This window comes from Coenobita brevimanus, chromosome 63 (assembly GCF_032717465.1).
Source record: "Coenobita brevimanus isolate Jiangsu-jjx chromosome 63, ASM3271746v2, whole genome shotgun sequence".
Classification (NCBI taxonomy): Eukaryota; Metazoa; Arthropoda; class Malacostraca; order Decapoda; family Coenobitidae; genus Coenobita; species Coenobita brevimanus.
The window spans coordinates 42,927,488-43,161,639 of NC_137016.1; the positions used below are offsets into that span (position 1 = coordinate 42,927,488).

At 41.8% G+C, this 234,152-nt stretch overlaps 4 protein-coding genes and 1 non-coding gene across 5 annotated transcripts; 1 reads left to right on the top strand and 4 right to left on the bottom strand.

Moving 5' to 3' along the window:
• Window positions 1-12,593: 12,593 nt before the first annotated feature.
• On the bottom strand, window positions 12,594-15,170 carry LOC145404451 (uncharacterized). The gene is made up of 3 exons (XM_080275969.1): window positions 15,047-15,170; window positions 13,919-14,246; window positions 12,594-13,536 (listed from the first exon to the last, which is right to left on the bottom strand). The coding sequence occupies exons 1-3, from the start codon at window positions 15,168-15,170 to the stop codon at window positions 12,594-12,596; spliced, it is 1,395 nt and encodes a 464-aa protein (XP_080132095.1).
• A 36,394-nt stretch (window positions 15,171-51,564) lies between these two features.
• LOC145404452 (complement component receptor 1-like protein) lies at window positions 51,565-108,589 on the bottom strand. The gene is made up of 13 exons (XM_080275970.1): window positions 108,527-108,589; window positions 107,065-107,107; window positions 103,999-104,196; window positions 97,431-97,700; window positions 83,265-83,480; window positions 79,772-79,975; window positions 78,474-78,559; window positions 74,999-75,119; window positions 74,358-74,459; window positions 69,982-70,139; window positions 65,599-65,810; window positions 56,673-56,857; window positions 51,565-51,713 (listed from the first exon to the last, which is right to left on the bottom strand). Exons 1-13 carry the CDS (start codon window positions 108,587-108,589, stop codon window positions 51,565-51,567), a joined length of 2,007 nt encoding a protein of 668 aa, XP_080132096.1.
• On the bottom strand, window positions 94,672-94,790 carry LOC145404548 (5S ribosomal RNA). Its single transcript, XR_013898204.1, has one exon. It is a non-coding gene; the product is annotated as a 5S ribosomal RNA (ribosomal RNA).
• Window positions 108,590-120,378: 11,789 nt separating the features above from the next.
• Acat1 (Acetyl-CoA acetyltransferase 1) lies at window positions 120,379-186,053 on the top strand. The gene is made up of 12 exons (XM_080275883.1): window positions 120,379-120,433; window positions 127,817-127,908; window positions 128,881-128,977; window positions 135,483-135,590; window positions 144,132-144,287; window positions 144,674-144,788; window positions 145,545-145,720; window positions 153,524-153,712; window positions 158,369-158,526; window positions 160,632-160,748; window positions 173,618-173,699; window positions 185,812-186,053. Exons 1-12 carry the CDS (start codon window positions 120,407-120,409, stop codon window positions 185,998-186,000), a joined length of 1,506 nt encoding a protein of 501 aa, XP_080132009.1. The 5' UTR covers window positions 120,379-120,406; the 3' UTR covers window positions 186,001-186,053.
• A 17,336-nt stretch (window positions 186,054-203,389) lies between these two features.
• RpL32 (Ribosomal protein L32) lies at window positions 203,390-220,732 on the bottom strand. The gene is made up of 4 exons (XM_080275884.1): window positions 220,691-220,732; window positions 211,491-211,588; window positions 208,843-208,995; window positions 203,390-203,569 (listed from the first exon to the last, which is right to left on the bottom strand). The coding sequence occupies exons 2-4, from the start codon at window positions 211,581-211,583 to the stop codon at window positions 203,411-203,413; spliced, it is 405 nt and encodes a 134-aa protein (XP_080132010.1). The 5' UTR covers window positions 211,584-211,588; window positions 220,691-220,732; the 3' UTR covers window positions 203,390-203,410.
• Window positions 220,733-234,152: the final 13,420 nt, after the last annotated feature.

The following is a 234,152-nucleotide window of genomic DNA, read 5'->3' on the forward strand; positions in this document are numbered from 1 at the left end:
GACCGAGGCGGCAGCCGTCAAACAGTGACAACGTAAAAAGGAAACTGCAGACACCGAAGCCACGTTCACAATGCAGTTGTACTCGTACTTTCCCTGTGGATGCCGCATGTGGTTACCCCTTGATGCCTGCATCACTGGTACAAAAAAATAAACTCCCGAATGTGATCACAGGCCATCAAAGCCCTCGAGGGACCAACAACCACCACTAAAGATGATGCTACAGCAAGGATACCAGGCCCGATATCGATCAACAACAAACCCTGGAAGTATTTTTTTTTTTCTCATAAAAAATAGTATGTCAATACAAGGTCACATAAGCGTAAATTAGTTGATATTATTGAAAAAGTAGACATCCGCAATAGGGTAAATATATATCCTACCGTATGAAAATTGACAACGAAACTATGCACGTATATATTGCGTAAAATTTATTATTATGAGCTAACAGTAAACCAGCAGAACTTTCAATTATGCTTATAACTTGAGAATGATTCTGCTAATGCACTGGTAATAAAGAAAACTATTTTTCATCCACAAGCTAGAACGATACAGGGATATGTATTTCTACACTAGTGCCCTTGTCAGCCGGCAGGCAGAGAAAAAAACTCTCTCTCTCTCTCTATAAACCAGGGCTATCTATACACAGATACGTGTCAAGATGGGTACAATATATACTGTATATAGCCACGCCTATCTACATACAGATACATTTCAAAATATATAAATGTTTATATTTATCATGTAAGGAAATTTTTAAACAAATATAACTCGTAATAATGGAAACAGTCATAATCTATACGCATTCACAGACGAGCATATTCATTCTCCGTATTTAAAACAAGATTTTCACTGACTGACATGCTACCATAGCATTTCACACATATTGTATTTAAATGCTGATCACATGCGGGCTTGTCACATGCCTGACACTGTTTCGAGCACAGTTTTACTTTAGGGCGATTGTGAGTGTATCATGAACCACAGATCGACTCCAGGCATGACTGACAAATTTTGCCCCGCTTCCCATTCTCATGTGTTACTACTGGGAAGGCCTCCTCTACCTCTCCTGTTCAAGCATCAAATTCATCTTTGCTATCGTATTCCTGGTCAAACCACAGGCCTGAACTTACCTTCTTTCAGTCTGTGGATTACACAGTGCCTTCACTAACTGCCGGCCATATGTGATTGAAAAAATATACATATATAAATAAATAAAAATATAAAAATAAATAAATTATATATAATATATATACAATATATATATATATATATATATATATATATATATATATATATATATATATATATATATATACTGTATATATATATACTGTATATATACTGTATATATATATATATATATATATATATATATATATATATATATATATATATATATATATATATATGATCTTAGTATATTGGCTCGTAATTAAAAAAATAAAAAACGAAAATGCTGAATGTAATCGTCTGGAGACAGCAAACAAGAAAGTAAATCCAGTTGTCCGGAAATGGTCAGACTACAATAAAAATAAGGTACAGATAGTGATGGGATACACAGCAACACCAAGGCTCGTATTCTTGTTGGTTAAGGAAGCTCCCTAACACCTCTTCCTCAGCAATTTATTTTTGGATATGCCTGGTTAATGCCCTTTGGTATTTTATTTAAGAGGAGTATGGCGATATTGGAAGGATTTATGTAACACAAAAGAGGAGAGTAAGGTGCAATAAGCAAAGAAATCGCTCAGGACGAGGAGTATGACGCTACTGGAAGGATTTATGTAACACACAAGAGGACAGCATGGTATAACATGCAAATCAAATCGCTTAGGAAGAGGTGTCAGGGAGCCTCCTAACCGAGGAAAATAAGGGTCTACCACACTGCTCTCCCAATTGTCACTAAATGGCTGGTTCCTGTGCGACACCCTCCCAGTCCCCAGCCATCCTAAGTGGGAGGCGGAGCTAGGGGCACGATTACATCACCCTGGGGCTGTATTTATGTAAGATCTTGGGTTACGTGCAAGATCGTTTAGTTGTTCTTTTCATTCGTACAGATAACAAACACTTCCCGACTAAACTAGCGTGAAATACGTGGGAAAAAGGTAAATTATTTTTAGTATTTCACTCGGATTTGTTTATCGTAAAAAAAAAAAAAAAAAAAAAAAAAAAAAAAAAAGATCATTTATGAATACAAGTGCGACCCCTGGCCTTGATCTTAAGCTGACTTCCTTAGTTCCTTTTTTCGTATAATAATGAAATGATGTTTGATAAGACAGCAGCTGTAGGTATGACTGAAATGACTGACAGCAAATGTAGGAAGGCTTTTCAATTTGATTCACTAAAGTTGCAAACAGTACAACAAACAGAAGATGAGAGAGCACGCGAAGACTAACTTGTAATCGTCAACTGAATATAGTACATTAACTTCAAGTCCTTTACCCTGACAGGAAAGACCTTGGGTACTAAATTGTCTTGCCCACTATGCCCTGTCTTTCGGGCATTCTTTGGGACAGTACACCAACTTCTATCAATTCATGGTCTATTCCTGCCGTGCTAAATGTGACACAAATAAGCTTTACTTGACCAAACCAATACAAGAAAAAAAAAATCATATGTACGGAAAAGTAATAATAAAGATGGGCGGCAAGTGACACCTTTAGCAGGACAGTTTACGTGGACAACTGGGTCACACGGTAGCGCGATGAGGTGAAAGTGTTCAGGGAAGCAGCTGGGGACATGAAATCTAGCTGAATCATCATCTTAGTTCTGAGCTCTCATGAATACACACACACACACACACACACAATTACATATATATATATATATATATATATATATATATATATATATATATATATATATATATTCTGATACCAGTATTTTAAGGAATAAGCCAAATAAATGTTTTAACATGTCAAAGGCCGGGTATAATATGTGCAGGAAATTGCGCTTGGTGTAAAGGTGTGAGAGACTGCATGGAGCCGCGCTAGTCTTTCAGCCGCCATCAGTATCTGGGGCAGGTCGAGGCCAGCACGTTTATACCCAGTCACGTACAATACTTGGCAAGCAACATGTCAGATCCCATTGTCGTTAGCTTAGGGGGCTTTCTAGTGCGGGGCACTAATAATCTCTTGTATGTTATTTACGCAATCTGTGTTGGTAAAAAATAAATAAATAAATAAAATAAAATAAAATGCATACATCAAAAAAGGAAGTAAACAGACAAAATATACAGCTAATAAAGTTCGATCTACTGACACTCCTTACTGATCACCACTGTATTACTGATCAACGTTACTGTAGACATGATTTGCAAATTGTACTGGACTAGCTTGAAAACTTATCAAAGTATCAAATCTTGGGGGACGACTTTCAAGCAGGCAAACGCCAGATGATTTTACTCACCGCTGAGAAACCTCCCAAGGTCTGAGAATATAAACCAAAGCACACCTTTGGACCAAAAAGCCGCAAAGCTTGAAACGGTTTTGAAGGAAGTGAACAACTAAAAGTAATGGTCCATTACAATTATATTCTACGAAAAAAAAAAAAATAAATAAATAAAAATAGCCTCTCTTCACATTACTATTCTACGAGCTAAATTCATTCGTCTGGCATTAGCGAGAATAGCTTAATTAAATTCAACAGTCATGGTGAACAGAGGTAGGACACATACAATAATGAAAAAATAGCGTTCGGGGGCCGTATGCTAATCGTCCGCCAAAATATGTTGTTGGCTACAGTACAGTTACCTGCAAACCAAATGTGAAGAAAATTTGCAAAATTCTACGAAATTCAGTCACCGCGTTTCACAGAATGCCTATTCATATTAAACACGTTATGGTGACTGGCATTCGGTCGTCTTCGATCAAATCCACACCAAAAGTAGTAGACTTCTGCACATCCACATTGTATTTCCTGAATGTTTGGTGGAAATTCGTTCACAACGAGATAATATGGGAATAGATACATGCACACAAAAGCACAAGCTGACAAAAACTATATCGCCTCACCTTGCTAAAGGCTGGAGATAATAAAACTGAAAACCTTAACTGGTCCATATTAAACATCTAGGCCTTTATATTAACCAAACAAGTCATGACAGCCTGGAGTATGTTCATAGTGTAACTTACGGTGGCCGTTGCATAGGTCTATCACTGCAATGCCAAGAACAGTTATTAACATGCTGATGACGTAAGGCTGGCATATTTCATAATTATCGACTAACTGACATACTTTCAACTTCACTAATTAGAATGGCAAAAAATTATAATCCATAATGCTCTGCGCTGTCTCATCGAAATCGTAGTTGAACGGATACTTCCACAACAACAACAACAATAACATGATAATAACAACAACAATCATAATCATCATCATCATCATCATCATCAGTTATCGGCACGATTAACAGCATTCCAAGAAAAACATTGAACTATGATTCATACGATTTTTTAAAGAATTTGATGCATGGTGTGACTTAAAGAATGCTTAGCAGTATTTTATTCGTGTCGCAATATCTACTCGAGTGTTGTTCTTGTTGCTGAGCAACCCGGTCTGTCTGGCCGAGCAGATCCATCAACTGTATGCAACCTCCCATGAAGGGCCGTCCTGTACAGTAAACCGATGTTTCCTTACGGTAGACACCACATTTCTACAGCTAGGCGCAGGGAAGTGTGGATTTTAGTTTTCGGACGCCGCATTTGCGTCTCCACCCAGTTAACAGGGACACCATAGTAGACCTGTGATGCATACGATCAATAAAATACTGAAACTGATATCAAATTATAGAAACTTTTCCACACATCACAAGCAGACTGTTTATATTTGCAAATGTCCTCAACAGCAACTAGGAAAATGATGCATGTTATATTAGTCCCATATCTCTTATATCTTCTGACACTGTTGAGAGTTCAAGAAACTCACTCCGCAGGACTGAGTTCTTTTATCACCAGGACATATTCGCCATCCGTGCGGACTCCGTACACAAACTCAGGTATGTTGACAAGGTACTTGTCTCACACCGTCTTGATTTGAAATTCATTCACTTCGGCTCGGATGTCAGAGTATACAAACAGTTCGTGGTGGTGCCCTTCCATAACTTTATGGACTTCGTGTGCAAGAGCGCTGCCTTGTAAAAACTTTTTCACAAAACTGTAACTGGCATTATCAGAGAAGCTATCTCCAAACAACCGCCCTTTCACCGACAGTTTTACCATTTCCGATCTGAAGTTCTCATCAGGACTTGTCCCTGCCGACCATCAGTGGTAGTAAACGTGAAAGGTATTGCGAATTTATATATTTTCCATTCACTCACATTCCACATCATCAACTCTAAGCAGATACAATGGCAGCATAGCACAATGTATATAAGAGCAGCAATGATGTTAGCCTCTTCAACATTTAATGTAATTAATGAATCCAAAACTTATTCTGTTCTTTTCAACAAGAGACCACTTCTCTAACCTCCTGATCACTAGCTCATCGGTGCAACAAATCTATAATTTGTCGACATAATTGATATGATAAATGGAATCCTCACCCCATCCTTCCCTCTTTCTACAATCTTCAGTTTTTCTCATGCGATGTGATAGGCATCTCCAGGAAACCGATATTTGGTTGCTTTGAATAACTTTTTAAGGAATTATTTTTCAGTTTGTTCTTCATAAATATAGGAGCTATTATATTCTTTTTATTTGTTTCAGTTTAGATGACTTTTATTTACCGTACCATCAGTCAATTAATGATATGATTTCAGTGACGTTATTAAAGATATCTAAAACTTACAACAGAGGCTAAAATATCTGAAGGACACCACGTGTGCCTGGGGCCGGACCATATCGATTTAATCTAGACAGAGACTCGTGTTACACGAGTATATATATATATATATATATATATATATATATATATATATATATATATATATATATATATATATATATACACCTCTGTGGTACAATGGTAAAGTGTGCGTTTTCGTACACTGAAGAACGAGGGTTCGCGCCCCGCCTGGGTAATTAACTTTGGGAGCGTTCTTCCGGCCACATACTGCATTGGCGGACACAAGGGGTGCTGTGGTTGAAGCAGTGTCGCATACTGTAATGTATGCTTGCACCCAGTTGGCTTGCGCGGGCCGATTACACTTGGTTCACAGACTACACACACATCCAAAGCCACTACAACATTACAATTACACTTACAAGCACTTCTCACCCTACATACAATCTCAACTAGACAGCCTAAGCCACTTGGTAGAGATACATTGGCTGTATCGTCCCACTTCGGCTGGGATAGGCCGGTCCTGCAGTGGACACTGAAACGGCTGATGAGATGATTATATATATATATATATATATATATATATATATATATATATATATATATATATATATATATATAACCCATTGGATCCCAGGGGTGCTGGGCGAGGCATGGCACTGGGTGGGTACTAGGCGTACCGCCCTCCGCCTATCGGCTCATAGTTGCGAAGCTCATAGGTCCCTACTCGAGGGTACCGCCCTCCGCCTATCGGCTCATAGTTGCGAAGCTCATAGGTCCCTACTCGAGGGTACCGCCCTCCGCCTATCGGCTCATAGTTGCGAAGCTCATAGGTCCCTACTCGAGGGTTCCCTACTTTACAAAGACTTGAAAAATCCCAGTTCCGTCCAATATATATATATATATATACAGTATATATGTGTGTGTGTGTGTGTGTGTGTGTGTGTGTGTGTGTGTGTGTGTGTGTGTGGTAGGTGGGGACGCTCACCATCCACTCACTCGATGTACTGCTGCTCTCGGGTGTCTGCCCTTTCCTCTCCTCCATCCTCCTTTTCTTCCATCCTCTTCTGTCTTTCTTTCATTCATTCTTTCCTTGTCCTTCTGCCTACAGGTGACTTTACACTCCCTCTTCTGTCTTTCTTTCCTTCATGCTTTCCTCTTCCTTCTGTCTGTTGGTGACTCTACACTGAGTGACAAGCCAAATGGTTTCCTGTACACCAGGAAACCATTTACTACGCTGGGTGGTAACCATATAACCAAATTTCGGCGCCTGTTGGTTTAGTGGTTACTTAAGGCGCTCCAATCGAATTGAACCGGTGAAGGTTTATATCCATGGGGTGGTTGGGGTTTACTGTCCACGTAATGTCACTCAGGGATGAGTGAGGCTGGTCACTCTCATCTTAAATGTCAGGACGAACTTGCCTAGCCCCGGGTTCCTACGCTCCTCATGGGGCGACATAGGATTGGATGACGGATGGACGGAATTTTTTATATATATATATATATATATATATATATATATATATATATATATATATATATATATATATATATATATATATAATACAAATACATACACACACAAATATACTGGAGAGAGAGAGAGAGAGAGAGAGAGAGAGAGAGAGAGAGAGAGAGAGAGAGAGAGAGAGAGAGAGAGAGAGAGAGAATTTACAATACAGAAACAGCATCTGATAATGGGTCACTGTAATAATGTTTTATCATTGTTTATTATTCGCACAACGTCTTGGCAACACACCAGTAGTTTTTCTCTTTGCCTAATGAGACAAGAACTTCCTCAGTTATACATAACGACATGATCATTAATCAGCTGACTATACGCCCAACAGAGATTTCATAGTCATGGCCATTCAGCTAATCTCAAAGATAATTTCGTAAGAGTCAGCTGTTTATCACACAAAACTGTAATCATTTGATGTGGTCGAGGTGCGACAAGGAATGGGAGAGTTCAAGTAAGGTTTCTAAGGTAGCCATCTGCTGTACTCGTTTTCACAAGGTTTTGGGTAATCTAGCACTGTTTTAATTTAGCTACTGTTCCTCAAAAGAGATGCCAGAAACTGAATTTTTAGTGCTGAGTGTTCCATTCATGTTCCAACTAATGGTGCCACACACCCTCCCATACCACCACGTTGGCATATGTATTCTATCTAATGTCCACACGAGCTGTATAAGTATGGAATAACTTCTTCACAAGGATCATGTCGATACATTCATGAAGTGTTCAGTGCTGTTGGAAGCAGTGAAAACTGACTCATCAATAGTCAAAACCTCACGCTGTTCCCTGGGAGCGCAAGGAACTTAATTAAAAAGCATGTAACTGGTTTCTCTATCACTGGGATACCGCCAAACAAGTATCACAAGAACTACAGATACTTTGTTCTTCACACATACTTTAAGCTACAGAGATCTCAGAAGTCGTGGACATTAGCTGATACGAGCTGCCTGAATGACTGAAAGGAGTGTAAGGATTCATGCCTGAAGTCTGCCCTACCAGGTAACGTCGCAGTTGACACTGAGAGGACGGGACAATAGCGACAAGGCCGCTGATACGCGCCCTGTCCTACACAAGACAAACTCTTGCTGACTCAACATGACTTGCAATGTGGTTGACGAAGGCAAAGAAACTCCTGCTGACCCAGTATGGCATGCAATCACTGTGTGGTTGACGAGGGAAAGTAAATTAAGTAAGCCACCAACAACGGATCTTTATTAAAGGCAAAGTCTAAAACTACAAAAAAAGCTTTTATGACAAATGACATTAATACTGCTTGGCGACAGCATAATACAGTAAATCTTAGATAACGTAAGTCTAAAAGATCATCAGTGTAAATTCTTCAACCATGAAAACTGCGTGTGTGTGTGTGTGTGTGTGTGTGTGTGTGTGTGTGTGTGTGTGTGTGTGTGTGTGTGTGTGTGTGTGTGTGTGTGTGTGTGTGTGTGTGTGTGTTTCTAAAATGGAAACACTACGTAAAATTTCGTATTCAAAATACCATGGAAGTTTAATGCAATATATAAGCAAAGTCTGATGAGTAAGCTATCGTTCAATCTAATCCTCGCTCTCACTCTCTCTCTCTCTCTCATTTTTTTTCTCTACGGTAAGCTTTTGTGATCTGAATAAAACAGTCCGTCACCAGCTGAAATTAATATGAAGCTGTTTTCGGACAAACATTGATGATGCTTCATGTCAACAATTTTGGTGATCAAGATTTCTGTGGTAGCCTACATAGTGAAACGGTCTGTCGCTTGTCCTTACATAATGCAGTGTTTCGCGTTCACGGGTTAAAACAGTAAGGGCGATGGCGTGTGTATTAAACTACTATTTCTAAGGGTCATTTACGAGGCACTTGTTGTTGTTGTTGTTCGTGGTGGTGGAGCTAATGTTGCTATTCTTGTCGATCTGCGTCCCTCTCCAGTTATGAACATTTGATGCGGTTAGCCTGCATACCACGATACAGAGCATTCATCAGCGAGGTAAGGAAGGTAAATAAAGACAATTTTATTCACAGAATGAAATAATAACTGTCAGAAATTGAGGACTTGTCTACTATACGCACCCAGTTTTTGCCGTATCCACAGGAGCGGCCTAATAGTGATCCCCCCCCCCCTCTCTGTCTCTCTCTCTCAAAAACAAATGAACACTTAACTCATACAAACATACGTAACGAATATCGCACACTCTACACTCCCTTGGATACTCGCTCACCTCGCACACGCGTAGAATCCAAAAGCAGAACTTCCTGAAGCTTTAGTCACACACACACACACACACACACACACACACACACAGATAACGGTTGTCATGTTAATGACTAATCTAGCCCTCCCACTCTCCCCAGTCTTCCAGTTATAACAAGAGGTCCCAAAATGCTCTTGCAAAGCTACTTCGTAATATCTACAGCCTTCATTTCGAGTAATAAATGTAAGAAAAAAAAAAATAATAATGCAATCAGCGCTGCCATAAAGTGTAAAAAAAAAAAAAAAAAAGTTGTTACGACAACTTGTTTTAATGAAACTGCAAACCATTACTCACAGCTTTGCAAAAGTTAAACTCTACACTGCGATAACGTCCTCTGTCTTTTTTCTTGCTGTTACACTCTGTACCTACTACTGTGTACTGTCTTAGGTATCTTCTACAATCCCTCTGTCTTGGAACTGCTCTCATGACTGGCGCTGTGTCAAATGAAGCTTTTTTTTCTTTTCTTAAAAGGTTTTATGTCATACGTAAAGATTATTCAAACTCAGATTTCGTAGTTATATGGTTAATAACTCGAATGTCCACTGCAACTTAACCACTGCGAAATCCAGTTTCTCTTCGCTAGTGCAAAACGTTAGGACTTACAGTAAAAAAAAATTCGTATTCAAAGGAAGCAGCGGTGCCAAGGCACAGCAAACCCGTCCCCGACAGTCATTTTGGTGCTGACGTATGAACACAACAGGATATCTAGTCAAAGATGTCACATATCAATTTGGAGTAAACCGAATGAAAATTAATGATGATTTTATGCCCATTTGAAATTTTAGGCCCGACCCACCTGACACTGACCCCCCCTACCGTTAACTAGAGGGTGACCCTCCCTGATGTAATGAGGCATGTTATAGGATGCAGATTTGAAAGGTGCACCTCTAGGTTTTTATTTTATGTTGATATGACTAATTTGAAAGGAGTTATGGCGGCCCTGGCCCAAATTTAATCAGATGATCAAAATGCTTTGAGTCCTCGATATTTATGCCAGGCGTTGTGTGGGAGAAACAATTTTCATTGCATCTGTATGTGAATCTGTCTAGTTCCGTTGGACCCGTCACTCATCACCGGGATACCCATACTTTTTCGCTCTGGTACCAATAGTCATACGCATAACTTTCTTAAAAATATAACTTTGAATAGTTTACAACTTTTAAGCTGCAACCCAGGCTTTGAATGCAAAGTTATAATGTTAACCCTTAAACATCGGGGGACACATGACTTCGTACACTCTTGGAATACAGAGACGACTAATGATTCTCTCTCTCTCTCTCTCTCTCTCTCACACACACACACACACACACACACACACACACACACACACACACACACACACACACACACCACAGTTATCACTGCTGTTTCTAGACTCTTTACCACTGCCAAACATCAGCAGTAACACACCTATCGGCAATCTCCCTTCTGAACGTCACTCACCTCCCCCTTCACTGGAACACCCTGTACATACATTTGTTTAGTCCTCTGCCTGTTACAGTCTACTAAAGGTTTTAGACTTCTCTGTCTACTGGGAAGATTGGGGATTAACTAACTGTCGTGTCTCCGTAATACTTGGATTTTCTTCATCTTGTATATCTTAGTCTGAAGATTAGGTGGTTCAAGTTTTCATTATACAGTTCTTTATACATCTACCTAGAGACTGATAAAAAGTCCTAAGTCCTGTTCCATCTCTTCAAGCTTGCCTTTGTAGTATACAAGTGACCGCCTATTAAGTCTATGAATGCCTCATCTCGTCTTCTGATCTCACTATAACATCCCAGTTGACACCCCACAGTTCTTTAAATAGAACATCTAAGTTTCCTTCACTTACCAGAATCAAGTCGTATTTTCTAAGCCTCCGTTTTCAAAGGGAGCTAGAATACAAATTTTCTTAACATCCCTTGTCCTGCATGACGTATGTCAACCGCCATCAAGGCAATCTGCTCCATCACTGCCTGGGACAGAGGGCCACGGGGTGGCAAGACTTTCCATAGTGGGCTAGAGTTTGGGATTCCTTCGACACCTCGCTATGCATACTCAAGGAAACACTTTCCATCAAATCCATATGCCAACCTACCTAGCAACATCACATCTGATAAGTGTCCTGCAGACTCACTGATCAATGAGATACACAGGTTTTTGTCCTTTGATATCAAGTCTTTTGCCTCACTTTCCTGAATGAATCTCTAAATTAGTGGTCTATAACCATTTTGCCGTAATTCAAACTTTGATCACCAAGTTAGTCTGAAGAGTCGCCATGGGTGTCCTGTAAATGTTCAGCATTTCTCTACAGTCCAATCAATTAACGATAGTACATTGCTCAGTAGGCAATGTTCTCATTTCATATAATTTTTCCATTTGCCTCTCTTTCGATTAATATTCCATACAGTCTTCTGGGACTGACGGTTGTATGTGGCAACCTATCATCAACAGCGCCACATTCTTAAAAGCTTGTAAAGTACCTGGACACCTGGGTTAGCACTGATAAACACTGACCCCGAATACATTATCTAATGCATCGTTTCTTTATGTAAATTTTGTTGACAAGAATCACTTAGTAATATTACTACTGTTCTAATGCAACTCGACAGTATCTGGGGATAGCTCTCTGTATGATTTTGTACTTTTTTAAACAGTATCCCCAACTTAGATTACTTATAAGTTCTGTATACCTAACATACTTTAATATGGTCTGTAATATCATACACCGGTATGGCACCTTTTACTTCACCATTACTCATTTGTCAGTATATGTTACAAATAAATTCTTTGAAGCCATGGGTGGCAGAGCTTGGTCCATGACCAGAATCCGAGTTGCAGCCAGAAACTGTCATGCATCACTGTTCTACGTATAAAACCAAATTCACCGCACCCATACTATGGTAAGAGGAAAAACAAGCCTCAAAAAATACTATCGACATCACTTTTCCAACAATCTCTGCTGATTTTACCTCATTCAAGTTTACTACAATTTTTTTTTTACCATCTAATAAATGCACTCAATTAAACTAAGATAAATGTGCATAGTGTTTACAGGCAATTTTCTCCATATTATTTAGACATCCATGACACCGTTGTCACAGGCATCAGTCAAAATATCAAATACCCGCGTCTGAAGTACTTCGTTATTCCCTAACTCCAACTCTTTAAGCATCGGTTTGAAAGATTTCTTTAAAGCTTTTTTCCCCATGGATATCATCACAGGTGTGGTTGCTATTTTTAACATTATTGGAATTACTGCTCTGGCTAGCGAGATCTGAATATTTGCTATGAACTTATTAGATGATATGCTATCTCTTTTAAAGTCTTTGCCTGAGCGACCCACTGTTATCATGTTCACCATAACACCCATAAAGGAACCAAAAACCCTCGTCCTCCGCCACTCCGCCATGAAGTCCTCAAACTCCCAATTATCCACCTGGGCGCCCATATCGGTGGTGGCGGTGGTGAAGGTGGCGTGGTAGTGGCGCAGCATCTCCTCCAGGTGGCTCCTCCGCAGGCTAAGAGTGGTGGAGGTGTGGATCAGGTACTGCAGGTCCAGCAGCGGGTCACGTAACATTGTATTGGACCAGTCGACTAGCATAACATCAACTGGCAGCGACTCCCCGCTGTTGTTCACCTCATTCAGGAACATAAAGTTATTGCTCCAGAGATCACCGTGAGCCAGGCAGGATAATTTTGAAGGTTCATCACCTGCGATCATGTCGCAAATCTTCTCTAATATTGCCTTCTTATTTGACAGCATCTTAACTAACAAAGGCTCATATTTGTCTTTCTCCCGTTCAGCTGCCTTTGTAAGGCCATCATAAAAAACCTCTAAAATTATTAGCAACATCTTAGCAAATAATTTCTTATCGACGATGAAATCTGGATATTTCTGGTAGAAATGATCACTCTGGTAACACGCATACGAGACAGCATGAAGCCGCGCCGTGCTCTCCACGATCTTGAGTATGTGTGGCAGATCCAGACCCACACGATTGTCCTCATTTGCGTACCTGTCCGGAACACAAACATTCTTGTATTATCATACATTTCATATCCCTCAGGACAAAAAAACTTTATACTACCCATGTAGTCCCTGCGTGTCATAAAAGACGCCTATAATAAGAACCTTCTTTCCGTTCTTTGTACTGGAATACAGGATGCAATCTCGCCACCTAATACTTGGGGTACTCTTTCTACTCCGATTCTGGTTTCCTCCCAGATCAAAATACCTAGGTCAGGATCTCCACATGTAAATAAAGGTGTAAGCATAACTGGTTTAGACGCCATATCAATCAGTTAAGGAGAGTAGAAGTAAGATTTCGTAATCATAATTTTCTAAAGCTATGCAAGCCTACATTCAGTATGATTTACAAACACCCAATAGTTACTCACCCCACAGAACTGATATCCTTCATCACCACGACATAATCATCTTTCGTGCAGATTCCGTACACAAGCTCGGGCACATTGATGCGGTACTTGTCTTCCCCATGCTTGGCCTGGAATTCGTTGAGCTCCGCTATGATGTCAGAGTAAATGAGCAACTCTCGGGCGTGAATCTTCATAACTTTGACGCTCTCTCGATCCAAGGCAGTGCCAACGAGGAACTTTGCGAAAAGGTTGTAGGTGGTGGATTCCGAGGCCCGGCTGGTGCCCCGTGCCAGCCCCTCCACCCTTACCTTGGCCACCTCACTTCCAAAGTTCTCCCCAGGCTTGGCTCCTAATCCATGACCATCGTGGAAGAGAAAAAAAATGTCCCGATTATACTGGTGTGTGTGTGTGTGTGTGTGTGTGTGTGTGTGTGTGTGTGTGTGTGTGTGTGTGTGTGTGTGTGTGTGTGTGTGTGTGTGTGTGTGTGTGTGTGTGTGTGTGTGTGTGTGTGTGTGTGTGTGTGTGTGTGTGTGTGTGTGTGTGTGTGTGTGTGTGTGTGTGTGTAATTTTAGAGAGAGAGAGAGAGAGAGAGAGAGAGAGAGAGAGAGAGAGAGAGAGAGAGAGAGAGAGAGAGAGAGAGAGAGAGAGAGAGAGAGAGAGAGAGAGGTTATCTGAAGTATAAATGCCAGCTGAAACAGAAATTTACTGAACGAAATATATATCGTCAGTCATGAAAAAAACAAGAGAAATGGCTGTTTGCTTATCTATACTAGGATAAAAAGCTATGAGAAATAAAAAATAAAACTAAACGAAGATAGTAAAATTATAATACAAGACAAAAAAGCTGTTTCCATTGCTCGATAGCCGGTTGTTCCTCCTGTATTTCGCAAGACAGTGCCTCTTAATCAAGGAAGGCGTCACAGCAAGAAATCCTTCATCCTAGATTTTTCCTAGTTAGGCCTACGGTACTTCTACTTATGACTGTTTCATATTTATAATATGTTCATAGTTGTGAAATTTTCTAAGTTCCTTATTTTCCTAAGCTTGCTCCCCCCCTCCGATTAAATTAATACAGTAGCCTACCAGAGGGGGAGAGGGGTAGCAAAGGGTCTCTCTCTCTCTCTCTCACACACACACACACACACTGACCTGGCATAACCTGGTATGACGTAACCTGCACTGTGGCACCCGGACTCTGCCTGGCCTCGTACTCAGTAAGGATCGTCTCCAGCCACGCGTGGGTTATCTCGGCTGCCTTACGTGGGGTCTTCATCGCTGCCTCTCCTCTCACTCCACCTGTCTGGGGGTCGGATTCTTGTCAGTTTAGTGCTCGTGTTCTCGGCAGTTAAGGAAGCTCCCTAACACCATCTCCTCGCCGATTTACTTTAGGATACGGGAAGCAAATATAGTTTTGTACGTTTTTCATGCAAAGTATGGTGATACTAGAATGATTAATGTAATACAAATGAGGATGGCAAGAGTCATTACGCAAAATAAATCGCTAAGAAAGAGGTGTTAGGGAGCTTCCTTAACCAACAGGAATACGGCCTTAGGAGACTTTGCAGTACATCTTCCTTAACAGCTTATTTCGGCATTAAGTACTATCACACATAAAGTCGCTTCCACCAAACAAGGACTAAAAATAGGCTACCGTTATATCTTTCTTAAAATCTGCAACATACAACTGTATATTTATTCTGTGGTTGGTGGATCATAACTCATATTTATTTTGGACTCACAATCTTTCTTGAAATCTCCAACATACTGTAGTGAGTCCAAAATATTCGAGTTTTAATCCACGAAATATCTGTTGGAAATTCATATAGCTGTTTACTGGATTGAAACTTTGCTGATTTCGATATTCACCTTGGCTGTTTGGTAGACGGAATTTTTGTGGATGACAATATACGTTAAGTCTGTCCGATAGTTGTTTTCAATTTTATTCTTGCTATTTACATAAGATTTTGTTTGACTTAGTGGATACCTTTTGTAGTGAGGGGGTTAATAAGGGATAAATCTAATACCTACAGTACAAAAAGTCTCACCTAAGCTATATAAAACTGACTGATGATAGAATAAAGTGCACAAGACATCGTTGTGAAGGGGTTAATATTTTTGTGCATATACTGAAATTTAAGATACGAATAACAGAACAGAGGATATCAATGTGTAATGTGCAAGACAAATCGCTAAGGAAAATGTAACAGGAAGCCGACAAGGTCATTGGGGTGTGGCACAATGGTAAGCGTTGTATGTTAACGCAGCTTACGAGTTTTCGTTACAAATCTTTCTTAGCGATTTATTCTGTATATCTCGTTATCCGCTTGTATGTTACAGATGCAACGTATGTCGATATCAGAATATAAATTACATGGAAGAAAATGCCAAGGAATGTGCAACATAAATCGCTAAGGAAGAGGAGCTACGACGTCTCCTATAAGCAATTTACGATAAAGACGAAGTTTTAACCCTTTCAATACGGTGACATTAGTTTGGTTTCTGAGTGAATGGGAGTGTGACAAACTCTGGTTATTATCATTCTATTATTTTTTCCAGGCTTTCTGGACTCTTCTTCACCCCACCTTGGAGTAGGAAAGTTCTGGATGATTATGAGGATGAACTCGTACTAAAAGGGTTAATTACTTCACTGCGATGACGTCTTTTAACTTTATCTTTGCTTCCCTTTTACCACGACGACGTGCTAGTTTACTTTGGTTCTGGTAACGTCGTACTGAATGAGTTAATCACTTCACTCACATTACGCTTTTTAATTCATTTCAGGGTACCATTTGCCCTAGTTGCCTGGACAACGTCCCCGTGGGTGAAAAAACAAATGCCATAGGTTTAGGAATGGGTTCTGAGAGAGAGAGAGAGAGAGAGAGAGAGAGAGAGAGAGAGAGAGAGAGAGAGAAATAATAGAACTCGATATCTCACATTCATGACTAAACTACACCAAAATAAGTACATAAAAGCATAACAGGCAACCAATTTCTTGACTGACCGAGAATGATATAGTTCCGTAGTGACAAAGTAAGTTCCGTAACGCTGCAGTCTGTGTTTGCTACAATGCTACGAACTTATTGGATGTTCATGATCGAGTACCGTTGATGTTTCTGGAGTTACTGATCAGTTTGCCAGTTAACATCGAAGGCGTATGCAGTAGTAGTGGTAGTTGTTCCCTGGGCAGTCTGGCCGAACAGCCCCGAGTCCCTAACGAAGGCCGCGGCCGAGACCAGATTATCCCATAGAGCTCTCAAGGAGTGTATGTTGTGTTGTTGGCGCAGGTGAGAGTGTGCATTGCAGTCTTCTATAATGTACTTAATAGTAAGGGGTGCTGTGCTATCCTGGACAGGTATCAGCGATGGAGTCATGCAGCCTCTTCTGATAACTCAAGAGGGCTGGATGATGCCCACATCTCAGCTCTCTAATGGGCTGTTAGATGCATAACCTCTAAGAACCACAGTCGATCAAAGCACATTTAGAACTAACTGAATGAATTTCATGTCTTGTTACTTTTGTGTACGGCTATGAAAGAGATTTATAAATTCAGTTTACTTCCGTTATCACAGAGCCTCGGGGTATCTTTTATTTCAGAACAAAAAATTACATATAACAAATTTCTCTGCAGTGATCGCAGACAGCTAATAACAATCGGCATTCCTCCTTCCAGATATCTGTATGTGCAAAGATTAAGTACCGGTAAGATACGTTACCAGTACAGTATTTCCACTCTATATTGTTTTTATATACTTCTATACTGTACGCTTCATATTTTGCTCTTATTTGCCCATTTGTACATGTTTTATAATCGTTGCTGGATCCGCCCTTCGACTGTGTTTAGCTTAAGAGAAAACTTTGGAACTGGAGGGGATATATACAGCCATAATTAATTCATTCAGGACTATACAGTGCTCTTTTTACTATAACTTGGCTTAAAACTGTGATCTCTCCTTCCTGAATGCTGAGCTGTAACATAAGACTAAAACTGGAATATGGTGGCAGTCACAAAGAAGTATTATGTAAATCATAGAGTCATAGCATTATCGCATTCTGCCACTGAGCTACGTGAATTAGCGACTAAAGGAATTAATCTGGGCCAAGTTCAGGTAAAACGAGTACAGAGATACCCTCCATGTCTTCTTCCCCCATATCTATGCCAGTCACCAGACTGAAACAGGCTAATGAATTTTAGGTTGTAATACCGCTTACCTCACGCTGATATTATTTAAGAAGTGATGCGTAGTGAGCTGCGTGCAGATTCCGCCAAACACCCGTCTCCCACTGAACGCATACAGTACAGTACACCCGTCTCTAGCAAGGCAAAGTTGCAGACTCACCATGAACACTGCACAACGGACCAGACTACTGCGATGTCCCGTGCAACATAACACTGCGCTCTAATATTGTTCTCTCTCTCTCAGGGTTTCCAGACTTTTTTGATCGAGTTACGTACTGATGTTTCAAAATTATCGTTTTTCCACCTAAATTATCGTACAAATATATCGGACGCCTGTGAAAATTACTGTATATTTTTAGTGCTACTACTACACTACGCTCTACAGTAATATGATGATGATAAAATAAATGATGGAGTTCATACCAACACAACATGTCTTCAGTGGTGTTTGAAATTTCTATAAACAGCATTAATCTCATGTAATAAAAAAGAAAAAAAATGGAAATTCATAAAAGTTCCGATATATATAATAGCTAATGTCAATACTGTATACAGCAGGTATCATTTATGGAAGGTTTATATAACAATAATCAGTTTAGAAAAGTTGAATAAGTTCATCAAAATTTATTAAATAATTCTTCTACACTATTTACAAATCACAGATTACACAAGATACTTTTAGGTAATTCTTTCTTGGAATCAAAATAAATATTTCTTTTATACTGTATATAGTCACAAAAATTCTTTAACTATTCCTTTCTCTGTATCAATAAATGTAAAATACACACCTCCGCCGCCGGACCCCCCCCCTCCACCCCCTACCCCGCTGCCGAGCCGCAGCCCTACCACCACCCCAGAAGAACACCACGGCGGGCCAGGTCAGTGTGAGATTGACCCAGAGCGAGAAGGGCGCCGGGGCGCCCCTACACTGAGTCCCTCTTCCCCTCAACAGACCCAACAGCAACAACGCAGGAATGAGAGACGACCTCACGGAAGGAACAGACTTCACCAGGTTCGGGGTGGGACTGCTCCAGATTCAGTCCCAAGCAACACCGCGGTCACGGCCACCGTACATGCCGGGGAGGGAGCGGCCACCATACGCCCCTCAGTTGCTCCCCCCTGTAGCTCCGCGGTCACGGCCACCGCACGTACCGGGGAGGGAGCGGCCACCGTACGCCCCTCAGCTACAGCCACATCTGAAAACGGCCTCGGTGCATTAGCTATTGAGCGTGCACCGACTAGCAAAGGAAGGAGGAATGGAACCGCGACCACGGCCACCGTATGTGTTGGGGAGGGAACTGCCACCGTACGTCCCTCATCCACCTCCTCTTCCTCCTACGGGAGTAGCTCCGCGGTCAAGGCCACCGTAAGTACCGGGGAGGGAGCGGCCACCGTACGCCCCTCAGCTACTTCCCGTTGGGCAGGCAGAGCCGCGACAACGGCCGCCGTACACGTCGGGGAGGGAGCGGCCACCGTACGTCCCTCATCCACCTTCTCCTCCTCCTACGGGAGTAGCTCCGCGGTCACAGTCACTGTACGTACCGGGGAGGGAGTGGCCACTGTACGCCCCTCAGCTACTTCCCGTTGGGCAGGCAGAGCCGCGACAGCGGCCACCTCATGTGTCGGGGAGGGAACGGCCACCATATGTCCCTCACCTGCCTCTTCCTCCTTCGGGAGCAGCACCCACTGTGGGCATGAAGAGGATGAGTTAACCCCCTGGCACTCGGGCAAGTAGATGCTTTTAATCTATCCCAAGCACTTACGGCAAGTCAGAATGAAGAGAGAAACCTGTACTGTCGTGGTGTAGTGGTATGCTGCCTGGCTCTCACCTGAGAGTCCCTGCTTCGATTCCCAGCATATTGGTAACTTACCAGATGATTTTTCCTGTGTACAGTAAAGCTCTCACCTGAGAGTCCCTGGTTCGATTCCCAGCATATTGGTAATTTATCAGATGATTTTTCCTGTGTACAGTACAGGTTTCTCTCTTCATTCTGACTTGCCGTAAGTGCTTGGGATAGATTGAAAGCATCTACTTGCCCGAGTGCCAGGGGGTTAACTCATCCTCTTGATGCCCACAGTGGGGGCGGAGGGACGTTGGTTACAAGATTGTGACAACGTGAGTTAACTTTTACCTGGTCGTGGTGTAGTGGTATGCTGCCTGGCTCTCACCTGAGGGTCCCTGGTTCGATTCCCAGCATATTGGTAATTTATCAGCATACTACTATAGTATCCTGCCAGATACTGAGAATCTAGTTATAACAATTTGTAATTGACCAAATATTGTGTTGTGACATCTGCTGTTGTCCCTCGTCTGACTAAGTAATACACGAGAAAAGGTTATTGCCTGGAGTTTTTGTCCTGCCTCTCTCTTATTTGTCCTAAGCCCCGGTCTCGAAAGAGGACCCCGCTACACGTTAGGTGTTCTGGGAACGAGAATTCGAGCCTTAAACACCTAGTATTACACTAAGCATAATATACAAGTGCGGATAAATAAGTCATAAAATAGATATGGTTTCCACTTTTATTGACATATCATCATCATAATTATTATCAACATCAACTGTTTACATTTATAAATCAATCGCCCACTTCACTTCTCACACAAACAAACTCATCACGCTTTACCTTTCACATTAATATCCACCGCATCACTCCACCGTCCACTTTAATTCTCATTAAAATCCACTTAAACTTATCACTCCTACCCTCATCAATCACCACCACATTAATCCACCTTCCCCTGTATCTCATTACATCCATTACTTCACTATATTGCAGCACTAAAATGGTGTCACATGAGCGATATAGTGATGCAATGTAATGGATGTAATGAGATACAGTGGAAGGTGGATTGATGTGGTGGTGATTGATGAGGGTAGGAGTGATAAGTTTAAGTGGATTTTAATGAGAATTAACGCGGACGGTGGAGTGATACGGAGGATATTAATGTGAAAGGTAAAGCGTGATGAGTTTGTGTGAGAAGTGAAGTGGGCGATTGAATTATAAACGTAAACAGTTGATGTTGATAATAATAATGGTGATGTCAATAAAAGTGGAAACTATATCTATTTTATGACTTATTTATCCGCTCTTGTATTATGCTTAGCTTAATAAAATAGGCATGATTCCAAAATATATATCTAGTTCATATTCACAGCCTAATGTCCACGTAAATTATGTGAGGCACAAATACATGTAAGAAGTGTGCAGACGGAACAAGAAAGGTTCAGTGAGCTTGAGAGTGAGTTGGGGAGAGAAGAGTCGGACCCGTTAGTGACGTCACGGACCGAGCTAACAGGCCTTGTCTCCCGCCTCGACTGTACTGCACAGAAAGGATTTTTCCATTAAGGAAAAAAAAAGAAAAACGGCGTAAAGCTATTCATCCTGAAAATTCTCACCTAGAAAAGTGGGGAGAACAAAAGATACTCTGTCCCCCAGGCTCCAAAAAGTGTGTTGGGGGGGGGGGGGACACGTCCTCCTGTCGCCCACTCAAACGAGGCCCCTGGCACACATATTTATATCTGCTTACTTTCTAAAATGTAGTCTGAGGTGATCAAAATGGCTTCATGCAGTCTTCAAAAATTCTGCTTGTTTCAGCTGTTTGTAACAATAATTGTGCGGTGTTTGTTTGCAATGGGCTACAGGGTGAGAGGATATGGCTGTAGCTATGTGGCTGAGGGGACAGGAAGGCCATTTTTACACCTCATCAGGATTCAAGTGCAAAACAACATTAGAGCTCTAATATTAACCACATAATCTAAGGTGATAAGGGAAATTGTTCAGTTTTAACTGGTCGATTTTTCTCAAGGGTGTTATTATATTTGGTCTAGTTTTCAGTTTCAAAGGAAATTATTGCTCCTACATAAATATTTTTGAAAACAGATAATACTGTTCAATATACAAGTGGGAAAATTAGGAAAACTGTACTGTTATACAAGAACTATGCCAAAAATCCCTTTCAGCATTTCCCCCCAATTTTAGGGGGGGCAAATTGCCCCCCCTTGCCCCCTCAGTGGCTACGTGTATGCTGTACCAGGTGCCTGGTGTAAATTAGTTTCAATTATGGTAAATTGACTAGCCTTCAAAGCTACCAACAAACTTAAAAGAGGGGCAACAAAAACTAGACACTTGACACAGGCCAATAAAACAATTGAGAATGCATTGATGTTTTCATTACAGTATTTAAAAAATTGAAGCATGTCATTCTGTTACTAAGAAACAAAGATGTGTGAATGTGAAGTTACTGTATATATTCCTTAGCATAAACAGACGTCATGCGGTTTAGCCATGTATCAGTACAGGTACATTTAACCACTATGCATATCATCATACGGACACCCAAGAAAACGCAATATATTAAGAGCGGCAGCTTCCTAACCACTTACTGTCATTATCCCATAAACAACTGATAACATATCTATATTCTAGAATAGTGTACAAGGATATAACTGTGTAATAGCTGATAAAGACATCAAAAAGAAAGCTGAAACGATCAAGAAGTTATTTAACTACATTAAAAAAAAAAGGACAAATTTTATAAAGTATGGATAGGGAAACAGAATACTACCTACATCATCCCTGTATTACAAAAAAGAGGACCAAAGGGGTGGAAGGAAGGAGCTGAAAACAATATAAGTATTACTTGCTCTGTTGATGGTGCAAAAAGCCTTATAGCTCACAGAAAAGGGGCAATGAAAGTGAAGCTGCCATTTACAATGATTTATGCTCCCAAAAAATATTAAAAAAACACATTCTCAATCTCCCCACACCATATGGCATGGAAAAGATTGAGACTCTTCCTCTCTCTACTATATATTATACAGTATATATCATGAGTTTAGAAGCCTAGGGCTAGACTACTCAATCCAGACATTTAAGTGAGAGTAACTCAATGGTCGTCCCTTAACAGCATCATGGGAGCAAATAACTCCCACCATCGCTCAGACACAGACCTTTGTGGACCACAATCAATCGGAGCACCATAACTCACTAGATCATGCATTTAAAAATTGTATAAGAGCAATGAGGCTAATGCACTACATCAGCACACAGAAATATGGCCAACCCTTGATCCCCCTCAAAGGCTAGGCCTTGATCACTCTGCATGCATAACTGAAATGTTCCATAAATGAGAAAGTACTCAAGTGCAATAGGGGAACCAGGTATATATGACTATGTTGTTCCAGATGACTGGCTGAAAAGTATACTGTAATTGTACATGTGTATAAGGGAAGGTGTGATGCCCTCGAAAGACAAAACTTAGAGGCATAAAACTTTTGCATCCGATACTGAAGGTAATGGAGGGAGTCTCGGAAGGTATGGTAAAGGAAAGGGTGAATACTGATGAGATGCAGTTTGGGTTCATGCCAAGCAAAGGAACCACAAATGCAATATGCACTGCCCAGCAGCTTCAGGAAAACTATAATGGAATGAAGAGGGAACTGTACTTTGTTTTTACTGACTGGGAGAAGGCTTCTGATTGAGTTCCAAGGGAAGTGGTGGTGTGGGGAATGAGAAAGCCTGGGATAGAGAAGTGGCTGGTTAAAGTGATTAAGGCAATGTATGAGGGAGCTCGCATCCAAGGGAGGGTGAACAGCAATTTAAGTGATGGGTTTTACGTGAATGTTAGCACACATCAGTCAGTCTTGAGCCCTTTATTGTTTATCATGGTACCTGAAGCTCTCTCACATGACTTCAGAAATGGATTCCCATGGGAGATGCAAGCTGATGACTTGGTATTGATTGCACAGAATAAGAAGGAAGCAGACGGAAGATTCAGGAAGTGGAGAGATGGAATGAAGTAAAATGGGTTTGAGTCATGTGAATTGAGCAATATGAGCAATAGTGAAATCTAGGGCTGGTGCCAGTACTGTCAAAGCACAGAGGGAGTATGGCCTTGTGCAGCTGCCACGACGGTGTGGGAAGTAACAATATCATGTTCAGTGTCTGTGGTAAGTGAGTACATAAGGGATGTAGTGGTATCAAAGTTTGTCTATCTATCTATAGCCACACACCATAATCCCATAAAGGGTGGCAGTTTGTTTGTTGGTTGGTTCTTTTGCAGGGAGGGACACTAACCCTCCACCAATTCACTTGTTGAAAAGTAGGGAACACGTATAGGTTGGTTATATGGTCACCACCTAGCACTGTAAATGGTTTCCTGGCTTACAGGAAAACCATTAGGCATGTCATTCAATGTAACGCCACCTGAAACTGCAAAATAATACTGATTTTGTTTGTGCGGTGTGTCGAGAAGAGCATGCAAAGACTGAGAGGTGAAAATGGACCGATCTTGTTGAAGAGTTTCTTGAGTGTGTAGAGGAGTTCCATTACTTGTTATGTGCTGGAGGTGATGCTGGAGTTACCTCTATGGCTAGGGTATGGAGTGGTTAAAGGGAGCTGTTGCCTCTCCTGACACTGGGAGGGCTCTCCCTCCGTGCTAAAGAGATCTTGTATGCAGAATGTTTTAGGAGTTTAATGCTATATGATAGTGAGACCTGGCCAGTAAATGTAGAAGATTTTCATAGGCTCATGTGTACAGAAACAATAAAGATTAGATGGATGTGTAATGTGTCCTTGAATGAAAGGCAAGAGGGGATGCTGGGAATGTAACTGAAGAATTGAGAGGAGGGACAGGATTTGAATGTGTTAAGTGTTGTGATCAGGAGGGCTAGACTGAGGTGGTCTGGGTATGTTGTGAGGATGCACGACGACAAATGGGTGTGGAAAGTGAGAGGTGGGAACGTTGAGTGTAAGGTTGTGAGTGGCAGACTAAAAAGACCTGGGATGAGGTCACAGAATGTGACCTCAGGGAGAAGGGACTGAACAGGGAGGGTGCCAGAGATTGAGTAGGATGGAGAGCTGCCACCAGGTGACCAAGGCCAATTCATGCAAAAATAATGGGGCCTTTATAAATCAAATGAAATTAAAATGAAATATATTACACACACATATACCCAAACACACACACACACACACATACCCATACACACACACACACAAACACACACACACACACACACACACACACACACACACACACACACACACACACACACACAGTAGACCCTTGCTATAATGTAACGGATTTCAGATATAATGAATGCTTCAGAGCCCACCAAATTTTCGTCAGCTACACCGATCAAGGGCCTTTAAACGGGGTATGTCACGCGACCCTTTCAAACACCTCTGAGCCTACTGAACTGCTTTAAGCTCATGAAGAAGTGCTATGACCAGGATGTGAAAAAAGCTGCAAATAGGCAAAATTATGGACCAAGTTAGTGTAAAATGGGTGCAGTCTTTATTTTTAGTAATGAACTAGAATATGATATTCTATTCACTTTGAACAATGTGCTCAAATTCCCACCTGAGGGGGGGAGATCCTTGTATTTAATGAACTTTAGGCTTTATCAAAACCTGGCTTCCCCCCAATTAGTCTGTTACAGTGAGGGTCTACTGTATATAAGGGTGGCCCTTACTCTGGGGGGAAATTTGAGATCAGAGCATCTTTATCTCTGACCCCTTCAAACTGTTCCTTTTCATAAATAAGTATTTTGGGAGAAATCTGAACAGGTACTGTACTTCAGTGGAATCCCCTAAATCGCACAATTCTAAAATGAGGGATTCATAATACGCACCAACATCATACAAGTTTGCAACATCAGTAAATCGGGGAAATAACACGAAATTTGCAGATGCAGCCATCACAGTGATGCTTTTCCGATGCCTCGTGTAATACGTGCCACCATTACCTCAAGTCAGCGCATCTACATGGGCATAAACCAATTGTAGTTCAAGCACTACACTTACTGTAAGCCAATCACAGCGCTTCCTTTCCATGCCAAGCATGAAGGGTGTTAGTCTTTGCTGATGATCAGTTTGATGTAGGTTTGGGGATGAGGGCAATTTTTCCTAAATGGATCCATAAGATTAGTTATTTCTAACTTGCAGAATACTCAAATTGCAGCGTCTGCCTAGTCTCATAACACCACGATTTAGGAGATTCCATTGTATTACTATTTAGAGGTGGTTCAAAGACATCAAAGTTTGTCCTTTATAGAACCCACATGCACATGAGCTCTGTAAACTGTTTCGTACATTCAACCGAGAATTAGTTCCACTTTGTTTCAAGGCCAGATTTTATTACATTCTCACATATTCATCCAACACAGATACTTTACTTTGAAATACTACGCAAGAGATCTTGGTTACGATGGAATCACATGTCAAGGATTATTTATCATCAGTGCTGATTTCTTTGCATCAATGTCGTTTTTCCGGCTCTGGTCGAGACTTCATTTTCAAAGTGTCCTAACTGTGTCGTTTCTTTATAACATGGTGACACCTCAGTCTGTACAGTTGCTGGTCACTTCTTGAGTGTGGGTGATTGTCCAGGCAGCCTTGAAATTATCCCTTTCATTCCATGTGTCAAGGTCGTCAGTCAGGAATCCATCCAATAAACCCAGAGTTATGAATACTTTTCTGCTCTTTGAAACATAATCAGTAAGTGTCTTCTGTTCCACTGTGGTCTGGCCCACCACCACCCACTTTCATGGGTCATCCTTTCCATCTTTTTGTGCTGAATTTTTCAGCACAATCCGCTCTGTTTGAATCCATTCCTGGAAAAACGATATTGAGGAGCAAATCCTTCGAAAGTTGCCATAAATATCAGATCATCTTGTGTGAAGTGGCTACATTCATGTTTCACTAAGGGCACTGAAGGAACTGAAGGTCATTCCTAGCTGTGCTGGAAGTCAGTGGTGCCTGAATCCAAGACATGAGGTAAACTTTTGGGAAAAAAATGTTAAGATCTCGTATTCCCTGGGCTTCCTCTTGCCTTTAAATGACAATGTGAAGTGAATAACTAAACCCTGGGACTGTACATAGGTTATGCGATCTGATAAGCTTGATGAAGAGGTCCAGCAGCTTGGAACTCGATCCCATACGGAAGTGTGTTTTCCGCATAGAACATCATTAGTTGTAGAATTTCATGATAATCTTCCTGTGGTTGATGGTTTCACAGCTGCTTTTCAGTGAGTGCAACAATTTCATTCATATCAGTGAGCTTGAATGAATGTGACAAACTCACACAAGAAGGCATCCTTATACCTTTTTGTCAATCGACAGCCATTATACTTGGAACCACTTGAAAATCAGGAATGCTGGTGTGCACTGGTGGGCTTCACACTCCTGAGGTGGCAACCAAAACCAATTCCAGCACGTGATGCTGACAGCCAAAGTGCAGAGGATGCCTGCCCATAGCTACTCCAAAATTACACAAACCCCTGATGACCAGTCAGTGTTGGTGGTGACTGCATCAATGCACATGGCACAGACCAAACTGTCTGTTACCTCACTGGTAGATGGCACTGAACACAGTTTCATCAGTAGATCTGCCAGGCCATTCCAACTGGACAGCTCTGATATCTACACCAGCTTCTGCTTTCACACAGTCAAAACCAAAATGGGCGGCCTATTTACCTTTATGTTTACTGTGAGATCAGGAACAAGCTTACTGTTCCAGTGAACTGTCAAGACCAAATCTAATCTGAAAGCCTCTTTGATGGCACTAGCAGCTGCTTCTTGGTAATAATGTCAGCATTAAAAAAAAAAAAAAAAAAAAAAAAAAAAATACTGGTATCATACTATCTTAGTCTTACACATCCTTACGTGAAAGTACTGCACCATATTTGAAGGGAAATATTGTACCATGATCCTGTACTGTACTAAAAAAAAAAAAAAAAAAAAAAAAAAAGGGCCACACTCTACCGTACTGCCAATCTTAGTGGCTCAGTGTAGCCAGCACATGTGTCTTGACCTTTGCACATACAATGCAGTGCGGGGTTGCAGGGTAGCTCACTATATGCTCACAAAGAGGGAGCAAAATTTGCAGCACATGAGCCATTTCTAAATAATGTTAGTGTATATCTGCTTCATATTTAACCCAAATTAGTTTTCACACAGACTGAGTAGCTTGAAGAGGTCAGAGATACTGTAAAACATTCTAATATGTCAAAATAAGGGGCCCTTCCTACATAAAGAATTAGTATAAATAACTAACTTGGAAGATGTGCAGATTGACCTGGGAGGAAGGTACAGTTCTGGAGGACTGGAAGTCAGGTATAATTATTCCCCTGTACAAAGGAAGTGGGAAAAGAGAAGTGTGTGGTAATAATAATAGCACTTGTCTCTTAGTGTAAATGGCAAAGTATATGACAGGACATTTACTGACATACTTAGGGAAATAACAGAGGAATTAGCTGGAGAAGAACATGAAGGTTTTAGAAATGGAAGAGGTTATGTAGATGAGATATTCATTTTTAGGTCTTTAGTGGAAAAGTATCTAGAGAAGGGAAAGAAGTCGTATGTGGCCTTCATAGATTTGGAGAATGCATATGACAGGATAGACAGACAAGGATGGTGGAAAACATTAAGAATCTATAGAGTAAATGAGAGGTTGTTGAATGCAGTATAGAGTATGCATGAGGGGGCTAAGAGTGCAAAGAGTGTGGATAGTGAACTGGGTGAAGTTTTTAATCTGAATGTTGACTTGAAACAGGGATGTCTCATTTCTTCACGGTTGTTCAGTCTGTAAATGGATGGGGTTATAAATGAGATATTAGGTTGAGCAGTGGATGTTGGAACAGCCCTAATGAGAGAGGGCAGCATTTGGAAACTTTCTGTATTGTTGTTTGCAGATGATACCGTATTGTTAAGTGAAGACAATGGGAGAACTGCAAGGCTTGGTGAATGAGTTTGGGAGAGTGTGTAAGAAACTGAAGGTGATTGTAGGGAAGAGTGAAGTTATGGTCTTTGAGAGAAATGAAGCCACTGAATGTACTGTGAGGTTGGATGATGAGGAAATAGAAAATGTTAGTGCATTTAAGTACTTGGGTAGTGTGATGAGCAAGGATGGAAGCTTGGAGGATGAAGTGCTTGAAAGGGTACAACAGGGAAGAAAGGTTGCTGGTTCTTTGAAAAGAAAAAGGGAAGTGAGCATGGAAGTAAAAAAGTCACTGCATGACTGTATTGACACCAACTCTAATGTATGGAAGTGAAGCTTGGGTCTTGTTGGAAGGACACATGTCAAGAGTAAGAACAGTAGAAATTAGTTACTTGAGAGGAGCATGTACAGTTAGTGAAGGAGCATTGTGGTGTGGATGTGATAGAAAGCATTTGGAGAAATAACTTAAGGTGGTTTGGCCATGTGGAGAGGATGGAGATTGACAGACTAACATGGAGAGTGTATGTCAGTGAGGTGGAGGGAGGGAAAGGGAGGGTGAGGCCGAGGATGAGATGAAGGGATGGAGTGGAGAGGTATATGAGAGTAAGGGGTGTAAGCTGGGGCATGGGCAGTGAAATGGCTGGGGACAGGACAACATGGAGGTGATTGTTTGTGGCTACCCCTTACAAGATCAAGGAATCTGGCAATAGATAGATTGATGTGACCACCCCTTACAAGATAAGGCATCTGGCAATAGACAGACATAGAGAGAGAGCAACTTTAGCCTATATTATGGTATAATGAGTGTAACTGTCATCTGTATTTTAACATTTATAAATACCTGTACTGTATTTAAGAACAAAGTGATTAACCATCATCATCCTAATCCAGTTACAATAAACACATATGGTGAAGAGATCCTGCATGAGGATCTCTAATCTCTTCAGGGGACATGAATAAGGCAAGAAATTACGATCTCCTCCCTTACCTGTTACATATAGACTAAAGTTGCAGCACAAGTGCAGGTTGGTGGGTCACCATATTCCAATGCCAATAAACAGAGGTGGGAGGGTTAAGCTCCAAATTCTTGTCCCTTTTTTAATAGCTTTCTGTGGCATATAAGGGCCTACCGGAACAAATAATGATCAACTGACACATGGTATTAAAATGCAGAGGCAAATACTAAGAGGAAATTATGACAGTAAAAGTTACACATGTGCACCTACAGAATCTGATCACTCTACAAGAAATAAAGACAAAAATGAAATTCATTCAATAACTAACAATTATGTTATGTACTTTTCTTCTGGCCTTATAAATGCAAAATAGGAATACAGCCTACTGCAAAGGGCAAAAAAGTACTGAGTACATTCAACCCAAACCCACCTACTGTATATATATAAAAGACCCCCAGACCCATAAATATTTTGAATTAGGGTGACCAAAGGATGATTTTAGGTGAATCAAAATTCAGATGTGGGTCATTCAAGGTCACTGGTAGTGTGTTCAACTTTTTGGCCCAGGCAATGCCAGGTACCCTTGCAGCCCAGTTTTTGGCATGGAGACTCACATGACCTTCAGTTCGGACACAGGCTATGTGAGGTTGACCTCCAAGGTAATTTGAGGTCACTGGTCAGAGGTCATTTGAGGTTACATGCTCAAAAAACTGGACCCAGCAGCCCAATTTTTCGCACGGAGACTCACATGACCTCCAGTTCGGACACAGGTTACGTGAGGCTGACCTCTGATGTCATTTGAGGTCACCGGTAATACTAAACATGTGCGCACAAATACTGTATGTTAGTCTGCGAAAGCTGAAACAGAAAGTTCCTTGGCCTCTTATAATCCCTCTTCAAAAGTATAAGAGGTCCATGGTCTTTCTGGAGTAGAAAGAAAGACTGAACTAACACAAACAGGATTAGAAGGTTTGCCTTTTGGCAAAGCTAGTTACCCTTCCTAGTACTACTATACAATTCTGCTACACTGCATAACAATGAGATCGCGGCAGAAGCGAGTCGAACCATTTCACCGTACAGTAGAAGTAGTATCAACAATTCTGAAGAGCATAAAACTGATAAGTCTATAAAACATTATTATGTACCCAGTTTTAAATGTTTAGCGTACGTAGAGGTTCAGTAGTTCTACAGACAGGTCACAGTAACTGAAACAAAAAAAAATTCTGCAAAGGAATATACCAGTAATTATAAAATACAGTACCTTAATTTGATTATGGCAACACAGCTGAACTTACATTACTGGCCTTCGAACTGCTGTATCTGTTTAATATAATATATATATATATATATATATATATATATATACTGTATATATATATACACAGACACACACACACACACACTGTATACACAGGCAAACTCAGGTTTAATAATGGGATGCGTTAAGTAAAAACCCATAACTAAGCGGAATATTGCATACTGGGGCTGATTTAACATGTAAAGTATAGGGATGCATTTCCAAGCCTTGGGATTCCTCTGCCAACCAAGTCCTAAACCCACTCAAATGAGTTCAAAAACAAGTATATAGGCAATCTAAATGGCCTAACAGTTGTAAAAGAAGCTAACTTAGGCCTAAAACTAGCGCCCGTCTTCCTTGTACCCAGTCAAGGTCGCTGGAGAATGAGATCACTGACTTGTATTCAAACTCGGTAAAGAAGGAGAAGCAGCATTGTATACACTCCCACCATCAGGCGGTCCAGAGACAATTAAATAAACGCCTGTTACGCATAATAATGTATGAATGACGGAGGATCATCCAAGGTGCAAACTGTTGTGACAAGGAATCATCAATGTTTTGATAGGGCGGGGAATTGTCTTGACGGGGAATGCAATGATGATGAGGGATAAACTTTTTCAACGGCCCCTCTTTATGTTGTTTTAGTTAATGTTCTGTTTGCTGGGCTCCTTTATTTTCTTCTCTCTTATTTTCTAACATTTATTTAGAAGTTCTTTTGTATTTTCATAGTGTTTTTCCTTGAACAGCCCAAATGTAAACAAATGATTTATCGTTGCCATGGTTTTCATCAATGCATGATATATTTACTATTTAAGGCTTTCATAATTATTAAAATTTATTTAGAATTATTAATACATATTCCATGATAGGTTAAATGTCCAATGGTAAAACATGAACTATTCTTTGTTGAGCCACCTAGCTGTCCACGTTGTTTTGTACCTCGTCTGATGGGAGAGAATCCGTACCCCAAATGACAGCGTTCACCCCGCCTATGACTAAAATACATTAATCTAAGTCTAAAAACAGTTTATAAATCAACCTAAATACAAAATTTGTCTAAAATATCATCAAAACTGATAAAAAAACAAAACAAAACCCATCATTATGCCGGGATCTGACCATCATTAGACGGGAAACGGTGGTATTTCTACCCCCACAGTTAAGCTGGGGTATCACTTATCGGGGTATTGCATATCGGGGTATTGCATATCGGGGTTTGCCTGTATATAAAGGTGTTTCATACTAAATTGTTCTCAGTTACAACAATGTTCATCATAAGAATTACTAAGTGTCAAAGCAATTTGTAAGATAAGAGAAAAGGTTAGAAAACCTACTACAACCAACATCAAAACACTGTAGAGTATTAGTAGGAACAATACACAAGCAGTGTAAACTGCTAGTATCAATACACCACACTTCTTATATACCTGTACATGCATAGGCAAAGTACTAAACAAATACAATTATTTGTCCAGTGGTAACTCACTGGTGACTACTTAGCTCTACTGATACATCTTATAGCTGTCAATCAGCCTATGCACTGTGCGCTTCATCTGTTCCAAAGAATTTTCTCAACTGAAATGTCAAAACTTGCAACCACATTTCTCACAAGTTAGATCAGCTTATTAAAAGCATAAAACTATGGTATTTACATAGGGCAACCATTATATACTGTTTATATATACCGTGTGTGTGCATAAATATATATATGTATATATATATATATATATATATATATATATATATATATATACATGGTAGAACCTCACCATAACGGACTAATTGGGACCCAAGCAATTCCAAAAGTAGCAAAATTCCGATAAGAGTGATATCCGAACTTCCCCCTGCTTTCCCAGACTTTTTCTGATATATCAGACATTAGTCAGGATCACACCAAATTCTTTTGTTTCATTAGCACTGCTGCTTCATTGCTTGTTATCGAACTCATATCCAGCAATCTACATCCTCAAGATCCTGACCCACCCAATGCCCATGATCAAGGTCATGACAATCTCCCAATGCCAATCCAACACCCATCACCGAGGTCACAACAACCATCCAATGCCCATCCAACACCAATCACCAAGGTCACGGCAACCACCCAATGCCCATCCAACACCCATCATCAAGGTCACGACAAACTACCCAAACATCCTCATCCTCAACCATCCCCCTGCCCAAGCTGGACTGAGGTCAGGCAGTCTGGAACACTTCTGGCTTAATCGTATTTTTCCTGATATGTAAGAATTTAGTCGGCTAGGCTCCTTCAGTCCGATAAATGTGAATGCCAGTATATTCAAGTCCGTTACATCAATGTTTTATTGTATGTATATGTGTGTGTGTGTGTGTGTGTGTGTGTGTGTATATATATATATATATATATATATATATATATATATATATATATAATCATCATCATCATCATCATCATCATCCAATCCTACATTGCCCCAAGAGGAGTGTAGGAGCCTAGGGCTAGGCAGTTGGTCCCGACATTTAAGATGAGACTGACCAGCCTCACTCATCCCTGAGTGGCATTACATGAGCAATCAACCCCAACCACCCCTTGGATACAAACTTTCACCGGCTCAATCCGATTGGAATGCAATAATTACCCACTAAACCACAAGGCGCCAATTTTTGGTTATATGGTTACCACCCAGCATAGTAAATGGTTTCCTGGTGCACAGGAAACCATTTGGCTTGTCACTCAGTGTAGGGTCACCCACAGGCTGAAGGAAGTGGAAAGAATGAAGGAAAGAAAGACAGAAGAGAATGGCAGGAAAGAAGGATGGAGAGGAAAGGGCAGACACCCGAGAGCAGCACTACATTGAGTGAGTGGATGGTGAGCGCCCCCACCTACCACAAAATATATATATATATATATATATATATATATATATATATATATATATATACTGTACAGTCATCTCACCTAAAGTGTGCCATCGCTAAGTGAATCTCGCATAATGTGTGACAGGGTTCTGACAATATTTAATCATTTACAAAGTGTGTTTGCTACTAGCAATGTGCAACGGGCTTGAAAAATTGAGGCAAATACATTATTCTCTAGCAACTCAGAGCATGATTTGAAGCACACGATGGGTAAGGGTGGGGCTGGTGAATATGTGTGGTGGGGTGTGGCTGGTGTCTGAGTGAGTGGTGGCGAGAGGGGTGCCAGTGCTGTGACATCATGGCAAGGGAGGGGCCAATGTCATGGCGCACTGTGATGTCAGCAGCGTCTTCGCAGCTTCCCCTCACCTCCTCGAGGCCATTGTCTACTTTCTGTACAATGCTGGTAAGGTCCTGAATTTTCATAATAAATATACAGTATTACTCTTCATATTTCTATTGTAAGTTTTCCTTTCGCATTTTAGTTAGGGATAGGTATTGATGAATCAATATACATGTACAAAAATTCAGGATGTGTTGCCCATAAAGCCATTTTAACATGGGATCATATGCTTCACAAAATGCGACTTTATAAAGTGCAACAGGCTGTGTCGCCCATATTCACGGACTTTACGCAAGATGACTGTGTATGTATGTACATAAATATATATATATACTGTATATATAAAAAATCAACACTATCATCTGGACCTCCTTCCCCACCCTAAGGCAGAGTCAGGAATAGCAACGCCCAGACAGCCCAAGTCTGCCCAGTCCAATAGGCCACGCTTCCATTCACTCATCATTCAAGCCCTGGGAATCCAGGCTCTATCTGATACGCCAAAAAACTTTCACCACATTATGTAGCTTCACACAAACGTATCCAATTGAGTCAATCCGAACACTGTTATGTTAAAAAGGGCTGCCAAATCCCTGATCATGCACTTCTCACAACATTCATCCAGCCAGCTCAATCTCTTGTCAGTCCCCTAGCCTCACCGATTTCCATACCTCTCTTCCTCACACACACTCACCCATCATATCCTTCCACCTTCTCCCTGGCCTACCTAGGCTCTTCCCTCCTTCAAATTTGCTCAGATATACCTTTTCCACCACTCTATTGTTATCCATTCTCATCACATGACCATACCATCTCAGTACACTCTCTTTGATTCTGGTGTCAACAAACTTCCTCACTCCGCATCTTTCACAAATCACGTTATTTCGTATCCTATCCACTCTCTGTACTCCACATACTGTACGTTCCTCAGCAGTCTCTTCTCCACTTCTCACTCTTGACTTTTCATTTTCATGCCACACAATAGTCTCACATCCATATGTCATAGCTGGCACTAACACTCCTTCATGTAAGCCTTGCCCAGCTGCAACACTGAAGCCTCTGTATATATATATATATATATATATATATATATACAGTATATATATATATCTATCTATATGTATAAATATCTATCTATCTATTGCCAGACGCCTCAATCCCGTTTGGGGTGGCCACAAACAAATCGCCTCCAAGTTGCCCTGTCCCCCGCCATTTCACTGCCCTGCTCCCAACTCACACCCCCCTCTCTCATATACCTCTCCACCCCATCCCTCCATCTCACCCTCGGCCTCCCCCTCCCTCTTACCCCCTCCACCTCACTCACATACACTCTCTTTGTCAGTTTTTCACCCTCCATCCTCTCCACATGGCCAAACCACCTCAGTCTGTTCCTCATAACGCTTCCTATCACATCCACATCCACACCACACTGCTCCTTTATATCCTCATTCGTCAGCCTGTCTCTCCATGTGACTCCACAGGCTCCTCTTAAATAACTCATTTCCACTGCTCTCACTCTTGACTTATGTCCTTCCAACAACGTCCAAGCTTCACTTCTGTACGCTAGAGTTGGTATCACAACACTGTCATGTAGTAACTTTTTCACTTCCATGCTCACTTCCCTGTTTCTTATCACTGCTTTCAAAGAACCAGCAACCTTTCTTCCCTGCTGCACCCTTTCACGCACTTCAACCTCCAAACCTCCATCCTTACTCATCACATTACCCAAGTACTTAAACGTACTCACATTTTCCAATTCCTCACCATCCAACCTTGCTGTACATTCACTGACTTCACCTCTCTCAAAGACCATCACTTTACTCTTCCCTACATTCATCTTTAGATTCTGTTTCTTACACACTCTCCCAAACTCATCCACCAAGCCTTGCAGCTCCCCTTCGTCTTCACTCAACAACACAGTATCATCTGCAAACAACAGTACAGGGAGTTTCCAAACACTATCCTCTCTCACCAGGGCCACTCCAACATCCACTACCCTATCTTGTACCTCTTTTATTACCCCATCCATGTACAGTGCATGTATTAAATAGAAATAAGCAATGTTAAGGGATCTCAACTTAATCCTATGATGAAATTGCTTAAGTGAATGGAGTGGGGTGATGTTGGGAAGAACTTAGAACCTCTCAGCACTTGTTCTTCCCACACTCTTTCGCCAGCTTTGAAAACCCCTCTCCCTTCTCAACACGACGAATGAGCTCCAAACGTTGACTGTATGACAACGGCGGCAGCTTCTTGATGCCATACTGCTTAGAGCGCTTCATTGGGGGGTCGGGAAGGGCTATGGCAGGTAGGAGGCAGGGGGAAGTTGCACAAAAAAGGCAGGTAGCTCTTGTACTCCATGGCGATGGTCTGTAGTGTGCAGACTGGCGGGAGAAGAACAACAACAACATGGCGGCATTAATATGCACACTTGCCACCAGGGACGCGTGGTGATTGGTTGTTGGGTCGCGATTTTCAGTTTGAATGCCGCGGTTTACAGTTCTCCTCGGAAAAGGCACACTTGGGTGCCTAGGTCCACGACTTTCGTGACCTAACAGTGATTTAAGGTTGCTGGCAGTCTGACGGCCACTTAGCCGTGATTTACGAATCCGTGCTTTATGAACTCGCGATTTACGAGGATTGAGTGTATATATACACATACCCGATATGAAAGAATTTAGTCCGGTAGGTTCCTTGAGTCCAATAAAAGCAAATTCTGGTATACTGAAGCCCATTATATCAATGTTTTACTATATATATATATATATATATATATATATATATATATACAGTAACTTCTCAACTAACGTGAGTTTAAAGAAACGCGTTTTCGTTTTAACATGAGCAAATATTTAAGGATATATGTTTAACTAACAAGGGTTTCTCGATTTCATGCGACTTTACACAATCGTGATGGTTTCAAATTAGCCACGCGTGCCTTGGACAGTCCCGAGCTGATAGACCGTGTGTGGCAGTTTATGCATAAATACAATTTTTTATTTGCCTGTTGCTTAAACTTGTTTTATTCGAACTATAATATTCGAAAATGAAGTTTGGCCCCATTCTGAGCAATTTGGCTCATTTTCGGATAAAATTTGGCCAGGAAAGTGATGGCAGACCTAAATTGTTACAACTTGATGCTGCAGAACAGAAAGAAGAAAACCACTCAGACCAAGATAGAGCAGTTCTTTATGAAGAAGATAGAAAACTTAAGGTAGTTATCTTCATCACCAGTAGCAAGGAAGTCAGAGGAAGAGGAAGGACAGCAGAGCAAGGAGGGACAACAAATTTAGGGTGGGGAGCAGCGGGTAGGGGAGCGGGGTGAGGAGGGACAGCAGCAGACGACGAGTGATGAATAGATGAAGTGAGGCTGTGTGTTGCAATTCCTACTCACTCAATGTAGTGCTACTCTTGGGTGTCTGCCCTGTCCCCTCCTCCATCCTTCTTTCCTTTCATCTTCTTCTATCTTTCCTTCATTCTTTACTCGTCTTTCTGCCTGCAGGTGACTTTACACTCCCTCTTCTGTCTTTCATTCCTTCATTCATTCCTCTTCCTTCTGCCCGTGGGTGACTGTACACTGAGTGACAAGCCAAATGGTTTCCTGTACACCAGGAAACCATTAACTATGCTGGGTGGTAACCATATAACCAAATTTTGGCGTCTGGTGGTTTAGTGGGTAATTATTGTGCTCCAATCGGATTGAGCCGGCGAAGGTTTATATCCAAGGGATGGTTGGGGTTGATTGCTCATGTAATGCCACTCAGGGATGAGTGAGGCTGGTCACTCTCATCTTAAATGTCAGGACCAACTGCCTAGCCCCGGGCTACTACGCTCCTCATGGGGCAACGTAGGATTGGATGATGGATGGATGGATGACCTACTTACTGTAATGAAAATGTTGCTTTTACTGTAGTGTTTTTATGACCTACTAATGCATGAATAATGTTGAGGAACTTTCACAATGCCGTGAATGAAGTAGAATTGAAAGAAATTCCAAGTAAAAAACGAAAACAGTATGTACAGTATTTGGGGAGAAGTAAACAACGCTTCGGCCCAACTAGCGCTCAAATGTTGTTTTTTTCTCCCCAAATATACTGTTTTTGTTTTTTTATGTGGATTTTCTTTCAAATTTAATATTGTTGCTTTTAAGTTTAGAGTAGCATAACTTCCCAAATGGGCAGACTTTCCCAGAGTCCAGGAACGTAACCCCCAATATTACCATTATTTCTTATGGGAAAATTATGTTTAAATAACGCGTTTTTAACTAACGCGACCTCTTCAGGAACCTATTTGAGAGGTTACTGTATATATATATATACACACACACACACACCACTGATCAGTTTGTGGTGAAAAGAAAATTGAAGCATTTCAAGTAATCATGCAATTCTGGGGTCAATCAGGATGTGTTTAGATTTGCTCTGATACAGTTACACTAATATAATAAAAATATACATACAGTATAAAATAAATAAAAACTTAGTCTCTCTTGCAAACTCAAAATTTGAGGCCATCAAAAATTGCCATAAAAGTTCCAAAAGGAAGAGATACACAAGTGAGGAGTCAATTACACACAAGATAATGACCAAAAATAAAATTCCACTATAAGTGTCTCCCAATAGGTGAGGGAGAGAATGAGAGTGGGCACAAGTAATTTCTAGAGAAGAAAAAAAAAATCACCACTTAATGAACATCTGAAATACAGTTCAGAATTAGTTAGAATTATTTCACAGTTCAGAATTATTGAGAATTATTCCAGTAAAGGATGACATATGGATAACTAAATTACAATGCTGATTAGCAATAGGAAGGGCAATACATTTACGGCTTTAAAAAATCGAGGTTAATGAATATGTGCAGTTGTGCACTGCATAAGTCATTGTACAGATGTAAACTCTTGTGGTTATATGAAGTGCATAAAGAATTGTAAGACTGGTAAGTAGAAATGTTTGTGATAAAAAAACTTACAGAATTTTTGCACTGCAGGCAGACAGTCAACTGGTGAGGGCAGATATCACTTTCACTCCAAAAGAGAACACATCTGTTTGGATTATGCTTATGGTCTGAAAGTTCTCAAGCAAAGAAATATTCGCTGGAACTGAATGACCAATAACATTCATATACAACAAAACTGTAAACACTATACTAACCAACAGTGCTGTATTAAATCTTGACAAAACTTCTGACATTTCAGCACTTGGGAAATTGTATTTTTGCTTTATGTTATGGTAATCTTGCAACATTATTCAGTAACATCATCATAGCCTCTTACTCTAACATTATAGGATGTGATATATTTTAGCCAATCATCTATAATATCTATCTATCTATCTATCTATAGCCCGACGCCCTAATCCCGCAAAGGGTGGCCGCAGACAAAACGCCTCCAAGTCACTCTGTCACCCACCATTTGACTCCCCTCCCCCCAACTCACCCCCCCCTCCCTCATATACCTCTCAACTCCATCCCTCCACCTCATCCTCGGTCTACCCCTCCCTCTCCCTCCCTCCACCTCACCTACATACACCCTCTTAGTCAGTCTTTCATTCTCCATCCTCTCCACATGTCCAAACCACCTCAGTGTATTTCTCCTAATCTTTTCAACCACATCCACATCTACCCACAACGTTCCTTCACTTCTTCATTCGTCAACCTGTCCCTCCATGTCACTCCACATGCTCCTCTCAAGTAACTCATGTCCACTGCTCTCACTCTTGACTTGTTCCCCTCTTGCAAGGTCCACGCCTCACTTCCATACGTCAGGGTAGGGATCACAATACCATCATGCAGTGACTTCTTAACTTCCATACTCACCTCCCTATTTCTCATCACTCATCTATAATATGAGTGACTAAAATGTCTTTTACTGTTTTCATGAAGCAAGATGTACCTTAGGATATCCTGAATGCCCCATTTCCATATCTATGGAGTATGGTTATCTCATTTCCATTAAAAAAAAAAAAAAAAAAAAAAAAAAAAAAAAATCTTAACTTTCGAGCAAATTTCTTGCAAAGGGTACAGAGGAGCTCTGTATCTCTCATTAGTACACTAGCCCATACCTTCACTCTCAACATAATTTTTTGAACTTTAATATTTTTAATGCATGGGTGGGGATGGTCACTAGGAAAGGCGTTAAAGTAATTTAAGATGAGGATCATGGTTTGAATGAACATGAGTTTCATCCCAACTATGGCAATGATAGCTCAGTTTGAGAATTTGAAAGTGTCAAAAGCAGTTTCATCTAACTTCTACAAGCTTCAATTATAAATCCTTAACATATACTTGTTAAGACTAATATAGTATATACATTATACATTAGATGGCCCACACAAAACTCACTATAGACAAAACTGATATTAGTGTCCCACTAGTGACATGTGAAGGTGTGCAATCATCTACTGGTATACAGAATGCCTTCTAGGCCTCAAAGAATGGGTTTCTTAAATGAATGTCAGAGTTGGACAAAAGAAATGGCAAATGTAAATGCACATTCTGTACTACCCACTCCAACACACAAGGACAGCAAGTGGTCCACAACATTAATGGGCATGCTAAGTTTCTTGCTGTATTATAGGGTGCTTCCAAAAAATGGTAACATACGTGTGGGTCTAATGTTTTTAGTGAAATAGAACTGAGAGTACTGGTACAGGAAATCCTGATAACCAATGTATGTTCATAGCTTATGAGTCAGACTCCACTTGTTCTTTACTACAGAGGCAAGGTTTGCTGTTATTTCAGTGATCTGCTAAGAAAAGTTAGATCTTGAAACAATTTATTATAATGGGTGGTAACCATATCACCAAATGATGGAGCCTGGTGGTTCAGTGGGTAATTAAGTCACTCCAATCAGACTGAGCCTGTGCAGGTTTACATCCAAGGGATGGTTGGAGATTACTGCTCATGTAATGCCACTCAGGGATGAGTGAGACTGGTCACTCTCATCTTAAATGTCAGGACCAACTTGCCTAGCCCCGGGCTCTTACACTTCTCATGGGGCACCACAGGAAAAGTTGATGATAATGATGATATTATTTGCATAAACAGGCGGTCCTCCACATTCGCGGATTCAACTTTCGCAGGTTTCACAGATTGCCCCCCTGTGGAGCCAAGATTCCGTTTGTGGCCACAAAGTGTAGCAGTGCGGACACTCGGGGGTCATTTTGCGCCAAACTAGGCCTGTAGAAAACCACCGCGCTCTTCTGTCTCTCCCTCAGTCTGTGTCCTGTCACTGTTGCGGTCGCTTCACTTCCCCTACGCTGCCATGCCAAACCTCCTGTAACTTCATTATCATGCCCAACAATTATGCTCTCACATGTTCAGGGTATCAAGTGCATTGCTGTGCTATTAGAAGAGTGAATTAGCACCCAACTATGCAATTTACTTGTAGTAAGTTTGTCCCACGCGTGTCTGTGTTGTCCCGCAAGCATGGGCCCCAATCTCTGGAGATGATGTGGAGTTTACACACATGTAGACTCCTCATGCCATGCAGTTACACTCCACATCATCTCATCCAGTCATCTGTCATCGGTAATTGCATGGCTAATCATCTTCAACATCATTGATGTCATGTTCATCACCAACATCATCATCACCACAAGTTGTCAGAGTTCATCCACAAAAACTTCTGGGGCAGTGGTGAGTTAACTCTGAATTTAATGGGTATGGTTGTATGAAGTTGGGGTAAATATGTAGCTGATGATTGCCCACACTCACGTGGATGTGCACAAAATGCACTCAGTCACTCGAGTCTGTGGAAGTCACCAGGTACATATTTACCTTTACTGAGTACAACCATACCCAATCAAAACTTATTTGTTATTAAACTTTTTTATACAGTTGGTCTGTTACTCTTTGTAAAATTTTATGCTGCTTTCAGATCCCAGATATGGTTTATTAGGCACAGTATGTGCACACTCACTCACATGGGGTGCTTTGTGGCTATAGGGGTATTTACCATAGGGCATACCAAACATTCAGGGAAATTCCACATTCGCAGGGGTCTATGTCCCCTAACCCCTGTGAATGTGGAAGGCGCCTGTATTTTGTATCAAACAATACAGGTAGGGTACTTAAAACTGAAGTGAAAACTCACAAAACCTATACATCATGCCCTGTATTCCACATAAGTTATTAACTCCTGCCTGGCTGTTTCATATAACAAATGTAAATTGTGATTCATATGCGGCTTGCAGCTTGGTCCGTGCAGACCTTCACTGTGCCTCAAATGCGGTCTTTAGCTCTACAAGGGTTAATCCCTGCGAGCATGATCATATATTTAGTGATGTCTTTCACTGATTATACCCTCATGGATTGAGGTGGGGGGGAGGAAGATATTTATGTCTTACATACCCAGAAGTGTCAATGACTCACGCTGATAAAACTAAGCCAGTAATGGTGATATACTTCTCGTAATACTTAATTTTCCAGAGGATTCATTTAAAACTATAACAGATCTACAGAGTGAAACATACAAATACCTACTGCTTAATAATAGCTAGCAAGCATAATATAATGAGCTAGAACTATTTATTTCAGCCAGATTAAACCTTCCTTTCATAAATCTTAATATTACATGTAAATCTTTATATAAACTGTACAATATATATACTTTAAATATACTGTACAGTGTTAATTAACAGCTTAATAAAAACTTATATTAACAGACAGTCATACAATATAACATAAAATTATAAAAACACACTTGAATAAAACATAGCCATCTTCAACAATGTTAATGATATGCAGCAGTCTCTAAAATCCATATTCCAATGGATAAAGTTGTGCTTACATTAACCCCTTCATTACAGACATTTTTTTTCTATTCTCTTATTGCTACTATCAATTTTAGTCAGCCCAGTGACAAGAATCAGGTTCTGAAAGGGTTAATGGAGAGTGTTTCTAACCCTGTCACTACAGCTCGTGTCTCAAGAGCTAACAAAATCGTCTGCAGGCAGCAAGTACCAAGAGTCAGCCAAGAAAATACATCATCGGATTCAAAGAGTTAGGGATATTCAGTGTTTTTGGATAACAGACTTCTTGAAGTATGCCAATAAAAACATCCTATGTACCCACACAGGACTGAGATCAAGTTCAAGACCTTGAGGTCAAGGCCAAGGCCTTTACAAAACCACGGGGTCTAGGCCAAGGCTGAGGATGATCCATTTCAACAGGCTTCGCAGCCAAGGCAGAGGCCTTTCATGGGAGGCCTCATGAGGCCTAAGCTTAAATAAATGTGGTATGCCACTGTTGCTTTCACAAGCTGTTGCCCATTTAAAACAAACTTTTACGAATAATATACAATGATTGACAGTCATGTTTCCCTTCTTCACAAGTATAACTAGCATATCATGCACAAACCTGTTTCTCCAGTAATGATATACACTGGCAGGGTCATGATTCAGTTTTATATACTATATACCTGTATGTTAATTCAGTGTCCTTGCTGGGGGGGGGGGGAAATATCCAGCATTCTCCCACTCCAACCCCTCCCCTTCACACCCTCTTCTCTGATCATCATCCCCTTCTCTCTCTCTCTCTCTCTCTCTCTCTCTCTCTCAGCTGCTGCATTAAAGCATAAGTAAATTTATCCACATACATCACATACAAGGAAGCACTAGTATGACTAGGCTATAAGTATAAAGCATGGATATCATATGAGAAGACTTGATCTGCATAATGGAACTAATCAAAAGCTCTGTGATTTTTAAAAGAAACAAATGTTACATCATCTCACTTGCTTTGCCACCAAGTCAATTTTCTTTATGAGATATTAATGTTCCTGCCAAGCCCATAAACCTTTATCTACACACCTCTTTTGCTGCACTGCCTCTAGCCCTATGCTTTCATCCCCCACCCCTCTTCACTACCATCTTTCCTCACCTCTCTGCACCCCACCTGCACTCACATACATTTCCTCTTCATTATTTTCCAACACTTTATCTTCTTTTTCCAACACACTATTTGTCTTCTTAAAACTCAATAAGAACATCCGTATTATCCTTATGTGTATAACTTTTTATAAATTTACAATTCTATGTACCAGTAATGGACAAAGCAAAAATCTGACAGCTGCTGATTGGTGAGGTCAGCATTAGGACACAGAAGATGCTCAGCCACAGAGTGTGGAAGAAACAGAATCTAAAGGTGAATGTAGGGAAGAGTAAAGTGATGGTCTTTGAGAGAGGTGAAGTCAGTGAATGTACAGTGAGGTTGGATGGTGAGGAATTGGAAAATGTGAGTACGTTTAAGTACTTGGGTAGTGTGATGAGTAAGCATGGAGGTTTGGAAGGTGAAGTGCTTGAAAGGGTACAGCAGGGAAGAAAGGTTGCTGGTTCTTTGAAAGCAGTGATAAGAAACAGGGAAGTGAGCATGGAAGTGAAAAAGTTACTACATGACAGTATTGTGATACCAACTCTAACGTATGGAAGTGAAGCTTGGACGTTGTTGGAAAGACACAAGTCAAGAGTGAGAGCAGTGGAAATGAGTTATTTAAGAGGAGCTTGTGGAGTCACATGGAGAGACAGGCTGACGAATGAGGATACAGAGGAGCATTGTGGTGTGGATGTGGATGTGATAGGAAGCGTTATGAGGAACACACTGAGGTGGTTTGGCCATGTGGAGAGGATGGAGGGTGAAAGACTGACGAAGAGAGTGTATATGAGTGAGGTGGAGGGGGGAAGAGGGAGGGGGAGGCCGAGGATGAGATGGAGGGATGGGGTGGAGAGGTATATGAGGGGGGTGTGAGTCGGGAGCGGGCAGTGAAATGGCGGGGGACAGGGCGACGTGGAGGCGTTTTGTTTGTGGCCACCCCAAACGGGATTGAGGCATCTGGCAATAGATAGATAGACAGAACTAAGGCTGATAAATGGGGAGCATCACATGGCCCTTCCAAACTGCTGGCAACAAGTGGGGTGACTCACAACACGGTGTCATGGTAGGAGGATATGTGACGAACCAAAAGCAGGCAACCAGTTACATAAGTTGCATAACACAAAGGAGACAGCCTGGCACCATCAGCCTGGTACTGCATGTCAGCATACATGTTTACATAAACATTTTATTGTTTTCCACAAAAGGACCTACTGGTACTATAACTATTCTGTTATTTATTAGATGTGAGTGTGAGATGCACTGACGGATATAGGTGAGATAAATTGTTGAAGTTCTTATGGAACAACACAAACAGTATTAAACTTTTGCACAGCTGCCAAACAGCTGTAAGTAAAACACCTGTAATGTCTCATATATGGCAATCAAGTTCAGAAGGCATGTGTGTCAATTACAATGATGCTACAAAAAAGGCCACAGTGTAAAGAATAATTGATTTATGCAAAGTCTGTTAGTCTGATGTAACAAAAATTTTTAGCTAAGCATCAAAGAATATCTTTTATGTAGCTAGCACTGCCAGTTTATGGAAATAAAAGTGTTTTATGGAAGGAAGTTGCAAATCATCCTTGTGGTATTAAACAAAACTTTTGAATGTAGTATCGTGATCTCTAGTTTCTTTACCTCCCTGGTTCAAGGGAAGTCAAAGCCAAGACTGAAGAAACACCAGGAGAGCAGACATAGTTAGTCTAGCAGGCTGATAACGGTTCATGATGATGAGGTGACTCAAACACGTCAAGCCCAACACTGTCAGTCACACCTGCCACATAATCCTAGTCATGGAATATGACCAAAAAATTTGTCATGAGAGGTACCTGAAAAAGGCAGGCACTCTTTCAATGCTTCCCGGTTTCCCTTGCATCATGTGAACATGGTTCCTGTCCAAACTATCCTCTTCAGAGTGTTCAAAGTACTCTCAAAGCAGCTATGTGGTCTATGATTATTACAACAGTGAATCAACTAATTCAAGGTTATTGTGGATTTATCGATATTATACACAGATTCTTCTTGTTGCTTTCAGCTCCTCAGTGGGTCTGACTAGTCACTGCTTCAATATTAGCTAGGTACTTCGAATGTACTGGCAACACTCTGCAAAAGGTAGTTTGGACAGGAACCAAGTTCTTACCATGCATGGGAAATCAAAAAGCATTAAAAGAATGCGTTTAGTTATCTAAATGTCTTCTTCCTTTTTCAATTACATTTCATGACAAATTTTTCAGTAATACTCCATGACTGTGGTTATGTGGTAAGCATCTGTGATAATGTTGGGCTTCGTGTGTGTGACTCATTCCATGATCGTGGACCATTACAAGGCTGCAACACTAACTAGTAACTACGTCTGCTCGCCCAGTTTTTCTTCAGCCATGACTTCGACTTCCCTTGAGCCAGGAGGGTAAGGAAACTATAGACTGCAATAGTACCTGGCATATACGTCTGCAGTTCATGTACATTATTTTGAACTGCAGCTTGTCAAAAACAATTGCCAAACTCGACTGTGGATATTTCAGTAAACCACTCTTCACACTATGGTTTCTCTTGTGCCACCAGGCAGACGACAGAAATGGTAGCTGCAAAATGAGTGTGACTGTCATACTGTGTATGAAACATTACATATGGATGTATTATCTCCTTTAAAGCAATCACATTATTCACATTCTGCTGAGGTTCCCTCAGCAACATACAGACTCTCACCCACAACCAGTCACATCACATAAATTTCAAACCTTGCACTCCAAGAGCCTTCCACAATTATCCCTGTGCATGAAGCACTGGGAGTGAGCAGGTCACATCTCTAAGTAAAGAATGTGGTACTCCTCAGCTCTACGGACCAGCTGCTCTTCAAGATTGGTAAACAAGGCTTGAATGTTCGTAGTGCTCTACAGTATAGCTGCCCACCCATATCAGGCACAAGGAAGCTGACTGCTACAAAACATACAGTACAGGTGATCAAATAAGTATCAGTACACATTTGGTGCAAAGCACTCTGACACCATGAATGGCAGTTAGTGGAAATGAATGATGATTTTCCCTAAGCTGGTAAACTGCCTATATCAAGATGCCATATATCAACTGCCTGTGACACTGTCCAACTGATATCATTATCATACGCATATTCATATGATAAAAAATTATGACATAACAATAACTATCTTGGGGCTTCACAAGCTATTTTGATCATTTAGGATATCACTGTACCCTACCTCGGTGATACTGATCGGCTGCATATCTACAGTCCTTAATAGTTATTAGGTATATAACTATGGAAAATCTAAATTATTTTTACTTCATTACATAAAAACTCTGATAATTTCTCTTGCTAAAGATAGATAAATGGTGACTGTGTATCAAATTTTTTTTAAAGTTAAATTTTTAATGAATCTGCTTGGATAATCTGTGTAAAATGGTAAAGTCAATTTCACATTACCCCAACTGGGGCATAGAGCCCAAGGCTAGGTTCCCACAATCCATTATATTCAAGGGTATGCAATCAGAGTTCAGTATTTCCTCAGAAAGGAAGAATGTGGTATTTAAGGTGGCAAAACTGATGAAGAGTGAAAACAAGAATATCAAAGGTGAGCAGTGTGTGAAGAATGATGAAGGAAAGGTAGTGGTGGACAGTGAGAATATTAACCCCTTAATAGCCGTCAGCGTTGAGCAATGCTTTATCATAAATGTGCTAGTGACATCAAATTAGTGTGAGCTATAAAAAATTGAACAATTATGGGAAGGGAATGAGGGTCACTGGTATATTTACCCGACCCTATTCTACCATCCCACGCACTCAGGCAGTCACTTTCTCCCGAATGTTTTTACCCATATGTTTACGTGTTAATGGCATATAAGCAGTTATTTTGTGATATCTTCTGCAAATCACAGTGAATTACAGGATGAGTTTAGGAAGCTAAAAAACACTGCCAGGTGCCTCAGACAATTCTCTTTACATTTGTATGAAAAAGAAATCAATTTTAAAACTTTGAAAAAGTCGTCCCGGGGCCGGCCAGGGGAGCACGCAAATTTCTGAACCCTCGGCCATTGGAGGGTTAAAGATACCTGGAGACAGCATTATAACCAGTTGCTGAATAAGAAGTCTGACTGGAACAGGGAAGCTTTGGAGTCAGCAGATCCAGCATTTGACCTCTGGCCTTTGATTGATGCTGCTACTGTGAGCAGGACAGTCAGAAGGATGTAGTTTGGGAGGGTGTAGGTGTATCTGGGTTGACTGCTGAAATGCTGAAGGCCTCATGAGATATAAGAGTGGGTTTAGCTACTGATCTGGTGAAAATAATTTTATATGAGTGTGCTGTCCCAGATGAATGGCTAAAGATTGCGACTGTAAATGTCTATAAGGGGAGGGAAGGGTGATGCCTTGGAAAGATGAAATTATAGAGGCATAAATCTTTTGGACCAGATAATGAAAGCAATGGAGTCATGCAAGGCACAAGAAGGGAAAGAGGGAACAATGATGACATGAAATTTGGGTTTAGGCCAAGCAAAGGTACCAATACATTGTCTGACCTGACAACTTTACGAAATATAAATGGGCTGGATGAGGGAGCTATACGTTGCTTTTGCTGACCTGGAGAAGGCCCTTGACAGAGTTCCTTGGAAGGTGGAGATGTGGGCAATGAGAAAGCACGGGATCGAGGAGTGGATGTATAGAGTGGTTGTGGCAATGTACAAGAGTGCTCACATCCAGGTGAAAGTGAAAGGAGCTTTGAGTGATGAATTTTCCGTGAATGTTGGCGTGCGTCATGGGTCAGTCCTGAGCCCTTTATTGTTATCATGGAGTTTGATGCTCTCTCATGAGACATCAGAAATGGACTCCCATGGCAGGTGTTTGTATGCCAATGACACAGTATTGTCTGTAGACATGAAAAAGGAGGTGGAGGAGAGATTTAGAAAACGGAGAGATGGAATGGGGTACAAAGGTCTGAAAGTAAATGCTGATAAAACAAAAGTGGTAATATCCTGGGCTGGTGATGGTACTGACAAAGCAGAGGGAATGTCAGTATGTGCAGTTTGTCTCAAGGGTGTGGGAAGTAATTCTACCTTGTGCACTGTTTGTGATAAATGGGCGCATTAGTGATATTGTGGTATTATGAGGTAGACTACAAAATAATGCTGATTTCATTTGTGTGGTGTGCTGACGAGAGGAAGCCAAGATTGAGAAGTATGGAAGGACTGTTCCTGCTGGAGAGTCTCACGAGTGTGTGAAGGAATTTTGCTATTTAGGGACATGCTATGAGCTGGAGGTTGGGCTAGAGATAGCTCTGTCGCTAGGGTAAGGAGTGGTTGGAGGAAGTCCAGGGAGCTGTTGCCTCTCCTCACGCTGAGAGACTTCTCTCTTGGCTATGGAGTCATTGTATGCAGCATGTGTAAAGAATGTAATGCTGTAAGGTAGCGAGTCCTGGCCAGTAAAGGGAAGAGGATATTCGTGGACTCTAATGTACAGGAATGACAGTGATTGGATGGATCTTCAGTGCATTCTTGAATGTGAGGCCTAAAGAGATTGGGATTAAGACTGAAGAGCTGAGAGAAAGGAAGGGACTTGACTGTATTAGTGTTGTGATAAGGGGAAGTAGATTGAGATGGTTTGGGCAGATTCATTGGATGGATGATGAGAACTGGGTGTGGAAGGTGAGAGGTGTAAACCTCAAGGGTACAGCTCGATGCAGATAAAAATAAGACTTGGGGCGAGGTCATACAGTATGACCTCCAGGATAAGGGACTGAATAGGAAGGCTGCCACAGATCGTGCAGCATGGAGAGGTGCCAGCAGGTGATGAAGGTCGACTCATGCAAGCATGTTGGAGCCTTGATAAACAAAATGAAATTAAACATTACAGGACAAAAAACCTCACATCTCTTGGGGACTGAACCTCAGCAAGGCTTTCAATCTAACTGGGGTGCTGTAACCATTAGACCACCCTTTATACATGATGTATATACTAGTTAATATGAGTCTAATCTGAAGCTAACCTACACAATGAATAACTCTATCACTCTGTTTGTCAAGTCACTGATGAAGCAGTTTCCTTGGATTTGACTGTACTGGTACTGTAAGTACAGCATGTCAATAAAATGAAAACTTTATCTTACAGTAAGCATACACAAATATAAATATGTGCAATTTACCTTAATACATCAAACAAAATGGCATCAAATTTTAAAATTATCAGCTATCACAGCAAGCATTTAAATATCTAAATTAAACAAATGAGGTATCACAGTAACACAATATGGGCTACAATGTGTACACTATCAATGTCATGACTCATACAATCATAACCACCTGGAACTCCATCATAAGATTCTACTTTATTATCAGTATCAAAAACTAAAACACTGGACAGTAGGCACCATAAATTTCATAAATATTTGTAAAATATTTTAAAGTAGAAACTATGAAATATTTCTTTCACAAAGCATACACTTAACAGACCGTAATGCTAAGAGACATAAAAAAACTAGTGCAGGAGCCACCAGTTAGCCAAGTGTACACAGGCTCAACTTTGAGCACTATTAAATGACTTCTATAGGTTTTGTACACCACTGGTATAAAATGAAACAAATAAACCTTCTAAAACTCAACATGACCCTAATGCAACAGGTCTCCTTAAAGCTTAGTTATTATCATTATGCAGCTACAACTCTAGCAGACTTTATTTACAATTAGAGGTATACATTAACCAAGATAAATGATTGCATCTGTGTTTTTGCCAAGGCAAACTGATTAGGATTAGTGCTTTGTTACTGCATTAGAGGTATATCTGTTAACATTCAGCTGAACATCTTTGACTATTTTTTGTTGATTTGGTTGAAATTGATAATATTCCATGCAGACGAAGATTTTGTAAAGCCTCTAGTTGACATCATTGGTACTGACCCTGAGGACACAGAACATGAGTGTGTAAATAGTAACAACAAACCCTTTCCCACCCACTGATGCATTAGAAGGAGAGTAAAATCTATGTTGTTGTTCTTCTACAGGCATAATGTTAAACAAAAGGTTATAAAAACAGTAACCTTAAAATGATTACCGTAATACTGAACAAGTGGTTGGGTAGTTGATATCCAGCTGGCAACCACTGCCTGATATTATTATTATTTAAAAAAAAAAAAAAAAAAAAAGCTTGCTTTTGAGCATGACTCAAAAACATTACCTGTACTAGTAATTAAAACACAATTTACAGATTAGACCTAGTTTGCCATAAATACAGCTGTGCACTAAGCACTCGCAAGTCCAGCACAAAAATGTTGTTACACTTTACTGAACAGTGGGAATGCATTTTTGCAGAAATACACCAGTCTACATCTGATTAAAATACAGAAGTCATAGAGTTCTTCTACAGTACAAAGAATAATTTGTAATACAGCATCAGAAGTGAGTGATACCTGTTATTCTTGGAGACTGACAGTGACTGAGCGAGTATGTGACACATTATCCTTCAAGCTGTCTGAGTCACGAGTGGAGAGGGAATACTGGTCTTCCGCACGCCGCTGATCACAGCTCTCATCACCTTCAGCTTCCTCAAGCAGAGGGGCACCTGACATGAGAAACCAGCGAAGTATGTAGTGGTAAATACTTACATATCTCCAGTACCACATTTCCCTCCTCTGGTTTCTAATATTCCATCTATCTTATGCCTTAATCCCATAAGTTAGGGTGGCCACAACAAATCGCCCCCATGTTGCCCTGTCCCCGGCCATTTCACTGCCCTGCTCCCAGCTCACACCTTCCTCTCTCATATATTCAATTTGTAGTAAAAAAAATAATAAAAGTGGGAACAGTAATCCCTTTAAGACCCAGACACCCAAGACCAGTACACCCCAAGTCCCTGACATCTTGGGCTTGGGTCCATTAGTCCAAGTCTCGGATAGTTCCCTATGATATGTGGACATCTGGGACACCAAAATGGCCAAAAAATGTCAAAATGCAAAAATAAAAAAAGGGCCAATATGTGTTCATCCCGACTCTAAATTTGCCTCGCGGTGACGAACAACTGTGTTTTGGTGCTTAGTTCTGGCGACGTCTGCTACAGCGCTCCTGCATCCTCCCCATTTCCCGCCTACCTACCATTGTGACTGCACGCTCATCACCATGGCTGCCCACATGCTCACTTCTGTGGTGGTGCCCTACCTGCTGCAGGCCCTGCTGTTCCTCTGCTGCCTCTTACTCGTGTGTGTGACGATGGCCCCGCCACCCGAGAAGAGGAAATGGGTGGTTCTGACTCTGGAGAAGAAGAGGGAGATATTGGACAAGGTGAGCGCGGGATGGTCGACCTCCCGCATCTTCCGTGAATTCAACTTGGCCTGCTCTACCTTGTTTGACATCAAGAAATCTCAGGACAAACTCACCCAGTACATGGCAGACTTCACATCAAAGACCAAACGCAACATTCAGCGGAAGATTATATACCCTCCCAGGTTTGCAGAAGTCGACCACTCCATGTTGATCTGGTATCTTCAGCAATGTGCTGCTGGTGTGCTGGTGCATGGTATGGAGCTGAAGGCTGCTGCAGAGAAGTTCACAGGGCTTCATGACTCCCCAGACTTCAAGGCATCCAAAGGGTGGCTCTTTGCTTTCAAACTGCGACATGGCCTTACCAACCGTAAGGCCCATGGCAAAGCTTTGGACGCCAACGAGGAGGAAGTACGAGTAGAAGAGTTTCGGCAGCAGGTGAAGGGCTTGATCGACAGGGGCGCCTCACTCTCAGTCAAGTGTACAACGCTGATGAAACTAGTCTATTCTATCACTCGGTGCCAACGAACACCCTGGCAGAGGAGACGGAAAAGCGTGTACCTGGACGCAAGCTCTCCAAGCAGCAGATATCTGCTTTGTGTTGTGCCAATGCTAATAGCATGCACCGGCTCAAGCCAGTTACTGTTGGCCATGCAAAGCAGCCTCGGTGCCATCGTGGGTTGTTGGATGTCCTTCCTGTCATTTGGTACCATTCTGTGAAGGCTTGCTTCACAGACAAGATCTTCAAAGACTGGTTTTACCAGCACTTCGTCAAGGAGGTCATTCATTGTCAGATGAAGACATTGGGAATCCCATGCAACTAGGTAAAGGCTCTCTTTCTCCTGGACAATGCACATGTGCGTCGGTCTGACTAGGAGTTGGTGGCTGAGAATGGCTGCATTAGGTGCTTGTTCTTACCACCTGATATGAATGCTCTCATCCAACCAATGGACCAAGAAGTAATCGTGGCAATGAAGAGGCTGTACCGTTGGAAGTTCCTGGATGAGGTGATGGTTGTTCTCGAGGACGAGGATGAGCGCAGGGAGGGACGGGACATGCGAGGCCAGCGGACTTTGGAAAACCTTCGTCGCTACAACCTCAAGTCAGCCACCTACAATTGGTCCAGTGCATGGAGGGAAGTCCCTGTCAAGACTCTGGAAAGTGGTTGGTCTTGTCTGCTTCTTGGAGCCAATGTGGTGCACGACTTTCTAGGTTTTGACGTGGATGATTTCCATGTGCGTCTTCGTGCGACTGGTGATGAGGTGGATGTGGATGAAGTGAGTGAGTGGTTAGATGGCGACGAGGGCGATTCTGTGTATCAGATCACGTCTGATATCGACATCGCATCTTCTGTTGCCGGTACAGGTACCCAGCTGAAAGATTCTGACGCGGACAACGACGATGATGTAGACTCCTCTTGGAACTCCACTACTAAGCCATCCCCAAGCTGAGCACACTCTGGGAGCACGTTGAGTTTGTTCTTGACTACCTGGAACACCTGGACTGTGACGGGGAGATGGGCTCCCTGGGACTTGTGGAGGAAGTGTGCACTTTTAGGAAGCACATCATCAATTGCTAGAATTGCCGTACCTTCTGTCAATCAACCATTGACAACTTTTTCAGGCCCGTGACCCCCGTCGTGCCCAGTCCTGGCTCCACACCACTGCCTCACCAAGACCTGCCTTCTACCTCCGAGCCACAGCCCAGCACATCGGCCATGGTGGAGTCTCCACTGAAAGTTAGTGTGCGGCTATCTTCAGAGTCGTCACCAGTGGGTAGCCCATGACGCACCCCTGGGCCACATGCAACACCTAATCTCTGGTTCTGGCAACGAATAAACTGCAATACCTTGCCACTAGACCACATAGGAATTTACAGTGTTGTGCAGTATTAAGAAATTAGAATTCAGAGTGCAAAGTATTAAGTGCAGAGTGCAACACTGATGTGTTTCAAGTGCAGTGCAAGTAAGAACAGAATGTGCAGTCTTACGAAATCAGAATTCAGAGCGCAACACTGGCGTGTTCCAAGTGCAGCGCCAGTAAGAACAGAATGTGCAGTGTTAAGAAATTAGAATTCAGAGTGCAAAGGATTAAGTGCAGAGTGCAACACTGGCATGTTTCAAGTGCAGCGCAGGTACAAACACAATGTGCAGTGTTAAAAAATTATAATTCAAAGCACAAAGCATTAAGTTCAGCACAACACTGGATTGCTGTATGTGATTCAAGTGCACCTTCACCACTGTCAGAGCCTGAGAGGAGGCAGTCAAATCTTTGCGATGGCCATGGACATGTCATAAGTACCCTGTACACTACTAAATATTTTCCTCACTCATTTCTAATTTCTCATTCTCTGGTTCCTTGTCATGCTCTGCATGTACGGTAGGGAGTTATCTAGGTGACTTTCAAAGTTAGGTTGGGTTGGGGTCTAAAAGTACCTGTCCAGGGGCATTTTTCCCAAGTCCAGAACAAGACCAAGTCCCGGATGTTGCTTTGGCTCAATTGCATCAGTTCTTCGAGGGATTACTGTACTTGTATATCCAAGGGGTGGTTGGGGTTTACTGCTCATGCAATGCCACTCAGGGATGAGTTAGGCCGGTCACTCTTATCTGAATTGTGAGGACCAACTTACCTAGCCCCAGACTTCTACGCTCCTTTTGGGGCAACGTAGGCCTGGATGATAAATGAATGATGAAAATGATGTTAGGCAATAACTTCCCTATGACTTTACAACAGTGTTTCTTAAAGTGTGGTCCGCGGACCCCCAGGGGTCCATGGAACATTCCAAGGGGTCCACAGGCTAATTTGAGTATCAGATAAAACATATGTAAAACGAATAATGTTATGACAGTTATATGAAGTAAAATTTAAACATTTATGTTCAAGTTAAGCCATTAATTAATAATTCAGTAACAATTTTAGTATATTATAGCCTACAAACATCTTTAAACTCAAGAGGTAGGGTAGGAGAGAAATCTACTCATAAATAAGGGTCCGCCACATGATTATTTTTATAAAAGGGATCCGCTGCATGAGAAAGTTTAAGAGCCACTGCTTTACAACCTTCCTTCTTCATTCTAGCAAAAGGATGTGGTTACTCTACTACCCAACAGTATTACTGAAAACATACTTGCAGCTTCTTCGGCGCAAGAGAGGAACAGGGGAGATCATGCTGTGGGCTTTCTTCCAATTCTAATTAATTTCCCCAAAGAGGTCAAGAGTTTTCTAGATCTTTCATCCCATATGTCTATGAGTAACTGAGTTCTCTATCCACATCAAACATACTGGTACACAACACCCCCCAAAATCCCTCCCTCCCCACCAAGTAATATACTTTTTCCATCATCCCCATTGGTTTATTATCCTCACTGTTATAATTCCCACCAAAAGATGGGGTGAAGTAAAATTAACAAAGAGAAGAAAACACTAAAGAAGGGAAGCTACCAAACAGCATGTTTAGCTAAATGAATTATATACATACCATCAAGTCTGTCAAACTCCCCTGTTCACTGCATGAACAAAACCATGTGCACATATCTGTGCATTTTTCTTTACCATCTGGAGGCAACTAAAGTAAAATAATATGCAGTATAACTGTAATATAGAGATTACTGTAAACTGTTTCTAATCCCATCACTACACGGAATATCTTTCTGGAAAGTATTACCTAAAAGCAGACAACTGTGGTTGTTGTTGTTTATCAACCTCAGTCTGTCTGGCTGGGCAGACCCATCAACCACAGGTCAGCAACCACCCTTGCAGGGTTGTCCTGTGTAGTGAATCAATGTTCCCTTGCAGTTGACTGCACATCGCCACAGTGAGACACAGGGAAAAGCATGGAGGTTTGGTTCCTGGATGGATGCAGCAATTGCATCTCTTCATCCAGTTAGCGATTTCACCACAGCAGACTCCACATCATCCTGTTATTTGACTGCATGGTTACCACCCGGTGTTGTGATTAGTTTCCTGGGTTAAAAGAAATCATTAGGCTTGCCACTCAGTGTAGAGCCATCTTAAGTGGTGAGAAGAGTGATGAAAAGAGACAGGGGGTGGAAAGGGAGAAGAAGGAGAGAGGAGGACAGACACAGAAAAAGAATGATAAAGGTGAGGAAGAAGTAAGCAGCACTGCATCAAGTGAGTGGATGAAGTTCCCACCACTTACCACCACAACAGTAGTAAAGAGGTTATCAAAAACTGCAATGCTAAAACGGCACTCATATTACTTAATTCAACTATGCATATTTGGCCTGAGGAGACAGGTCACCCACCTTCATTATTGACAAGGGAAGAAGTGTCAAAGGATGCAAGCGAGCCAGCAAGGGCACGGCAGGAGGGAGCCTGCGATGCGGCACTGCTACTGGTTCCTCCAGAACTCTGGGTTTCTACAGTTACATTGGTGGAGTCACTCACTGCCACTGTGTCTGTAGACCCCAAAGAGTCACATGCTGACCAGCTGTGGAAGAGTTTGTGGAGGTCAAGGAGATTTAAAACAAAAGTGCAAAGCTGTCTATAGTAACACATTATCACTACTAATATAATGTGCATTTCATAATAACCAATTACTGTGATGATAACTTTCCCTGTCCTCTGCTATACTATATAGAGTACAGTGTAAGATATGAACTCATCTTAATTCCCTTACAGGAAGAGCACTGCAACCACTTATTGCCCATCTTTACATAAATGACTAAGCTGTTGATGCACCTGTAATGTCAGGAATCACTAGAGAGATAAGGAATGTACTAACAATTAAAAATAAAAAAATATATACATTATCATCTTGTCTTACTCTCATTTGGCAGGTGGGGGCGCTCATCATCCACTCACTCGATGTAGTGCTGCTCTGGGTGTCTGCCCTTTCCTCCCTTCCATCCTTCCTCCTCTGTCAAGAATTACTCTTTCCTCTTTCTTCTGCCTAAGGGTAACTTTGCACTCCCTCTTCTCTCTTTCTTTAATTCATTCTTTCCTCTTCCTTCTGCCTATGAGTAACTCTACACTGAGTGACAAGCCAAATGGTGTCCTGTACCCCAGGAAACAATTTACCACACTGGGTGGTAACCATATAATCAAATTATGGTGCCTGGTGGTTTAGTGGGTAACTAAGGTGCCCCAATCGGATTGAGCCTGTGTAGGTTTATATCCAAAGGGTGATTGGGGTTTATTGCCCACATAATGCCACTCAGGGATGAATGAGGCTGGCCACTCTCATCTCAAATGTCAGGACCAACTTGCCTGGCCCTAGGCTTCTACGCTCCTCATGGAGCGACATAGGATTGGATGATGCATGGATGGATGGTCTTACTCTCCACTAAGGTAAGATTGAGACACAATAATCATGCCTAATTCTTACTCTAAGTACAATGAGCAAAGTAGCGATAATTCCTGAGTCAGTCACCTGATGACTTAACACAAAATTAATTCTGTCTAATCTAAAAATGATGCCATGTTTCCTCTTAAGGAATTCCTATACAGTACTGGGGTTGGACAGGTTGCTGCTGATGTTTTCTATGGACTGGAGGCAAAACCAAGTGCCAAAACCAGTTAATTACTTCCCAACTGTTGCTGGAAACTGTTGGGGTAAAAAATTTTGAGTTATGTGAGTCTCAGCTTGGACTTGGACTTTATAGTACAGGTATGTACAGTCACTCAGACAAAAGATCACCGAGTGACAGTACTTGTAGGTGTATGTTTCCTGCCTAATACTGATGACTGTGTGGCTGGTTACTAAGCTTATTGCCACACTTCACTCTTATGGTAGTACCTCCCAGGGTCAACGGTAGCCACCCATCGACAAGATTTTAATTTATTCTGTCATCACAAATACTAGAGACGATGATAATGAGGAGAATATAAGAGAGTATGGATCTGTTGGCTCATTCTACTAATAAAACAGATCTCTTCGCACAGACTTTCTCCCCCAATTCTACCTTAGACATTTCCGGTGCTGTTCCTCCATCACTTTTCGCCTCCGACTTCCTCATGGCTAACATTAAAATTTCTTCAGCTGATGTATTTTCTGCCATCACTGGCCTCAATACTAACAAGGTATATGGGCCTGATGGAGTCCCTCCTGTTATTCTCAAAAACTGTGCTTCTGTGCTTACACCCTGCCTAGGCAAACTCTTTCGCCTTTGCCTGTCAACTTGTACCTTTCCTTCTTGCTGGAAGTTTGCTCTCATTCAGCCAGTCCCAAAGAAGAATGACCGCTCCCAACCCTCCAACTATCGTCCAATTGCTTTAACGTCCTGTATTTCAAAAGTTTTCGAGTCAATTCTCAATACAAAAATTTTAAGGCATCTTTCCAATCATAATCTTCTTTCTGATCGTCAGTACGGGTTCTGTCAGGGACGCTCCACTGGTGATCTTCTCACCTACCTTTCAGACTCCTGGTCATCCTCCTTTCGGGACTTTGGCGAAAGCTTTGCCAGTGCACTTGACATTTCAAAGGCTTTCGATCGAGTCTGGCATAAATCTTTAATTTCCAAACTTCCCTCTTATGGTTTCTATCCCTCTATCTGTGCCTTCATCGCTAGCTTCCTTTCTGGTCATTCTATAGCCGCTGTTGTAGATGGCCATCATTCTTCTCCTAGATCTATCAACAGTGGTGTTCCTCAGGGCTCTGTCCTATCACCAACTCTCTTCCTTCTATTCATTAATGACCTTCTAAGCTGTACATCTAACCCAATCCACTCATACGCTGATGACTCCACCCTTCACCTTTCCATTCGGTTCCCGCAACGTCCATCTCAGCAGTTACTTCAACAAACAAGGGATGAGGCTATGGCACACCTAATGTCTGACTTGGCTCATATCTCTGACTGGGGTAAAAATAATATGGTTGTTTTTAATGCATCAAAGACTCAGTTCTTACACCTATCAACCCGTCAAAATCTTCCACAGGTATACCCACTAATGTTTAATAATATTCGGCTTAATCCTGCATCATCCTTGAACATGCTTGGGGTTTCATTTACTCGGGACTTATCTTGGAAAGATCATATTACATCTCTTGTAAAATCTGCTTCCAAGAGATTGGGTGTGCTAAGCTGACTCCGTTCTTTCTTTACCCCAGCACAATTGTTGACTCTATACAGGGGTTTTATCCGCCCCTGTGTGGAGTACAACTCTCATGTGTGGGGAGGCTCCCCACACACAGCTCTTCTCAATACGGTGGAGTCAAAGGCTTTTCGTGTCATTAACTGTCCTCTTACTAACTCCCTTCAACCTCTGTCGCTTCGCCGCACTGTTGCATCTTTATCTCTTTTTTATCGCTACTTTAATGGTCACTGCTCCTCTGAACTGTCTGCATGCATTCCTCCACCTCTACGACGGGTGCGTAGCACCCGTCTAGCAACAAACTCTCATCCCTTTTCTGTCCAACTCTCTAATGCAAGAGTTAACCGTTACTCCCAATCTTTCATTTATGCAACAGGTCAACTCTGGAACTGTCTCCCTCTGTCTGTATTTCCTGCTGCCTATGATCTCCAGTCTTTCAAACGCAGTGTGTCCAGGCATCTCGAAATGAATGGATCTTGAATTTGGCTCTCTCTTGTATTTTGTTTTTCTCTTGGAGGGAACTCTTATTGCGGGCTCATGGCCTTTGGTTCCTTCTTCCTCGCATAAAAAAAAAAAAAAAATAAATAAATAAATAAGATGGCTCACGGCCATGGAGGCAATAATCATTCCATGGAAAATCAAAGAAGTATCCCTACGTGTCATGTGGGGTTGGTGGAGGATTAGTGCCCCTCCCTGTAAAACAATTAACTCTAAGCCCTTGGCCACCCCGTGTGGGATACATGGCGTCTGGCAATGAATGAATGAATGAATGAACTGCCTGAGGGCCTCCCAATCTGCAGCTCCGAAGTGCCACAGTCGAAGTTCCTCTGGATGGTCCACAGGCCGTACCAGCCACTGAAACACCACTGCTATCACCAAATAACAGTGTATGTGCATTACAAATAGTGCAGTGTGTAATATTTAGTGAAGTGGCAACCTTTTTTGTGTGAAATACTGAAAACTGTGTCTACCACGTGTACACAGGCTCCCAGTCAGCTGAGCCACGATGGCTGCCCAATGTATCCATTCGCTATGATTGTCTGTCTTTCATTCCATTTGGTGCATGAAAGACCTTTGAAACACCATTACTAATGCAAACAACAGTGAAAGAACATAACAAATAGTGCAATATGCAATTTTAAGGAAAGTGATAACTTTTTGTGTGCGACATACTGAAACTTGCTACTTGGAAATCGTATCTGGCAAGGATGCTACTCCTAGTGAAAATCTTGGAGCTACTGAGGGGTACCGAGAGCAAGCTTCCCCCCCCCCCATTTTCTTTCATGGTCATGCACTCCTTTCTTATCACCACTGAATCCATGTTATACTGACATCAGCATATGATAAATTGTCATGTTCACTTGATGTAACCCGATTGTATGGTAAGTTGTGACTGTGATGCAATGTTATTGCCACTTGCTGCAAAGGGGTGAGAGGACCATTCCTTCCAGTTCTCCCTTGTATACTTTGTAAAACCAGCATGGTCCAATTACCATTGCTTTATTGGTTCCACATTCATTAAATGTCTTCTTTCTCAATAAACACGTTGGCATCATTGTTGTTGCTATGTTGGTTCTCTAAGATATCAACCAGCAAATGTCTGTTAGGAGCTCCCAAGGTCTACTAGCTTAGCAGAACTGTTAAGACCCTTAAAAGCTTTGTGTATATACTGCTAGTGCTCAGTAATTATCTGTCAGTCATCACTTCCTCATGGCTGACATTAAAATCTCTCCAACTGATGTATTTTCTGCCATCACTAGCCTCAACACTAACAAGGTATATGGGCCTGATGGAGTCCCTCCTGTTGTCCTCAAGAACTGTGCTTCTGTGCTTACATCCTGCCTAGGTAAACTCTTTCACCTTTGTCTGTCAACTTGTACGTTTCCTTCTTGCAGGAAGTTTGCTCTCATTCAGTCTGTCTCAAAGAAGGGTGACCATTCCCAACCCTCTAACTATTGCCCAACTGCTTTAACATTCTGTGTCTGAAAAGTTTCTAAGTCTATTCTTTACAAAAAGTTTTAAAGCACCTTTCCTATCACAACCTTCTTTCTGACTGTCAGTATGAGTTTCATCAGGGATGCTCAACTGGAGATCTTCTCACCTACTTTTCAGACTCCTGGTCATCCTCCTTTGGGACTTTGGGAAAAGCTCTGCCATTGCACTTGACATCTCAAAGGCTTTCGCTCGAGCCTGGCATAAATCTTCAATTACCAAACTACAGCACCCTCTTACGGTTTCTATCCTTCTATCTGTGCCTTCATCTCTAGCTTCCTTTCCGGCCGTTATATAGCTGCCATTGTAGATGGCCATCGTTCTTCTCGTAGATCTATAAACAGTGGTGTTCCTCAGGGCTCTGTCCCATCACCAACTCTCTTCCTTTTATTCATCAATGACCTGTGCTTTACATCTAACCCTATCCACTCATACGATGAGGACTCCACCCTTCAACTTTCTATTTGCTTCCCACAGCGTCCATCTCAGCAGTTACTTCAACAAACACCTAATGTCTGAACTGGCTCATATTTCTGAGGTAAAAGTAATCTTGCTGTTTTTAATGCATCAAAAACTCAGGTCTTATACCTATCATGAATGAGGCTATGGCACACCTAATATCTGAATTGGCTCGTATATCTGACTGAGGTAATCTTGCTGTTATTAATGCATCAAAAAATCAGTTCTTACACCTATCAACCCAACAAAATCTTCCACAGGAGTATCTGCTAATGTTTAAAAATATCTAGCTCAATCCTGCATCAACTTTAAACATACCTGGGGATTCATTTTCTCAAGATTTATCTTGGAAACGTCATATTACATCACTTGTAAAATCTTCTTCCAAGATTTTAGATGTGCCAAGCCTACTCCGTACCTTTTTACCCCCTCATTTTTTTTTTTTTTTTTTTTTTTTAATAACAAAACAGAGGAAGGAAAAACAAATAAAAAAATAATCCATACACCAGATTACTGGTGTACTCCATTCATTGAAAATCTGTAACAGTTGGACTTGAACAGCTGTAGGTTGAAGATTAGGGGGAAACAACTCTGGGGATGCATGTTCCAAAGAGATGCAGTTCGAGGAATAAAAGATTTCTGACAGGCGGAAGTTCTGCAATATGGCAGTGTGACATGCCAGTCATGAGCGTTACCAGATGCCTGTGTAGCACAGGGGAAGGCATGGAGAGGTGGCACAATGGATGCAACTTCATTTGAGCATTTGCCATAAAAGTATCTGTAAAATAATGCAAGGGAAGCAGCATTCCTTTTTACCTGATGGGTTTATTTGTAATAGCAGGGTTATCAATACTTCTGACAGCTTTGTTCTGAATTTTGTCTAGTTATTTCAATGCAACCTCTCCATATCCATTGCCCAAGGGTAAATAAGCAATAATCCAGCTGAAAGTGCACAAGACTCTTATAAACTATAGCTTACAGCTCGTCAATGAAGAAGCTACGATCTCTGTACAATAATCCAAGTTTCTCTGAGGTGGTTTCAGCAAGTGATCTGACATCAGAGGTCCACCTGAGGGCATTGTTAAGTGAAACACCAAGTTTCAATACTTTTGGAGATGGAAATATAAGTATCACTGAAGGTAATAGAGGAATCTGGCAATATCTGTCTATTAGTAAATTATATATATTTGGTTTTACCAGAATTGTCGACTTCATCCATGGGTTTTATCTGCTCCTGTGCAGAGTACAACTCTCATGTGTGGGAAGGCTCCCTACATACAGCTTTTCTCAACAAGGCAGAGTCAAAGGCTTTTTGTCTCACTAACTCTCCTCCTCTTACTGGCTCCCTTCAACCTCTGTCTCTTCATCATACTGTTGCATCATTTCTATGGCTACTTCAATGGTCAATGCTCCTCTGAACTGTCTGGTTGCATCCCTCCATCACTATGACAGGCACGTAGCACCGTTTTCTGTCCAACTCTCTACTGCATCAGTTAACCGTTACTCCCGATCTTTCATGTATGCAACAGGTCGACTCTGAAAATGTCTCCCTCTGTCTGTATTTCCTACTTCCTGTGATCTCCAGTCTTTCAAATGCAGTGTGTCGAGGCATCTCGAAATGAACGGATTTTGAATTTAGCTCTCTGTTGTATTGTTTTTGTTTTTTCTTGGAGAGAATGGTTTGCGGGCTCTGGGCCTCAGAGAAAACTGGCATTTGTTTGCAGTTTAAAATATTGTGTATATGGGTACTGGTCTTTGATTTCTTAACAGTGCCAATTTTCCCATAGGAATTCACTTGCACTTGAAACATGTTTACATTTAGACAATGGAGAACTCATGGAAATCGTCTGCCACCAGATGTCTCGCTCTGTTAACAGCTTCTCTGTCCTGAATACGTGTTCAATTACTGCGATTTTTCTTTATTGATGTGAGAACCTTTTGGGGGACAATTAACCATCATACACTACTGTAGCAATGAAAATGCTTCATAACAAAAATATAACAGAGGAGAATATATTGCTCTCGTTGTTTTTCCTCAAAAACAAAGCCCAAATTTTGAAAACCTGGCCCATTTTTTTTTTTTTTTTTTTTTTATAATGCAGTTGCTACAAAGTTGAGTTAAATCTTGCCTCCTGAAATGTTCGATTTGTGCTGTAGTTTTAGCCAAACACTTGTGTTGTTTGTGTCAGTCTCTCTTTAGGTGGAAATTTAATGTATGATGTATTAAATTATTCAACATCAGCCATCCAAGCTCAAAGACCGTCCCAGTTCCAAGGTTACCTCGGAAGACGCGCTACCACCGCTTTCAAATAAGTCACATAAAATCTTGGAACTGAGACGGTCTCTGAGCTTGGATGGCTAAGGTTTAATAATTTAATACACCACACATTTCTGCCACAAGAGAGACTGATACAAACAAAACAAATGCTTGGCTAAAATTACAGTATAAACCAAACACTTTAGGAGGCAAGATTAAACTCAGCTTTGTAACATTTTCATTCATTCATTCATTGCCAGACGCCATGTATCCCAAATGGGGTGGCCAAGGGCTTAGAGTTAATTGTTTTACAGGGAGGGGCACTAATCCTCCACCAACCCCACTTAACAACTTCATAAAAAAACAACAAAAAGAAATATATATGTGACACGTTTTCAAACTTCGCTATTCGTTTTCGAGGAAATAAAACAATGTGATCGATGTATTCTCCTGTCATATTTTTGTTGCGAAGCTTTTCATTACTTCAATAGTGTATGATGGTACTTTGCCACACAGGTTCTCACATCAACAAAGAAAAATTACAGTCATTTAACACGTACTTGGGACAGAGAGCTATTAACAGTGGTAACTTCTGGCGGCAGGCAGCTTCGGAAGTTCCCCATTACAAGAAATGTGACACAATTAATATACAATAAAAACTTCATCTGCAGAAATGATGACAAACTAAACCCTATAAACATCCACCATAACATCTCTCAAGATCATTGTTTCTTGAAAAGAGAATGGCTTTCAGCCACATCTTAAAAGATTCAATAGAAGTCAACTCTCTCACAGATAACAGCAACCTGTTACATAAACTAGGGTTCACGTAGTAATTCAACCAACCAGAGATAGGTTACTGATGAAAAGCTCCCGGTTCACAGAGGTTTATTATCCATCCTTGCCTCACACTAAAACGAACGATGTGCTGACAAAAGCGTTAATTATTCATCAAGATACCTTGGTTCAATGAACATCAAAAACCTTGGATTATAAGACTGTTTAAATTTTGTTCTAGCTTTTACTGTTGGCCAGTAAAACTCAATTAGAAATGGGATAGAGAGAATTCTCAGATGAAGAACAAAGATACACTTCATTGCTCTATTTAACACAGACTGAACTTTCTTTGACAGAGTATTTGGAAGACCAATCCATAATGCACTACAATAATTAACACTGACAGATGACCAATGTCTATGACAAACATACTGCCTTACAAAAGTACAGGATTCTGAAGAGCAGATCATAGCTACTGCAAACCTGATTAGTATATAGTCAAGTAATAAGCAACAGTTATTTTACTGCGTTGATCTACAAATAATAAGATCTTTTAAAACTACAGTAGTATAATGTGGAAGGAAGAATAGTATAAGGAAACACAATGAAACAGGAAACTTCCCTAAACTGTAATTATACCAACAAACTCTTACCTTGAAGACTGGCGTGCAGAACCAATGGACTGATAAGATATGTTGTCTGGGTTGTCTCTGTGTCGAGATCGTCTAACCCCTGGAACGACTACCCTGTGACCTCGACTACGGTGTCCATGGGGTGGATATCTCCCACCTGACCCACCATGTGGCTCAAACATGACTGCAGGACGCTGCCTTACTGCCTCCTCATATGTTGGTGGCACACCTTGCTGGAAAACAGAAATAAAACTATGAGTGATGAGAGAACAGATTGGAGATAAAGTTTAACAATATTAATCTATCAGTTAGGGTATGCTGATGATTTAGGACCACTTGAAATGAAAGCTGATGTATAAACAAACTAGACAGTGTGAAGAAAAATTAAACCACTTCTACCTCTGAATAACAATCAATCTATCTATAGCCAGAAGCAATAATCCTGTAAGGGGTGGCCATTTGAGTTATGTGTTTTATCGGCAGGAGAACTAACCATCCACCAACCCCCAAATGACACGTAGGGAACACGTATAAGTTGGTTACGTGGTTACCACCCACCTTTGCAAATGGTTTCCTGGGTTACAGGAAACCATTTGGCTTTTCACTCAATGTAAAGCTACCTGAATAGGAAAGAAAAGCAAGAAAATGTAACAGGAGAGATTGATTAAATAGGAAGAGAAGAGGGCAGACACAGAAAAAGAATGATAAAAGTGAAGGAAGAAGTTGGTAGCATTACATCAAGTGAGTGGATGATGGTCACCATCACCTACCATAATAATAATAATAATAATACATTCATCCATCATCCAATCCTAAGTTGCCCCAGGAGGAGCATAGGAGCCCGGGGCTAGGCAAGTTGGTCCTGATGATGATAATCTTCTGTCTTTCATTCCTTCATTCTTTCCTCTCCCTTCTGCCTGTGGGTGACTCTACACTGAGTGACAAGCCAAATGGTTTCCTGTACACCAGGAAACCATTTACTACGCTGGGTGGTAACCATATAACTAAATTTTGGCGCCTGGTGGTTTAGTGGGTAATTATTGTGCTCCAGTCGGATTGAACTGGTGAAGGTTTATATCCAAGGGGTGATTGGGGTTTATTGCTCATGTAATGCCACTCAGGGATGAGTGAGGCTGGTCACTCTCATCTTAAATGTCAGGACCAACTGCCTAGCCCCGGGCTTCTACGCTCCTCATGGGGCAACGTAGGATTGGATGATGGATGGATAGATGAATAATAATAATAATAATAATAATAATAATAATAATAATAATAATCCATCCATCCATCCATCCATCATCCAATTCTACGTTGCCCCATGAGAAGCGTAGAAGCCTGGGGCTAGGCAATTTGGTCCTGACATTTAAGATGAGAGTGACCAGCCTCACTCATCCCTGAGTGGCATTACATGAGCAATAACCCCAACCATCCCTTGGATATAAACCTTCACTGGCTAAATCCGATTGGAGTGCTGTAATTACCCACTAAACCACCAGGTGCCAAAATTTGGAAATATGGTTACCACCCAGCGTAGTAAATGGTTTCCTGGTGTACAGGAAACCATTAGGCTTGTCACTCAGTGTAGAGTCACCCATAGGCAGAAGGAAGAGGAAAGAATGAAAGACAGAAAGACAAAAGAGGGAATGTAAAGTCACCCGTAGGCAGAAGGACAAGTAAAGAATGAAGTAAAGAAAGACAGAAGAGGAAGGAAGGAATGGAGAGGAAAGGAAAGGGCAGACAACCGAGAGCAGCACTACATCGAGTGAGTGGATGGTGAGCGCCCCCACCTACCACAAAATAATAATAATAATAATAATAATAATAAAGTGAGGCAATAGGCAGGATGAGGGTGGGGAAGGCAGCAGGTGTGTCTGGGTTGACTGCCGAAATGTTGAAGGCCTCAGGCGATATAGGGGTGAGTTTAGTCACTGACCTGATAAATAGGATTATTTATGAGTGTGTTGTCCCAGATGATTGGCTGAAGAGTGTAATTGTAAATGTGTATAAAGGGAAGGGTGATGCCCTGGAAAGAGGGAATTATAGAGGTATAAAGTTTTTAGATCAGATAATGAAGGTAATGGAGAGAGTTTTAGAAGGTATGATTAGAGAAAGAGTGAATATTGATGAGATGCAGTTTGGGTTTATGCCAGGGAGGGGGACCACTGATGCCATATTCATTGTTCGACAGCTTCAGGAAAAATATATTGGTAGGAGAAGGGATCTTTATTTGGTTTTTGTTGATTTGGAAAAGGCCTTTGACAGAGTCCCTAGAGAGGTGGTGAAGTGGGCAATGAGAAAGCTTGGCTTGGAGGAGTGCCTGGTTAGGGTGGTTATGGCCATGTATGTGGGTGCTCACACCCAGGTGAGAGTGAATGGAGATTTGAGTGATGAGTTTTCCGTGAATGTTGGTGTGCATCAGGGATCAGTCTTGAGTCCCATATTGTTTATCATGGTACTTGAAGCCCTTTCACGTGACTTTAGAAACGGACTCCCATGGGAGTTGTTGTATGCTGATGATTTGGTGTTGATTGCAGAGAATGAAAGGGAGGCGGAGGAAAGGTTTAGGAAGTGGAGAAATGGTATGGGGCAAAAGGGTTTAAGGGTAAATGCAGATAAAACAAAAGTGATGATATCTAGGGTTGGTGGCGGTACTGTCAAAGACGAGGGAGAGTGGCCATGTGCAGTTTGCCACATGGGCGTGGGAAGTAATTCCATCTTGTGCGGTGTGTGTGATAAATGGGTGCATAAGAGATGTAGTGGTATCAGAGGTAGACTGCGAGATAATGCTGATTTTATGTGTACGGCATGCCGGGGTGAGCAGGTGGAGATCGTCAGATGTGAAAGAATTGAACTTTCTGGTGAATCTCTTGAGTGTGTGGAAGAGTTTTGTTATTTAGGAGACATGTTGTGTGCTGGAGGTGGGGCTGGAGCTAGCTCTGTGGCTAGGGTGAGAAGTGGTTGGAAGAAGTTCAGGGAGCTCTTGCCTCTCCTGACATTGAGGGGGCTCTCCCTACGTGCTAAGGGGTCTTTGTATGCAGCGTGTGTTAGGAGTGTAATGCTGTATGGCAGTGAGACCTGGGCAGTGAAGGAGGAAGACATTCGCTGGCTCAGACGTACAGAAATGACAATGATTAGGTGGATGTGCAGTGCGTCCCTGCGTCCAAGGCCTGGAGGGGCTGGGTTTACAATGGAAGAGTTGAGAGGTAGGATGGGACTGGACTGTATTGGTGTTGTGATGAGGAGAGGTAGATTGAGGTGGTTTGGACATGTGGAGAGGATGGGGGATGATAGTTGGGTGAGGAAGGTGAGAAGTGTTAATATTGGGGGTGGGGTTGTGAGGGGTAGACCGAGAAAGACATGGGACGAGGTCATTAAGTGTGACCTTAGGGTTAAGGGACTGAACAGGGAGGCTGCAATGGATCGTGCAGCATGGAGAGCCGCCATTAGGTGACCAAGGCCGACACATGCAAGCATGTTGGAGCCTTTAAAAACGAACGAAACGAATAACAAAAAGTGCATTCAGTACTGTCTTGCAATACAAAGACCCCTACCAAATGATAACCATACATATGTGATTGACCTTGGGAGTATATGGCTGGTTGCTCCACGCGACACACCGTTATGGCACGGGGAACAACTGTGTGAAGTTATATAAAAATCTGTCAGTGCATGTGGAAGTTACAGACCGGACACGAAAATGCAGATGGACAGCACCCGAGCTTGTTTGAGCACCAAGTGTGAGCTTGACCTTAGGAGTAGATGGCTGGTTGTTCCCCACAACATACCATCATGGTATGAGCAACAACTGCGTGAAGTTATATCAAAATCTGTCCATGCACGTGGAAGTTACTGTGCAGATACGAATGTAGGTATGGCTGTTAGGTATGACAGCACCCGATCTTGTTTGAGCCCCAGTGTGACCTTCACCTTGGGAGAAGATGGCTGGTTGTTGCATGCAACACACCATCATGGTATGGGGAACAAATGTGTGAAGTTAAATCAAAATCTGCTCATGCATGTGGAAGTTAGTGAGCAGACACAAAAATGCAGATGGACAGCACCTAACCTTGTTTGAGCCCCAGGTGGGACCTTGAGCTTGGAAGAAGATGGCTGGTTGTTCTGTGTGGCACACCCTCATAGTATGGGGAACAATTGTTTGAAGTTATCAAAATCTATAAATGCATGTGGAAGTTACAGGGAGCACATGAAATTGAAGACAGACTGATGTACTGACAGAACCGCGCAAACCTATAGTCCCCCTGCTTTCACCAGTAGTGGACTAATAATAATAATATGCCAATGACAAAGACTAAGACAATGGTGATGATGATCTACTCCTTTCAAAAACTGAACATTTGGTGAGTAGATGAAAGCAAACCTGAAGATGACAATGAAGATTCTTACCTCATCAGGATATGCAATGAGGGCTACCCTATCTGGGTCATGGTCCTGGGGTGGTGGTGGGGCAGAAGGTGGACAGCTGTGAGGGGGTGGTGGCAAGTCCCCACCACTTCCACTATTACGCAGACGAACCAATTTAGGGCTCACAGCACGCTGGTACACTGTACAGAGGAAACAATTATAGTCAATTTGACATAAGACTTCTCCTGCTGTTTGTTATACACAGTTTACACTTTACATCAATGCTTGAGATGGATACGTTCTTGCAACAGCACCGATATAAACATGCAACTCCTCTGCCTGATTATGCAATCTCCCCTCAATTTCCTCCCTAACCCTAAAAAGGAGGATGGTAAACCACAGGAGGAGTGCAACTTCAGCCTGCAATCTACCAGACTCACATTTCTGATGTGCCTGGGGTTGCAACTATTACTACACTTTACAACAGTTTAACCACCAACACAGTATAACATCATTTAAATACCACAGTAGAGATCTGGATGATTCATTACTAAACCCCCTTGTGCACCATAAGTTTCCAATAAGTTTCGGTTCCACGCACTAAACCAAAACCTCGCTCAGGCTGGCTCCACTTGTGCGGCAAGGGAAAAATTTCTACAGCCCAATTTACCCTCGGAAAGTGCTTATAGTGTTATAAATCGCTTCCCATCATCTTTGTTGATGTTTATACTATAAGATATGAAAAAAAAACAGAAAACAGAAATGAAGCCTGAATAAACCTCATTTACGTGAAAACTAGCTTCTCATAACTTCCCAACATCACCGTGAAAAAATTTTCCCATGACGCGCAGTTGCAAAGGACATATCTACAAGCAGAATTTCACGATCTATCGTCTGTGAAAGTTTCAAGTTAATATGTCCAATAGTTTTTGAGTAAATCGAAAAAAACTACAAAAATTGCCAAAAAAACGTCTGATATGTTTATCATTTCATATGTTGTTAGTGACACTGTAACAAACATATGCCGTATGTAAATTCTACCCAGTTTTGTAGCCCAAAGGTTAAGGAATTCCATTATATAATTCACAGTGTTATAACCCTTAATGTTATGGAGAAAATGAATTTTGAAAAGTTACGACGGGTTGCGCGCAGTGACAGCACCTAAGCTCAAGCCCGTGGGCTATGTTCGTCTTTCATAACTTTTCCCCAATTATTTTCACACATAGGTTACTTTGCTTTACAAAAGGATGCATAAGAAATCATCAGCCTGATCAAGTTTCTTCAGATTTTTGATGCGACCTATACTTTACGAGTACAATGACTGAGAGAATAGCAATGAAATGCACCACATTTTCCCTAAGAGAAATATATAATAAACACACATTTTATACCTGACAATACAACAGCTAAAAAAATAGACAGATAAGCTGGTTACTCACATCCTCTAGCAGTGTTGTAGGGTTTCTTGTGAGGAGATGGAGTCGCAGAGAAGAGGACAGGTATGATCACAGCTAGAGTGACTGTGTGTGTGTGTGTGTGTGTGTGTGTGTGTGTGTGTGTGTGTGTGTGTGTGTGTGTGTTTACCTAACTGTATTTACCTAATTGTGATATACAGGAAATGAGCTACGCTCATGAGGTCTCGTCTCTGTTTCTCAATAAATCAAATTTAGCTTTAAACTCGTTTAAGTTTTTAGACTGGACGATCTCTTTGTCCAGGCTATTCCACAGGTCTATACATCTATAAGGAAAACTATAATTCTTGATATCCTTCAAGTAGCTTGGTTTCTTCAGTTTCATTCCGTGTCCTCTTGTTACTCTCTCATCCCATAAAAACAGATCTTCTTTGTCAATTTTATCTACTCCCACCATGGTCCTGAACACTGCAATCATGTCTCCTCTCTTTCTCCTTTCTTCTAGGGAAGACATATCCAGCTTTTCCAACCTCTCTCTATATGACAGATCTGCCAGACTGGGGACCATCTTGGTTGCTGTTCTTTGTATTCTTTCAATCTTGTTTATATCTTTCTTTTGTGTGGGGACCACACTACTGCTGCATATTCTACCCTAGGGCGAATCACGGCCACTATCAATTTTTTCATCATCTCCTCATCCATATAATAAAAAGCTACTCTTATATTAGTCAGGAGTTTATACGTCTCTCTAACTGCCTAGTTAATGTGTTTTTCAGGTGACAAACTGTCCTGGACCAGCACTCCCAAATCTTTCTCTTCTCTCGCTTTTGTAATTGGTTCATTACCCATCAAATAATTCAATGATGGCCTCTTGGTACTTTTACCCATTTCCAATACAGTATTTTACATTTCTTTGCATTAAATTTCATTTCCCACATCCAGCTCCAATCGTGTATCCTACCCAGATCCTCCTGCAGCATTTTACAATCCCCCTCAACCTCTACCTTCCTCAAGATCTTTGCATCATCAGCAAACAGACTTGCATAACTGTCCACTCCATCTACCATATCATTTACATAAATCAGGAACACTACTGGCACCAACACCGCGCCCTGTGGGACTCCACTTGTTACTTCCCTCCATCCAGACATTCTATCCATTATTACTGTCCTCATTTGTCTGTCTCTCAAAAAGTCTCTCATCCATTCCAGGAGGTTCCCCTTCTGTCCTCCTATATGCTTTAGTTTCCACATTAGTCTCTTATGAGGTACCTTGTAGAAGGCCTTCTCCAAATCTAAATACACACAATCCACCCAACCATCTCTCTCCTGTAGCACGTCAATTGCACTTGAGTAAAAACTCAACAAGTTGGAAATGCATGACCTTCCACTTCTAAATCCAAACTGACTTTCAGCCAAAATATTCATCTCTTCCAAATATTTTATCCATCTATCTTTCAGAATTCTCTCGCACAATTTTGCGACCATGCTGGTTAGGGACACTGGTCTATAATTCAGGGGTTCTTCCCTGTTTCCTCCCATATATATTTGCCCTCTTCCATTCATGAGGCACTTTCCCCTCTTCCAGAGAACACACAATTAAATCGTGAATCTTATCTGGCAGTTGTTTTCTGCATTCCTTCAGTACCCAATTAGAGATTCCATCTGGTCCTGGGGCTTTCCTCACATCTTGAGTTTCCAGTAATTTATACACTTCCTGTACTTCCACTTTTATATCTTTTAATAAATGACGGGACCAACTGCTTAGCCCCGGGCTCCTACGTTCCTCATGGGGCAATGTAGGATTGGATGATGGATGGATGGATGGATGGATCACTAAATTTCTAGTCACTCCCTCCCCTTCCACAAACTCACTTTCATTTGTGAAAACTGACTGGAAACGTTTGTTCATTATTTCTGCTTGCATTGCTGCATCTTTATAGACCTCTCCTTCTACTTTCAGTTTGGTGATTCCTTCCTTTTGTTTCAGTCTGCCAATGACAAATCTATAAAACAGTTTGGGTTCATCCTTGCTTTTGTCTATTATACTTTTTTCAAAATTCCATTCTTCCTCTCTACATATTCTTGTGTAATCATTTCTAATTCTTTTATATTCTTTCTTTGTTCTGTTGCTACCTCTCTTTCTCCAATTGTTCCATGCTGTCTCTCTCTCTTTTTTGGCTATCATACACCTTCTATTAAACCACTCCTTTTTTCTGTTTTCTTTCTCCCTTACTCTTGGCACAAATTTTTCCACTCCCGAATTATAGAAGGCTAGAAAAATATCCCACTTCCTCTGTATCTCTCGTTTCTCTGAATTTCCTCCAATCTGCATTTTTGAAAAATTTTCTCAATCCTGTTAAGTTTGCTTTCCCAAAGTTGTATCTTCCTTGCCTATAAAGCTTGTCTCTTGGCTCCATGTTCTCTGTTATCATCTGGAAATCAATGACCACATGATCACTTTTTCCAATAGGACACAGATACTCCAAGGATTCTATTACATCAGGTTCTTTGGTAAACAGTAAGTTTAGTCTTGCTGCTCCAGGAATGTATCACAAGGAAGGGCACCATTATTGGGTATTAGAATTCAAGGTGAGAATTCTTAGTATCTTTTACTGTTCATTCTTTTTTTTTCTTTTTTTTTTTTTTTTTCTGTTAAGCATGTGCCCTAACTTTCCGTGCAGGCTATATATCACAGCATATGGCTTGCAGTATGAGGAAAAAACTTATTCTGCTGAATATTAAGCTAAAACAGGGGTGCCAATCTTGTCATAAACAGGTAATTTCATCAAGTATGGGATCCAAAATATCACAGCTTTTTCCACACACTTCGTATTGTTAACCGGTAAAAGTGGCAAATCAGCTTCGGCCTTAAAGGTACTGTATAAATGAATAAAACACACACACACACACACACACACACAAATTATCATTTCTTTCATTAACCATTACATTTTTACACAATGTATAGGAAAAGCTACAAGATTCTTAACAATATATTACTTACATATGAGAGCCAGAACAATAAGCAGTATACCAATGACACTGCCTGTTGTGGCCACAAGGATGGTATGCATGTCTAGTACAGACTTATCACTATCCATCTCATCTGGGAAGGAGAGTATATTTGTGAGCAAAAACATCTGCTTACACCTTTTTCTGCACAATTTAAAAAATATTAATTGGTTTAACAGTATGCAAAACCTGTGCTTTTGTCAAGGTATATTCAGTTTATTAACCATAATTATTCAAGAAATTGAAACAGAAAAACTGCAATAACAGACAGAATAAAAAATAAAATGACTCAGTATTTAGAATACAACCTTCCACATCACTGCTCAAAGGACCAGTGACAGCGAATGCTATGTATCTTTACTGAACCTCAATCTTTTCCACCTAAAGATGGAGTGAGACAGTATGAAAATGGGAATACTATCAACAGTACATAAAGTGAACTGGAACATACATTCATTCACAAGCTATTTCACATTTCCACTGTAAGGGATCTTATAGCTACTGCAAACAATTCCGTGTTATGCTGTATTGCAATTTTACTTCACCTTCACTCAATGAAAGAGACATAACAATATGAAAAGTGTGCTGTACACAGAATTATGATGGAGATGACTAGGAACACAAAGGACTGACCCTGATAATGGTGAATGCGGTGACAGACAGGGGGCATTTTGGGAGTCCAACAGCCAGTATCCTCACATGTTAGCACTGAGGGTCCCATCAGTCGGTATCCGGCCTCACACGAATAATACACCTGTTACAAATACTATCTTAGCAAATAATTCCGCTGAGGTTAGGTGTGCAGATTTTTTTTTTTTTTTTTTTTTTTTTTTTTTTTTTTTAAAATGCCAGAAAGAAGGAACCAAAGGCAAGGAGCCTGCAAATTGCTCCCTTCACAAAAAAAAAAAAAAGACAAGAGAGCCAAATTCAAGATCCGTTCAAGATGTCTGGACACACTGTTTCAAAGCCTGGAGATCACAGGCAGTAGGAAAAAGAGACAAAGGGAGACACTTCCGGCACTGACCTGTTGCATACATGAAGGACTGGGAGTAGCAGTCAACTCTTGCATGGAGAAAAAAAAAAAAAAAAAAAAAAAAAAAAAAAAAAAAAGAGGGGGGGGGAGTTTGTTGCTAGACATGTGCTATGTGCCTGCCTTAATTGTGGAGGGATGCAAGCAGACACTTCAGAGGAGCAGTGACCATTGAAGTAACGATGGAAAAGTTGTAAAGAAGCAACAGTGGGGCGAAGAGGCAGAGGCTGAAGGGAGCCAGTAAGTGAAGGAGAGTTAATGAGATGGAAAGCCTTTGACTCCACCCTGTTGAGAAGAGCTGTGTGTGAGGAGCCTCCCCACACATGAGAGTTGTACTCTACACAGGGGCGAATAAAACCCATGTATAAAGTCAACAACTGTACAGGGGTAACAAAAGAACGGAGTCAGCTTAGCACACCTAATAACTTGGAAGCATATTTTACAAGAGAGGTAATACGTTCTTTCCACGACAATACGCAAGAGAATGAAGCCCTAAGTATGTTTAAAGATGATGCAGGATTGATCTGAATATTATTAAACATCAGTGGGTACTTCTGTGGAAGATTTTGTCGGGTTGAAGATGCAAGAACCGAGTTTTTGATGCATTTAAAACATTATTTTTACCCCTATCAGAGATATGAGCCATGCCAGTTATTAGGTGTGCCATAGCCTCATCCCTTGTTTGCTGAAGTAACTGCTGAGATGGATGCTGCGGGAAGCGAATGGAACGGTGAAGGGTAGAGTCATCAGCATGTGAGTGGATAAGGTTAAGGGTTAGGCAAGGCTTTTTCACTTAACACTCCCTTCCTAGTAGCACTGTCAGGAAAGGTCTCTATCAATCTCATGACACCACCCAAAATTTGTAAACTGAGACACTGTAAATGGTAACATGCATAATCATCCAACACTCGGAGAGGTAAAGAGAAGGTGGTGAAAATACCATCAATCCTTCAAAGCTCAGATATTTAAAACTCAACCTAGCTCTCTCTGTTGGTGACTGTTTGTTGTCAAGCAGCTCAGACTTTAATTCAATGTGAGCCTGTATGGTAGGATACTTATTGACAGAGTTAGAGAAAGAAAAGAGAAATTAGTTGGAGAAGAACAGGGAGGCTTCAGGAAGGGAAGAGGTTGTGTAGATCAGATATTCATTCTTAGATCTTTAGTGGAAAAGTTTCTAGAGAAGGGAAAGAAGTTGTATGCGGCTTTCATGGATTTGGAGAAAGCATATGACAGGGTGGATAGACAAGGATTGTGGAAAGTGTTAAGAATATATGGAGTATATGGGAAGTTGTTGAATGCTGTGAAGAGTATGTACGATGGTGCGAAGGCTGCAGTGCGTGTGGATGGTGAACTAAGTGAATTTTTCTCTTTGAAAGTTGGGTTGAAACAGGGATGTGTCATGTCTCCATGGTTGTTCAATCTGTACATGGATGGGGTAATAAAAGAGGTACAAGGTAGGGTAGGGGATGTTGGAGTGGCCCTGGTGAGAGAGGATAGTGTCTGGAAACTCCCTGTTCTGTTGTTTGCAGATGATACCGTGTTGTTGAGTGAAGACGAAGGGGAGCTGCAAGGCTTGGTGGATGAGCTTGGGAGAGTGTGTAAGAAACGGAATCTAAAGGTGAATGTAGGGAAGAGTAAAGTGATGGTCTTTGAGAGAGGTGAAGTCAGTGAATGTACAGCGAGGTTGGATGGTGAGGAATTGGAAAATGTGAGTACGTTTCAGTACTTGGGTAGTGTGATGAGTAAGGATGGAGGTTTGGAGGGTGAAGTGTACAGCAGGGAAGAAAGGTTGCTGGTTCTTTGAAAGCAGTGATAAGAAACAGGGAAGTGAGCATGGAAGTGAAAAAGTTACTACATGACAGTATTGTGATACCAACTCTAATGTATGGAAGTGAAGCTTGGACGTTGTTGGAAGGACACACGTCAAGAGTGAGAGCAGTGGAAATGAGTTATTTAAGAGGAGCCTGTGAAGTCACATGGAAAGACAGGCTGACGAATGAGGATATAAAGGAGCGTTGTGGTGTGGATGTGGATGTGATAGGAAGCATTATGAGGAACACACTGAGGTGGTTTGACCATGTGGAGAGGATGGAGGGTGAAAGACTGACGAAGAGAGTGTATGTGAGTGAGGTGGAGGGGGGAAGAGGGAGGGGGAGGCCGAGGATGAGATGGAGCGATGGGTGGAAAGGTATATGAGAGAGGGGGGTGTGAGCTGGGAGCAGGGCAGTGAAATGGCGGGGGACAGAGTGACTTGGAGGCGATTTGTTTGTGGCCACCCCAAACGGGATTGAGGCGTCTGGGAATAGATAGATAGATAGAGACTGAATATTTTTAACACTACCTTCCTGCAGCAAACTGGCATTACCATCAACAAGCATAATCATTAGTTGGTATAACTGACTGTGACTCGATAACTGATCAGTTAACTCCGTCAGTAAAGATACAATACCTCAGCATACCCTGACAGTTAGTGGTAGGTGGTGGTGACCATCATCCTCTCACTTGATGTAGTGCTGCCTAATTCTTCTTTCTCCTTTATCATTCTTTTTCTGTGTCTGCCCTTCTCTCTTCCTATTTTTTCCATCTTTCCTGTCACTTTTTATTACTCTTCTTGCCTTTTCTGGTGGCTTTACATTTAGTGACAACCCTAATGGATTCCTGTAAGCCAGGAAACCATTTACAATGCTGGGTGGCAACCATATAACCAGCCCATAGATGTTCCTTAAATGTCGACAAGTGGGTTGGTGGAAAGTTAGTCTCCCTCCCTGTAGAACAACTAACTCAAAGTCAAATGGCCATCCCTTATGGGATTATGGCATCTGGTTATACAGACAGATAGATAAGCAGACCCTGACACTTCCCACTCTCCTTGCCTCCTCACCATCCCCCACTCTCCTTATCCCTGTGGCTGAAGTATGATCTGAATCAATGCAGCTTTTTGATGTCTAGAATTCCAATCAGATGTATTTGTACATGCATGTGTGCTTATTTACACTGTTACCAGATCAAAACAGTAATGGGGGAAAGAGGGTGTCTTTTAAATACCTGAACTTCTACTACCAGTACACAATAACTTACCTGAGACTGGAGTGGATATGAGGATGCACTGTCATACATGAAGCCATGATCAATGTTGGGAGGTGCCACACAGCTGCTGAACTCCTCTGTTGTGAAAAATAAAACTTTAGTGTATTACCTGGGGGAGCTAGCTAAGTTTGGCAAATAATCACATTGCACTGATCCTTACACCTGTTCAAGGAAATGTTAATGATACTGGTACTTCATTATCATTAGTATCCTCAATCCAATTTTCCATTAACACTTCAGGAGACACACTACAATATTTTCATCATCCAATAAACTTCTGCTGGCAGGTTGAAGATGGTATTTTTATCCACTTTATGTACTAGCCAAACATGTAGTCATTATTCTTAATGCCTGACACTGTAGGACAAACACTTGTGAACAAGTAATACAAAAACATGACATACAACAGAAAATAAAGTCAGGAATGAAAACAGTTAAAAAAAATTATGTAAATACTGACAAGCAGTGCACAGCCAAGAGACTGCACGTGGCCCATCTTGGGATACATGACCATCTTGACCACTGGACCCCTCAAAGTGATAATACAGTATAAGGGGTGAGTAGACACCACACAAAGAAAAGCAGAGAAATAAAAGGAGAACTATCAACTGAAAGCCCAGTGAAATGGGACTTCTATCCATCCACTCATTAATTACAACACTGAAAGTTCTAAGAGCTCTGTATAAAAATATTTTATTGCTGACACATGGGAGTGAAACCTGAGCAGTATAACAGAACCTCCTCAGTTACGAGCTGCAGAAATTAGATTTTTCAGAATACCTGAATGAAAAAGAGAAAAGAACAGTGTACAGTAAGTATGGAAATATGAGAAATTTATGAATATTTTGGAATGAAAAGAAGGGTGACGGGAGTGAGACATGGTAAAAGGAAGTACAATGAAATGAAGACATATTCAAAGAATGCACTTAGAAAGGGTGAGAATACGAGTCTCTGAACTACTGTGAATGATTCTGGAGTGCTAAGATGATTTCTGGTTCTCATAACTTTTTTTTCTAACATGCAAAGAAACTTAACCCTGGGGATCAGTGTCAAGATGGTGATGTTAACCACCGAAGCACAGTAAGTAGCTTCTTGATATACAGGAGGCCATTTGGCTTGTCACTTGGTAAAGAGTCACCTACAGGTTGCAATACATCAAGTGAGAGGATGGTAGGTGCCCCCATACTTTATAATACAAGCAATGCCTAAGATGTTTTGAAATTTCTTTGGAGCTGCTATAGCTACCAAAACTCTTTTTAGTGATGGTCATCAAAGAACTTTACACTTACCACATTTGGGCGATGTGCCATGCCACTGCCCTTGGTGACAGGAGAGAGTATGGGTGTTGCAAGGAGCCACCACATTGCGGTACCCTGCTCTGCATCGGTATTCAATTTTTGTGCCATGGACAGCCCCTAAAGCAGTGACCATTCCACGCACCAGCTTTTGTACAGTATTCTTGATTTCAGGTGCTATTGGACAAAGTTCTGTGCCTGTTGGACAATTAATAATAGTTTAAAGTCTTCAAAGTTTGAACCATAACTCTATATCCCATAAGGTGAGATCTACAGCACAGCTCACCAATCTCAGTCTATCCATTGCAAGACGCCTCAATCCCATAAGGGATGGCTACAAACAAATCGCCTTCATGTTGCCCTGTCCAATGCCATTTCACTCTCCTGTTCCCAGCTCACACCCTCCTCTCTCATATACCTCTCCAATTCATATGTCCATCTCATCCTTAGCCTCCCCCTCCCTCTCCCCCCTTCACCTCACTTCCATACACTCTCGTTGTTAGTCTCTCACTCTCCATCCTCTCCACATGGCCAAACCACTTCAATGCATTTCTCCTAATGCTTCCCATCACATCCACATCCACACAACAATGATCCTTCACTTCCTCATTTGTCAGTCTCTCTCTCCACAGAAGTCCACATGCTCCTCTCAAATAATTCATTTCTGCTCCTCTCACTCTTGACTTGTGTCCTTCCAACAAGGTCCAAGCTTCATTTCCATATGTTAGGGTTGGTATCACAATACTGTCATGCTGCGACTTTTACACTTCCATGCTCACTTCCCTGTTCCTTATCACTGCTTCAAGGAATCAGAAACCTTTCTTCCCTGTTGTACCCTATCAAGCCCTTCACTCTCTAAACTTCCATCCTTACTCGTCATACTACCCAAGTACTTAATCACACTCACATTTTCCATTTCCTCCTCATCCAGCCACACTGTACATTCAGTGGATTCACTTCCCTCAAAGATCATAACTTTATTCTTCCCTACATTCACCTTTAGATTAGGTTTCTTACTCCTCCAAACTCATTCACCAAGCCTTGTAGTTCACCTTTGTCTTCACTTAACAATACAGTATCATCTGGAAACAACAGAACAGGAGGTTTCCAAGTACTGCCCTGACTCATTAGGGCCACTTCAACATCCACTATCCTACCTTGTATCTCTTATAGAACCCCATCCATAAACAGACTGAACAACCATGAGGACATGAAACATCCCTGTTTCAATCCAACATTCAAAGAGAAAAATTCACTCAGTTCACTATCCACACACGCTGCAGCCTTAGCACCCTCATAAATACCCCTCACAGCATTCAACAACTTCCATTTTCTCCATATACAGTATTCTTAAAACAGTACTTTCTACATTCCTTGTCTATCCACCCTGTCATATGCTTTCTCCAAATCCATGATGGTTGCATACAACTTCTTTCCTTCTCTAGAACTTTTCCAATATTGACCTTACAGTGAATATCTGATCTACACAATCTCTTCCCTTCCTAAAACCTCCCTGTTCTTATCCAACTAATTCCTTTGTTATTTCCCTAACTCTGTCAATAAGTATCCTACCATACACTTTTCCTATTACACTAAGAAGACAAATGCCCCTATGATTACCACACACTTCTTTTTCCCCTTTTCCTTTGTACAGGGAAATGATTATACCTGACTTCCAATCCTCTGGGATTCTACCTTCCTCCCAAGCCAATATACACATCTTCCATATCCGTTCAACTACTATCTCTCCCCTATGTTTCAGCATTTCACCACACACTCCATCAATTCCAGGGGCTTTCCCCATTTTGGCTTTCTTCATTACTTTCAGTACATCCATTCTACTGATTTCTTCCTCTCTTCTCACCTCCCTCCTTCTCCCAGCCATTCCCCAGCTACTTATCCTCCCATTACTTTCATTCTCGATGTTCAACAATTCCTTACGTGTTCCCTCGATCTGCTCACTTTTTCTCCCTTCTCCACTAGCAATCTACCATTTTTATCTTTCACTCCCCGGCTTACTTCTTTATCACCCAAAGACATAAAACATGGGAGAAAAGTTCCAGTTCCAATCTCCTCCTCTTCACACTTCCTCATCCCAGCAAGGCAGAAAATTTTTTTAAAATCTCAGGGTCATAAATCAGGGCAACAGAAGTCCTAGTTTGTTTCCTTCACCTCTCTTCAGGCAATGTCAGGTGAGAGTTAATGAAGGATGCTGTTAGGCTCAATGTTTTAGGTAGCTGTGGTGGCTATGCTTGTGTATACGTTTGTGAAATGTAGTGTTAGGCATGCTTCTGAGGCATCATGTATAGTGCTGGGAGGATGCTCATTTTTGTTTCTTTGTGGAAGAGGGTGGAAAGAAAACTGGACATGTGTAACACATCATCAATGCCCAAGCCTGAAAATGAGACTGAGTCCTTGAACTAAACATATGGAAATCCAGTGCTCTACAGACCAATCCAAATCCATGCCATGACATCTGCAAGCAGTTACTAGAACTAGGGCACAAATCTAATACAGTGTGTGTGTGGGGGGGCCACGACTGGAGAAAGTATTTTCATGAAACTTGGCAGGAAGGTTGAAATTGGGTCCTAGATGGGCCACTTTCAATTTCAAGTCTTTCATGTCAATTGATATTTCCTGAAGGGTGTTTTGGACCTTAATAAGTATACCCACTAGTGTTATAATATATGTACATGGAAGAGGCGATAGGGCATTTCCATGGAGTTTCATGTCTTGGGAGAGAGAGAGAGAGAGAGAGAGAGAGAGAGAGAGAGAGAGAGAGAGAGAGGGGGAGGGGGGGGTTGTATGATCAGCATCAAAAGTCTGGTCACTTCTTTTTCCATGGTCTATTAAAAAACAGTGTGGTGAATCAGCAGCAACCAACACTGATGACACTGATCTGTAGCCTGAAAAAATTATCAGTGATGGGTGCTGTGAATTCACCATGCTGATTTTCAAAACCCATGGAGAGAAATGCAGGAGAGGTGACAGAACTTTCTGCACCAATGTCTATTACTTCACTGATGCTAAAAACAGAATATTATTCAGCACAAAATGGTGGTGGTGATAGCTGTGATCATGATGATGGTGGTGATGGTGGCAGTGGTGGAGGGAGTGGCAGCTATGGTGGTGTTGGTGGTGGTGGTGGGGACTGTTCAGAAATGGTTCTCGTTTGGGCACATGCTTTGTGATCGGGCCACAAGGCACTTGCTCAAAAGCAAAGCGTGTTCAGAGACGGCTCGTGAGTGAACAAGTGCTAATCAGCCCGATAGGTTCGCAAGGCTCTTGTGACAAATTATAGTACTTAGGGATAAATCTACCACCTCATTTTGGTGTAGAGGGTGTCTTTATGATTAAATTAAATTTTGTCATGGTGGCCTAACAATTTTTGCAGAGTACTGGATATAAAACTTAGAAGGGGGATGCATTCATTACAGCAAAAGTACAAACAAAATAAGATGCCATACAAAATTAAGAAGAATCATACCTATCAGTTGTGGTTTGGGCTGGCAGTGGGGGCGTTGGCGAGGCTCCCACTCTCTAGCCTGGCCACACACAAACTCATCTGGGCCACGCACGTCATATCCCGTGTGGCAAACAAACTGAAGACGGGCACCAGGTGGATACTGCATGTCTGAGGAGCCAGTGACCTCCAGGTAGTATCCATTAAGAATCTGGTCAGGACCATCACATCCCTCACTCACTGGAAGTGCTAGAAGGCAAATAAAGAGTCTGTAACAGCTTATCTAAGACATGTACTGTATTGGCATACATCATGAATAAAGGAAGATCAGCAACTCATTACCTACACAGCATAGCTACTGTATAGCTTTCCTATATTTAATCACACATTTCTGGATCATTACATGATTTCAAAGATTTTCTTGCAATGGGAATGAAAAATAAGTATCAGTTATTTTATACCACCAAGATGAAAAGGGGGAAGTGGATGAATGACAAGGTGTAATATGTGCTAGACTAGGTATGAAAACATGTGGGTAAACAGAAGTGAGAGTTGCTTTGCTGATTAACTATAAATTAAGGAGAGAAATAAAAAATTATAGACATATCAGCCCATACTACACTTAAGTGGAGTTGGTGAATGTAACACTGATGACTGGGTATGCACCTTGAGATGATAAAGTTGTGGTCATGATTGGAGACAATTAAGATATAATGACAGGACAAATGCCAAGTGAAACAGTGTTTTGGGAGACATGAAAGGGAGAGTTTTACACACCGCTGATGATGTAATGAGTAATTTTGGGGTGCTATGTGATAAAGGATGATGACAGAAGAAAAAATTTTGTTTTTAAAGGCTCCAACATGCTTGCATGCATTGGCCTTGGTCACCTAATGGCAGCTCTTCATGCTGCACGATCCACTGCAGCCTCCCTGTTTGGTCCCTTAACCCTGAGGTCACACTTAATGACCTCATCCCATGTCTTTCTCGGTCTACCCCTCACAACCCCAACCCCAATATTAACACTTCTCATCTTCCTGACCCAATTATCATCCCCCATCCTCTCCACATGTCCAAACCATCTCAATCTACCTATCCTCATCACAACACCAATACACTCCAGTCTCATCATACCTCTCAACTCTTCCATCATAAACCCAGCCACCCCAGACCTTGCACGCAGGGACGCACTACACATCTACCTAATCATTGTCATTTCTGTATGTCCGAGCCGGTGAATATCTTCCTCCTTTATTGCCCAGGTCTCACTACAATACAGCATTACACTCCTAACACATGCTGCATACAAAGACCCCTTAGCACGTAGGGAGAGTTCTCTCAACGTCAGGAGAGGCAAGAGCTCCCTGAACTTATTCCAACCACTTCTCACCCTAGCCACAGAGCTAGCTCCAGCCCCACCTCCAGCACACAACATGTCTCCCAAATAACAAAACTTCCACACACTCAAGAGAATCACCAGCAAGTTCAATCCTTTCACACCTGACAATCTTCACCTGCTCTCCCCGACACGCCGTACATATAAAATCAGCATTATCTCGCAGTCTACCTCTGATACCACTACATCTCTTGTGCATCCATTTATCACAAACACCGCACAAGATGGAATTACTTCCCACACCCTTGTGGCAAACTGCACATGGCCACTCTCCCTTGTCTTTGACATTACCGCCACCAACCCTAGATATCATCACTTTTGTTTTATCTCCATTTACCCTTAAGCCCTTGTGCCCCACACCATCTCTCCACATCCTTAACCTTTCCTCTGCCTCCCTTTCGTTCTCTGCAAACAACACCAAATCATCAGCATACATCTCCCACGGGAGTCCGTTTCTAAAGTCATGTGAGAGGGTTTCAAGTACCATGATAAACAACATGGGACTCAAAACTGACCCCTGATGCACACCAACATTCATGGAAAACTCATCACTCAAATCTCCATTCACTTTTACCTGGGTGCGAGCACCCACATACATAGCCATAACCACCCTAACCAGCCACTCCTCCAAGCCAAGCTATCTCATTGCCCACTTCACCACCTCTCTAGGGACTCTATCAAAGGCCTTTTCCAAATCAACAAAAACAAATACAGATCCCTTCTCCTACCAATATATTTTTCCTGAAGCTGTCGAACAATGAATATGGCATCCGTGGTCCCCCTACCTGGCATAAACCCAAACTGCATCTCATCAATATTCACTCTTTCTCTAATCATACCTTCTAAAACTCTCTCCATTACCTTCATTATCTGATCTAAAAGCTTTATACATCTATAATTTCCTCTTTCCAGGGCATCACCCTTCCCTTTATACACATTTACAATTACACTCTTCAGCCAATCATCTGGGACAACACACTCATAAATAATCATATTTATCAGGTCAGTGCCTAACCTCACTCCTGTATCTCCTGAGGCCTTCAACATTTCGGCAGTCAATTCAGACACACCTGCTGCCTTCCCCACCTTCATCCTGCCTATTGCCTCACTCACACTAGCAGCATCAATCAAAGGTCAAGGGCCAAACACTGGATCTGTTGGCTCCAAACCTTCCCTGTCCCAGTCAAACTCCTCATTCAACAACTGGCTATAATGCTCTCTCCATGCATCTTTAATTTCCTCACTGTTCACCACTACCCTTCCTTCATCATTCTTCACACACTGCTCACCTATAATATCCCAATTATCCCTCTTCATCTGATTTGCCACCTTAAATATCATATTTTTCCTTTGCCCAAAATTTAGGTTATCAAGTAAAAGTCTCTGTGACTCAGACTTCGCCCTATATGCCTCTCTTCTAGCCATACGCTTGGCAGCCAAGTATTCATCCTTGCTACCACTCTTCTTCCATTCCCGGAAAAGCCTTCTTTTCTCCTTAACTGCAGCTTCTACACCCTCATCCCACCACCAAGTTACTTTATGTCTTGGTGATCCTCTTGTCCTACTGCATGTTACATCAGTAACTCTCAAGAGATTGTTCTTGAGGGCTCTGTAATGTTCATTAACGCCTCTGTCTACAGCTCCCTGTTCAGCCACCACTCTCCTCATCTCGCCATAGAAGGCATCCCTTACTATTTGGTTATTCAGCTTCCATATGTTTCTCCTAGGTGCATAAGTCCTCTTTTTCATCACTCGTTCTTCAAGCACCATATCACAAATCAATAGTTTGTGCTGCTGCACATACTCCTCACTTCCTATAACATCCATCACTAACCTCCTATCAGCCCTCCTAACCAGAAAATAATCTATTTGATTGCTATTTCCCCCAGACTCATACATAATTAACCTACTCTCTCTTTTCCTAAAATATGTATTGAACACAATCATGTCTGTTGCCTCCCCAAACTCGAGTATCCTATCTCCTTCCGCATTCCTTATCCCATATGCACATCCCCCATGTACTCCTTCATAACCTTGTGCTGCTTCACCTACATGACCATTTAAGTCCCCTCCCAAAACCACTGTCTCATCATCCCGCATACCACCTACTACACGTATTAAATCATCCCAAAATCTATCTTTCTCTGCTTCATCCAATCCTGCCTGTGGAGCATATGCCGATATAACTGCAGCTAACTTTCTACCGAATAGAATTTTCACTACCAATATCCTATCGCTTACTCTCATAACATTCATTACATATTCCACCCATTTCTCTGCAACCATCACACCAACACCCCCACATCCATCTGTCCCCCTCTGCCAAAGCAACTTATAGTAACAGTCCTTCCCAACAATCTTTCTGGCTGATCCACCCCTGTACTGGACTTCCTGCAAACACGCCACATCCACCCACGTCCTACTGAATGCCTCAACGACTTCCCCCGCTCTTCCCCTCAAACTTCCCACATTCCATAAACTCACCCTCACCCCCCTGGGTGATTTACTGTTCTCAGGCTTGCTTTGAAACTTATTCTTGTGATTTATCATTGTCAGTATTAATAAAGGGGGACAGACATACCACAGGCCACAATCACTGCACAGTCCCATGTCCAGGCAATGGATCTGGGACCCTTAGCCCACCAGTTTACCAGTGGCTGTGGTAGTGGCCTCGGGGCACCCAGCCAGGACAGCTGCAGGGACACCCTCCAAGTGCACCTTGGCATTGCAACTCTCCCACCACTATACACCCACTGATAGGGCAGCCTCCTGGGGCACTACCCCCAGGTTCAGGCCCCTCTCTATTGGGCGGAAGCGGCAGCCTGGGAACTGCAATGCCCTGTACCCTCTAGCACAGGCTCGAGCCCCATCTCGCTCTGGACCCATGATCTATGCCAGCAGAACCCCCGTCACGCCTCCCCCCAGAAGTCCGCCACCAGGTAGCGGGGGCAAAGTTTTCTGGCCGCATGCCCTTGCTGGTGCCAACCCCTGTAACGTAGTGAGATTCGTTGTGTGAAACATAAAGTGCATGTGGTGTAGTGCATAAGATAGTTAAAGGAAATGTTTGGGAGATTATACTGGTCTACTCTCCATGTTACTGTCACACTGAAAAGGTCAGCAAAGGAGATGGTTAGATAGCTAGTGAAACAGGAGCTCCAGCTCCCCCTGTCACCAGCATTCCCATTCCCCTCGGGAGTACCACCCTGTTCGGCCCGTGCTACAGCCTACACAATTCAAAAAATCTATTTGGTATAATAAAGGAAGGAATGCTGAAAACAGCCTGATCATGTGACTGTAAAGAAAAAAGATTTATGGGAATGATGTTAACATAAGGAAAGCGTGAGGAAGGTACAGAGGTTTATCTGACCATAATACTGTGGGATGCAAGGTGAAACTATGAGAAATTTGAAGGCTAAGGAGTGAAAGTAGTATTCAGAATGAAACACTGAAAATGGAGAAGGTGAGAAACAAGGCACTGGTAGATGAATATCTATATGAGCAAAATGCAGTGGAGAAGTTATGACCAGTGAATTATGAATACACATTCTGGAACACTTGTGGAGTCCGTACAAGGCAAATTTGGTTAGGAATGCTAAAACTTTGTGTGGTGCTGCAAAGATATCATAAGGAAAAGAGAAAGAGGTGTCTGGCACTGACAAAGAGCCTATATGTGGTGGCACTGTGAACTCTGGATGGAGCAGCTGTGATGTCCTCACGGGAGCCATATTTCCTAACGTTACCCTGCACTTTGCCATGGGAAGGACCCTTTTCCAATCCAGGTAAGGTGCTGTCTACCACAGGGAGGAGTCATATCCACAAACAGTGTATGTACTGTACTACAGAATACCTGTAGGGTGGCTCCAAAGATGCAGGTGCTTGCCTGTGGTCAACAGGTTTGCTTGGCCAGCAAGACGAGTTAATCAACAACAACTACAAAGAAAGAAGTGATGAGGTGGATATATGAAAAGGGAGTTGGAAAGAATGAAGGAATATACAGGTACTGAGAATAAGAAGCTCACAAAGTGGTTACCTAAGAGGGCACATGAAAGTAAATTATGCTTTTGGCTCCTTCCATCCTCTTCTGTCTTTCTTTCCTTCATTCTTTCCTTGTCCTTCTGCCTACGGGTGACTTTACACTCCCTCTTCTGTCTTTCTTTCCTTCATTCTTTCCTCTTCCTTCTGCCTGTGGGTGACTCTACACTGAGTGACAAGCCAAATGGTTTCCTGAACACCAGGAAACCATTTACTCTGCTGGGAGGTAACCATATACCCAAATTTTGGCGCCTGGTGGTTTAGTGGGTAATTATTGCACTCCAATCGGATTGAGCCGGTGAAGGTTTATATCCAAGGGGAGGTTGGGGTTGATTGCTCATGTAATGCCACTCAGGGATGAGTGAGGCTGGTCATTCTCATCTTAAATGTTGGGACCAACTGCATAGCCCCGGGCTCCTACACTCCTCATAGGGCAATGTAGGATTGGATGATGGATGGATGGATGGGAAAAAAATTAATGTAAACCACTTTGAAGGAGAAAACTATAATCAAGAGGTGTGAAAATGCAGATGTGAGGTGTTGTTCATTAAGATGAATGCAAATATAATTACGGAATATGTTAGACGAGTGTTGTGGCAAAGGTACACAGAAGAATAATTATAAACCTAATGAGCGAACCAAATGTCTGGTGAGTAATGAAAATGGTGGTTTTATGAGTGTTAGTGGATATGCAGCTCAATTACCTGCAGTAAAACAGATGGTGGAGGAAACATACAAGAAGGACTTTGAGATATTTATGGCATTAACAGTGTAGTGCTGCTTTGGGTGTCTGTCCTTTCTTCTCTTCCCTCCTTCCCCTTCTGTCCTTCTTTCCTTCATTCTTTCCTCTTCCTTCTACCTGTGGGTGACTTTACATTCCCTCTTCTCTCTTTTCTTCATTCTTTCCTCTTCCTTCTGTCTATGGGCAACTCTACACCGAGTGACAGGCCATTTTCTATGCTGGGTGGTAACTATATAACCAAATTATGGCACCTGGTGGCTTAGTGGGTAATTAAGGTGCTCCAATCGGATTGAGCCTATGTAGGTTTATATCTAAGGGGTGGTTGGGGTTTACTACTCACATAATGCCACTTAGGGATGAGTGAGGCTGGTCACTCTCATCTTAAAAGCCAGGACCAACTTGCCTAGCCCGAGGCTCCTATGCTCCTCATGGGGCAACATAGGATTGGATGATGGATGGATGGTTGAACAGATGGATCAGGCATATAACAAGGATTCTGAGGTATTTATGGCATTAACAGATTCGGATCAGGCATATAACAAGGATTTTGAGGTATTTATGGCATTAACAGATTCAGATCAGGCACATGACAAGGTCACTATGTAAGGATTATGAAAGATTTTATGTATGTAAGGTGTGGATGGAAAGCTACTGAGTGCTGTAAACTGCTTTTATGAAGATAGTGAATGACTTGTAGAGCATGTGAATATCTGAGTGAGTGGTTTTACATTTGTGCTGGAGTAAGAGATGGGTGTGTGATGCCCCCTTGACTATTCAGCACCTGTACAGTACAATGGAGTCTACGGATAAAACGAGATAGGTTATGTGGAACCTTGTGTTAGCATTTGGTGACAATGCGATGTCCCAAAGCAGAACATTTTTCTGGTATAAGCGGTTCAAGGAAGGATGGACGTCTGTTGAAGATGATGACCATTCTGGACGACCGTCAATGGCAACAACACCAGATAAAGTAGGAAATGTTCGTCAGGCTATCCTTGCAGATCGTAGAAGAACTATCCATGATGTTTGTGAAATCGTTGGACTGTCATACAGGAGCGTGCAATGCATTTTGTCAGACGTGCTGGGCTCAAGATGCATCACTGCAAAATTTGTGCCAAGACTGCTGAGTGACGAGCAGAAGACACATCGCGTTGCAGTTTGCAGGGAGCTCAAGAATCAGGTCAGAGATGACGCCAACTTCATCTCCAAGGTCATAACTGGTGATGAATCATGGGTTTATGGTTATGACCTGGAGACAAAGCAGCAGTCATCTCAATGAAAGTCTCCCAATTCACAAAGGCCGAAAAAAGTGCGTCAAGTTTGCAGCAATGTCAAGTTGATGTTGATCATTTTCTTTGACATCTAAGGGACTGTTCCCATGGAATTCGTCCCACCCAGTCAATCTGTCAGCGGAAAGTTTTACTGTGAAGTTTTGCAGTGTCTGAGGGAGAACATCCGCCGCAAACGTCCAGAACAGTGGAAGAACAAGGACTGGGTCCTGCATCATGACAACGCCCCCGCCCACACATCAATTGTTGTCCGGTAGTTCCTGGCTTCCACTAACACAGTAGTCAATCCCCACCCACCCTATTTGCCTGACCTTGCCCCCTGTGACTTTTTCCTGTTTCCCAAGCTGAAAATATGACTGAAAGGGCGTCAATTTGACTCAAATGAGGAGATCCAGACAGAATCGCAGGAGGTGCCCAAGACCATCACGCCTGAAACCTTTCAGGGATGCATGGACTCGTGGAAAAAATGCTGGGAACACAGCATACATGCCCAAGGGGACTCCTTTGAAGGCGACAGCGAGAACTAGGAGCTAAGGTAACTTATTTTCCTACAATATTCAAATTACTGGAACTTTTGGGTAGAACCTCATATTTACGTGTAAAATACGGGGTTTGGTTCTGGAGGCCACATATTTTCCTCCAAACATATGAAATTCTTCAGGAAATACCACTGGCATTGCATCCAAGTCCACAAACAGTGAACTCTGACCATCAACTTTGTATTTATTTATGCCTTTAAATAAGATGTAAGTCTGCCAAGCAGTATAATTTGTATGAAAACTTAATTTACACGGACTCAATTACTATATTAACATCAACATGTTCACCCATCACATGCAGTAAGAGCTGAATTTTCCTGATCCCGAGTCATCAGGAAATCTCTACAACTCCATCAGCAAATCACTACAACTGTTAAAAAACCTGTTCACACTTACTGAACTGAAGTTAGCTATATGTAAAAACTCTTGAATATTGCAGTTCCCTCATCACACAATTTGCACCAGAGTTATAATGGCCACCTGGTACCTCCTCCGCATCTATCTCTTTGCCTGAAGCCCTCACACTCTTTACCACATGAACCTGTCCAACCCAACCCTAATCCCATAATTACTAACTACACAAAGTTCTTTCCCTTTACCCCATCACGTTTCTGCTCCATACCTACTTCTGTGCCATCTTCTCTCTCTCTCTCTCTCTCTCTCTCTCTCTCATACTTGTACTGTCATTCTTATTCTCTCTCACTATCTCTCTCTCTCTCTCTCATACTTGTACTGTCAATCTCATTCTCTCTCTCTCTCTCTCATTCTCGTACTTTCTTATTCTCTCTTTTTTTTCTCCTCTCTCTCATACTTGTACTGCCATTCTTATTCTCTCTCTCTCTCTCTCATCCAGATTAAAGTCCACTATCGTCTCCACTCATCCACTTATACCCCATCCTTCCCCGAACTGCAATTATCACCTCACCTCCTTGTCAGTGTCTTCACATGACCCCATCCTTCCTTGCTATGACTGACCCGCCACACACACACACAGTTGCCCAGTCTGGCAAGAACACTGTAAAGACCCGTGGCGGCGAGGAAGGCAGGACAAAAGCACAACACACATGCAAACAAATGTGGCCACAGAGAAAGTGGATACTAAACATACCCATTCTGAGTCTCACGTAATTAAGTGACGTTAGTGTTATTATGAAATATTGGGAGAAATTAAATGTTCATATTATTGTAAGATTGTTGCTTCACTTTCTCTTAAACTGTGACTCTACTGTATATTGAAGGGTTATGAGAGAGGTTAAAACTAGAGTTGTGGAGACAGGGATCAGGATGGTATTTAATGGTGAAGGGTAGAGTATTGTAACAGGTATCTAAAATCTGATGATTCCAAATGATATTGTATTATTTGCTAATAATGAACAGGAGTTTTGGAACCTGGTTCAGAGAATTGTGAATGCCTGTGAGCATAATGTTTTGAAACTAGTGGTATAGTAAATGTTAATAAGGATAACCTGATGGCCATTAACAGAGGTGACTCTTTATGTGGCAATTTTATTCAGCTTAGGAGGAACATACAAAACTGGAATGATTACAGACCACTTTCTTTAAGCCCCATCACTACAAATGGTCTCACCTAAGATGAAGAAAATACTGTGATCTAGAAATGACAAGAAAGGCATAATAAATATGATTTCCTTGTGCTACAAAGTTGAGACTTTTTTTTTTTCTAAGGAAAAATACTTAAGTATCAGGAAATTTTCTGGCTGGCACTGCTTTTCAGTTAACAGATTTCTAGACATGGGTGGTTCTACTATACAAGTTACTACTGTATAACCTCAATGCAACTTTAGTAATAAGTAACAGCATATGAATTTCATTTAGGACTTTTTGTGTGTGTGTGGCTTGGTTCTCTGCCAGTGATGATTGTGTAACTAGCCTAGCAAATTTTTAGCAACAAGTAATTTAGAAGAACTGTATGTGGTTTTAACCTTTTGGCTACATTGTGCGTTCATGGTCAAACAAAAAAAAAAAAAACTTTGACGACTGTAGTCCACTTCTTCGATTTTTTTTTAACCTACACAACTTTAATCTACCACTCTCCCGTGAGTGTGGTCGTGAAGCTAGTTGCTCTAGCTGCCACCAGCATCAGGTGGCAGCACTTGTAAACATCCAACCTGCCTCGACTCATGGCTGACCACCCAAGCACTCGAGTTCTTCTGCCTTGGACTGTTGTTTTAGCCTCTTCCAGGTAAGATTTGTGCTAGTTATCTAAATAACATCAAGATCAATGCATATAGCTAACTGTCAATATATGTGCAATGCCAGTAAAGTGCCAATATACAAAATACAAGTGTTTTTTGCTGGGATCAGATCAGGTGTTTCTATCCATCATCATTGTTTCACTGTGTCAATGTTTCACATATAATCTAACTATTGGAGGTATACAGGTATATATATGCAAGTTATTGTAGCTCATCCTGTTTGAGTTTATACTAGAAAAAAAGTGTACGGGGGTGGTAAACATGGATAATAAACATGGGTAATAAAGTTATTGTGAAAAGATCGTTTTTAGGCATAGGCCTAGCATGGGAGGAGTGGTGTTTTTTCCCCTCTGTCTCTCAAGTGTGATTATAGGTAAACCACTGTGATGATGCCCCAGAAATCGGAAGACTGGATAAAGCAGTTAAGCATTTTGTATCCAAATTTGAAAACAAGAAACATAAGCCAAACTGCTGTGTGTGCAGTACTGAGCCCTCAAAATGTAAGCTGAAAGGTAAGGGACAAAGTAAAAGAAAGCAAACCTCATACTTTTGCAATGAATGTATCAATAAACTGGCACTGTGCCTCATCTCGTTTCCAGATATATCACGCTCTGGTGTACAAGAGGGAATGTCAGTGTTAGATAGGGCAGATAAACTGTAACTACATTATTTCTATTTTTCAAGGAACATGACAGAATGTGATCCCATTACAGTTGTATTTTTGACTGATTAGATTTGCAAGGATGTCATAAATTAATTTTTTGGAATATCAATCATTATTTTCCATGGAAACTTTGCCAGTATAGTTTTGTAGCTGTAACACAATAAAGCATCGATAATTTCTATTTTTCAAGGAATATGACAGAATGTGATCTCATTAAAATTATATTTTTTATTGTTTAGATTTGTCAGGAAGTCATCATTTTATTTTTTGGAAAATCACACCATTATTTTCTATGGAAACCATGGCAGTATACTTTTGCAGCTGTAACATGATAAAGCATGGATAATTTGCAGCCTTTATTATGAATTAGACCACATATACTCCAATATATATTAATATTTTTACCGAATTTTTAAAAATGCAATTTTATTTAATCATTCATCATTCATTGCCAGACGCCATGCATCCCAAGCGGGGTGGCCAAGGGCTTAGAGTTCATTGTTTTACAGGGAGGGGCACTAATCCTCCACCAACCCCACTTGACACGTAGGGATGCCAACAGCATCTGGCGTTCCCAGGCGGTCACCCATCCAAGTACTAACCAGACCCAACGTTGCTTAACTTCGTTGATCGGACGGGAAGCGGTGTACTCAACGTGGCATGGCCGTTAATAAAAACATAAATTTTGACAAAACTTTCAACTTTCAAGCAGTTCTAATGCCGGATACAAAAACTTTATGTATAAATAAACTTATGACACCAATCAAAAACATTGGAAACGCATTCTCATTTTTGGGTGTAAAAATGCCTCTCAATGAGGGCTGTGCCAAAATTGCCGGTGGAAGCCAAAGGCTTAAGTTCCTAAACACAGGTTGTACCTTGCAAGGTCAAAAATTATTAATCATATAAATAATTACAATGTACAGAGCTTACCAGCACCTAATTCATAGAGGCGGTTGTTCTCAGAGAGTGATGCTTCTTGTTGTGCTGGCCGAGCATGTGTCTGGCAGACAGACTTGTTGCCAGGCACATTAGAATGAATCTGAACAACCAAAGGAGAAAAAATAGCTGCATCTCCTATAGCACTGCCATGTCTTCTTTCTAGAGGAAACCTTCCCTGACCAGAAGATTGCACTTCTAATTGACTGGGGTGGACTGAAAAAGAAAAAATACCATTATAATCTGGCATTCTTTCATGAATGAAAGATATGAAAAGTCAAAACAAAACAAGTCAGTGAACACAATAAAGGCCTTGCCATAAAACAAACATCTAAGTATGGAGGTTGAAAAAGTACTGCAAGAAGATTTGTTCATGCCCAAACTGTGTAGGCATGAGACTTGGAAATACAAATGCCAAAAGTCACACTAAAATTAATGGAAATGAGGCTGTTGAAAAATGTGTGTTAACAATGTGGATAAGGTTAACCCCTTCTTTACCGAATTTCCGAAATGTGTACCCCTGTACTCAAAATGAAATTTCGGCAGCAGAACCGAATACGATCGTGAGTACTAGGGTACTCACGATCATTATAGGGGCCTATTGGGCTTCCTCTTCCTCGGTTTGGGTGCTTTGTGATCCCATGTGTGATGACATATGACAACTCTGTCACTGATGCCACACTCCCCTGCCATATGCCCCTCCCATGGGGTATAGTTTTAAGAAAATAAGTCAGATATGTTGTATAGGTCATTGTACCCATATATTTTGAATTTGGTACATATAATGCCCTATAACACGTGATATAATATGGCCAGATAATGCTTCTCGGTAAGGGGACTTTCGCTAGCTTAGCAATAGTGGTGGTACCGTGGGAAAGTGTGTGGGAGCACGCCGTAGTGTTTTTCAAGCAGCCGCGAGTGTCAGTGTTTTTTGATTTACTTCAGTCCCATGGCATCCTATGGCAATGAATCTGACTTGGATAGTTACTTAGAAGTGTCTGACGATAACGAAACACAATCTGACATAACTGTGAGCGACTCTGATGAGGAGTACATACCCGAGAATGATGGTGAAGTGAGCGATAGTAGTGGGGAAAGTGATACTGATTCTGGTATCAGTTTGGCCTTGAAGCACATCACCCCACCCCCACCTACTTCAGACCTGCCTGCCTCCTACCTCATTCTTCATGGATCTTCTTCATACTCATAAGGTGAATAATACAATCATTATTCTCTTCCCTATTCATTGATTTATATCTCTATCTACTTTATTTATCTGTATATTGTATGTTTACTAAATCAGTTGGTTAGACATGTAATACTGTCATGTACATTATTTTAACATATCATAAACACATTTTGTGGTCAATATCTACTTACCAATACAAAAATAAATAATATAAAGGAAATAGAAAAAATGTTATGATAAAATAAATACTACCCCACGAAAGAGCCACGCCTGGGGGAAATTCGGTTTGGAAGGGGGAGTAGCTGAGCAGGGGAGGGGGGCAGGGGGGGGAGGCGGTAACGAAGGAGTTAAGATAATATATAGTGATTCATGAGAGATGTGAAGTAAGGAAGTCTGTTGAAAGTAGGCTTGAGAATGCATTCTGATAGTACGACTGTACAGAAAGGATGGATGTAGAACAGCTAGTGAAACAGGTATACATTCATGAATGAATTTGAAAGTGGGAGGAGGTGTGGTCAGCCAAGAAAATTGACAGATGTGGTTAATGAATACATGAGAAAGTTGAGGTATGGATGTTGAGAAGATTTTGTGTATTTTATTATTATTATTATTTATGGCGCCAGGCAGTTTAGTGGGTAATTAAGGTACTTCAATCAGATTAAGCCTATGTAGGTTTATATCCAAGGGATAGTTGGGGTATATTGCTCACTTAATGCCACTCAAGGATGAGTGAGGCCAGTCACTCTCATCTTAAATGTCAGGACCAACTTGCCTAGCCCAGGGTTCCTATGCTCCTCACGGGGCGACATAGGATTGGATAATGGAAGGATGGATTATAATTCTTTTTTTGAAACATCCTCTGTCTCTATATTTTCCGCTCCTTCAAAGCCACAGTTTCAACTATGCAGTACTCGATTGACATATTACCTTTCCTTCTACCAATTTTCACCATTTTCTCCTCAAACAATAAACTGGAAATCTTGACAAAAACAAAGTGAGTAGTTAACCAAACACCCATTCCCCTCCTTTCAGTATTTAGGCCACCTTCTGAGAAAAATAAACAATATAAACAAAGTGATAAAACAAAGCTAAATTCAGAAGGGTGTTAAAATGTCACCACATGAATGCATAAAATATACCCTCCAAATATATATATATATATGAAAAGCAAATATGATACTCACCACACTTAGGCGGTTCTCCCAGCCATGTGCCGTGATGACATGTGCGTGAGGCATGGGAGAGAGGCTGAAGACAATACCCATTGCTGCATGAGTATTCTGCTATACTACCTTCAGGGAACCTAGCTCCTCCGCCCAAACCTTCTTGCTCCATCCCAAGAAACAGACCTCTTTCCCCATCTTCCATTCGACCCTTCTCAGTAAAGAAGCTTTCCTTCACCATTACTTGTACAGAGCCATGGGTTATGCTAACTGGGGTCTCACACTCCACAGCTGAAAGGAACCAAGAAAAAAATCAAATGATAATTCAAACTACATAAATTATGAAACAAAGGGACATGCCTTGAAAACTTTATCATCAACATTTAGGTGATGGTGACCATCATCCACTCACTTGGTGCAGTGCTGCCTACTTCTTCCTTCACCTTTATCATTTTTTTTCTGTCTGTCCTCCTCTCTTCCTATTTCTCTCATCTTTCCTGTCACTTTTTATTACACTTCTTTCCTTTTCATGTGACTTTACACTGAGTGGTATGCCTAATGGTTTCCTGCAAGCCAGAAAATTATTTACAACACTGGGTGGTAACCATATAACCAACATACATGTTCCTAATGTGTCAACAAGTGGGTTGGTGGAGGGTTAGTGCCACTCACAATAATACAACTAACTCATTCTTTGCAGGATTATGGTGTCTGGCTATAGACAGAGAGATAGACCACTGACACAAGATTATCTTACCCTAATTATTCTTATCATCCCAAGCCAACTTTCCACCTACAAAATGGGTGAAGACGTCCAAATCACTGCCTCCTGACTTGATTATAATAAGGATACGAATCAGGAAGGAACACAAATCCTACCCACAATCTCTACCTCTCACAAGCTCTTCATCTTCTATGTAAAAGGAAGTATGGCACTACTTGCAATACAAATGCTGGATTATGGCGTAGTCACATTCTTCTACAACTACTGTACAAGGTGAGGGGTTTGTAGTTCCAAGTTTCCCACCTATTTTAGCTGCCTTTTCCAACACACTTGGATTACATGATCAGTATTCCATCTTCCCTCTCCCCAAGGATATAGTGTGAATATGACAGAACCTAAATACAGTAATCCCCGTACTATCCGGACGCCCACTTTCCGGACATCCCCACTTACCGGACATTATCGTCCCGGGATCCAATTTTCCCAAAATGGTCCAAAAACCGCAAAATGTTGGGGAAAAATCCGACTTTTTTCCGCCTGTAATTTGAACTTGGCGCTTGCAGCGCGGGACAGCTTTGTTTTGGTGCGTCATTCCTCCGACGTCCGCTAGAGCCCCCCCTGCATCCTCCCCACTTACCGCCTGTCTCTTGTCGTAAGTGCACGCTCGTCGTCATGGCTGCCCACGTGCTCGCTTTTGTGGTGGTACCTTACCTGCTGCTCTCGTGCCTCTTCTTCGTGTGTGTGATGATGGCCCCGCCGCCTGAAAAGAGGAAGAGAGTGGTTTTGATTCTGGAGAAGAAGAGGGAGATATTGGAGAAAGTGGATGCGGGATGGTCTTCGTCACGCATCCTTCGTGAGTTCAACCTGGCCTGATCTACTTTGTTTGATATCAAGAGATCCCGAGACAAACTCATGCAGTACACGGCTGACTTCTCATCGAAAAGCAAACGCAACGTGGAGAGGAAGATGATGTTTACCCCAAGTATGCTGAAGTCGACCGCTCCACGTTGATTTGGTATCGACAGCAATGTGCTGCTGGTGTGTTGGTGCGTGGCATGGAGCTGAAGGCTGCTGCTCAGAAGTTCGCAAGGATTCACGACGCCCTAGACTTCAAGGCATCCGAGGGTTGGCTCCTCGTGTTCAAGTTACGACATGGCCTTAACAACCGTAAGTCTCATGGCGAAGCTTTGGACGCTAACGAGGATGGAGTAGAGGAGTTTCGGCACAAGGTGAAGGGCTTGATCGACAGGGAGGGCCTCACTCTCGTTCAAGTCTACAACGCTGATGAAACTGGTTTATTCTATCGCTCTTTGCCAACGAACACTCTAGCCGAGGAGATGGAAAAGCGTGTAACTAGAAGCAAGCTCTCCAAGCAATGGATATCTGCTTTGTGTTGTGCTAATGCTAACGGCATGCACCGGTTTAAGCCTGTTATTGTTGGCCGTGCAAAGCAGCTGGAGATTCATGTCACTGATATGGTGCTAAGTCCATGTGACAACTGAGGGTCCTCGTGGCTTGACAGGCGGCTGAAGATAAAAAGAAGGAGGTGGCCATCTTCTTGTACATTTCCTTTTTCTTTGTCACAGTCCCAACGGTTGATGGTGCAAGGCCTAAAGCTCACCCAATCTTCGAGACACCCTGCCGCTCCTCGCGACGTCTTATTATTTCCAATTTCCTCTCAAGAGTGAGAGTACAATGCTGGTTCTTCTTTGCAGCTGGTTCCCCGGATGCTGGAGATGATGCAGGGCGCTTGGGAGGCATGGTGGAAATACAAAAAGGTGAAGAACAGCGAAAAACAGCCTAACGTACAGCGAAGCTGAGAGGAGAAGACGGACGTGACTCGACTGGGAAGCGCGTGAAAATGTGTTTACCAGAGAGCAGTTAGTTCGTTTTCTCGCTGCAAGTGAGCACGGCACTGTGCAGCATGCCCATTTTGAATTTTTCGTATTTCCTCTCATATTGTTTTTCATACCATCGAGACAGATACTTTCGTATTCTGGAATTAGTCCTACATTCATCGCTTTTGTACCATCGGAAATTCGTACTTCCAGTTTTCGTATTTCAAGGACTCACTGTTCTGTACCTTCAGGTTTTCCATGTGGTGGAGTTGCAGACTACTTGAACTTTTACTGGACGAGCAGTGAGTTTAGAAGGAGGTGTACTAAAATCACGTTTTTTTCACTCCCATGGCTGCTACCCCGAGCTTACCACACTCTCACATTAACATTATAATTACTATTCAACACTGCACATACTGTACTATAAACATTCACTGTGTGATCACTGTGGTAGTTATATTTCACTGTACTGGCACTGCAAAACTTGTACCACACTTGCAGTGAAATACATTTTCAAAACCATTTTATAACACTCTTTTCTAATAAAATGGACGCTCCATATTATAAAAATACAGTAATGATAATATCACAAATCACATCACTGTCATGTCACCGTTATTGTTATGTATTTATTACACAGAGGCACTTGTGGAGAAAAAATATGTTTCCTTGGGGAGAATAATATGTTTGGCCATGTGGAGAGGATGAAGAGCGAAAGACTGACAAGGAGTGTATGTGAGTGAGGTGCAAGGAGCAAGAGGGAGGGGGAGGCCAAGGATGAGATGAATGGATGGAGTGGAGAGGTATATAAGAGAGGGAGGTGTGAGCTGGGAGAAGGGCAGTGAAATGACCGGGGACAGGGAGATATGGAGGCGATTTGTTTGTGGCCAACCCTCACAGGATTAAGGCTCTGACAATAGATAGATAGACAACATAACTGTTTTTCATTCATTCATTGCCAGATGCCATGTATCCCAGACGGGGTGGCCAAGGGCTTAGAGTTAATTGTTTTACAGGGAAGGGCACTAATCCTCCACCAACCCCACTTGACACGTAGGGATGCCAACAGTATCTGGTGTTCCCAGGCGGTCACCCATCCAATATAAAAATATAATACAGGCACACCCCAGTTTAACAATGCAATTAGTTAAGTAGAAAACCCACCACTAGGCGGGGTATGGTACCTCGTGGTAGATTTAACATGTAAAGTATGGGGATGTGTTTTTGAGCCTTGGGTTTCCCCCCCAACCATGACCTAAACCTACCCAAACGAGACTAAAAACAAGTTTCTAGCTAACCTAAACCCCAAGATAGCTTTCAAACAAGCTGAGCTAAGCCTAAAACAGTTTGTAACTCACCTAAATCCAAAATAGAATATGAAAATCGTCAAACATAAGTCTGGAAAAAATCAAACTTAGTGTCAGGACTGTAAAATATCTTATACATAATAACCAGCAACATACATAATATAGTCTAGAGGTTAGGTCAATGTCAAACCTAGGGGCAAAAGGAAGTGACGTTAGCACCTCTCGAGAAAGTCTCACATCAGTACAATAGCCCACAAACAGCGCCTTGTGACCATACACACACACAGGCTTAGAGAACATTTCCACGATAATATAGCACACGTGACACGACCCCTGCTAAACGAGAATGTAGGAATCAGAGCTCAGAAAGACACCAGCCATAGAACTGACAGGTAGTGGTGAGAAGGAGGCTAGCAACAGGGGCGAGAGGGTGGCAGAGAGAGACAGAGCAAGACAGGGAGGTAGGTAGTGGGACTCTACTTTATACTTCACTCGTGTGTGAGGGACTTTGTTAATATTTCCAAGACAAATAAAAATAGTCCCATACTAATCTTTACCTTTCCTGTCATTGCATGACAAAAGGTAATTAAGATTATCTACTTACAAACCTATTCGCGTATAACAACTATTCGTCCAGGAGTCTAGTATATGTATAACTGATCTACAAAACACACTACAAGAAGCTACGAAGTAACAAAATTAGTAAGCTGTACCCCAAAATGAAAATGTTCACCCCTCCCATGACTAAACACTTTACAGCAATCTAAGTCTAAAAACAGTTTATAAAATCAACCTAAAAACAAAATTTAAGTCTAACATATCATCAAAATCGGTTTAAAATAAAACAAAATCCATCGTTACACCAGGGTTTGGCCATAGTTCAGTGGGGTAGGGTGGTATTTCTATCCCCATCATTATGCCAGGATATCACATCTAGGGGTATCGTATCTTGGGGTCTGCCTGTATTACTATGGTGGGGTGGTGTTGGGAAGGGTTTGTTATTGTCATCCTACTCCTCCAAAGAGCATAGAAAGCTGCCTCAATGCCCGAACTGCTTTGAAAAATGGAGGGACTACGTATGTGAACACCCGTCTCTTCACCATTAGTACTCTTGGACTGCATATGCAGACACCCATCTCTCAAGGGTTAATAAAAACCATACCATTCAGCTACCTTGAAAAACTTCTCTTACACACCTAATGTAGGCTAGGAATAATATTCTTCATAATGAATTAATACAATTACTGCTCCCTTTCCTATCTCAGTCCAACACTCTCACCCCAGACTGTTACTAAACATTTTCCTTCCACCCTTATCCTGACTCCTCTTGCTGTTTACTGATCTCTCGGTGCTGTTTCATTCTACTGCTTCTCTCATTTTTCCCTAAAACATCCCCCAACTGCCTTACCCTGACATCTCCTTTGTTGTTACCATGACAACTTCCTTTCTATCATCCTAACCCCCTCTTTCCCTGCTGCTTAACTGGAACAACCTCCTCTATGCCATCCTTATGCTTTGTGCCTTACTGTGTACTCATGACAATTTCCTCTGTATCACCCTGACCCTTCCTTCCTTGCTGTGTAACCATGATAACATCCTTTGTGTCACCTTATCTCTCTTCCTGCTTTTTAACTGTAACTTCTTTTGTGCCTCCCTAACAACTTCCTCCTTCTAGTACAACCATGACAACTTCCTTTGGGCACCAGGATTTACATTGCCAGCCACCCTAGGACAGGCCTAGTATAAGATGATTCCCAAACTACCGAACCACCAGTGGTAAAGCTAAGATCAATAGTCTCCAAACCACTACTAAGGTAGTAAGTACAATTTATTAAATTCTCTGAAAGTACAATGTACTGCCAGTAAATCATGTTATCAGAGACATATACAAACACCAGCCATTAGGATATGCACCATATGCTGGCTATCATCAGTTGTGGCAATGGTGCAATAAGGCAGATAATCTTATTGTTCACATTTATAGGTGTCATGGTTAGCAGCAAACCTTAACTTAGCCGGTGTATCATTTACTCTGCTATATGCTTTTGAGATCGGTGCATGAGAAGAAAGTGAAAGCAGAGACAGTTATACAACTTCTAATGATGAGGAGTACTTCTAATGCAGTGGATATAACAGAGTATCATTTGTTGCTGACAACTGATGATGAAGCAAGGCTGATACATTTGATTCAGACTGAGACCCTCTTGAATCCAGGTGACATACTGGTTTATTCTTGCTGCTACCAGTTGATTTTATTCAACTTCTCATACTGAAGGGGGTTTAGAAAAATATTAAACCCCAGCAGTTATTAAAGTCTACCTTTCATAGAATAAACAGTCATAACAAAATAAATTGCAAAAGACATCCTCAAGCTTAAGGAGTTAATAAAATGGTGAGACTTAGATGTGTATAACAATCTCTCTGTTCAAACAATTATGCTAATGGATCTGATGGATTATAAATAGATGCACTTCTTAATTTTACACTGTTTTCACTGGTTCAACACCATACCAGCATAAGAATTTTAAGAAAATTTGCATCGAATTTTATGTTACTGATTTTGCACCTGGATTATAAGGCAACCCCCTGTTTTCTTATAAGCTACTAACAGTTTAAGCAGCTGAAATATATGGCATTCTAAAATCCTCTCTTCAAATCATAAAAATAAACTTCCAACTCTCTCTCTCTCTCTCTCTCTCTCTCTCTCTCTCTCTTCCCACCTTGACACTGTGGATGTAGCTGCTGAAAGGGATGAAAGCCATCAATGGTGGTCCACATTCCACCAGAGGTACAGAGCAGCTTAGTGTCACCAACAGGTCGGTATCCAGTTGGGCAGTGCACCACAACACTTTCACCAATGAGGTACAATCGTTTCAAAGGTGCCACTTCTCCTCTCACCCAGGGACGGGAACATTTCTCTACAAAGTTCAAGATTATTAATAACCTGTTTGTGCAGATAATTCAATCTTGTATACACAAGTGACAACACTTCTATACTCAGTCTGTTGGCTTTTCTTATTTTACATTAAACAATACAGTAAACTCTAAACTATCCCTGTAATTCAGCCAAGACCTAAGCCAGTTAAAGCAAAAGGCCAGATATTGCATAGTACCCCCTCAACATTCAGTGATGAGCAGGATATTGTGTTACTATCTGTCTCAACCCTCTATCCTAAAAAGTTTTCCATAAGTAAAAGGAGAAACTTAAGCATAAAATATAATACCGTATTGATACAGTACAGCAATATTGTAAATATTGTACCATACTGTACAGAACAATCCTAGCTGATTAGGAAGCTTGGGGAATTAACTTTCCCAGTTACTTACTTTTCCCAGAAATCTGATATATGCTCTTATAAACAGGTTATATCACTGCAGTATATACAATACCACTTGTATCCAGGGCCACAAAAACAATTCCATTCGAAAAATAACCTCTTCTCAAACACACCCTATGGACTTAACACTATTGATTGCAGGGTCTTGCAGGAGTGCACAATGCACATGGTAAGTTTACTTTGTTAAACATTGTTATTTTATTCATCCGTCCGTCCATCCATTATCCAATTCTACGCTGCCCCATGAGGAGCGTAGAAGTCTGGGGCTAGGCAATTTGGTCCTGACATTTAAGATGAGAGTGACCAGCCTCACTCAACCCTGAGTGGCATTACATGAGCAATAACCCCAACCACCTCTTGGATATAAACCTTCACCAGCTCAATCCGATTGGAGCACTGTAATTACCCACTAAATCACCAGGTGCCATAATTTGGTTATATGGTTACCAACGAGAATACTAAATGGTTTCCTGGTGTACAGGAAACCATTAGGCTTGTCACTGAGTACAGACTCATCCATAGGCAGAAGGAAGAGGAAAGAATGAAGGAAAGACAAAAGAGGGAGTGTAAAGTCACCCGTAGGCAGATGGACATGGAAAGAAAGAAGTAAAGAAAGACAGAAGAGGAAGGAAGTAATGGAGGGAGGAAAGGGTAGACACCCAAGAGCAGCACTACATCGAGTGAGTGGATGGTGAGCGTCCACACCTACCACCAACTGGAAAAATGAACAAAATAAATAAATCTTGAGCATTTATTGGTGAAATGATGATCAGAAAAGAAGCGTTGTACAACAGAATTATCACGACTCCCTTGCTCAGTTGTCTACGGCCGCAGGCCACCAATTTATTCCTCAAATGCGTTCTAAGAAAAATTTATACATTATCTTACAATGCATTTGCACTGGCAGAGAAGATAAAAATCTAGCTATGAAAGAAAGGTTTACTTTGTTGGATAAAATTAATGTGCTTGTAATTCGTACATATTTACTGTACGATCTGCACACCAGCTGAGAGGTGAGTGAGGGGTGAAGTATGGTGGTAAGGCAAGGTATAAATCAGCCAGAGTGAGGAGTGGTTGGAAGAAGTTCAGGGAGCTGTTGCTTCTCCTAACATCGAGAGGGCTCTCCCTCCATGCTATGGAATCTTCGTATGCGGCACGTGTTAAGAGTGTAATGCTGCATGGCAGCAAGACCTGGGCTGTTTGGAAGAGGATATTTGCAAGCTCAAACATACAGCAATGACAACAATTAGGTGGATGTGCAGTGCGACCCTGAGTGTGAGGCCAGAGGGGGCTAGGTTTACAATGGAAGAGTTGAGAGGTAGGATGGGACTGGAGTGTATTGGTGCTGTGATGAGAAGAGGTAGATTGAGATGGTTTAGGCATGTGGAGAGGGTGGAGGATGATAAATGGGTATAGAAAGCGACAGGATTAAACATTATGGGCAGGGTTGGAAGAGGTAGACCGAAAATGACCTGGGACGAGGTCATTGTGTGTGACCTCAGGGATAAGGCACTGGATGGGGAAGCTGCCAGAGATCAAGCAGCATGGGGAGCTACCATTAGCTTAACAAGGCAGATGCACGCAAGCATGGTGGAGCCTTTAAAAACGAAACGAAATGGAGTGGCCCTATACTGAACTGCGAGCAAGGGAGTTGTGATATTTCTACTGTACACCCACCACAAATTGACTTAGGACCTACACACAAAATTGCTATGGAAGAGTTGTCTGTCTTTTTGTGTTTCCACCTCTACCAAGTGAATTTTTTGGGCAAGAACTGGCAAACTTCTCTGGTGTTGGCAGGAGGTGGTGAAACACGCAGCACGTCAGCACTTGCCCAGAAATGAGGGTGAGAGTATATGTTCCCATCGCTCTGAGCTTGCACCTCGCTCTTTTTTCGTATGCATTACTGTTTGCCCTGTTATTTTCTTAGAGTCAAGTTGTCAAGCCTGGAAAGTACTGTTCAAGGGATGAGAGGGTCAGTATCATTGCATGGAGGCAGGATAATGTCCCTATCAACACGATTTGTGAACATACTGGACGCGCAAAGTCGACCGTCATGAAGATTCTTGCTGCAGTGCGCGGCCTGCCACCTGATGTCGTACCAGAGCACAAGCATGGCGGTGGAAAGAAGAGGACGACTTCCAGAGGTACGTGAAGAGGGAAATAATCAAGAATCCTCAACTGACAGCAGCAGAATTGAAGAGAATGCATCCCCAGCTGTTACAAGACGTCTCAATTCGAAATATCCAACACCGCTTGCAGAAGAAGCTGGGTTTGCCAAGCCGCACTGCAGCCAAGAAACCGCTTCTCACTGACCACATGAAGAAGCAGCGCATTCAGTTTGCCAAGAAGTAGGCACACTGGACATCGGATGAGTGGAGAAAAGTTATGTTTTCTGATGAAAATACATTTCAAGTGTTCCAGATGCGTTCTGCCAAGGTTCTTCACCTTGCTTCCCATAGTCGATCTGACCCTGCTTACACAGTGCCGACTGTTAAGCACCCACAATCAGTGATGGTATGGGGGTGTTTCTCGGGTGAAATGGGAAGGGGAGGCCTCTACTTTCTTCCTAAGAACTTGATGATGAATGGGGGCTGGTACATTCAAATTCTGAAAGATCATTTGTTAAACTTTTTTGCTATTCATGGGTGTGACTTTTTCATGCATGATTCAGCTCCACGTCACAAGTCAAGAAAGGTGACAAAACGGCTTCAGGATAATCAAACTGAGGTCCTCAACTGGCCTGGCAACAGTCCGGATCTAAATCCGATAGAAAACTGTTGGACAAAGATGAAGAAAATCATGGCAGAGAAGAAGACACCCAATTTGGAAAACCTCAAGACTGAAATGACAAATGTTTGGTGCAATGTCCTTGGACTACTTTAGAGATCTAAATGGTTCCATGCCAAAATGCATCCAACTGGACCTGAAAAATAAGTGAAACATGATTTAATTTTAATGAATGACATTTCATGAACAAACACTGTGATATACTGTGAATTCTGTGTTTTTTAATACCTTGTGAGGGGAGGTCCTAAGTCAATTTGTGGTAGCTGTACAACACTTCTTTCCTAATCATCAGTTTACCAATAAATGCTCAAGATTTATTTATTTATTTTTCCAAGCAATTCATATGTACTTACTGTGTTATCTGCAAAACAACTGAGTACAGTAGTGAGTGAGGGGTCAAGTGACAGTAGACAGGTAAAGAATAAATTAATAGGCAGGAGTTGTCTGCATGAGTTTGAGCAGGGGAGTCATGATAATTTTACTGTACAACACCATTTTCCAAATCACCAGTTCACCAATAAATCGTTCGCATTTTTGAAGACTCCAACAGCATGCCTGCATGAGTCGGCCTTGGTCACCTAATGGCAGCTCACCATGCTGCTCAATCTCTGGCAGTTTCCCTATTTAGTCCTCTAACCCTTTGGTCACACTCAATGACCTTGTCCCAGGTCTTTTTCAGTCTACCTCTCGCAACCTTACCCCCAACATTAACACTTCACATTTTCTGCACCCAATTATCATCCCCCATCCTCTCCACATGCCCAAACCATCTCATTCTACCTCTCCTCATCACAACATCAATATGCTTCAGTAAACCTAGCCCCCCCAGGCCTTGCACTCAAGGACGCACTGTACATCCACCTCATCATTGCCATTTCTGTATGTTTCAGCCTGTGAATATCCTCTTCCTTTACTGTCCATGTCTCACTACCATATGAGGCACCCAGGACCACAGGGGGGTAAGCCACACTTCCCAACTTTCGGAGTTAAATGTGGGAGAAATGAGCTCAGAGGTTAAAAAATATCGTACAACAAACATTTCACAAAAAAAGAATCCTTATGGGTTGCGAACGAGGGTCGAAAGTAGCATGTTTTTGTGCATGGGTTTATATAGAGGTACTTGAAGGCACAGGTCCATAGGGGCGTAGGCATTAGCCAATGAGTGCGTGCCTGGCAGCCACATGCCCGGTCTTGGCCAATCACGCGGCACTTCCCGTGAACACCTGACTGCTTCCTCACTGAGTGCTACGCTTGGTGGTGTATGGCTGAGATCTGCGTGGATTATCCTCCTCTATTTCGCCATTTTTTTTGTGGATTAAATAGACAGTCATGGATGATAGTGATTCAGCAAGTGATAGTGAGGTCAGAAAGTTAACCAGGAAGAGAGCAAGGTGGCCATAGACTTGGAAGAAGAGGGAAATGAAGAGGAAGAGAGATAGTGGTGAAGTTTACTTCAGCCGCGCACAAGTAAACACGTGAATGCCCAGGCAGTGGGTGAGCCTTGCAAGTGTTCTGCATGATGTTTTGATGCTGTGGGTTGGGACAACATCTAGACAATATTCAAGAACTACTGGCATAATGTCCTTCATAAATTTTAGTCAGGTCTTCGGGGGGGGGACCATTTCAAAATTCATACAAAAAAAACTATTGGGTGTAGGATAATAACACTTTAACATGTTACTAATACCAATATATATATGTTACAACGTAACATTAATTTCATGCAGGAAAGTTTTATGTATAAGTTTATTTTGGGGGTGTAAAAAAAAAAAAAAAAAAAAAAAAAAACACACACACACACACACATACACAAAAACACCTTAAAAAACGTGACAAAACAAGTCTTGACGAAACATTTCCATTGATATATAATATAATGCCTTACCTATCGAAATGATGTATATAATTAAACCCTAACTTTAATGTTTAATTACTCAAAACAAGGGTCTTGTGGGTAACGCCCCTCTGGTCCTGGGTGCCTCATATAGCATTACAATCCTAACACATGCTGCATACAAAGATCCCTTAGAATGAAGGGACAGCCCTCTCAATGTCAGGAGAGGCAACAGCTCCTTGAACTTCTTCGAACCACTCCTCACTCTAGCCACAGAGGTGGCTCCTTCAACTCCTCAAGCTTATAACATGTCTCCCAAATAACAAACTCATCCACACACTCAAGAGACTCACCAGTAAGTCCATGCCTGGCAATATCCACATGCTCTCCTTGACACACCGCACACATGAAATCAGCATTACCTCGTAGTCTACCTCTAATACCACTACATCTCTTACGCACCCACTTATCACAAACACTGCATAAGATGGAATTACTTCCCATGCCCTTGTGACAAATCGCACATGGCCACTCTCCCTCTTCTTTAACAGTACCACCCCCTGTCCTAGATATCATCATTTTTGTTTTATCTGCATTTACTCTTAAGCCCTTATGCCCCATACCATCTCTCCACTTCCTAAATCTTTCCTCTACCTCCTGTTTATTTATAAAGCATCAGCATACAGTACATCATGTCCCATGTGAGTCCATTTCTGAAGTCAAGAGAGAGGACTTCAAGTACCATGATAAACAACAAGGGGCTCAAGACTGACCCCTGATGCACAGCAACATTCATGGAAAACTCAATGCTCAAGATTTATTTCTTTACTTCATTCTTCCATGATTTTATAAGTAATATTTAACAGAATGGACCTGCCAAGATACATTAAGATACTGCAGACTCATTGGCCGTTAGAGTCAGATTGTTAGGTAGAAGACTGTGTGGGTACCACACACTTTTTGCTGATGAAGAGCATGCCTTTTTTTCAATGGATTTAATAATCTTTCTTTTCTTGACCCTCTATTCTAAAAACTTTCCTATGAGTAAATGATGGAAATTAAACAAAATACAATACAGTATAGACAGAGTAATACAATACATATTGTATTATGTACTCATCTAGTGTTGGCATCAATGGAGGGTACTGTACACCATGCAGTACAGTTCAGTGCACTTTATCTCATGTGGTCTAGTGGAAATACCTGTAATTACATGTACAGTAATTTCAAAATCGTAACAGAGCACTAAGACATGAAGCACTGAGAGGCCACAAGCTCTACAGCAACAAGCAAGGCACGGGAGGCCACAGAGTAAGTCTCAGCACCAGAGTTTTGCCACCACATGGTCACATGAGCAGAGTGCATAGATACGTCTTCACTGAATGAGATCCATAAAAGACAGAAAGTGCAGGCTCGCTGTGCCAGGGGCTGCTCCCACAATGAATTCTGGTTGACTGACGTGTTGCAGGCATTCTCACTGGCTGGTGAGCTGCGAGGTTTTCCTGGGCACCAGCTGGCTACCACATATGAACAGATGATGTGCCTCGCATCCTGGTATTGCATAAAACCATTGGTTACTTTCTGTTTCAGTGCCGGATGTTGCATAATTTTGCCGGCCACTGCTTTAACGGAGCCAAGACAACAGCGCCGGATACTGCATAGGGTCAAATATTGCAACGACGGATAATTGCGAGTTTACTGTATACAGGACGTACTAGATTATTATTGAGCACACTTAATTTTCTGAATGTCCACATTTTTCGGTTTTCATAAGTACTGCTCAGTATAATTTGCTAAGATGGTTGTGCATTCAGTCAAATGTATGTACAGTATACATGTAACTAGTCCTGTACTGTACTAGAAGCTAATGCACTCACTAATTTTGCACCTATTTGGTACCATGATCGTGTTGCAAAACTAAAAATCACAAAATTCGTGAGCATACTTTATATGTAATATGAAGTAATTGGTTCCGGGGTCAGCCAACTCATTCCCCCTTAGCTACCCATGATACAATACCCCTACTACTGTATAAATTGCATACAGTTAATCACACATGTATTATATTACTGAGCCATAATACTAAAGATTTTACTAACACTGACGCATGGGCTGAACTGCTTGATGAGACTTGAAGATGAGTTCCAAGGCTGGAAGTAGTGGTTAGTTGGTTCCGGGGTCAGCCAACTCATTCCCCCTTAGCTACGCATGATACAATACCCCTACTACTGTATAAATTGCATACAGTTAATCACACATGTATTATATTACTGAGCCATAATACTAAAGATTTTACTAACACTGACGCATAAGCTGAACTGCTTGATGAGACTTGAAGATGAGTTCCAAGGCTGGAAGTGGTGGTTAGTTACCAGCTGCCCCCTCACTGCTCCCCGCCACCAATGCTGAGTTCCCCACACCACCACTTCCTGATGCCTCAACACCGAACACACTGTTGATTCTGGGCAGTTAAAACACTTCACAATACCACATGTTCTAGCACCACTGTCCAGCATGGCTAGTCAATCAATCAATCAATCATTTCCTGTGGCACCCCAGGGGATGCATAGGGTCTCAATGAACTCTCTCCACCAGTATTTGTCTCTTGCCATCTCCTTCAGGTCCCACCAACACTCCTCTCCCGCTTCTTTTTTCATTGTCCTCAACCAGGTTTCCCTCGGCCTACCTCTACCTCTTCTTCCTCTAGCAGTCCACTCTGGCACATCCTGTATTAAACAACCTTCTTTTCTGTATATGTGCCCCAGCCACTTCCAGCGAGACAGTCTCACATATTCATTAACTGGTTCCACTCTTGTAATATCCCTTACTCTTTCATTTGTAACTCTGTCTTGCCACTTTACCCCAAGAATCCTTCTCAGTATTTTATTCTCAAATCCTAATACTTTCTGATCTGTTGCAATTGTACTGTACCATGACTCATGCCCGTAAATTAAAATGGGTCTAACCATGGACTTGTAAATTTTCACTTTAGTATGTACCAAAAGCATATTATTATTCCAAACAGATTTCAACATTCCAACAGCTCGCCAAGCCTGTCTAATCCTCTCCTCAATTTCATTGTTTAATGATCCATTAGATGATACAATCGTTCCCAGATATTTAAAGTTTTCTACATTCTTCACCACATTATTCCCAATTACACAATTGATTTGGTTCTCCACGTTCATATTAATAATTTCAGTCTTTTCACAATTTATTACCAATCCCACTTTTTCTCCTTCCTCCACCAGACAATCGAGCACTCTCTGCATCTCGTAAATACTTCCGCAAATCAGTACAATATCATCAGCATAGTCCAAATCCATCAGCTTCTTATTCTAGCATGGCTAGTATACCATGTTTATCTTTTAGAGAATATTTCTTCTTACTCACATCTTTACAGTGCTCCCGGGTACCCTTGCCTTTCCTTGAACCCTCAGCACTGCAGTCACTCATTATGTAATCATGAAACATATTACATAACACGCAAACTAGAGACTCAAGAGAGAAAGTCCTGCGAGCATGAGATCGCAACAATACAAAGAGTTGCAGGATATGGCAGCTGTGGCTGCTGGGGCTCACGAAACTCTCAGTATAATCGCGAGACTCCTTGCAGTGGAACATTCCTCTGCATCGTGAAACTACCGAGTGCACTGTATATAAGAAAGTCACTAAGTGGTAGGGGGTGGTGACAATCATCCACTCACTTGATAAGAGTGTTGCCTATTTCACAATGTGACCATACACTGAATGACAAGCCTAAAGGTTTCCTTTAACTCTGGAAACCACATACAACAATGGGTGGTAATAATATAACCAAATAACAGAGTAATGGGCCTACTACAGTGTCCCTGTTTACTGGGTTGAGACACAAATGCGATTTCCATCCAGGAAACAAACCACCACACACTCCCCCATGCCTTGCTTTGGTGAGGCGCTGTCCACCACAAGAAAATATTAGTTCACTGCAAGGGATGACCCTGCAGGGGAGAATGCTTAACTGGGGTTGATGGATCTGCTCAGTCAGATTCACTAGGGGTTACTATGCCATTATTACGACTGTAATTCAGAATAAAAATATCATCATCACCATCATCCTAAGCATTATTTCCACTGACTAATGATATGGGTAAAGTCATCACCTTTCCAAACGTAATTTCCACTTCAGACACAACGTGAGTTAGAATCCACAAACAAAAATAGCGAATGCATAACGTAGAACAACTAAACAGTGTGACCAATGAAATGGACAACACAATCACACACACACACTCACACACACACACACACACACACACACACACACACACACACACACACACACACACACACACACACACACACACACACATGACCCAAGCCATCTTGGCTCTGCTTCAAAAGCTAAAATCTTTTCTTATTTTTGTTAAGTGCTTCAACAGTGGAGAATCACTCCATAGGCTACGAAGTTAATATGGGGCTTTAACACTTTTCATTCATATCTTTAGACCACCATTAATAAGGATTCAGCTCTTTTCATATCTTTTTCCATAAATATTAGTGCTTGAACCATCCACTATGATTTCAGGACAATTCTTTAGTTCTTCAACATTCATACTTCACTTTCACGCACATTAATTTACCACAGCCTATCTACAATCTTCTATGGCCTACCAACAACATTCTATCTAATTTGGCTAACTGTGTACACTATAAATTACACAGACAACTAATGTACATGAAATTATCAATAGTACCTGTTCCTTCCTCCCTCCCTGAGGTGATCATGGTGGAGGAAGAGGAGCTGGTGAAAAAATTCACAAATACTACGATCATCCACACTTTCATTCTTGTAATGCCCACCATCATCATTCTGCAAAGGAAAAAAGAGTCAAACAAACTTACAGGCCCGGCATAGTTAAGTTTAATCAATGCAACTGTCTTAAGTATACTTGGAATTTTTTTTTTTCCTGTACAGTCAGACAGACTCTCTAGTCCTACAAACATGTAAACACAAGCATGAAAAAATTAGATATGCCCTGACATGCAGAAGTATGGAAAACTGAGCAGTACAAACTTTCACATCTGAAATGGTTCGATATGACAGATTTATGGAAAAAGGAAAATTTTTGAATAATGTGTCACAGTGATAACTAATAATAAAATCATGCAATATATAACTGACAGTACCATCAACAGTACACAGTGAAGTACAGTACCTGTTCTTACATGAAAAAAAAAAAAAAAAAAAAAAAAAAATTACACTGATTATTTACGGATAAGTGATATTAACACCACCTTATCACATCAAAAAATATTTTGAAAAATATTTTTTTTGGAAATCAGGCTATTGAATTTCAAAGTCTGTACTGTGGTGTACTACCTTTCTCTACCGACTGTCTAGCACTACATCCAGAAATGGGTGGCCCTGACAAAGGCATTTAGATTTCTAAATAAAAGAACTGACCATCCTCCACTATACTGGCACTGACTCACCTTATCACTACACCTTGTGTCTAGTCCACCTTTTCTTCTCTCAATTACCCTTTTCTAATAAACTCTCCTAATCAGCCTCTCAGACTCCATATAATTACTCAAAGTGGCTACCTTTGCTTTGTACTTAATATAATGGTTATCTTGTCAGTCAAATCTACTGCTGCACTGGGATTTTAAATGGATCATTAAATGACCCACTTACACAATATGGTGGACGTGGTTGAAAAACTCAAGAGCTGAGAAGACAATGCTACACAAACATGACTGCATAAGTCTGAGTTGCAGTGTTGAATGTGATGAGGGCAAAAAAGATACACAACACTTTGTTCATTCGTTTTTGAAGACTCCAACATGCTTACATGCGTCAGCCTTGGTCACCTAATGGCAGCTCTCCAGGTTACTTGATCTCTGGCAGCTTCCCTATTCAATCCCATTTCCCTGAGGTGACACTCAATGACCTTATCCCAAGTCTTTTTCAGTCTACCTCTCGCAACACTACCCCTAACTTTAACACTTCTCACTTTCTGCACCCAATTATCATCTTCCATCCTCTCCACATGCCCAAACCATCTCATTCTACCTTTCCTCATCACAACACCAATACACTTCAGTCCCATCCCACCACTGAACTTTTCCATCATCAACTTAGCTCCCCCAAGCCTAACACTCAGGGACGCATTGCACATCCACCTAAACATTGTAATTTATGTACGTCTCAGCCTGCGAATATCCCTTTCCTTTACTGCCCAAGTCTCACTACTACAAAGCATTACTCTCCTAACACATGATGCATAGCTACAAAGATTCCTTAGCATGGAGGGACAGCCCTCTCAATGTCAGGAGAGGCAACAGCTCCCTGAACTTCTTCCAATCTGTCCTCACTAGCCACAGAGCTAGCTCCAGCCCCTCCTCCAGCACGTAACATGTCCCCCAAATAACAAAACTCTTCCACACACTCAAGAGACTCACCAGCAAGTTTGATCCTTTCACGCCTGACAATCTCCACCTGCTCTCCCCGACACACCACACACATGAAATCAGCATTATCTTGCAGTCTACCTCTAATACCACTACTGTATATCTTCTTTGCACCCTCGTATCACAGACACTGCACAAGATGGAATTATTTCCCACGCCCTCATGGCAAATTGCACATGGCCACTCTCCCTCTTCTCTGACAGTACCGCAACCAGCCCTAGACACCCTCACTTTTGTTTTATCTGCATTTACTGTTAAGCCCTTGTGCTCCATACCATCTCTCCACTTCCTAAATCTTTCCTCTGCCTCCCTTTCATTCTCTGCAATCAACACCAAATCATCAGCATACAACATCTCCCACGGAAGTCCATTTCTGAAGCCACGTGACAGGGCTTAAGAAGGGACTCAAAACTGACCCCTGGTGCACACCAATATTCACGGAAAACTCATCACTCAAATCTCCATTCACTCTTACCTAGGTGCAAGCACCCACATACATGGCCATAACCACCCTAACCAGCCACTCCTCGATGTCAAGCTTTCTCATTGCCCACTTCACCACCTCTATAGGGACTCTGTCAAAGGCCTTCTCCAAATCAACAAAAAAAAAGAACAGTTCCCTTTTCTTTCCTATATATTTTTCCCGCAGCAGTTGAACAATGAATATGGCATCAGTGGTCCCTCTGCCTGGCATAAACCCAAACTGCATCTCATCAATTTTCATACTTTCTTATGCACGAAAACTTATATTCTGAAGGGTTTAACTGAGATGATACCAAATAGTAAACTGGAAGATGAGAAAATACAAGACAGTGGCACATGCTTCAAAAAAACATATAACATAAAACCAATCAGTGTGGCGATGCAACTGACGCAAGTGCTACGGTACCTTCAAGTAGACTCTCACCAAAATGTATCCAAACACCGTTTTCACCATGCATTAAGAAATATATGACTAAAGACTCTGAAAACAGCTCTCCTCTTACATAGGGTATCTTAAAAAAAAAAAAAAAAAAAAAAAAAAAAAAAAAAATGGTTGTTGCACCATACACCAGTGTAATGGCTTCAAAGTGTGTAATTTGCAATCAAGTATACAAGGTATTCTAAGAAGACAAACTATATTCTGTTCATTTTCACATCTACTGTGTCCAGCTGTTTGGGTACCTGTATCAGTATTTTTTGGAGATGAAGTACAAGAGAATAGTACATGAAGTAAACAGCAGTACTTCAACAAAGCAAATGCATCTATAAGTCTTTATATTATGCTACATACTTTAACATAAACAGAGGGAAAGGCATGTGCACTGGAAATTTTGGAATGCCCTGCTTATTTTGTAATTACTGGAGTATGCAGAATTACTGAGGATGGTTACCAGATAATTCAACAAACCCATTATTTGGCAAACTCAGTGCCCAAATGATGATTAACATTCTGGCCGGCAGATGACGTTATTTACATCATTTGTAAAACTCCCTGGGGGTAGGTTTTTTTTCAAGAATACTCCCCCAGTATCCCTGCTTGTCGTAAAAGGCGACTAAAAGGGCTGGCGGAGGGTTAGTGCCCCTCCCCGGAAAACAACTAACTAAAAAAAACAAACAAGAAGCCTTGGACAAGGACTGACCAAACGATGACGACCCAGGACCGAACGAAGGACTTGGTAATGGCTACGTGGAATGTAAGAGGAGCGAATGATGAGGTGAAAGAGAGAGAGATTGTCCAGGTGCTTGAGGGTGCAAAAGTGGATGTATGTGGAATGACTGAAACAAATGGAGAGGAGAAAGTGTGAGAGAATTGGGAGTATGGATGGGTTATATGTGCAGGAGTAGGTGAGAATGAGAGGGCAAAGGAAGGAGTATGTATAGTTGTGAGTAAAAGATGGAAGAAGAGCATAAGAAAGTATGGATCAGTTGGGTCAAGGATTGTGTGGGTAATGTTGAAAGTTGGAATACAAATGTGGGCGATTGTGTGTGTGTGTGTGTGTGTGTGTGTGCGCCAACGCAAGATCATGCTAGCAGAGTGAGAGAAGAGTTCTGGACAAATGTGGAAGTGTGTACTGGAGGGGGGAAGAGGGAGGGGGAGGCCAAGGATGAGATGCAGGGATGGAGTGGAGTAGTATATGAGAGAGGGGGGTGTGAGCTGGGAGCAGGGCAGCGAAATGGCTGGGGACATGGTGACATGGAGGCGATTTGCTGCTTGTTTGTGGCCAGTGGCCACCCCTTATGGGATTAAGGCATCTGGCAATAGATAGATAAATAAATAATAAATAAAAGTAAGTATGCTATTTTATTTAAATATCTCAATATTTTACAGTACATCCCACAAATATATGCAAATGGCTTGCGTTTGCGCTTTGCGACATTGCGCAAGCTAAATATTTGTCAGATTATACACTTGTGCTTGTGCAAGGTAGTGAACTGTAGATTGCACATTGTGCTAGCGCAAGGTCCTTCTTCGTTTGCGCTGCCCACCACTGGCCACTACCCTCTGATTTGTGTTTCTGATGAAATTAAATTACACAGCCATGTTTAATTGTATAATACCTTGCATTTAATAGACATCTCAGCAAAAAGCAGCCACGTTAGTGTTTATTTAAAATATGAAACCTGAAGAAACAAAATGTATGTACATTGTAATATCAAGTTTGCATCATTAATGTACCGTATATGAGGATATTAATGTGTAATACTACTTAGAACCATGTATGTTCCTTCCTTCAATTTATCTAGGGATGGCAAAATAAATCATAAAACATGTACCAAATGATGATGAGGAAAGACTATTTGACCCTCTGAATGAGAATGTGATGTTAGATGCCTAACTTTTTCAGTCCGATGATATAACTAGTTTTATTCTTGATACCAGATGATTATACTGTACTATTTAAAACACTCTCATACTGAAAGGGGTTAATGATGGCTGTATTATCATCCAGTTCAGCCTCTCCTGAGCTGAACAGACTCGTTGGAATAGAGAATAAAATTATTTTCGTCCTCAGAGTAAAGGAGGTAGTTTAATCTAGCTCATTTAGCAGCACATACTCCAGGCTAACTTGTAACTGTCTTTTTTTTCCTCACTGTATAAATTAATGTACATCATAAGAATCAAACAAATATTACTTTTACCCCGTTTTGGGAACGGTTGCCAATGACGTGTGGAAACATACGTCAAGTGGTGGTATTTGACAAATATTAAATTTCAGAAAACTAAGGTAGTGACAAGGTTCAAGAATGCACTATTCTTACTCAGAAAGATTATATGAATGCAGATATCAATACCAATTCCACTCAGCTCATTAATAATATAACAAAATGTCTGTGTGTAAGGGAATGCCAGATGGAAGACCAATATACACATACACATACACAAAATAGCCAGACAAAAGTATTCATTCATAGGTATGATGTTGTTCATTAACGAGTATTATAGTAACTTTAATGGTCCGCAGTTTTGCTAACCATCTTAAGTTTACTCAGACATACGGAATGGTCACAGCTATTATTTTTTCAGGCCTAGGAACTAGTTAGGCCCACCAGTCAGCTAGCAGACAATACTCTAAGTCCCTCATTGGAAAGACTTTGATGCAGCCAAGAACAAAAGTGTGATTTTAAAGTGAAAATTTTTAAAAATTGCCTTGTCCACCCAAGCACTGCATCATCTACAGCTAGACCCTACAGTATAAGCAATCTCAATCTGGGTATCATCTATGAGAACAGCAAAAAGCCAATTAAAACTACTGCACTGGTCGTGCTTTAAATGACACTGACTATATTTGCTTGGCAACAGCCTACTGGGTAAAATCTTTTGAGCTACTAGAGGCCGCCTTAATTTTGCTGCTGATCACAAAATCGATGCTGCAATATCTTTGTCTAAAGAACTGGAACGTATCAATTCACGACGACTGCCAACCACTGTTCACAAATCACAATACCGTACTACATTACACGCTGGGAAATTTTACATGAAAATACGTTTATATTACAACTCGTATAAATACACACACAATCTTACACTATTAGGAATATGCACAAATCATGCCATTCACTGACACAATAAAATGCCAACACAAACTAATAAAAGCAGCTAATAATCCAACCCACCACTCATTTGTCGATGATCTTTGTTTACATCCCAGCAAGTCGGACATCGTCTGCTACATTATAGATTTTTTTGTTGTTTTTAAGTATAACTATCTACACACGATTCATCATATTTATAAAGTAAAAAAAAAAAAAGGTAATGCAGGCTCTGTTAAACAGCTCTACGTTAGAGTATCATAACACGAATAACTACGTTTTGTGCAATTGTACAAGTACGGTATTTTTTTGTTTTCTTGTACAATTACTTGAAAATTATGGCACACAAGAGTGTATCTATATTCTTACTTATTACATATACTGCAATTTAAATGGAATCTGCCTTATCGTCGTCTGGCTAACTACAGTAAACATATATCTATGAACTCTACATCGTACTTGAGTCGAGATTAGCCGTTTCCAGTTTCTGATGCCTGCGCACAAGTACAACAATCAATTATACAAACAGGTTACCTAAGACATGAAGAGTTTGTGATAAATTGAGCATACTAGCACTACTTATAATGGTTGCAGTCTTATTTATTTCCGTATAATCTGTTTTGCTAAGAAAAAGGTGCTACCCGGCAAAATTTCAGACTGTACTTGTTGCCACTACGACTGCTGTCTGCAATTTTGAGTATGGGGCTAACTCGAATTCTTTCAGAGGTATCTTCAATTATTCAGTATTTTCAATCCGCAATTTATGATACTGAAACACACTACAAAATGTCTCTAACATCATTATCTGTATAAATTATGAAGTGTTAGTTGACCCAGCTACAACAAGAGCTTTGGAAAAAGACCAGTGGGAGCTTCCACAAATAACCGGTGGTAAATTTGTACAGATACTGATTTTTTTTTTTTTTACCTAAGATTTTTTTTTTGTATTTAACAGGAAGTCTTAGGAGTGTACCATGCTGCAGAATGCCTTCACGCTTATGTGCGAGGAACACCGGCCAGACATACAACTCCCTTGCATAAAATTCTCCGGGAACCCAAACATTACAGTAGAATACTGCATAAACTAATTTCAACTAATTAAATGCTGAACTTGAAAAGAGAACAAACTCAAAAGTTGAACTAGATAACGTTCCACAGGACAGGGGGGTATTATTATATTTATTAATTCTTTATTGAAGTACAGGGGGGTTATTATTATATTCATTAATTCTTTATTGAATAGGTGTGGCCTTTCCATATTTTCCATTGAAATGAGTCATTCACAGGTTACTTATTTACTCACCATGGAAGAGTTATACAGCACCAGGGCTGGTGTCTCTCTCTGTCAAATGCTGTGGAAAGTCGAGGCTTCCTGAAGGGGGGGGGGGGAGCAGACGAGTAACCTCAGAATACAGTTGTGGGTCTTTCTTCATCCATTTTTCCAGCTGGTTCTTGAACTGATTGACCAACTCACTGGCTACCACAGTTTCTGGTAGTCTATTCCACTCTTCAACAACCCTCTGGCTAAAACCTCTTTTCCTCACAAAGCTCCTGCAGAGTTTCTTCTGGAACTTATAGGAATGTCCTCTCGTCCTTTTCTCGCTGCTCCGATCAAAGAAGTGTTCCTCTTCCAGTTTATCCACCTTCTTCACTATCCTGAATGTCTGCAGCAAAGTAGCCCTCTTCCTCCTAAATTCCAGTGATGGGAGCCTGAGTTCCTTCAGTCTATCAGAGTGTTCCTTTCCTTTCATCCCTTTCACCATCCTTGTTGCCCTCCGCTGAACCTTCTCAATCTTATGCACTCCATTCTTGAATATCGGTTGGACTACCGGCATACAATATTCCAACTTGGGCCTTACAGTGGTCTTGTACAGCAATAAGAATGTCTTCGGTTCAAGGTATCTAAAGTGCCTACTTATCATCCCCAATCTTGCATTTGCTCCCGCAGCAGCTTTATTAGCACTGACACTAAATGTCAGCATCTGATCAAAGGTCACCCCTAGATCCTTTTCTTCTACCACCGGCGTAATCATAGCATTCCCAATCCTGTACTCATAGCCCGGGTTCATTATTCCGAAGTGCATAACCTTGCATTTACTCTCATTGAACGGCAACTGCCATTTCTTTGCCCACTTTTCCAACCTATCAATATCATCCTGGAGCTTTTGGCAATCTGCCTCATTCTGCACCACTCTATATACCTTGGTGTCATCCGCAAAAAGAGCAACGGATGACTCCACAGCCTGGGGCAGGTCATTGATGAAGATTATGAACAAGGTTGGCCCCAATACTGATTGTTGTGGGATTCCCAATGTTACATTTCTCCATTCTGACACTGCCTTGCCAACTCTTACTTGCTGTCTTCTTCCCCAAAGAAAGTTCTCCATCCATGCATGCACCTGACCAGATATACCATAATTTTCTAATTTCTTCAATAGCTGCAGGCGTGGAACAGAGTCAAAGGCCTTACGATAATCCATGTACAGTATATACAGTCAAATGCTCTCTTCTCCTCCATCCACCGAGTCCATTCTTCCACCACCAACAGGAGCTGCGTTTGACATGATCTGCCTCATACAAATCCATGTTGTTTATTGGTGATCAATCCATTTCTGTTCGTGCTCAATAATTTCTTCCCATACTATCTTTTCTAAAATCTTACCACAAATACTGGTCAAACTTACCAGTCTGTAATTTCCAGGGCTGTCCCGTCTACCTTTCTTGAAAATCGGTACCAACTCTGCATCCTTCCAAGCTTTAGGGACTACCGGTATGCCACTCCTGAGTGATTTGTTAAAACTGATTGTGAGAGGCACTACCAGCTCCTCTAATAACTCCACAACCACCCTGGAGTGCACGCCATCCGGGCCCGGTAAATTTTCATAATTACACCCAACTCCCAAACAAACTTAAAATTAAATTTTTCCGAAGAATTTTAGTGTTTTTTTTTAATCTGATTATCATTTCTGTCAGAAATAACTTTTTTTGCGGGCCCTCCCCCCTTGAAGAATAATGGGGGACCTGTGGGAAAACGGGGTTTTGTGTGGGGAAAACATGCAAAAACGAGTGATTTCCAACTGAAACTGGTATCAAATTCAAACCAAAAACACTAAAATCCTTTGGAAAAAAATAATTTTAAGCTCTTAGGGAGTTTATGTTTCCTAACTGGGGGGCTTTGCCCCCCAGGCCCCCCCCAGCCCTGGCTGTGCTTCCTAACTGGGGGACTATGACTGCAGCACCAAGGCTTGGTTCACAGGTAACCAAGTCTTGGTTTTTGACTGCTTTGTGTCCTCAGTCAAGGGGTACCAGACGAGGGAGCACAATGTGTGGTCAGTTGAGGTTAGGGCTCTGTTGCTGCTGGACCAGGCCCCAACTCATCCCTCAGAGGAAGTACTGCCCATCCATGATGGGAAAATCAAGGCCGTGTTCCTACCTGCCAACAAAACTTCCATCCTGCAGCCCATGGACGTGGGGATCATCAACACCTTCAAGCGGCACTACAGGAGGCTGATAGTGGACATTCTGGTGGTTGAGATGGAGCCAGAGGAAGAACAGGACACTAAAGGGTAGCACAGTGTTGAGGCATGGAAGGAATATGCTTGACAATCAAGAAGGCATGGGACCTTGTGGCCATCAGGACACTTATGGATGGAATGTGATATTCAGCCAGAGGGAGCACATGCAGCAACAACAGGTGGAGGCAGCAGATTTTGAGGGCTTCGCTGGAGAGGAGTGCAGGGAGGCCTTTCACTGAGCCTGTGAGGCTGAAGTGGGCATGAAGGATATCTATGAATGGATGGATGTGGATGCTGATGACCCTGGCTACCACATCCAGTCCAAAGAGGAAATTATGGCAGAAGGGACTGTAGAGGAAGCACTGGCTGAGGAGGAAGTGCCCGAGTCTACTAGCAAAGTCAGACTATCCCCAGCCAGCGACACTGTTGACACACCTCTGGATTGCCTCATTGTCAGCAATAATGAGGATCTGCAAGTGTTTTACCCTCACCTGAGAGAAATGTGGACCAGAATTAGGAAGATCCAGAGGGAGATGTATGCCCTAAAGCAGACCAAGATCGACAACTTTTTCAAGCCACCATTACCACGTAAACCTAAGGAAAGAAAGGACAGTTGGACGTCAGACATTTCCTTGCCATCCACCTCTAGCCTCCCCTCAAGTGAATCTTATGTCTCTGCTCTCAACTTCTGCCCAAGGCAGATGGAGGGACTGGGGATCCCTGATGATCCCCAGTCCTTCCATCACCCCAGTACCACCTCTAGTGCTGATGGAGGGTGACTCTGGCTATTTATCTGTCTATTGCCAGACTCCACAATCCCGTAAGGGGTGACCATTTGACTTTGCGTTATTTGTTTTACGGGGAGGGGCACTAACCCTCCACCAACCCACTTGCCGACACGAAGAGAGCATGTATGGTTTGGTTATATGGTTACCACCCAGCATTGTAAATGATTTCTCGGCTTACAGGAAACCATTTGGCTTGTCATGCAATGTAAAGCCACCTGTAAAGGAAAGAAAAGCAATAAGAAGTGACAGGAAAGATGGGAGAAACAGGAAGAAAGGAGGGCAGGCACAGAAAAAGAATGATAAAGGCTATGGAAGAAGTAGGCAGCACTTCATCAAGGTGACTCTGACAGTGGCTAAACCACCCCCAAGCCTGATACAGGTTTGGGGGGGCCAGTATGGCTATCTGTGCCAGGCATATTTCTGCAACAAGTGCACAACCCCTACTTATTGAGGTAAACCTTACTGTACTTGTATTTTACTATCCCTATTTACTATAATACAGCAGTGTATGTGTGCATATTGTATTACTAAGTCATTCCTGTATGTATCACAGTAAACAAAAACACGTATACAATATTGCATTTAAGTGTGGGTATTAATTATGGGTTTAGACTACTGTGTGTAGCACTGAGAGTTAGCATAGTTAGCTAGGTCTGGGTGTGCATTGTCAGGAACTCAGCCTGACTCTTGGTGTCGGGAATTGGACTGAAAGTTTCTCGAAATACCAGAAAAATATATTAAACCTTGGTTACGGAACTGGTCTAAATGGAAAATTCAAGACAACAAGACAACACTCTTCTTTGGGACAGACTGAATGAGAGCAAACTTCCAGCAAGAAGGAAAGGTACAAGTTGAAAGACAAAGGCAAAAGAGTTTACCTAGGTAGGGTGTAAGCACAGTTCTTGAGGACAACAGGCGGGACTCCATCAGGCCAATATGCCTTGTTAGTACTGAGGCCAGTGATGGCAGAGAATACATCAGCTGAAGAAATTTTTATGTCAGCCATGAGGAAGTCAGAGGGGGGGAAGTGATGGAGGAACAGCACTGGAATCGTCTAAGGAGGAATTGGAGGAGAAAGTCTGAGCGAAGAGATCTGCTTTATCAGTAGAAGAAATAGGTACAGAGCCAGCAGAGTAGAAAAGAAGAGGGAAGGATGATGAGGTAAAGTTGTTAGAAATGTTTCTGGCAAAATGCCAGAATGAGCGGGAAGAATTCGAGTTGGAAAGCTGAGAGCATTTAGTACGGATGAAATTATATTTAGCAGAGCAAAGAACAGACTTAGCATGATTCCGGGCAGAAACATAAAAAAGATGTGATTCAGGGGTGGGTTGGCTCTGGTACCTTTTATAGGCCCTCTCCTTGTTGCGGACAGCATTAGAATAAGCGTGATTAAACCAAGGCTTTCTTGCATTAGTCAAAGGATATGAGAATGGAATGTATGCTTCCATGCCCGAGAAAATAACCTCCGTATTGTGCAAGGCACACTCAGATGGATCCTGGCCATGTAAGCAATAATCATTTCAGGGAAAATCAAAGAAGTACTGCCTGAGGGCCTCCCAATTCGCAGCTCCAAAGTGCCACAGACGACGTTTCTTTGGAGGGTCCACAGGCCACACCAGAGCGATAGGACAGGTTAAGGTAACAAGGTTATTACCGGAGAAGCCCTATGGAGAGAAAAGAATAACAGTGTAAGCAGAGGGGTTAGTTGTAAGGAACAGGTCAAGTATGTTGGAGCTCTCTCCAAGGCGGTCAGGGATACGGGTAGGGTGCTGTACAAGCTGCTCTAGGTCATTAATGAAATGAGGTATGTTATAGGATGCAGATTTGAAAGATGTACCTTTAGGTTTTAGTTTCATGATGATATGACTAATTTTAAATTAGTTATGGTGAGAAAACGATTTTTACCCGTCCCTGTTTTTTACATTTTGGAGGCCTACAGCCTGGGCCTGGGCCCAATTTGGCCCAAAATTTAATCAGGTGATCAGAAGGTCATAGCTCATTATCCCTGCAATTTTAGTCAAAACTGCACCAGTAGTTTTCAGGTAAAGTTGTTAACAGACAAATAGACAAACAAACAAACAGACAAACAAACCAAGTGAAAACAATACTTGTCCCCAAGCCCCTCCTGGGCGGGAGCAGGTAACAATCCAACTGTAGTATGATGTGGTGCGTAGTGTTGGTAATACAGCTTGCAAAAACCACTTGTTTATATTGCATAATTTTGCAAAAAACAGAACAGTGCAATAATTTGCCTCCGAATGTAACGTTCCTCACAATGGAAAGACCCTGTTGCTTGTGTACCAAAATTACTTACCCTGAGATTGCGAGTTTGTTACAATATAGGTGGAATCGCCACACCCGTTTGGTAAAGACTTACCCTATATTCTTTCCAAAACTGCATTCTTGATGAATCATCTGCTGTGCAGTGATCAATTTTTATATAAGAACTGTAATATGATATGGAAGCAAAGCTTGGACTTTGTTGGAAGGGTACAAGAGTGAGAGCAGTAGAAATGAGTTATATGAAAGGAGCATTAGGAGTTACACGGAGAAACTGACTGACAAATGAAGAAGTGAAGGCATGTTGTGGTGTGGATGTGGTAGAAAGCGTTAGGAGAAGTACACTGAGCTGGTTTGGTTATGCAGAGAGTTGGAGGGTTATGTGGGGAGGTTGGAGAGTGAGACTCTAACAAGAAGAGTGTATGTGAATGAGGTGGGGAGGGGGGGAGAGGTAGACTGAGGTATATGAGGGAGGGGGGGGTTAAAGTTGGGGGGGGGAGGGCAGCAACATGGAGGCGATTTGTTTGTGGCCACCCATTACAAGATTAAGGCTTCTGGCTATAGAAAGATAGATAGACTGAAAATGAAATGCATTGAAAGTTCCTAAAAATACCATAAACATGTTCTGATGGTGGTTGAAGCAGGCACTGCTGCAGCAGCTACTGTATATTACATACCACAGTAAAAAAAAAAAAAAGGGGGGGGTATCACTGTTAATGACAACATAGAGGAATGGTTAAACTGTTAAACAAATTTACCCAGTACCTGACTTGCTCACGTGTGTGGAACATTTGCTATGTATGTAGTGTTAAATTACTGTACTGAAAGTTGGTAGTCTGAAAGAATAAAAACCTACATGGATGACAGTAATTCTCATATGCAGACTCTCTCTCTCTCTCTCTCTCTCTCTTTTGCAGGCAGACTTTTGAGTGCAGCTACAGACTTTATTCACTATACATTCTCTTCTGTACTGTATAGCTAAAAGCAGTTGATGCCAGAGTGGAGTGGTGCTGAATTGATCCATGCTTTGTTACTTGTGCATTTCTCAGCTGTTTGATGTCAGTAGTAGGGTAAGCACATCAGGTCAGAATGTTCACTATGGACAGATAACAATGTCTTTAGAATCCATTAATAATGAAAGGTATGCATGAACAAGATATCCATTACTCAATTCTGTATTGCTCCAGGAGGAGCAAGGCTATTCAGTTCAACATAAGGTTATTCAGTCCAACATAGGTTATTCAATCCAACATACTTAAAACTGGGGTAGCCAGTCACTTGCCTGAGTGGCGATGGTCCTATGTGTGCAGGAAACCCCAACCATTCTAGGGACTTAAACCCTTACACAAACTATTGTATAAGCGGAACAGGCAAGACATGCTCGACTCTTTTCCACACCACACTCTATACAGGTCCATCTAATAACTCCTCTATTTACAAGACATCCTTAATCCCCTACTACTTACAGGAGGCACATTTACACTCTGTCACAGAAAATTATAGTACCTGTATCACTTCTCTTACAGAAGGCAGTATGTGGGATACGGCACTACGGCACTGGTGTCCTCAACGATGTGGTTATTGCCAGTGCAGTTCGGACACCTATGGGATCATTTCGGTACAGTAAAACGTGTACTGTAACAGACTGAACAGATGTTCACTTAACTAGTGGTGAATTGAGTAAGTGAGTAGTTCTGAGAGTGGAAGAAAGTGTTAAAAGGCCTACAAGAATGTGTAAGCACGTGATAGAAGTTGTTGTTGATCAATCCCCAATCTGTCTCACTATGAAGACCCACCAAGAGCAGGCAAGCAGCCACCCCTGCAGGGCCATCCTGTGTAGTGAACTGTTACTCACTCGTGGCTGACAATGTCTCGCCACAGTGAGATGCAGGGAAAATTGCAGAGGTATGGTTCCAGGAGAGACACCGCATTTGCGTCTCCATGCAGTTAGCTGGGGCACAATAGCAGACTCCACTTCACTCCATAATTTAGTAATATGGTTCCCACCCAGCACTGCCCTCAGTGCTGAGTTACGGGAAACCATAAGGCTTGTCATTTAGTGTAAAGCCTGAACGGAAAGAACAGTCATAAAACATGACAGGAAGGAAAGGGAGAAATAGGAAGAGGGGAGGGCATGCAGAAAGATAGAATGAGAAAGAGGAATGATGCAGTAGGCAGCAGGCTGCACTACATCAAGTGAATGAATGATGGTTGCCATCACCTACAACCAATGAGAGAAGTAAGATGGGGAAACAACACGACTGATGACAGGATGTATGCACTGAAATGCAGATGCACATAACAAGGGATGCAACCTTTTCTTAGCTCTGACAGTTCATGAAATAATGTAACTCATTAAATCTTGTAACAGCAACTTCATCAAATCATGCACAGGTTATGGAAGGTTATGTACGTGGGGTGGACCCCATAATTAAGGCCTGAGTGGTAAATGAATGGATAATGGTCCACTTCAATGGGCACATTATTGATACTTGTCCTACTTTTTGTATTTTCATTTTCACATTTTACTAGTCCATTTTCTTAGTGCAAAATATAGATAATATGAATGATGACAATGTGGCTATTTCAGCTCCTCCCTAGCTTCCATGCGTGCCCCTGAGTTGGGAGCTGTGGCAATTAAGGCAGCAGTGGAGAGAGCAGGGATTGATCCCAAGGCTGTGCAAGAGGTAAGATAACCACCAGGTGCTGTAATATCAAAAGTTGATTGCTTACATTATCTCTGTGAAATTTGGACTGGTAATTGCTGTTGTTGCTTAACCCAGGTCTGCCTGTCTAAGCAGTGAGTACTATTTTCATACCCTAGGGGAGGCATTATGAACAACATTATAGTACATTATATAAAGTAATGACAATTTTAGACCCATACCAAACTCATCCCATGGTCTTTCACATCACCATATGAGAATGAAGTGTGGCTGCAAACTTAAAAACTAGCCATGCAAATACTGTATTCATTCTTAAGCACAGAACTCAGGCACAAACACACTAGAAGTTCAAGCTGAGATTCACAAACATCTTTTCTTTTTCATACAAGCCAAATGGTTTCCTGTACACCAAGAATCCACTTACAATATTGGGTGGTAACTATATAACCAAATTATGACACCTGCTGGCTTAGTGGGTAATTAAGGCACTCCAATTGGAGTACACCTGTGCAGGTTTATATCCAAAGGGTGGTTGAGGTTTATTGCTCATGTAATGCCACTCAGGGATGAGTAAGAGTGGTTACTCTCATCTTAAATGTAAGGACTAACTTGCTTAGCCCCAGGCTCCTACACTCCTCATGGGGCAACACAGAACTGGATGATGAATGAATGAATGAACATAAATTTCTTATGTCTAATGCTATCAGCATAGCAGGTGCCCCTGTATACAGTTTATGGTCATGCCATATACAGCTAGGTCCCAATTAGCGCGTGATCAAATAGTGCAAGCTGTCTCTTAATAACCACAGTCTCAAATTAACAATGCTGGTGAACCCACCACAGCAGAAGACGTGATTACTGCAGCATCTATCGAGGATGCATTACAGGAGGTGAGACAAGAGAGGTTACACCGATGCCAGCAACACCAGGAGAGCTCTCCATAATGCAGAGCAGCCAAATCTTGGCTGCTGTAGATGCCTTAACCCTTTGGCTGCAGTGCCTATGATGACAACCTACTGAATGTGCTCAGTATGGAGAAACAGGAAAAAATTGGTGTGTTTTCAACTCGTGTTTTATCCCACTTATCTTTAATCTTAAGAGCTAATATTTTTGTCAGACAAACTTTAATCTTTCAATTATCATTTGCAACAAACTGTATGTCCGTATACACTCCAAATCCAGAAAATGATTTGAGAGAATACAAGGTGTGTTTTGACCGTCTGACGCAGGAAAGCCCAGTGAGGCAGAAATTTCCACCAAACCACAAGATTTTTCCCGTACAAACTAGGGTTCCTGTCATGTTACCTCATCAAAATAATTACAATAATAATAATAATTTTAAAAAATACTACTAGCCAGTCTTGTATGGTTTTATTAAGATATTCCAGTGTTTATGCTAGACTTTAGCAAAAGAGTAGCAATAAAAGGAAAATCATTACAAACTTTATAAAACTTCATAAATGACTTTTATTACCACTTACTTTTATAAAACTTACTGATATAATGTCCTGAGTCATTTCATAGCATAGCTGCACAGTTTGCAACTGCAAAAATGTTCGCTTGCTAATGTGCTTAGCATATGACTTCATTGATTATAGCAAAAACATCACTAAATCACTTGTATTTTTTGACAGTAATTCACAGTATAATATAGAACACTTTCAGCCACTCTAGTATGATTTTAGTGCGATTTGGTTGCGTATTACTTTGTATTATTTACGAGAAGGGGGGGAGCAAACCGGTTTAGACCAGCTCATCCAGGGTATGTGTACATGTGTGCGTGTGTGTACATATGCTATTATTTAGTACAAGGATAATTATTAGTGTTTAAAAGCTTAACCCCTAAAGTTGGAGTCACTCATCCTCCAATGAATTTCCCCACATGAGTTATGTATTTCAATTAGTGCAATATCAAATAGCGTGTGCTCGCACATCCACCATATAGGCATGTTAATTGGAACCAAGGTGTACGTGAAGGGGGTTACATCATGAAAACGGAGTGCATACTGAGAAACTGCATACTGAGGTTTATTTAACATGGGTTCAGTGGGGATAGGGAGGGGGGATTCAAGGACCGTGTAACCTAAAATTTCAAAAAAACATTTCTGACACCCACCTGAACTATGTCCTAAGACCAATCTGAGTCATCACCAAGCCCCCTTGATGCCGGCAGACAGCTGCAGGGCCTGAACGATCACTCCAGATCTTCAGTGGGGTAAGGTTGAAGGACAGCACAACAGTGTGGTGAGCAGGGAGCGCCACAGTCAAGCGGTGGGAAAACACTGCGGTGAGGTGGCAGGAGAGCACTGTGGTCATCACTCTACTTAATATCACAAACTGCACAGTTCACCACACGGTTACACTGTTATCTTTCAACAGCATTGTTGTTTTGATGGCCTTTCAAGTGCAAGACAGTTATGTAACACAGGGAACATGAGGAAGACATTCACAGCTGTGAGACATGCGAACGAGTGGACAAATGAGACGGGGCTTTCAAAGGGATGGCATGAAGCAGGCCGTGTGTGCAGAGACCTCATATTGGGGTTTTGTGCATGTAAACACTGGGCAGCCAACTTGGATCAAATGTCAGACTGTAGGATTGCGTGGGCGGCACTGCGTATGCATGGGATTGTTGTACATATCACCACACTTTTTCAAACAAGCAAATTCCACGACTGTTGAGTGGAATCTGGGTGCAACTCCTCCCCCCATTGACTGATAACATAACTGTTGCACATCAAGGCGTGACTGTATACAGGGTGTTCCACAACTAGTGCCCCACTAGAAACACATGGCAATATCTTAAGTGTTAAAAAGATGGCTCCATTGGCTAGTGCAAGGTATGGTTATGGCAGTGGAAGACTGAAGTAGGAAGTGAATAACTGATGCAGGGCAGACTATAATAAATCTACTATGCCATCCCCACAACAAACAAAAACTTGCTCAGTGGAGTGAATGTGGTGAGTTACACATGGGCCACCCTGTGTATACATATATAAACTAACTGTATCTGAGTCCCCCCCCCACATATCTGACCTTACTTCTTTGAAGCCAGCTTGTAGCACTTAAATATTGGATTGACCGCAAGGAATTTCCTATTGGCAGAATGTTCATACAGTAAAAACTGCATAAACTATCCAATATTCTCCACTGGTGCCCTGGTTGGTCCCATTGCCCTGTCTTCTGACAACCTCCCTTCCCAACCAAATAAACCAATATTTATTTTTTAAAATTTACCTGATTTTGTAATGAGGTTTAGCCATGTAATGAAGGTCACAGGTTGAGGTTAAACTACCATAAAATTCCATGGAATGACATCCTCACTTCAGTTAACACATGGATTGTGAGCCACAGGTCAGGCTGGGTAGTGTTGCGTTGCGAGCCCCAGCTCAGGCTGTGCTGGCCGTGCATCACCACTAACTACTCCACCCCTATGTAAACACATGACGCTTCACAAAGACAGAGAGAGATTTTTTTTTTTCTTTTCACCATATGATGCTTTGGTTGTTTATTTTCGTTTTTCGTTTTTCGTTTTTAAAGGCTCCAACATGCTTGCATGTGTCGGCCTTGGTCACCTAATGGCGGCTCTCCATGCTGCACGATCCATTGCAGCCTCCCTGTTCAGTCCCTTAACCCTAAGGTCACACTTAATGACCTCGTCCCATGTCTTTCTCGGTCTACCCCTCATAACCCCACCCCCAATATTAACACTTCTCACCTTCCTCACCCAACTATCATCCCCCATCCTCTCCACATGTCCAAACCACCTCAATCTACCTCTCCTCATCACAACACCAATACACTCCAGTCCCATCCTACCTCTCAACTCTTCCATTGTAAACCCAGCCCCTCCAGGCCTTGGACGCACTGCACATCCACCTAATCATTGTCATTTCTGTACGTCTGAGCCGGCGAATGTCTTCCTCCTTCACTGCCCAGGTCTCACTGCCATACAGCATTACACTCCTAACACACGCTGCATACAAAGACCCCTTAGCACGTAGGGAGAGCCCCCTCAATGTCAGGAGAGGCAAGAGCTCCTGAACTTCTTCCAACCACTTCTCACCCTAGCCACAGAGCTAGCTCCAGCCCCACCTCCAGCACACAACATGTCTCCTAAATAACAAAACTCTTCCACACACTCAAGAGATTCACCAGCAAGTTCAATTCTTTCACGTCTGACGATCTCCACCTGCTCACCCCGGCACGCCGTACACATAAAATCAGCATTATCTCGCAGTCTACCTCTGATACCACTACATCTCTTATGCACCCATTTATCACACACACCGCACAAGATGAAATTACTTCCTACGCCCTTGTGGCAAACTGCACATGGCCACTCGTCTTTGACAGTACCGCCACCAACCCTAGATATCATCACTTTTGTTTTATCTGCATTTACCCTTAAACCCTTTTGCCCCATACCATCTCTCCACTTCCTAAACCTTTCCTCCGCCTCCCTTTCATTCTCTGCAATCAACACCAAATCATCAGCATACAACAACTCCCACGGGAGTCCGTTTCTAAAGTCACGTGAAAGGGCTTCAAGTACCATGATAAACAACATGGGACTCAAGACTGACCCCTGATGCACACCAACATTCACGGAAAACTCATCACTCAAATCTCCATTCACTCTCACCTGGGTGTGAGCACCCACATACATGGCCATAACCACCCTAACCAGCCACTCCTCCAAGCCAAGCTTTCTCATTGCCCACTTCACCACCTCTCTAGGGACTCTGTCAAAGGCCTTTTCCAAATCAACAAAAACAAAATAAAGATCCCTTCTCCTACCAATATATTTTTCCTGAAGCTGTCGAACAATGAATATGGCATCAGTGGTCCCCCTACCTGGCATAAACCCAAACTGCATCTCATCAATATTCACTCTTTCTCTAATCATACCTTCTAAAACTCTCTCCATTACCTTCATTATCTGATCTAAAAGCTTTATACCTCTATAATTCCCTCTTTCCAGGGCATCACCCTTCCCTTTATACACATTTACAATTACACTCTTCAGCCAATCATCTGGGACAACACACTCATAAATAATCCTATTTATCAGGTCAGTGACTAAACTCACCCCTATATCGCCTGAGGCCTTCAACATTTCGGCAGTCAACCCAGACACACCTGCTGCCTTCCCCACCCTCATCCTGCCTATTGCCTCACTCACAGTAGCAGTATCAATCAAAGGCCAAGGGCCAGACACTGGATCTGCTGGCTCCAAACCTTCCCTGTCCCAGTCAAACTCCTCATTCAACAACCGGTTATAATGCTCTCTCCATGCATCTTTAATATCCTCACTGTTCACCACTACCCTTCCTTCATCATTCTTCACACACTGCTCACCTATGATATCCCGATTATCCCTCTTCACCTGACCTGCCACCCTAAATATATTTTTCCTTTCCCCATGATTTAGGTTATCAAGTAATTGTCTCTGTGACTCAGACTTTGCCCTGTATACCTCTCTCCTATCTTCAAGTTTATAATAAACATTCCCCCCCCCCCCACTTCTCCCCTATGTAAACTTACACATGGCCTTACGCAGAGAGGGAAAGATTTTTTTTTTTTTTTTTTTTTTTTACCAGATGATGCCCTGGATGTTTATCTTCAAGTTTATAAAAAAAAAAAAAAAATCACGGGGTGGGATAAGAAAAGGTAATTGCAAAATCCATGGGTTAAAATACTTTTCACCAGTTAGAACAGTCTCTGATATGCTCATTAGTAGTATGAGTGTTTACTAGTTTTTACATGTAACAGTATTACAGAATCACAAACAGGCACTGCTGAAAAGCATGCTGCCACCACCTCCAATACCCAACACATTCCTTCCAACAAAGAACAAGAAAACATTCCATACAGTGGGGTAATACTGGTATGCGAAGCACACAGTTCTATGTGGCAGATTGTGCCAACACACAATACCCATCATTACATGACAGAGCTACACAACACAACTAGGCATGTAAAACAATCACCATATATGCATTCTAAGACAACATCCCACCTCTTGACACTCAAATACCAGCAATAAAGAAACACCTATCTACTAATTTCCCATGCAGGGTAATACAACATCTCAATCAGAAAACTATATTATAAGTCCTCACTCCCAACATTCACTCATCACAGATTTCCTTAAATAGAAATGATCGAGTACACCTAGCCCGGCTTTGATCAGGACATCATCCAGTCCTCCTCAGGTACAGATTTTGATCTGGGTTCGGAGGAATCACAGATGACACGTGCCTGGCTTGTAGAAAAGGTTCACACAACATAACACACGTAATGAAACACTGCATAAAACATGTGACACTAAGATGCAGACACAACATCAATGGTACTGGAAACACATGGAACAAACCCACTGGAGCCGTAGCTTACCTGTGGTTGACGGTTCTGCTCAGTCAAACAGACTAAGGTTTGGCAACAACAACAAGAATAACAGCTAGTTTTTAGTATATATTTTTACCCTTTGTGTATCAGATTTCCATTAACATTTGTTTTACAGGTGTATATGGGCAATGTGGTGCCAGCAGGGGCAGGCCAAGCACCAGCACGGCAAGCCACCCTCTTTGCTGGATTAGACAAATCAACACCCTGCACCACTGTCAACAAAGTGAGAGCTAGTCTCTGGGGAGCCCCAACACCCAACTTTACTTGTGTAATCTTAAATTTACAAATCAATGTTATTTCCTTAGTGTGGTATATAGTAATCCATTTTCATGTCTTTTTAGTAATACACTATTTCATTACCTGTTTTGTATACTGTACGTGTGAAAGATGAGTTTTGGGCAAGTGTGGAAGTATGTATGGACAAGTTTGAGAAGAGTGAGAGAGTGTTTTTGATTGGAGACATGAATGGCAAAGTTGGGCATGTACGAGTGGATGGAGAGGTTGGTCAGTGGGGTGTGCCAGCTGAAGTAAATGGGAATGATAGTGCTTTGGTGGACATCTGTGCTGGTAAGGGGTTGGCAATAACCAACACCTTCTTTCGGCATAAGATGATCCACAGGTATACATGGTGAGTCATGAGGAGGATGGACGGTGAACTTGTTGAATAAAAGGCAATGATAGATTACGTGTGTGTGGATGAGCAAATGAGAAGACAAGTGTTGGATGCAAGAGTGTGAAGAGGGTAGGGGGTGGGGGAATGAAATCTCGGATCATCACTTAGTGATGGCCAAGGTAAGGCTGCAAAGAAAATGGGTGAAGAGACAAAGGGGAAGACAGGAGGAAACAGCCCCTGTGAGAAGAGTGGGGAAGTTGCAAGATAGTGAGAAAAAGGTAGAGTATAAGAGCATAGTGGAAGAAAGATTGGGAAGGTTTGAGTTAGAGCAGATGGAAGGGGTGGAAGATATATGTAAAATATTCACGGAAGAGATAGGTGCAGCGTGTGAGGTGGTTTGTGGAATGAGGAGGAGATGCAGGGGTGTGCAAGGGACAGCATGGTGGAATGATGAGGTGAAACGAGCTGTGGAACAAAAGAAGGCATATAGTGAATGGCTAGCGAGTACAGATAGGGGAGAAGATGAGAGAGAGAAGAGAGAGCTATATGCGAGCAGGAGAAGGGAGGTGAAGAGATTGGTGAAGGAGAGTTAGAAGAAAGTAGTCATCATCATCATCTAATCCTGTGTTGCCCCATGAGGAGTGTGGGAGCCCAGGACTAGGCAAGTTGGTCCTGACATTCAACCCCCACTCTCTGGGTTTTATCCGACGTACTCCACTCCTCCCCACGGGGGATTCCCATGATTTTGGAAAAAAATACCCTAACACAAAACCTAATATCTGCCAAACTATAACAGCTAGAGGAAAAAATAAAGATAAATAAGACTCACCGACTCTTCCTCTCTCAAATGAAAGTATCCCCACATCTCCAGGTGGTCCCACTGATGAATAAAGATAAGTTAAAGATGATTGGTTTTCCGTGTTTTGATGGGCTAATCTGGGTGCGCGCCACTGCCAGTGACCTTGGACTCGCGGGCTAGCATTGACAGCACTGACCAGAGTGGTGATTGTAACACTGCCCAGCCTCTCGGAATTTTCCACTCATTCTTTCGACTTTTCCTTACTCATCATCAAAAGGACGAGTCATCACCGTGTCCATGTGACTCCCCATAGGGTTTTCTACCTGTTTCATAGTGCCACTATGCCCTGTAGGTGTGTGGGAAAAGAATAGCTCTGATTTTCTGTTCTAGCTTCTTGCATCAATTATGATAAATTCCCTCTACTACAGCACTTATATTTGCACTTGACATCATGATTACGGGTAACTACACTTTGAAAAGTAAATGCTCTGGGTGTTTTACACAGTATGGTTGAGTATTAGGTAATTACCTGTACAAGAATTGTGACTAATTTGTACTAACTTGTACAAAAATTGTGATACTAATCAGGGGCATTGTGCAGATATTACTAATGTTATACACAACTTACATTTTTTGTACTTCACATCACAAATAAGCTTATGCTAACATATTTACCATTACTTTCTGAGTAATGGGGGAAAAAAATTAGGTACAGCTAACCAGGTAATTTTCTTTCTCTCCCATGCACTTTTGGTTTCTTTCATTGTACCAGATAGGGTTACTCAAGGTATTTCCAATCACTTTCATAAATAACCATAAACAGTAACACTTATTGCAATGCACTGTAAAACTTACTATAAAACACTTATTTCATAACACTTACTAGATATATCTTATAATATCTTACAGTGAATTTCACTTATGTATAAAAAAAAAATACACACACACACACACACACACACACACACACACACACACACACACACACACACACATTTATGCATACCTACTTACTATTTACAATTTCCCACACACCTGCTCAGTCACTGAGCCCTTTCCCCGGCGGTAAGGGCAGAACTTTCATGGGGGTTGACGATGCAATCAGCCCCACTCATGGGGGGACGGAATCGGACGAGGAGGATGAGGAAGACATCATTATTGGAGCCGGATGTTGGAAATGAAATTCATCACAAAAAAATGTAAAATATTGGAAATGGGTAAAAGTACCAAGAGACCATCACTGAATTATTTGACTGGTAATGAACCAATCCCAAAAGCAAGAGAAGCGAAGGACTTGGGAGCGCTGGTCCAGGATAAATTGTCACCTGAAAAACACATTAGCAAGATGGCTAGAGAGACGTACAATCTTTTGACTAACATAAGAGTAGCATTTCATTACATGGATGAGGAGATGATGAAAAAACTGAGTGGTCATGATCCGCTCCAGGTTGGAATATGTGGCAGTAATGTGGTCCCCACATAGAAAGGGAGATATAAACAAGATCGAGAGAATACAAAGAACAGCTACCACAAATTGACTTAGGACCTCCCCCTCCCAAGGTATTAAAAAACGCAGAAATCATAGTATATCACAATGTTCGTTCATGAAATGCCATTCATTAATATGAAATGTTTCCCTTGTTTTTCAGGACCAATTGGATGCATTCTGGCATGGAATCACTTAGATCTCTATAGTAATCTAAGGACATTTCTTTGCACCAAACATTTGTCAGTTCAGTCTTGAGGTTGTCCAGATTGGATTTCTTCTTCTCTGCCATGATTTTCTTCATCTTTGCCCAGCAGTCTTCCATCGGATTTAGATCCGGATTGTTGCCAGACCAGTCAAGGACCTCAATCCGATTATCCTGAAGCCATTTTGTCACCTTTTTTGACTTGTGACATGGAGCTGAATCGTGCATGAAAAAGTCACACCCATGAATAGCAAAAAAGTATAACAAATGATCTTTCAGAACTTGAATATACCAACCACCATTCATCATCAAGTTCTTAGGAAGAAAGTACAGGACTCCCCTTCCCATTTCATCTGAGCAACACTCCCATACTGTTATTGATTGTGGATGCTTAACAGTCCGTACCATGTAAGCAGGGTCATATCGACTACAGGCAGGAGGCAGGGCGTTGAACCTTGGCAGAACACGCCTGGAACACTTGAAATGTGCTTTCATCGGAAAACATAACTTTTCTCCACTCATCCGATGTCCAGTGTGCATTCTTCTTGACAAGCTGAATGCGCTGCTTCTTCATGTGGTCAGTGAGAAGCGGTTTCTTGGCTGCATTGCAGCTTGGCAAACCCAGCTCCTTCTGCATGTGGTGTTGGATAGTTCGAATTGAGACGTCTTGTAACAGCTGGGGATGCATTCTCTTCAATTCTGCTGCTGTCAGTCAAGGATTCTTGATTACATCCCTCTTCAGAAACGTATCTGTACCTCTGGAAGTCGTCCTCTACTTTCCACTGCCATGCTTGCGCTCTGGTACGACATCAGGTGGCAGGCCGCGTGCTGCAGCAAGAATCTTCATGATGGTCGAATTTGCATGTCCAGTACGTTCACAAATCGTGTTGATAGGGACAGTATCCTTCCTCCATGCAATGATACGGACCCTCTCATCCCTTTAGCAGCACTTTCTAGCCATGACAACTCGACTCTACGAAAATAACAGGGCAAACAGTAATGCATATGAAAAAAGAGGGATGTGCAAGCTCAGAGTGACAGAAACATACACTCCCACTCTCCCTTCTGGGCAAGCACTGATGTGGTGAGTGTTTCACCACCTCCCGCCAACACCAGAGGAGTTGTCAGTTACTTCTTGCCCCAAAAATTCACTTGGTAGAGGTGGAAACATGAAGCAAAGACAGGCAACTCTCCCACAGCAATTCTGTGTGTAGGTCCTAAGTCAATCTGCGGTGGGTGTAGCCCCTAGCCTGGCAAATCTGTCGAACAGGAAGAGGCTGGAAAAGTTAGATCTACTTTCCTCTGAAGAAAGGAGAAAGAGGGACGACATGATTGCAGTGTTCAGGGCCATGATGGCAGTAGAAAAAACTGACAGAGAAGATCTGTTTGTATGGGATGGGAGCATTATGAGAGGACATGGAAAGAAACTGAAAAAGGCAAGTTGCTTGAAGGATATCAAGAAATACAGTTTTCCATGTAGATGAACAAACCTGTGGAACTGCCTGGACGAAGAGATCATCCAGTCTAAAAATTTGAACAAGTTCAAAGCAAAATTGACACTAAGAAACAGAGACGGGACCTCAAGAGCATAGCTCATTTCCTGTATATCATGACTAGGTACGTACACACACACACACACACACACACACACACACACACAAAAGGCTTGCCCTCAGCGCCTCTCAGTGGCACTTCGATTTCCCCAAGGGGTAGCATTCTTGCCAGACATGATTTCCAAGTCACAAGTTTTAATATTTCACACACAAAAAGTTATCACTTCACTTAAAATAGCACACTGCACCATTTGTTACACACCTACACTGTTATGCAGCACCAGCAATGGTGTTTCAATGGCCTTTCATGCACAAAATGGAATGAAGGGCAGACACATAATGAGAATGTCGACACTACACTGCCATCTTGGCTCAATCAGCTAACTAGGAGGCACCTCTATCAGCTGACTGGGAGGCCATATATGCATGGTAGACATGATTTCCAAGTCACAGGTTTCAGTATTTCAAACCAAAAAGTTATCACTAAACTTGATATCGCACACTGCACTCCATACGGCAATAACAATGGTGTTTCAGTGGCCTTTCATGCACAAAATGGAATGAAAGGCAGGTGACCATAGTGAATGTAATATCTGAATGGCCACCTTGGCTCAATCAGTTGACTGGGAGGCATTGTTATTGCGAATCTGCAATCATTTCACCATCCTTATTCCGAAAAGGAGTCTAACTTTTTGTTCACAGTTATAACAATTTATTAGACAGTGAACTGACATAGGATGGCCTGACACTATGTAAAATGGTGCTGAAGGAGCTGATGGTGAGGAGGACCTGTACACCCTGAGGAAAATATGCAAGTTGAAAAACCAAGCAGTAAGAGATGTCTTCTATAGTAGGATGAGTAGAGTGGTGGCTGAACGGGGAGGTTTAGACAACTGTTAATGAGCGGTACAGAGCGCTCATGAACAATCTTTTGAGAATTAATGATTCAGTGTGTGGATGAACAAAGGCCCTCCTGATTCAATGTGTGGATGATTAAGGGGCCCTCCAAGACATGAAGTAGCATGGTGATGGGGCGAGGGTATAGATGCCACATTTAAGGAGAAAACAAGAATTTTCTGGGAATGGAAAAGAGGTGGTAATAGAGAGGAATACTTAGCTGCCAAGTGTAGGACCAGAAAGGAGGTATACAGGACAAAATCTGAGTTTCAGTGACTTGTACAGGATAACCTAAATAGTGCCAAAATGAAAAATGTGCAATTTAAGGTGGCAAATCACATGAAGAGGGAAAACAGGGATATAAATGAAGGTGACCAGTGTGTGAAAAATGATAAGGAAAGGCAGTGGTATACAGTAAGGATATTAAACAAGCCTGCAGCATTATAAGAGGTTGCTGAATGAGGAGTTTGATTGGAAGAGGAAAAATTTGGAGTCAGAAGATCCAGTGTTTGGCCCCTGGTCTTTGATGCTGCTTCTGTGAGCAGTGCAACAGGCAGGATGCAGTTGGGGAAGGTGGTGGGTGTGTTTAGGTTGAATACTGAAATGCTGAAGGCCTCAGGAGATAAGAGTTGGTTTAATTACTGATCTGATAAATTCAGTTTGAATGACTATCCACAACGCTGGGTGGTAACCACATAACCAACTCATACGTGTTTACTATGTGTCAACAAGTGGGTTGGCGGAGGGTTAGTGCCCCTCCCTATAAAACAACTAACTCAAAGACAAACAGCCACCCCTTATGGGATTATGGCATCTTTTTTTTTTTTTTAAATAACAGAACAGAGAAAGGAAAAACAAATGAATAAAAAAAAATAATAATAATCCATACACCAGATTACTGGCTATAGATAGACAGATAAATTCAATTACTGTACATATGAGTACCAGTATGTTGTCTCAGATGACTGGATGAAGAGCGTGTAATTGTGTATAGGGGGAAGATGATATTCTGAAAAGAGGAAATTATAGAGGTATATAATTTTTGGATCAGTTAATGAAGGTAATGGAGTGAGTCCTAAAAGGTATGATGAAAGAGTGAATACTGATGAGATGGAGTTTGGGTTTATGCAAGGCAAAGGGACCATTGATGCCTTATTCATTGTCCAACAGCTTCGGGTAGGAAAAATATATAGGTATGGTACTTTGTTTTTGTTGATTTAAAGTCCTCTGACATTAAGGAAAGGATGCTGTACTTTGTTTTTGTTGATTTGAAGTCCTTTTGACAGAGTCCCAAAGGAGGTGGTGATGTGACCAATGAGAAAGCTTGGAATCGAGGAGTGGCTGGTTAGAGTGGCTACATATACTGTACAAGTGTGTGCTGACACCCAGTTGACAGTGACTGGAGATTTGAGTGATGAGTTTTCCGTGAATGCTGGTATGCATCAGAGGGTCAGCCTTGAGCCCTTATTGTTTGTCATGGTGCTTGAAACTCTTGTCAAGTGATTTTAGAAACGGACTCCCATGGGAGATGTATGCTGATGACTTGGTGTTGACTGCAGAAAATGACGGAGATGGAGGAAAGGTTTAGCAAGTGGAGAGATGGAATGGGGCACAAGAGTTTGAGAGTAACCATCCATCCATCATCCAGTCCTATGTTGCCCCATGAGAAGTATAGGAGCACAGGGTTAGGCAAGTTGGTCCTAACATTTAAGACATGTAAGATGAGAGTGGCCAGCCTCAATCATCCCTGAAGGGCATTGCGTGAACAATAAACGCCAACCATCCCTTGGATATAAGCCTGCACCGGCTCAATCCGATTGTACAATAGCGCCTTAACTATCCGCTAAACCACCAGGCGCCACAATTTGGTTATATGGTTATCACCCAGCATAGTAAATGGTTTCCTGGTGTACAGGAAACCATTTGGCATGTCACTCAGTGTAGAGTCACCCATAGGCAGAAGGAAGAGGAAAGAATGAAGAAAAGAATGACAGAAGAGGGAGTATAAAGTCACCTGTAGGCAGAAGGATGAGGAGAGAATAAGGGAAAGAATGAGGGCACAAGAGTTTGAGAGCAAATGCAGATAAATCCAAAATTGATGAAATCTAAGGCTGGTGGCTCTACTGTCAAAGCAGAGGCAGTGTGGCCATATGCACTTTCCCACAGACTGATGAAATCTAAGGCTGGTGGCTCTACTGTCAAAGCAGAGGGAGTGTGGCCATTTGCACTTCCCCACAAAGGTGTAGGAAGTACGTCCATCTTGTGTGGTATTTGTGATAAGTGGATGCATAAGAGATGTAGTGGTATTAAAGTTAGGTTGTGAAGTAATGCTAATTTTGTGTGTGTGGTGTGTTGACGAGAGCTCGCAGAGACTGCAAGACATGAAAAGATTGATCTTGATGGGGAGTCACTTGTATGTGTGGAGGAGTTTTGTTATTTGGAGGACATAATATGTGCTGGAGGTGCAGCATGTGATAGAAGTGTAATGCTGTACTGTAGTGAGACCTGGGCAGTAAAGAAAGGGGATATTCGCAGGCTCAAATGTACAGAAATGACAATGATTAGATAAATGTGTAGTGCATCCTTGAATGGGAGGCCTTGGGGGGCTAGGACTGCAACTGAAGAGTTAAGATGACGGATGGGACTGGAATGTATTAGCGTTTTGATGAGGAGGGGAAGATTGCGATGGTTTGAGGATATTGGGAGGATGGAAGATGGTAGCTGGGTGTGGAAGGAAAGAGGTGTGAACATCGAGGGTATGGTTACAAGAGGCAGACCAAAAATGACCTGGGGTGAGATCACAGTATGTGACCTCAGGGATAAGGGACTGAATAGAAAAGCTGTCAGAGACTGAGCAGCATGGAGAGATGCCATGTTGGGGCCATTATGAATTATACAATACAATATGATACGCTCTTTTCTGAAATCTGTACGGTACAGCTTTACGTCATAAATTACGTTTGCCTCATTGAACAGCTACTAGCTATGGAAACTCTAGCCTTTTAATTCAGCTTCTGAATGTTTTGTCCCCTCCATTATTCATCAGACAAGAAATATGTAGTAAATGAACATTTCATGTCTTTTTGTCAGTGATACTTTCATACTGTTATGCTCTGACCACTCAGCGATGTGAACAGTATCAGTAAACTTAATGCTGACTGTTAACAGGTCTGCTTCTCAGGATCAGAAAACTTAATGCTGGCTGTTACAGGTCTGTGCTTCTGGGATGAAATCTGTAATGATGGCATCACAGGCACTAATGTGTGGATCCCAGGAGGTGATGGTGGCAGGGGGAATGGAAAGCATGTCCAATGTCCCATACTATATGGCCCGTGGTGACTCTCCCTATGGTGGAGTAACTCTACAGGTTAGGTTACTGTTATTGCTTTGAAGCTTTCTGTACTTCTGGATTACCATGTTTAATTTTAAGAGTAATTCAGTTTAGGATAGCTAAATATCATAGTAAGGGAAACAAGAATGGGCTTTAAGTGGGAGTACATTAGTTTGATTTTCACTCAGCTCAATGTAGAAGTGTTGATTATGGGAGATGTATAGTATGGAAAACATAAGCTTAGACTAATGAAGAGTAAAATTGACTTTTTCCCCACTCCCAGGCAGATGGCTTCCCCAAATGTTTGCTTATTTTATTCAGCAAGTTTTAGTCATCATGAGATAGGAATTATAATTTGGCATAATTGTACAGCATCTATTACTTGTCCAGGTACCATGATTTTAATGTTTAATTAATTGCAGGATGGCATTGTGTTTGATGGACTGACTGATGTATATAACAAATTTCACATGGGAAATTGTGGAGAAAACACAGCCAGAAAGTTGAATATTTCACGTGATGAGCAAGATGAATATGGTGAGTCAGCTGTAGATGTTTTAAACTTGTAAACACTATGCAGTGATAATAATGTGTTATACAGTGAGTGGAATGAAATGACTATGGAATATATGCCAGAGGACCTTGATAACCAAGTTATAGAAGGCTGTGACTGCACCATAATACAAGTGCAAAAATTATCAAGGAATAAGTTTTTTGAGTGTTATAAGGAAGCCATGTTGTTATTGTTGTGGACTTAAGGCTTATCTGGATGAGAATCAGGTGGACTGCAAGCTTATACTTTTTGGCTCCAAAGTATATCAGAGTATATTATCAAGGATGGATTAGATTTACATTTACTAATCTTCAGCAAATTAAATGGGATACTGCAGCAAAACTATACAGGTACACTTAGATTTTCAGAAAGTAAAGTAGCAATGTAATTTATCTATTGTATTCGCACACTAGAAGTAATGTAATTGTATAAGAGAGAGAGAGAGAGAGATCTGCAAGCTTGTGCTTTTTGGCTCCAGAGTATATCACAGTATATTATCAAGGATTACATTTACATTTACTAATCTTCAACAAATTGAATGGGATACTGCAGCAAAACTATACAGGTACACTTATATTTTCAGGAAGGAAAGTAGCAATGTAATTTATCTATTGTATTCACACACTAGAAGTAATGTACTGTAATTGTATATGAGAGAGAATGATGATGATGTACCCTGTCATATACAGTACAAAGAAGATGGGGGTTAATATTACTCAAACATTATGATTACCATGCAGGTATACAGAGCTACAAGAAAGCTGCTGATGCTTGGGCCAAGGGGCTGATAAAAGAAGAGATTGTGGAGGTGAGGATACCTGGCAAACGAGGGAAGCCAGACACCGTGATAACGGAAGATGAGGAGTACAAGAAAGTTAATTTTGAAAAGTTCAAGAAGCTAGCCACAGTCTTCCAGGTGAGAAGAACCCTCTGACAGTGGTTCTCTCTACCAACAGCCTTTTGTAACACTGTAATTTAATGTTTAGGGGTGTATAAATATGATAAATGTTTTAATACAGCCACACCCCTGTATGTGATGGGGTTATGTCAAGTGAAAACAGATCGCATACCCATTCCAACTTGACTATAATTTTGACTTATGGGAAATATGAGACTCCTGACTAACCAGAAACAAAAATACAAAAATCACTTACCATGCTTGCAGGGGGTGTAATCCAAGCATAAGGAGGGCCTCTTGGTATGATGTAGAAGCGCTAGGGGAGCATATGATTGCTTCTGTGCAACATTTCTTAACCATAATCACAACTGAACAGTAGTTCTTTATATCGTAAAACATGCTTAGCTTCAGGTTAAACTCCGCACACATGGCGTGCATTGAGCAACCAACATTGATCCTTTCCAAAACTTTCAAATCACAACTGAACAGCAGTTCTTTATATCGTAAAACATGCTCGGCTTCAGATTAAACTCCGCACACATGGCGGGCATCGAGCAACCAACATCGATCCTTTCCAAAACTTTCAGCTTCTCTTGAATGCTCAGGGTCTTCAGTTTCAACCCCTTCCTGCCTGAAAGAGCCTTGAGAGCCTTGGAAGCCATGCTGGTTAGGAATAGAAGTGCAGAATACAGAGTGGAATGCGAGAGAATACCGACAATAGTAGTAGCAGATGCTAGACTGAGCCAGAGTGAGGCAGGAGGTTATGGGACTTAGCAGTGCTGCCAAACATAATGTACAGTACTGTACAGCACAGAATTCTGCTAGACTGGCCTAAACAGTGATAAAAATCCACCAGACTGATGGAAATTAATGAACATTAAGGAAAACAATGCTAGATAGAACTTTACAATAGGCCAGATGTAGAGTAAGCTTTATCATTTATTCCCCCACATTTTTTTTTAAACCTCTACATTTAGCGGGCAAGCCGCCATATTAGCAACACTGGGTGGGAGGTCGCTGGTGGGCCTTCACAGGCTAGAACATGATGAGCCGGTGCATCATCATACCGAGATATGGCTTCCCTTAGCCGAGACTTCATGTCTTAGGGGGAGTTTTACCAGAATTTTCTGACCGGTGGAGTAACGCGAGCCCTCACAGCCTAGAATGATGTGTCATCATTCCAAGATGGGCCTTCTGTTAGACATCATTTTACAACTTTGGGGAAATTTTTCTTAGATTTTTTTTTTGACCAATATCAAACATTTTAAATAATTTTCATTAATGATTTTCATGTGCCATTACAACCTGTGAGTAATTCCGACTTGTAGGATGCCGACTTGCAGAGGTTTTACTGTACTTAGAAATAACATAATGAGGTTGATTTAGCATGGGTTCAGAGGTGACAGCAAGGTGGTGATGCACCATGTAATCTATAATCTCAGAAACATTTTTGTTGCTCACCTGAAGTATGTCCTAGACCAGTTTAAGTCATCACAAAGGGTCTCCCCCCCCCCCCAAGGCCAGGGGAGAATGATGCAGTCCTCTCTAAGTCATAAGTTTCAGTATTTCAGACACACGAAAAAAGGTTACCTGCTGGCCCTTTAGCACCAGGGTGTGAATCCCGGTGCAAGCTGCTGGCATCACTTGACTCAGGTGTTATTCCACCCTTCACGTGTTGGTGGGTAAAATCTATCTATCTATCTATTGCCAGATGCCTCAATCCCGTTTGGGGTGGCCACAAACAAATTGCCTCCACGTCGCCCTGTCCCCCGCCATTTCACTGCCCTGCTTCCAGCTCACACCCCCCCTCTCTCATATACCTCTCCACCCCATCCCTCCGTCTCATCCTCGGCCTCCCCCTCCCTCTTCCCCCCTCCACCTCACTCACATACACTCTCTTCATCAGTCTTTCACCCTCCATCCTCTCCACATGGCCAAACCACCTCAGTGTGTTCCTCATAACACTTCCTATCACATCCACATCCACACCACAACGCTCCTTTATATCCTCATTCGTTAGCCTGTCTCTCCATGTGACTCCACAGGCTCCTCTTAAATAACTCATTTCCATTGCTCTCACTCTTGACTTGTGTCCTTCCAACAACGTCCAAGCTTCACTTCCATACGTTAGAGCTGGTATCACAATACTGTCATGTAGTAACTTTTTCACTTCCATGCTCACTTCCCTGTTTCTTATCACTGCTTTCAAAGAACCAGCAACCTTTCTTCCCTGCTGTACCCTTTCAAGCACTTCACCCTCCAAACCTCCATCCTTACTCATCACACTACCCAAGTATTTAAACGTACTCACATTTTCCAATTCCCCACCATCCAACCTCGCTGTACATTCACCGACTTCACCTCTCTCAAGGACCAACACTTTACTCTTCCCTACATTCACCTATAGATTCCGTTTCTTACACACTCTCCCAAACTCATCCACCAAGCCTTGCAGCTCCCCTTCGTCTTCACTCAACAACACAGTATCATCTGCAAACAACAGTACAGGGAGTTTCCAAACACTATCCTCTCTCACAAGGGTTATTCCAACATCCACTACCCTACCTTGTACCTCTTTTATTACCCCATCCATGAACAGATTGAACAACCATGGAGACATGACACATCCCTGTTTCAACCCAACCTCCAAATAGAAAAATTCACTTAGTTCACCATCCACACTCACTGTAGCCTTAGCATCATCATACATACTCTTCACAGCATTCAACAGCTTCCCATCTACTCCATATATTCTTAATACTTTCCACAATCCTTGTCTATCCACCCTGTCATATGCTTTCTCCAAATCCATGAAAGACGCATACAACTTCTTTCCCTTCTCTAGAAACTTTTCCACTAAAGATCTAAGAATGAATATCTGATCTACACAATCTCTTCCCTTCCTAAAGCCTCCCTGTTCTTCTCCAACTAATTTCTCTGTTCTTTCTCTAACTCTGTCAGTAAGTATCCTACCATACATTTTTCCTATTATACTAAGAAGACAAATGCCCCTATGATTACCACACACTTCTTTTTCCCCTTTTCCTTTGTACAAAGGAATGATTATACCTGACTTCCAATCCTCCGGGACTCTACCTTCCTCCCAGGCCAATCTGCACATCTTCCACATCCATTCTACTACTATCTCTCCCCCATGCTTCAGCATTTCACCACACACTCCATCAATTCCTGGAGCTTTCCCCAATTTAACTTTCTTCATTGCTTCCACAACTTCTATCCTACTGATTTCTTCCTGTCTTCTCACCTCCCTCCTTCTCCCAGCCATTCCCCAGCCACTTATACTCGCATTACATCCATCCTGTATGTTCAACAGTTCCTTAAAGTGTTCTCTCCATCTGCTCACTTTTTCTCCCTTCTCCACTAGTAATCTACCACATTTATCTTTCACTCCCCTGCTAACCTCACTTCCACCCTGTCGTACTCTCTTCACCTCTTTCCAGAACATTTTCTTACAGTCCCTCCACTTTACATTCAAATTCCTTCCAAATTCCTCATCCACTCTCTTCTTACTCTCTCTTACTAATCTTTTCACCTCTCTCTTTCTTCTACATATAACTCTCTCTTCCGCCTCTCAACTTCTTCCACGCCCCTATTTCTCATCCATTCATTGTATGCTTTCTTCTTTTGTGCCACAGCCTGTCTCACCTCTTCATTCCACCATGCTGTTCCTTGCACCCCCCTCCATCTGCTCTTCCTCCCACACACCACATCACATGCTGCACATATTTCTTCTGTAAATATCCTACACACACCTTCCACGTCTCCCATCTGCTCCAATTCATATTTGCCCAATCGTTCCTCCACTTCTCTCTTATACTCTGCCATTTTCTCATCCTCTTGTAACCTTTCCACTCTCCTTGCAATTACTCCTTCCTCTCGTCTTTCCCTTCTTCTATTCCTCCATCTTACTTGTATCCTAATTCTGGCCACCACCAAGTAGTACCGTAAAACACCCTAACTTCGGACACTTTTTATGTGTTTTAATTAATAACTCTGTGTAAAATGGTGCAATTTTATCCCTGTTGGTGTCATGTGGTAGCCAGGGACAGTACTTACTGAATCCATATAATAAAAAAAATTAGCCACGCTAAACTCGTGTTTTTTTTTTTTTTCATTTTCAAGTGTCCGAAATTAGGAACAAATTTCCTAACTTTGGACGGCTCTTCCAAACTTCAGACATCCAGGTATTTGCCCTTTAAATATGAGAATGGTTAATAGCACCTGTCTCTGGACACGCTGGCCAAACCTCAGACACTTTAGTTTTTAAAAAATGTCAAAAAAAATATTGGGCACTCGTGACCCAAGTTATACATATATAAAGAGAAATATCCAAAAATATCTTCTTTTTTGAGCTCATTATTTGAGATCACATTAAGATGCATCATATCACACTGTAGTGAGGTATTCTGGCCATTAATATAACTAATAACTCTTCAGAACCTTTTTCAGATGAAAAAATTATATGAAAATGCATTGCATATATTCTAGACTGTAAGGGGAACTGATCTCTTTTTCCTAGACAAAACATCATTAATTATCAAATAGCTACCTCACTAACTCAACAAATGCAAACTGAAATAACATAATAATATTAAACACTTCTTACAGGTTCTAATGACACCCACTAACGCGCACACAAATCAAGACACGCACACACAGGCATATGTTATGAAGGCACCATGGAATGTATTAACGAGCTACACACACACACACACACACACACACACACACACACACAAACAAACATCCCAAATAGGACTGTGATTGTAAACACACACACACACACACACACACACACACACACACACACACACACACACAAACAAACATCCCAAATAGGACTGTGATTGTAAACACACACACACACACACACACACACACACACACACACACACACACACACAAACAAACATCCCAAATAGGACTGTGATTGTAAACACACACACACAAACACACACACTCCCCTAAGAGGCCTGTACTTGTAAAACACACACACACACACACACACACACACACACACACACACACACACACACACACACACACACACACTCCCCTAAGAGGCCTGTACTTGTAAAACACACAAACACACACACACACACACACACACACACACTCCTAATAGGTCTGTGCTTGTAAAACACACACACACACACACACACACACACACACACACACACACATACACTCCCCTAAGAGGCCTGTACTTGTAAAACACACACACACACACACACTCCCCTAAGAGGCCTGTACTTGTAAAACACACACACACACACACTCCCCTAAGAGGCCTGTACTTGTAAAACACACACACACACACACTCCCCTAAGAGGCCTGTACTTGTAAAACACACACACACACACACACACACACTCCTAATATGTCTGTGCTTGTAAAACACACACACACACACTTTCCTAATTTAAGTGTTTATTTAATGACAATGTACATATTTCTAATGTTTTCAGAGGTCCCTCCCAATAGTCTGAAAAAAACAATACAGTAGTTTGAAAGACCCTCGGCCCCCTGCCATTTGGATTACAGAATTTTTACTGTATATACAGACTGATATGGTAAGTACCAGAAACAAACACAGGTATGGTTGGGTTAAAAAGTGATGAAAAGGGTATAATAATGAAGAAACATGTACAACAGAAGTCTGAGATAGGTTGAGGTACAGGGTTTCAAAGCCATGGAGGAGAGAATTAGTGGTCTCCACTGCCTGGGATTTACTCCTCAAGTAGGGGGTCATCTCAAAGCCATTAGCAATCAAACACTGCACCATCATTGTCAGGAGAATCCAGCTCAGGTGCGCAGTAATTTTTTTTTTGCTAAAAAAATGCACTGTAATGGTAGGAATGCAGATTTTTGTCTTGCCGTGATAACAAAAACTACTATAACCAAGGGATCACCGTACAGTAGCCTACCCCATATTTTACAAGTAAATGTATGTCAGATTTTAGTACGAACTTGATGTAGCACGAGATTCTGCATAATCTGTCGTCTTGTACAGAGACTGTACTGTATATCCAAACTATATTGACGGCTTATCGTACTACATTACAGTTTTGTTTTGTTTTCATTTTTGAAGGCTCCAACATGCTTGCATGCATCAGCCTTGGCACCTAATGGTGGCTCTCCACGCTGCTCAATCTCTGGCAGCTTCCCTACTTAGTCCCTTAACCCTGAGGTCTTACTCAATGACCTCGTCCCAGGTCTTTTTCGGTCTACCTCACGCTACCCTACCCCCAACATTAACACTGCTGACTCTCTGCACCCAGTTATCATCCCCTATCCTCTCCACATGCCCAAAAACCATCTCAATCTGCTTCTTCTCATCACAATACCAATACACTCTAGTCCCATCTTACCTCTCAACTCTTCCATCATAAACCTAGTACCCCCAGGCCTTGCGCTGAAGGACGCACTGAACATTCACCAAATCATTCCTATTTCTGTACATTTGAGCCTGCGAATATCCTCTTCCTTTACTGCTGAGGACTCACTACCATACAGCATTACACTCCTAACGCATGCCGCCACATACAAAGATCCCTTAGCATGAAGGGAGAGCCCTCTCAATGTCAGGAGATACAACAGCTCCCTGAACTTCTTCTGACCACTCCTCACTCTAGCCACAGAGCTAGCTCCTGCCCCACCTCCAGCATAAAACATGTCTCCCAAATACAGTAAAGGTTCCACTAATCCAACCACCAATAATCCTCCTCTTCACATTTTCTCCCGTAATAATCGGGCAGCTGGGAGCGCCCATGAACTTACACTCTCTCCTTGCAATGCAGAACCTCTACTTATCAAAATTCATTTATCTCCAGAACTACTACTCTTCACTCTCATCTTAATTGTCAGGACCAACTTGCTTAGCCCCGGGCTCATACGCTCCTCATGGGGTGATGTAGGATTGGATGATGGATGGATGGATGGACTACTATTCTCTGAAATTCACTTCCTGGGAGTTGCTTCCCACAAACATTTAATCCACTTTTATTTAAATCCAGTTGTTATAAATATTTTATGAAAGAAGGATGCCTTTAGGCACATGGACCTTTTTTTTTATATCCTTTGTTTTTCTTTCCTCCATTCATTGTCTATAAAATATATATATATATTTATTATATATATATCTCCATCCATCCATCCATCGCCAGACGCCATGTATCCCAAATGGGGTGGCCAAGGGCTTAGAGTTAATTGTTTTACAGAGAGGGGCACTAATCCTCCACCAACCCCAATTTTTTTTTTTTCTGCTTTTTAAACATTTTCTGGGCTTTAAGGATTTGTCTAGCTTGGGCTTCCCCTTGGACTTGGATTTACCTGCCTGCAACTATTCATCTACACTTCTATGCATTTCCAGTGAGTAAAGCAATAATGCATATAATTTTACGTGTTATGTACATATTGCTATTTTTTTCAAAGGTCTCTTCCAGTAGTCCAAAAAAAAAACAGTCTAAAAGACCCTTGGTCCCCTGCCGTTGGGATTACAGGACTTTTACTGTAACAAAACTCTTCCACACACTCAAGAGACTCACCAGCAAGTTCAATCATTTCACGCCTGGCAGTATCCACATGCTCTCCCCGACACACCACACACATGAAATCAGCATTATCTCACAGTCTACCTCTAATAAGTTAAAGGACAGTACTACTTTTTTTATTTTTTACTTTAAACTAAAGTAAATATAGCTGGAAACTGAGTTCAAATGATGGTAAAGATCATGTCAGACAAAACATTTTGGGAATATAATGTGGTATCTAACCTTGATTCCTCTCTCTGACTGCAGCGTGAGGGTGGGACAGTGACAGCCGGTAATGCATCGACTTTGAATGATGGGGCAGCAGCCTTGGTGCTTATGACAAGTAAAGCAGCTGCTAAGCACGGGGTGCGCCCACTGGCTCGTATTGTTGGTTTCTGTGATGCAGCCACTGACCCCATTGACTTCCCAATTGCACCTGCCCTTGCAACACCTAAGGTACTGATGATTATTTTATTAATAATTTCTTAACCAAGATACTGTATGCACTCCCATTCTCATCTATCTCAGCAGGCACACCCCACTCACCAACTATTCCATCCACCTTCACATTCCCAACTTTACCATTCATATCACCAATCAAAAACACTCTCTCATTCCTTTCAAACTTTTCCATGCACACTTCTACATTTGTCCACAACTCTTCTCTCACTCTTCTAGCACGATCTTGCGTTGGCGCATACACACACACAATGGCCCACATTTGTATTCCAACTTTCAACTTTACCCACACAATCCTTGACCCAACTGATCCATACTGTCTTATGCTCCTCTTCCATCTTTTACTCACAACTATACATACTCCTTCCTTTGCCCTCTCATTCTCACCTACTCCTGCACATATACTCCATCCATACTCCCATTCTCTCACACTTTCTCCTCTCCATTTTGTTTCAGTTATTCCACATACATCCACTTTCGCACCCTCAAGCACCTGGACAATCTCTCTCTCTTTCACCTCATCATTCGCTCCCCTTACATTCCACATTCCGATAACCACGTCCTTTGTCCGGTCCTGGGTCGTCATCGTTTGGTCAGTCCTTGTCCAAGGCTTATTGTTTGTTTTTTTTAGTTAGTTGTTTTCTGGGGAGGGGCATTAACCCTCCGCCAACCCTTTTAGTCGCCTTTTACAACAAGCAGGGATACTGGGGGAGTATTCTTGAAAACCCCCCTACCCCCAGGGGTAGGCTAAGGGACAATAAGGGCCTCACAGCCCTCACTCATCACTGTCAGAACTGGCTGGCTGGGCACGGGTGGCTGATGAGGCTGGACTGGTGGACGAGTGTGTGTTGTCCAGCGCCGACTGTGTGGGGACGTTTGCGTTGCGTTAGTGCGTTCACTGTTCACTGAGCCACAGATGATCCATCGTTGTAGTGAATCGTTCCCATCGTATACTGAGCGTAGGGTACTAAAATGTCGACATCGTATAAGTGAAATATCGTATAAAGAGCCATCGTATAACGAGGAGTTACTGTATATACAGTAATCTCTTTTAGACCTGGACGCCCAAGACCCGGACACCCCAAGTCCCAGACATTTTGGGCTTGGGTCCAAGAAATGTCAAAATGTAAAAAAAAAAAAAAATGCCAATATGTGTTCATCCCTACTCTAAGTTTGCCGCACAGTGATGAACAGCTGTGTTTTGGCGAGTAGTTCCGGCGACGTCTGCTGGAGTGCCCCTGCATCCTCCCCATTTCCCGCCTACCTGCTGTCATGACGCACGCTTGTCACCATGGCTGCCCACGTGCTCGCTTTTGGGATTACACAGTGAGTAAACTGCAGTACCTTGCCACTAGACCACAAGGGAATTGACAGTGTTGTGCAGTGTTAAGAAATTAGAAGTCAGAGTGCAAAGGATTAAGTGCAGCACAACACTGGATTACTGCACGTGCTTCAAGTGTACCCTCACCGGTGTCAGAGCCCGAGAGGAGGCAGATTAACCTGTACAATCCTGCCGTCAGCATGGTGCCGACAGTACAAAATGTCTCGATTAATCCCAGCAACGTGATGGTGCCAACAGCAAAATTTGAGCGCTGTAGCATGTCTCAAACTACTTTAATGTAGCTTATTTTTTGCTAAAGAGTAGCTTAATGTATTGGCAACACTCCAAGCAGTTGTAGTACTGAGTTTGGTTCTGCGTGGGTGGGTAACATCAGTGTGCCACTGTCCGTCAGAGCGTCAGGATGTTACGAAAATCACACCATTTTTCCGCCTCATTGGGCTGGAGGAGGCTGTTGAAATTGTCACATGGACCCTTCTGTCCCTTCATTTAGTGATTATTCAGAAGAGGAAGACCTGGATGACTATTCTGGGGAGGAATATGAGCCAGTGGAGGACACTGAGAAAGGGGAATCCCCCTTTCTCCTCCCACGTTCTCACTCATCCCGCCCAGTTGGGTGGGAAAACATTGCTCTTGGCTTGGGAAACTGGGCTAAAAACATGATGGATGGCTATCCTGGTCTTATTTCTCCTAGAAGGAGTACTTTTTTTTGCTTCTCCTTGATTTATATGTCCTTTTGGATTATTTTATGTAATGAACATTTTTTCCGTTTTTGGTCCGGGATTGGGTGGGTATAAAATTGCAAAAATGCCTGGGATGGTACGGGTTAATCTTCATGATGGCCACGAACATGTCGTAAGTACCCTGTACTCTGCTAAATATTTTCCTTACTCACTTCAGATTTCTCATTCTCTGGTTCCTTTTCATTTATTTTATGGTTTTTGACCCTGATTTGTGTGCATGTGGTCTGAAATAGGTGCTATGCATGTCCAGCGAGGAGTTATTTAGGTGGCTTTCAAAGTTAGGTTGGGTTGGGGTCTATAAGTATCTGTCCAAGGGCATTTTTCCCAAGTCCTGGACATTGCATTGGCTCTATCATCATCATCATTAAATCCTATATTGCTCCATGAGGAGCATATGAGCCCGGGACGAGGCAAGCTGGTCCTGACATTTAAGATGAGAGTAACCAGCCTCACTCATCCTTGAGTGGCATTACATGAGCAATAAACCCCAACCACCCCTTGGATATAAACCTTCACTGGCTCAACCCAACTGAAGTACTGTACTGTAATTACCCACTAAACCACCAGGCACCATAATTTGGTTATATGGTTACAACCCAGTGTAGTAAATGTTTCCTGGTGTACAGGAAACCATTTGTCTTGTCACTCAGTGTAGAGTCACCCATAGGCAGAAGGAAGAGGAAAGAATGAAGGAAAGAAAGCTGGAAGAGGAAGTCTAAAGTCACCTATAGGCAGAAGGACGAGGAAAGAACGAAGGAAAGAAAGACAGAAGAGGATCGAAGGAAAGAGGGATGGAGGAGAGGAAAAAGGCAGACACCTGAGTGCAGCACTACATTGTGTGAGTGGATGGTGAGTGCCCCCACCTACCACTCTATATATATATATATACAGCATATAGTCATTACTCATTTTACGATGATTCGGTTTACGATAATTTGTTACAACGATGAAAGAAAAGTTCCAACCCAAAATTCGATTTACAATGAATTTTCCACTATAACGATTTTGCCATCGGAAAGTGCCAGGCATATGCAAGGTGACCGTCGCTTGTCTCAGGCAAGATTGCGGCCCCGGTGTGCAGGCATTGTATGGTTTAGGTCACACCCCCCCTTCAAAGCCCTGTCTTTTCAACTTGTTCATGTGTGCTCCCCTGATATCGTCACCTTTCAGCCAAACATCGCACTACAGTACTGTGGATTTGTGTGCCCAGTGGTAAGGTCTGTGCCACTGTAAGCCCCAGTGCTATGGTTGGTGCAAGTATGGGTCCCAGTGCTAAGGTTGGTGCAGGTATGGGCAGCATTCTCCTCCCCTTAACCTGTTCCTGTCCGACTCAGAGGCTGACCACTAGTGCCTTTAAGCACAGGCTGTCCCCCAGTCTCAGGAGAGACGACTTGGAACAACATAGGAAGGAATGAAGGTGTGTTGTCATTTATGGTTCAGTCTTGGTTAGGTGTCTTTGGGAAGTTGAGTTGACATAACCCCCCTTTTATAATGGGTTTCAATCTCCCAATTTACGATAAAATCAGTATACGATAAGGTATGACCTCACGTAACCCCATCGTAAAACGAGTAATGACTGTATATATAATATATATATGGAGGGTGAAGTGCTTGAAAGGATAAACAAGGAAGAAAGTCTGCTGGTTCTTTGAAAGCAGTGATAAGAAACAAGGAAGTGAGCATGGAAGTGAAAAAGTTACTGCATGACAGTATTGTGATACTAACTCTAACATATGGAAGTGAAGCTTGGACCTTGTTGGAGGGACACAAGTGAAGAGTGAGGGTAGTGGAAATGAGTTATTTGAGAGGGGCATGTGGAGTCACATGGAGAGACAGACTGACAAATGAGGAAGTGACGGAGCATTATGGTGTGGATGTGGATGTGACAGGAAACATTATGAGAAACACACTGAGTTGGTTTGACCATGTGGAGAGAATGGAGAGCGAGAGACTGACAAGGAGAGTGTGAGTTAGGTGGAAGGGGAGGGGGAGGCCAAGGATGAGATGAAGGGACAGAGTGGAGGGGTATATGAGGGAGAGGGGTGTGAGCTGGGAGCAGGGCAGTGAAATGGTGGTTGACAGGATGACAGAAGCGATTTGCCTGTAGCCACCCCTTACAGGATGAAGGCGTCTCGCGATAGATACCGCTATGTATGTAAGTACTGTATATATATATATATATATATATATATATATATATTGGGTGGAACTTGAACACATGTAGTAAAAGCAATAAAAGATGTCCAATATAATAAAATATTAAACCAGAAAAAAAAAAAAAAAATAGAATGTAATTTCACTACATCTTTTCTGGTAAAGTACAAGAACTGAGCAGTGACTTTATCTTATTTAATGAATCTAAGAATAAAGATTTCTCAGATGGTTACTGCAGTTTAAAGCAAGTAACTGAACTTACAAACAAGGCTTAGTAACTGCTCTGCTTTTCAGTAAGAATGCAGGTTTCATTCCATCATATTGGAATCTGTTTCTGTAGCATCTTTCCCTAGCATGGGAATGCACAGCTGATTTTTGTGAGATAAGAATTAATGTACTGTATTTTGGATATTACAGCTGCTAGAGATGACAGATGTTAAAGCTGATGAAGTGACAATGTGGGAAGTGAATGAGGCATTCTCAGTGGTGGTTCTAGCAAATATTAAGATGTGTGACCTAGATCCAGCCAAAGTCAACATTCACGGTGGAGCAGTCTCTCTTGGTCATCCTATTGGGTAAGGTATTGCAATATATAAGGTATATATACCTAATACTGTTTCTGAGATAAAGGGGTTTTTCAATTAAACAATATATTGTGCTGATGCAAGGACTACAGAACTTACACAAAGTGTGTTGTAACAGGAACACCTTTGGACTAGCAGCTGACAGATGCTACAACAGAAATGGTTAGTTGGCAACCACCAACTGGGAAGTACAGGCAGTCCTCATTATAAGTCCAGATTTGTTCCAAATTATGTCAAAATTTTCCACAGATTGATTCAGTTAACTGGGGTAACTGGTCACTCAGTTCTGTAGGTAATGGAACAAATTTAATATGCTATTTTTCTATAGTATACGGTGGATGTAATAAAAAAAAGAGGATAGGGTTTATGAGGACTTTTTGTGCTTCCATGAGTGCAAGAGCAGTGTGGTAACAACCTTGGTTACTAGTCACAAGACCATTTGCTATAGGGCAAAATCCAAGGTGTTTAATCTTCACAGCTACAGATTTCTGACCTGTCTTCTGTCATACCCTGAGGTTAAAAGAAGAAAGAATACTGCCTACATATTCCATGCGTATTGTGGTGGTAGAAGGGGGGGAGGGAAGAGAGGTGGCATGGATTGAGAATCTCCTTAGCATATCATTAAAAATGATTGATGAGGTCTTGGGTCTTGATCCTGTGATTACCCTGGATCCAGTAAATCATGCAGTAAGTTACAAATGATGTGCATTTAGAACTCTTCCTAAGAAAGGTTGATTGGTACAGCATTAATACCCATCTGTCCATTCATCATTCAGTCCAGTAATGCCCCATCTGGAATAGGGTCAGAGGGCTAAGCTACTCAGTCCAGATTAAAGACAAGGAGGACCAGATCCTGTAAGTGGCAGTACATGAGCAATAAACTCCAACCACACCTTGGAATATGAATCCCATGAACCTTATGTGGCTGGAATGCCTAACTCAGCAGACCACTGGGCATGAAAATATTATATTAGGCCTTGGTACTCATGCAATGGCTTAGTACACAGCAAGAAAGCCCACAGTAGCAGACCACTGGGCATGAAAAAATTGTATGCGGCCTTGGTACTAATGCAATAGATCAGTACACACCAAGAAGGCCCACGCTTGATTTCTCTGAATGCATCAAAGAACTGACCCATGAGGGGGAAAGTACTCAAGTGCAGCAGAGGGCACTATGTAATATGGTAAACTATCATGTGAGTGGTGATAAGGAATAAGGAAATAAGCATGGAAATATGAAAGTTGCTGCATGACAGATTGTAATCCCAACTGTAACATACGGATGTGAAGCTTGGATTCTGCTGGAAGAACATAAACCACGAGTGAAAGCAGAGGAAACAGGGTATCCAAGAAGAGCATGTGGAGTTATATGGAGAGACAGACAAACAATTGAGTAAATTAAGAAGCATTGTGGTGGTGTTGTGGATGTGCTAAAAATGCATTAAAAATTCCCTGAAAGTACCTACGTATGAGAGGTTGGGGATAAAGGGAAACTGAGGATGAGATGAGGGATGGGGTGGAGAGGTATATGAGACAGGGGAGGTGTGAGTTAGAGCAGTGGTTTCCAACCTGTGGGGTGCACCCCCCTATGGGGGCACAAAGGGCTGCCTGGGGGGGTGCGAAGGCTTGATAAAGAGGGTAATTATATTTGAAAATTATGAATTATGATGGAATTCAGTAATTTCTAAATATGGAGAAAATATTTCAGATATGAATAAGAAATCTAGTTATCTGAATATATAAACAATTTCAAAGATTAAGAATCTATGATATTTACTGACATGTGTCAACTATGCCAGTGAAATACAGCATCTGAGGAAGGGGGGCACAGGGAACTTGTCATTCAGTGAGGGGGGGCGAGAATTAGAAAAGGTTGGAAACCACTGAGTTAGAGAAAGGGCAGCTTGATGATGGAGGACGGTGAAATGAAGGTGATTTGTTTGTGGCCACCCATCCTGGTATTAAGGTGTCTAGCTATAGACAGATATTTTCAAATTTACACAGAAGCTGTTTTGACCGGATATTAAGAGTTAGTAACTAATGCTCAGTATGGGACGTGTCAGTCAGGTACTGTATCTGAATTTTTATTTTTGCAGAATGTCTGGTTCACGTATCGTAACCCACTTAGTCCATGCTCTAAAACCAGGGGAGAAGGGTGTGGCATCCATATGTAATGGAGGAGGGGGAGCCTCAGCCATTATGATCGAGAAGCTGTAAGTTGCAAGTCAGTCAGTTCCTGTGGATTTTTAACTGTGGCTCTGAATGGCCAAACATTGCTTTAATAGTTCAAGTTAGCTTTAATGGTTCAAGTTACTTTAAGAAATGTTTACTAATGCCAGTTAAAATCAGGTTATATGATAGTTTGGGACTGTATTTAGTCTATAGAATTAAATAAATACTGTATGTAATTTTAGTTTAAGGTATGGTATATTTAGACAATCTGCACAGATAATTACTGCATATCATACCTTTAGTGAAGGGTGCCATGCAGCAGTGATTTACTAGTCATCTGAGGCTAATGACTAGCGAGTCTGATGTACCGGTATGTTAGAATTTGATATAATTATGATACAAACACCAAATCCACTTTTTTAACAGTAAATGTACAAGTAATGTTATCAGAGCAGTATTGAAGAACATAGAATTAGTAGTAAAGTCTGTATCCATCTTAGATGTTTGTATGGTCAGTATATTTGTAAGAATTAAACAAAGGTGAACACAGGTTAATAAAATTATTTTCTGACAACAGAGGATTTTTGTTGTCCTAATAATATTTTCAATAAATACATGCTATATTACTGACTGTCACCTTTTTGTATCAAAATACTGCATATGAAAGAGCTTAAGGAATTTCTTCATCCATCATCCAATTCTACTTTGCTCTATGAGGAGCGTAGAATCCCGGGGCTAGGCAATTTGTTCCTGACATTTAAGATGAGAGTGACCAGCCTCACTCATCCCTGAATGGCAGTACGTGAGCAATAAACCCCAACCACCCCTTGGATATAAACCTTCACCGGCTCAATCCAATTGGAGCACAATAATTACCCACTAAACCACCAGGCGCCAAAATTTGGCTATATGGTTACCACCCAGCATAATAAATAGTTTCCTGGTGTACAGGAAACCATTTGGCTTGTCACTCAGTGTACAGTCACCCATAGGCAGAAGGAAGAGGAAAGAATGAAGGAATGAAAGACAGAAGAGGGAGTGTAAAGTCACCCGTAGGCAGAAGGACGAGGAAAGAATGAAGGAAAGAAAGATAGAAGAAGATGGAAGGAAAGAAGGATGGAGGAGAGGACAGGGTAGACACCCGAGAGCAGCACTACATTGAGTGAGTGGATGGTCAGTGCCCCCACCTACCACAAAGGAATTTCTTAATACAGTATAAATACTGAATTTTCCTGCAGCTATTAATAATAATTCAATTCCAGTCTCACCATTTACATGGACTGGGTAGACTACGGGGTGGTAAATGGTGGCGGCCGTCATCCACTCACTTGTTGTGGAGCTTCCTATTTCTTACTTCCCCCCTTCTCATTCTATCTCTGTGTCTGACATCATCTCTTCCTATGTCACACTTTCCTCCTGTCACTTTTTATTCTTCTTCTTTCCACATCATAAGACTCTACACTGAGTGAGTGACAAGCCTAATGGTTTCCTACAATCCAGGAAACCATACAATAATGGGAAGTAACCATATAACCAAATTATAGGATGATGTGGAGCCTGCTATGGTGCCCCTGTCAACTGGGTGCAGAGATGCAAATGCAGCAGCCATTCAAGAACAGAACCTCCACACTATTCTCTGTGTCTCGCTATGGCAAGGTACTGTCAGCCACAAGAAAACACTGGTTCACTGCATGGGACAGTCCTGCAGAGGCAGTTGGCTGCCTGCTGCTGATGGGTCTGCTTGACCAGACAGACTGGGGTTGATCAATAAATTATATGGACTGGAGGGAATCTATAGTAAGGATCACTGAAATCTCATGCTGTGTAGTGCTGCAAGGGTGTAGACTAGTAAGAGAGGAAAGCTCGGTTGAAAGTGGATGCTGAAAAAGCAGTAGATGAAAATGTAAGTGGCTAGGGTCAATGAAAGAATGAGGGAATATACTGAAAGTAAGAGATATGTGAAGAAGTTTGTAAGAGACAACATAAGAGTAAATGATGAAAGAACAGTTAATATAAACTACTGTACCCTGAAACTAAGAAACTTGTTTGGAAATGGATGTGAAAGTGCATGCATTAGTGTAAATCAGTGTAGGAATAAGTGTGAAAAATGTAAAAATTTATGAGTGGAAAAAAAAAAAGTGAAAAAATAAGAACATCAGTGGGGGGGGGGAGTGAAATTTAAGGGATGAGGATAGAAGAATGCATAAAATAAAAAAAATTAAAAAAAAAATTAAATAAAACTAATGATCAGAGCTGATGAGAGCAGAACAGCGGTACACATGATTGGATTGGATTCATGCATTAAGTAAGAATATAGTTCCTGAGACTATGACAACATGTGAAAATCGTTCTACAGCTGAAGCATGGGAATGCATCAGGTGTTCAGGTATATACAGAAATGTGTAATGAATAGGGGAATGAAATGTGTGTAAAATTTGCCAGGTGGCCCATGAGTCTACCACTGCAGTGTTTTTTTTTTTTTTTTAATAACCCGCCCTCCCTCCCCTTTTTTTGATAAGGGCTAAGGCGTTGCCCCTGGGTACAGGACTTGGGTTTTGGACCATGTTGCAGTTTATGACTAGATGCCCTTCCTGATGTCTACCAATGACCCTTGGGTGGACCCAAACCTCCAACCCTTCAGTCAGAGCGCTCTAACCCTCTAAGTCACGGCTGATACTAATACTGATAGCTAGGTGACAGGAGAGGGCTACCTCTCCCAGCAAGGCAGCTTACCCATTCGTGGCGTGAACTGACGACCCTTCGGTCTTGAGTCAGGCGCTCTACCACTGAGCTGCCATGCTTCCATTATACAAAAGTAATGTTGACTGAAACAGCAAAAATATTTGTGGAAAAAAACTGCCAAATGTTGTACTAAGGATGAGTAGAATAAAAAATTAAAGAGGTCAAATATACTTTATACAGTATACAATGGAACATCATCATTATCATCATCATTTTGTGAGTTTTCTAGATCGCACAGGTTGGAAGTTCATCTGACAGCATTTGTCCACCTTGCTCTGTTCTGCACCAGGTCTCTACATAATGCACACACACACACACACACACACACATTGTCCCATATCTTCCTTGGTCAATCTCCCCTTCAATGGCTCAGTATCTCTATTTCTACACCTCACTCGACTCCCCGGAGATATAATTTCAACAACATATCTATACCATCTAAATCTCCTTTCTGCTTCCATTCCAATGCTGTCCACTTTTTGACCCCATGACTCACTGTCATACAACTACATATCATGCAACTCCGTAAAATTTTGTAGATATCCAAATCATGTTTCTGTACAACCTCATAAACATTTCTGGACCATACCTCACCTCATCCTTAGGTGCAAAAGGAGGTGTGTGTATGATGATGATGATGATAATGATGAAATGGCTGCTACCTCCAGGATGGCATGCAAGGGGTCAATGAGTAATCAACATTTCATGAGGGTATTGTTACACACAAATTGCTGGAGTGATTAAAACTGCAAACATGAAATGACATAACATTACACACACACACAAAAAAAGTTGTGCACGACAGTATGGTACAAGAAGAGTGGAATGTGAATAAATTGATACAGTAAATAACAATGTTTAACTGCTGCCAAAGAATTTATAATGTAAGTGATGCTGAAGATTGATGGCTGGATGTTCATTTCGTTTATAAAGACTCCAACAAGCTTGCATGCATCGGCCTTGGTCGAAGAATGGCGGTTCTCCCTGCTGCTCGATCTCTGGTAGCCTCCCTGTTCAATCCCTTATCCCTGAGGTCACACTCTATGACCTTGTCCTGTTTTTTTTTCAGTGTGCCTCTCGCAACCCTACCCCAAATGTTCACACTTCTCACTTTCTGCATCCAGCTGTCATCCCTCATCCTCTCCACATGCCCAAACCATCTCAATTTACCTCCCCTCATCACAGCACCAATACACTACAGTCCCATCCCTCCTCTAAACTCTTCATCGTAAACCTAACCAGCCCAAGCCTGGCATTCAAGGACGTTCTGCACATCCACGTAATCATTGTTATTTTTGTACATTTGAGTCTGCAAATATCTTCTTCCTTTACTGCCTAGGTCTCACTACCATACAGCATTATACTCACACATGCCACACAGAAAGAACCCTTAGCTCAGATAGGCAAGCCCTTTCAATGTCAGGAGAGGCAACAGCTCACTGAACTTCTTCCAACCATGCCTCACTCAAGCCACAGAGCTAGCTCTAGCCCCACCTCCAGCACATAACATGTCTTCTAAGTAACAAAACTCTTCCACACACTCAACAGATTCACCCACAAGACCAGTCCTAAATATGGAATTCATGTACAAGCTTACTGATTTGTATTATACATAATTACTACTTTTTAATTATTCAAGTGATTTATATGGATATGGCAAAATAGCTTCATGAATTGCCAATAACTTGCCGACTTGATCTGTTTGGCTGAGTAAACCCATCAACCGCACTCTGCAGGGCCATCCCATGCAGTGAACTGATACTCCCTTGCGGCTGACAGTGCCTTGCAACAGCAAGGAGTGAGGAAAGATGTGGAGGTTTGGTTTCTGGATGGATGCCACATTTGTGGAGCTCCACCTAATTAGAAGTGGCACCAAAGCAAGCTCCATGTCACTTTCTCTGGTTACAGGTAGACCGCGCTATATGATCCCCTTTTGTGCGATACTCTGCCTTAGCAATGTAAAAAAATTAACACCCTTCCCTGCCTAACGATGGCCAGCCCCTGGTTATGTGATAGGTTTTGTCTTTTTGAACAGATTTTGATATTTTAGACTTAAATTTTGTGTTTAGGTTGATTTATAAACTGTTTTTTGACTTTAATTAATATGTTTTAGTCATGGGTGTGGTGAACACTGTCATTTTTGGGTACAGTTTACTAGGTTTGACTTTTTTCCACACTTGTTTTTGATGATTTTCTGATTTTATTTTTGGGTTTAGGTGAATTATAAACTGCCTTTAGGCTATTTAGCTTGTTTTAAAACTGTTTGGGGGTATAGGTGAGCTAGAAACTTGTTTTTGGACTCATTTGGGTGGGTTTTGGACTTGTTGGGGGGTGGGATGGAATGCCAAGACTCCCAAACGCATCTCTATACTTTCTATGTTATAGCGTCCCTGTTCATCGATACCCCAGCTCAACAATGGGTTTTCCCAAATGCATCTCATAGCGGGGACGACCTTATGTTGTAAATGGTTTCCTGTGTTACAGAAAACCAATAGGCTTGTCACCCAGTGTAGAGCAGCTGGAAGTGGAGAGATGAGTAATAAAAAGTGACAGGAAGGAAAGGGTGAAATAAGAAGAGGGGAGGAAGACAGAAATAGTCTAATAAAGGTACAGAAAGAATTAGGTAGCACTACAATGTTCGTGACTGATGGTTGCCACCAGTGTTGTAAAGTAACAAAGTAAAAATACTTAAGTACTGTACTTAAGTAACTTTTTTCAGTATTTACTTTTTAAAAAGTACTCAACATTTTCAGTACTTTCACTTTTACTTAAGTATTGTTTTCTATTACTTTTACTTCACTACAAATGAAAAAAATAGAAGTCATTACTCGTTACATCTCAAAGTCAGGAATCAATTTTCAGCCTATTACAGGACGTAGAACAATGCAGAGTCGGAAGCTGACCAATCACAAGCACTTATTCATGTTTGGACCAATCACATGCGTCCTTTCATATTGCCCAAGAGATACAGCCACGTTTTTGTCCCTCCCGCCTTCAATATTCAATTGCTGCTGTTGCCACCATCACACCATGACCTCCACAACCAGTGAAACAGACAGTGGTGATTCTCACCCTTGGCCATACTTGGAATCTCTGTTTAAATACAAGAAGACTGTGGGAAAATCAGTGAAGCTGCAGTGTTTGGATGTGCACTCAAAATCACCGAGGCGACTGCATATAGCCATTCCCCTTCAAATTAGAAGAAACTCGTGGTGGTGAGTACCCATGCTTTTAAACTTACTGTAGAAGTAGCCTATATATAGTGATTATAGTTACAATACTTAATACGGTAAGACCTCGTTGTAAGTCTGCTCACTTGGTTATTATTGGATAGCCGTAATTTTGAGAACCAGGGAAGAGGCTGTGTAGATCAGATTTTCATTCTTAGACCTTTAGTGGAAAGTTTCTAGAGAAGGGAAAGAAGTTGTATGCGGCCTTCATGGATTTGGAGAAAGCATATGACAGGGTGGACAGACAAGGATTGTGGAAAGTATTAAAAATATATGGAGTAGATGGGAAGTTGTTGAATGCTGTGAAGAGTATGTATGAGGGTGCTAAGGCTGCACTGCATGTGGATAGTGAAATGAGTAAATTTTTCTATTTGAAGGTTGGATTGAAACAGAGATAAGTCATGTCTCCATGGTTGTTCAGTCTGTATATGGATGGGGTTATAAAAGAGATACAAGGTAGGGCTGTGGATGTTGGAGTAGCCCTAAAGAGAGAGGGCAGTGTTTGGAAACTCCCTGTACTGTTGTTGTAGATGATACTGTGTTGCTAAATGAAGACAAAGGGGAGCTGCAAGGCTTGGTGGATGGGTCTGGGAGAGTATGTAAGAAACTAATCTAAAGGTGAATGTTTGGAAGAGTAAAGTTATGGTCTTCGAGAGAAGTGAAGTCGGTGAATATACAGTGAGGTTGGATGAGGAGGAAATGGAAAGTGTGAGTGCATTTAAGTACTTGAGTAGTGTGATAAGTAAGGATGGAAGTTTAGAGGGCGAAATGCTTGAAAGGGTACAACAAGGAAGAAAAGTTCCTGGTTACTTGAAAGCAGTGATAAGAAACAGGGAAGTGAGCATGAAAGTGAAAAAGTTACTACATGACAGTATTGTGATACCAACTCTAACGTATGGAAGTGAAGCTTGGACATTGTTGGAGGGACACAAGTCAAGAGTGAGAGCACTGAAAATGAATTATTTGAGAGGAGCATGTGGAGTCACATGGAGAGACAGACTGAAAAATGAGGAAGTGAAGGATCATTGTGGTGTGAATGTGATAGGAAGCATTAGGAGAAACACATTAAGGTAGTTTGGCCATATGGAGAGGATGGAGAGTAAGAGACTAACTAGGAGAGTGTCTGTGGGTGAGGTGGAGGCCAAGGATGAGATGGAGGGATGGAGTGGAAAGGTACATGAGAGAGGGGTGTGTGAGCTGGGGGCAGGGCAGTGAAACGGTGGGGGACAGGGCGATGTGGAGGCGATTTGTTTGTGGCCACCTGTTATGGGATTAAGGCATCTGGCAATAGATTGATAGATAGTTGCTGATCAAACATAATCAAAAGATATATAAATATATTCAATTCCTTTGTGTCTTTTATTTTTACCAAATAATTAACTAGTTTATAATTTGTATATAATCTCTGAGACGACAGACAGTTTAATAGTTACTTTTTACTTTCACTACTTGAGTACTTCATGAACAAGGTACTTTTTTACTTTTACTTAAGTATATTTAACTTTGGGTACTTCCACTCGTACTTTGAGTAATATTTTGTCAATGTAACAATACTTTTACTTAAGTGTCAAAGCAGGGTACTTTTTACAACTCTGGTTGCCAACACCTACCACTTTTTAAAACATTAGGAGTTCCTCTGACGCTTTTATTTTATTTGTTCTCGTAAATATACATCTGCATTTTGTTATGCCATCACAAAATGTAGTCATTCATTTTTTTTGAGAAGGAAGTAAAGATACTGTATCAGAATATCAGATTAATAATCCATCCATCCATCCATTATCTGATATACTATAGCAGTAGCCATATATGTGTGTGTGTGTGTGTGTGTGTGTGTGTGTGTGTGTGTGTGTGTGTGTGTGTGTGTGTGTGTGTGTGTGTGTGTATTTTGGGCAACCGAAATTACACATTCAAATCGCACCAAAATTGGCAAAAAAATCACAAAAAATTCACTGATGTGAAAAAACTTGGTCCCATTACAATTGAAAACTTTTACTATATTTAATGAGCGATCAAAGTTTGACCAAAAAACGCCACTCCCGTCACCAGGTCAGTTGCCGTGGTCTAGTGGTTAATATCTTGGACTTGTGTGTGGACAATTTGGGTTCCACTCCTGAAGCTGCAAATAACATGATCAATTGGTTAGCTGCAAAAAATCCAAGTGACAATGTTAGACTAGAACACCACATAAACGGACCTTCACGGGCACTTCGATGTCGCCTTGATGGCCAATAGTGACATCATTAGACTAGAACAGCACATAAACATGACAAAGATTACCTGAAATGATTGCAACGCGCACACGAAGCGCAAGGAAACGAGTGCAAAGCACAAGGAAACGAGTGCGAAGCACAAGAAAGCGAGCGCCAGCATGACAGCCCTCTGCAGGAACAAGAGTGAGGGGGCCCAAAGGGCCCATGAGCACTTGTCCAATCCTATGTCACCCCAAGAGAAGCGTAAGAGCCCGGGGCTAGGCAACTTGGTCCTGACATTTAAGATGACATTGACCAGCCTCACTCATCCCTGAGTGGCATTACATGAGCAATAAATCCCAACCACCCCTTGGATATAAACCTATGCAGGCTCAATCCAATTGGAGCACCTTAATTACCCACTAAAACACCAGGTGCCATAATTTGGTTATATGGTTACCACCCAGCATAGTAAATGGTTGCCTGGTATACAGGAAACCATGTGGCTTGTCACTCAGTGTAGTCACCCATAAGCAGAAGGAGGAGGAATGAATGAAGGAAAGAAAGACAGAAGAGGGAGTGTAAAGTCACCTGTAGGCAGAAGGCAGAGGAAGAATGAAGAAAAGAAAGACAGAAGAGGAAGAAAGGATGAGAGGAAAGGGCAGACACCCAAAGCAGCACTGCAATGAGTGAGTGGATGGTGAGCGCCCCCACTTACCACCACAATTTGATGTGGGTAATTTTAGGAGTGGTAGAGGGTGTGTAGATAAATTTTTTTGCAGTATATGGAAAAACATTTGAGAAGTGCTGTAAGGAACTTTGGAAGATATTACATAAATATGGTGTGAATGGGAAATTTGCTTGAGTGCTGCAGAGTTATTATAAGGGTTGTGAGACAACTGAAAAATGAGGTAAATGTTAAGTGAAAGGTTCAATACCAATGCTGGAATGAGAAACGTGTGTCTGTGTGATGTGCCCATGGCTGTTCAATACTGGTACAGATATGGATATGCTTTTGAGATATCAAAGAGGGTGGGGCTGATGATGAACGGTAATAGGTATTTCATATCTGATGTATGCAGCTGATGCTGTCCTACTAAGGTACAGTACTTATATAGAACAAGATCTCTGCAGTCTTGTGGATGTCTCCAAGTAGAGTGGTTTGAAAGTAAATAAAGCTAAAAGTAAAGTTATGCCTATAGAGAGAGAAAAAAAAAGAGCTTTCAACGACGTTTTATGGATGTCTGCATCATGTTTGGGAAGTAATAGTAGGGAGGAGGAAGGAGATGATTTTGAGAGAGAAATTAACTCACTATGATGTGTTGGGAAATGAAGAAGCCTGAAATGGTGAGGGAGTTTAGATATCTCAATGCAGTAACAGATAATTTGCAAAGTTGTAGAAAGAACAGTGGCACAGGGAAGGAGGGTGACTGGTGCTGTGAAGGTCTTATTTACAATAAACAGAAGTTTGATGGCAGAGGCTGCAAGAGGATTGCATGAAGGTGTGTTAATGCCCAAATTCATGTAAGGGAGTGATATTTTTGTAAAGAAGCAGATGAGAGTTGGTAGATACAGGATAGAGTTGGTTAGATGAATTATGTATGAAGAAGCAAACGGCAAGAGTTTGGCACCCATCTTTTTTTTAAACTGGTAGTTAATGGATGACTTTTCCTGATACGTAAAGTGAAGTGCATCCAGACACTGCCACGTTAAAAAGGGGTGCCAAATCCCCGTTCATGCACTTCTCCTCACAATATTCATCCAGCCAGCTCAATCTCTTGTTAGTTCCCTAGCCTCACCAACTTCCAAACCTCTCTTCCTCACACACTCATCCATCATATCTCTCCACCTTCTCCTTGGTCTACCTCGCCTCCTCCCTCCTTCAGATTCGCTCAGATATACTTTTTTCACCATTCTTAAAAATAAATAAATAAATAAACAAAAATGTGGTTACCTGTAAGGCACAGCCAAGATTCTGGGGGCTCGAATGGTGAATGAATAAGTGTCTTTTCCCCTTTCATTGCAGAGTTCATAGTTCTCCCTCTATCAAGATTTTTCTTTCACTGTTTCCTAGAACCAACCTCACCCCATCCCTTGGTGAGAAAAAAAGAGGCCAGGATGATGATGATGGGTATAATTATTCTACATGTATTAACAATGCTAAGTGATATGGCCACAAATCACTGAAGCCATGAAAATTCTTTGCTCCATCTCAAAGACAACTCATGTAAGCCCCCATCTCTCTTTCTCTGCCTGCCTGCATGCATGAGTGTGCATGCATGTTCTTACCTAACTGTATCTCTATATGAATGAGTCAAGTTCGTACTCTCCAGTGTTTTGAACAATTTTTATCATACATATCTTTACACAGGTAGTAGGTAGGAGCACTCACCATCCACTCACTCGATGTAGTGCTGCTTTGGGTGTCTGCCCTTTCCTCGCTTCCTTCCTTCCTCTTCTGTCTTTCTTTCATTCCTTCCCCTTCCTTCTGCCTACGGGTGACTTTACACTCCCTCTTCTGTCTTACTTTCCTTCATTCTTTCCTCTTCCTTCTGCCTATGGGTAACTCTACACTAAGTGACAAGGCAAATGGTTTCCTGTATGAACAGGAAACTATTTACTTCGCTGGGTGGTAACCATATAACCAAATTATGGCATCTGGTGGTTTAGTGGGCAATTAAGGTGCTCCAAGCAGATTGAGCCTGTGTAGGTTTATATCTAAGGGGTGGTTGGGGTTTATTGCTCACATGATGCCAGTCAGTGATGACAGGCTGGTCACTCTTATCTTAAATATCAGGACCACCTTGCCTAGCCCTGGGCTCCTACGCTCCTCATGGGGCAATATAGGATTCGATGATGGGTGGATGGATGGATATCTTTACACATACAAATAGTTTTGGCACACACTATTTCATTCAGTAATGCATTCCACTGATGAACTGCTCTACTAGAAAAACTGAATTTCCTTATGTCTTTGTCACCTCTCTTTCGTACAGATTTTTGCAGTGTCCTCTTGATGTTGCTTCCCCATAGGTTTTATACTCATTTATGTCTATTTCGGTTTTATACTCATGTCTATTTTCTCTTTTCCTGTGATGCATATACATAACATAATCATGTCTCCTCTTTTCCTTCTCTTTCGTAATGTTGGTAGGTTTAATTTTTCTAGTCTTTCTTCGTAGCTTAGATCCCTTAAGCTTGGAGCCCATCCTGTAGCAGCCCTTTGTTCCTTTTCAGTCTTATCTATGTGTTTTTTGAGCTGTGAATTCCCTTCTACAGATACATATTCCAGAGTTGGTCTAATGAATGTGATTATTTTTCTCAGCATGTCTTCATTTATATAGGTGAATGCTACTCTCATATTTGCAAGCAGTGTGTATGTGTTCCTTACTTTCTCACTTATGTGGTCAGCCGGTGATAGTCTGTTATTGACAACTACACCAAAATCTTTCTCCTTTTCTGATGTGTGTAGGGTTGAACTTCCTAACTTATAATTCCAGTCTGGTCTTTTTTCACTTTTACCAAACTTTATTACTTGGCATTTGTCCACAACGAACTCAATTTGCCATCTACTGCTCCATTCATGTAGCTTATTTAATTCTTCTTGTAGCTCTCTGCAAGAGTCTGTGTTTGTAATTTTCCTTCGTATTTTTGCATTAGCAGCAAACATATTTAGATAGCTTCCATTTCCAGTGTTGCTGTCATGTTATTTATATACTGTATACTAAAAATATAGTTGGTGCCAGCACTGAGCCCTGTGAACTCCACTTGTCACTTCTCTCCATGGTGAATAATTGCCCCTTAGTACTGTTCTCATTTCCCTTTTTCTGAGAAAATCTTTCATCCAACAGTACAGATTACCTTGGATTCCCCCATGATGGTACAGTTTCCATAAGAGCGTGTGTGTGTTTCATATAAGCCTCTGGGACAGACACCTGCCATGTAAATCTCCAAACATACTTCAGCTATCCTTTTTGTCTTTCATCATTTATTTTGCTTCCCTAGTTTCCATATCACAGTTTCTCATGTATTTGCTTACCATATCTGTCCATCTGTTTTATCTTTTTCATGGCTCCTCTCACGTGCAAACTCACACACCTTTTTACTATCCTGTTCATGCACTTCTTACCCTATTCTCCAAATATCTTCCACACCTATACTCATGAAGGGATATGTCACTCTGGTAACAGAATACTGTGTGGTGTTCCTTGGTCCTGCAAGTCAGCTGCCTTCATTACCATAACACACAGCTTGAACAAGTATCACACAACTGTTTTCATGCCAGGCATGAGCAAGCTAGCTGCTACGATACAGTACATACATACATACCTTTCTGTTCGAATCCATCTCACCATACTGTCAAGTTACCCGACTGCAATATTTGTTCTTTGACCAAAACATCCATACTGTACTCCATATCTTTCACTACTCTCTGCATCTTTTATTTTACCCAACATTTGTAATCCACATATACAGTACTCTTTTACAGTTCTCTCACTCTTGACTTTTCAAAACTCATGCAGTACCAAAGTCTCACACATATACAGTACATTATGTACCTTCAAGCAGTCCTCTTACTCCCTCCATGTTAGTGCTATGTTTTGCATCCAGGCCCTTCACATAGTACTGGCTACTATTCTGTTTCCTAAAGGGTTTGGATGAATATTTATTTGTAAGTTTTATAAACTTTTGCATTAGCTTTAAACTGTCTACTGTACTACTCTGAAGATATATTTTCTCAAACAGAGTGTACCCCAAGACCAGTATGAAGCCAACAGTAACGCTCTTCACCAAGAAACCGTGCCCACTCTGTGACCTTGCTCTAGAAGTAAGTAACCTCATCATGTGTGTGTGTGGGGGTGGGGAAGGTAGCTTTAGCCATTTCCTCCTTCTCTTTCTTTACTACTGCCTACAGCATGGATTTAGATCCAAACACTCAACCACCACACACCTTTCTAAGCTGACCCAACTCATCTTCAAAGGGTTCAACAAGAAACACATCCCATTAAGAACTACACCAATAGACATAAAAAAAGTTTTCAGCAGTTCCAAGACTTACCCTCATAAGCATATTCTTAACACACAAATATAGACAACAATGATAAGATGTGGCAAGTTAACTTTGCTTCAAAGAGACAGATCCAAATACTCTACCAAAGCCAAAGTTCCAAATTCCAAACACTGTACTATTCAGTGGTGTCTTCCAGGGTTCAATCATCTCACCCCCACTTAACTTTTTTTGCTTCATAAACTACCAACCCCCTTCCCTCTTTCAGTATCAATCCTGTCCTATACTGATAACCTGTCAACAGCTTCACAACACCCCAGAACTCAAAAAGCAGAAAGCCAGCTCCAAACAGTACCTATACCCATTATAACACTGGTTTAGACAATGCAGAATGACTGCCACATCAACCACATCACCGACATTCTCTTCACTCTCACTCTTAAATCCTATTCCAAACACTCCCTCTTCAACCAATCACTCCTTGTGAAGACACTCTAAAATTCTTGGATACACACGTGACCTTTTCTTACCATCCAAGCAAACATCAATGCAAAGGCATCTCATGAACCTGATGCCCTGAAAATGTACAAGTACTGTACTATCTTTTGACTACAAAAGGAATCACAGAAAACTGTCAACAAACAGTTCATGCAAACAATAATGACAATGCATTATATAACAAATCAGTTTCAAAAACATAAAAGACTCAGAAATTCACCAGTACCTGCCTGTGCTGTTGGTGTCTCCTTGCCCTTCCTACTCTTTCAAACTACTCCAGTACAGTACAGTATATGCTGGGAAGACGATATGTTATCTACTCAGGCAAACAAAAATTATTCCAGGCTGTGAGATAGAAAGAGTTTTCATTTTTCATTCATTGCAGACGCCATATATCCCAAACGGGGTGGCCAAGGGCTTAGAGTTAATTGTTTTACTGGGAGGGGCACTAATCCTCCACCAACCCCACTTGACACGTAGGGAGAACGTTATGCCAACAGCATCTGGTGTTCCCAGGCGGTCACCCATCCAAGTACTAACCAGACCCAATGTTGCTTACAGTTTATTATTTCTGGAATAAAGCATATGAGAAGATTCTGTAGGATGGCTCTGCACAGTACACATCGATGCAGGCAGTAGGTATTACTTTCCACAAAGTACAGTAATATCTCCTGTGTTAGAGCCTTGATACAAGTATCTGTATTTGTGAGATGGCAGGGAGTACATTAATTAGCTGGGTTAAGTGTAACATGGTACCAGGTAAAGCACATACTCTGTAATTTGTAGGAGAACTGGTGGTTTTGTAAAGATAAGTCATACCAAGTAGGTACAGTATAGAGGTCTGAGAGATTACTGACCTGTGAAAAAACTCAAATTAATGACAGATAAGGTTCCTACATTATGTTTCTCCTTTAGCAAGGACCCAATTGGTCTTTCTATATGTAAATCAGCAAACATCTTACTTACATGCATATCCAGATCTGACACTGGTAAGGTGTGTGTGATAGGTTTTTGCAGTCTAGTTTTGTTTAAGTGAAAAATACACTGGGTGCAAAGTCAAGAGCAAAGCTCCTTGCTCTCTTGCAAAACATGAAGAAGTAGAGAAAGGAAATTCTGAAAACAATTTTCACCTTTCATGTCATAAATGCAATAAGCGGCTTGTAAACACTTGTGGGTGGCAGGTGATAAGAAGTAATACCCACATACCAAAACATGGAGGAAAGGAGGTTGCCAGACCTCTACTTTTAGTGGTCTTTTATAACACTGAAGAAATGACATGGTTACTTTTCTTTCTTGGTGGTAAGTGGGGGCACCCATCATCCACTCAATGTACTGCTGCCTACTTCTTCCTTTGACCTTATCATTTGCCCTCCTCTCTTCTTACATCCTCCCATCTTTCCTGTCACTTTTTATATTTCTTCCTTCCACTTCAGGATACTTTACACTGAGTGACAAAGTAAACAGCTTCCTGTAACCCAGGAGATTATTTACAAAGCTGGTGGTAGCCACATAACCACATAATGGGGTGATAAGGAGCCTACTTTGGTGACCATTAACTTGGTGGACAGACACAAACACGGTGTTCATCCAGGAAAAAAAAACCCACACTCTTCCCAGCACTTTGCTGTGGTGAGGAACTGTCATCTGCAGGGGAACGTCAGTTCACCGCACGAGATAGCCCTATGGGGCAGATGCTTACCTGTGACAGATGGATCTCCTCAGCCAGGCAGACCAAGGTTACTCAAAAACAAACTTTTCTTTCTTCCCTGTCCCCTATCCCTTATCCCATGGACAAGATAATCCATCTATCTATCTATAGCCATCCATCCATCCATCATCCAATCCTATGTTGCCCCATGAGGAGCATAGGAGTCAGGGGCTACGCAAGTTGGTCCTGACATTTAAGATGAGAGTGACCAGCCTCACTCATCCCTGAGTGGCATTACACGAGCATAAAACCTCAACCACCCCTTGGATATAAACATGCACCGGCTCAATCACAGCCAGAAGCAATACAGTAATCCCGTAAGGGATGGCCATTTGACTTTGAGTTAGTTGTTTTACGAGGAGGGGCACTAACCCTCCACCATCCCACTTGTTGACACGTAGGGAACACACGTGTTGGTTATATGGTTACTATCTGGCATTGTAAATGGTTTCCTGGCTTGCAAGAAATAGTTTGGTTTGTCAATCAATGTACAGCCACCTGAAATGGAGAGAAGAGTTAGAAAATGTGACAGGAAAGATGGAAGAAACAGGAAGGGAAGAGGGCAGACACAGAAAACAATGATAAAGGTGAAGGAGGAAATACATAGCACTACATCAAGTGAGTGGATGATGGCTTCCACCATCTACCACATTTACAGCAATTACACTGTATGTCCCAGACAGCCATATTATGAGTAGACTAATTATACCGTATATTTCTTAATACTGTATAGTAAAACCTCACTATAATGGACTAATTGGGGCCCAAGCCATTCCGAAAACTGTGAAATTCCGATATAAGCGACATCCAGACTTCCCCCTGCTGAGCCGGACTTTTTCCGACGTATCAGACATTAGTCTGGATCACACCAATTCACACCAATGGTTTTCAAACTGCTTTCACTACCATTGCAGTACTGTACTGTATTATACATTCACTACAAGAATCAAATGGTACAATATATATAATAATACTGTACTGTACACTGATAAACATGTTTTTTACTTACCTTGTTGTGGTGAACATACCTGAAGTGGTCAGGCAGTCCAGACCGCTTCTGGCTTTATTGGACTTTTTTCCGATATACTGTATAAGAATTTAGCCCAGTAGCTCCTCCATTCTGATAAAAACAAATTCCAGTCTACTGAAATCCATTATATTGAGGTTTTATTGTGCTGTGTGGCAATGATAACTACACTATAACTGCACTGCATCCTGTTGAAGAAATCACATAAGACTCATAAAGAAAACAACTTTCAGTATATCTGTTGTAGTTTTTATTAATGAGATGACTTATTGACAATTTTTTTTTTTTTTTTTTTTTTTTTTTGTGATATCTCGTTAATTATTTACACACATGGCTAGTGCTGAGAAGGGTGGGTGGTGAACTAAATGAATGGAAGGCAATGATTATGTGTGTGGCTGATACAATGAAGGGGTGTGTAATGGATACAAGAGCATATAGAGGTTAGGGTGTGTGTGGACTTTCTGACCATCACATGGTGGTGGTGAAAGTCAAGGTTCAAACAAGGAATGGTGCCAAGGCACAGCAAACTCATCCTTGGCAGTCATTTTTGTCCTGACGTATAAACACAACAGGATATCTAGTCAAAGATGTTATATCAAATTCAGAATAAATCGGATGATAATTGGAAAGTGTTAAGAATATATGGAATAGATGGGAAGTTGTTGAATGCTGTGAAGAGTATGTATGATGGTGCGAAGGCTGCAGTGCGTGTGGATGGTGAACTATGTGAATTTTTCTCTTTGAAAGTTGGGTTGAAACAGGGATGTGTCATGTCTCCATGGTTGTTCAATCTGTACATGGATGGGGTAATAAAAGAGGTACAAGGTAGGGTAGTGGATGTTGGAGTGGCCCTGGTGAGAGAGGATAGCGTTTGGAAACTCCCTGTACTGTTGTTTGCAGATGATACCGTGTTGTTGAGTGAAGACGAAGGGGAGCTGCAAGGCTTGGTGGATGAGTTTGAGAGAGTGTGTAAGAAATGGAATCTAAAGGTGAATGTAGGGAAGAGTAAAGTGATGGTCTTTGAGAGAGGTGAAGTCAGTGAATGTACAGCGAGGTTGGATGGTGAGGAATTGGAAAATGTGAGTACGTTTAAGTACTTGGGTAGTGTGATGAGTAAGGATGGAGGTTTGGAGGGTGAAGTGCTTGAAAGGGTACAGCAGGGAAGAAAGGTTGCTGGTTCTTTGAAAGCAGTGATAAGAAACAGGGAAGTGAGCATGGAAGTGAAAAAGTTACTACATGACAGTATTGTGATACCAACTCTAACGTATGGAAGTGAAACTTGGACATTGTTGGAAGGACACAAGTCAAGAGTGAGAGCAGTGGAAATGAGTTATTTAAGAGGAGCCTGTGGAGCCACATGGAGAGACAGGCTGACGAATGAGGATATAAAGGAGCGTTGTGGTGTTGATGTGGATGTGATAGGAAGCGTTATGAGGAACACACTGAGGTGGTTTGGCCATGTGGAGAGGATGGAGGGTGAGAGACTGACGAAGAGAGTGTATGTGAGTGAGGTGGAGGGGGAAAGAGGGAGGGGGAGGCCGAGGATGAGATGAAGAGATGGGGTGGAGAGGTATATGAGAGAGGGGGGTGTGAGATGGGAGCAGGGGAGTGAAATGGCGGGGGACAGGGCGACTTGGAGGCGATTTGTTTGTGGCCACCCCAAACGGGATTGAGGCGTCTGGCAACAGATAGATAGATAGATAGATAATTGAAGATTTAATGCCCATTTGAAATTTTATGCATGACCCCTCTACTGCTTACTGGGAGGTGATCCCCCTCATGTAATGAGGCATGTTATATGAAGCAAAATTTAAAGATGCACCTTTACGTTTTGGTTTCATGTCAATATTAAGAATTTGAAAGGAGTTATGGAAAAAAAAAAAAAAAATGAGGGGGACCCTACAGCCTGGGCCTTGGCCCAATTTGGTCCAAAATTTAATCAGGTGATCAGGTCATAGCCCACCATTCCAGTAATTTTAGTAAAAATCGCACCAGTAGTTTTTGCGTAGTGTTGTTGACAGACAGACAGACACAGACAAAGAAAGACAGACAAGCCAAGTGAAAACAATACCTGTCTCCGAGCCCCTCCTGGGCGGGGATGGGTAATGAAATGGAGACATAGGAGAAGGGCAGAACAGGAGGATGTAGACAATACAAGGAGGGTAGAAAGATTTCAAGAGGATGGAAAAAAGGCAGAATATAAGAAAGAAGTGGATTAACAATTGGGTAAATATGATTTGGAGCAGATGGAGGACTTGGAAGGTGTGAGCAAGATGTTCACATAAGAAACCTGTGCAGCATGTGAGGTGGTGTGTAGGGTGAAGAGAAAACGAAATGGGAGTGCAAGGAACAGCACAGTGGAATGAAGAAGAGAGACAGGCTATGGTGCAAAAGAATAAAGCATATAGTGAGTGGATGAGAAATAGGGGCATGGAAGCTGAGAGATGGAAGAGAGAGTTATATGTAGAGAAGATGAGAGAGGTGAAATGATTAGTAAGAAAGAGTAAGAAGAGTGGTTGAGGAATTTGGAAGCAATTTGAATGTAAAGGGGAGGGAATGTAAGAAAATGTCCTGGAAAGAGGTAAAGAGAGTTAGACAGGGTAATAAAGAGGTACGTTAGTAAGACAGAGTAAGAAGAGTGGTTGAGGAATTTGGAAGGAATTTGAGTGAAAAGGGGAGGGATTGTAAGAAAATGTTCTGGGAAGAGGTAAAGAAAGTTAGACAGAGTGATAAAGAGGTAAGCTGGGGACTGAAAGATAAAAATGGTTGATTGCTAGTGGAGAAGGAAGATAAAGTAAGTAGATGGAGAAAACACTTTAAGGAACTGTTGAAAATGCAGAATGAAAGTAATGTTAGTATAAGTGGCTGAGGAATGGCTGGGAGAAGGAGGGAGGTGAGAAGAGAGAAAGCAATTAGTGGGATGGAAGTACTGAACATAATGAAGAAAGTCAAAATGGAGAAAGCCCCAGGAATTGATGGAGTGTGTGGTGAAATGCTGAAGCATGGAGGAGAATGGATATGGAAGATGTGCAGCTTGGCCTGGGAGGAAGGTAAATTCCCGGAGGATTGGAAGTCAGGTATAATTATTCCCTTGTACAAAGGAATGAGGAAAAAGAAGTGTGTGGTAATCATTGGGGCATTGTTTCAGTGTAGTAGGAAAAGTATATGGTAGGATACTTATAGACAAAGTCAGGGAAATAACAGAGGAATAAGTTGGAGAACAACAGGGAGGTTATGGGAAGGGAAGAGGTGATGTAGATCAGATATTCATTGTTAAGTCTTTTGTGGAAAAGTTTCTAGAGAAGGGAAAGAAGTTGTATGCAGCCTTCACAAATTTGGAGAAAGCATATGACAGGGTGCATGGGCAGGGAATGTGGAAAATATTAAGAATACACTCAATCCTCATAAATTGCGAGTTCATAAAGCACGGATTCGTAAATCACGGCTAAGTGGCCGTCAGACTGCCGGCAACCTTAAATCACTGTTAAGTCATGAAAATGGCAGACCTAGGCACCCAAGTGGGCCTTTTTCGAGGAGAACAGTAAACCGCAGCATTCAAACTGAAAATCGCGACCCAACAACGAATCACCGCGCGTCCCTGGTGGCAAGTGTGCATACTAATGCCGCCATGTTGTTGTTGTTCTTGACCCGCCAGTCCTCACACTACAGACCGTCGCCGTGGAGTACGAGAGCTACCTACCTTTTTTGTGCAACTTCCCCCCGCCTCCTACCTGCCATGGTCCCTCCTGATCCCCCGATAAAGCGCTCTAAGCAGTACGGCGTCAAGAAGCTGCCGCCGTTGTCGTACAGTCAACGTTTAGAGCTCAATCATTGTGTTGAGAAGGGAGAGAAGTTTTCAAAGTTGGCGAAAGAGTTTGGGAAGAACGAGTGCTGAGACGTTCTAAGTTCTTCCCAACACCACCCCACTCCATTCACTTAAGCAATTTCATCATAGGATTAAGGTGAGATCCCTTAACATTGCTTATTTCTATTTAATACATGCACTGAATATTCCTAAATTTGTATGTTTGTGTTTGATGGTGCCTAGATAGGTGTAGGTAGGGGGCTGTGGGGGCAGGCTGGCCAAAGTCCAGAGCCAAATAAATTTTTCACATAAGAGTTATTATTCATAAATCACGGAATTCATAAACAGCAGCATTTTCCAGACCCAAATTGCCACGATCTACAAGGATTGAGTGTATATGGAGTATATAGGAAGTTGTTGAATGCCGTGAAGAGTATGTATGAGGGGGGCTATGGCTGCAGTGCATGTGGATAGTGAACTGAGTGAATTTTTCTATTTGGATGCTGGATTGAAACAGGGATGTGTCATGTCCCCATGGCTGTTCAATCTGTATAGGGATGGAGTTATAAAAGACGTAGGGCAGTGGATGTTGGAATGACCCTAATGAGCAAGGGCAATGTCTGGAAACTCCCTGTACTGTTGTTTGCTAATGATATTGTATAGTTAGGTGAAGACGAAGGAGAACTGCAAGGCTTGGTGAATGGGTTTGGGAGTGTGTGTAAGAAACAGAATCTAAAGGTGAATGTAGGGAAGGGTAAAGTTATGGTCTTCGAGAGAAATTAAGCCACTGAGTGTACAGTAAGGCTCGATGAGGAGGACATGGAAAATGTGAGTGTGTTTAAGTGCCTGGGTAGTGTGATGAGTAAGGATGGAAGTTTAGAGGGTGAAGTGCTTGAAAGGGTACAACAGGGAAGAAAGGTTGCTGGTTCTCTGAAAGCAGTGATAAGGAACAGGGAAGTGAGCATGGGAGTAAAAAAAAAAAAAAAAAAAAAAAAGTCACAACATGGCAGTATTGTGATACCAACCCTAACATATAGAAGCGAAGCTCAGACCATGTTGGAGGGACACAAGTCAAGAGTGAGAGCAGTGGAAATGAGGTATTTGGGAGAAGCATGTGGAGTTACGTGGAGAGAAAGACTGACAAATGAGGAAGTGAAGGACATTATGGTGTGGATGTGGATGTGATTGAAAGCGCTGAGAAATACAGTAATCCCTCTAATATCCGGACGCCCAATAACCGAACATCCCCACTAACCGAACCTTATCGTCCTGGGATCAAACATTCCCAAAATGGTCCGAAAATCCAAAAAAATTGGAAAAAAAAATCGATTTTTTGCCGTCCGTAATTTGAACTTGCCGCGCGCGCCGCGTGAGAGCATTGTTTTGGTTCGTCATTCCTCCGACGTCCGATAGAGCGCCGCTGCATCCTCCCCACTTCCCGCCTGTCTCTCACCGCGACAAGACCTACGCTCTTCGCCATGGCTGCCCACGTGCTCGCTTTTGTGGTGGTGCCGTACTTGCTGCAAGGCCTCCTGCTGCTCTCTGCCCTACTCTTAGTGTGTGTGATGATGGCCCCGCCTCCTGAGAAAAGGAAGAGAGTGGTGTTGACTCTGGAGAAGAAACGGGAGATATTGGAGAAGGTTGATGCGGGTTGGTCTTCCTCTCGCATTCTCCGCGAGTTCAACCTGGCCCGGTCGACTTTGTTTGATATCAAGCGTTCCCGAGACAAGCTCATGCAGTACACGGCTGACTTCTCGTCGAGAAGCAAACGCAACGTGGAGAGGAAGGTTATGTTTACCCCCAAGTATGCAGAGATCGACCGCTCCACGTTAATTTGGTATCGACAGCAACGTGCAGCTGGTGTGATGGTACGTGGAACGGAGCTGAAGGCTGCTGCTGAGAAGTTTGCAAGGCTTCACGACGCCCTAGACTTCAAGGCATCCGAGGGTTGGCTCTTCGCGTTCAAGTTGCGACATGGCCTTACTAACCGTAAAGCACATGGCGAAGCATTGGACGCTAACGAGGATGGAGTGGACGAGTTTCGGCACAAGGTGAAAGGCTTGATCGACAGGGAGGGCCTCACTCTCGGTCAAGTCTATAACGCTGACGAAACTGGCCTATTCTATCGCTCGGTGCCAACGAACACTCTCGCCGATGAGACGGAGAAGCGTGTACCTGGCCGCAAGCTTTCTAAGGAACGGATATCTGCTTTGTGTTGTGCCAATGCTAACGGCATGCACCGGCTTAAGCCCGTTATTGTTGGCCGTGCAAAGCAGCCTCGGTGCCTTCGTGGGGTGATGGATGTCCTTCCTGTCGTATGGTACCATTCTTTGAAAGCATGGTTCACAGCTGTGATTTTCAAAGACTGGTTTCACCATCACTTCGTCAAGGAGGTCATACATTACCAGACGAAGACACTGGGAATTCCTCGCGACCAGGTAAAGGCTCTCCTTCTCCTCGACAATGCACCTGCCCACCCGTGCGACAAGGACTTGGTTGCTGAGAATGGCCGTATTAGGTGCATGTTTCTGCCACCTAATACGACTGCTCTCATTCAACCAATGGACCAAGGAGTGATCGTGGCAACAAAGCGCCTGTACCGTCGGAAGTTCCTGGACGAGGTGATGGTGGTTCTCGAGGACGAGCGCAGGGAAGGACGTGACACTCGAGGCAAGCGGACTTTGGAAAACCTTCGCCGCTACAACATCAAGTCTGCGCTGTACAACTGGGCTAGTGCATGGAAGGAAGTCCCTGTGAAAACTCTTGAAAATGGTTGGTCTCGTCTGCTTCTCGGAACAGATGTGGAGTACGATTTCCTAGGGTTTGACGTGGATGACTTCCATGCACGGCTACGTACGCATGGCGACGATGTTGATGTGGACGATGTTCGTGAGTGGTTGGACGACGACGAGGGCGATCCTGGGTATCAGACGTTGTCTGATATCGAGATCGCGTCTTCAGTTGCTGGTGTCAGTCCCGAACTTGAAGATTCTGACGACGAAGGCGATGATGATGCAGACTCCGCCCAGCAGGACACTACTCCAGCCATCCCCAAGCTGAGCGCACTCCGGGAACATCTAGAGTTCGTCCTAGACTACCTGGAACACCCGGACTGCGACAGGGAGATGGGGCCCTTGGGACTCGTGGAGGAAGTGCGTGCTTTCCGGCAGCGCATCATCAATCGCCAGAATCGTCGGTCCTTGCGTCAGTCAACGATTGACAGTTTTTTCAGGCCCGTGACCCCCGCTGTGCCAAGCCCTGGTTCCACTCCGTTGCCTCCCCAAGACAGGCCCTCATGCTCCGAGCCACAGCCCAGCACATCAGCTACAGTGGAGTCACCGCTCGACGTGAGTTTGCGGCTGTCTTCAGAGTTTTCTGTAGTCGGTACGCCATCACCACTACCCACCGATGCACCCCTTGGACGCCTGCCAGTGATACTCTCGGGCTCTGACAGTGAATAAACAGCAAGAACTTCTCCACTAGACCACACGGGAATTTTGAGTGTTGTGCAGTGAAAAACGGTGTGTTGTGTTAAGGTTTTCAAGTTGGGAGAAAAGACTAAGTAGAAAAGAAATTTAACGTAACTAACCTTCTTTGTTTTGGCTTTGGAAACTTAAAAAAACTTGGGAAAAGTTAATGTGCAACACTTAAATTTAATGGAACATTATTTGGACTAAAGTGAACACTGTGAAAAGAACGGACTTCTGTGTGTTAGTGACTAAGTTCAGTGCAAGACTTCAGGAAGAGTGTAGTGCAAGTGCTTCAGGAAATCGTTCTTACTGTCAGAGTCCGAGAGGAGGCGGTTATTCATCGAGGTGGCCAGGGACTTGCTGTAAGTAGCCAAAATGTTTCATGTTGTACTATTTTCCATACTATATTTACCAGAATGTTTCATATTGTATTTTTTCCCATACTATACTTACCAGAAAGTGTCATACTGTACTTCTTTCCATACTAAACTTACCTCATGCATGTGCAGTAGGAATGTGTTTTTCAGAGTTCGGTTAGGTTCGGTTAGGTTAGGTTCGGTTATAGTCCATAAGTACCAGAATGTTTATTAATGTATGAACATACTTCTAAACCCACATTTTATGTGTCTATTGCATTTATTTCAGTCATTTATGTGCCTTATTGGTGTGATTTGGGTGTTAAATAGGTGCTATGCATGTCCGGAGGGAGTTGTATAGGTGTTTCTCTGTGTTAGGGTCCGTAAGTACAAGTCCATAAGCTGGGGCCCAATATCCAGACAAAACCAATATCCGAACCTACCGATGGCTCTATTGATCCGGATATTGGAGTGATTACTGTACATTGAGGGGGTTTGGCTATGTGGAGAGGATGAAGAGCGAGAGACTAATAAGGAAAATGTATGTGAGTGAGGTGGAGAGGGGGAGAGGGAGGGGGAAGCTGAGGATGAGATGGAGGGATGGAGTGGAGAGGTATACAGGCCTACTCCGATATCCGACAGTGTTGTGTACCAGTGGCTCTTCGGTCAGCGAGTATGTCAGATATTGAAGCAATTTTCCCCAAAAGACTCTGAAGAAAAGCCATAGATGTGTTCCAGGCCCAAACCCAAATGCTCATATACCTTGATCAATAGAGACTGACACAGAAACACCATAAGTAATGTTATCCTTAAAAAGAAAACAAAAAAAATTGTTCAGTCTAGCAAATCGTCAGTCAGCAATGTGCCATATCTTGGGGTATGCCTGTATAAGAGAGGGGGGTGTGAGCTGGAAGAAGGGCGGTGAAATGGCACTGGACAGTGAGACATGGAGACGATTTGTTTGTGGCCACCCCTTACAGGACTGAGGTGTCTGGCAATAGATAGATAGATAGATAGATAGATAGATAGACAGATAGATCATGCCCTAATTTGAACTTATTATTGCAGATTCTGGAGCCACTAAAAGATCAGTTCACCTTGGTGGAAGTTGATATAACTGAACCAGGAAATGAAAAATGGCTGCATCTCTATGGTCACGAGATACCTGTGTTCTACTTTGAAGGCCAGTTTTTGATGAAACACAGAGCAGATCTGAACCTCATGGCAAAGAAGATTCGGGAATATCAAGATCAGTAGATAGCCTCTTCACCAGCTGTAATGTTGGTGCATGGATTTCTGGTATGAAAGTGATTTTCAAGAACATCACAGGTATACAGATGTACCTTAGAGTGTTCTATAGCATATGTGTGTACAGTGCACAATATATTCGGTACATCTTTGATACAAAACCTTAACAGAAAAGTAATCAAGAAAATGGGGGGGGGGGAGGGGGAGGCTTATAGAGTACTGGGATTGAGTGGCCAAAATGTTATTACTTTAATTTGCAAAGAAGTACAGTCCATAAAAATAAAGAGAAGGAAGTGGACATGGAAAGGATTAAATGGTGAAACAAAGAATGAAACAGATTTCACCGTTAATGACAAAGCATATACGGTATCAGTATTACGGCAAAAACAATTTCACATTAACCTACATAAATGTCAAAAGCAACCAAAGAATGCTAAGAGGTCTGGTAACACTACAGCAGATCTCAGAAGAAATGGGTAGGTTGATCCAAAATTTAAAACCGAACATTTTAATTAACAGTATGAAGGCAGTAATCTGTAGTGTACTAATTCTGAGTAAGTACTTGCAGCTGATGAATGAAAGTTGATGATAAAACATATCACATGAGTGATAACATTAAGAAAATAATTAATGATGCAATACTAGAAGTAGGTGGTGTGAAATTACAAACCAAGTGTAGTAAATGTTCAGAGTACAGAAGAACTTATGAAGAAAAGAAAAACCATGACCATTAGAATAATGAGATCATATTGAAGCAGCTAAAGGATACTGCCACAAAGAAAAAAGAATACATCAGGAGTTTAATATGAGCAGAACTGAAAAAGCTTAAAGGAATGGAGGAAGTTTGCCGGCAACTAAGTGGAGGGTTAGCTTATGCAGAAACCAAATGTTTGACAATTCACTAGTCCTTTTTACACAGTATTATGAGCAGTATTTCAACGGCAATACAAAAACAAGTGAAAACACACAGTTCACCTAACTTTTATAATACAAATACTGTCCCCAACATACCAATGTACACAGTATAACATTTATTTAAAAAAAAAAAAAAAATCTGTGACACAATGACCAAAATTATTCAGTGACAATATCAGCAAAGATCCTGCAGATTTGCAAACTAGATTGAATTAGTTTCTGATGTTACCAGGACAAGTCTACAAGAAGCTTTCACTAGATACCTTCAGTTTGAGTTATTTATGGCATCTAATATAGTGTATCATGCCTCTGACTGGAACTGTCTGTGTTTAAGATACAAAGAAGCCAATACCGCTGGCACAGTAATTTAAAGGAACCTGCTAAAATTAAGAGAAAATGAGAGAAAATAGGACTGTTTCAGATGAAAGTGAGAAATGCTAGCGACAAAAATAAAAAGGAAAGAGAAAATATTAGGCATGTCACACGGGACAATGACGGATGCTTCAAAACTGATTATTCAAACAATCCTAAGTGAGGTAAAGAAAAGAAGGCCATCAAGATGGAAAAACTAGTAATGATTAATACTAAAGGGCAATGGCCAGTCTATTTTACCAGAGCTCCACACTCAACAAATGCAACAGAGCCACTACTGGCACTATGTGTAATCATGGTACCTGATTTCACCAAGCAACTCAGTGACTCCCTTGTTCCACTCCAACCCAACTACTATCCATCCTCTCCAAACCACCCACACATTGACTGACTGCTGCCAGGTATGGAGGGTGGGAAAGAGCAATGTGCTTTGCTATTCAGTTCTTGAACGTTTGTAGTTAGAAAGTCTGTAATTCTGTTAAACTCAATCCCTGAACTGCTGCTGGCATTTTCAAATAACCATGTAAGAGTGCTGCAGGTGTCCATTTAACCCTTTGAATCCTGGTATTTTATGTTTTACATGCTTCTCCCATACAATTTTACACAATTAAGTTAAGGTCTCTCAGATTTTATGGAGTTAGGCTTTATCTAAACCCTTGTAGTTAAAAAATTCTACCCTAAGCTGAATGAAAATGTCACATAGCAAGAGCAAAGTATGAAAGACATTCTGTGCCTCAATGGGTTAACAGGGTTTGTAAATATAAAGAAGTAATTAAATATAAAGTTGAAAGATGCAAATATTCACAGCTACAGAGAATCAACAGGGTTGCCCTGTTCTCCATCCTGCACCATTTTAGCTGGGTAATGCTGTATTCGTTACATTTAGTACACTCAATCCTCGTAAACTGCGTGTTTATAAACCACGGATTCGTAATCTGCGGCAAAGTGGCTGTCAGACTGCCAGCACCCTTAAACCACTGTTCATTCATTCATTGCCAGATGCCATGTATCCCAAACAGGGTGGCCAAGGGCTTAGAGTTAATTGTTTTACAGGGAGGGGCACTAATCCTCCACCAACCCCACTTGACACGCAGGGAGAAAGTTATGCCAACAGCATCTGGTGTTCCCAGGCGGTCACCCATCCAAGTACTAACCAGACCCACACTGTTAAGTCACGAAAATCGCGGATCTAGGCACCAAAGTGGGCCATTTCCGAGGAAAATCGTAAACCGCGGCATTCAATTTGATAACCGCGACCCAACATCCAATCACCACCCGTCCCTGGTGGCAAGTGTGCATACTAATGCCGCCATGTTGTTGTTGTTGTTCTGCCCACCAACCCGCACAGTACAGAGCATCACCATGCAGTATGAGAGCTACCTGCTTTTTTTTGTGCACTTTCCCCCTACCTCCTACCTTCCATGGTCCCTCCTAAACCCCCGAAGAAGCGCTCTAAGCCCTGTGGCATCAAGAAGCAGCCGCTGTTGTCGTACAGTCAATGTTTGGAGCTCATTTGTCGTGTTGAGAAGGGAGAGAAGTTTGCAAGCCTGGCGAAAGAATATGGGAGGAACAAGTTGACCATAAGGACGATCTACAAAACCAGGGAGAAACCACAACAAAACCAGGCAGACTTTGAGGGCTTCCTGAGGGAGGCTGAGAAGCTGGAGAAGGGAGAACAGCATGAGGGAGCACTCCCCACCTCATGCTGAGAGGTTCTAAGTTCTTCCCAACACCACCCCACTTCATTCACTTAAGCAATATCATCATAGGATTAAGGTGATATCCCTTAAACTTGCTTATTTCTATTAAATACATGCACTGAATTATCCTAAATGTGTATGTTTGTGTTTGATGGTGCCTAGATAGGTGTAGGTAGGATGCTTTGGGGGGTGGTTGGCCAAAGTCCAGACCCTAATCAATTTTTCACATAAGAGTTATTATTTATAAACCGCGGAATTTGTAATCCACGGCAGTGGTCCAGACCGAAATTGCCACGGTTTACAAGGATTGAGTATTTGGGGGGAGTAGTTTTGACTGCACAACTTCACGATGCTTCCCCCCCCCCCATCTATCTATCTTTTGCCAGATGCCTTAATCCCGTACGGGGTGGCCACAGACAAATCACCTCCACGTTGCCCTGTCTCCTGCCATTTCACTGCCCTGCTCCCAACTCACACCCCCCTCTCTCATATACCTCTCCACTCCATCCCTCCATCTCATCCTCGGCCTCCCCCTCCCTCTCCCCCCCTCCACCTCACTCACATACACTCTCCTCATCAGTCTCTCACCCTCCATCCTCTCCACATGGCCAAACCACCTCAGTGTGTTTCTCCTAACGCTTCCTATCGCATCCACATCCACACCACAACGCTCCTTTAGATCCTCATTTGTCAGCCTGTCTCTCCATGTGACTCCACAGGCTCCTCTTAAATAACTCATTTCCACTGCTCTCACTCTTGACTTGTGTCCTTCCAACAACGTCCAAGCTTCACTTCCATGTGTCAGAGTTACAGCAGTATCACAATACTATCATGCAGCAACTTTTTCACTTCCATGCTCACTTCCCTGTTCCTTATCACTGCTTTCAAAGACCAAGCAACCTTTCTTCCTTGATGCATCCTTTCAAGCACTTCACCCTCCAATCTTCCATCCTAACTCATCACACTCCCCAAGTACTTAAAGTACTCACATTTTCCATTTCCTCACCATCCAACCTCACTGTACACTCACTGACTTCACATCTCTCAAAGACCATCACTTTACTCTTCCCTACATTCACCTTCAGATTCCGTTTCTTACACACTCTCCCAAACTCATCCATCAAGCCTTGCAGCTCCCCTTTGTCTTCACTTAACAACACAGTATCATCTGCAAACAACAGTACAGGGAGTTTCCAAACACTACCCTCTCTCACTAGGATCACTCCAACATCCACTACCCTACCTTGTACCTCTTTTATTACCCCATCCATGTACAGACTGAACAACCATGGAGACATGACATATCCCTGTTTCAACCCAACCTTCAAAGAGAAAAATTCACCCAGTTCACCATTCACATGCACTGCAGCCTTAGCACCATCATACATACTCTTCACAGCATTCAACAACTTCCCATCCACTCCATGTATTCTTAATACTTTCCACAATCTCTGTCTATCCACCCTGTCATATGCATTCTCCAAATCCATGAAGGCCACATACAACTTTTCTTTCTCTAGAAACTTTTCCACTAAAGATCTAAGAATGAGTATCTGATCTACACAACCTCTTCCTCTCCTAAAGCCTCCCTGTTCTTCTCCAACTAATTCCTCTTATTTCCCTAACTCTGTCAATAAGCATCCTACCATACACGTTTCCTATTACACTAAGAAGACAAATGCCCCTATGATTACCACACACTTCTTTTTCCCCTTTTCCTTTGTACAAGGGAATGATTATACCTGACTTCTAACCCTCCGGGACTCTACCTTCCTCCCCGGCCAATCAGTACATCTTCCACGTCCATTCTACTACTATCTCTCCCCCACGCTTCAGCATTTCACCACACACTCCATCAATTCCTGGGGCTTTCCCCAATTTGACTTTCTTCACTGCTTCCACAACTTCTATCCTACTGATTTCTTCCTGTCTTCTCACCTCCCTCCTTTTCCCAGCCATTCCCCAGCAACTTATACTCGCATTACTTCCATTCTCTGTGTTCAACAATTCCTTAAAGTGTTTTTTCCATCTGCTCACTTCTATTCCCTTCTCCACTAGTAATCTACCATTTTTATCTTTCACTCCCCTACTAACTTCACTGCCACCCTGTCTTACTCTTTTCACCTCTTTCCATAACATTTTCTTACATTCCCTCCACTTTACACTCAAATTCCTTCCAAATTCCTCATCCACTCTCTTTTTACTCTCTCTTACTAATCTTTGCACCTCTCTCTTCCTTTCTACATACTCGTATAACTCTCTCTTCCATCTCTCAACTTATTCCACGCCCCTATTTCTCATCCATTCATTGTATGCTTTCTTTTGTGCCACAACCTGTCTCACCTGTTCATTCCACCATGCTGTTCCTTGCACCCCCTTCCATCTTCTCTTCACCCCACACACCACATCACATGCTGTACATATTTCTTCTGTGAATATCTTGCACACACCTTCCACGTCCTCCATCTGCTCCAATTCATATTTACCCAATCGTTCCTCCACTTCTCTCTTATATTCTGCCTTTTTCTCGTACATATTTCTTCTGTGAATTTCTGCCTTTTTCTCGTACATATTTCTTCTGTGAATATCTTGCACACACCTTCCACGTCCTCCATCTGCTCCAATTCATGTTTACCCAATCGTTCCTCCACTTCTCTCTTATATTCTGCCTTTTTCTCGTACATATTTCTTCTGTGAATTTCTGCCTTTTTCTCGTACATATTTCTTCTGTGAATATCTTGCACACACCTTCCACGTCCTCCATCTGCTCCAATTCATATTTACCCAATCGTTCCTCCACTTCTCTCATATATTCTGCCTTTTTCTCATCCTCTTGTAACCTTTCCACTCTCCTTGCAACTACTTCCTCCCGTCCTTTCCTTCTTCTATTTCCCCATCTTACTTGGATCTTGATTCTTGTCACCACCAAATAGTGGTCAGAAAGTCCACTCCCCCAACCTCTATAAGCTCTTGCATCCATTACACATCTTCGCATCCTTTCATCCACACTCACATAATCAATCATTGCCTTCTTTTCATTCAGTTCACCACCCACCCTTCTCATCACTCGCCATGTATACCTGTGGATTATTTTGTGCCTGAAGAGCGTATTGGCTATCACCAACCCCTTCCCGGCACAAATGTCCACTAATGCACTGCCATTCTCATCTATCTCAGCAGGCACACTCCACTCACCAACTATTTCATCCACCTTCACATGCCCTACTTTACCATTCACATCACCAATCAAAAACACTCTCATTCCTTCCATACTTTTCCATGTACACTCCCACATTTGTACAGAACTCTTTTCTCACTCTGCTTGCACAATCTTGCGCTGGCGCATACACGCACACATTTATGCAACATTATTACAGTAAAACATTACAGGTCTGTTTATTTCTTCAGCACCTGTATACAGTGCATTTTGGAAACTTCTGCCATTTTCTAACCTCATCCCCTTCCCTTTACTACTATCTACAACTAATTTGACAGGAAATCAACAGGTGTGCCTGAATTTAAGTCTCCTGAGAGTTATTCTGGCCCAGAGTCACAGGGTAAGCCTCTAAGTGATGAGGGAGGTCCACCTGAATAAGATTTAATCAACTTCTGCACAATATTGTTTTCTCTCACCTGGAATTTAGTGTAGCTAATTTCCCCTCACTGTTGGTGGCAAGAAGTGAAGGAACTGTGACAAGCAGATGATCCCGTGCTGTCTGTAAAAAACAATGTAAGGGAGTATTAAAAAATAATAATAATAATGCTTTTAACGAATATTGGACAGAATGTCTTACATGTAAAGCATGCAGATGTGTTGACTGGATATTTTACCTACCAGTAACCAAGTTTGGCGAAGGCACCAACTCTAGAGAAATATGTTGAGGTGGTTTGGCCATGTGGAGAAGATGGAGAGTGAGAGACTAATGAGGAGAGTGTGAGTAATGTGGAGGGGGAGGGAGGGAAGGGTAGGTCGAGGATGAGATGGAGGGATGGAGTGGAGAGTTATATGAGAGAGACGGGTGTGAGCTGGGGGAAGGGCAGTGAAATGGCAGGGGACAGGGTGATTTGGAGGCGATTTGTTTGTGGCCACACCTTACGGGATTGAGGTGTAATGACCGAAATGAAACTTAAGAAATTAATCACACTGTCCTGGCCGAGGTTCGATCTCAGACTCTTACACTTTATAGGCGTGCATGTTACCACTAGCCAAAGCTAGGATCCCCACTTTGCCTCTAAGCAACGCGGGCTGTTATACATCCTATTACAGAGGCGTCTGGCAATAGATTGACCAATTTTGGTGCAGTAATAAAAGAATCATCATCATTATCATACAATCCTACGTTGCCCCATGAGGAACGTAGGAGCCCAGGGCGAGGCAAGTTGGTCCTGACATTTAAGATAAGAGTGACCAGCCTCACTCATCCCTTAATGGTATTACATGAACAATAAACCCCAACTACCCCTTTGATATAAACCTTCACTGGCTCGATCCGACTAGAGCACCGTAATTACCCACTAAACCACCAGGCACCAAAAATTGGTTATATGGTCACCACCCAGCATAGTAAATGGTTTCCTGGTGTACACGAAACCATTTGGCTTGTCACTCAGTGTGCAGTCACCCACAGGCAGAAAGAAGAGGAAAGAATGAAGGAAAGAAAGACAGAAGGGGGAGTGTAAAGTCACCTGTAGGCAGAAGGACGAGGAAAGAATGAAGGAAAGAAAGACAGAAGAGGATGGAAGGAAAAAAGAATGGAGGAGAGGAAAGGGCAGACACCTGACAGCAGCACTACATTGAGTGAATGGATGGTGAGTGCCCTCACCTACCACCTAGGAATAGAAGAAAAAAATGAAAAATAATAGAGCTTCAAGGCTGGAAATTGGGTATAATGAAGTCTGATACAAAACTGCAGACAATACAGTACAGGATTGAATGGAGGTGTGTTATTACCCACATTAACATACAGCATGTTTAAAAATACAATACTGCACATACAGTACCCAAGGGAAAAAAAAAAAAAAAAAAAAAAAAAAAGAGAGAGAGAGAGAGAGAGAGAGAGAGAGAGAGATAAGCAGCAGGATTTGCTTCAGTTGAGGAGGTTAAGTATAAAAATGCATGAAAGACATGGACTATGGAAATAAATTATACTGATCACAGGATGGGAGAGTAAGTGCTCAAATGGCACAATCATACAGAGAATAGATATATTATAGCTCAATGCAAGTGGAAATAGTTAAGGGCATAATTATCAGAGCTACGAAGATGATTTCATAAAACAATTTACTATTATTGTAAATGCAATTCCAAGAGTCTGAATCAATTCTATCTATCTATTCATCTATTATCAGATGCATCAATCCTGTAAGGGATGGCCACAAACAAATCTCTTGGATGTCATCCTGTCCAACACCATTCATTGCTCTGCTCCCACCTCATACTCCTCTCTCATATACCTCCCCAATCCATCCTTCCATCTCATCCTTGGCCTCCCCTTTCTTCTCCTCCCCCCTTCCACCTCACTCACATACTCTCTCCTCATTAGTCTCTCATTCTCCATCCTCTCAAATCAGTTATGACTACAAAATAAATTTCCAGGAGAAAAATACAGCCAGCTGTAAAACCCATGCAGAATCTTCCTGCTGAAATGTATGGTAATACTACCTATTGCAATTAATTATCCTAAGAGCACAATCATCATCATCATCTTAACACCGGTTCCCACCAAAAAAACAGGCAGGGGTATGATCCAGAAATACAGAGAAAGCACAAAAACAGACTATCAAGCAAAGTGCCCATATGAATCGGACCACACGGCAATTCAGAAATCATCCTAGTCTTTGATATATTGGTTCCATCTGACAAGCGAAACTTTCTCCACATTTGGTTTGTTTACTTATTTTTCTTCTTGAACACCTCATTCCACTCTCTCCTTTGCACTTAACTTTGCATACATCTCATCAACACCTACTGACTTCTCATGATTCAGCTGCATCACAGCATTCTCAACTTCTGCCAGTCACATTTCCTAGAGCAGTACTAAATTCCTTCTCTGCACACCACAAAATCAGCCATGTGTACAAGTGATCTGCTTTCATCATTCTCATTCATCAGCTATACATATCCAACAAACTGTCTAAATCCATTTGCTTTCAGTTCAGTGACTCAACTCTTCCACTCCTTCATCTGGTATAGTATTTATGTCACTTCTTGTTTTTCAGCTTCACATTCACTCTTTCTCTCTAACTGCTCCTCTCTCTTTTTATCCACCTCACTCCTCTCAACTTAACCTTACATACCACACACCTATCTCCACAACATCCTCATATCAAGAACACTCCCAGGCATCTTTTTACAAGCACATACTCGATCAGGCTCGTTTCAGCATTTTCCATTCCTTCTGTACTGTGTATACTCTTTGTATTCATCTTTGTGCTTAAAACATGGATTACAAATTTGTAAACTCCTTTCCTGATATATATCCTTTAGTTGCCATCCATTACCATTCTTCCCTGGTACAGTACTCCATGTGACCCACTACATTATTCACAGGACCAGTGCCTGCTTGTCACTCATCAAGAACATTTAATAATTCCTGGGCATCTGTTCTATTACCCCATCCAGCTGACCCCAAAATCTATCCTTTTTCTGCCTTACCCTTACTGCCACAAGGTGCATATGTAGCGATTAAACAAATGCCACTTTCACTTTGATCTGGAACTGGCATACATACTCGTATATCTTGAACCAATACATGGTCTTCCATTCCCACTGCCATTCATCACTCATTAACAACACTATTTCCTTGCATCTACCACATTCATTCACATCCCCCCTTACATACTTCACACGCACCCACTCATCCATGTCATACTTTTTCATCTTTGCTTCACATAATCCCATCATGGCAGACTTAGCACTCATTAACACAGTACAGCTAGTGAAATGACAGCTAGTGAAAAATGACAACCTCATTTTTCACTAGCTGTCACTGAATGCAGACCTGGGTTCATTGTTACGAAGTGAAGTTCTCAACATTTTTCTTCAAGCTAATCCTATGCTAAATTGCAGTGATCAAGGTTTTGGATTGCAGGATGAAGTGCAGACTGCTATGGTGCCCTTGTTAACTGGGCAGAGATGTAAATGTGGCTCCACACTATTCCCTGCACCTCATTGTGGTGAGGTTCTGTCATCCATATGGGATCATCAGTTCACTGCATGGAATGACCCTGCAGGGGCTGTTGCTTGCCTGTTGTTGATGGGTCTGCACTGCCAGGCAGACTGGGGCTGATCAACAACAAAAACATTCTGAGGTCACCTGTTTCATTATGATGTGAGTGCAAATGGAGATTTGAGCGATGTTTTCTGTGAATGTTGGCATGCATCAGCGGTTAGTCCTGAGCCCCTTATTGTTTGTCATGATGCTTAAAACTCTCTCTCACATGCCTTCAGAAATAGACTTCCACAGAGGCATATGCTGATGACTTGGTGCTGACTGCATGGAATGAAAGGGAGGCAGATGAAAGATTTAGGAAGTGGAGAGATGGAATGGGTTAAGGCTTTGAGAGTCAATATGAATACAAGAAAAGTGATATCTAGGGACGATGCCAGTACTGCCAAAGCAGGGACAGTATGGCCTTCAGCAGTTTGCCTCAAGGGTGTGGGAAGTGATTCCATCTTGTGCAGTACCTGTGGTAAGTGGGTGCATGAGATGTAGCGATATTAGAGGTAGATTGTGAGATACTGTTGATTTTGTGTGTGTGATGTGTCTGGAAGAGCATGTAGAGATCGTCAGGCAGGAATGGATTGGTCTTGTTGGTGAGTCTCTTGATTGTGTGAAGTTTTGTTATTTAGGGGGCATGTTTATGTGCTGGAGGTAGGGCTACAGCTAGCTCTGTGGCTAGGGTATGGAGTGGTTGGAGGAAGTTCAGGGAGTTGTTGCGTCTCTTGACACTGAGAGGGGCTCTCCCTCTGTGCTAAGGGATCTTTGTATGCAGCATGTGTATGGTAGTGTGACCAGGGCAGTAGAAGTAGAGATTATTCGTAGGCTCAAACATACAGAAATGACAATGATTAGATGGACATGTAGTGCGTCCTTGAATGCAACGCCCGACGACTTAAGAGTTGAAAGGAAGGATGGGACTGAACTGTATTGCTGTTGTGATAAGGAGGGGTAGACTGAGATGGTTTGGGCATGTGGAGAGGATGGATGATGACAACCGGCTGCGGGAAGTGAGAAGTATGTTCGTTGGAGGTTGGGCTGCAGGCGGCAGACCAAGAAAGACCTGGGACGAGGTCACCAGGTGTAACTTCAGGGATATGCAACTGAATGGGGAGGCTGCCAGAGACTGTGCAGCACGGAGAGCTCCCATTAGGTGACCAAGGCTAATGCATGCAGTACGTTAGGGCCTTCATACATGATACAATATGATGTGGATTTACACAATGTTTGGAGGGGAAGGGAAAAAAAAATTACAAGTTAGCCTAAAGTGTGAGCAGCTTAATGGGCTTGGTTAATCTACAGGGGTACTCCTTTCACTCCTGTAACAAATCTGTTTTTCTTCTGTCCAAACAATTTTGCTAATTTCTGGGAAGACTTTGGACTGGATGATAATACAGCTTTAATTAACCTTCCTTCATTATGGAGGAGATTTAGAGTGAAAGTCATTTGCTAGCATCATCATCTACTCTGATGTTGCCCAATGAGAAGCATACAGCCTGAGGCTGGGCAAGGTGGTCCTGACATTTAAGACAAGAATGACCAGCCTCACTCATCCCTGAGTGGCATTACGTGAACAATAAACCCCAACCGCCCCTTGGATATATACTTTACAGTCAAGTCGCCTATGGCACAGACTTCTACGCCGAAGTTTTCTATGACATGACATGGTGCCAGAACCAAAAAAAATGAACCACACGCATAAAATACCTATGGTGCAGGGGCGCGGCAAGGTTTGAAAAACGCCTCTTGCCTCGGAACCCCCAACCCTACCCCTTCCACTTTAGCACTATCGTCGTCAGAATTAGGTACGTTCAGTATTTTATGCCCTTAAAGCCCTTTACTATTTATTGTTCTGTGTTTAATTTGTGTGTAATACATTCATTGACTGACTGCTTGATTGTGTGCCTGTGTAAAGTGGGGGAAAATGGGGAAAAGTGGGGTGAAAAGGAGGACTTTGGGCAAACGTCCAGAACCAAATTCCAATTTTCCCATACGTTTAATTATTTGTATGGCACAGTTTTCTATGGCACAGGCTTGGCCCAGAATCAATTAGCTGTGCCTTAGGCGACTTGACTGTACCACATGGGATCGATCCAATTGGAACACCTTAATTACCCACTAAACCACCAGGTGCCATAATTTGGCTAAATGGTTACCACCCAGCAAGAATAAAATTAAAGGAATGCCATCAGAATGAAAGAGTTTAGCTCCTAACATAATCTTCTCATTCAAAGGCACAAATAGGATCTTGCCTGATCTTCATGTTACAATTGTGTGATTTATTTTACAATCCCTACCACAAATTAAAGGAAAGAAAGGAAGGATGGAATATACATGACTGAACTGTTGAATTCAAAATGGCACTGGAGACATGGCACAGCTTCTGTCTTACATGTCCTCACGTAAATTACATAACATAAACTGTTGACATTAAAACGATAGCCTATACTGACACTGTATCTTCAATTTTCACAATTTTATTTTTTAAACCTTTAGGTGGTGACTTTTTGTTGACATGTCTATTAAATGGAAGATATACCATTAACATACTGAGGTGGTTTGGACATGTGGAGAGGATGGAGAGTGAGAGACTGATGAGGTGAGTGTACAGTATGGAAGTGAGGTGGAGGGAGGGAGAGGGAGGAGGAGGCCAAAGATGAGATAAAGGGATGGAGTGGAGAGGTATATGAAAGAGGAAGGTGTGAGCTGGAAGTGGGCAATGAAATGGCGGGGGACAGGGCAACATGGAGGCGATATGCTTGTGGCCACCTCTTACGGGATTAAGGCGTCTGGCAATAGACAGACAGACTTGGCCAAGTCATGTCATTTTATCATGAACAGAAATCAAAGGATAGTGGATGAGTTACGGTAGTAGTAATAAAAAGTCACAAGGCATTTTTTTTCTTTCTTTTATGGCAGTGCACCAAAGTTACATTACTCTACAGGTCCTTAATTCCCTTTGTATGTAATCAACTGATAAAAAAAATAAGTAAGTTTTCAGAATATTGTAACACTTATGGAAAACTGACTGTACTGTATATCATGACAAAAAAAAAAAATACCCGTACGAGGAACAGTGCCGACTTAATTTGGTGATGTTGCCTTGAATAGACATGGAGCAAATAAAATTTCTGAATTAATGCAACAGCCTCCAAGTTTAAGTTAACACACTTAACCCTTTCAGGATGGTTTATACTGTATTCTGCTCAAGTATCAGACAAAAACAGCAAGCTTAGCTCTCATACAGAAGGAGTACTGAACAAGTACAGTATTGTGCTTGGCTCTTGTACAGAAGGAGCACTGTACAAGTACTGTATTGTGCTTTGGTGAAGTACCCAGAGGCCTTATCTCACACTTGGGGTTTCATTCTCTTGGGATTTACCTTGGAAAGAACATATTACCTCCCTTAGAAAATCAGCTTCCAAGAGATTGGGTGTGCTAAACCGACACCATACCTTCTTTACCCCTGCACAGTTGTTGACTTCACACATTTTATTCACCCGTGTAGAGTACAACTCTCATGTGGAGAGGCTCCCCACATACAGGTCTTCTCAACAAGGAGGAGTCAAAGGCTTTTCGTCTCATTAACTCTGCTCCTCTTACTGGCTTCCTTCAACCTGTCTCTTCACTGCACTGTTGCATCTTTATCTCTTTTCTATCGTTACTTCAATGATCACTGCTCCTCTGAACTGTCTGCTTGCATCTTTGCCTCTACAATGGGCACGTAGCACCTGTCTAGCAACAAACTCTCATCCCTTTTCTGTCCAACACTCTAATGCAGAAGTTCACCGTTACTCCCAGTCCTTCCTTTAGGCAACAGGTCAACTCTGGAAGTGCCTCCCTCTGTCTGTATTTCCTACTTCCTATGATCTCCAGTCTTTCAAATGCAGTGTGTCCAGGAATCTTGAAATGAACGGATCTTTAATTTGGCTCTCTGTTGTACTGTTTTTGTTTTTTCTTGGAAGGAATGGTTTACAGGCTCCTGGCTTGTTCCTTCTTCCTTACATTGGAAAAAAAAAAAAAAAAAAAAAAAAAAAAAAAAAACTTTGGACTTTTTTTTTTTTAACGCAAATTTCTCTCTTAGCAATACAATAAAGGCCTAAATTTAAACCATTAAAACTTGGATATGAAGTTTTAATGTACAGTAGTTGCTGAGCAACCCAGGTCTGTCTGGCCAAGCAGACTTAACCACTGACAAGCAAACACCCCTGCAGGGCTGTACCACAAAGAGTCAATGTTCCCCTGTGGCAGACAACGCTTCCCTACAGCAAGGCATGGGGAAGGGTGTGAAGTCCAGATCCCAGTAGGACACCACATTTGCATCTCTCTACTCAGTTAACATGGGCACCACAGAACACTCCACATCATCATTCAGACCTCCATTCCCACCCCAGGGCAGGCCCGTGAGTAGCAACGTCCGGACAGCCCAGGTTTGCCCAGTCCAATGGGCCATGCTTCCATCCACTCATCATTCAAGCCCCCGGAATCCTGGCTCTATCTGGTACGCCAAAAACTTTCACCACATTCTGTAGCTTCACATAAACGTATCAGATAGAGTCAGTCCGAATGCTGTCACTTTAAAATGGGGTGCCAAATCCCTGATCAAGCACTTCTCACAACATTCATCCAGCCAGCTTGATCTCTTGTCAGTCCCCTATCCTCACCAACTTCCACACCTCTCTTCCTCACACACTCATCCACCATATCCCTCTACATTCTCCTTGGTCGACCTCGTCTCCTCCCTCCTTCAAATTTTCTCAGATATACCTTTCTCATCACTCTATTGGTATCCATTCTCTCTAAATGACCATACCATCTCAGTACACTTTCTTTGATTCTGGTGTCCACAGACTTCCTCACTCTGCATCTTGAATCATTATTTCGTATCCTATCCACTCTCTGTTCTCTGCATATATTCCGCAGAGGTCCCATCTCCACTGCTCTCACTCCTGACTTTTCATTTTCATCCCACACCATAGTCTCACATCCATGTGTTAAAATTGGCACCAACACTCTTTCATGTAAGCCTCGTGCAGCTGCAACACTCATGCCCCTATTTCTTATCAAGGCCTTCATAGCACCAGCTATCTTCCTTGTGTCACTCTACTTTCCACTTCTTTTGCACATTTTCCTCTCTTTTCTATCACTGTACCCAGGTATTTAATCTCTTCTCACCAATTCCAGTCTCTCTCCACTCACTGTAACATCACATCAGAAATCATCGTCTCTCAATTACCATCCCTTTACTCTCTTCTCTACATTTACTCTCAAGGCACGATGCTCACAGACTTCAGCAAAACTCTGCACAAGTCTACTGAGCCTTTGTCTGGTATTTGCAAGTAGTAATGCATCATCAGCATACAACAAATTTGAGATATTCCATCCATCACCACTCATTACCAAAGCCATCCCTCTCTCCATTACTTGTGCATTTACTTCTCCATCACCCCATCCATGTATATATTGAACAACCATGGGAACACCACACAACCTTGTCGCATGCCCACACTGATCGTGAACCATTCACTCAGATGCCCACTTACCCTTACACATGCCTCACTACCATCATAAAAACTCTTGACAGCACCTGGCAGCTTACCATCTACACTGTACATGTGCAAAATCTTCCACAATCTTTCTGTATCTACTTTGTTGTATGCTTTTTCCAGATCCATAAATGCCATGAACAGCTTATAGTCCTCCTCACAAGCCTTCTCCACTATCTGTCTCTCTGCAAATATATGATCTACACACCCTCTACCACTTCTAATGCCACCCTGTTCATCACACACTAGGACTTTTGATATCTCTCTCTACAATAATTCTTCCATATACCTTCCCTACGACACTCAATGAACTTATGCCACGATAATTCTTGCACTCACTTTGCTCACCTTTATTTTTGTACAGGAGTACAATCACAGCCTTTTTCACTCTGCTGGCACAGTTTCACTCATCCATGCCTTCTTATATATCTCCAACAAGCACTTAATTCCGCTCTCTCCACAACACTTCAATATCTCTGCATACACCTCATCAACTCCTGCTGCTTTCCCAGTCACATTTCCTTCTCTGAATACCCCCCAAACCAAACATGTTTACAGCCGCTCTGCTCTCTTTTCCCATTCATCAGACTTTCAAAATATTCTTTCCATCTGGTCCTTACTTCATTCCCATGGGTTACTATCTACCACTTACATCCCTCACACTTTCACATTTCTTTCCCGTCACGTCTACAATACATTTCCGCACCTCTTTCCAGAATAACTTCCTATTTTCATCATATCTCTCCACTTTCCTCTTCACATGCTTCTTGCTCTCAATACTTTGTTCTTATTTCAATTGGACCCCTGTTCAATAACCACTCTAGCCACTTCCTCTTTCCCTCCACTGCTCTTAACCTCTTCATCCCACCATGCTGTACTTTTCTTCTTTGTTGTTACTCTTGCCATACCACACACCACTTTAGCATTCCTAACTAAGCAATCCCTATATGCATTCCACAGGCTGTCCAGATCCATTTCATTCCAATGCACTGATTCCAACTCCTCCCCTACTTTGGTCCTGTATTTATCTGCCAATGCTTTGATCCTCAGCTTCTCGACTTTCAGTTTTCTCCTTGACTGCTCCTCTTTCCATACCACCTTATTAGTTAACTGGTTACCATCCAGCATTATAAAGTTTCCTGTAACCCAGGAAACCACTAGGTTTGTCATTCAGTGTACAGCCTCCTGGAGAAGAAAGTGGAGTACTGTACTGTACTAAATGAGACAGGAAGGACAAGAGAAATATGAAGACTGGAAGGCAGGTACAGAAAATGAATGATACTGGTTGAAACCAAGAAAGCTGTCCAGTTGGAAAAGAACTAAATGTACCAAGTACCCTTGAAAGAATATGCCTTAGCCTCTTGAAGGAAGATGTGAAACAGCACCACCATCAAACAGTGTTTGATCTGCGTTGTGCCTATGGAGTCAAATGGCCATTTCCATGCCACCTGTCTGTTCAGTCAAAGCAGACTAATAACGAAGTAGGAACTACAAATTCGTGCTTCAAAAACAAGACAAAAAAAAAGCCTAAAGGTTCTGAATAATACAGACTAGGAGTAACAATCACAACTGACACATTATGTATGAGAAATGTACTGAAAATATATCATATATAGACAGTAATCTATGGATACAAAACAACATATTTATTTGTACATTTATTTCCTTAAGTGGACTCCTCAGTGCGAAGTCTAGCAGCGCCGTTCGTCAAACGGATAGAAAGTTGGTTGGCTCTCTCCACAATATCTTTGCGCTTGCGAGACGACACTCCATGAGCAATCTCACCACAAAAAGTACGGTTCTGCATCATTAGTACTTCCAGTTCCTGCAACAAATACAGTACTGTGTAAATGGCAAAAAATAAACAATTACACAGCACAATAAGCTACTGCCATCAGTTCATAAAGAATCACCATACACTTGCCACTGCAGGTGTTTAGAACTCTAGCCTAAAGATTATCATCATGTAACATTAAAAAAGCAGCCCTACAAGTATAGAATACGAGGATCAGAACCGGTCCCCCTTCATAATCAACACACTTCGTATCAACCTGAGCAGGTAACCCATCTAACACAAGGTACAAACAGTTCCTTTGTGTTTATGAAAGATGCAAATATGGCATTTGTCTAGGAACCAAACCTTCACACACTTCCCCACACCTTACTGTGGTGAGGTGCTGTCTGCCACAAGAGAACATTGGTTTACTGTGGGTCTGCTCGGCCAGATACACTGGTGCTAACGATAACTACTTCAGTACAAGGAATACCCTATGCTAGGTTACCTCAACAATGTCTATCTCAAAAGATAAAGACCTTAACTCTCAATGTCCCAGGTACAAATCTCAATGGAAAACAGAGTTAGGATGATGTGCATGTTTGCCAGAGACAGTAAATGAACAGAAACAATATAGTGGTAGTAGTAATTAAACCACTGATGACTGAGGTGCCATAATTATATAGTATATAGTGATCCCTTGGTCTTTGCACAGTTGGTCAAAGTGGTTTCTGTTATCACTGCTAAATGAAAATCTGTGCTTCTGGGGGTAGGGGGGTTTCAAGAATACTCCCCCAGTATCCCTACTTGTCGTATGAGGCGACTAAAAAGGTTGGTGGTGGGTTAGTGCCCCACCCTGTAAAAAAATCTAACTAAACAAGCAAATAAAGCGCCTCGGACCAGGGCGGACCATACGTTGATGACTAAGGAACGGACAAAGGACATTCTGAGGGTGGGGACATGGAATGTGAGAGGAGTGAATAATGAAGTGAAAGAGAGAGATTGTTCAGGTGCTTGAGGATGCAAGAGTGGATATATGTGGACTGACTAAAACTAAATGGAAAGGTGAAAGGGTGAGTGAATGGGAATATGGTTTAGGTATATGTGCGGGAGTTAATGAGACTGAGAGGGCAAGAGAAGGAGTATGTCTGATGATATGCAAGAAGTGGAAGGAGAATATAAGACAGTATGGAACAGTCGGTGCAAGGATTGTATGGGTGAGTAGGAAAGTAGGTACACAAGCGTGAGCTATTGTATGTGCGTATGCGCAGACAGAGGATCGAGCGGCAAGAGTGAAAGATGAGTTTTGGGCGAGTGTAGAAGCATGTATGGACAAATTTGAGAAAAGCGAGTGTTTTTTTGTTTGGAGACATGAATGGCAAAGTTGGGAATGTACGAGTGGATGGAGTGGTTGGTCAGTGGGGTGTGCCAGTTGAAGTAGATGGGAATGGTAGTGCTTTGGTGGACATCTGTGCTGGTAAGGGGTTGGCAATAACTAACACCTACTTTCAGCATAAGATGATCCACAGGTAAACATGGAGAGTAATGAGGAGGATGGATGGTGAACTTGATGAATGAAAGGCAATCATAGACTATGTGTGTGTGGATGAGCAAATTAGAAGACAAGTGTTGGATGTAAGAGTGTGGGGGAATGGAGTCTCGGACCATCACTTAGTGATGGACAAGGTAAAGCTGCAAAGAAAATGGATGAAGAGACAAAGGGGAAGACAGGAGGAAACAGCTTCTGTGAGAACAGTGGAGAAGCTGCAAGTTAGTGAGAAAATGGTAGAGTATAAGAGCATAGTGGAAGAAAGATTGGGAAGGTATGAGTTATAGCAGATGGAAGGGGTGGAAGACTTATGTAAGATATTCACGGAAGAGATAGGCGAAGCGTGTGAGGTGGTTTGTGGAGTGAGGAGGAGATGCAAGGGTGTGCAAGGGACAGCATGGTGGAATGATGAGGTGAAACGAACTGTGGATCAAAAGAAGAAGGCATATAGTGAATGGCTAGCGAGCAGAGGTAGGGGAGAAGATGAGAGAGAGAAGAGAGAGGTATATGTGAGCAGGAGAAGGGAGGTGATGAGACTGGTGAAGGAGAGTAAGAAGAAAGTGGATGAAGAATTTGGGAGGAATCTGAGCGTGAAATGGAGGGAGAGTAAGAAATTGTTTTGGAAGGAGGTAAAGAAAGTAAGGCAGTGTGAAAGGGGAAATAGTAGGGGAGTGAAAGATAGGAATAAAAGATTGTTGGTGGAGAAGAGAGAAATTGAGGAGATGGAAGGAGCACTTTGAGGATTTGCTGAATGTAGAGAGTGAAAGCAGTGAAAGTATAAGTGGTTGGGGAATGGCTGGGAGAAGAAGAGACGAGCGGAGGGAGGAAGAGATCAGTAGGGTGGATGTAGTGGAAGCAATGAAGAAGACCAAGATGGGAAAGGCCCCAGGAATTGATGGAGTGTGTGGTGAAATGCTGAGGTATGGGGGTGAGATTGTTGTGGAGTGGATATGGAGGCTGTGTAGATTGGCTTGGGAAGAGGGAAGGGTTCCAGAGGACTGGAAATCAGGTATAATTGTTCCTTTATACAAAGGAAAAGGGGAGAGAGAAGTATGTGGTAACCACAGGGGTATTTGCCTTCTTAGTGTGACTGGAAAAATATATGGCAGAATACTCATTGATAGGGTTAGGCATATAACAGAGGAGCTAGTTGGAGAAGAACAAGGGGGATTTAGGAAGGGAAAAGGGTGTGTAGATCAGATATTTGTTCTAAGATGTTTAGTGAAGTATCTATAGAAGGGAAAGAAAGTGTATGCTGCCTTCATGGACTTGGAGAAAGCTTATGAGAGAATAGACAGGCAAGGTATGTGGAAGATATTAAGAATATATGGAGTGGAGGGGAAACTGTTGAGTGCTGTGAAGAGTACGTAGGAAGGAGCTAGGGCTACGGTGCGAGTGGATGGTCAGCTAAGTGAGTTCTTTGATCTCAATGTGGGACTGAAACAGGATTGTGTGATGTCTCCATGGCTGTTTAATAAATACATGGATGGGGTTGTAAAGGAGGTGCAAGGTAGGGCGGTGGATGTGGGGGTGGCTCTAATGAATGAAGGTGAGATTTGGAAGATTCCAGTGTTGCTGTTTGCTGATGATACAGTATTGTTGAGTGAAGATGAATGGGAGTTGCAAGGTTTGGTGAATGAATTTGGGACAGTATGTAGAAAGAGGAATCTGAAAGTTAATGTAAACAAGAGTAAAGGTATGGTATTTGAGAGGAATAAAGTCACAGAATGTACAGTGAGGTTGGATGGTGAGGATATGGAGAATGTGAGTGCATTCAAGTACTTGGGTAGTGTGATGAGTAAGGATGGAACGTTAGGGGATGAAATGCGTGAAAGGGCACAGCAGGGAAGGAAGGTTGTTGGTTCACTGAAAGCAGTGATGAGAAACAGGGAGGTGAGTATGGAAGTTAAGTAGTCACTGCATGATAGTATTGTGATCCCTACCCTGATGTATGGAAGCAAGGCGTGGACCTTGCAAGAGGGGAACAAGTCAAAAGTGAGAGCAGTGGAAATGAGTTACTTGAGAGGAGCATGTGGAGAGACATGGAGGGACAGGCTGACGAATGAAGAAGTGAAGGAACATTGTGGGGTGGATGTGGTTGAGAAGAAAAAGAGAAATACACTGAGGTGGTTTGGACATGTGCAGAGAATGGAGAACGAAAGACTGACTAAGAGGGTGTATGTAGGTGAGGCAGAGGGAGGGAGAGGGAGGGGTAGACCGAGGATAAGGTGGAGGGATGGAGTTGAGGTTTATGAGGGAGGGGGAAGTGAGTTGGGGGGAGGGTAGTCAATTGGTGGGTGACAGAGCAACTTGGAGGCGTTTTGTCCGCGGCCACCCTTTGCGGGATTAGGGCGTCGAGCCATAGATAGATAGTATTTAAACCACTGATGACTGAGATGCCATAATTATAGAGTATATAGTGATCCCTTGGTTATAGTACATTTCCTCAATGCAGTTTTTATCACTGCTAGATGAAAGTCTGTGCTTCTGCCATTATCATGCTTTTTATTTTTTTCTTTTCTTTCGTCTTCATCTTTTTTTTTTTTTTCTTTTTTTTCTTTTTTTTCTTTTTTTTTTGCTAAAAAACTATTATTGCACAACTGAGCTGGTTTCTGCCAACAATAATGGTGCAAAATCTGTGGTTTCTGATGGCTTTTGGGGATTCAAAGATAAGGCCCTAGCAGATGACTTAATCCCAGGTGGTGGAGCCCAGACATGGGGCCAAAGCCAGCTTCAGATTCATGAAGCCATGGTTTTTAGGTCGCGGCTTCAGCTTTGGCTTTGTAACTTTCCAAGGGCTTCGGTTTTGGTTTTGGATTTGAAGCCAAGGGGCTGGCTTCAGCCCCAACTGCTGACTAAAGAGAAGGGCCAGAAAATTTGTTACAGGAACAGAATATGTTTACAACATGTGGGACAGTGGAAAACAATGCTTCTTAATCTTACTGCCTGGTTACAACTGGGATCCTGTGACACAAAGCTAATTATTGGCTTCATAAAATTCATACAGCTTCAGCTTTGTCTTTGTGAATGTCTCCCCGGCTTTGGCTTTGGCTTCGAAGCCAAACAGCTAGCTTCAGTACTATGTCTGGTGAAGACCACTACCTCTCTACCCCCTAACCTCAGAACCTCTTACCTCAAGCTCATCTCAGGTCTCTATATGGTGCATGTTTCTTCCTTATTGTGCCTTTCATCACTTTCTATTAACCTAACCATGCCCATGTATGTTTCTGACACACACACACACACACACACACTAATGCTCATGAGGTGGAACCAGAATTCTCAAGTCCTGGAATGGTGACTCATTAAGTGGCTAATTTCGTTGGACATACCGTTGAAAGGCCTGTCACTTTTCACATTTTTTTTCTCCCTATTTCAGAACCTACCCCACCCTACCTTCACATGGGAATAAAGGATGGGACAATGGAAAAACATCTAATGCATTAAATCAAGGCCATCTGTGAATATGCCAATTCCTGTCAAAGATCACTTATTGAAGTTTCTCATGTGCACAAGTGCAGCAGTTACCAAAGCATGCACTTACATATATCCAGAGATACACATTACAGTTCTTCAAGGACTGATCTTCATTCCCTCCTTATCAATGAAGCAAAGATGCTGTTGCTACTTTGTAAAGTATATAAAGTAACCATTCAAACACACTACATACTACTGTACACCTGCTGTATCCAAGAACACTGCCATTTTGACTTGTGAAAGTACATATTAAATTCTTTAAGAAGCAACAAATCAGTCAAAAAGCAAAATTACTTACACGGACATTGTGGATGACGACCTTTTTGAAGCCGTTAGGGAGCATGTGCTTGGTTCTATTTGCTGAGCCATAACCCACATTAGGCATGAGGTACTGGCCCTTAAAGCGTCGCCTCACACGGTTGTCAATACCCTTGGGCTTCCTCCAGTTGGGCTAATATGAAATTTAAAACCATATCACAATTACTGTTCGAGTTTCAAACAAGACTACTAAGCACATTACACATCACATAGCTAAAAAGCTGATAACAAGCATACTGCATTAACACCCAATTTCAAGTACCACAGTTTTCATCATCATCATCATCATCCAGACCTCCTTTCCCACTCTAGGGCAGGGTGAGGAGTAGCAACATCCAGACAGCCAAAGTTTGTCCAATTCAATGGGTCAAGCTTCCATTCACTCACACCATAATTCAAGTCCTTGAAATCCTGGCTCCATCATATAGGCAAAAAAAATTTCACTCTATTCTGTAGCTTCACACATACTTACCTGATAAAGCCAATTCGAATGCTGTCACATTAAAAAGGGGTGCCAAATCCATAGTCACACACTTCTCTGCACAAAATTCATCCAGCCAACTCGATCCCTTGTTAGTCCCTTATCCTCACCAACTTCCATAACTCTCTTCCTCACACACTCATCCACCATAACCCTCCACCTTCTCCTTGGCCTACCTCGCCTCCTCCCTCCTTCAAATTCGCTCAGATATACCTTTTTCACCACTCTGTCATTCCTTCTCTCCACAAAACCATACCATCTCAGTATACTCTCTTCGATTCTGGTGTTTACAGACTTCCTCACTCCACATCTTTCACGAATCACATTATTCCACATCCTATCCACTTTGTATTCTACATACATTTCTCAGCAGTCCCAACTCCACTGTTCTCACTCTTGACTTTTCATGCCACATCATGGTCTCGCATCCCTATGTTTAAGTTGGAACTAACACTCCTTCATGTAAGCCACATGCAGCTGCAACACCCAAGCCTCTGTTTCTTATCAAGGCCTTCACAGCAGCAGCTACTTTTCTTCCTTGAGTCACTCTACTTTCCACTTCTTTTGCAGTTTCCTCTCTTCTCTATCACTGCACCCAGGTATTTCAACTCTCTCACAAATTCCAGTCTCTCTCCATTCACTGTAACATCACACTGGGAGTCACCTTCTCTCTCAATAACCATCACTTCACTCTTTTCTACATTTACTCTCAAGGCACGATGCTCACAGACATCTACAAAACTCTGCAATAGTCTATCAAGCTCTTGCCCGGAAGGGGGAGGCGGTAGCTCAGTTGGTAGAGAGGTGGCCTGCAGTCCTACCGGACCCAGGTTCAAATCCCCACTGGGGCAGGGAACAGTTTAAGGATTTGAATTTAATAAAAACAGACTTTATTGATCTACCTGAAGACCCACCGACATGTCATAAAAATACCCCCGCTAATATCAATACACCAGTCCTGTATGAGACAGCCCTAGCATGTATTCAATATGGACAGTAAGCGTTAGTGCTGAAGTGGTGACATGTAGAGGTGTATGGTATGTAGGAGGACTACTGGGCCTTGAGAGCGGGCTGTGAAGCCTATGCCCAGAGTTGGACAGACAGACAGACAGACACACACACTCACACACACACACACACACACACACACACACATGCACGCACACACACAAAAGTGCAAGGAGCACTGCATCATCAGCATACAACAAATTTAAGATATTCTAGCCATCACCATTCATTTCCAATGCCATTCCTCTCCCACACATTAATTGTGAACCATTCAATTAGATGCCCATTTACCCTTACACATGCCTCACTACCATCATAAAAACTCTTCACAGCACCTAGCACCTTACCATCGACTCCAAGCATGCGCAAAACCTTCCACAATCTCTCTCTCTCTACCTTGTCATATGCTTTTTCCGGATCCATAAATGCCATAAACACCTTATTGTTCTTCTCACAAGCCTTCTCCACTATCTGTCTCACTGCAAACATATAGTTTTATTGTTTATAATTCATCATCTCTAATATGTGTCAGTAGCTCAAGTATCATTCAGTTATAAAAGGGTTTGCTCTGCAAGCACTCAGCACACCCAACCACTTCATTGCTGTACATCCTCTCTGGACACTTTGTGAACTGCCCTTTCTAAATCCAAGAAAATTAAGCACAGGCAGTTATCTCCTTCTCCTAAGGATGTACTGTATTTTATTCTCATAACCATCAGATTATTTAATTATGCAGCTGGAGGGAAGTCTCTGCCCACTACAGGCTGTATGACCTATCGATTTTAACTCCCTGATGCTGGGCCCCCTGTACACAATCCCCTTCCCACAGCCAGGCTTATTTTTGGAATTTGGGTTTTCTAACAAATATTGTTTTCTCACAAATCAATCATAAATGATACACACACACACAAAAGCATGTAATAATCCTCTGCTGCCTTTGTAGAGGTCATGGTGTCAACTGGCTGGTGTATATCTACTATACAGTATCCTGTATATATATATATATATATATATATATCTATGTGTGGTGAAATAGGTACTTCTCAATCAGTATATACTGGTACATAAAACAATAAATAAATTCATGCAAATATGGTATATACGTCACATATGCTAAAACTGTATTTAAAAATACCTACCTTGAGCTTCACATAGCGATCACTCTGGTGGCGGATGAACTTCTTCACCCGTTTCTTGACAATCCTTGGTTTCTTAAGTGGACGAATGGCCATTCTGACTGTAAATAAAGAATTGTGTTATGTAGTAGTCTGCTGAGAGTACTGCAGATCTTTAAATAATTACTCCCGACAGTCTGAGAATATCCGATTGTTTGCATTTAGTGTTCATTAACCTTTTAAGTAACAGCAGATATTATATTATGCTTTGGGGTACATATGAGGGTTTAAATAGAGCCATGCATAGTACCATCTTACCAACATTTCTGAAAGTGCATCTGTATGTACCAGTATCTGCATTTGTCCACTTTGGAAAATAAGGGGAACTATTTGTGGGGTTTAAGGTTCCTGAAGAGTGCCCTTGATTGTGAAAATTAGAACTAATCAAGTCATAAATAACATCAACATGGTGAAGCATGTTGGCCAAGTACTACAAGTATTTAATATTCTCCACAAACCTTATCAACATTACAACAGGTCAGGTGGACAAGGAGATAAAGTGGGTGGACAGTGAAAAAACATGTCCTTGGGGAATGAGACCCAAGGAGGAATATAGGTGTGGTGAGTAAAACAGGACCCTGGGGGTCATCTCCTACAAAGGAATGGCTTCCCAAGGTTCCCTGCCATAGTCAAAAAAATAAGATGAGCTCTGAGGTGAGGCAGGTAAGAAAAGCACATATGCCAAACATTTAAACCTTCAACTTCACTTTGTCGAATGTTAAGACATTAACAACTTTATATTAGCTTGAAATACTCCATATATATATATAAATTATAGTAACGATTTATTTTCCTTTATAGAAATATAAACAATGACTCTATACAACATGTGACAATGTTGTTTAGACCACGCTGCCACGTTTCCGGTGACCCACGTGTTTGGGTCAGTAACGGCCAGTCACCTACCATCCACCATGGACGGTACATAGCCGATAATAGCCTTAATGGAACCAAAAAGACTAAACGTAACAAAAGTATAGCAGCATATTTTTGGAGGAGTTATCCTACTCAAAATATTATAGAAAACGCTGGATACCGGGTGGTTTTGTTTTGGTAAAGATGTGGCAGCACCGCACTTGATCCCCCTCTCCACCCTGGAGCTCATCATATTCTGGTTTGACTATAGCTGCTCAGTAAGTCATGGTAGTTAACTTTTTTTTTTTTTAATGTATGACAGTAAGGCTAGAGCCTGGAAGGCTTTAAAAAAAAAAAAAAAAAAAAAAAAAAAAAAAGACATTGCATTAAAAAAAGATTGATCACAGACACAAGGCAACAGACAGAGGAAAACATTTTCAGAGCTGACCTGTTGCATACATGAAGGACTAAGGTTATCGATCCACTGTAATATCAGAGTTGGAAAGAAATGAGCTGAGAGTTTGATGCCAGACACGTACTACTGTACATGCTCGCTGTAATGGAGGACGGATGCTAGCAGACAGTTCAGAAGTGACCATTGAAGTAGCAACAGAAATGAGGAAAAAAAATGATTTACTGTACTACAGTACATTCTCCTAAAGATGAACAATTTTAAATTCCACCAAAGACATGAGGAATTTGGAAGGAATTTGAGTGTAAAGTGGAGGGACTGTAAGAAAATGTTCTGGAAAGAGGTGAAAAGAGTAAGACAGGGTGGAAGTGAAGTTAGCAGGGGAGTGAAAGATAAAAATGGTAGATTACTAGTGGAGAAGGGAGAAAAAGTGAGCAGATGGAGAGAACACTTTAAGGAATTGTTGAACATAGAGGATGGAAGTAATGCGAGTATAAGTGGCTGGGGAATGGCTGGGAGGAGGAGGGAGGTGAGAAGACAGGAAGAAATCAGTAGGATAGAAGTTGTGGAAGCAATGAAGAAAGTTAAATCGGGGAAAGCCCAAGGAATTGATCAAGTGTGTGGTGAAATGCTGAAGCATGGGGGAGATAGTAGTAGAATGGATGTGGAAGATGTGCCTGGGAGGAAAATAGAGTCCTGGAGGATTGGAAGTCAGGTATAATTATTCCCTTGTACAAAGGAAAAGGGGAAAAAGAAGTGTGTGGTAATCATAGGGGCATTTGTCTTCTTAATATAATGGGAAAAGTGTATGGTAGGATACTTATTGACAGAGTTAGAGAAAGAACAGAGAATTTAGTTGGAGAAGAACAGGGAGGCTTTAGGAAGGGAAGAAGTTGTGTAGATAAGATATTCATTCTTAGATTTTTAGTGGGAAAGTTTCTAGAGAAGGGAAAGAAGTTGTATGCGGCTTTCATGGATTTGGAGAAAGCATATGACAAGGTGGATAGACAAGAATTGTGGAAAGTGTTAAGAATATATGGAGTAGATGGGAAGTTGTTGAATGCTGTGAAGAGTATGTACGATGGTGCGAAGGCTGCAGTACGTGTGGATGGTGAACTAAGTGAATTTTTCTCTTTGAAAGTTGGGTTGAAACAGGGATGTGTCATGTCTCCATGGTTGTTTAATCTGTACATGGATGGGGTAATAAAAGAGGTACAAGGTAGGGTAGTGGATGTTGGAGTGGCCCTGGTGAGAGAGGATAGTGTTTGGAAACTCCCTGTACTGTTGTTTGCAGATGATACTGTGTTGTTTAGTGAAGACAAAGGGGAGCTGCAAGGCTTGGTGGATGAGTTTGGGAGTGTGTGTAAGAAATGGAATCTATAGGTGAATGCAGGGAAGAGTAAAGTGATGGTCTTTGAGAGAGGTGAAGGCAGTGAATGTACAGCGAGGTTGGATGGTGAGGAATTGGAAAATGTGAGTTCGTTAAAGTACTGTACTTGGGTAGTGTGATGAGTAAGGATGGAGGTTTGGAGGGTGAAGTGCTTGAAAGGGTACAGTAGGGAAGAAAGGTTGCTGGTTCTTTGAAAGCAGTGATAAGAAACAGGGAAGTGAGCATGGAAGTGAAAAAGTTACTACATGACAGTATTGTGATACCAACTCTAACGTATGGAAGTGAAGCTTGGACGTTGTTGGAAAGACACAAGTCAAGAGTGAGAGCAGTGGAAATGAGTTATTTAAGAGGAGCCTGTGGAGTCACATGGAGAGACAGGCTGACGAATGAGGATATAAAAGAGCATTGTGGTGTGGATGTGGATGTGATAGGAAGCGTTATGAGGAACACACTGAGGTGGTTTGGCCACGTGGAGAGGATGGAGGGTGAGAGACTGACGAAGACAGTGTATGTGAGTGAGGTGGAGGGGGGAAGAGGGAGGGGGAGGCTGAGGATGAGATGGAGAGCTATATGAGAGAGGGGGGTGTGAGTTGGGAGCAGGGCAGTGAAATGGCGGGGGACAGGGCGACTTGGAGGTGATTTGTTTGTGGCCACCCCAAACGGGATTGAGGTGTCTGGCAATAGATAGATAGATAGATTATTTCAGCTAAAAAAAAAGAAGTAGTGATAGGAGGGCTCCAGGTGGGAAAACTGGATAAAAGTCCTGGAGTGGCGGCACCAATAAACCCTTTATCATGTATTTTAATGTCAAACAAATAACGTTTTCGCTAATAACGGCATTTTTCTGGCACCAATTAGATATAATTGGTGAGATCCTACTGTATATTTATATATATATAAGCCTATACACACACACACACATACTATCTATCTATAGCCCGACGCCCTAATCCCGCAGAGGGTGACCGCAGACAAAATGCCTCCAAGTCGATCTGTCACCCACCATTTGACTACCCTCCCCCCAACTCACTCCCCCCTCCCTCATATACCTCTCAACTCCATCCCTCCACCTCATCCTCAGTCTAACCCTCCCTCCACTTCACCTACATACACCCTCTCAGTCAGTCTTTCATTCTCCATTCTCTCCACATGTCCAAACCACCTCAGTGCATTTCTCCTAATCTTCTCAACCACATCTACATCCATCCCACAACGTTCCTTCACTTCTTCATTCATCAACCTGTCCCTCCATGTCACTCCACATGCTCCTCTCAAGTAGCTCATTTCCACTGCTCTCACTCTTGACCTGTTCCCCTCTTGCAAGGCTCATGCCTCGCTTCCATACGTTAGGGTAGGGTAGGGATCACAATACTATCATGCAGTGACTTCTTAACTTCCATACTCACCTCCCTATTTCTCATCACTGCTTTCAGTGAACCAAAAACCTTCCTTCCCTGCTGTACCCTTTCATGCACTTCATCCCCCAAGGTTCGATCCTTACTCATCACACTACCCAAGTATTTGAATGCACTCACATTCTCCATATCCTCGCCATCGAACCTCACCGTGCATTCTGTGACTTCATTTCTCTCAAACACCGTAACATTACTCTTGTTTACATTAACTTCAGATTCCTCTCCCTACACACTGTCCCAAATTCATTCACCAAACCTTGCATCTCCCATTCACCTTCACTCAACAATACTGTATTATCAGCAAACAACAACACCGGAATCTTCCAAAAATCACCCTCATTCATTAGAGCCACCCCGACATCCACCGCCCTACCTTGCACCTCCTTTACAACCCCATCCATGTATATATTAAACAGCCATGGAGACATCACACAACCCTGTTTCAGTCTCACACTGAGATCAAAGAACTCACTCAGCTCACCATCCACTCGCACCGTAGCCCTAGCTCCTTCGTACATACTCTTCATAGCACTCAACAATTTCCCTCCACTCCATTTATTCTCATTACCTTGAAAGCAGTGATAAGAAACAGGGAAGTGAGCATGGAAGTGAAAAAGTTACTACATGACAGTATTGTGATAGCAACTCTAACGTACGGAAGTGAAGCTTGGACATTGTTGGAAGGACACAAGTCAGGAGTGAGAGCAGTGGAAATGAGTTATTTAAGAGGAGCCTGTGGAGTCACGTGGAGAGACAGGCTGACGAATGAGGATATAAAGGAGCGTTGTGGTGTGGATGTGGATGTGATAGGAAGCGTTATGAGGAACACACTGAGGTGGTTTGGCCATGTGGAGAGGATGGAGGGTGAAAGACTGACAAATAGTGTATGTGAGTGAGGTGGAGGGGGGAAGAGGGAGGGGGAGGCCGAGGATGAGATGGAGGGATGGGGTGGAGAGGTATATGAGAGAGGGGGGTGTGAGTTGAGAGCAGGGCAGTGAAATGGTGGGGGACAGGGCGACTTGGAGGCGATTTGTTTGTGGCCACCCCAAACGGGATTGAGGCGTCTGGCAATAGATAGATAGATAGACCTTAACATACTTTCTCTATCTACCCCCTCAAAGAATGACTGGTATCAGCTTCATGCATTTTGCCTGATAAGATATAATCTGGCACCATGTTTGTTTGCCTGAGATTTAATGTTTAAAATATCATCAAATATATTTATGACAGTGATGTGGAAATTCCTAATGGAATGAAGTATTGATGGGATCCTGTTATTTTCTAAAAATCTGCATAAACAATGGGTTTTTAAAAAATGTTTGTTATTAGGGGGTTCCATTACCATACTTCATACTGCGTGTATCTTACATTTTATGGAATATGAAGTGATTTTATTTAACTGCAGGATGCTGTTTTTCTAACCTGTATCATATTTTAATGGATGTCTCCTGTGTGACGTATGCTGAATAGGGTTCTGGGCAAAATCATCATTTCGACCAAATCCTTATTTTTTGTTTCTTTTTTCTTATGAACTTTGTGTTTTCTGTAAGATTCTGATTGTTGATTTTATCACAAATTACCCCCTTTTGAGTTCCCCTCCATGAAACTGGCGATTTGCAATAAATTCAATGATAGAAACTACAGAAATCACTAAAATAGTAACGTTAAAGAAACAACAAATATGAGTACCAATTTTATCGGAAATTACCAAGGCCTTGTGGTAAACTGGCTGTGCTGTATTTGAACTAACCTAACCTTGCAAGGCCGTGATCTCTTAAAAATTGAACAGAAGCCTCATCCTTTTCGGAAAAAACTAACAACAAATTCCTAAAACCAAGTAAAAAGTCTGACAGGAGCACTCCACAGTCACCATGGCTAGACTAAATTCAAATTTATTAGAGGGGTCCTTTGCTATTTTAGGAACAAAAGGTTTGAAATCACTGGCATAAAACAAAGCAAAATGCAGAGGTCACTCATTGGCCATGACTCATTCAAAATGGCTGCCCTTCACATCATGTTGCTGATTGGCCAGTGGCCTTGACAGGTAAGCTGCGGTGGAAATAAATGAATGCACTAACAACTCAGGAGATCTGGCCTTTTAAACACCAGCCTCTGACCAAAATTTCAGAAAACAAGAAAAAATTCCTTACTGATGTTATTATTAACTTGCAGTGGTAAATGTTGGTTCTAAATTCTTGTTATCATGAGAACTAACAACTGGTGAAGAAAAAATAATGAATTCCGTATTTGGTTGCAAGGATAACAGAACCAGGATTTGCTTTATGACAGCACCTACCTTCACCATCGCATAGTTGTTTGATAACCAAATGCACCATGAATACTGAATGCTCTTAACACACGATACTGTTTTGGTGCAAGTTTTACCCAACGCACAGTTTAGTCTGCACACTGAGGTAGATTATACAGTAATCACTGGGGACTCTGGGGGGCGAAGAAACCCAGTTAGGTTTCAACACCTCCAGTTAGGCTTCCACTGCTATTTATGGATTTTAAATTGCATACTTCTGAGTCTGTTTGGTGTGCTGATGTCATATCCAGTCGATGAGATCAGCAATAAACATGGTATACACAGTAAATTTTTAATTTTGGACATCTCTGGCTTTCAACAAGCAAACAATGTATTTCCGGTAGTTTTTTAAAAGTGGTTTGAATGATTCTGACCTTCATTTCTATTGGAAATCAATAGTTTTTGTGATTTTTCCCCATTCCCCACCTAGAGGTTTTGCTAGGGGAAAATCACAAACCATCAGAAGAACATTCTGTAGTTTGCATGTCTAGCCTAAGTCCCTAACTTAACCTAATCAACCCCCATCAAGTACCCTTAAAATCAGACACCTGGTAACTGCCCTTTTTTCACTTTTTCATTTTTGGAATGGGGGTATGGCCACAAAACAGATATGTTTCTCTCTCAAGCAACACAGACTATTACAGTTTTTGCAGATCACCTGAGCTGCCAGAACACCATGATGTCTTAAACTTAATACCGTATTGTTGCTGCAGGTTTGTCTGCATAATCCCTGTGAAATTTTGCAATTACTGAGAAATAATCACTCTCACAGCCAGAGCACAAAGCTGCTGCCCTAATACACCCATACCCTGTCATGGCGATGTAAAAAAAAATTAACACCCTTCCCTGCCTGCTGATGGCCAGTCCCCAGTTATCCAATGGTTTCTTAACCAATTTTGATATATTACTTAAATTTTGTGTTTAAGTTGATTTATAAACTTTTTAGACTCAGATTAATGTTTTAGTCATAGATGAGGTGAACACTATCGTTTTAGGGTACCGTACAGTTTACTAAGTTTAATTTTTTTCCAGACTTATCTTTGATGATTTTCAAATTTTATTTTTGGGTTTACTGTATTTTTGGATTTTAGTTTAGCTTGTTTTAAAGCTATTTGGGGGTTTATGTGAGCTAGAAACTTGTTTTTGGACTCATTTGGGTGGGTTTTGGACTTGGTTGGGTGGGGATCACAAGGCTGTCCAGCATATCCCTATATTTTCTATGATACAGAATAACGTCCTGGTTAACAATACCTGGGTCAACGATGGGTTTTCCCAAATGCATCTCGTTATAACGAGGACAAGTGTACTGAAATTCAAAATCAGGCCCCAAGTGACCGCCAGTTATGCCAACTTAGGTAAATTTTTAGTACCAACATTTTCTTTTAATATTATTTTTATGTTTTCCAATGCAAAATACTGTGTTTTAATTAGTTTTGACCTTCATTTTGGGGGGAAAATCCCCCTTTTGGAATTTTTAGTAAGATTTCCAAAAGAGGGTTTATCCCCCAAAATCAAGATCAAAATGAATTAAAAACACATTTTTTTGCATTAAACTAACCCAAACTAACTTAACCTAACCTAACCTAGGGCCTGACATAGACCGAGTGCACACGCCTGCACCAGCCAATATGGCGCAACATTCATCCACTACTCAGCAATAGCCTAACCTAAGCCACTATATGACTATCCCTACAAAATTTGCTCCCCCAACTCAAACTAGGCTTAAAATGTAAGTCTTAGTTCGAATAGTTCAGGGACGTAATATAATGAAAATTGGTAACGTTGGTTACTTCTAAAGTTATACCCCAACTTATAATTGGTGGAGATGAAAACAAAAGCATCAATTAACTGCCAAAAAAATAAAACGCAGTCAGCCATTACACGTCAGGCAATAGCTCATGTCTACTGGCAAAACATATGAATGGACAGGAGCTCTCTAATGGCACCTGAAAGATCTGACATAGTTCTGAAACGTGGAAAAGTTTTGTAAATTCATTTACGACGCTATTACTCATTGCGACTGCATGTTCTGGAGTTCAAAATACTTCACATAAGATCTAAAAATAGGGGAGGGTTGAAATCTGAAATTCCCCACGTCCGAAACTAAAATTATAACTGTAAACACGCTGCTTTCAGGCTACTTTCAATAATATTGCAAAGTCGGTATATATTCTCCCAATACTATCTCGTAAATAATGAAACGGTAATCACCTATACTGTACCTGGTACTAAAATTATTTTCAAGTACATGGGATTATGAAAGCTCGAATCACTGCGTCACTATCATCTTAACCAAAACATTTCATAATTATCACTGATGCTAAATGTAGGATTTAGTGGGAGATTCGGGGGTAATCTGCGGGTTTTGGGATTGTTTTCAGCAACATTCTTGCGGGTTGGGATATTCTGATTTGGGAGCACTGCTCTATAACGCTCCTTATGTCAAACGGATTTGAAGAAATTACCGTAGATAAGGTTCAACCTCATGCAACAGACTTAATATATGATTTGTATTCAGCTAAGGGATGGCCTCTAGTAGTGCGGAATTTGGTTTTATTTTCTGAGAACTACAAAATTTTCATGCTGTTAACCACATGCACTCCACCACTCATTGTTTACGTACGATGTTTCAATTACTACTTTTAAACATAACCTTAAGTTGATTTAAAATAACACAGTCTCATGTCTGAATTCCTGCGGGGCAAGTTAATTACATTTTTACTGGTCTTGATTCAACTTATGAGGAGGAAACAGCATTAAACACTGACAGACGGAACCACCCACCGTCGACGCCGACCACACGAGGGAGAAGAAAGAATATAGCCGATCTCGATTCGCTAATGCTGACAGTTATTATTTTTATTTTGGGGAAAAGATATGGTCGCAATTCAAGACTGATACAGTCATATTTTTTAGACTGAAAAAAATTCTAAATAATACTCCCGAATACTTGAGCATGTAACGGTACGGACAAAAACGATAGATTGTACTAACGATACCCGAGGAGGGGGAGGAAGGGGAGGGGGGTGGCGCTGAGAGGATACGTTGGCTTTCGCCATCTATGAGCATTCATGAGAAACTAAGTGCGCTTAATTTAAATTTCAGTCACAGGATTAGATCGTCAGAAATTACGATGATGAAATTGGGAACCTATGTAATAACTTCTGTTTTACAAACAATAAAAATATTTTACAATAACATTACGATCATACCAAATATTTAAATTACTATACTTTATTCCGAATACAAGCTACCTTCGCATTTTTTTTTTTATTTTTTTTTTATGAAGAGCCAAATTCAAGATCCGTTCATTTCGAGATGTCTGGACACATTGCACTGGAAGAACCCCTAGCCAAATGCAGTTGGAAATAACAGGCAGAAGAAGACAGTTCAACAGTTCCAAAGTGTACCTGTTGCATACATGAAGGACTGGGAGTAACGGTTAACTCTTTGCATTAGAGCTGGACAGGAAAGGGATGAAAGTTTGTTGCTAGGTGGATGCTACATGCCTGCCGTAGTGGCGGAGGGATGCAAGCAGTGAGGTCAGAGGAGCAGCAACCATTGCTGTACCGACAGAAATGAGATAAAGCGCAACAGTGCAGCGAAGAGACTGAGATTGGAGGGTGGCAGTAAGAGAAGGAGAGTTAATGAGACGAAAAGCCTTAGGCTGTATGTGGGGAGCTTCTCCACACATGAGAGCTGTACTCTACACAGAGACGACTAAAACCCGTGTATGAAGTCAACACCTGTGCAAGGGTAAAGAAGGCATGGAGTCCGCTTAGCATACGCATACCTACTGCAATGTCTTGGAAGCAGATTTTACGAAAGGCAATATGATCCTTCCAAGATAAATCCCGAGAGTATGAAACCCAATAAAGATGATGCAGGACTGAGCTGGATATTATAACACACACACACACACACACACACACACACACACACACACACACACACAAAAGGAGGAATTATAATATCAACAAAGAAAAATCTGCAAGTCAAAGAAATAGAACTAGATATACCCTCCCAGGTAGAAATGGTCGCAGTAGAGATTAGTACGTCTGAAGGGAAAGTAATTGTGGCAAATTTATACATGCTACCCAGATCAAACATTTGGGAAAAAGGCGAATATGAAAACCTGGCAGAGAGTTAAATTCAAAGTTTAAGAGCATTACTACATAGAATCGAGGAGAAATATGAAAGAATTATACTATCTGGAGATTTCAATACAAATATAAATTGGAATACTCTAGATATAAAAAGCCAGGAAAGCTGCTGGGACCAAAAGCTCCTGGACTTTATGCGGTTTTTCCTAACGCAACATGTAAAAGAAAGCACCAAAATAAGAGGACTTAATGTACCATCAGTAGGCTACTAAATCTTATATTTACTAGGCAAGAAAATGATAGACAAAATCCCATTGGAGCCCGGTGTCCGGAATACTGGACAGAACTGGGATTTTTCAAGTCTTTGTAAAGTAGGAAACCCCCGGGTAGGGACCTATGAGCTTCGCGACTATAGGCGGAGGGCGGTACGCTTAGTACCCACCCAGCGCCATGCCTCGCCCAGCAAAGCGACCATGCAGTATTAAATTGCAACTTCAGGATTGCATATGACATAGTTAACAGTAATGAAAATTACAAAAAGAGCCTTACCTACAAAAAGGGCAACTATCATGACCTAAAGAAATACTTCTTACAAACAGATTGGGAAAAAGGGCTTAGAGGACAAGATATGAATGTTAATGTATAGAAAATTCTGTGAACTTTATGAAATAGGAGTCCAAAATTACATCCCTCGGCACAAAGAAGCAGAAATGAAAATAAAGAAATGATTTAATAATGTAAAAAATCAAAAGAAAAAAGAGACTTGTGGAATAGATACAGAAGACACAATAGTGAGGGGGCATAACTATAAACAGGCAAGAAACGAATGCACAAGAATAAGGAGAGAAGCCCCAAAACAGTTTGAGAGGGACATCATAAACAAAAGTAGTGATCAAGCGATGCTATTTTACAGCTACATCCGAAGCAAAACTAGAGTAAAAGATAAAATACAATCCATTACGAATGAAGAGATCCTCTATACACAAGAGAAATATATTTGTGAAGCACTAAATAAGAATTTCCAAGCAGTTTTTACAGAAGAAAATAATTTTGAGAGGGATGATATGGAACATGCATGCCCAAACATATTACCAGATGTACAAATATCAGAAAAAGAAATATGGGAGGAGTTAAGTAAATTAGAAAAAGGAAAAGCAAATGGTCCGGGCGAAATTTCATGTTGGGTGCTACATGAATGTGCAAAGGAGTTAAATTGACCATTGTTTTTAATATTCAAGGAATCCTTGGGTCAAGGTAAACTACCTGATATTTGGAAGAAAGCAAACATTGTTCCCTTATTCAAGAAAGGGAACAGACAAAATCCACTTAACCACCCAGTTTCACTAACCAGTATTGTAAGTAAGATACTGGAAAAGTTGATAAGAAAAGTTTGGGTAAACGATCTAGCAGAACAAAATATGATAACAGAAAGGCAATTTGGTTTCAGAAAGGGAAAATCATGTGTTACTAATTTATTAAGCTACTATGACAGAGTTGCAGAAACATTACAGAAAAGAGAAGGATGGGTGGACAATATCTAGCAAGATTTCAAGAAAGCATTTGAAAGTGTACAGCACCAAAGACTTTTATGGAAACTGTACCATCAAGGAGGAATCCGATGCAAACTGTACTGTTGGATGCAAGATTTTCTCAGAAAAAGGGAAATAAGAACAGTACTACGGGGAAATTACTCATCATGGAGGGAAGTGATTAGCGGAGTTCAACAGGGCTCAGTGCCGGTGTCGTATGCATGGAGTGACTTATGCTGAAAGTCACCGTTCCGTTCAGTGCGCATGCGCCGACTGGCCGTTTAGCTTCTATTTTGAAAGTATCCGCATGTTATCTCAAATTTTATGCCATTTACCAACAACACTGTATGAAATACATGTGCCAGGAAGATAGCTGGATGTCTTATCGACCTATAGGTGACTACAGGTCGATATATGGATATATATATAAATAAAGATTTATATGTATGTTACAGGCAGATTGTGAAATTAGTCATTTCGTGAATTAAAATTAGTTTAATTTAGGTTTATTTAGGTAAGGTTGATCTACGATAAGGTTAGGTTAAGGTTAGGTTAGGTTTTGTTAGGTTAGGTTAATTTAGGCTTAACAGAGGAGGGAACGGTAACTTCCAGCATAAAGTCACTCCGTGCATATGACATCGGCGCCAATTATGTTTTTAGTGTATATAAATGATACAGATAGTAATATTGGAAATGAAAGCTATTTAAATATGTTTGCTGATGATGCAAAAATACAAAGGAGAATTACTAACATAGACTCTTGTAAAGAGCTACAAGAAGAATTAAATAAACTTCATGAATGGAGTTATACATAGCAAATGGAATTCAATGTGGACAATTGTCATGTAATCAAGTTTGGTAAACGTGGGAAAAGACCAGATAGGGATTATAAGTTGGGACGTAAAACCCTACACATATCAGAAAGAGAGATGGACTTAGGTGTGATTAGCCTATCAGTAACAGACTGTCTCCGGCTGACCACATACGTGAGAAGGTATGGAATATGTATACCCTGCTTGCAAATATGAGAATAGCATTCACATACATAAATGAAGACATGCTGAGAATGATAATAACATCTTTCATCAGACCAACCCTGGAGTATGCATCAGTAGTCTGGAATCCTCATCAAGAAACAAATAGATAAGACTGAAAAAGTTCAAAGGGCCGCTGCAAGATGGGTACCAAGCTTGAGGGATCTAAGCTATGAAGAAAGACTAGAAAAACTGAATCTGCCAACACTACAGGAGAGAAGGAAAAGAGGAGACATGATTATGCTATATAAATGCATATCAGGGAAGGAGAAAATAGACATAAATGAATATATAACCTATGGGGAAGCATCAGCAAGAGGACACTGCAAAAAACTGCATAAAAAGAGAGGCGATAAAGACGTAAGGAAATTTAGTTTCTCAAATAGGGCAAGTGATCAATGGAATGCACTACCGGATGAAATAGTGTGTGCCAAAACAATTCACAAATTTAAGGAGATATATGATGAACATGGTTTAAGACACGGGACAGCACGAGCTTGCCTCATAATATAATTAGGTAAGAACACACACACACACACACACACACACACACACACACACACACACACACACACACACACACACAAAGAGGATACTCCTGCGAAAGATTTTGACGGGTTGAAAGATATAAGAACCGAGTTTTTGATTAATTAAAAACAAGATTACTTTTACCCCAATCAGACATATGACCCATGTCAGACATCGTATGCCACAGTCTCATCCCTTGTTTGTTGAAGTAACTGCTGTGATGGACGATGCGAGAAGCAAATGGAAAGGTGAAAGGTGGAGTCATCAGTGTATGAGCGGATAGGGTAAAATGTACAGCTTAGGTCGTTGGCGAATAGAAGAGAGTTGGTGATAGGACAGAGCCCTGAAGAACACCACTACAGATAGCTCCAGAAGAACGGTGGTCGTCTACAACAGATGCTACTGAACGACCAGAAAGAGAGTTAGATATGAAGGCACAAATAAAAGGATAAAACCGTAAGAGGGCAGTTCGGAAATTAAAGATTTATGCCAGACTCAAGCGAATGCCTTTGAGATGTCTTGTGCAATGGCAAAGATTTCGCCAAAGTCACGAAAGAAGGACCACCAGTTTGAAAGGTAGGTGAGATGATTGCCTGGCGGAACCCATACTGACGATCGGAAAGAAGGTTGTGGTAGGAAAGGAGTTTTAATTTTTCTTAAGAACAGATTTAAAAACTTTTGAAATACAGGATGTTTAAGCAATTGGGCGATAATCAGAGGGCTGGGAATGGTCATCCTTCTTTGGGACAGGCTGAATGAGAAACTACCAGCAAGAAGAAGAGGTGCAAGCTGACAAAGGCAAGAGTTTACATAGGCAGGGTGTAAGCACATAAGCACAGTTTTCGAGGACAACAGGAGGGACCCCAACAGGCCCATATGTCCTGTTAGTACTTGAGGCCAGTGATGGCAGAAAATACATCAACTGAAGAAATTTCAATGTCAGCCATGAGGATGTCAAAGAGGTAAAGTGATGGAGGAACAGCACCGGAATCGTCTAAGGTAGAAATGAAGGAAAAAGTTTGAGCGAAGAGTTTTGTTATATATACTGTATATATATATATATATATATATATATATATATATATATATATATATATATATATATATATATATATATATATATATATATATATATATAATATCTTTACAACAATAAATATTTCAATCAATCAACTGTCGTTTAAAGATTTAAAAAAATCTTCATAATGAAAACTTCTGCAATGTGTCAGGCTGTCAGCAATGGAATAAGTTTAACTGATCAAGAGGGGATGGACATGGCGCAACACAGGCAAATAATTTGACTTCCGTTTTTTTTTTTTTTTCTCACTTGCTACAACCACTACACTCACCTGAAGAAAGGCTACCTTAGGCTGAAGAGGTTAGCATCAGTCGCTCTTTGTCTCATCATTCAGAGAACGTCCTGCTTGCTACAGGTATGAAGCACACGTGGGCAGATTTAAAGGTGGTAGAGTCCCGGAGGATTGGGAGTCAGGTATAATCATTCCCCTGTACAAAGGAAAAGGGGAAAAAGAAGTGTGTGGTAATCAAAGGGGCATTTGTCTTGTTAGTGTAATAGGAAAAGTATATAGAAGGATACTTATTGACCGAGTTAAGGAAATAACACAGGAATTAGTTGAAGGAGAACAGGGAGGTTTTAGGAAGGGAAGAGGTTGTGTAGATCAGATATTCATTCTTAGGTCTTTTGTGGAAAAGTTTCTAGAGAAGGGAAAGAAGCTGTATGCAACCTTCATGGATTTGGAGAAAGCATAATTATGACAGGGTGGATAGACAGGGAATATAGAAAGTACTAAGGATATATGAAGTAAATGGAAAGTTGTTGAATGCAGTGAAGAGTATGTACGAGGGTGCTAAGGTTGCATTGCGTGTGGATGGTGAACTGAGTGAATTTTTCTTTTTGAACGTTGGATTGAAACAGGGATGTTTCACTTCCCCATGGTTGTTCAATCTGTATATGGACGGGGTTATAAGAGAAAAAAGTTAAGGCAGTGGATGATGGAGCAACCCCATACGGTAGTTTGCAGATAATACTGTACTGTAAACTGAAGACGAAGAGGAAGTGCAAGGCTTGGCGAATGAGTCTAGGAGTGAGTGTATGAAACGGAATCTAAAGGTGAACGTAGGGAGGAGAAAAGTTATGGTCTTTGAGAGAAATGAAGTCACTGAATATACAGCGAGGCTCAGTGAGGAATAAATTGAAAATGTGAGTGCGTTTAAGTACTTGGGTAGTGTGATGAGTAAGGATTGAGCTGTAGAGGGTGAAGTGCTTGAAAGGGTACAAGAGGGAAGAAAGGCTGCTGGTTCTTTGAAAGCAGTGATAAGGAACAGGAAAGTGAGTATGGAAGTAAAAAAGATTCGCTCCAGGGAAGTGAGTTTGGAAGTAAAAAAAGCGTCGCTCCATGACAGTATTGTGATATCAACTCTAACGTATGGAAGTGAAGCTTGGACCTTGTTGAAAGGACGGAAGTCAAGAGTGAGAGCAGTAGAGTTATTTGACGGGAGCATGTGGAGCTACATGGAGAGACAAAATGAGAATTGAGGAGGTTGAAGGAGCGCTGTGGTGTGGATGTGGATGTGATAGAAAGCGTTAAGAGAAACGAACTGAGGTGGTTTGGCCATGTGGAGAGGATGGAGAGCAAGAGACTGGAGACTGTATGCAGTGAGGTGGAGGGGGGAGAGGGGGGGGAGCGAGGATGAGATGGAGGGATGGAGTAGAGAGGCATATGAGAGAGGGGTGTGTGAGCTGGGAGCAAGGCAGTGAAGTGGCATTAGACAGGGCGACATGGAGGCGATTTGTCTGTGGCCACTCTTTACGCGATTGAGGCGTCTGGCAATAGATAGATAGATAGATAGATAGACAGACAGATAGATAGACAAATAGACTTTACTGACGTTGAAAATTCGAGAGGAACGAAAGATTACAAGTGCATCAGCTCGAGGGCCATGTATGTAAAGTTTAAGACAGTGGTCAAGTATAAGACAGTGAAAATGGCACTGATCACTGCCTATTTACTTTGGAATAATAGAGGTGAAGGACAAAAAGACAGATCAGGCGTTCCCAAGTTCCTTCGTTTCTTCTACTACTATACATTTTTCCATGGGTTCTTAACACAGTATGGCTACGCACACTGTTCCTGGTATGTAGTATACGTAAATGATTGCAAGAACGGGAAAATCATCTTCATGCTTTGAACTGATACCAGCATGATTAGGTACAGGCTACTAATCTAAATGTAAAACATGCTTTTACTTTTTTAACAGGCAGGAAACTGAAGAGATAAAAACGATAACGCGACTTGGGTTTATTTACATGTATAGCAGTCCATGCGTAAATATCAGCATTTTACACACACACACACACACACACACACACACACACACACACACACATACACACACACACACACAAAGTTTTGGAGAGGAAACACCAGGATACTTGGCAAAGTTAAATGATTACTGATCATTCGTTCCGCAGTCACTGTGACATGTAGATAGCCGTTTCATCTTATAATGTGCCACTGGCAAAACCCAAATGCACAATTCTTTCAACCTAACTTGGCTCGGATTTTCGTACTTTTAAGAGTTTATTTCACGTAGCTTGGTGGCATAAAACAAGTGCTAAGACTCTGCACTGTTTCAGTAGGACTTCTTGGCCAACTTCCCTCTGTCTTAGGTAACGATACAACTTTCTTCGGGAGGAGACCAGGAAGAACTTGGATTTGCATGCTACTACAGAATGAATCAAATTAAAAAATCCTTCCGGTGCTGTGGGGGTTATCTTGGACACATCTGCGGAATAACTATGTCCTTTCATGTTTTCTCATTGTTCACACCCTGCCCAAATTCCTTCGATGGCAAATAGACTCTCCCACCCACAAACACAGCCATTCCAACACAAATTTCCATACACACTTCTCACCCAACATGCTGAAAGCCTTCCATATGTACAGTGCACCCACATGCTTAAATAATCGGGTGGAGGAAAGTTTCTTCTCCAGCAACAAGGTAGGGTCCTCGATCCTAAGTATCACAGGCAACTTTCATGACATGAAAAACACAACTTTAACATGTATGATCGAGCCGCCGCTCTCGTCACGCGTGTGCAAGCCGGCCACTATAGCACATACATCCCAACTTTACCCACAACTGAAATGTGGGTGTTGCTGTCATTAACCTCAGGTATCGCTTCTTGTAGGAAGTACTTACTCTAGAGAGCTGGTGGTCGAAATGCCTTGCCAATTCTGTAGTCCGTAGTGCTTCCACATCGTACCCGCTCTCAGATCACACTGTTACTTGCCCATTTACAGACCACCTTATACCCCATGGTTTATTATGTGGCAGTTTTTGTAAGTATTTCATTGATCAGCTTAATGCTTTGAGGGATCATCTCCCTCCCTTTCTCAATTTCTTTACCTGTGATTTCATACAATTCACAAATGTTTTAATGCTCTCCTATACATTCATCCTTACAAACTCCCATGTGAATCGGTTTCTCCTTGAACCACTAATATACTGTGTACAGTAAACTAGAGTTATTTAAACCACAGCCCCGCCTTTTTTTTTTTTTTTTTTTTTTTGGGGGGGGGAGCATCCTATGAGTCAAAACCTTCAAGGGTCCAGAGAAAAATACGCAAACGAGTTTGTGTGTGTGTGTGTGTGTGTGTGTGTGTGTGTGTGTGTGTGTGTGTGTGTGTGTGTGTGTGTGTGTGTGTGTGTGTGTGTGTGTGTGTGTGTGTGTGTGTGTGTGTGTGTAAATGGAATGAAACAGGCTGAAAGTCTATAAAGGTGGCCCCTTCCAAAGAAAGTCAACTATTCTAGACCCCTACAAACACTGAAAGGCTTGAGAAGGAAGAAGGGGATAAGACCAGACACATGAAGACTGTTTCTGACCTGATCAGTCGTGTGTGTGTGTGTGTGTGTGTGTGTGTGTGTGTGTGTGTGTGTGTGTGTGTGTGTGTGTGTGTGTGTGTGTGTGTGTGTGTGTGTGTGTGTGTGTGTGTGTGTGTGTGTGTGCGTGCGCGCGCGCGACAGAAATTCTGGTTACCGTAACTCTTGCATTAAAGAAAAAAAGTAGTGTTCTTAAAAAAAAACAGGTGCTGCATGGCATCTTAAGGGGGGAAGAATATATTCAAGGCGATCATAAGAAGAGTGCCCAGTGTCATAATAATACTAGGGACTGATGTAACAAAGTGGCAAAGAGACAAAGACTGAAGGCGTATTAAGATAAGGGGTGAGGATGAAACAAAAAGTCTTTATGCCACCGTTTTTTTTTTATTATTATTATTATTCTCACACGTAATACTCGTAGCTGAACTTCACACGGGACAGTAAGTTATCCGTACAGCCTTCAGTATCGTACAGAGTCAGCAACTGCACACGGTTAATATTAACACGGAGTTGGCTCATCACATTAAACCTGGGAAGCTGATCTTGGAATAGTATTAAAGTCATGCAATTTTTCAAGAGATCTCATGATATAGTGTGACAGAGGATGGCGCATAAGAACTGTCGAAGGACTGAGCTGACGGGAAGACTGTGTAAGACTGTGGCGAGCAGAATGACTGAGAAACTCAATTTTAATGCATTAATCTCTTCATTACGATGACATGTTTAATCTATTCTCGATATCGTTACTAATGGCATTCACCTGGAGAGAGAGAGAGAGAGAGAGAGAGAGAGAGAGAGAGAAATGTTAAATACAGCTTTCACCAATCTTCTCACTACAAGGGGGCTAACTTAAACTGAACGTCATCTAACAGCGGTAAAAATATGACGAGAAGACGTCATCGTATTCATGGGGTTAAGAACAAAAGTTTCCCTTGATATGTCAGACGTGTCATCATAACGGACGCATCAAAAGCTATGTGTGTTGCATTGAACTGTAGAGTGTGAAAAGTGGGTCGAAGAGAGAAGCGGAATCGTCGAGTAAGATCCCGTAAAAACTTGAACGGTTGAACGAACAAAGGAAACAATTTTATATATATATATGTAAGGACTCGGAGAAAATGTCGCAACTTAGTTTTGGGCATGGGATGGAAGTTTCCACTGACAAAATGGAACGAAACGCAGTATTTCTTTTGCTGTTCAATAAATGCTGATCTCCGTCCCGCCCACGTCGTTTATTACTGGTCGCATGGCATATTGGTTCCGTCTACTTGGTGACGTCATGTTATTATTGTTTAAGAATGTGTCATTGTCAATCATTAGTTGCAGCTGAACGTACAGTGGTTTACCGTGCTATGTTGATCATACTCTCCGGTGAAAACTGAAAAATACTACACTATACTCTTTTCACTTTTACTTGGCCTAGTCTTGAACAAGGGCTATTGAAGCTTGTAAAGCCAGAGCATCGTCTCATTCTGCCACTGAGCTATGTGAAATAAACCGCAAAAAGACGACAATCGGTACCAAGTTAAGGTGAAAAAACTGTAACCTTCCGTAAGCGTATTGGGTCTGAGGTAACTGATCTAGAACTTGTCGACGGGTTTACGTAAATAAACAATTGTGGCAGCCAACCTGACATTATAAACCTCTGGAGTAAGTGATGCTACCTGGGAAGCTTAATCGGTATTAGATAAAATGGCATGGAAAAGGTTATGCTGCATAAACTTGAAGAAACTGTTCAATAATGGTCATGAATGTGGTATGAGGAGGCAAACTTCTCCCGACGATTACACTGTTAATTTCCCTAATTACTGGCCGTGGAGAAGGAATAGCGCAGAGTTTACCCACTGCATATCTAACCATTGTTTGTTAACGTGTCATGATCAAAAAATGCTTCTGTTTATCAGCAAACTCTATGGAACAAAAAGCAGCAGACTACAAAGTCTTCCAAACATTATATTTCCCGGAGTGTCTCCAAGAAGAGGCAGCGGCACAGAGGTCCACAATACGAGTACAAGACTCAAGTTTAAATAAATTCCTCAGGGGTGTATTTAAGGGGCAAGAGGGGGAAGGACCCGAGGATGACCTCATGAAATTGTTGAAAGATGGAGTTCAGATATTACCTGTATCATAATCATCATTCCTCATCAAGCCAGTGATACTTCAAGAATTACATGAAGTGCGAACCAGCCTTCCTAGGGTTCATATGCTCTCACACATAGTAAGCGTAGGGTGGGGGTTAATTATCCCCCCCCCTCTCTCTCTCTCTCGTTACTGTGGTGTCGTATCCCCCCTTCCACTCCCCTCCGACAATGTGGCAAAGGTGCAAGTGTTATTTATTGGGTCTTGTTCTTGTCAAACTAGGAGGCCCTGAGCACGTCTTTGCCAGTATATTTCTGCATACATGTTAATATCTTCTTATGTTGTTTATGGAATCTAAGTTGATATAGGGACCAAAACTAACACATAAAAGTATTAACGTGCAGTAAGCAAAACAAATCCCATGAGAAGAGGTACTAATATGCTTTCCGAACTCTAACGTATGACCCTCTGGCCGTGTGAGTGCTCAAAAGCGGCTATGCTTCAATCTGTCAGGTTTCATGCCTGCCAACCGGTGCACTTGCCTTCCAATGGAGATGATAACGTTGCAATTCACCGACTGACTCAGACACAACCTGCAGTCCTCCAGAAATAAAAGAAAAATACCTGCTTCAATAATCCCCGTCTTTGTGATCAACGCTGTGCAGTTTATGATGGAACACAGACCTCCATCGTACATAATGCGTCCTGTTAAAATCTAACACACTGCAGATTATCGACAGGGACAGCATGTCGTTTAAGCTCACAAAGTGGTGGAAGGAACGATTGACATTATCTATCTATCTATATAAATTTAGGTAGGTGGGGGTGCCCACCATCCACCCATTTAGTGTAGCGGTACTCTTGTTTTTAGGGTAGCTCTACAATAAGTGGCAAGCCAAATGAATTCCTGTAAACCAGGAAATCATTTACAACGCTGGGTGTTGTAAACAGCAGTCAATATTCTGAGTGGGAAAAAGTCAGACAGGTAGCTAATGGTACTGGTAGAACTGACTGTACAGTACATTAAAAAAAAAAAAATAATAAAAAAAAAAATAAAGCGAAGTGAGATTCTGCTAAATTACTCTGGACTGGTATATGATTTTATAATATTAAAGCTTTATCCGTCTCATACGTATACTTAGCTTAAAGATAATAAGTAATCTCGTCAGTTCACAAACACAGCCCGTTAGTTCCTGAAAATGTATACAAAAGTCATTGTTTGCAAGCTGTAAAACTCGCTATTGCCTCGACAAAACTTTATTCTTCCCAAACTTTTGCTTGCGATCCTCAAGTTAAATGGATGAACAAACAGTTTAAGGAAACAGAGCTCAAGAAAACACAAAGATCAAGACGTGACCTTCTCCCGTGGCGTATGATTGGCTGAGGGGGCGAGAGGCTGCATGAGGACGCTGCCGAAGACGCCATGGATGCTTACTTGCAGCTCACACTCAAACCAGTACCGAGGTAAGTTCCCGGGCTCACATCTATAGGGTTAAAGGCCGTAATCTAAGTGGCTTTGGAGATTTCGTAGCAGCTTTTCCTTCGCCATTTATTCTACACATTATTCTTCAAAATCTTCTCTTGCACTGATGCAAACTTAGTCAATACCATAACGACATAAAAAGCACATGAGACAATGCTGAGGTGCAATCTGCTAAATAAATCGCTGAGGAAGAGGTGTTACGAAGCCTCCTACGCCATTAATATGGTCCTTAATCTCTTCAGTCCAACAACATATTTTGTAATCTCATTCTTACTACCCCAAGACAATTTTATTCAATACAGAATAAAATATCTAACTGTGGAGGGGTTAAACGAAGGCTACATCAAACATCTCAAATTTGAAGTTTCTGATAAAAAGGCGAGCTCCAGGGTTCATATTGCCTCTATGCTTAACCGCTTTCTAATGACGTATTTTCTAATTTATACTATATCCATGGAATTTTATTAAGCTTGGAGAAGACTTCGAACTGCAGGGCTTAAGGAATTATTCAGTCTTTATGAACCCCCTAAATTCTATCCTGTCCTCTTAGGCTGACTAAAATCGTCTGAAGGTAGCAAGAACTAA

Bases quoted from the DNA above. Each gene is read 5' to 3' on its own strand.
- LOC145404451 (XM_080275969.1), bottom strand. From the start codon at position 15,170: ATGAAGACCCCACGTAAGGCAGCCGAGATAACCCACGCGTGGCTGGAG. The intron at 14,247-15,046 runs GTCAGTGTGTGT...GTCATGGATTAG, and splicing joins GTCATACCAGGTTATGCCAG to GAGCCAAGCCTGGGGAGAAC. The intron at 13,537-13,918 runs GTGAGTAACTAT...TGTTCCGGACAG, and splicing joins AAGGATATCAGTTCTGTGGG to GTACGCAAATGAGGACAATC.
- LOC145404452 (XM_080275970.1), bottom strand. From the start codon at position 108,589: ATGTGGCTGCCAGGCACGCACTCATTGGCTAATGCCTACGCCCCTATG. The intron at 79,976-83,264 runs GTATGATTCTTC...ATTGTCCAACAG, and splicing joins GCCCAAACCACAACTGATAG to GCACAGAACTTTGTCCAATA. The intron at 75,120-78,473 runs GTAAGTTATTGT...TATTTGTAACAG, and splicing joins CATATCCACTCCAGTCTCAG to GTGTATTATTCGTGTGAGGC.
- Acat1 (XM_080275883.1), top strand. From the start codon at position 120,407: ATGGGGCTAACTCGAATTCTTTCAGAG. The intron at 144,789-145,544 runs GTGAGTCAGCTG...ATTACCATGCAG, and splicing joins TGATGAGCAAGATGAATATG to GTATACAGAGCTACAAGAAA. The intron at 160,749-173,617 runs GTAAGTTGCAAG...TTTCTCAAACAG, and splicing joins GCCATTATGATCGAGAAGCT to AGTGTACCCCAAGACCAGTA.
- RpL32 (XM_080275884.1), bottom strand. From the start codon at position 211,583: ATGGCCATTCGTCCACTTAAGAAACCAAGGATTGTCAAGAAACGGGTG. The intron at 208,996-211,490 runs GTAGGTATTTTT...ATTTCATATTAG, and splicing joins ATCGCTATGTGAAGCTCAAG to CCCAACTGGAGGAAGCCCAA. The intron at 203,570-208,842 runs GTAAGTAATTTT...TATTTGTTGCAG, and splicing joins TCGTCATCCACAATGTCCGT to GAACTGGAAGTACTAATGAT.